Raw genomic sequence first — 209851 nt, forward strand, 5'->3', positions numbered from 1 at the left:
AAATCCAAAAATAGACCAGGAATTATAATTTAATCTTCACAATTAAGGAAGAGCTAAGTGCCTTCATTGTTGCCATCAGGGGAGAGCCTAATCCAATATTCACAAAAGTTTGCAGACAGTAATACTTTCTTTTGATTTCCTGAGGTGAAAATTTGAAAAACTTTAAAAATTGCAAAATTCATTAGTCACTCACCTTTTTTTTTTAGTTAAAGTAATTGTACAAAACTTCTAGGTAAATTTAATTTAATTAACTTATTTTATTAAACATGTTTAACAAATATTCTATTCAAATATAGAAAAATTTAATTTTACTTTAGGAAAATTCATGGATTGTGCGAGTGAAAGTTGTAGCTGGAATATCCCCGGCAAAGAAGGATCTCTTAGGAGCTAGGTAAGTATACAGACGTTTTGGTGATATTTTTCAAAGATTTTGTATTTGTTAATTTTTTGTAAATTCCTATTAATAATGTGATTACAAAATTTTGGTGCTAATTAGAATTCAATAAGTCATTGTTTATTAGAGATTTGCATGTAAGTCCTACTGCTAGACCTCATTGTGCTGGGCATGTGACTTTGGTTCCCAAAGGCAAAACATTGATTAGTTCAGGATAAAACCTGCATAGTACATGGCAGCTTTCATGTACCATTTTGATTTGAGAGCTATTGCTAACTCTTCTTTGCCAGGAGATCACATTACACTGGAAAGGATTTGAATATGGAAAGATTAGAATTTGTTTGGGCTCAGTGATGGCCTGTATGTCTCTTGTTTAATGACTAACATAGATAGATTTGCAGAAGTTTATTATTATGTTAGCTTTAGAGTAATATTTTTTTTATTATAGCAACTTTTGAAGATCATCTGATAATTTGTAGAAGTTGCCATTTTATTAACAGGAAGAATATTTGTGATGATAAAAATACTCTTTGAAATAATGAAGTATTTGGTACCTTCTCTTTATAAGATACTATGTTAGTAACTGGAAAATCAAATAGTCTTTGTCCTTAAGGAGCCAGTAGTCTAACAGAAGGAATGATATAGTTATATATGAAATGGATATGTCATAGTCATGCCACACATATCTATATGATATCTATATCCATTTCATACTTTCTGTTAGACACATGTTATACTTAATATCACATTTGTACAGAAGAACAAATAAAACAAATACATTTAATACCAAGTAGAAGACAGTAGGGATTTAGACAACGATCCTGTGCTCTAAGAAAATTTAAATAGGGAAAGAGATCACTTTTGTGGCAATCTGATGCTATGGAAAGAGTGCTAAAACTAGAAAAAGAGAGGCCACAGTCTAAAATCAGATTCATAATGGGTAATGCCTGATCCTTGCAGTTCAGAGTGGGTCATTCAATATAAAATAGATGACCATAAACAAAAACAGCACTTGGAACATTGGGGCTATAGAAAATATGATAGCACTTCATGCAATGCTCAGTTTAGGGAAAATTGCCCTATACTAATCACTTAAATGTTTGTTGGTCCACCAGCCAGGCTCTCCTCATTCCTAGGAGGGTCGAGGGAATAGACCACACCATTTTTATTTCATGAAAGGCTTCTGAGGGGCTATTGCCTTCTTTTTATGGGGGCTAGCTAAGAACTTTGGCTTTCCCTCTTGTTGCCAGAAAGAAGGCCTCCACCCAACCATGCCACCCCATTGATTTTCCAAACCCTGGAGGAGTTGTATGAGGATCACTGGCTATTATACTGGCAGCAATGTGGCAAGTCCATTCATTTCTAGATTATAGTAAGCAGTGGGCTACAGTAGGCCTGCTTTTTGCCATTATAATTGCCTGTGCCCCATCTTCTGCCACTAGGCTACTATTTCCATTAGTAGTAGTAGTAGTAGAAGCCATCTTCTCTCCTGCTGGGGCCATCATTGCTGTGTGTTGTTCCTGAGGTCCTCGTCTCTGTCCACTAGCTATTGCTGCTGGAGTCTTCATCTTTGCTCTTCAGTCACTGATACTAGTACTTGTGTATTTGCCCTCTGGCCACCACCACTAGCACCCACTTCTCTGTCAGCTGACCAGTTGCATTGAGTTAACTAATTGCCAGGAAAATAACTGAATGACTTAATTGTAATATCAAATTTTGTACACAAATTGAGAGAATCTTTACTTTTAGGTTTAATTTAAAATCTTATTTAGAATTAATTAATCAGTATTCATTAACTGAATACCTACTTGTGTTGTAAGGGTATGAGAACTTTTGAGTTAGAAAATTATTATGTTCATGTACTGAAGGACATGCTGGAAAACAGATAAACTATGAATTGATCCAGCTATTCTGGAAAACAGTTTTGAACTAAACCCAGAAAAAATCTGTGTTTACCCTTTGACTCATCTCCATCAAGGAAACATATTTATATATACAGATATATTGATAGCAATTTTTTGATGACAATCCAAAAATGGAAACTAAAGTAGATCTCCTTTTGGAGAATGCCTAAACAAATCATGGTATGTGAATATAACATACTATTATGCCATAAGAAATGATGAAATAGACATTTTTCAGAGGAAACCAAGAAAACCTTTATGAACTGAAGTAAAGCATGAAATGAGCAGAATTAGAAGCACCACTTATACAATGATAACTTGAGAGACTTTAAAATTCTGATCAAATAAGCCATGAGTCTAAAAGAATAAAGATGAAAATTGCTACTTACCTGACCAAGATGCTGATTTTAAGATGCAATAAAAAAATTTTGGATAGGGCTGATGTGTGAATTTGTTATATTAAATTATGTAGCTCTATATTGAGGGATTTGGTTTTTGTTTTAAAATTTGTTCAGGGATAATGAAAGTTACAAATGAATAAGTGTTACTTGAAAAATAAAAGTAAAAAAAGAACAATTTCAAATTATTTTGTTACTATATAAAAATCACTAAAATAATAAAATTAGTTTTGTGACAATTTAGTGACAAATTAAATTGAATGACTTTTAAAAATGTTTTCTTACTATGCCAAAGTATTTAAAATGAGTAATTAATGCATTCTAGCCATTAGAAGAAATGTATAAATTAGGGGAATTATGATTCATGGATAAAGTGCTGGACTTAGAATCAAGAATATCAGTTTCAGAAACTTGGTAGCTGAGGGACTCTCAACCATTCCCTTAGCCTCTTTAAGCCCCAGTTTCCTCATCTGTAAAAGGGGAATAATAATACCTATAGTAGTTACCTAACTATTGATTTAGAACTCTAAGGAGAGAATAGATAAAGTGCTTTCAAATTTTTAAAGCATGATATAAATGCCTATTATTATTAATTTTTTTGGTCACTTGAAAGCTATGTGTTATGTTGACAACCTTGACTTGAAACACAATCAGTAGATTGCTATTTTTATTTTTTAAAATAGTGATCATGCCATTTTAATATCTTTAACAAATATTTTGTTTTAAAATGTTTCATATTGTTACATATTATAATACTGTATACCAATAATGGTACTAAGTAGACATTTACATAACACTTTAAAGTTTGCTAGATGTTACATCCATTATCTCATTTCATCTTCTTTTTAAAAAATTAAGAATATTTTTCCATGGTTACATGATTCATGTTCTTTCCTGCCCTCTTCCCTCCCCCTCCTGGAACTGACAAGCAATTCCATTGAGTTATACATGTATCATTATTCCGCATCTATTTCCATATTATTAATCTTTGAAATAGAATGATCATTTAAAGCCAGAATCCCCAATCATGTACCATCGAACCATGTGATTAATCTTTCTCTCTTTGTGGATAGCATTCTTTCTCCAGGTCCCTCAGGATTGTCCTGGATCAATGCATTGCTTTTAGTAGCAGTATTACATTTGATTGCCCCACGATATTTCACTTTCTGTGTACAATGTTCTGCTCCTTTTGTTCTGCATCAATTCCTGGAGTTCTTTCCAGCTCACATGGAAATCTTCCAGTTCATTATTCCTTTTAGCACAATAGTATTCCATCAATATTAGTACCACAGTTTGTTCAGCCATTCCCCAATCAAGGTACCCCCCCACCATTTACAATTTTTTGCCACCACAAAGACCTTGGCTATAAATATTTTTGTACAAATCTTTTTTCCTTACTATCTCTTTGGGGTACAAACCCAGCAGTGGTATTGCTGGATTAAAGAGTATGCAGTCTTTTAAAGTCCTTTGGGCATAGATCCAAATTACCCTCCAGAATGGTTAGATCAGTTCACAATTCCACCAGCAATGCATTAGTGTCCCAATTTTGCCAAAGTCTATCTATTTTTATTTGAATGAGAATATAAGCTTTTCTTTTGGCAAATACTTTTTTTTTTCCTCACAGTTTGGTAAATTAAGAAAATGATGAGAGTTGGCCTAGTAGTCAGTCTTGTTTTGAGACAGCCCTGACTTATTTTATTTTTTCCCCAACAACATTTTAACAAGAATTTTGAGTCACAAATTCTCTCACTTTCTGTCTCTGCCCTCCTGTGGAAATGGTGAGCCATCTCACAATAATATGTATACATTATATATATACAATCATGTAAAATATTTTTTCCATATTAATCCTTTTATGGAAGGAAAATTAAATACCACATTAAGAAAGAAAGTGAAAAAAGTTAGCTTTGGACCAGATTCAGACCCCATTAGTTCTTTCTCTGGAAACAGATGGCATTTTTTTTATCATGAGTCCTTTGGGATTATTTTGGCTCATTTTATTGTTGAGAATATCTAAATTGTTCACAGTTATTCACTGTACAGTATTTCTGTCTCTATAGACAATGTTGTGGTTCTGCTTATTTCATTCTCCTTTAGGTCATGTAAGCCTTTCCAAACTCCTTCTGCTTGACATTTCTTATAGCACTATAGTATTCCATTATAATAATATTCACTTACTTAGCCATTCTCTAACTGATGAGTGTCCCTTCACTTTCTAATTCTTTCCCTCCATAGAATGAGCTGTTTTAAATATTTTTGTACATATAGGTCCTTCCCCTTTTTGTTTTTTTCTTTTTTGGAGTACAAACCTATTAATGATATTGCTAGACTAAAGGGTATGTACTATTTTATAGAACTTTGGGCATAGGTCCAAACTGCTCTCCGAAATGATAGAATCAGTTTGCAACTCCCACAACAATGTATTCATGTACCAACATTTCCATATCCCCTTCAAGTTTTGTGATTTTCCTTTTCTGTCATAATAACATTATGATAGGTATGAGGTGGTATCTCAGAGAGACTTGTAAAATTTTTTTACACCATTTTGATTATTATGTATTACTGTCCATTCTATTTCCCCATGTTTAGTTTCCATACCCAATTGATTGTGTCTTGGAACCAATAGGTAAAGTTAAAAAAAATTTTTAATGCAAATGACATTAAAGAAAATGGAGATGAGAAAATCAGTTAAATACAGATGAAGTCTGCATTGAGGGTAACAATTTCTGGAAACTGTTAAAGGATTATTAAAGAATCTCAAGATATCTAAAGGAGAGGAAGGTACCAAAGGTATGGAAAATATCAGACATTATTATTATCCAGAAAAGATTACTAAGAGAATATTAATAACTTCTGATACATATATGTCACCCAACATTTATCAAGTGCCTTCTACATGCCAGGTATTATGCTGGATACAAGAGATACAAAGACAAAAGCAAAAATCCCTGTCCTGAAGGAGCTTATATTCAACATGCACATATTTATGTATATAAAAACACATAAACATCAGATATTAGATAAACTTAGAAGGAAAGGCACTAGCAGCTACAAGGACCAGGGAAGGTCTCCTGGTGTATTAGTGTCAAGAAACCTGGCTTCAAATAACTCCTGTCATTAGCTGTCTAACCTAGGTGATTGGATGTTGATATACCCAAAAATGTTAGGGAAGTTAGGAAGAGAGGTGATTTGGAGGGAAAGAGAAAAAGTTCTACTTGGACATCTTGAGTTTGAGATGTCTGTGTAATACCCACTTTAAAACATTGAAAGCTTTTCAACTGAAGTGTGAGAAAGAGCCTAGGATTGGATATGTAGATCTGGGGCATGTGCATAAAGATGATGATTGAACCCTTAGGAGTAATGAAATCACCAAGTGAGAGAATAGAGAGAGAAGAGGACCTACGACAGAGGCTTATATTACATTGACTATTAGTGGGCATAGCATGGATGATGGTCTGGCAAAAGAGAATGAGGAGGAGTCAGATATCAAGATAGGAAGAGAAGAAAGAGAGAGAAATGTCATGAAAAGCTAGAGAGAAGATACTCTCCAGGAGTTAGGAGGGGCAGTTGGAGAGGTAGTACAGATTCAAATACTACAGAAAGAGCAGGAAGGATAAGGATTGAGAAAGGGCCATTAAATTTGGCGATTAAGAGATAATTGGTAATTTAAACTAGAGTTATGTTAGTTGAATAATTAGGTTGGAACCAAGATTGAAGAAAGTATAGAAGAGATTAAGATGATAGAGAAGAGAGGAAGTAGAATCAATACATAGCTTTTTCAAGGAGTTTGGTTGAGAAAAGGAGGAATTTGTAGGATTATAGTGACTAAGGAAGATAAAATTTAATGTGAGTATTTTTAAGGTTGGGGAAGATAGGGGCATGTTTATAGATGTCAGAGATGAAGCCAGTAGTTTGGGGAAAATTGAAGATTTGAAAGAGAAAGGTCAATTGAAGGGGTTACCTGCTAATGAAATTGGGAGGAGATTATCTCAAGCTGTAGTACCTGTAGAGTGCTTAGCCTTTGCAAGAAGGGCCACAGTGAATAGAGCACTGGGCCTAGAATTTAGAAGACTTCAGTTTCAAATTCAGCCTCAGACACTGGCTAGTTATATGACTTTGGACAAGGCATTTTAATCCCCTTACCTACATTTTCCTTGGTTGTAAAATGGGGATAAATAATAGCCCTACATTGTGAGGATCAAATGACTTAATATTTGTAAAGCACTTAGAATAATATTTGATACATAGTGGATGCCATATAAGTATTATTTATATTATTATTATCTTCATAGTTTGGAGGAAATTGTGGGGATTGAAGTCAAGACATTTTCAGATTGAAGATAAGGGAAGAAGAGGGAGTTAATAGTGAATGGTTTTTGTTTTCTTGAGAAGAAGTGCTTAGCTGAGAGTGGGGAGAGGAAATATTGTTGCAAACTAGAGGTTTGGAATTGCTGCTGTAAAGAAGGGGATAGAGATCAATTAGGAAGAAGACAAAAGGTATTATTTTGCAGTCATTACAGATGAGTTGTGACTAAATCATCTAGTTGAAATTAGATAACACGAATTTGTAGTAGAACCAATCATTTGTGACTTTCTCTGTTCAGCACATGGTGGTGGGAGCAAGGGCTTGAGATAAGCAGTGATGGGGTAAAGGGAGCCCCAAAAAGAGGATAATGAGAATTGAATTGGTTCATTAAGAGATTGCATTTGGGAAGGAAGGAAAATGTAGCTAGAATAGGGATAATGCCCTGAAAAAGTACTAGGGGTAGAGGGTTTGAAGGTCCTAGCAATAATAAATGATTAGGTTTCGTAAAGCATGATTGGAAAAGTGGAATGATAGGAGATCATAATTGGATAAAGGCATTTTTATTTGTGATCTTATAAGTGTAACACTTGTGGGTGACAATAAGATCAAAGATTTGACCATTTCTATATGTAACAGGAATAGAACATATACCTACTTTCTTTTCTATATAAAGTTTTGTAAGAATAAACTGTACATGTATGAAAGGAATCTTTGAAAGTATTAGAAGAAAAATTTGCAAGTGATATTCCACAGTAGTTCTCATCTTTGCCATCACACAATTGTCTCAAAAGTTTCAGAAATAAAAGATGCCTCTCTGTTGACTATAAACAAAAGAGATGATTTTGTAAAGAAGATACTGTCTTAATGGCTGATCTCCAACAAGATATGCTCCTTTATGTCAAAGTTATAAAAAATACATTGAAAAATAGGACAATAGAATTTTATTCATTAACCTCTTATCATTAATAGTAGTTGAGGTATTAAACAGCAGGACAGTACATATACTTACAATTGTCATAGAAATAATCTAGTTCATACTCCACATTAAGAGAGATGGATTCCTTATAGGGAAGTGGTGGTGAACCTTTTGAAGACCGAGTGCCCAAACTGCAACTCTCACACACGTATGAATCCCTGCATTACCCCAGATAGGGGAGGGAGGAAGCGCTCCCATTGGGCTGCTGGACAGAGGGGCAGGTCATGTGAAAAATGTCCTCAGGTGTGGAGAGGGGGAGGGGAATAGCCAGACCTCAAGTCTCTCTGGCTTTCTATAATGAACTCTGGCGAATTCTGTGCTTGGGCAAAGGCAATGGCACATGTGCCCACAGAGAGAGCCCCCACTTTGGCATGTGTGCCATAGGTTTGCCACCATGGTTATAGATAGTAAGACTCTCCAGATGATACCGCTAAATGTATCAAGCCTCCTTACTGAGATACATAATTATTCAAAAGTATTTGGACTAACTTTACAGAGGAAAATCAAATATATATAGAATACCTATTGTCTATAAGCCATTGAATGGGCAACCCAAAGATATGTATTTTGGACAAATACTGTAAATGGAGAGTAAATAAGTTCCAAACTTGGACTGACCTCAGGAAATTGCATTCTTAAAAATGTCCCCAAGACATGACTCCCTCCTAATGATAGCTTCCCTTGCTACCCTTTCCAAAGAGGCTATATTTCTACCCTCATACTTATTAGTTATTGTGGGGGAATCAGAATACTCCTTATATTTTATCATTTCTAGATGCTCCCTTAGCTACCTTGACTGAGTAGCCTTTTCTTTTGTTATCTAAATTTATAACCCAGTCCAAATTTAGATAAGTATTATCTATAGATGACTCAGAATATTCTCCATCCCCTCTCAGTTAGTTTAGTGCCTGACCCATAGTCTTTTGTCCTCATCTCTTATCTTCATACTAGGGGACTTGCATGTGCAGACTGATAAACCCTCAAATATCCTTACTTCCTAGTTCTTCAGTTTGTTTAGTTCTCATGAACTATTACTTCATTCTACTTCTCCTACAGAGATGGCCACATCCTTACCATCATTATTCATCACTGTTCAACTTTCATGTTTGTAAACTTCAAAATTTATGTACTGATGATAATCTTTTATTGTTTTTTTTCTCATACCTTCGGTCAGTAACCAACCTTTATTCTCACTGTGAACTCCATTTTTTTTTATCTGTAAATTCTTTTTCAGGACATCACCTCTGCTTTGGCTATCCTCTCCTCACTTCTACATTTTGATCTTTTGGTGAACCAGCTCAGCTCATTGTTATACTCCAAAGTTGTTTCCCTCACCCCCTTGTTTTATTGTGAATTATGCTTTGCCAAACCTCAACCTTAATTACTCCCACTATCCATTTTCTTTACTCCTATTCATGTGTTGCTGAACAAATCTGGAGGAAATCATGAAACCATGTTGATTGGGCCCAGGACAAACTCTGTTCTTAATAGGACCTTCATTGCAGCTGACCTTCAAGATGAAGCTTAAATCTCACTTTCAAGAGACTTGTCCAGGCTTACCCCCTTGTCACCTAGCTATTAATGCTTTATCCTTTCAGATTACCTTCACCTACTCTGTATATATCTTGAACATATCTCGTTATTTTTATGTCTTCCCCTATAATGTAAATTTCTTGAGGGTCATGACATGTTAAAGTCTTTAGTAGTTGTTGACTTACTAATGATTATAAACTTCTGCCTGAAACAAAAGCCTGCATTTTAAAAATAATATTCTTATGACAAGAGATAGCATGGTATGCTGGATAAATAGGCATCCTGAGAATCAGAAAGACTTTAGTTCAAGACCTAACTCTTGATGATGAGAGCCTAGGCAATTTGTTTTACCTTATTTATCCTCAAACTAGTCTAAATTGAAAAATTGCGTAACAGTTGCTAAGCTGCATCGGTAGAAGGAATTTCCTTACCAGTTCTTTATACCAGTGAAATCGCAATTACAGTTAAAAAATTTACTCTACTGCTCCTAAATAGCTTCAAGTAATGGAACAGGTCAAGCACTGAAGAACTAAAGTTGAGAATCACCCAAATGGTAATGGAGAGCTGCATTGTGGGTATTAATAGGCAGCAACACATTAAAAACAGTTTTTGGGGGAAAGTATCATTAAAGATGTAACATGAATGAAAAAAATAATGCTTATCAAATGACAAGAGAAAAGGTAACCAATGGGTAGTCTTAAGTGTTTCATCTTTGAGATGTCAAGGGAACATGAAGAAAATCCCAGCATGGTGAGAGAACTCTGCATCGAACTTAAAACAAATGTCATAAGGTTGGCTGTATGTTTCCTGAGAGAGAATACATTTCTCAGCAAGATCACACATCCATTATAAAATAATTTGGTGTTGATTTTGATCTTTTTTGCTAACAAATGGAATTCGTCAATAGAGAGCTAGGTCAGAAATAATTCCTAGAATGGTAACCTTCTGTCACTTGCCAAGAGATAGTCAGTTTCATTTTGTGATATCAGTTTCCCATGTTCAGTACTTTCTAGTTTTCTTTTTAACAAAAACATTTGTGCTATATAGGTATGAGTCTTCTGTATGATATTTTTTGAGCTTTTGGACTCTTTCAGTTCTTGATTTCCTTCAAAAACAGTACAAGTGACTTCCAAGAAAAAGTTCATGGCAAAACTGAAAGAGAATTCCTGAATTTATAGCTTCTAATTGTCTTCTATCTATTCTCTTTTCTGAGAACAAGTCCTAGAATCCATGAGAATATAATCTTAAAATAATTTTTTCTTTCATTTTTTTTAAACCCTACCTTCTATTTTGAAATCAATGCAGTATATTGGTTCCAAGACAAAAGAATAGTAAGGGCTAGGCAATAGGGGTTAAGTGACCTGCCCAGGGTCACATAATTAGGAAGTGTCTGAGGTTACATTTGAACCTTCATGTCTTTAGACCTGGCTCTTAATCAGTTTACAATCTGAACCTGTGACTTGCCCGAGGAACTCTTTACACTCATAATCCTTTTTGCAAATTATAAAACTTCTGTAAATGTCAGCTATTATTACCTTATTATTACCTAGAAACCAGCCTAATGGTGATGAATTTCACTGAACTTGGCTTGGTTATTTTTCAGAGAGCAGATGCAATATTGAAGTCTTTTTAATTAAATTAGATTTAAAAAATGCTAGTAATGCAGCCCTTTTAGGAGAAGGTAGAACAAGATGTCATGAAATCAGTGAAATAATTATTTGGAATCGGAACTCTAAAAACATTGGAAAAAACATACCAAATAAACAATAGTACAATTCTTTGGGAATTCTTTTTGTCACAAGAAACCATAACTTCAAGCATAAGAAGTAGAAGTTAACATTTGGGTATTGGATGAAATGTTTTAAATAATATATAAAGCTCTACATTTTTATGGGGTAGAATATGCTTTACATACAAAGAACAATAGTTAAAGCAGTTTTTTTTCAACAGTGATTTTTATGTGAGTGACACTGTATGATACAATGAATGGAATTCTAAATAGTGTTCAAACAAAAACTGCTATAAAGGTTTGACTTAGAAATATTTGATGAGCCTGAAACAAACATTATTTTCTGATGTCAATATGTGAACATTTTCAGATTGTTTTTATTATCTTTTAGACTCTGAATCCAAAGTGGAATGAAGAGACACTTCATTCAGAATAAGTATAAATGATTTTTATTTTCTTAGAATTAAAAAATTACAAAGGTTTTCTTAATTATAACAGGCTAATATTATAACCTTCAATTTCCAACATAATATTTAATGGGTATTATTGGGGATTCTAACTTTAATAAATTCTAAATTTTATAACTATCTCTTGAAGATGATGATTTACTTGGTGGTTTGCAGATTTAACATAACAATAAAAATTTGAATATGGCAGTAGCGGAAATTCACTTAACCTTTGGAAAACTGAAAATTACATTTACTTGAAATAAGCATTTAGTAGTTTTAGAGAGAGATAAAAACATTCCTTATTCATTATGAGAGGATTTAATACCTTTTCCTGTTAACCAAATTGTTATTTGGTCCAACTGATCTAAAACCTAGTAGATAGAAAAGAAGAGAAAAAAGCACTGACTAAAAGAGAACAATTAGTTTATTAGTTATCATAGTGTTTAAGATGATAATTTATTTAAAAAAAATTTTAACCCTAAATATTTACTTTTAAAAATACTGAAATGTAAGGCAGTCCCTACATTCAAGAAGTTTTTAGTCTAATGGAGAAATACACTGTGACAAGGAAAAGTAGAGAGGAAGAAGAGACATAGATATAGGGCAGTGATGGTGAACCTTTTAGAGACCCTGTGCCATGCCCTGTCCCCCCCCAGACTGCATGAAGTGCCCTGATCCCCTCGAGACCAAGTGCCCCCCCCCCCCGCCATGTGTTTTGGGGCAGGGACTGGGCTCTCAGTCAGCTCACTTTGGGGGGAAGCAGCTTTCTGCTACCATGGAGACCTGTTGTTATATCCAGCCACCTGGGGGGCTGAACGAAGAGGCTGTTGCCAAGACTTCACTCTACTTCACTAGTAGGGTTGGGAAAGTGAAGGAAGGGTAGTGGGGGTGTTGGCTTCTTATTACAACATAGAGAGAACTTTCTTGTAGACTCTGATTCAACACAGCCCCACCTGACCTCTGGTCAGCTCTGTTGAAGAGATGTGACCTCAGGGCCTTTTAGGCTACTTATATTTGCCTAACAATGGTGTACTCATGACACAACAGCCATGTAGGGAGTGGGGCTGCCTAATGGGCTGTGACCCACTGTGGAGGTGGGAGTAGGGTGTGGAGGGAGCATAGTTAGCCTGTGTTAGCAGGGTCATTCCCCAGAGTGGTGGCTGGGGCAAGGAAAGAATAAAGTGGAGATCTTTTAGGAGTTGGGGCCAGACCCAGTGACAGGAGAGGAGATCCCACCCCTCCTGTCCTTCTGCAGCCCCTTGTCCCAAATAGGGAGGGAGAAAAGGAGGGAAGTACCCTGAGTGCTCCACTTAGGGAGAGAGGAAGCACAGAGGGGTAGGGAAGTGAAGTGGAAAGGGGGAAAGGAGCAACTCTTGTCGAGTCCCTCTGCCTTTCTAGTAACTAACTCTGCTGGGAATAGCACATGTGTCCACAGAGAGGTCTTTGTGTGCCATCTTTGGCACATGTGCCATAGATTCTCCATCACAGGTATAGGGAAATGGTGGAAAAGCCAAAGATCAAAATGAGTGCTATTAGAGAAACCAAAGAAGTGAAAATTTGGTGTAGCCAGGTGGTAAATGAGGAAATGTCTCTCCTGACCCTTCTCAAATAGAGGGTCTATCCTCTAATCAGAGATAGCCAGGGTATTGATGGAGGTATGAGAAATGAGAATAATTGGATTTTTCAAGATGATGAGATTTCTCAATGTTGAGTTTACCCATGACCTTTCATTAGACTAGCTACTGCCCTAGAATTACTTGCGTCCTTGATTATTTACTATTCCCAACCTATTAATCCTAATCCCCAGGTAACTGCTACCATCTGATTTCTCTCCTCTTTGCTGTAGGGCTACTGACTAGAAATTGAGCTGATATTCATGTAACCTGCTTTTGAATAATACTTTTAATATTCCCTTACCAACTCCTTATTTTGTTCTCTAAATTGATTTTCCAGAACCTTTTCTTTCTCTTTAACCCTAGTAATAATTACACTGTCCCCTGTACTAACTTCATACTTCACTGAGAAAATTGAGGCCATCCAATGTGAACTTCCTCAGCTCTCCCAGTCTGGTCCTAAGACTTTTAAAACATCATTAGCCCTTTATCCTTACCACTTAGGAAGACTCATCTTTCTATTTCGAATTTGGCTCATTACTTATCTCTTTTATCTCTTGCATCTTCAATTTTTCCTTCATCAGAAGCTCTTTCCCTTTTGCTCATCAATGCATTCATTTCTTTAAAGTTAAAAAAAAACCCAACCCTTTCATTTCATTTCTTTATTATTTTCTACTACTGTCCTCTTTCCTTATGTTTTCACTTTCTCACTACCCATACTATTTTCGATTCTTTGTCATCAGGTTTTTACTACATTATTCTACTAGAACTGCTATCTCTTTAGGTCACCTCTTTGTCAAATCATAGTCTACTTTTAGTCTTCAACTTCAATTCACTTCTGTTAATTTCTGTTAATCTCTTCTGATAGATATTCTGATCTAAACGTACTATACTCTGGTTCTCTTCCTTGCTGACTGACACTTTAAAGACAGGAGCACTGCCTTTCTATATTTTCAGGGTTATCACAAAATGTTCAGATAGAAACTTAGATAATCACTTTTTGAGGATGTGGAAGAGAAGACTGTTGCTTCATGAAGAAATTTTACTAGATTATTAATGTCAAACTCAAAGGAAACTGTAGGCCACATACTGACATAAAATAATTAGAAGTTTTCATTATTTATGTGATATTATATTTTAAATTATTTTTAAGCATTTCTCAATTATATTTCAGCCTAGTTCTGTGTAATTTCTGTGTGTGTGTCATCTCTGGACTAGATGACCTTCCAACTAGATGATCATATTATTCTTTGATTCCATGATCATTCATAGGACACACGTGGAAAGAAACTATATAGACTACAAATGATATTGACTCAGTCAACTTAATTTCTTTTTCCACTCATTTATTATGAATATATCGATGTTGATGTTGATAGGTAATATTCCTCGTGTATTTCACCAGCTTGCCTGACCATTTATTGTCACCGTAGCAAGTGAGAAAAGCTCAGGGTTTGGAGTTAGAAGACCTAGGCTTCTATCTTGCCCAGGCACGTAATAGCTTTGTATCAGTCACTTTGCTCTCTGAGTGTTAGTAGCCCTTTCTGTAAAATGATGAAGGCCCCTCAATGTGCTGCCCCATTCTAACTCTATAATCTTTATAGGCTTTGCTTGGAACAAAAAAGGTGTTTCTTAAACAGAAAATTATCATTACCATCTCCTTTTAGTATATTCTATGATATTTTAAGGGCATTAATAATTTCCCTCACTTAAAATTAAAAAACAATTTTAATAAAAAAATTTCCACATATGTTTTCCAAAGTCACATGGTCCATATTATCTCCCACCTCCCTCCTGGAGCTGAAAAGCAATTCAGTCTGGGTTATACCTGTATTATCACTCAAAACCTATTTCCATGTTATTTTTTTTTGTAAGCAATCTTCCCACTTCTATATAACATACGGCTACACCTTTAAAAACATCTTTCCTTCTGCTTTTCTTGCTAACTTCTATGATAGAATTCCTAGAGAAAATGATATAATAAATATATATTAATGTTGTCTCTAGTTCCTGTTATCCTGTGTTTCTCTTTTTAAAAATATCCTTAATACTATTTGCCTTATTGGTAATTCAATAGAGTTTAGAACTGGAAGAGACCTTGGAGATTATATTGTCTAAATTCCTCTTTTTACAAAAAAGAAAACTGAGACCTTGAAAAGTTAAATGACTTGCTCAAGGTCACAAAGCTAATATGTTGTAGGGCAAGAATTTGAAACCAGGTCCTATTACTTCAAATCCTTTGATCCCCCCCCACACACACACATTATATGGTCTTTAAAAACGAGGATAATAACACCTATACTATGTATGTGCTGCACTGAGTTATTGTGCTTAGAAAGCACTTATGTTTTTTTAATGAGCTATTATTATTGTTGTTATAGAAAGAAAAAAGTTAGAGGAGGGAGTAATGTTTAACCTTGATTGTCAGAGATAGACTAAAGTTTGGGACTTGGCCTTTATAAGGGAATCATGTGAAAATGCCGTGCTTTTTTTCTTTTTCCCTGCTTAACTGCACATTTGAGCAGCTAAGAAGTCAAATATAAAGTGAGGTGGAAATTCTCTATAGAAAGACAAAAGGCATTCAAACAAGAAGGTTTCAGAGGGGTGGAAAGTTTATAGAACAATTGTTGCCTGTTTGAAATTATAAATAAGTGAAAAGATTAATCACAAATAGAGTGAATAAGCAACATCCACAACTTAAGTGCAAGGTTTTCCTAAAAGCAAAAAGGAAAACTAGATCTAAACTAAACAATGATTCAAAGTTAATTTATACTTTAAAATTTTCTGTTAGAAACAATGTGGCTTAAGCTTGGAATCATAAAGGTCTGGGTTCAAATCTTGACCCTGACACTAGCTACGTGACCATGAACAAGTCATTAGACCTCTCTGAGCCTCAGTTCCTTTTCTCCAAAATGGAAATAAAAATACCTTAAAGGTTTACCTGAAGGGGGCTGATGTCAGGATCAAATAAGAAAGCTAAATATGTATATATAATATTTCTTTGCCACAATGCACTATATGTCAGTTATGATTATAATTATCTTGACTAATTGGGAAATCAAAACCAGTGAGATTTGCTAGTGGTTTATACAGAAACTTTAATGAGTAAATTTAGAAAATATTTTTAAAAATCCATTGAAAACAGTGACTTAAAATTTACTGTTTTGTTTTGTTCAATCATGACCAACCTTGTGGACCACAGAATGCTAATACTGTCCATGGGCTTTTCTTGGCAAAGATAACAGAGTTTGACATTTCCTTCTCCTGTGGTTTAAGGCATTAAGTGACTTGCCCATGGTCAAACAGCCAATAAATTTGTATTTGAACTCAAGTCTTCCTGATGCTAGGCCTACTACTCTATCCAATGAACCACAAAGCCACCTTAAAATTTGCTTAGTCCTCTGAAACATTATAGAATTCGACAGTGAGGAACACTTATTCTCTTCAACAGTTTATCAGACTCTTCAGTTTTGTACTGTTGTCTATTAATGTTTTTCCTTCATCTCTTGATTTCCTAGCATTAATCTATATCTTGCTTCTTTCTCTGTACCTTCTCTTACTGCTTTTCTGTCACCATCACTTTGTCTTTCAGCATCTTAAACTTTTCATTTTTTCTTCTAGAATAATAAGCGTACACTATTCTATTTTTTTCAGATTTAATAGATTTTAGGTGGTATTTTCCCCTCCACATAATAATTTAACCTTTTAATTTGTTCTTTTCCATTATTGTTCTAATTTATTTGCCTTGTTTTTTTCTGTTTTTATTAGCTTCTTATGTAACCAAAAATTTTTAAAATAAGATTTTATTGATACCTTCATTTCTTTACATCACCTGAATTTCTCCCAGTAATCTTTTCTTTCCCAGTTTAAAAATTAAATTAGCCTCTATTGATAAAAATATTATATTTTATGAGGTTTATTAAATATTATTAGAAATCAAGGAAATAAGAAAATACAAAATAAGAAAAACACTTGCCATTCACTTACTACATCTTGCATGCCGAGTTGAGAGACGCGTGTACTTAGAAGCAGAAGAAGAGAGCCCTTGGGAGGCAGAGAGCCCTTTAAATATTAAATTCTGTTCTCACCCAGGTGAGGACTCTGGTGAGATTATAGGGAATTCTGGGAAGTACCAAGGACTTCTGGGGATTGAAGTCCGGGGTTCAAATCTCCATTTTACACCAGAGAGCCATCTCATATAATCAATTCCATTTCTAAAGGAGGAAAAACTCCCTCCAAATTAGTAAAACTGAAAATGTGTGCATCCTACTATACCTGTGGACCTCCCATCTCTGCAGAGGAGTGGAGTGGGTATATGTCTTTTCCCATTCAATTGCTTTCCTTCTTATCCTAACTACATTCATTTTTCTCATGCTTTTTTGTAGGTATATTAATGTTTCATATACAGAATCTTTTATGTTTGACATAATCAAAGTTATTTTATTGTCTTTTGTATTTGCTTCTATCCTTTGGTTAAGAATATATAAGAAGAGATCTCTGATGTGTACTTTTCATCATCTTTTTGTGTTATGATATTTAATTTAATATTAGGGTCATATTTTCATTTAGAATTTATTATAGCATATGATGTAAAGTGTTGTTCCATACCCAATTTCTTCTAAACCACTTTGCCATTTTCTGAGCAGTTTTTACATATAGGGTGTTTTTTTTACCCAAATACTTTGTTTTACAATTTGTCACACACTGGGTTGTTGAGTTCCATTCTTTCTTTGTTTTTCTGTTTCTTCTTTCCTCCCAGCTAAAAGTGTAATAGTTATTTACAGGCTTATTTCCACTATGTATCAGTGTGGAAGTTTTGACCTGTGCCGTTTCTGACCCAACCCAGGTTACCATTCCATAGGGACTCTTTGGAAGCTCCCATATTGATGTAGAACATTCTAGTTCTAATGGAGACAAATGATTAATTGGCTAAAACTAGTATAGCTCAGAACTCCTGAACTCATACTGGTCCCTGCCTAACTGGTTGCACATATTACGTACAGGTGCCACTATGCCTGACAAGTTTCACTGTTGCTGATTTCTCTTTTGTCTAATTTGTTCCATTAATTACTTCTCTATTTTTTAACCAGTACGGAATGGTTGTGATGATTGGCGGACAGCTGCTTGATAATATTGTTTGAGATGGGATTTTGGCAGGAAGCTGCTAATAACTAGAGGCTACAGAACAAGTTGACTTCAATTTTAGATAAAAGACATATAAACAAACAAACAAATAAATAAAAGATGTATAACTAAAAAATCCTCTGAGCCCTAAATAAGCAACTTACTATATAATTTAATGGTAGAACTTCTTAAAAGAACTACAAAAAATAGAGGAATGTGCTTCCAGCAAGCAAAGAAAATTTTATTTTACTTTAAAATTTTTTTTATTTAATTAATTAAAAATTTTTTTCCATGGTTACATGATTTATGTTCTTTCCTTCCCCTCCTCCCACCTCCCTCCTGTAGCCAATGCTCATTTCCACTGGGTTTTACATGTGTCATTGATCAAGACCTATTTCCATATTATTATTATTTTTTTTAAACCCTTACCTTCTAAGATTCTAAGGCAGAAGAATAGTAAGGGCTAGGCAATGGGGGTTAAGTGACTTGCCCAGGTCACACAGCTAGAACATGTCTGAGATTAGATTTGAACCCAGGACCTCCCATCTCTAGGTCTAACTCTCAATCCACTGAGCCACCCAGCTGCCCCCCCCATTTCCATATTATTGATATTTGCACTAGGGTGATTCATTAGAGTCTACATTCTCAATCATATCCCTATCGACTCATGTGATCAATCGATCATGTGACTCGTGTTTTTCTTCTGTGTTTCTACTCCCACAGTTCTTTCTCTGGATGTGGATAGTGTTCTTTTTCCTAAGTAACTCAGAATTGTCCTGGATCATTGCATTGCTGCTAGTAGAGAAGTCCACTACATTCGATTGAAACAAAGAAAATTTTAATGAATATGCAGAATGTACTTTTTTTTTTTTGTCAGTGCTGAGTAACTACTGTATGTGTGTGTGTGTACACATTTATATTTATGTGTTTGAGTTAACTATGTTTTTCCTTCTCAGAATGCTATGTCTGATTCTTTTCCATATTTAATCTTACTACTTCAAGGTCCTAGATAATCAAGGGATATATTTAGATATTTTAAAAAATTAGCTTTCAAGGGGAAAATTCTTTTAAATTATCCAGCTAGGGCTCCCTCAGAATATTAAATATTATTTATTAAATAAAATACAGAAACATTTTCTAATATTACTTGTTCATATTTCTATATATTAAATTTCTTAACCTCTAGTATTAAAATTACTGAATACAAATTTATTAACAATGAAATCAGAGATACAGACAAATAATTATTTATAGTACTTTAGCTCAGAGAATAATCATAGCCAGAATCACCTCAAACGTAGATTATAATGGCTAAAGACTGATTTTCACTTAAAAAATAGTTCCACACTACTTTATTCAGTTAGGATAATAAAGACTCTTTACAAAATTCTATTCATCGTTTTCACAGGATTGTGAATGGTTGCATAAAGAAAGAAGATATGTTCATCTTTTTTTCCTCCCTTTTCAATTTTTCACCAGATATGAGAAGAAAACATCTTCATCTTCTCGCAAATTCTCCTTCTTAATAATCTGTTTTAACACATAAAATTCCCTATATAATGTTTCTTTATAAAATAATAAGGCAGTTTTAACAAGAAAAAAAAGTTTTTACCTGACCTTTTTCACTAATAAAATGGGGATAACAATATTATTTACTTCTTCAAGTTGTTGTAAAGCTCCAATGTGATGTATAAAGCCCTCTAGCTTGCTATCATTATCTTTCTTCTCCATTAATTCTTCAGAGTAATGTTAAATTCAAAGTTACTCTGAAGTATTAAGGAGAAGAGCTTCAAAGATACTAGTTAAGTTATTCACAGTTGATCATAGTACACTATTGCTCTTACTGTGTATAAATTTCTTCTGTTTCTGCTCACTTCACTTTGCATCACTTTATTGAAGTCTTTTCAGGTTTTTTTTTTTGTTGTAATTATCTTGTTCATCATTTCTTATGACACAGTTGTATTCCATTACAATCATATACAACAACTTGTTCAACCATTCATCAATTGACAGAGATCTCTTCAGTTTCTAGTTCTTTGTTACCACAAAAAGAGCTGCTGGAAATATTTTTGTACAAGTAGAGACCCCTTTTCCTTGTCTTTAATCTCTTTTGGGATATAGACCTGCTAGTAGTATTGCTCGGTCAAAGGATATGCATAGTTTTATGGCCTTTAGGGCCTGGTTCCAGATTGTTCTTATAACAGATACTACATAAAAAAGTATACAATCTAACAGAAAATACATAAAAAATATATAATCAACCTCCCCTGAGGCAGGTATTGACCAACACATATAACATTTTTTAACACTTATCATTTACTTATTTTAACTTTCTCTATAGTCCTATAAAAGTATAATAATAATAACCATTTCTAAACAGAATACATGCCAGGACACATATTTAAAATGAAATACAAATTCTATAATATAATTATAAATTATATACTTACCCATTGGCTAATGGATGTCTAAACTCATTTTACTGCAAAATAAAAAAAATATTAATAATGGTATCATTTGCTTCAAGTACAAGGAAAAATAAAAAAATCCTAAAAATGAAAAAGTCTGGAGTTCAGTGTCAGTGAAAATAGTGTCCAGTTGTCTCTGTGGTTTTATATTCAGTGCATGTGACAGGATACAGTCAATCAGTTTTGATGGAAGGTACTCATTTTATGTGGAGCAATGTATTCATGAGATCTTTTCTCCAATTTTTATAGCTGTTAGAGTGGTTAACAGTACTTGAAACGGACCTTTCCAGGCCAGCTGAGTTGCCTATGTGCACTGGAAGTTCTTTATATATACTTTTTCTCCTGGGTTAAGATCATGAAGGGAAATGTTTATAGGTCCTGCTTGTACTAGAGCTCTGGATTCCTGAAATTCCTCTTAATTTTATTTGTAAATCCCATATATAGGAAGCAATAGAAGTATCTCCCCCTAGAAATAATGTGTATGCAGGGGGAAAAGGCTTAGTTTGTATGGGCAGATGTTCAAAAAGTATCTCAAATGGTAAAATATATAAATCTCCCCTGGCCTGCTTTGAAGATAAAATAGGGCTAAAGGAAGAACTTCAGGCCATTTTAAATGAGTCTCAGTGCACAGTTTTCCAATCATGGTCTTAAGTTCTCTATTCATTCCTTCAACTTAGCCTGAGCTCTGGGGATGATACAGTACATGAAATTTAGGAGTTATCCTCAAACAGGCCTAAATTTGAGATAAAATTGGATCAGTAAAATGAGTTTCCCAGTCTGAATCAATATGTGCTGACAAGCAAAACAAGGTATAATTTCTTTTAAAAGCATTTTGGCAACAAAAGTTACTGTGACTCGAGTGGTAGGAAATGATTCTAGCCATCTAGTCAGCTGGTCTACTATGATTAGATAAAATTTATAATGTCCACCCTTTGACATTATAATAAAATTGATTTGTAGATATCCAAAAGGTGTGTAACCAGAGGACATCCACCAAAAGCTTTTCGATGAAAGGCATGTTGGTTATATGCTTGGCAGGTGGAGCAGGTTGCACACACTTTAGAGGCTATGGTAGTTATACCAGGGGCTAAACATACTCTTTTAACAGAGTCTACAATGCCTTGGATTCCAAAATGACCATTTTTATGAATGTATTGACATATTTGGTGATAAAAATTCTAGGGATTAGGGGTTTTCCTTCAGATAACACCCGTATTCCATTAATTTGTTTTGCTTTGAATTTTTTTTTCAATTGATAAACATTTATTATGTGCCTATATCCCTGGCACTTTGCTAAGTGCTGGAAATACAAATATAGAAGAAGAAAAAAACTAGTCCCTGCCCTCAAGATGTTTACAGTCTACTGGGACAGAGGGACTGACCACATACAAACAAATATGTTTGTATGTATTGATCAGTAGGAAATTAACATAGGGAAGGCCCTGAATTCAGGGGCAGTTGGAGAAGGCTTTCTGTAGAAGGTTGAGTTTTTTTTTAAATTTTACTTTTAAACATTATTTTATTTGGTAATTCTCAAACATTATTCATTGGAAACAAAGATCATTTTCTTTTCCTCCCTCCCTCCATCCCGCCTCCCCTCCCATAGCCGATGTGCGATTCCACTGGGTATCACATGTGTCCTTGATCTGAACCCATTTCCATGTTGTTGGTATTTGCATTAGGGTATTCATTTAGAGTCTCTGCTCAATCATATCCCCTCAACCCCTGTAGTCAAGCAGTTGCCTTTCCTCGGTGTTATTACTCCCACTGTTTGTCCTCTGCTTGTAGATAGTGTTTTTTCTCCTAGATCCCTGCACATTGTTCAGGGACATTGCATTGACACTAATGGAGAAGTCCATTATGTTTGATTGTACCACAGTGATTCAGTCTCTGTGTACAATGTTTTCCTGGTTTTGCTCCTTTCTCTCTGCATCACTTTCTGGAGTTTATTCCAGTCTCCATGGAATTCCTCCACTTTATTATTCCTTTTAGCACAATAGTATTCCATCACCAACATATACCACAACTTGTTCAGCCATTCCCCAAATGAGGGGCATCCCCTCATTTTCCAATTTTTGGCCACCACAAAGAGCCCAGCTATGACTATTCTTATAAAAGTCTTTTTCCTTATTATCTCTATGGGGTACAAACCCAGCAGTGCTATGACTGGACAAAGGGCAGTCTTTTAGTTCTTTTGGGCATGATACCAAATAGCCCTCCAGAATGGTTAGATCAACTCACAACCCCACCAGAAATGAATTAATGTCCCTACTTTGCCACATCCCCTCCAGCATTTATTACTTTCCTTTGCTGTCATGTTAGCCAATCTGCTAGGTGTGAGGTGATACCTCAGAGTTGTTTTGATTTGCATCTCTCTGATTATAAGAGATTTAGAACACTTTTTCATGTGCTTATTAATAGTTTTGATTTCTTTAACTGAAAACTGCCTATTTATGCCCCTCTCCCATTTATCAATTGGAGAATGACTTGATTTTTTGTACAATTGATTTTGCTCTTTGTAAGTTTGAGTAATTAGACCTTTGTCAGAGGTTTTTGTTATGAAGATTGTTTCCCAATTTGTTGGTTCCCTTCTGGTTTTAGTTACATTGGTTTTGTTTGTACAAAACCTTTTTAATTTGATATAGTCAAAATTATTTATTTTACATTTTGTGACTCTTTCTAAGTCTTGCTTGGTTTTAAAAGCTTTTCCTTCCCAAAGGTCTGACATATATACTATTCTATGTTCGCCTAATTTACTTATAGTTTCCTTCTTTATGTTCAAGTAATTCACCCATTCTGAGTTTGTCTTGGTGTTGGGTGTGAGGTGTTGATCCAAACCTAATCTCTCCCACACTGTCTTCCAATTTTCCCAGCAGTTTTTATGAAATAGTGGATTTTTGTCCCCAAAGCTGGGGTCTTTGGGTTTGTCATAGACTGTCTTGCTGAGGTCATTTACCTCAAGTCTATTCCACTGATCCTCCTTTCTGTCTCTTAGCCAGTACCAAATTGTTTTGATAACCACTGCCTTATAGTATAGTTTGAGATCTGGGACTGCAAGTCTTCCTTCTTTTGTATTTTTTTCATGATTTCCCTGGATATCCTTGATCTTTTATTCTTCCAAATGAACTTAGTTGTGTTTTTTTCTAATTCAGTAAAGAAGCTTTTTGGTAGTTCAATGGGCATGGCACTAAATAAGTGAATTAATTTGGGTAGGATTGTCATTTTTAATATGTTAGCTCATCCCACCCATGAGCAATCAATGTTTTTCCAGTTGTTTAGATCTAGTTTTAACTGTGTGGAGAGTGTTTTGTAGTTGTGTTCATATAGTTCCTGTGTTTGTCTTGGCAGATAGATTCCTAGGTATTTTATATTGTCTCAAGTGATTTTAAATGGTATTTCTCGTTCTAATTCTTGCTGCTGAAATGGGTTAGAGATATATAGAAATGCTGATGACTTATGCGGGTTTATTTTGTATCCTGCAACTTTGCTAAAGTTGTTGATTATTTTGGCTAGCTTTTTGGTTGATTCTCTAGGATTCTTTAAGTAAACCATCATATCATCCGCAAAGAATGATAGCTTGGTCTCCTCATTGCCAATTTGCTTTTTCTCTTTCAATTTCCTCCTTTAAACTTTTAATTTCTCTCCTTGATATCTCTATTAAGTCACTGTTCTCCTCATCTTTCTTTTCATGGCCATTAAATAAATAAACTGCTATTCTCTTCAATTCTTCAAGGTCCATATTAGCCCAATTTGGACAATATATAATCTCTGTCTACTTTGCAACAGTTTTTCACAAACTGTCTCCTTATTTGTCTGACATCCCTTTCTCTGGCAAGATCCAGGTCTATGTATCTACCTAGAAAAGAGGAAAGAGAGATTATTAATCTTATACCCTATAAATATAACTAAAATTCCTAATAACTACCTTTAATTGTCTTCTGAGGACAGCTTCTTCTTGCCTGGCAAACACCAGACCTATCTAACCTACACTATCTATAAATGATTCACTAACTACCTAACTCCCTAAAATAATAGACAGCCACCACTCACTCACTCCTATCAGTTTTCTGTAGTAGCACAAACTGTCAGTAACCAACTGAAAGCAGACCTTGCCTCAGAGACAAACTTCCTGCTCTTTAGACATTCCAGAGACAAAAAGTCCTTTAAAGGCTAATGCCAAAAACCCTCTCAGTAAGCTCAGGCCCACCTTTATATTCTAGCAATTAAAAGCCAACCCATACCACCAGCAGTGAACCCCCAAGGACCAACTCAGGCTCAGCAACCAACTTCCCCATAACTTCTAGCTCTAACTATTAGCAACTCACCCCCAACTGACTCATCAACTGTCAGCAACTCCTAGTTTGCAACTGACACTGGCTCAGCAGGGGGCCCCCTGGTTCCTATTTCCTGTCACTGTGGGCTGGTTAATCTTTATACATTTTTATGCTAAGAGGACCTCCAGGTTCCCCGTTAAATTAAAGAAATTGAAGAGTTCCTTTTTACACAGCCATGACATGGGTAATATGGAACTATATATTACATGAAAGCAATGGCATGATGTATTTCATACTATTTACCATCTCTGGCATGGGATAAGGGAGTAAAAGAGGGAATATGAATTGCAAAATCAGAAAATAATTATCAGAAATTGTTTCTATATGTTATCGAAAAAATTTAAATATTTTATCAAGAGATCACTTTTTTGGATTGCATGTATTCCTCTTTCCTTAAGATATTAAAGTTCTTTTAAAAAATTCAATATAAATCAGTCAATCACAAATTATTTTTTAGCTTTAAATTTTTCTTTTGTTCATTTATTTGCATTCCATTGTTACCATCTCTGGCTTCATCATAGTCTTTTATGCCTGGATTACTGCTATATCATCTTTCTGGTCTTCTTAAATCATGTATTCTTACCTACAATCTATCTAGCATAATAGTCCCAAGGATATTTTCATAAACGCTTTGTTTCTTGTGCAAAAAAAGCTTCATTTGGGTTACAAATTTAAAAAAATCAATTGTAGGTGATGTTTACAAGGCAATCTATTATCTCATTTGATCCTCACAAAAACCCTGCAAGGATATTGTTATTTACAGGTAAGGGAATTGAGGCTGAAATAGTGTCTGGGGCAGAATTTGAACTGATATTCTCCCTGTCTTCATCTAGTGTGCTACTTAGTGACCTCAACTTTGAGCAATTCTTTTTAGACTTTAAGGCTCTCAGTAATACAACTTTAATTAAATGCTATCATCCACCAGTCTTATAAACTCATTTTTGTTATTGTTTTTCCATCTGTATAGCCTTGGGGTCTTGAACCATACTTAGTATATAAAAATGTTTAGTGAATTAACTTGAGCATAATCTCTTTTGTTTTTTGTCTGATCCCTTCACTCTCTGGAACAAAAAATGCTTATTCCTCCTCTATAATTTAATTTATTACCTCCATCTTTTCTTCTTCTATTCAGATTTTCTAATCTTTAAATGACTTAACTCATCCAAATCTTTCTAATCCTTACATGACTTCACTCAGGAACTCAAAGGATATTTTGAAGTAAAGTGACCATATTTTAAGCTTTTAAATCCCCTCCCCTAGAAAACAACTAATAACAAAGTGTTTTCTTTCATTTGCCTTATTATTTGCCATTATCTTTTAGAATTTTTTCTTAATGTAGTTGAGAAATTATTAGGATAGCCTTGATGATGGGATTTACCCGTAACAACTTACCTATTCTCACTTTATTTTATCCTTATTGTTGTTATTGTGTAGTCTTGCTTGGGAAAGCAAATTCTTTAAAAATTAAAACATCATGCCCCCATCTAGGAAAATAATGGCTTTATAACTCTAAAAAACAAGTGCTGCCAAGTGTTAATACTTAAAATGAGAGCAATTGAAATCAAACTTTATCTTTTGAATAATTTTATTTTCTTTTTTCAGAAGACGCTGCTTTATAGAAGAGATTTTATGAAGCTGTATTAATAGTAATCAGAGGATATTTTCTTAATATTTATTTGAACTTAAAAGTATGTTTTCATATCTTAAATGAGAATTTAGTGCATGGAAATAAAAAATAATCATAATAGATAAGTGATTTATTTAAGATGTAAGCCCTCTAAACTCCCTTATAAATTTTGTTTTAGTATTGAAGTTAAAACTATTATCTTCCATCACCTGATTTTTGTAATGTACCTTATTGATAGTTGTATATAAATATTGTATCCTAGTTTTGAATTTTTAATATACTTGTAAAAAAAGTATCTTAATTACAATGTTCTATTGTACAATTACAATGTTAATATTTTAAAGTTTTGATTTGTCAACTATCTTTGCACCAAAGTGTTTTTTTTAATAAAAATAATTTTTTTTCTTACTTAGATTCATCCTCAACAGCATTGGCTTCTTTTTGAAGTGTTTGATGAAAATCATTTGGTAAGTTATTTCCTACTAAAAGGAAGTATGAAACATGAATTAAAACAAGTAACAACAAAGAAAAATGCAGTAGTCATTAAGAAAATTGAGGTGAAGGGCTTCATTACTTATGATATGAGAGACAATTTTGTGTCAGTAGCATTGTTCTTACCATATCCACTATTCCCCTTTTACAAAGCCATTTCTTTCTTCTTGCATACTTAAATCTTGGATTTGGTTCTTTCTCTTCTCTAATTGTTAACTGATAAGGCATAAACTGGTAATTAAGAGATTAATTTAAGTATGTTCAATTCTTTTGATTAACTATCTAGTAAAGGTTTATTATAATATCCCCAGTAATATTCATATTATAAAAGGGCTAGGGGTATGGGCTAGAGAAAGAGCTTATTTGAGCCTTCTGAACAGTTTGGACTAGATAATCTTTAAAGTCCTTTCTATCTCTAATATTTTATGTTTCTATAGTATTTACCCTCCTTCAAGGATTTATTTAATGTGCTTTCAGGAGCATACTATAATGAAATATAATATATATGCTTCCTGAATCTTTAAAATGCTATTATTAAAGTTCTTCACTAGTCCAATGTGTGCCATTTTTTAAGCCCATTTCAGACTCTGTCCTTGGCTGCTTCCATTTCACTTAAAGGAGACATGAACAAGCAAGGCCAGTGTTTATACTATATTGTTAAATTTAATATATATTTTAAACCTACTTCATAATAAAGAGTCATGATTTCTCATATAATCCTTTTTTTGCTCTATGAACTCTATGAACTGCTTAAGAACTATAGCTCATGTTTGTTGCTGTTTGTCAAACTAAGTTTTTTAAAGTGGAAATGAGAGTATTTGCTTTGTAGCAAAACCATAATCAGTTCTAGGTCAGGAAGTCCTTTTAACTGTAGATAGCTTACTCTTGAAGGTGTACTTTCAACCCTGTTCCTCCACCCATATTCTTAATCAACTTGAAAAAGCAAGGAACTTAACTTCAAAATTTCCCTTTCTGTACAATACAGATATGATTCTCCAATATTGTGAGTCCCCTAAATAAAAAATGCCTTCTTTCTAAAGCAAATAATTTATCTTTACTTTTTTTTCTATGCATAGAACTTATGTATTCTGATCTCTCATAACTAAGGGAGTAATAGGATAATCAGATAAATTGATTTTACTTGTATGGTGTTTAATATTATCCCTATAAGGTATATTTTGCTTTTTAACCTCTAATTTTCTTTTTGCATTACTTTAATTTCTTTCTCCCATTTTTCTTTGACCTGTCTTATTTGATTTTTGAATTCCTTTTTAAGTTCCACTTGAGACCAGTTTCCATTTTTCTTTGAAGCTTTGTGTGTGGTTGCTTGGATCTCACCATCCCCTTATTAATTCTGTACTTTGCTCTTTGCTGCCATAGAAATTTTCTAGGGTTCTGTGTTTCTTTTGCTATATGCTATGCTATGCTATTATTTTCCCAGTCTTTTTTTTTTTTGCCTATGGACTGGGAGTTCTGAAAGCTGATGATTTCGTCTTGTTGGCTGCTGGCTTGCTTGACTTGGTGCTGTGAGCTATATTGCCCTGGGGCTAGGTCATCACTATAGCACAGGCTTGATAGTGTAAAGTGCTATGGACTTCTAGGCCTCACTGTGAGGATGTGCCAGGGCCTGGGACTTCAAGAGGTGGGTTTAGGGTGTAGTGTGTAGGGTGTTCTGGTTGTTAGTATAGCCTGGGTCCCAGGATCCAGAAATTGGCTAATGTCCATGCTTGGAACCTAATGCAATAGATGGGGGGATGGTTGACCAGCACTCCTGTATGCAGTTTTGCTTCTGGTTCCCCCTTATCCCGTGAAAATTAACTCTCTCTGCCTACTTTTCAAGTTGTGTTCAGGAGGAGAGCCCCTCATTCTGTCTTATGGTTGATTTTTGACTCCTGTTGTTATGAGGCACTTTTTAAAGATTGGTTTGGAAGGACTGTCAGTGGTTTCAACTTTTGCTGCTATTAAGCCACCAGCTTGGCTCCATTTCCCTGACCCTTTTTCTTTTGAGCATGGCACTTCCAGGCTTTTCACTCAGGACTAGGATCATGCTCTGTACCAAGTTCCCAATACTTTAGTTTAACAGGATGTCTCTTAAGAGTTAAATTTTTAAAAACCAATGTAACTAAAATCAGAAGGGAAACAACAAATTGGGAAAAAATCTTCATAGAAACCTCTGACAAAGGTTTAATTACTCATATTTATAATGAGCTAAATCAATTGTACAAAAAATCAAGCCATTCTCCAATTGATAAATGGGCAAGGGAAATGGATAGGCAGTTCTCAGATAAAGAAATCAAAACTATTAACAAGCACATGAAGAAGTGTTCTAAATCTCTAATAATCAGAGAGATGCAAATCAAAACAACTCTGAGGTATCACCTCACACCTAGCAGATTGGCTAACATAACAGCAAAGGAAAGTAATGAATGCTGGAGGGGATGTGGCAAAGTAGGGACATTAATTCATTGCTGGTGGAGCTGTGAACTGATCCAACCATTCTGGAGGGCAATTTGGGACTATGCCCAAAGGGCAACAAAAGAATATCTACCCTTTGACCCAGCCATAGCACTGCTGGGTCTGTACCCCAAAGAGATAATGGACACAAAGACTTGTACAAAAATATTCATAGGTGTGCTCTTTGTGGTGGCCCAAAACTGGAAAACGAGGGGATGCCCATCAATTGGGGAATGGCTGAACAAACTGTGGTATATGTTGGTGATGGAATACTATTGTGCTAAAAGGAATAATGAAGTGGAGAAGTTCCATGGAGACTGGAACAACCTCCAGGAAGTGATGCAGAGCGAGAGGAGCAGAACCAGGAGAACATTGTACACAGAGACAAACACACTGTGGTATCATCGAACGTAATGGACTTCTCCATTAGTGGCGGTGTAATGTCCCTGAACAACTTGCAGGGATCCAGGAGAAAAAAACACCATTCATAAGCAAAGGATAAACTATGGGAGTGGAAACACCGAGAAAAAGCAACTGCCTGAATACAGAGGTTGAGGGGACATGACAGAGGATGACTCTAAATGAACACTCTAATGCAAATACTATCAACAAAGCAATGGGTTCAAATCAAGAAAACATCTAATGCCCAGTGGACTTACGCGTCGGCTATGGGGGGTGGGGAGGAAGGAAAAGAAAATGATCTATGTCTTTAACGAATAATGCTTGGAAATGATCAAACAAAATATATTTAAAAAAAAAGAGTTAAATTTTTAGACTTGAGTTACCCTCCTCTCCACCCAAACCCAATAAGGAGTGATTCTTCTGGTGACTTAGAAACCAGTGGAAATTCCTTTCTATGGAAACATTTCTATTGGAAACATTCTGTCTTTTGCTGAAGACAAACTAATTGGAACCTCTACAAATTACCTTGTTCACATGAATGAACAACTATGGTCTCATAGTTTAGGCTGTAATGGTATTATCTTGTGATCAATAAACCTTCCATATAAATATTTGAAGAAAATCTGTTGACCATTTGTCCAAGATATCTTGCTTTCTATTTTGTTTTTGTTTTATTTTTACCAATTACATATAATAAATTTCCACACAAGTTTTTCTAAGTTATATGATTGAACTTATCTCCCTCCCTTTGTTACCTTACCCCTTCCTTGTGCTGGCAGGTGATTTGATCTGGGTTATAAATGTATTATCATGCAAAACATATTTCTATATTGTTTATTTTTATTGCATTGGTTGCATTGGTTTTATTTGTACAAAATATTTTAAATTTAAAATAATCAAAATTATTGATTTTACATCTTGCAATATTCTCTATCTCTTGTTTAATCATAAATTCTTTCCTTCTCCATAGGTCTGACAGGTAAACTATTTTACATTTCCCTATTTTACTTATAATATCACCCTTTATGTCTAAATCATATACCCATTTTGACCTTATTTTAGGATAGGGTGTGAGATATTGACCAACACCTAATTTTTGCTATACTGCTTTCCAATTTTACCAACAGTTTTTGTCAAATAGTGAGTTCTTATCCACAAATCTGGGATTTTTGGGTTTATCAATACTAGATTGCTGAGGTCATTTACCCCTAATCTATTCCATTGATCTGCCCTTCTATTTCTTAGCCAGTACCAGATGGTTTTGATGATCACTGCTTCATAGTACAGTTTAAGATCTGGTACTTCTAGGCCACCATCCTTCACTTTTTTTTTCATTAGTTTCTTTCATATTCTTGATCTTTTGTTCTTCCAGATGAATTTTGTTATTATTTCTTCTAGTTCTCTAAAATTGTTTTTTGGTAGTTTGATTGGTATGGCATTGAATACATTAATTAATGTAGATAGGATTATAATTATTTATTATATTAGATCAGCCTATCCATGAACAATTAATGTTTTTCCAGTTGTTACATCTAACTTTATTTGTGTGAAAAGTGTTTCTTAATTATGTTCATATAATATCCATATTTGTCTTTGTAAATAGGTTTCCAAGTATTTTATATTGTCTCTTGTGATTTAAAATCAAATTTCTCTTTCAATATCTTTCTAAAGAAGTTTTTGTATGCTCAGAGAACCAAGCTTTCTGGATAAGCCTGCTGGATAATTATTCCTGGCTTCTTTTGAAGAAATTAATTGATAAATAGTTTTGGTATGATGTAGGATCCACACTCAAAAAGTACTATCACTCAGACATTCTGCTTTTTCTAGGGGTGGTAACATGTTAATCAAATATACAAATCCTTTTTAGTATTAATCTTAGATCTCTTTTTTAACTCATACTTGTAAATTTTCTTCAAAATGCCCTAAAAGATGATCTAAATAGTAATTATAAAAAGACAAAGTAACAAATAAAACATGTAGTAATTAGTTTCTAGTTTTGATTTTACTTAAGCACTTAGGTAGCCTTATTTTTGATGTCATTCTCTCTGCTTTGTTGATTCACATTCAAAGTATGCCAAATAAGATATGCAATATCTTTTGACAAAAGACAAGAAAACAAGAAATAATCCCTTATTTAATAAAAGAAACTTGTGATACCAAATTGATTGCTTACTTAAAGCAAAACCATAACAATTTTTACTATTTTTACTCTTAACCATTCTAAATGTTACTATACTGTGATAGAAGAAATACAACTTCAAAATACTCCTTTTTTTTGTTTTCCATGATTCAGTTGACTAAAAATACTATTTTAAAACTCAAAGATTATCTTAGGCAGTTTTTGAAACAAAATATGTTGAAGTTTTTTTGTATTTGTTTAGAATAGACTTCTTAGAAAAATATAAGTACATTAGTCTATGTCTGTCACATAAAAAAACTGGACTGTTTTATTTGTTTCTTATAAATGAGTTGTTACAGTTTTATTACTGGGGTTCTGACTATAAATGTCAAGTACTGGCTTTAAAAGTATTTTAGGGTGTTATTTTTGATATTTTCCCTTTTGAGTAAAATATCAAACCTGATCCATGAGTTTTTAGGAAGAAAGTAAAATTTTAAACTTTTATTGTCACTAGGCTGATAATGCAATAAAGATTAAGAAAACAACAGGAAATAATATAACTTCTGAAAGGTAAATGGTCCAGTGTTCTTAGCTGTTGAGTTTTATCCGCAACAGTTATTAATCTCACCTCAGTAGAGTAGAGTAATTAGTATCCCAATGTAAACAAATGTATACTTTGTTTATAAAAATAAGCATACAGCATAATGTATATTTATGTATGTTGGATGGCAAAGCCTCTGGATTCACTGTGCCACTAGGGGCCAGCAAAGAACTCTTTATCAATTTGTCAGGACTTTTGGCATTGAGATATGTTTATTTGAAGTGTTAAGTCCTTTTTCGACTTCTTAGCACAACCCTCTTAACTGGGTGGATTGGATAAATGGTGAAATAAAATATTAAGAGTTAAAAATTTTTGGAAATGCTGCAGGGGATTTGAATTTTTATGGAATATTTGCTTAGAAAGCTTCTTGGCAGTTTTGATATTCAAAATATAAATGGCATAATTTTAAAACTATGCCACTTGGCTGAAATGGGCATTGCAGTTACAGGAGAACATAACTAATGGTAACCTCTTTAAAATATATTTTTCAAGATAACTTCAATTTTTGTAATGAATAAAATTTACTAATTCATCATAAATTTACCATTTTATAAGATTGTTTGGAAGATAAAATCCTTACCTGTTTGACTCACTGATAAATATTTATTTTTCACGACTGTTTTGGTACTCATGATTTGTTAAAACTTTGCATTTGAGGATTTAAAAAAATATAATGAGTAAATATTTTTCTATATAAAATAACTTGACTGAGTTCCTGGTAGGGTTACTGTTTGGAAATTCAATCCTTCATTTGATACTCAGTTAAATAGGACTTCATTCCTACTGACTTCCTGTAATTCTATCCTTTGGATAAAAATATTAGTGGTTTAACTCCTCTGGAGAACGTTTTGGCAAATAGATTCAAATAGTTAAATAGTTTGCCTAGTGTAGCCAGAGAGAAAAATACTGTTTAAACTCGAAATGCTAGTGGATTGTTGTTCTTAAGTTACTCACTCATGCAAATGGGAGAAGTTATAATTGAAACAAGGTTGGCCGTGTTTGAGGCAGAGGGCTGCAGCTGAGCTCAGCTTAAAGGTCGCTGGAATTCAAGTGCTTTGTAAGTGAAGGCATTTTGACTACTAGCAATTCAAGACTTTTTTCAAGCTCCTAGGCTCTTAAATGAGTTGTTTGCTTCTTTATAGGATGGCTATTATCTGCTATTTTATTTAGGATAAAAGCTACAATTTAAAAGTTCTTTTAAAAAGACTACAAATAATTTTGTCTTCAAATATGGTACAGCTGCTTCCAGCCTGTCTTTAGGCAGAGATCTTTGTTATGACTTTCACATGCTAACATGTTTAGAAATGAGAACAAATGGCACAAATGTTACAATTGCATGTTGCAGCCAGAAGAAGAAATACTTGCCTGCTTTTGGAAACTTCTGGAGATGAATTGAATAATAGTGCTCACATGTCCTTCAAAAGATCAACAGAAATTTCAGCATCTAGCATTATTCATATGAAGCTGACTCCCAGACTACCTCCTCAAACACAAGAAAAGAGTAAGCCTCAAGAAAGACCAACTGAGCCTTCATCTCAAAATATTAGCAAAAAGAGCACCTTTCTACGGATTTCACTGCAGCCTACAAGGAATAATAGATATCTAAAGTCTGGCAACGTAACTGGTGAAGATGCAACATCTACCTGTGTCTTAAAGGAAGGAATTTATAGTGGAGCCACAGAGGATAATAAATTGAGTACTATAAATGATGTGAACAAGTCAAACATCTCTTCTACCAGTGACAGCCCATGCAGTATTTTAACCAGAAATAATGGATCTTTTAGCAGCAGTTGTAGTAGTGATTATGGATCACATAGACTTACAAGTATTGGTTCACACAGTAACAGTTGTACTTTTCCTCCAAGCAATGTTTCTTTCTTCTATGGGAATTTATCCCATGAAGACACAACCAAGAAAAGTTCGACAAATATTAATACTATCCCATGTAAAGTTATTTCAACAAATAGAAGTATAATTCCTTTTAATCAGGATGGCTTGAAGCAAAGATTAGAGATGATGAATTTGCCAGAGAGAAAGAAATCTAAAATTCCACTAAAACGTTGTTCATCTTTGTTAATTTTCCCCAGGAGCCCTTCTGGTATCTCACCAGCTTCTCCAACAAGTGCAGGTATTTTGCCAACGAAAGAATCCTGTCAAACTTCACACCAATTCATTATTTCTCCTAGTGAGCTTGCAGAAATTGAAGATGGTGCTTCTTCTAAAGGATTTCTTTCTACAGCAGTCAGTGGACTTCGGCTGTCTAAATCTATTTGTGCTCCAGGGGAAATTAGACACATCAGACCACTTCATGTGAAAGGTTCATTTGAGGAAAATATTTTTGCCTCAAATAATAGTTGTAATCAGTTGGTTTGTGAAAAATTATCTGACAGCTGTTCTTGTGTTTCACTGCATTTCAGCCAGCAAAGAACATCTTTATCAAAGAGTGAAATAGCAAATGGTTGCACTAAACCAGAAATGTCTGCGGTGGAGTTTAAACTGAATTCTAATCCAAAGTATATCAAGCTAATCCGTAGTACATCTGCATATCTGCCATCTCCCTCAAATGTGGACTGTCAGATAAATATTGATGGAGAATTGGAAAGATTAAATTCACAGAAAAGCAAAGCTCATCACACGTTACAAAGAAGTATTTCATTGGAAGGAACTTATCCAAATCTTTCTTGTTGTTTATCCAGCCTTAAGCACAGTTGTTCCATGGCAAGGCCATCTCAATTACATGTTGAATTCACATCTGGAAATGAAGGCAAAGTTAGTAATTTTACAAAAGAAAGCAAGAACTGTGTCAAAAGAGAATTGTCTAATACTTTGAAACACTGTTGTAAGGTAAGTTTCCTTTGGTTACTTAGGTAAATTTTAAAATGTTGACATTAATATCTATGTGGAATATTTTGTAAAAAAAAAATCTGCCTAATATATAATAAAGCAATCTTAGAATTCCACTAGTTTTCATGTTCGTTATGCTTAGCAAATTTTCCATAATCATTAAGTTTACATTCAAAAGTGTATATTCTGAATAACTCCAAATAGTTTTTCAGGCTCTTTTATTTTATTTGAAAGAAGAAATATATATGTAGATATATACTTCAAAACTTGTTGGCATCTTAAACAATAAATAATTTTTATGGCTTAAATGAAAGAAGCTTTAAATTATGATTGACAAGTTTAAATAATCTTATTTCACTATTTTTTTCTTTGAATAAATCACATATTAATTTCTATGGTCTCCTGTTTAGCTCTGTTTTGCAAATCAGAAATATTAACTTGATGATTTTTTGCTTCATTCATGCAATGCAGAATTATCTAGAAGCATAAAATAGTGACAAATATTTCAAGATAGGAAGACCTACTTCTTTACATAATGTGCTATAATTAGATGACAGAGAAGATAAATAAGTATTGCATTGCATATTTGTAAGAGAGGAATAATAAAATGGTATTTACATTTACACATAGCTAGAACCACAGGAATTTAAGTTTCCACGTTTTTCATTAGTCAGTAGTGGCTCAACCCCAGTTTTATTTTACACTGTAATTCAGTCTTTCAACAATATTGCTTTTTAAATTATAGTTTTTTGGATCTGGTTTTGAGTGGCAGGCATTTTCCATGATATCTTAGTTGTTTTATTAACACATTTCTTTTGGTCTTTTGTTTTGTCCTAACTTATTTAATAGCAAAAAAATGTTAAAGTGTACTTTGCTTATCATGCCTGGAAAATTTTGTATGTTAAAAAAATTTTGTATCAAGTGATTCTGGATGATTGAATTTTTTTTTTCCAATGATAAAATTTTTCTGACTGTGGTGTGGCCATGTGATTACTAATAACTATGTAGAAAGTGAAAATACATTTATTTATCTGAAAACTTAAGATAATTACAAAAAAAAAACCTTTCTGCTTCCTTTTTAGTATCCTTTAGCCAGATTACTACCTTTAGTATTATGAATTTTTTTATTCTTTCCACAAATTGAAAATTATATTACTAAACGCCAAAAGATCACTGCAATCAGAAAGAAAAAAGCTACACCTTTTAGGATCTAGAGAATCATTGGTAGACTACTATAATTTCATTCTATTTCTGTTTGAACCCCATTTTAAAACTAACTCGTTAGAGCAGAAATAAGCAATAATTTAGCCAACTTTATATCGCTTGTTTTTTTCTTTCCCCTAAAAGAAAGTAATTAAAGCGGTAAAGTGAGATCAATATGTGAAGTTTCTTAACCACATTGTATTTTTTTTAGCTCATTTTTTGGATTTCTAGCTGACCTACAGGGAAGTGTTTCCAGAAAGTACTGTCTTAAAATAACTGATTTACCATTGTTCAGTTTTTGTTTGTTTGTTTTTTTAATAGTTTTTTTTTTTTTGGATAATTCTTGCATTGTTTTCTGAAATGTACCTCCTGTTGCAAGGATTGTTTGAGGAACCAAAATACAGAAATAATAGTTGACATTACTTGTTTTCATTTAAATAATGAACACAGAAATCTTTGATCTGACCTCAATACATTTCCATTTTATCTTTGGAGTAATATATTTGATTTTAAAATACTTTAAAGTTGTAAAATCCACAAAAGCTTTTATATCGTATAGTATCTCCTTTTAAATATTAAATAGATTTTTTTTTAAAGAATCAAACAACTCTAAATAGCATTGTGATTGTTAAGGGTAATTTATCTGGGATCTTCTTGAAGTGGTTGGGCAGAGATTTCTTCTAAGAGTAAAATAGCAGTGTTCTTATAAATATAATAATAGTACTGATAAAAAGTTTTGCATATCTTTTTTATCAAACAATTATATATTAATCTAATTATGGTGATATATTCTAACATTTAAAAATAAATAGAACCCAAATATGTATTATGACTCTAGTTTGCCTACATATTCTGATATCCTAAATCTGGGTTCAGTTTTAATAAGATGATATTAAAATAGAATATAGTAATGTCAGCTATATGTACAAGGAACCTATGAAATTAAATCAGTGCTTGAGTGAAAATTCTATGCATTCTTTTCTTGTGTGCTTAGCTAATAAACTACAAGTCTATGGCAGCATAGTATCAAATTTTTAGCTCTCTATAATCAACAACTTGTTAATAGTTTAGTATTTAAAACTTAGTGGGATTTTTAACATGTACTTATGAAAAAAATTTTCTGTAGTACTTTTATAATAGTGTTGTATATGTGATAATCAGGAATTTTTCATGAGGGTGTTCACTTTGGCAAATTAATTAAATGTTAACTTAGTATATTTTATATGCTTTTATTCAGAAATCTTTAAAAATTCCACATTAGATAGAACATATTTTAAAAGGGCAGAGATTAGATATTTTAGCATCATGGACCATGTTTTTCAGCATTTTTCAAAATTGTGCCCTTTTGGGTGGGGAAGAGGGAAGGAAAAAGAAAGTCCCCAAATTTTTTCAATCTGTTGACAAAAATCACTCCTCAGTTTTCCAGTTTTTTTCCCTTTACTTTTTTTCTGAAATCTTTTTCTGGCTTTCTCTGTGGAATGGAGAAGGCCTGATAGACACTTAAAACCCTACTTTTATTATTATTAAAAAATCTCAACATTTTGTGTCAGCTTCATTAACTTTTTCTTTTATTTTCTAATTTGAACAATTGTATTGGAAAGTTTGCTTCCAAATTTTTGTTTTTGTGAATTAAACCAGCATAAAATCTGTTTTTTTTTTTAACCTTTGTTACTTAATCCAGTTTGTGTGAACTTTTTGTTATTTCCTTGTACTAAATTTATCCAAAAAACTTTGACTTCATTAATAATAATAACAATGTTCATATGGCATGGTAGGGTTTACAAAGTGCTTTCCCTATAAACTTCCCCATTCGATTTATTATTACCATTTTAATGATGAGGAAACTGAGACTCAGGTAAAATGAATTAATTCGTGTTCAAAGTACACAATTTATGAGATGGGAGATCCTGGGTTTAAAACCGGCCTTAGACACTTCCTAGAAGTGTCCTAAGTAAGTCACTTAATCTCAGTTGTCTAGCCCTTTATGACTTTTCATCCTTGGAACCAGTATTTAATAGTAAAGACGAAAGTTAAAGGTTTAAATAAAAAAGGGAACACAATTTATAACATGTTATACACAGTACACACACAGTGATAACATATAAACTTTGAAATTGAAATATTTAGTCAAGTAGCATGAATTACTATTTATATGATAATTTGTTTCAAAATTCTTTGTATTTCTCTGTAGATTTAATGTAATGAATAAAGAAGTTTAAAGTATTATAACAATTCAGAATTCTCAGTGGACTTTGCATTAAATATGTAAAGCAGGAGAAAGAAGCAATGATTTGCATGTGTTTATTACTTTTAAGATTTTCAAAGCATAGACCTAAGATCATACAAATGACACGCATAAGTTTGTTTTTAAAAAACAGAGCTCTTTCTACTATACTGGGTCTTCCCTATTCCTTTTATTGTACTTTGTCTTTAAACTTTAGTACTGTCTTAAGTATAGCCTTCTGTTTCCTCCAAAGTATTGTAATTAGTTATTCTTGAAGTAAATAGGCTATCTGATCTTTGACAATCTGACTCTCCTTTCTTATTGGCAAGTAAACTTCATATAATTCCAGCCAATCCTTTTCTAAGACCTGCCATAAAATGATGAGTTAATTAATGCAGTGAAGAGTAAAATATAAATAGCTCTGTCTTCTCACCTTCCCACAACACCCTAATTGAGAACATAAGGAAATAAGAACACGATAAATTAAAACAAATTTTCACATTAAATATATCCAGAGAAATATTTGACTCATTCTCCATTTTGAGTCATTCACCTCAGGAGATAGTATGTTTCACCATTACTTCTCTGAAATTGTGATTGGTCATATTCCATCACATTTATGTTTTAAAACTTGTTCGTATATTTCCCAGTTTGTAAGTACCCCACAAATTTCCATTCTCCACCATCCCAAAGAGTTGTAAATAGTTTTGTTCATCCTTAAAGTTTGTTTTGCTTAGAATTTATCCCTTCCTTAATTTTCCCATACTGAAATTCTCTTTTCCCCCCTTTTCTCTTTCCTGTTTCCTATTTTCCTGTCGAGTAAAATGTATTTCTGTACCCAACTGTGTGTATGTTCTTCTTTGTGTTGACCAATCTGGATAAGGATGAGGTTCAAGTTTCAAACACTCCTCCCATATCCTACTCCTTGTTTGTACCCATATAAACAAGTGATAAATCATATGGTTGGGTTTTTTTTCTGGATTTCTACTCCCAAAGTTCTTTCTCTAGCTGTGGATAGCATTCTCTCTCATAAGTCCCTCAGAATTGTCCTGGATCATTGCATTGCTTTTTGTAACAAAGTCTATTACATTTCATTGTCCCACAGTGTTTCTCAGTTACTGTGTTTAATGTTCTCCTGGTTCTGCTTATTTCGCTCTGCATCAGTTCATGGAAGTTTTCCAGTTTCTATAGGAATCATCAATTTATCATTCCTTACAGCACATTAGTATTCCATCACCATCATATACAACAATTTGTTTAGCCATCCCTCAATTGAGGGACATCCCCTTATTTTCCATTTTTTTTTGCCACCACAGAAAGTATAGCTATAAATATTTTTGTACAAACAGAACCTCTCCCATTTTTAAAAATCTCTTTGGGATCAAAGAACATGCAGTCTTTTTAAAGTCCTTTAGGCATAACTCCAAATTGCCTTTCAGAATGGTTGAATCAATTCATAGCTACACCAGCAATGCCATAACAACTTCTAATGCCGTGTCTAATTGGATTCCTCCTATGGCCTCTGATGATAGTGTTCCATGAGAACACATTTATCATCTTCACATATTTGAATATAAGTAGTTTATCCTTGTTTAGTCATTTGTCATTATTTATTTATGTTTGTCTTTTAATGTTTCTTTTCATTCTTTATGTTTGAACTTTAAAAATCCTATGCAGCCCTGGTCCTTTCATCAGGTATGCTTAGAAGTCCTCTATTTCTAAAGATCCAGTTTTTCCCCTGTAGAATTATACTCAGTTTTTCTGAGTAAGTTATTCTTGGCTATAAGCCTAAATATCTTGTGCCTTTTGGAATGCTACATTCCTAATTCTCTGCTCCTTTATAGTGATGGCTGATAAATCATGTGTGATCCCACCCGTGGTTTCTCAGTACTTGAATTCTTTATTTCTGAATGCTTACATGATTTTTCCTTTGACTTGGAAATTGAATTTTGGCTAAGATGTTACTGGGAGTTTTCATTTTGAAATTCTTTTAGAGGATGACCAGTGGATTTGTATGCCTTGCCTTGCCCTCTGGTTCTTAGAGAATTGGGTAATTTTCTTATAAGATTTCTTAAGATGACTAGGCTCTTTTTTTTTTTGGCATTGACATTCAGACAATCCAATGATTTTTATTTTTTTCCATAATCTGTTTTTCAGGTCAATTGTTTTTGCTCTGAGATACCTTACATTTAAAATTTTTTTCAGCCTCTTGATTTTAATATTTCTTATTGTCTTATTGACAATAAGATTTTAATATTTCTTATTGTCTATTTGGCCCATTCTCATTTTCAGAGAGTTTGTTGCTTAGGTAAGATTTTATACCTCTTGTACCGAGCTGTTAATTCTCTTGCCAATTCTTTCTTCTTTTCATAGCTCCCATTTATTCTCCAGTTTTTTCCCCATTACTTTCATTTCTATTTTTAAAATTAATTTTTTCATACATTTTGCTTCATTTTCTAGGAATACTAGCTGAATTTTTGCACAGGTTGTGTTTTTCTTTGAGGCGTTGCTTGTAAATGTTTTGGAATGGTTCTCTTTGGGGTTTGGATCTTGGTCTTTTTTGCCACCATAATAACTTTTTATGATAAGACTTCTTTTTTGTTTACTACTTCTTCCAACCTGTCTCCCAAATTGGGACTTGATGTTAGGGCTAAGTTCTATGTATTTTTGAAGGGAAGATCTTGGCTGCTCTTTTTGCTGCTTTCTTAGTCTGGGGACCTACAAAGCCCACAGTACTGCCAGAATTATATGATTCAGGGCAAAGTCTTATTGCTATACCCCTGATCTGAATTCTTCAAATTCATGTCCTGAGTTTGGGACTAAGCAAGAATAGATAGCTATTGGATTTAGCTCTTATCAGCCAGCTAGACAAATATTGTTTCAAAGGGGCAGCATAGTAGACTCCCAAGTCCTTGCTTCTGAGCTAAATTTCCCTCTTTCTCAGTATGCTGCTAGGACTTCCCAAACTGTGAATTCCACTCCATTCTTCATGCTGTGTCTGTGACCAGGAACTAGGTAGTGTGTGACAAAGCTGTCATTTTGCTCCTGTCCACATATCAGTGCCTTAGGTTGGGCCTAGAGGATGGGCCTATGACTCAGACCTCATTTAGCTCTGGGATAAAGTTTTCCCCTAGGCACTAGAGTGTTGGGCATGTTTCTAGCCCAACATTGTCCCCATCCCCAGTGTCTTTAGTTTTTCCTGTATCTTACCCTCTGTCAACCTGGGTTAGAGAAATGATTCAGGAGAGGAAAGGAATAAGCATTTATATAGTACTGTAGTAATTAAAATTAAATTATGAGACTGTTAGTAGCTTTAGTAGCTTTATTACATCAAAGTAGTGATAATAAAGAGAGAGAAATATAGGATAAAGGTAAAGAGTTGATTAGCTTACTATCCTATATGCTGTTTGATGGATTGAAGCTCACCACCAACATGGGCTCCTTCAGGTTCCAAACTCTTGCCAGAAAACCTTTACTTCTGCTGGGTCTCCCCTTATAAACAGTTTTCTCCACCCACTAGCTCTCCCATTGGTTCAGGAACCAATCATACTTCCATAATTTGCCTGGCACCACCTGGGGCTGGGGAGGCAATACTTAAGGGATCAGTTTCCCATCTTGTTGGTTTCAACTTCCTTCCTCTGAGGGCCTGCCTATCCCTGCACATCTCAATGGTAAACAACCTCCAGGTCCCTGATTGATTACATCAAAACAAAATGACATGGTCAGCGGGTGGGGGTGGGGGGGGGAGGGGGGAGTTTCCCTTCCCACAGAACTTACTATGTGTCAGGAACTGTACTATATGCTTTTTGTGAATCCTATATCATTTGGTCCTTGCCACAACCCTGTGAGGCAGTTACTATGTATTTTGCTCACCATAACTTTGTCTGAATTTCTTCATCAGCCTGGAAACATGCACAGGCCTTTCCTTTTAGGTATAAATAAAATCTTTCTTCCCTTGATCTCACCATTCCTTAAAGATGTTATCCTATCACTCTTCCACTCAGTAGCTTATATTAAGGCTTCTCCTTTCCTATTACACATTCATTCCTCAGCCTATTAATATAAATCACAGCCTCATAGAATTTGAGAATTAAAAGTCTCCTCAAAAGATTTTTGGTCCAACTCATGCCTGAATAAAAATCCTTTTTTACAAAGTTATCTAAGAAGTTAACAAACCTTTGGTTAAGGGAGAGCCTGCTATCTACTGAAGTACCCCATTTCACTTTTGAGCAGTTCTAATTTTTAGGATATTCTTCCTTTCATTCAAACAGAATTTGTCTCTTTGCAACTTAGATTTCTTGTTATCAATTCTGCCATCCAGGGCCTCTTCTACAGAACAAATCTTCATATACTTGAATAGAGCTATCCTTGTCCTCCTCCATTCCACACACCCCAAGTTTTCTCTACCTCTTGGTTTTCAAACCCTTCTTTCTTTCTTTTTTTAAAATATAAAATCCCTTACCTTCCATCTTGGAAACAATACTGTGTATTAATTCCAAGGCAGAAGAGTGGTAAGGGCTAGGCAGTGAGGGTTAAGTGACTTGCCCAGGATCACACAGCTAGGAAGTGTATGAGGCCAGATTTGAAGCTAGGACCTCCCATCTCTAGGCCTGGCTCTCAATCTACTGAGCTACCCTGGTGTCCCTCTCCCCTCCCTCGTTTCTTTCAACTGATTATAAACTTTGATTGCAAAGCCTTTTAACATCTTGATTCCCCTCCTTTAAACACGTATCAATGTCCTCACTAAAATTCAGCTGACAACTTTTCTACCTATACTTCCTTTGCCCCACTCTACCTTATCATGCTTGCCTTGTGCTCCAGATTCTGGAGTGCTACTTGCCTCCTTTCCACCAGTATGTTTGTCTCCTGGAATCTTGTTAGACATTATGAGACAACACATTTAGAGCATCTTAAGAGATGGTTGTGCTAGGAGTTGGAAAGAAGGTTGGGTAATAGAACAAAGGTTCTACTATTGATGATTTACTCATTGATGAAATGTCTCTGCTGAGGATGCCAAGAATGAAGGACAAATGCCACTGTAATCACTGGAATTAGAAACTAGTTTCACAAAAGAATCCTACTAAAAATATCAATGATGGACTTGAAGATTGGGCAAAACCTTTTATGACAAATGCGGTAGCTGACAAATCTTTACTCATTCAAACAATTATCAGTTCTTCCAGAAGATAACTGTACACAGTAACAGCAGTATTGCACAATGATTAACTGTGGGAAACAGCTATAATCAACAATACAATGATCTAAGACAGTTCTGAAGGACTTATGATGAAAAATACCCATCTATATTATTGTCTAGATCATATTTTGATATCTTGGCCACAAAAATAGAGAGACATTATCAAATGCTTCTAGTTAAGATTTAATTAAATTACAGTTACAACTTTCTTCTACCAATTTTGACACTATTTAAAAAAAGAAAAGAGTTAAGTCTGGCATAACTTATTTTGTTAAATTCTACCTTTAGAGAAAAAACTGATGGAGTTTGAATGCAGAGTGAAGCATAACTTTTTTCATTTTATTTTTCTTGTCTTTTTTTTTTTTGCAACATAGCTGATATGGAAATATATTTTGCTTGATTTAACATGGATACTTAATATCACATTTCTTGCTTTCTCAGTAGTTGGAGAAGGGGAAGGAGGCAGTTAATTTGGAATTCAAAATTTTTAAAAATTAATGCTAATATATGTTTAAAAACTGGTGAGGAGGGTAGAGGAGGTAGAATTAATGTCAGTAGCAAAAGGCAGATAGGAAAGAGCAAAGACTGCTTATTTGCCCCCTCTCCCCCCGCCGTATTTAATATTTAGTACATAAGCATTTAATAAACATTTATTAAATGAATGAAAGCCTATGTTTCCTTTGCTAGTGTAAATCCCTGAAGCAATCCCTGCTTCCTTCCTTCCTTCCTTCCCTTATCTTTAAGGATTGAGTTACCTCCTTCTCATTTTTCCACCTAGAGTTTCTCTCTTACCCTAGCTTATGGTAGAATAGAATGAAATCACAGAGCTTTCCCCATCTCTTTGCATCCCTGAAATAAGTAAAAAGTGCTTTTGATCATCCCAGTTTTTTTTTTAACTGGAAGTAAAAAGGCTTCCACCATCCAATCCCTTGATCTACCTTTTTTTTTCATTTGGACCCTACAGAGAAAAATGAAGAGGACATAGGTGACAATGGTAGGATTTAGATATGTTAAAGTAAGACTCATATGTATTTCATAGGAATTACTCTTCTATGCATTTGTCCCAGAAATAGGGTGAGGTTTGTTGAGAGAGAGAACTAGGGATATGCAGCATTCCATAGTATTCCAGAGAATTTGGGCAGTAGCCTCTGGAGGAGTTTCTTGTCTTCTCTCATAACTTAACCTCTGGCTACTAATACTTAGGACCAGCAAGTAGCCGCACAGGCTGAGTGGTGAAAGGGAAGAGGAAGCTCATTATTGGTGTCTTATTAAAGAAAAGAGGAGGGAAATTCTAAGTATCCATAGCTAGGAAAAAAGGAATTTCTTTTTCTTCTTAGGTGCCAAAGTTGATTCAGCTATTTGGGGGTTAGATGTTCATGTGAATGGAGTATAAATAAGTAGGAGTGCCTGGAATAATTTGCTTAAAATAAGGTATATTTACATATCTTAATACGATGACATGTCATTGTAGATTTTTTTCCCTTGGTTAGAATACAACTAAATTGGTTTATGGTTTGAAATGGAAATTAGCTGGAGTCATTTGTCTGATTTATAAAAAGCCAGATTTTAAGTTTCAGTAGGAAGACTGTTGGATTTACAAGGGATCCATTGACTCTTATTTTCTTTAAAAGCAATAACTTAGATCCATGTCTGTTTTTTTCTTTTTGCACAGGTATTTTGTATTCTTCCAAAGAAAATTACATACTTACATGCCTTCTCTTCTGTAGAAGAAAGTTCTTCTAGTGTTTAGAGATAATTTAAACTTTAATTTGCTCATATTATCATGGAAAATAAGTGGAAGGATTTTCAGATTTTTTAGTATTAAAATACTTTGAGAAAGTATTAATTTTAATAAGGAAAGTTGCTATAGAAAATATTACTCTATCAATACATTTAGTAGTTCCATATCTTGGTTTGCTGAAAACGATTTCCCAGATTCCATTCATTCTATCAACAAACATTTCTTAAGTACTAACTGTTTGTCAGGGCTAAATATGGGGTGCCTACAGAAACAAAAATGAATAAATCCCATTTATTAGCCCCAATGTAGTTTATAGGTGGCTCATAGGACAGTTAGGTCACATACTAGATAGAGACCATCAGGGTATGGAGTCAGGAAGATCTGTATTCAAATTTGGTCTCAGATACTTACTAGCAAGGACAATATGAGCAAGTCGCTTAACCATTAGTTTAACTTCTTACTTTAATTTCCTCATCTATAAAATGGGAATAATAATAATAGCACTTACTTCTGAAGATTGTGATTTTCAAATGATAACATTTATAAAAGCACTTAACATAGTACCTGACATATAGTAAGTTCTATATACAGTGAGTCCTCAACATTTGAGCATTTAACTTTCATGACTTCATACATTTGTGTGATTTTATTAGAAATCTCATTTTCACTTTCATGTTGGCAACTGTTTACATTCTATGACCTTTTGAGAAAAAGATGAGAGACACTTATACACACAAATTTATGGAGTGGTTGGTATTCTATTAGGCGTTTCACTAGTCTTCATTCTACTGTCGTAAAGAGCTCCCTGTGCACTCATTGTATATTTTCATTGCTTGCCATTAAACCTCAAGTTTTGTTTTGCAATTATGCCCTTTAAAGCATAGCACAAGGTCTTTGGCTTCTAAGTCCATGCATGCAACATCAGTGTGGCAACTTAAAAAATAAAGGTATTAGATAAACTTCATGTTGGAATATCTGCATTCCCTGTCAACTGGGAGAGTCTTTTTTGCTTGTTTGTTTGTTTGTTTGTTTTTTGTTCCACTTTAAACATTATTTTATTTGGTCATTTCCAAACATTATTCATTGGAAACAAAGATCATTTTCTTTTCTTCCCCCCCACACCCTTCCCACCACCTCTCCCATAGCTGACGCACGATTCTACTGGGTATCACATGTGTTCTTGGCTCGAACCCATTTCCATGTTGTTGGTATTTGCATTAGAGTGTTCATTTAGTTCATTATTTGCATTAGAGTGTTCATCTCTCCTCAGTCGTATCCTCTTCCCCCCCTGTAGTCAAGCAGTTGCTTTTCCTCAGTGTTTTTACTCCCAGAGTTTATCCTCTGCTTGTGGACAGTATTTTTTAGATCCCTGCAGATTCAGGGACATTGCATTGACACTAATGGAGAAGTCCATTACCTTCAATTGTACCACAGTGTATCAGTCTCTGTGTATAATGTTTTCCTGGCTCTGCTTCTTTCGCTCTGCATCACTTCTTAGAGGTCTTTCCAGTCTCCATGGAATTCCTCTACTTTATTATTCCTTTTAGCACAATAGTATTCCATCACCAACATATACCACAATTTGTTCAGCCATTCCCCAATCAAAGGGCATCCCCTCATTTTCCAATTTTTTTGCTACCACAAAAAGCACAGCTATGAATATTCTTGTACAAGTTTTTTTCCTTATTATCTCTTTGGGGTACAAACCCAGCAGTGCTATGGCTGGATCAAAGGGCAGACAGTCCTTTATCGCCCTTTGGGCATAGTTCCAAATTGCTCTCCAGAATGGCTGGATCAATTCACAACTCCACCAGCAATGAATTAGTGTCCCCACTTTGCCACATCCACTCCAGCATCCATTACTTTTCTTTGCTGTCATGTTAGTCAATCTGCTAGGTGTGAGGTGATACCTCAGGGTTGTTTTGATTTGCATCTCTCTGATTATAAGAGATGTAGAACACTTTTTCATGTGCTTATTAATAGTTTTGATTTCTTTGGCTGAGAACTGCCTGTTCATGTCCCTTGCCCATTTATCAGTTGGAGAATGGCTTGATTTTTTGTACAATTGATGTAGCTCTTTGTAAATTTGAGTAATTAAACCTTTGTCAGAGGTTTTTATGAAGATTGTTTCCCAATTTGTTGCTCCCCTTCTGATTTTAGTTACATTGGTTTTGTTTGTACAAAACCTTTTTAATTTGATGTATTCCTGATTATTTATTTTGCATTTTGTTACTCTTTCTAAGTCTTGCTTGGTTTTAAAGCCTCTCCCTTCCCAAAGGTCTGACATGTATACTATTCTGTGTTCGCCTAATTTTCTTATAGTTTCCTTCTTTATGTTCAAGTCATTCACCCATTTTGAATTTATCTTGGTGTAGGGTGTAAGGTGTTGATCTAAATCTAATCTTTCCCATACTGTCCTCCAATTTTCCCAGCAGTTTTTATGAAATAGTGGATTTTTGTCCCAAAAGCTGGGATCTTTGGGTTTGTCATATACTGTCTTGCTGAGGTCACTTACCCCGAGTCAATTCCACTGATCCTCCTTTCTGTCTCTTAGCCATTACCAGATTGTTTTGGTGACCGCTGCTTTATAATATAGTCTGAGATCTGGGACTACAAGGCCCCCTTCCTTTGTATTTTTTTTCCATTATTTCCCTGGATATCCTTGATCCTTTGTTCTTCCAAATGAACTTTGTTATGGTTTTTTCTAGATCAGTAAAAATTTTTTTTGGAAGTTCCATGGGGATGGCACTAAATAGATAGATGAGTTTGGGTAGGATAGTCATTTTTATTATATTGGCTCATCCTACCCATGAGCAGTTAATGTTTTTCCAATTGTTAAAGTCTAGTTTTAGTTGTGTGGAGACTGCTTTGTAGTTGTGTTCATAAAGTTCCTTTGTTTGTCTCGGGAGATAGATTCCTAAGTATTTTATTTAGTCTAAGGTAATTTTGAATGGGATTTCTCTTTCTAGTTCTTGCTGCTGAGCTGTGTTGGAAATATATAGAAATGCTGATGACTTATGTGGGTTTATTTTGTATCCTGCAACTTTACTAAAGTTGTTGATTATTTCGATTAGCTTTTTGGTTGGATCTCTAGGATTCTTTAAGTAGACCATCATGTCATCCGCAAAGAATGATAACTTGGTCTCCTCATTGCCAATTTTAATGCCTTCAATTTCTTTTTCTTCTCTAATTGCTACTGCTAGTGTTTCTAGTACAATGTCAAATAATAGAGGTGATAATGGGCATCCTTGTTTCACTCCTGATCTTAATGGGAATGCATCTAGTTTATCCCCATTGCAGATGATATTAGTTGATGATTTTAGATATATACTGTTTATTATTTTTAGGAACGACCCTTCTATTCCTATGCTTTCTAGTGTTTTTAATAGGAATGGGTGTTGTATTTTATCAAAGGCTTTTTCTGCGTCTATTGAAATAATCATGTGATTTTTGTTGGTTTGCTTGTTGATGTGGTCAATTATGTGGATGGTTTTCCTAATATTGAACCAGCCCTGCATCCCTGGTATAAATCCTACTTGATCATGGTGGATGACCCTTCTGATCACTTGCTAGAGTCTTTTTGCTAGTATCCTATTTAAGATTTTTGCATCTATATTCATTAGGGAGATTGGTCTATAATTTTCTTTCTCTGTTTTTGGCCTGCCTCTTTTTGGAATTAGTACCATGTTTGTGTCATAAAAGGAATTTGGTAGAACTCCCTCTTTGCTTATTATGTCAAATAGTTTCTATAGTATTGGGATTAACTGTTCTCTGAATGTTTGATAGAATTCACTGGTGAATCCATCAGGCCCTGGGGATTTTTTCTTTGGGAGTTCTTTGATGGCCTGTTGGATTTCTGTTTCTGATATGGGATTATTTAAGAAATCTATTTCTTCTTCTGTTAGTCAAGGCAATTTATATTTTTGTAGATATTCATCCATATCTCCTAGGTTGGTATATTTATTGCCATATAGTTGGGCAAAGTAGTTTTTAATGATTGCCTTAATTTCCTCTTCGTTGGAGGTGAGGTCCCCTTTTTCATCCTTGATGCTGTTAATTTGCCTTTCTTCTTTCATTTTTTAAATTAGATTGACCAGTACTTTGTCTATTTTGTCTGTTTTTTCAAAGTACCAGCTTCCAGTCTTGTTTATTAGCTCAATAGTTCTATCACTTTTGATTTTATTAATTTCTCCCTTAATTTTTAGGATCTCTAGTTTGGTTTTCTTCTGGGGTTTTTTAATTTGTTCGTTCTCAAGTTTTTTGATTTGCATTTCCAATTCATTGATCTCTGCCCTCCCTAATTTGTTAATATATGCACTCATGGATATGAATTTTCCTCTAAGTACTGCTTTGGCTGCATCCCATAAGGTTTGAAAGGATGTCTCACCATTGTCATTTTCCTCGATGAAATTATTAATTGTTTCTATGATTTCTTCTCTAACTGATTTTGGAGGATCATATTACTTAATTTCCAATTAATTTTTGATTTGGCTCTCCATGTACCCTTTCCAATCAATATTTTTATTGCTTTATGATCTGAAAAGGTTGCATTTATTATTTCTGCTTTTCTGCATTTGAGTGCCATGTTTCTGTGACCTAGTGTATGATCTATTTTTGTGAACGTGCCATGTGGTGCTGAGAAGAAGGTATATTCCTTTTTGTCCCTATTTATTTTTCTCCATATGTCTATTAACTCTAATTTTTCTAAGATTTCATTCACCTCTTTTACTTCTTTCTTATTTATTTTTTGGTTTGATTTATCTAAATTTGATAGTGGTTGGTTCAAGTCTCCCACTAATATGGTTTTACTGTCTATTTCCTCCTTCAATTCTCCTAGCTTCTCCATTAAAAATTTGTATGCTATTCCATTTGTTGCATAAATGTTGATTAGTGATATTTCCTCATTGTCTGTACTCCCTTTTAACAGAATATATTTACCTTCCCTATCCCTTTTGATCAAGTCTGTTTTTGCTTTGGCTTTGTCTGATATCATGATTGCAACTCCTGCCTTCTTTCTATCAGTTGAGGCCCAAAAGGTCTTATTCCATCCTTTAATTCTAACCTTGTGAGTATCAATCTGCCTCATATGTGTTTCTTGAAGACAACAAATGGTAGGGTTTGGGGTTCTAATCCAATCTGCTATTTGTCTATATTTTATGGGTGAGTTCATCCCATTCACATTCAAAGTTACGATTGTCACTTGTGGATTCCCTGGCATTTTGATATCCTCCCCAAATTCTGACCTTTCTTCTTTAGCTAAAACCTTTTAAACCAGTGATTTACTTTAGATTAGTCCCCCTAGTCCCCTCCCTTGATATGCTTCCCTTTCTAGCTCCTCCCTTTTTGTTCCTCTTCTTCCCTCCCTTTTTATACTCCCTATCCCCACCCCCTCCTTGATTTTCCTTTCTTTCTTACCCTGTTGGATAAAATAGAATTCAGGATCCCACTAGATCTAGATGTTCTTCCCTCTCAGATTTGATTTGACTGAGAGTAAGGTTTAAGTAATACCACTTCACGCTCTCTTCCTCTCCTTCTCATATGAGAGTTCTTCCCCTCCCCTTCCCATGTGTATCTTTGTATGGGAAAGATTATTCTATTTATTCCCCCCCCCATTTCTTGAAGTAAATATTAGTATTATCGATGATTCCCCTTTCCCTTTTTCTTTCTTTGCCCCCCTTTCACCAAATCTCCTTTATGCCCCAATCTTTCCCTATGCATGATTCTTCTAACTACTCTTATGGTGCATACAATTTTTGAGAGTTAAACAATACATTTTCCCCACATATTAATATATATAATTTGATATAAATGTAGTCCTTATAGAAGAGAGTTTGACTTAAAGAAAAAGATAAGATTTATCTCCTTTTCCTTTTCTTTCATATTTACCTTTTCATATTTCTCTTGCTTTCTGTGATTGGATGTCAAATTTTCCACTAAGTTCTGGTCTTTTCTTAGCAAATGCTTGGAAATCTTCTATTTTGTTGAATGCCCATACTTTCCCCTGGAAGTATATAGTTAGTTTTGCTGGGTAGTTTATTCTTAGTTGGAGACCCAGCTCTTTTGCCTTTCTAAATATCGTGTTCCATGCTTTGCGGTCTCTTAGTGTGTTAGCCGTTAAGTCCTGTGTGATCCTTATGGGAGCCCCCCTATATCTGAAGCTCCTTTTCTTGGCTTCTTGTAGGATTTTCTCCTTTTCTTGGAAGCTCTTGAATTTGGCGATTACATTCCTGGGGGTTGTCTTTTGGGGATTTAGTATAGAGGGTATTCTATGAACCCTTTCTATTTCTATTTTGCCCCCTTGCTCCAGAACATGTGGGCAATTTTCTTCTATAATCTCCTGTAGAATAGCATCAAGGTTTTTGTTTATCTCTGGTTTTTCAGGGAGACCAATAATTCTGAGGTTGTCTCTTCTTCCTCTATTTTCCAAGTCTGTGACCATTTCAGTGAGATATTTCATGTTTTCTTCTAATTCATTAATTGTTTTGGCTTTGCTTTATTGATTTTTGCTGTTTTGTAATCTCGGTATCTTCCATTTGCTTAATTCTGGTCATTAGGGACTGGTTTTGCTTTTCAGCTTTGTCTGCCTTTCTATTAGATGCTTCCATCTCTTTCTCCAATTGTGAAGTCTTGTCTATCAGACTGCTGATGTCTTTCTCCCATTTTTCTTTCCAAAAGGTTTCCATCTTTTGGGCATGCTTGCTGTCTTCTAGTTGCTTAATTCTCGTCATTAGGGACTGGTTTTGCTTTTCAGCTTTGTCTGCCCTTCTATTAGATGCTTCCAGCTCCTTCTCCAATTGTGAAGTCTTGTCTATCAGACTGCTGATCTCTTTCTCCCATTATTTTTCCCCAAAAGGTTTCCATCTTTTGGGTAAGCTCAAGCTTGAGATCTTTCAGAGCTTGTGGATAGTTTCCATTTTGGGAGGCTTGTTCTGATTTTGTTTGGATGTCATCCTAATTCTCTTCTTTTCCTTGGATACTCCCTCCATAAAAGTTTTCAATAGTCACTCTCCCCCCCCCCCCCTTTCTTCTTGGAGGCTTGATTTTGGGCCATGTGAGACATCCCTTTGGTGGTTTTATTCCACTTTCTTTTTTTGGTCTAGGGTCTTGGTGATGTGGGCAGGTTTTCTGTGAATTTTGGTTGCCTCAGACTAGTTCTTCCCAGCCTCCAAGGTTTCTTAGAGCACAGGCCCCTGTTTTCAGCGCGGCTGCCCCTTTGCTCAGCAAGCCTCTCAGAACAGCCTCCCCTTTGCTCAGCGCAACCTCTCAGCATGGTTGCCCCTTTGCTCAGTGCAGCCTCTCAGGGCCCCTTTGCTCAGCACAGCCTCTCAGCGCCCCTTTGCTCAGTGCAGCCTCTTAGCATGGCTGCCCCTTTGCTCAGCGCATGATTTTCCCATGAAACCGCTCTGAGAGGTCATTTCATTGTAGTCTTTAGATCCCAAGGACCCTGGTGTGCCCCCCCAGACAGAGATGCTCCTCACTTGCTCGCTGTCCTAGTGAGCGCTCTGATAGCTTACTCTGGTTTGGTGGGGGGATGGGGGGAGGGGCGGTTCAGTTCAAGTTTTTGTGCGAGCTTTTCCTCCTCCTTTTGGTATGGAAATGTTCAAACCCCACATACCTTCGTTTCTGTGGGGTACTGGGGAGTCCCTCCATTCTTCCAAAGGTGATTTTTATGCTCTTTTGAGGTAGTCTATTTCGTTTGGTGCTGGGGAGGGGAAGCGAGTCGCGTCTAGATTGCAGCCATGTTTACCTGGAAGTACAACTGGGAGAGTCTTTAAGGACCTCAGATAGCACAGGAAGCAGAAATCACAGATGGACTATTTCAAGCTGTTATGCTTGTCTTTCCATGATAGTGACTAAAGTCCCTCCAATCTCTTTATTGGTTTTCAGAGGGTGGCCAAGAAAGAGCAATTTACAGCAGTATAACATATGGTGCAACACTCTCATACCAACATCTGACACAGGAACATAAAATTCAGATTAAAAAATGCTTTAGTTGTAAGAATTTTATTTGCTGTACAGTATGGAGATTTCATGCATTACGAAAACTTAATATTGTCTTTAATTGAGGTTTTTAAAAAAAATTGGTGTTATAAAAGGTCACAGAAATTACTAAGAAAAAATGTTTTGCATGTTACCAATTTTGTTGTACTACATTTTTTGAGTTATTTCATGTGTGAAGAGAAGTGTATATTATCAGAATTAATACTTTGCTATAAAGAATTGCATGCAGAAAAGTGTATTTTCAGCAATCTTTAACAAAAGAGTACAACTTTTGATGGTTTCAGAAATCTAACCCATTATTTCCCATAGGTTTAATGTATGAACATTTGTGTTTTTGACTTTTGTGCTATTTTTTTAGGAATCTGCAAAAATTGAAGACCGATTATAAATGTTAGCTATTATTATTTTTAAAAAGATGTTTTATTTTCACAATTATATGTAGTAACAATTTTCAACATGTTTACCAAAGTTATAAGACCTAATTGTCTCCCTCCTTCCCTTCCTTCCATCCTCCCAGAGATGGTAAGCAATTTGATTTGTATTAAACACATATTATCATGGAAAACATACTTCCATATTGGTCACTGTTATAAGAGACTACTCATGTAAAACCCCAAACTCCAAAATAGAAACATAAATAAACTAATGGGGAAAATATCATGCTTTAATCTGCATTCCAATTCCAATAGCTTTTTCTCTGGAGGTGGATAGTTAGCTATTATTATTATTATTATCATAATCTATCAGGTAAAGCACATTTATAAATAATTACAAAATACATACAAGGTAATTTTGGTGAGGAGGAAGGCACTAGCAAAAGAGGGATTAGGAAATATATTATGTAGAAAATGCTGCTTAATTTGAGTATTGAAAAAATTTCGAAATCCCAAGAGAGATAATATCTTCAGGGAATGAAAGACAGCCCATACACAGTCACAGAGATGGGAAATGGAATGTTGTTTGTGTTTTATTCAAACTGGCCAGTTTTGATTAGTTTGTAGTTGATTTGAGAAACAAAACATATGCAAAACATTTCCTTCTCACTTGTTTCCAGGCATTATTATGATTATTAGTATTATAAGAGCAGCTGGTTAATACAGTGGATAGAGAGCTGGAGCCTAGAGTCAGGAAGACCTGAATTCAAATATAACCTCAGACACTAGGGGTATGACCCTGGGAAAGTCACTTGATCTTGTTTGCCTCAGTTTCCTCATCTATAAAATGAGGTGGGGAAGGAAATGGCAAGCCACTCCAGTATCTTTGCCAAGAAAATCACAAATGGTCTCACCAAGAGTTGGACAAAACTGAAACGACTTAAAGGCAACAATAATAGCATTTATATAGCACGTTTTATAGATTTGAACTAAGATTTTCCTGAATCCAAACACTGCTCTCTTATCTGCTCTGCCAATTTGCTGCCTACTAAAGTATTTATACAACAAACATTGTGTGTATGTCTCTGTTCAACTTTTCTTTATCTAGTTCCTCTATCCCCATCTCCATTTTTTTTGTCATTTTATCACAAGCTCAGTTATGAAAATAGCAAGTTCTGCCCCTTTTCATCCACTACTATACAAGTAGGTCCTTCCTCTTAAAAAAAAAAAAAACTATTTGGGATACAGAACTAGTAGTGATATTACAGGATCAAACAGGAGGCATAGTTTTGTAGCCCTTTGGGAAAAAAATTTCCAAATTGCCTTCCAGAATATTTGGATCAGTTCACAACTCCACCAACAATGCATTAATGTCTCAATTTTGCCATATCATCTCCAACATGTATTGCTTTCCTTTACTATCATACTGACCAATCTAAGAGCTGTGAGGTGGTGTGTGAGAGTTGTTTTAATTTACATCTCTAATCAAGAGTGATTTAGAACATTCTTTCATATTATTATTGATAACTTTGATTTCTTCATCTGAAAATTGCTTGTTCATATTCTTTGACCCTTTGTCAATTGAGGTATGACTTGTATTCTTCTAAATATGACTTAATGTTCTATATGTTTGAGAAATGAAACCTTTATTAGTGAAATTGGCTATAATTTTTTCCAAGTTTGTTATTTCTCTTCTAATCTTAGTTACATTACTTTTGTTTGTTCAAAACCTTTTCCATTTAATATAATAAAAATTATTCATTTTATATATCATAATGCTCCTTATTTCCTATTTGGTGATAAATTCCCTTCTCCATAGATCTGAAAGTTAAACTATTCTATGTTATCCCCCCCACCCAATTTACTTATGATATTACCCTTTATGTCTAAATCACCCATTTTCATCTTATCTTGATATAGGAAGTAAGATACTTTTCTGTACCTAGTTTCTGCCATACTTTTTCCAGTTTTCTCAGCAGTTTTTGGCAAATAGTTCTTATTCCAAAAGCTGGGATCTTTGGGTTTATCAAAACTAGATTATTAAGGCAATTTGCCCCCTGTATATTATGTATCTAATTTATTCCATTGATCTACCATTTTATTTCTTAGCCAGTACCAGATTGTTTTGATGATTGCTGCTTAATAGTATAGTTTGAGTTCTCATGCTGTTAGATTACCTTTCTTCACCTTTTCCCCCCATTTATTCCTTCAATATTCTTGACCTTTTGTTTTTCCAGATTAATTTTGTTATTTTTTCTAGTTCTATAAAATAAGTTATTTTGGTAATTTTATTGTTATGGCATTGAGAAAGTAAATTAAAGTAGGTAGAATTGTCATTTTATTTTATTGGTTCAGAGTACCCATGAACAATTTATATTTTTCAAGTTGTTTAGATCTGACTTTAATTGTGTGAGAAGTGTTCTGTAATGGTGTCACATAATTCCTGTGTTTGTCTTAGGAAGTAGATTCCTAGGTATTTTATATTGTCTAGAGTTATTTTAAATGGAATTTCTCTATCTCTTGTTGCTGTACTTTATTGGTAATATATAGAAATGCTAAGGATTTGTGTGGTTTTATTTTGTTTCCTGCAACTTTGCTAAAGTCACTAATTACTTCAATTATTTTTAGTTGATTCTCTAGGATTCTCTAAGTATATCATCATGTCATCTGCAAACAGTGATAGTTTAGTTTCCTCATTGCCTACTTTCATTCCTTCAATTTCTTTTTCTTGTTGCTAAAGTTAGCATTTCTTGTACAATATTGAATAATAGTGGTGATAATGGGCATCCTTTCTTACTGGGAAGACTTCTAACTTATTTCCATTGCAGATGATACCTGCTGATGGTTTTAGATAGATATTAATTATTTTAAGGAAAGGCCCATTTATTCCTATGCTTTCTTTTTTTTTAATCGAAAAATATTTAATTAATTAATTAATTTAGAATATATAACTGTGGTTACACGATTCATGTTCTTTCCTTTTCCTCCCCTCCCATGGCTACACAATTCATGTTCTTTCCCTTCCCTCCCCTCCCAACCTCCATAGCCGACATGCAATTCCACTGGGTTTTACTTGTGTCATTGATCAAGACCTATTTCCATATTATTGATAATTACACTAGGGTCTATATCCCCAGTCAAATCCCCATCAACCCATGTGTTCAAACAGTTTTTTTTTTTATTTTCTGTGTTTCTACTCCCACAGTTCTTTCTCTGGATGTGGATAGCATTTTTTTTTTCATAAGTCCCTCAGAATTGTCCTGGGTCATTGCTGCTAGTAGAGAATTCCATTACATTTAGTTGTGCCACAGTGTATCAGTCTCTGTGTACAATGTTCTCCTGGTTCTGCTCCTTTCGCTCTGCATCACTTCTTGGAGGTCATTCCAGTCTCCATGGAATTCCTCCACTTTATTATTCTTTTGACGACAATAATATTCCATCACCAACAGATACCACAATTTGTTCAGCCATTCCCAAATTGAAGGGCAGCCCCTCATTTTCCAATTTTTTGCTACCACAAAGGGCACAGCTATAAATATTTTGTACAAGTCTTTTTCCTTATTATCTCTTTGAGATGTAAACCCAGCAGTTGTATAGCAGAATCAAAGGCTAGACAATCTTTTAGTACCCTTTGGGCATAGTTCCAAATTGGTTGAGGTCCTAGCTTCTTCACCCCTTTGGAAGTATAGGAATAAGTTAGAGATGGTCTGGTTTTCTAGGGCTAGTGGAAAGAAGGGAATTTTGAGATAAGCCCTGTGAAAGGATTCTGGGTAGGAAGGAATTGTGGGAGTGTAAAACTGAAAGTAATTGAACTTCACTTCTTTCCTGGATTTCATCTGAGCTGGGAGTGGGTTTTGTCTCTTTGCCTACAATTTCAAGGCAAAGGAGGAGTTTTGATCTAAGAGATTCTCCATGGAGAGTCGGAATTTTGTGGAGAAATCTTTGGCAATCAGGTAGATGGTTTACTTGGAGGAAACTAATTTCCCTGAGTCCAGTCTTCATCTGCCAGTGGTCCATCTACCAGAATTCCTATTGGCTAATGTAATTCAAAGCTTTCCATCTATAACTTTGAGTTACTTAGTATAACAGCCAAACCCAGGGGTTTTCCCCTTTCTTTCTTTATTAATTCCTGGTGGGAAGATTAGGTTAAGTCAGATAACTTGGAAAAGAGTTTTAGATAGCATAAGAAGGTATAGGTAGGACCCAAAGAAGAACAGAAGGCTTATCCATAACCAGGTCACAGAGCAGCTAGGTGGAGGTAGTTTGAAGAGTGTTAGGGCCATGTCTACCAGTTCCTCTTATTCCTTTTGTTAAAATAAACTCTGTTTCCATAATCAAAGAGTTTGGTGCTTAATTGTCCCTGAGAAATTCCTAGGGGGGTTATATAACATCTTATATCCCTCTAGGATACTTCCCCATTACAGAAGATCAAATCCCAGACCCTTCTATCCTTTAATGTAGAAACTGCTACATCTTGTGCTATCCTAATTCTGGCTCTGCGATATTTGAATTGTTTCTTTTTGGCTGTTTGAAATATTTTTTTCCTTGACCTGGGAGTTTGGGAATTTGATTATGATATTCCCAGGAGTTATTCTTCTGGGGATCTTTTCCAGGAGGTGTTTGTGAATTCTTTCTATTTCTGTTATGTCCTCTAATTCTAGAATATCAGGGCAATTCTCCTGGATGGTTTCTTGAAAGATGATGTCTATGTTCTTTTTCTGATTATGTAGTCTCCTTCTGAGCAGTTGCCTGACCTTTCTTCTGTGGCTGGAAAGTTCTAGACATTTTAGCTATTGTTTCAGCTACACCCAAAGCCTATTGCCTTGTTGGGGCCTGCCCATACTCTGTCTCTACTGTGGTGCACCAGATCCCTTGTGCCAGCCTTCTCAGTTGTTTGGGGCTGAAAAATTACTTCACTTTGTTTTTTGCAGGTTATATTGCTCTAGACTCCATTTTGAATCAATATATCACTGCTTTTTGGATGGTAATTTAGCAGAAATCAGATGGATTCCTGCATCTTCTCTGCCATTTTGGCTCTGCCTCTCTGCATCTGCTCATCATTTCTTATACTACAATAGTATTACATGATAATCATAGATAACAACTTGTTCAGTCTATCCCCAATTGATGGTCATCCCCTTAATTTCCATTTCTTTGCCACCACAAAAAAGAGCTCTATAAATATTTTGTGTATATAAGTTCTTTTTTCTTTTCTTTGGCTTCTTTGTGATGTAGACCTAATAATGGTATTGCTATGTCAAAGGGTATATGCAGCTTTGTAGCCCTTTGGGTTTAGTTCCAAATTGTTTCCAGAAGGATTATTAGATTAGTTCACAAGTTAAACCAACAATGTGTGTTTTCCAATTTGTCCACATCCTCTCCAACATTTGTCATTTTTCTTTTCTGCTATGTTAGCCAATCTTATAGATGTTAGGTGATATCTTAGAATTGTTTTAATTTGTATTTCTCTACAATTTCCTTGCTGTAAAATATTTTTCCTAGCTCCCTGTTTTCCTTCTAATTTTTGCTATATTCATTTTGTTTGCATAAAAGCTTTTTGATTTGATTTCATGTAATCAAAAGTATATATTTTACTGCTCATAATTCTGTCTCTTGATTTGTCATAAAATACTCCCTTAATCTTAAATCTGATAAGTACTTTTTTCTATGCTCCCCTAATTTACTTATTTTTACCCTTTATTTCTACATCTTTTTAAATAATCTATTTCATAATTTTTAATAGGGCCATAATAGCTCATCACATTCATATGCCACAATTTTATCAAACTATTCCTCATTTGTTAGCCATCCCTTTAGGTTCCAATTATTTTTGCCATTAGAAAAAGAGCTACTATGAGTATTTTTGGACATAAAGGACATTTTCTTCTTTCCTTATCAATTTGGGGTTAGGTCTAATAGTAGTATTGTCAGTGGGCATATGGCAATTTAAAAATATAAATCCAATTGCTTTCCAGAATGATTATATGTATTCATTCATAGATCCACCATCACCACATCAATGTACCTATTTTCCACAACCCCTTCAATATTTATTATTATTGCTTTCCACTTTGGTCAGTCAGTATGTGGTAGAATCCAAGAACTTCTTTAATTTGCACTTTTTAACTGGTAGTAACATAGTTTTTTCTTATGATTGTTGATAAACCTGAGTTTCTTCTCTTGAGAACTATCTGTTCTAGTTTTTAGACCATTCATCAATTAGGGAATAGTTCTTTTTTTTATTAGTTTGAATCAATTCCTTATATGTGCTGGAAATGAGACATTCATCAGATAGCCAATCAGATAATTTTTGTTCTTGTTTTTTAAAATATGCCATTTATCTTTTATAGTAAGATCCATTTGTTTCTCTTTTCTAATATTTTTAAATAAATATCAGTGATATATTTTGTCAAAACCTTTTTCGGCATCTATTAACATAACCATGATTTTTGTTGATTTTGTTATTAAAATGGTTTATTAAATTTATAGTTTTCCTAACATTAAACCAAACTTTCATTCCTATTTTATATCTAACCTCATCATAATGTATAGTCTTTATTTAGTTTATTTGCTAATATTTTATTTAAAATGTTTCATCTATGTTCATTAGAGATATTGGTCTTGATTATGATTAGGCTTTCCTTATCAATTTTTTTTAATTTTCCTGGGTTTCTATATGAAGACTGTATGTGCCATAGAATTTGATAGAATCTCTTTTGCTATTTTTATAAAGAATTTTTGTAATAATGGAATTAGTTGCTCTTTGATTATTTGATAGAATTCATCTGTAAATCTTTTTTTCTTTATACATCCATTTATGGCTTTTTAATTTTCTTTCTCTAATATTGGCTTGTTTAAATTTTCAATTATTCTTTCCATTTGAGTATTTTGTTTTGTAATTATTCACTTATTTCATTTAAATTGTTCATTTTGTTGGCATATAGCTAACCAAAATAGTCTCTAATAACATTTTTTATTCTTCATTTGTTGGCAATTCTTTGTCATTTTTGATTCTCATCATTTGTTTTTTCTCTTCTTTTTAATCAAATTAGCTGATTTGTCTGCTTTTTTAAAAATAGCTTCCAGTTTTATCTATAGATTCAATGAATTTTTCATTTTCAATTTGTTACTTTCTTCTTTAATTTTCAGGATTGCTATTTAGGTATTTGATGTTTTAAGATGTGTTAGCTTTTAGTATTTTCAGTTGCATTCCTAATTCAGTGATCTGCTCTTTCTCTTTTTTTGTAGTTAAAGTTGTTAATAAATACATTTTGTTCATAAAATAAAGATTTCCTCTAAGGATACTTTTGGTAGCATCTCAAAAATTTTGGAATGTTGTTTCCATGTGGTCATTTATATTTATTGACATTTTCTATTTCTGTGATTTGTTTTTTGACCTAATAATTCTTTACAGTTATTTAGTATCCAATTTGTTTTAAGTACTTTTTCTCAGTGTCCCTTTATTTAATATAATTTTCATTTTATTATGGTGAGTAAAAGATGTATAATTTTCTGCTCTTATGCATTTATTCAAGAAGTTTTTATGTTCTAAGATTGATTATTTTGTATAGAAGATTAAGAGTCTTAAATGATCTCACTTTAATCTGTTTTTCAGGTCACTTTTTTTTGAGAGCATTTTCTCAGTTGATTATTTGGTGTTCATATCCCACCTTCGCCTAACCTCCTCCTACCTTTCCAGTCTCCTCTTACCTTCTTCTCTGACAGGTATTTTTCAATCCACTGATACTTGTCTTCTTGCTATTCCATAAATAAAACATCCCATCTCAACTCCAGGCATTTCCTCTGGCTGCCTTCCACGCCTGGGGAATGCTCTTCCTCCTTATCTCTACTGACTGTCTTCCCTGACTTCCTTTTAGTACCAACTAAAACCTCATCTTCTGCAGTGTTTTCTACTTTTAATTCTACTCCTCTTTTTGTTAATTATCTCCTATTTGTCCTTATTATGGCTTGTTTCTATGTATTTGTTTGCCTGTTATCTCCCCCATTAGATTGTGATCTCCTCAAGGGCAAGGCCTTATTTTCTCTCTTTTTATATCTGCAGCACTTATTGCCCGGTGGATTCTGATCTATTATTTCTTGATATCTCATGAAGGCAGTCATTCATTTCTGTTTCGGTTATTTTTATTTTTAAGGAGTTTTTGACTAGGGTAAGGTTTCCTACTTTTTATTCTAAGCTATTTATTCTCTTTCCAGTTCAATTTTGATGTCTTCATTTCTTCTAGGTTATGGGTTCTTGACCTTTGGGGAAAATCTATGATCTTGAATGGGAAAAAAAAAGATTCTTATCACCTGCTGTTGGTTTCCTTTATATTTTTATGTATTTTATTTTACTAATTTGAATACTTTATTCTGAGAAGGGATCAACTGACTTCATCAGATTGCTATGACTACAATTTCACTTCCATTTCAAATACTTCTTAGATGTGTGATCCTAGGCAAGTCACTTAGACTCCCCCCACTTTGTTACTAGAAAGGCAGAGGGACTCAGGCAGAGCTGCTCCCTTTCTCCTCTCAACAGTGCCTGATGACATTTTTAACATCCCCTGCCTCTCAGTCCAGGAGCCCAATGGAACACTTTCTCCTTCCCATGTGTGTGGGAAGGGGGGAGCATGCCTGGCAATTGGTGAGGGAGGGGCCTGGCACTTTCTGGGGGGCTCACAACATTCAGTCTGGGAAGTGTGGTGGGGGCAGGGTCTGGCACTCCATCTCTAAAAGGTTCACTATCACTGTCCTAGGGTAATACTGATTTTGTCTAATAATAGCCGTGTTATTCTGTATCTTATAGTAAGATATTCCAGATGGGATCACAGATCTAAACAAATCATTGATAGAATCTCTTTAAGTGTAGAATTCTAGTTGTTTAAAGCTCAGCAAAGCTCATCTACCATAATAGTTCATAGCCTGGATCAAGTTTCTCTACTTCCTAAGCTACTAACCATTTTCTCTTGGCATACTAAAAAAAATTTTTGAATTTCTAGAAAAGTATTTTAAAAATCCGTGGATGGGTCAAAAAACAGTTATGTAGAAATAAGATGGGCTAAATATGTAGGCTGAAATATTCAAAGTTTATTCTATAAAGAATTAATATTAAATTGACTTAGTTTATATCAAGCAAAACTAAGAAAATTTGAAGTAGCCTTAAAATATTTGATGAATAGTACAGATTAAAGTATGAATTATTAATATTGACAGGAAAGTATACCTTTTATATATAGCATTGAAGTTACCTCAGGATCTCACCTGGGGCCTTTAAAAAATCTATCATGGGTTCAAGGGTACTCTGTGAGTCAATCTCCACTGGTGAGCCACACTGATGTATATTTTAGCAGACTAATAAAATTAATCACAATTATTTCAAAGCAGTGGCATTTAATGAGAAAATAAAGCAATAAGAGTAATTGTAAGCTCCACCCCCACAGCCTTGGGGTGCCCTCTGCTACCAGCTTAAATCATTAGTAGAGAGGCTCTTCAAAAGGATCATACATAAAGGGCATATATATCAAGAAACTGATTAGTTACAGCACATTCATTTGAGGAACATATACTTAGGGAAGATTGTGTCCATATATATTTGCGTGATACGGGAATCTGATTTTGGGGGTGGTTCACAGTTCTTACACTAAAGGGCCACTAGAATTTTGGGATGATACCATCCTCTGAGCCTGCTCCCTACTTGGTCTTACATCTACAGGTATCAAATTGTGTCCCTGTTTTTCCTTCTTGGCTGTTGCACTTTTGCTCCCCATATCTCTAGACTTTTTCTATTTTTCATTTGGCACATCACTCTACTGATGTTATGATTGATCTCTCCTACCATTTGTAGAGTTTATCTTTTCTAGACTTAACTATAAGCCATCTCTTCCCCTATCTACTGAGGTGCTATGACTATAACAGTCCATGATGAAGGGCAACCTAATGGCACTTTTTGTAAACAGAGGCTCTGAACCTCTGTACCCAGCTAAAAGGCTACCAGGACAGAAACTAAGCAAAGTGCTTCCAGGCTTAGAATTAGAAACTACTAGACTCCTCTCCAATTTTGCATGCAAAAGATTCTGAGCCAGGACAAAAGGGGTAAACTTTTTATATGCCTCTCATTCTTACTTTGATTATGTATATATAGTCCAACAGCAAAACCCTCTGAAATAGGTATGTATTTTGGTGAACAGAAAACCTCACTATCTCTTTACGTTTAAATGTTTTCATTTTATGCTTTACAAGCAGGAAATTTCCATTTCTCTCCAAGCAATTTAAATGGTTCATTTAAGTCAGTTGAATTCCACAGTTTTCTTTTTTCTTTTTCACCTGCTTATTAAACACTAAATAAATAAATAAATAAATAAATAAAACTCTCCATAAATACGCATAGTTCAACAAAGCAAATTCCCACATTCTTTGCTCAAAAATGGCTCTCAGTTTTAATTTCATCACCTCTGTGGCATGAGATAAATGATATATTTCATCTTCAGTCTTCCAAATTCATGTTTTGTTATCACGCTAATTAAAGTTCAAGTCTTCCAAAATTGTTTTTCTTTGTAATGTCACTGCATAAATTTTTTCTCCAAGTTTTTCTCACTTTGCTCTGCATTTGTTCCTAGAGGCCATATCAGTTTCTTCTGAAACTATGATGTCATTTTAATAGCACAATAATATAATATTCCATTATTTATTTAAGTATTTCATATTTTTATATGGTTGTTGATAGTTTAGATTTCTTCCTTTGAGGGTGTGCTTAATTATGTTAAATCTTTATCTGATGAAGATGAGATTTATGAGATGTTGATTTCTCCCATCCCTTTCTTCATGAATATATTCTATTTGTGCTGTGTACCTTCCAATATATATGTTCCCTCCCCTTTCGTCTTCTTTATTGCCTAATATATAATCCCACTTTCCTCTTATTTTTGTCCTCTAAGAGCATGAAACCAGAACACAATCACCTGTAGCCCTTCTGTCTTTTAGGGTTTTGAGAAATCATGTTTCTTATTTTCCTATTAACATAAAAGCAATTCATTTCCATATTCCTTTCCATTTAAACAAATATGAATAATTTTCTATATATTTTTGGTCCATGAATTTCCATTTTAAAATGTCTATTCAATTCTGGACTTTTTACCTGGACTGCTTGGAAATCCTTTCTTCCATTAAAGGTTCATTTCTTTCCCCTCTCCCTATTTTCCTTAGTTGTACAGCCATAAATCTTTTGCAATATTGTATTCCAGGCTCTGCTCTTTAGAATGGCAACTGCCATATCTTATGTGATCCTTACTGTGGCTCCTTGATATTTGAACTCTTAATTTATGACTCCTCATAGTATTTTTTCTTTGACCTGGAAGGTTTGGATTTAGGCTATGATGTTCTCAGTTTTCCTTTGGTGGTTTTTTTTTCCTCCCAGGAAATGGCTGGTGGATTTTTTTTCTTTTTTCACCTTGCCTTGGACCTTTTTTCCACCCCTGGGCTTAGGAACTAATATAGCCCAGACTTTGCCTGAAACTACTTAACCCTATCCTGTGTGCTGGGCTCCTGTGATGTCCTAGATTTTGGGGATGGATGCCTGGCTAGGGCTTTGTCTAAGACCTTTCTCCCATCTCTGGGTGTGAGTTGATGGACCTATTCCAGCTTTCCCCCTCCCCTCTCCATCAATCATGGCCCAACTAACTCGGGATCTCCTCAGGATTCTGGGCATCTTTCTATGGATCTCAGGGCTGGGTAGAGGATTCTATAAAGGATCCTCCTCCTCCCCCTTCTCTTTTTCTTCCTCCCTTTTTCTCCTCCATCTTCCTCTTCCTCCTGCTCTTCCAGTGTTTGTGGAAAGATTAATCTAGGCCTCTCTTTACATGAAATTTTTCTTCCCAGTTATTCTTACTCAGTTTTCTCAAATATTCAGATGTTCTAATATGTATCCTCAACCAAAGTAGCCATTTCTCATGTGTTCAAAATTCTATTGTATACTTACAAAATAGTACAGCAAATGAGAACTTAAATTTCACCCTTTAAAAAAGAATCTTGTATAGTTTCTCATTGAACATTTGTAATTGTAAATATTTAAGTTCACTTAGGTTTCATATGAGGTCTCTGCTATAACTTTTTATTTAACCTAAATTACTTCCTTATAATTGATCTGAATATTTAACAACATTATTTATTCCTAAATTATTCAGTTTACTATTTCTTCTCTTCACCTTGTCTCCTCTCTAACATCTTTTACAATAAAATAACTTAAAATACAAAGTTGCTTTATATAATATTCTCTTTTAGAAATATGTGGCCTATATAGATGAATCAATAAATTATCTCTGAGTTCCATTTTAGCTAAAAAATTCAGTAATTCAACATTTGGACAGATAATATATTGTTATAGCCATATAGTCCCAAAGTACTTACCAATAGACTCTTTACGCATGATGATACCAGTGCATTCATAACCTACCTTTTAATTTTATGATGGGCAAAAGAATGCCTAACTTTTACTTAAAGGCTTTTTTAAAAAAACCACACAAGAATGTTTTTTCTTCTTTACTATGTTATTTTGTCATTAAGAGCTTTGCTATGTTTCCATTTGAAACTAATCTACAGTCTTTATTTTCACAGTAAAATAGAAATCAGCTGGCTCAGAGAATAAGCGAAAAGAATTGGAAAATAATTTTAAAAGTTGAAAACCAGACCAATGCTGTACTAGTATTTATTTTTATGTTCTGTATTTTAAATTAGATATTTTTTCCTAGCATTAAGAAACCCAGTTTAAGTAAAAGGTTTGGCATTCCAGTTGAAAACTTTGGATATGCCTTTAGCTTTTCATTTCAAGGATATAAATTTTCTCAAAGTATTTATATACTTATTCACAAAATATGTTCTTGGAAAATGGATATAAATCAAATTGTTGTAAAGTGAATACTTTTAAAATAGAAGAGCTTACTATTTAGACCAGAGAATCTTTTTTGTAGAGTAAGAGAACCCAGGTATGAGTTAACTTGTTATATAAATGTGTTGTTTTATGTCTTTTAGGATTCATCCTCTTGAAATAGCAAGAAGTTTCTATCTTGGTTAGTTAAGAACTTCAATATCTTTAGTCAAGAGCTTTGCAAAATTTGACATTATCTTAGCAGTTGCTTCCACATATTTTTTTGTTGTTATCATTTGTTGTTACTGTAAGCAATTTTGAAGAAATTTATTCTCCAACTCAAAACTTGGAAAAACATTATTTATTGGCCAGAATATTTGCCTTAGGAAGGATAATTTTAAAATGGCCTAATCTTTTCAAATCATTTTTTTTATTTTCAGAGGAGTTTCTAAGTGGATTAAGCTTTACCAAATATAGATTTGCTTTTATAGAAGGAACTCATCTAGTTCTAATATAGGATATAACTCTTGCTAAGCAATGTTTGATTTACTGAATATGAAATAATTAGCTGGCTAAAAAGACTATAATGAGCATTACCGACTGGCTGGCATTTGATGTCCAGAATGAATTTAAGACCTTTTTTTCAGAATGAATTTAAGACCTTTTTGGGGTCTATAATTGCTCACTCTCCTGCACCAATATTGACAGTTAGGGGGCATAATGGATAAAATGCTAACCATGAAGTCAAGAACACCTGAATTCAAATTAGCCTCATACACTTACTAGGTATTTGACTATAAGAAAGTCACTTGAATGTCCATCTTCTCAGTTTTCTTATGTAAAATGGGGTAATAATAGCACCAACCTCCCAGAGTAATTAAGAGGACAAAATGAGACAATATTTGTAAAGTACTTTGCAAACCTTAAAATGCTACATAAATGCATCATTATTATTATTATCGAGCACTTTATTACATAGACTATTGCCCATCTCATTCCTTAATTGTGAGTTATCGTTATGATCATGCTAATTTTTGTCATATGTCTTAAAGTTAGCAAGATTATTTTAGTAGCTTACTTTAAAAAATGAAATCTGTGGCTCTCTCAGAGGGGAGAGAAGCCACAAGGTAGGAAGATAGAGACAGGATAGAAGTTTTGATACCACGAGGGGAGTGACGGAGTCCTATTAGAGATATGAGGTGGTCAGAATGAGTCTTTATTAATTATCAATGAGCCACAGCTAAGCTCAGATCAAAGGACCATTGCGTAGGCTTTTCCAGTCCTGAGATCCATACCACACAGGTCAGAGAGGTGAATAGAGAAAGATTAAAGATGGAGCTTGGCCAGAGGCCAAGCTCCTGCAAGGACAGCCATCAGGTAGCCTGAAAGAGAAGAGAGGGGAGAGAGCAGAGAGAGAGAAGGCGGAGCTTGCTGGGCTAAATAGTTTTTGATATGCAAATATACACAGTACATAGGGATGATTCTCATTGGTTAATGACAAGGCATAGGTGTGGTTTCTCTTAACCAGGGGAGAACAAAGAAACCTGTTTTCCCGCCTAACCTGGGAGAAGCTGGGGTCAAGGGTCAGAGGCCTTCCCAGCCATGAGCACTACTGAGCATGCCCAAGACTGACTGTTCCCCTTGCCCATAGCCAGGGGGCGGACTGCTACAAAATGTGTAACATGAAATCTAGATACTGCATTACCTGCCCTCCCACACACACACACTCATACACACATGTCAGTCAGTCAAAGAGATTTCACACACCCCTCTGTCTCTGTCCCAGAAGCTCATGTGGCCATCACCTTCACCCACCCTTTGGACTTTTCCTCCAATTAGTAGAGTTCCTCCTTGAACCTCCATTTAACAGCCATACTTTTTTCAAACTAGGCTCAGTCTACAACTCCTCAGACCACATCTTCACCTCACCTCTCTCCCATTCCCCTTTTCAGCTCCCTTTTATGTAAAGCACTGTGAGGGCAGAAACTTTGCTTTTCAGATATTTGTATTCTCAGTGCTTACTATAGTACGTGACACAGAGTAGGTGCTTAATAAATAAATGCTTTGTCAGCCTGGGACATTTATTAAGCCTTTGTCATGTGCTAGCCCTATACCACAGGGCCTGGAAACTGGAAGCAATTTGATAAATCTTTAGATCAACTCAAAGCAAAATCATTAAGTGACTATAACTATGTTAACCACTGTTGTAGATATAACAGAAATATAAGAATATAAGAATTTGAGATTCTTTTGAGGAAATGATGCTAATTTATACGAGATGATTAAAGAACAATACAAAATAGCTTGACTTCATGACTCTGAGCAGTGCTTTTCTTACCACTTATGCTCAGACTGGTTTAACTATGAGTCACCTTGCTTAGGTTCTACCTTCTCTAGTTCTCCCCCACTCACACTGTCCAACCTTCTGTCTCCTTACTAATATTCTTATCTGTTCTGGCTGAAGAGATTAATGATAGCCAAGCACCCTAAGTGCTGCCATAGTCTGTTGAATTTATAGATATCACGAAAATGCTTGGATGGGTCTGTGAGCCCATCAATGTGAGTACTCCTTCCAGAGGTCTAAGTAATGTATCTATACCTCCCATAATTCTACTGTGGAGCTTCACTTGTTGGCCTTACTCCAAACTTCTTAACTAAGTGTGGACAAGGACATGTGAGCTGTCCATCACTTATTTCTCACAGTTGCTCCATGACCTGATGGCCACACATCCCTGGTGATATCTTTGCCACATGAAAAATGACAGAACCTTCATCTAGCAGGACCTGAGGTCTTGTTTACTGAGAATATTATTCAGTCTTCAAATTTTAGGTAAAAAAGAGGGATATATCTATATCTATATCTATATCTATATCTATATCTATATCTATATCTATATCTATATCTATATCTATATATTTTTTAAGCACACCCCTCTGGGGCAGCATAGCTTAAGATTATCATGCATTTGGCTCAATTTTTGTATCCTCTCCTTAACCTCTTCATTCTGGAAGCCCACTTTACCTTTGGATTACTTCTCACACCAGAAGTATGCTGGTCTCTAAGACCTCACTTAGATCTGAATGCCTGGTTCCTATCAGACCCTCCAGTTTAAGAAGGAGATCCAAGTTCCAGTCAAGATGGTGGCTTCTAGGCAGAAAAAATTCAGACCTCTGTAAACTCTTCCTCACCAATCAAAAACACATTGCTTCTAGGGGACTGAAAACCATATCTAACAACAGGATGGAGCTAAGGAACCCTCCTCCTGGACCCAACTTAAAAGGTTTGCCCCCCCCCCAAAAAAAGCCTGAACTTTAGAACACTCAGATTTAAGGGGAAGGAAGAAGGAAGGTCTCAGGACCCCTCCCCCACCTACAGCGCTGAGCCTTCAGCAATGGCTAGAATCTCTGAGCCGGCAAGGGCACTTGTCCAAAGGGAAAACCTTACTGGCAAAGCTGTGCCAGGCTCAGGGCCTAGAACACAGGCAGCCTAGAGGCAAATGGAGGAGGAGAAGCACAGAGAAGGCAGGCAAGTCTCAGCTGAAATGCTTCATTTTGCCCCCCCCCTTCTGAAGGTTTTGGCCTCAGGCCACAGCCAGCTTAGCAGATTAAATCCTCCACCCTGGCTGAATCTCATCAGTACAGGCAGATAAGAAGCCTTCAGAGGGCAGAGAAGCTCAAGCTCCAACAGCCCCCCTATCCCCCCACAGATGCATCTGAGAGTCTCTCTGACTGAGCTCCAAGGGGGAAAAGTAGCAGTAAACTACAGGCAACAACCTTGACCACAAGGTTGTTTAGATTAGATTAGATTACCTGACCAATCAACAGAACAGCCGAAACTCACAGATCCAGCATATAATGAGAGGATCAAGACTACAGGCAATTACAGAGGGGGGGAAAGGGGGAAATATGAGTAAACAACAGAAAAAGAAAACAGAAATTACAATCAACAGCTTCTATCTGGGAAATGAACAAAGAGCAAATGAAACTGAGGAGGATTGAGGAACATCAAGCAAAACCACAGAAACTCCAACGAATTGAACACAAGCTTTGGAAGAACTCAAAATACAATTTAAAAACAATTAAGAGAGGCTGAAGACAAAAGGGGAAAGAATTTAAAAAGCAAGATAAGTTATCTGGAAATTTTAAAAAAAAAGTGTCTTTAAAGCCAAAATTAATCAACTTGAAAATGAAGCAAAGGAGATGAAAGATGAGGCAAAGAAGATGAAAGATTACTTCCAAATAAAGTCAGACCAGAAAGAGAAGGATGAACAAAAAGCCAGGGATAAAATTCAGTCTTTAAAAACTATACTACAACAACAAGAAGCAAGTGACTTAACAAAGCAGCAGGAAACTATAAAGTAAAATCAAAAGAATGAAAAAATTGAGGAAACAATGAAACACCTCATCCACAAAACAGAAGATTTAGAAAACAGGTCTAGGAGAGATAATTTAAGAATCATTGTAATACGGGAAGACCATGACAAAAGCAAAAGCCTGGTCATCATTCAGCAGGATATTATGCAAGAAAACTGCCCCAAAATTCTAGAGCAAGAGGGAAAAGTAGAGATTGAAAGAATCCACAGATCACCTCCTGTACTTAATCCCCAACTGACAACACCCAGGAATGTTATAGCCAAATTCAAGAGCTACCAGACCAAGGAAAAAATATTACAAGCTGCCAAGAAGAAGTCACTCAAATACCATGGAACTACATTTAGGATAACACAGGATCTGACTGCATCTACACTTACGGACCGAAAGGCAGGAAATATGATATTCTGGAAAGCAAGGGAACTAGGTCTACAACCAAGAATCAACTACCCAGAAAAAGTGACTATATTCTTACAGGGTAAAGTATGGTCATTTAATAAAATAGAAGAATTCCAAGCATTCATAAGGAAAAGACCAAACTTGAACAGAATATTTGATACCCAAACAGAACTCAAGAGAATCACCAAAAGGTAATTATGAAAGGGAGAAAAAAGCAAATTTTTAAGGGACCAATAAGTTAAAATGATATGTATCCCTACAAGAAAAGAGGATATTGGTAAAAATTATTATCACCTGGGTAGCTAGAAGAACTATACTTAGAGGGAACAGTGATGAACTGTATAGGATGAAATTCCAAGATATAAATATGTATATAGATATATGTATGTATAAATGTATATATATATATATATATATATATATACATACACATATATACACACAAAACTAGGGGTAAAAAAGAGGTTAATACTAAGAGAAATGGGAACAGAAACACAATGGGGTAAATTTATATGTCATAAAGAAGGACATGGCAGGAGTGGAGGAGAACACCAATACACTAGAAGGGTAAAGAGGTTGAAGATAGAAAGTACTTAATTCTTACATGCACTGAAACTGACTCAAAGATGGAAGAATAATCAAATTCATTGGGGCAGAGAATTGATTTGCACCCTATAGGGAAGTAGAAGACTTTTTTACTGAATTAGAAAAAAACATAACTAAGTTCATTTGGAAGAACAAAAGATCAAGGATATTCTGGGAAATCATGAAAAAAAATGCGAAGGAAGGAGGCCTTGTAGTCCCAGATCTCAAGCTATACTATAAAGTAGTGGTCATGAAAACAATTTGGTACTGGCTAAGAGACAGAAAGGAGGATCAGTGGGATACACTTGGGGTAAGTGACCTCAGCAAGACAGTCTATGATAAGCCTGAAGATCCCAGATTTTGGGACCAAAATCCACGATTTGACAAAAACTGCTGGGAAAATTGGAAGACAGTATGGGAGAGATTAGGTTTGAATCAACATCTCAGAGCCTACACTAAGATAAACTCAGAATGGGTGAATGACTTGAATATAAAGAAGGAAACTATAAGTAAATTAGGTGAACACAGAAGAGTATATGTGTCAGATCTTTGGGGAAGGAAAAATTTTAAGACCAAGCAAGAGTTAGAAAAAAATCACAAAATTTAAAATAAAAAAAAATTTGATTACATCAAATTAAAAAGTTTTTGTACAAACAAAACCAATGCAACAAAAATTAGAAGGGAACCAACAAATTGGGAAACAATCTTCATAACAAAAACCTCTGACAAAGGTCTAATTACTCAAATTTATAAGGAGCTAAATCAATTGTACAAAAAAATCAAGCCATTCTCCAATTGATAAATGAGCAAAGGACATCAATTAAAGAAATCAAAACTATTTATAAGCACATGAAAAATTGTTCTAAATCTCTTATAATCAGAGAGATGCAAATCAAAACAACTCTGAGGTATCACCTCACACCTAGCAGATTGCATAACATGACAGCAAAGGAAAGTAATGAGTGTTGGAGGGGATGTGGCAAAGTCGGGATATTAATTCATTGTTGGTGGAGTTGTGAATTGATCCAACCATTCTGGAGGGCAATTTGGAATTATATCCAGAGGGCACTAAAAGACTTTCTGCCCTTTGATCCAGCCATTGCACTGCTGGGTTTATACCCCCAAGAGATAATAAGGAAAATGACTTTTACAAGAATATTCATAGTGAGCTTTTTATGGTGTCAAAAAATTGGAATGTGAGGGGATGCCCTTCGGTTGGGGAATGGCTGAACAAATTCTGGTATATTTTGGTGATGGAATACTATTGTGCTTAAAGGAATAATAAACTGGAGGAATTCCATGTGAACTGGAACCACCTCAGGAATTGATACAGAGTGAGAAGGGCAGAAGCAGGAGAACATAATACACAGAGACTGATACACTGTGGGACAATCAAATGTAATGGGTCTTCTCCATTAGTGGCAATGCAGTGATCCTGAACAACTTGGAGGAATCTATGAGAAAGAAAGAATGCTATCCACATTCAGAGGAAAAACTGTGGAGCAGAAACCCCGAAGAATAACAACTTCTGGATTACATGGGTCGAGGGCAATATGATTGGGAATGTATACTCTAAGTGATCATCCTATTGCAAACATCAACAACATGGAAATAGGTTCTGATCAAGGATACATGTAAAACTCAGTGGAATTGAGCATTGGCTAGGGGAATGGGTTGGGGGAGGGTTGGGAGGGAAAGAATATGATTCTTGTAACCAAGGAATAATGTTCTAAATTTACTAAATAAAATTTTCAAACAAACCAACAAATAAATACATGATTGTGTGATTCCAGTGAGGTTACAGCTTAGCAGAGAAATAATGTCAATGATCATGAAAGCAGTTTTTGAGAAGAATTATTAGTTTAATAGCAAGGTGCAAGATCAAATTAAGAGGAGAGTCTGGAATTAAGTAGTATAGCTAGGAAACTTTTGTAATAATTTATAATAATTTAGCATCAAGATTAGAATCCTAGAAATCAAGGGAAAACATATACAAGAATACAAAGAGACAAAGAGAAGGAAAAATATATAGTATTTGATGCCTGACTGGATAGGGAAAATGAAACCAGGTAGCAAGATGAGTATTTTTTAGCCTAGGTAAAAAAAAAAAAAAAATATATATATATATATATATATATATATATATATATATATATATATATATCACCATTATTATCACTAATAGAGAAGAGAGAATCTTAAAGGACCAGTATTTTCAGATAAATTTTAATTATATATCTGGAATTTAATTGATTACAGGATATCCCAGTGAATGTTTCTGATAAGCAAAAGATTTGAATTGAGTGAGAGCAGAACTTGAGAGAAATTTCAAAGTTATCAAGATAGAAATGTAGTAGCTTAAAGAGAACTGCAAGCAGATACAGGAAGAATTTTGTAATCTATGACATCTATAGTATTTTTGTCAAGAAAACACCAAATAGGGTCATGAATTAGGAAGAAAGAAAAGGGATCAAAGGGATGGTGAGAGAAAATCAAGATACTTTAGTGATATAGAAAAATTGAGGAGAAATTTTCAAGACCAAAGAAAATATTAGTGTCCCAAAACAATAGATATCAGAAAGAATAAGTAGCAGAAAGACCACTTGAATTTGACATGAAATAGAAAAATGTATAATAACGTCAAACACCATTTCCCCTTAATCAGTCCTTTGAGATCCTAAAACCATGTTGGTGAAGATGTGACATCTATGCATCAGCGTGCCAGAGGGAGACTGCTCCTTTACCCCTTTCCACTAAACCAAGGATATTTTTTTTCATGCCCTGCCCTACCATCCAGTTGCCTAATGCACTTCCTTTCTCCACTGTCTGAGGTAATAAGAAGGGGCTTGCAGACAGCTTGAAAGTGTAGTTTGTGCATGTTGTCTCTAAAAGGTTCACCAATGCTGTCCTAAAGTGTTTCCCTCTAGACTTATGTTATTACCTTTATAAAGTTCAATTGAACTTGCCTTTTTGGGCTCCTTGCCATCTAATTATGCCTCTTCCTTTACCTACTGAGCTAGTGTTTCCCTAACCTTGGCTCTTTGGTCCAAATAAACCAGCTTACTTCTACTTGCTTTGAGGTTTTCTTTATTCTTTCCATTTCATAAATAACTGTTTTATTAGTTTATCTATAAACCAATATCTTACCTAATACACAACCTGGCTACTCCATGTTGTTCCTCTCATAATTTTCTTCCCTCTCACACTCCATACATAGCCCAGGCCACCTGGTTTTCAATTTAGCTGGGGTGCCAGCCAAGAATATAGAAGGAGATTACTAGTGGTAGTCTCTCGGTGACCAAGAATGACTATTGTCTTTGTGCAGTTTCATCTACGGTGTACCCTCATGTGGCTTTGGAGTCCAAAGGCTGAGGCGCAAAGTTGGTGGCACATGGGGCATGGGACGCCAGTTGTTACAGGAGGTGTGGCTATGGCCTGGTATCGGCGTTCACGTGCAGCGGCAAGACGTCAACTCGCTCATCTTCAAAGGTGGCGGCGGCATGGTTAATGTGGGTTCACCAGCTGCTTCTGACAGAGGCAGCAAGTTCTAGTTGCTTTGGTGTAATGCCAGCCCACTTCAAGTTTGACTTTAGCTGATCCTTGAAGCTTTTCTTTGGTCAGCCTTGTTTCCTGAGTCCAGCTGACAGTTCACCATAGAATACCTGTCTTGGTATTCGCTGTGGGTCCATGCGGATGACGTGTCCAGACCATCGTAGCTGGGTTTTGAGGACCATCACTTCGATGCTGGTGGAGTTGGCTCTGTCGAGGACTTCCTGATTGGTGATTCGGTCCTGCCATCAGATCCTCATGATTGTCAGGTCAAACAGTTTTGTTGCGGTGGAGAACCTGTCCACAATGGTTTGGAGATGATTTTCTTGGTGGGCCATGAGAGCACAGTCATCTGCGAAGAGAGCTTCCAGGATGAGTCTCTCTGTTGTCTTTGTTTTTGCAGTCAGGCAGCGAAGGTCGAATAGTGAGCCATCCAGTCGGTATTTGATGTAGACGCCCAGGTCTAGATCCATCACAACATGTCGTAATATTTGGGTGAAAAATAGGTTGAATAGTACTGGAGCAAGGACGCAGCCTTGTTTCACGCCATTGGAGATGTTGAAGCGATCGGAAATCTCTCCACCAGATAGGACTTCCCCTGCCATGTTGACACGAAAGAGTTGGATCAGTTTGACGAATTTTGCTGGGCAACTGAGCTTGCTGAGGATCACCCACAATGTGTCCCTGTTCACTGTGTCGAAAGCCTTCATCAGGTCTATGAAGACAATGTAGAGACTTGGGTTCTGCTCAAGGCATTTTGACTGCATTTGCCTCACTGTGAAGACCATGTCGATGGTGCTGGGATCTGGTCGGAAGCCACATTGTGATTCAGGCAGGTTCTGCTCTGAAACAGATGACAGGAGTCTGTTGAGTATAACATGGACAAGGATCTTTCCAGCAGTGGAGAGTAATGAGATGTCTTTGTAGTTGTCACAGGCTGCTTGTGCGCCTTTGTTCTTGTATAGGGTTATGATGGAGGCATCTCTGAGTTCTGGGGGCATGTCTTCCTCTTCCCATATGCTGATCAGCACTATGTGGAATGCCTGGAGCACCTTTCCATTTAAGGCCTTGTACACTTCAGTTGGGATCCTGTCTTTACCGGGTGCCTTGCCTGCACTCATTTGTTGAATGGCTTTTTGGACTTCCTCTATTGAAGGAGGGACATCAAGTTGTTCAATGGTGCGGTTTTGGGGGATCTGGTCAAGGGCGCTTTGGTTGACTGAAGAGGGTCGGTTGAGAAGCTGACTGAATTGTTCTTTCCACCTGTTGCTGATGCCTTTTTTATCTTTTATGAGAGTGTCACCATCAGAGGATAGCAAGGGATTGGTGGTGGGTTTTAATGGCCCATAGATAGTCTTGAGGGCACTGAAAAATTGTTATAATTAAGGAGATTACTAGTTATAACATAAAGTGGACAGTTTCCTACCTTTCCAGAGGATTTGAGTAATAATCAGCTTATCATCTGGGATTCAAGCAAAACACCCCCCTTCCTTTGTTCTTCTCATCTTAAATTCCCAACTTCCAATAATTCTTAAGCAAAAGATTTAATTCAGAGGCATATAGAGATGAATCATTTTTTGTAGGGTAGTGGGAGTAGCAATTTATACATAAAAATGTATAGTTGTACTTTTGATTATAGTTTACAAAAAAATTTAAGTCATTTTGTTGACTTACCTGTTTACTTACATGTTGAAAACCTACTATCAATCTTATTCTAGATGGAAAATCCAAATATGGAAAGACCATACACATGTAAGGATTTTGTTCTTCATTCAAGAAGGTCAGTAAATGTCAAACAGGAAAATATTACTATATCTTTTATGTCTTCATTGTAGCTTATATAGTAGCCTCTTTTTAAGTTTAGAGTTTATGCTCATGCAAATAAGGGGTTTCAAAAAATTTAATTTTTAAATGTTAAATTTTTTTTCTAATTAAACAAAAAGAAATCTTTTTTGAGCAACACTAGATTTTATGTTTTTATATTTGATATTTACTTCTTTTATTTAATTTTTTGTTTATTTTTTTGACATCTAATTCTTAATGAATATGCTATTATTTTTTTAAATCACACATCAAATTGTCTACAAGCCAGTGATACAGAGCCAGTCTGTATCACTGTATCACAGCCAGAGTACAGATAAATATGTACTTTTAACCTGACTTCATTATAAATAATGAAAAGCAACATAAGCAAAGAGAAATTTAAAACCATCAGTATATTTAATAACTATATCCCTGAATCATATTTCTTTTTCATCCAAGAGGCTATATTTAAACCCTAAATCTAAATACCTTTCACATATACTTATTTGCTGTTGAAAATATTTATGTATAGCAAAAAAAATAATATCTAAGGTGCTTAACACTTTTTCTTGCTCTTTTTTTTCCTTTTCTAAATATTAGAGATTACTTTTGTTGGAGGCAGAAAGAATTTTCTTGGGAAAAATGAAATTTAGAGAGTATGAAAGTTTTTTCATATGTAGCTAACAATGGTCATAAATACCTACTGTGTATAAAACAGCATTGGGCACTGCAAATATACAAAATTTACATAAAATACTTTCCTTTGCTCTGGTGATTTGTGCATCATTGTCTTTGTATTTTATCATTTGTTTTTTTTTTGATGGAGGAGATAACTTTCCCTGTTCCCATTCTCCTACAACCCCATTTTAGTGCTTTCCGCCTTTCAAAATTACTTTATATGTACATTATCTGTGTACATGCTATATCTCCTTTCTGCCCCTACCCCACCCTAGTAGAATGGAAACTCATGAAGAGCAAAGAATGTTTTCTTTTGGGCTTTGCATTTCCACATTTTAGCCTTGTGTTTGTAGGTGCTTAATAATTATTTATTGAATTGAATGCCTATAATAAAAATGTATTTGGTCACTGCCCCACTGAAAGGACTAAGTTATTGCCAGTTTAAAATTAAGTGTATGTGCATGTGCCTATGTAGATATCTATGAATGTACTTACACACATATCATATCCTAATTACTGAAGCAAAATAGAAGTAAACAAGTGCAACATCGAAAAGAACTTCACAGTAGCAGTGTACCACCAAACACCATCTATTGTTGTCTATGACTTAATCTTACTGTTCTTGAGGGAGCCATGTACTATAGGAATGGGATTATAAAAACTGAATTTTGGTAGGGCTAAGTTTAAGAATATTGGATGCTGTCTCCAGAGTTACTAACATGAGCTCATTCCAAGAAACTTGAAAAGGATCTTGATATATACAGGGAGCTGGAGGGAAGGTGTTTGATTAAGGAACTTCCTCAAGGAAAATTGGGACAGAGCTTCCAGTCACATCACTAAGATGCTCCCCTCCCAAATCTACATTACAATAGAAAAAGGAGAAAAGAGACTAAGCCTCTCCCTGTACTTCAGACTCCACTTCAGAAGTCAGTTTTAGAGTGGGTTGAAATTTATGTTTTAATTGTTTTTTGGAAAGGTCACATAAAATAAATAAAATTATCAGAAAAATGTGCCTACTTAAGTGCTAAGTGATAATTTGTTCCCCTTTAAAGTATCTTAGTAGATGAAACTGAAATGTAATCATAGACTAGGGTAGAGATACACACCCAAGTAGACCCACAGAGTTGAATCCATTCTGTTCTATTTAAGTCACTTAATGCCTCAATGCCTTAGTTTCTTCATCTATAAAATAGAGATAATACTTATACTACTTACCTTATTGCATTGTTATGAGGAAAAAACACTTCACATCTTAAGAACCTAAATAAATGAGTTAATATTATAATTCCGTAAAGCAGCTATTCTACTAAGCATCATTGAATTAGTTTCAATTATGGCATGTACAAAAGTAAAAAAAAACATTTTCATTGTTATTACTCTACTTGGATATTTACTAATTCACATGATCTTTTCTCTCACTTAGTCTGAACTGAACCAAGGAAGCTTTATATTTACATTTATAAGAAAAGGAAAACTATGACTCCTCAAAGTCATGATACTTTAGATTTTCCAAATCACTCAACTCTTGACGTATAACACAAATTCATGTGTGACCTTTATATTGCTTTAGCCTAATTGTTTTTTCTTTTTGTTTTACAGTCACAAATCAAAAGTTAAAGGTTACGTTAGATTAAAAATGACTTATGTACCTAAAGCCAATGGATCTGAGAATGAAAACGCAAATCAGGCTGAAGAACTAGAGGTGGTGAGAATTGTTAATTTGTTCAGATAAAAATAAAATATATTTCCTATTTTTAATGTAATCAAGAATAAACAACTGTAGTCACTTAATTTGTTTGGAAGAAAATAAGTTAATCTAGAAAATAAATTTACTTTTTCCAAAAATTCATGAGAAGTCCTATTTGTTTCAAATACTTATACATGGCCATTGCTTATTAAAATTTTTAGTGCAGTAATAAGGAAAGATCTAGTAGATGTAAGTGAATATATTTCCTGATACTGTTACAAAATAAAGTTACATCTTATATTCTGATTTTATAAAAGATTTTCTGAAACTCTGCCATATTCTCTTACATTAAAATAGTACCAAAAATTAATATTTCTTAGTTGTATAATTTTTAATTGTGAGATAATTTCCTCAAAATTGTTTAAGGCTATTTTTTTATTTTTGAAAATTTTATTTAGTCAATTTAGAAAATTATTCCTTGGTTACAAGAATCATATTCTTTCCCTCCCTCCCCTCCTCCACCCCTTCCTATAAGGCTATTTTTTTAAAAGCAAATTAACTTCTTAATATTTTTTATGTTAATAATAATTAAACAGCAAGATGGTACAAGTGGATGAAGGGGTTGGACTTGGAATCCGGAATGAGTTTATATTGGTTCAGACACATGTTTATGTAACTTTAATATCCTCAAGCATGGTTGATTAAGTATTATTAATAGACATTTGAAAATTAAGAGGACAAAATGGTTTAGGCAGAGGTGGTAAATCAAGTTTTGGATACATTGACTTTGGATAGGAAAAGAATATTCAGGTGTATATACATATATATATATATATATATATATATATATATATATATATATATATATTAGATTAACTCAAGGAAGAATTTGAATCTGGAAATATAGGTTTGGTACTCATCTACATCAAAGGTGATAATTAAAACTTTGAATTTTAGTTCTCTTCTGAGGCTTTGTAACACTATAAAAATCACGAACTCTTTAGGACAGTTTTTCTTTTATCATTTTAAGGAGAAGAAAGGATTGTTGGATCAGATCACCTCACAAGAACCTTCCAGCTTTAAAACTTTAATTCTAATGGATAGAAGTGGAAGAAAACATTTTACTTAGGCACCATCTATAGGAGCCCTGTCTCTGAGACATGCCATTCATTTAATAAGTATTTGAGTGCCTACTATGTACAAAGTGCTGATCCCTATAAAGGTTCCTTTTAAGCATCTTTCATTACAACAATCCTTTATTTTCCCAAGATTCTCCTTAATAAGTGTAGTTTGTGTATCTGTTTTCTAATTTTAAAAAGTATATATATATATATATATATATATATATTATCAGATACTCACTTCTACAGATTATTATGTTTGGATTAGCCTGACTTCTATAGTAGAAAGACCTATGACAAGCATATGTTGCCTTCCTTAATCCACATTCACATCTCCATTTATTTGTCCTTGTATTTTCGTGAAAAATTATTTTTTACAAACAAGATATTCAGATAATGTACATTTATCATTTGGGAGTAGTTTCTCTATTTGGTAGTTTTATAGAGTGTAGAATGATGGAATCTTGTCCAAAATGAGGCATGACTCCACTATAAAGAAAGAAAACTTTTTTTTAAAGTAGCTTTAAAAATTATTCCTAAGAGCACTCAATCATTTAGTAAAGCTTTTTCAAGTTTTTCTGACATACAGATTTTTTCATAGGTATGTTACTTATAGTTCAGACATTATAGGTAGATTTGTTTTACTTCATTTTGTGGTCTTATGGGTTGATGTCTGATCTTCTTCAAAAAGCACCTTATAATTTCAGTGGATGTAAACATGTGGGCATTTATTTATGAGAGGCCTCAGGAATTCCAGGAAACATATCTGCTTTTATTCATTCCTTGTATAATCTGTAACCAGAATAACATTTGCCAATTCCTCCAGTCTCCATTTTATAACTATAAATATAATACCTTAGTGTAGAAAAATAAAATAGTTATAGGTTATGAAAGAGGCTCATGTTATTCTAGTGTTCAGTTAACATTGCTTATAGAGAAAAGAGTAGCAATTTTTAAGAGCGGACAGTTTAAACTTTAGTTGATTTGCAAATATATATTAAATCTCATAATATAGTTGATAAAGAGCTAGTTTTGTAGTCAGGAATACCTGGGTTCAAATCCTGCCACTTAAAGCTATTGGTTTTGTGTCATGGGCAAATTCTTTTAACTTCTAAGGACCTCAGACAGATTATAAATAGCAGAATAGTTGAGAAGTGTAATATTATAACACTTCCTGGGGTCCATGTTGAGAGTAAACATTCACTATACAGATTCCCAAGGGCTATAACATGATAACCCTTCAGTGTTCAATTTATGTGAAAGAAGAACCCCCTGAAAATACATACAAAGCTAGTACAAATCTAATTTCTTTAATCTTTACTGAGTGCTTTTCCTTTTTTCTTCAATTTTCAAGGCATGTGTGGTGGAATCTTCTCTTTTTAAGCACAAAAGCCAATTTCACCCAATTTGCCATTTCTATTCTTTTGGTTTTGTGAAGCAAATACATTTTCTTGCCTTCCTTATTCAAAAATGTTCTATATAAATATAAGATCTACTACTGTAGATATCAAATTTCTTTAGTTGGTTAGATTCAGGAAGGTTTTTAAATACTTAAAAACTCAAAGGCACATATAGTATAATGGAGAGAAAGAGCACCAAATTTGAAGTCAGAGAACTTGGATTTGAATCCTGCATCTCAACTTCCTACCATTGTGATAAGATATTTAATATGTATCTACGGCAGTGTATCTTAGAAGATAACAAGCAGGATGTGGTATCACAAAGACCTGGATTCCAATTCCTACTCAAATACCTACCAGCTATTTGAACCCAAGCAGGTTGCTTAATTTTTCCAGCTTCAACTTGGTCATCAGTATACTTGTGATAATAGCATCTATTTTTGTGAAAATAAGTTCAGATCATGTTTGTAGAGTACTTTCCACATCTTTTAAAGCTTATGTAACTGTCACTTATAATCATCATCACTATCACTGGTAAAATGTGAGGTTGAACTAACTTTAAGGTGCCTTTCAATTTTAAACCCATGATCCTATAATTCTACTTGCTATTATTTAATATGGTGAAATTTTAAAATTTAGCCAACTCTATAGAAGCCACTTACTTTCAGAGAACTATACCTACAATTCTGGTACTTCTTTCTCCTACCAGGGGAATAATGTATATTATCCTTCTTGTTAGGTTCTCCCCTGGCATGACTAAACAAGAGACTTATAAAGTTCACACTTAAGTATGATTTCCAGTCAACACACGTTTTCTCTAACTAGGTACAACTACCTATATAAAACCTAGGCTTTATTATCTGTTATCAGAAAAGTCTTTGCTTTATCTCATTAAGGTATTAGAGGTTTCTTCCCAGATTTATTTGCCATTTCCCTATTGCTCTTGCTTTGTAAATAGTTTTAGTATCTAATTTTTTCCTCCTGTTTCAGCTGCTTCCAAGGGCTCTAGTATAGAAGCTTCTTCCCTAGTTAATGTCTTGCTTATTCTGACTAGCTTAGACTTTATTGTCTCCTACTATGCCCAGGTACCAGAACTCCCTTCCCTTCCTTATTAAGAAAAACTATATATTTTGTCAAATAGTTTTTCTTAGCTTCAGGGCTTAACCAAACCTCTGTATCTCCTGTTTCTCTTGTATCTAAAGGATAGAAAGCTTGAAATAAACATGTACTTAGACAGGAAATCCAAAAGATTTTTTCTAATCAATTTATTTTTATTCAAACAATTGTGTCTAAATCAATCATTACTTTCCTACCTATTTCTACATCCTTGTACAAAATGTACACTAAAACAAAATCAAAGATGATACCTTAACTAGGCTTTTGCTTTCTGTAGTTTTTCTAATTTATTTCTAAAGATCTTTAGCATTTTCTGACAGGCACCAGCCCTTTTTCCTTTAAATATGATTGAATAATTATAAAGTAGTTATATAAAGGTTTCTTAATATCTAACAGTCCTTCATTTTGCAAAATTGTCATTTATCAAGTATCAAAAAGGGTTCAATTATGGTTTTATATCTTATTGATGGACACAGTTATTCAATAAATAATGTGTAAGACTAAAATTAATTAAAATTGATAAAAAATTTAGGACTAAATTAAACATTTATATATATTTTTCAGCCTGGCTGGATTATTGTGGACCAACAAGATACTGCTTATCATATACAGCAGCAACAGGAATATTCTCCTCTGCCTCCAGGCTGGGGAGAAAGGCAAGATGTCCTTGGAAGGACTTCTTATGTAAACCATGAGTCGAGAAGAATTCAGTGGAGCAGACCTACCTCTCAGTATGTGATGATACCATCCTCATTTGTACTATAGATGATTTTAACTAGGAATTATCATTTTGATTTGTCCACTATCGAAGCAAAATAATTTAGAGATTAATAATGCTGGACCATTAAGATTTTTACATGTGCTCATTGGCTAAATAAAATAGGCTAGTATTAACTGAATTAATAAGTTCATTTCCTTTTCTGAAACACCTATAAATATAATGTCATAAATATAGCATAACTGGATTTTAGCAAAACATTTGATAGTGTTTCATTTTATCTCTGAACACTACAGAGAAATGTGGGTCAGCTAGCAGCAGAGTCAGATGAATTCAGAACTAGTTGAACATCTGCATCCAAAGAGTCAAATGGATCCATGACAGCTTGAAATGAAGCCTCTGATATATTACCCAAGGATTTTGTTCTGGCCCTCTGACCATTATCATTGATATTAGTGACTTGGTTGATGGCACAAATGACATGCATTCTACAGAAATCAGAGAGGAATAGTTGATTTTGCTGAGTCACATGATCATGATCCAGAAAGATCTCAGCATTTGGAAATGAGAGGCCAAATCTCTTAAAATGCAATTTAGTAGAAATAAATATAAAGTAATATTCTTGGGACATGTGATAAATGAGGAATGAGTAGACAACACTTTATTTGAAAAAGACCTAGCGGTTCTAATCTTATGTGGTAAGCCCATTATGAATCATCACTGTGATGTAAAAAACAAAAAAAGCTCATATCTCATCTTGGATGCACTTTGTTTCTTTTAGGTTCTGCTCTTGTGGGCCCATGCTAATCTTCTAGACTAAAAAGATGTTTCTTTAATTAAATTTGAATTATGGCAATAATAACTTTTAATTTACTAAGAAAACTTAAGCTACCATTAGAAGTATTAAGACCCAAATGAAGGAGACAATCGTCCTGCCATACTTTGCCTTAGTTATACAATGCCTAGAGCATTTTGTTTAGTTCTACATGCCACAGTTTAGGAGAAATATTGAGAAACAAGAAAATACAGAGGAGGGTAAAAGGTTAATTAAAGGAACCATGCCATGTGAAAAAACAGTTAAAGGAAATGAAGAAGATATTTAAATGTGGAGATCACAAGAGCTTTAAAACAAGAAAGAATCTTAGAAGGCTTTTCCATCCCAGCCTCCTTTTTCAGAGGAGGAAACTGAGGAACAGAGAAGTCTAGTGCCTTTCCTTATGTTATATAGCCAGCCAGCCAGGATTTGAACCTGAGTCTTACCTCCAAATCTAGTCATTGATTCCTACAGATATGACAAAATATAGCTGTCATGTGGTAGGCAAATTCAATTTGTTCTGCTTGGCCTCAGATGGCAAGACTTTGCAAAATGGGTAGAAGTTCAAGAAAGAAATCTTTCAACTCAACAAAAGAAAAATTTTCCTAACAGCTATCCAAAAGTAGAAGGGACTGCCTCCTGATGTAATCATCATATTAAAGGTCTTCAAGGAAAGAAATATAGACCATTTCTCATGGATGAAGTAGTCCAACCTATATCTTATTGAGATATATAGTTTAACCTATACCTTATTCATGTATGGATTAGAATTGATAACCTCAGAGGAACCTTTTCAGCTCTGAGTTTTTGTAATTCAATGCCTTATTTAGAGTGATTCAGATAATATTTAATGTTACTTGATTCATAAACCTTCCATTATAATGATTCCATTTTTCTTCTGATAATCTTAAATTCTACATTTAATTAGAATTTTTAATAATTTTATAATTTAGGCTTAAATGTATATACAATATGGTCTACTTTTTAATTTTTATTCCAGCATCATAAAATACTAATTTCTATAGAACGTTTCTAAAAAAAGTAATAAAAGATCATGATATGGGTTTCATGTTAAATATTCATTTATAATTAATTATCTACTCCGATATTTTGTAGCCAGAGCCAAAATTCAGTTTTTTTAAATAAGCAAATACTTTCAAGATTGTACTGATAAAATATATAGCTTTAAATCAGGGGTCCCCAAACTTTTTACACAGGGGGTCAGTTCACTGTCCCTCAGACCATTGGAGAGCCAGACTATAAAAAAACAAAACAAAACTATGAACAAATCTGTAAAGAGCTGTCCGGGATAGCAGAGACTGCAACACTGGCTGTGATGGGCCTGTCACACCTTGCACAGGCCCATCACCACTACCACTATACCAGGCAGCAGTATACACAGTGCGGAATCCCCTACCCCAGATCACAGCTCACCATGCTGGTCTTCCATTGTGCAGCCACATAATCCTTTGCACAGCGCCTCGTTCTCATTCAGTTACTCTCAGAACAAGGTGCCATGAAAAGGATTATGTCACCGGAAGTAGTACTGTACGTGAGCGATGCCTCACTTTGCAGCGCCACCACATACAGTGCTTCTCTCACTGACCACCAATGAAAGAGGTGCCCCTTCCGGAAGTGCAGTGGGGGCTGGATAAATAGCCTCAGGGGGCCACATGTGGTCTGTGGGCTGTAGTTTGGGGATCTCTGCTTTAAGCCTTCCTAGATAGCTTTTTAACATGTTTTGTCCTTTTCATAAAGCAGCATTACCTTTTCTCTAATCACAGAGCAGAAAGAAAAAAAGAACTATTTTCCTTTAGCCAGAAAAGATATTCACTTATACAACATCCATTTTTTAATTGAATTTTATCAGTGTAGATACATCTTAGACTTTCTCAACAAAGAATGAAAACGGTATTCAATAAAGTAACCTATCAGTTTTCACTGAGTCTTTCCCTTTACTATTAATAACACTACCATATAGTTACAAATTTTGCCACTCATTATTCATATTCAATATGAAAACATTATACTTTCCTTTTTTGACAGTAAAGTTTCCAATATTATGAAGTCCTTGGTTGTTACTTTTGTCATTCTAAAAATTGCTTTTAATCCCTGCTCAGAATATTTGGTATCCATTAAATATTTTTTTGTGTGTGTATTAAAAGGTAATTAAAAGCAACCACAACAAAATTTCCTAGAACAGTAGTTCTTACCTGTTTTTTATTGTATTTGGTTTCTTTGGCAACCTCATTAAAGCTGTAGAGCCCTTCTTAGAATATTTACTTTTAATTTATAATTGAAGGAAATGCCAAATTTCAGTGAGAAATTAGTAAAAGTAATGCTGTAATATTTTTTCCAGTTCACGTTTATAGACAACTTGTGGGTCCTTGAACTTCAGATAAAAACCTCAACTCTGTAAAGTCAATCTTAATTTCCCCCAAACCCAGCCATGGCTTTATTTATAGTCATTTTATAGTGCTATAGAACTTTGAAGTTAGAAGAAAGCTTAGCAATTACCATCTCCACATTTTACAGATGAGAAAAATGAGACCCAGAATTTCAGAGTTGGAAACACACTCAAATGATACTCAAATATCTAATCCAATCCATACCTAAATAAGGACCTCTTCTCCACATCAGTGAAAAAGTCTTCTGACCTTTGCTCCAAGACATAGATAGAGAAAAGAGGAATCCATTACCTCCCAAACTAACTAATTTCACTTTAGGATTCATAGGATTTTTTAGAGTTTAAGCAATCTGCCAGAGGCCATACCACTGGCTAATGATAGACTAAAGCCAAAATCCAGGTATCCCAACTCTTAATTCTTTTGTTTCCTGACAACCAGAAAAGTGCCTTCTCCATGGCTTCCTTTTCTTTTTAAAAATTTCTTAAAATTCAGGGGTTTTTTTTCCCCCAATTAACACGTATTTCTTCATTACCCTTCCGAATTGGGGGAAAAAAAGAAACAAAAATGAAAAAAATCTTGAAACAAGTAGACCAGCAAAACAAAGCCCCATGTTGGTCATATCCAAAAATGTGTGTCTCATTCTGGTTTCTAAGCCCTTCAACTCACCATCAGGAAGTGGGGAGTATACTTCATCATCAACCTTCATAATCTCTCTTTTTTTTAAAACTATGCCCACTAGTGTTTTCAAGTCTGATCCAATCCCTTCTTGTCTTTAGGACCTTGAGTAAGTCACTTCACATTCTGGGCTTCTGATTGTATTTGTTGGCCTGTATGATCCATCCATCTGTAAGATAGTGTTATCTACTTCTAAATCATCTTTAATTATTCTCTCTCTTTCTGAATCCCTGTCAGAATTTTCTTTGATAATTTTAGTAATTCATGATTAATTCTAATAAATCAGAGTCCAATAAAGAGATTTAGGTAAACTTTGAGAACCTCTCTTTTTTTATTTTACTTATTAAGAAAAACAGAGCTAAAGGTTATTTTAGTTACCATAGTAGTACAAATCATTTCAACGTATATTATTCTGGGAATATACAGAGAAAATGCACAAGTCTCTGCCTTCAAGGTCTTTTCTACATGGTTAAGTAAATAAAATTTGAGGAGAGCCTATTAACAATAAAGGGTTAAACTAACATGATGTGAAAAATTACATTAAAAAATTGCTTATTTTTTATTATCTTGATTTCTCCACAGCCTTTGAACAAAGGTAATAAAATTTAGTACTTTATGAATATAAAATGCTATATAAATATTAGCTATAATTATTAGTATGATTCATCTGAAATCTATTTTTAAATTCTTATTGTAATTTTATTTTTATAGTAGAAAGAGTATTGTGTCAGGATCTGAATTTGATAAATGGAAATACTTTCTAATGATTGAAACTGTCCAAAATTGGAAATATTTCCCTTAGGAAGTAGTGGGTTCCCTTAATATCTCCATTCTGAGGTATTCAAAAAAAGGGCTAGATGACGACCATCTATCTGATATGTTGTAAAGGATATTTTTACCTAGGAATGGATTGGTGACTGAGGTGGCCTCTAAAGTTCCTTCTTACTCTGTAAATTTCACTTCCAACATTAAGCTTTGTGAATACAGAAAAGACATTTAATCTCCCTGTGCTTTACTTGCCTCATTTTCTAAAAAGGATACTTATAGTACCTATCTATTATTGAGCGTTGTTTGGATCAAACAAGATAATACATTTAAAGTACTTTGTAAATCATAAAGTGCTATATAAAATTCAATCATTATAACTATTTTTACTTCCAGTATTATAAAATATAGATTTTGACTCATATTTTTGATTCAGGGACAACATAGCAGATGCTGAGAATGCTAACAGTCACCAGCGAGGGCAGCATGCATTTACTACAAGAAGGCAGATATCTGAAGAAATAGAACAACCTGAAAACAGAGATGCTACAGAGGTGTGAAAGAATTTTCTTTTTTTTTCAGTTGTCATATGCACGTTTTCCATATTGACTAAAGAAGCACTTATTGCTTATGTGAGTTAATTAGAATAGTTGTAGTTTAAGTTAATTTTCTTTGGGTCAGAGCTGAGAAATCATAGCAGAAGAGGAAAGTACCATTTATAGCAAGCAAAACCTCCAGTCATTTCTTCCACAGTGACTTTGACACTGACAATTATGTTATAAGAGGATTGAGTGCCAGACCCTCTAGCAGTAAGCCAAGAAATATGCAACTATGTAACAAAGTCTTAGATTTTATTTGGTAAAATTTAAATATCTGAATTTAAGTATCTTCTCTTTTATACTATTTAGAACTCAAGTATTCTTAATTTTGTTCTTCATACCATTATAAAAAGAGGCTTTAAGAAGGAGGGAAATATTAAAAGAGAAAGCCTTAGATTGCCTTTCAGATACTTGGGGAATGACTGAACAAACTATGATTTGTGAATGTCATGCTATTTTGCTGCTTTTTAAGAAATAATAGAGATAATTTCAGAGAATCTTTAGTGGTGTGAATAGAGTGTAATGACTGGAATTAGGAGAATATTTTATATATGGACAGCAATACCATAAAAAAAAACAGTTAAAAAAAATAAGAACCCTAATCAATGGTATGACTAATCATGTCTCCAGAAGACCTATAATGAAGGCTCTTACCCACCTCCTGCCAGGAAAGAGGGGCAAAAGTAGCAGAATGAGGCATATATTTTTGAACATGACTATTGTGTGAATTCATTTTGTTTTACTAAACATGTTAGAAATTTTTTCCCTTATTTCTTTCTTTTAGTTTTCAGCAGGGACAGGGAAAGAGTAGCAATAGTAATACCAAAGACAAGAGGACTACTGAAACATTTTTTTCAAAATCCAAAGAAGAGAATAGAAGGAACACAAACTTTTGAAAACACCATGTAAAATTTGTTTTATACTGCTTTTTAAAAAATTGTATGAAATTACTTTAAGAAGTACTTTAGGGGTGCAGAGCCAAGATGTCAGAGAAGGTACAGGGATGCATTTGATTTCTACCTAATTATTCTCCAAAAAGCAATGAAATAATGCCTCAAAACAAATTCTAGAGCAGCATAACTCACAAAAAAAGTAAAGATGAAGTAATTTTTCAGCCCAAAACAATTTAGAAGGCTGGCACAATGGATCTAGTGCACCTGGGTAGCGGTAAAGCACAGTGTGCCAGGGCAGTCTCCATCAGTTGCAACAGGTTTTCAGCACAACTGGAGCAGCAGCTAAGGCTCTGGAACTCTTAGCTGTTGATGGTAAAGTGGGTTGCACAATTGCTCAGAAGGGGATTATGGGGGACCCTTTGCTAGCTCTGGGTGCAAGACTCCTTTCATATTGGTATATGCAGAATCAGGTCACTGTCCTGAGGTGTAGCCTAAGGGTGAGGAGTAGCACCAGCATACACAAGAACCTGCAGCCATAGGGGAGCAGGGAACCCTGGTCACAATTTCAAGGCAGAAAAAAGAGTGCTTAGGGTTACTCACATCCCAGAGTACAGGCCAGGAAAGTATTAAACATGCCTCTCCTTGCATCATACCACCTTGGAAGAACTGAAAGCTTTTAGATCTAAAGGCATCTAGACAAAACTAGAAGCTTGGAACAGTGCTTCCATCACCAGAAGTTTCAGAGCCCAACTTTCACAGTTTTTTAAATGAAAAGGAAAGAAAAAGTCAGGAAAATGAGCAAACAAAATAAGAAATTCAACATACAAAGTCATTTTAGTGAAAAGGTAGACCTACACTCAGAAAAAGACAACAAAATAAATAATGCTTCACCACATGCCTCTAAGAAAAATAAATTGTCCTCAAGCCCAAAGAATTAAAGGAAGAGCTCAAAAAGGATTTTAAAAATCAAATAAGAGAGGTAGAAGAAAAATTGGGAAAAGAAATGAGAGTGATACAGGAAAAATCATGAAAAAAGAATCAATAACTTGATAAAGGAATGACAAAAAAATACTGAAGAAATTAATATCTTAAAAAACAGAATAGGCCAATTGATAAAAGAGGCACAAAAATCCAAAGAAGAAAATAATTTTTTAAAAAACAGAATTTGCCAAGTGGATAACAATATGCAAAAATGCAATGAAGAGAAAAACTTCTTGATATATAGAATTGGCCCTATGAAAATAAGAGGTACAAAAATTCACTGAGGAAAAGTAGCATCTCTTTCCAAAGCAGAATTGGCCAAATGGAAAAGGAAGTACAAAAGCTCAATCAAGAAAATCATGTCTTTAAAAATTGGAATTGGACAGGTGGAAGCTAATGACTCTGAGAGACCCAAGGAACAACCAGACATGAAAAAAAAAAGAAAATGTGAAATATCTCATTGGGGGCAAAAATTGACCTGGAAAAATAACAAGAGAGATAATTTAAGAATTGACTACCTGAGTAAAGTCATGATTAAAAAAAAAGGTCTTGATGATTGTTCCTTCATATTTGCCTTATTTTTTATCATGCCATATCCATATCTATAATCTTTCTGGAAATATTACCTCTCAAGCCACATCCATAATCTTTCAAGACATCATCGAGGAAATTATAAAAAGAAAATTTAAAAAATTGTCAAGGAAAACTGCCCTGATATTCTAGAACCAGAGGAAAAATAGATACTGAAAGATCCACCAATCACCTCTTGAAAGAAATCCCCAAAAGGTAATTCCCAGGAATATTCTACCCAAATTTCCAAACTCCCACATCAAGGAGAAAATATGTCAGGTAGCCAAAAAGAAACAAATAAATTATCATGGAGCCAAAATCAGGATAACACAAGACTTGGCCACTTCAACATCCAGAGATTAGAGGACCTGGAACATGATCTTCCAGAGGGCAAAGTAGCTAGGACTTAAACTTAAGAAACTTACCCAACAAAACTGAGCATAATCCTTCCAGAAAAAAAAAGGTACTCAATGAAATATTGGACTTTTAAACATTCTTGATATAAAGTCTTGACCTGAATGGAAAATTTGACTCTCAGATACAAAGTTAAAAGGAATCATAAAAGGTAAATAGTAAAGAGTACCAAAAAGACAGTCAATAAAGTTAAACTGTATATTCCTACATAGAGAGTTGATTATCTAACAGCAAAGAACTTTGTCATTATTAGGGCAGTTAAAAGAAGTATACATAGACAGATGGTGAGGGTGTGAGTTAAACATGATTGAATGATATAAAAAAATTAAATTAAGGCATGAGAAAGAGGAATACATTGGGAGGAAGGGTAAGGGAAAAATAGAATTGGACAAACTATTGCACATAAAAGAGACATGAAAGAGCATTCACATTAGGGAGGAAGATGGAGGAAGTATGAGGGAGAGCATTACTCTCATCAGAATTACTCGTTAGAGAAGAACATAAACAATCAATTGGGTATAGAAATCTATCTTACCCTATAGGAAAATTGGAGGGGAAATGGATAAGAGAAGGGGGCTGGGGTGATAGAAAGGAGGACAAATTGGAGGAGATAGAGGTCAGAATTAAATAGGATAGAAAGTAATACACAGAAATCATAATAGTCCAAAACCCTTTTCAAATCTCTCTAATAAACGCCTTGTTTCTCAAATACATAGAGAAATGAGTTCAATATATTAGAATGCAGTAAAAAAATATAAACGGGCTGTTCTCAGACAAAGTGATTAAAGCTCTCTAAGTCATGAAAAAAATGCTCTGAATCACTATTATTAGAGAAATGGAAATCAAAATAACTCTGAGGTACCACCCCACATCTGTCAGATTGGCTATTATGACAATAGGAAAATGACAAAACCTGAAGGTGATGTTGGAAAGCTGGGATAGGAAAGCATTGTTGTGGTAGTGGCAAATCAATTCAATCATTCAGGAGACTAAGTTGGACCTATGTCCAAAGGGGTAGAAAACAGTACATATCCTCTGACCCAGTAATACCATTCCTAGGTTTCTATCCCAAAGATTAAAAAGAAAAGGTGAAGGGAGGACCTGTAAGTACAAAAATATTTAAAGCAGCTCTTTTTAGGAGGTCAAGGAATTGGAAAGTGAGGGGATGCCCATCAATTGGGGAATTTTTATAATATACAATTGTAATGGAATACTATTTTTCTGTAAGAAATGACAAGCAGGAGGAGCTCAGAAAAACCTGGAAAAGGTTACATGAACTGAAGTAGAGGGAAATAAGCAGAACCAGAATATATTATAGTGACAGGAGTATTTTACAATGAATAATAGCTACTCTCAGCAATGTAATGATCCAAAACTATTCAAAGAACTTATGATAAAAAAAATGCCATCTGCTTCCAGAGAAAAAGAAGTAAGCCTGAATCCAGACCAAATCAAATTTTTTTCACTTTCATATTTTTTTTTCAATTTTAGTTTCCTTCCATGAAAGGATTAATATGGAAAAAGTTTTATATGATTGTACATGTAGAATCTACAAGATTGCTTACCATCTAAAGGATAGATGATAGGTGGGGATTGGGAGGGAGGAAGATAATTCAAGACTCAATATCCTTTGAAAAAAATTTGGAAACTATTTTTACATTTATTTGGAAAAAATAAAATAATTTTTTTAATTGCATGAAATGGAGTTTCCCAGAATCCTTTTTTGTTTTCATGTATACAAAAATGCTTTTTGATTAATTTTATAATTTAAAAAAAGCCATTGCTAGATGCTGGAGTTACAAATACAAATTTTAAATAGACCCTGTTCTTAAGGAGCTTAGTTACATTCCATTGGGCTAAATATGCATAAGTAAGTAAAAGTATGTATTCAATTTGCAAAGATAACATAATGCTAACAGTTATGGACATTAGAAAAGACCTTAAGTATGAGAGCACCTACACTTGAATTTTAGTCATGTGGCATAGATGAACCACATCATAAGTTTCTTTTTTTTTTATTTTATTTAGTAAATTTAGAACATTATTCCTTGGTTACAAGAATCATATTCTTTCCCTTTGTCCCCTACCTCTACCTTTCCCCTAGCCAACACTAGGTTTTACATGTGTCCTTGATCAGAACCTATTTCCATGTTGTTGCACATCCTAGGTTTCTGAAAGAACTAATGGATGTGATAGCTAAGCTATATATAGTCAGTGGACTTTGAAAGCTCATGGAGAAGAGAAGAAGTGCCAAGGACTAGGGAAAGGCTAATGATCAAAATTTTGAAATAAGGGAAATAATGATGTCTGTCTTCTATAGGGCAGAATATTCTAGGCAAGGCAAGGCAAAAGGATCTGAAACTTCACAATTTATCTCTTTGAATTTAGTAAGATGAAATCTACTCACTTTTATTACACCTTCTATATCACCTTCTGATATAAAGATCATCAAACTGGTATTAAAAGGCATTAGGAAGAAAAAAACGGTTACTCATAGTAAAAAAAAAATCTGGTTACTGCAATCCATATAGTAGTGGTATGAAGCTCAAATAGAAATACTCCTTCTTGACTTAAAAAGCCACAAGGTAACATTATGTTGTATTATATTTTTATTTATTTTCTTAAACATTTCCAAATTATATCTAAATCTGGTTCCTGCCACAGTGGAGAGTTTTGCAAGCTACAAGTTTAACCCTTCTAAACTATAGCAATGCTAAAGGAATCCTAGGCCTCTTTTAGCTTGGAAAACATTGAAATGATCCTTTGAGCTTTAAATCAAAGAATAGAAATGGACAACAGAGTAACAGATTAATTAAGTCAATAGAGTTACTAATCCATACAACCATGTTGTCCTTGGTCAAACTTTTTTAAAAGTTGGGGGTTTTTTTGTTTTTTTCAATCAACAAAAAATTGCTTCTCACACTCTCATCCCAAACATCCTTCCACCCCCACAATTGAGAACTTAAGAAAAATGTATCCCATTGTGAATTTTAGTTTTGCTCCACCGTGCTTAGTCTTTAGAATTCTAGCAACCAGGAATGTATACACACCCACTTAAGGATTAAGTGTTCAGGGAGTAAGGCCTATAACCAGCATGTGCTAGCAAGTGACAAATAAGAAACAACTGACTGACCCCCTGGACTGTCCTAAGCCAAGCTTAAGCCACCATTGGCGCATGTGAGACACAGGAAGTGATGAAAAGAACTGTCTTTATATTTTACATCACTTCCTATGAGGAGGAGCTTTGACAGAGTTGACCCTGGAACTCGAGCCTCAAGGAGCTCCTCAGACTACTTCCTTTTAGGAGGTAACATGGTGAGTGATAAGACTGACTCCCCTTTCCCTTGACTTTCTGGAGAGGCCCCTTGGCTAAGGCCTCCAAACTCCTGCCTGGCTCAGCCCAGGCTGGAGCACCTTTAATTCCCTTTCCTCTCTCTCTCTCTCTCATTCTTAAATTCTTCCTTCTATTGTAAATAAACCACCATAAATTCCATTCTGACATGAGTATTTCATTGGGATTTAGAATTTAAATCCCTGGAAACCAATTAAAATTTATATTCTCAGCCCTAAATTTACCCTTTTCAGTCTTGGGAAATTTACCAATAACACCATTTTAAGTTCTTCACATTTAGTCCTTTGCTTCTCTGCCAAGAGATGGTTAGCATGTTTTATCATTAGTCATTTGAAATTATGGTTGGTCTTTACAGTTACTATTTCTTTTAAGATTGTTTGTCTTTGGGGGTAGCAGGGTAGATCAGTGGATTGAGAGCTGAGTCTAGAGAAGGGAGATCCTAGGTTCAAATCTGACCTCAGACACTTCCCAGCTGTGTGACCCTGGGCAAGTCACTTGACCCCATTGCCTAGCCCTTACCACTCTTCTGCCTTGGAGCCAATATACCGTATTGACTCCAAGACGAAGGTAAGGGTTTTTTAAAAAATTGTTTGTCTTTACCATATTCATGTCAGTATATAAATTGTTCTGCCAGTTCTGCTCACTCTATATCAGTTCATAGAAGTCTTTCCAGTTTTCTCTAAAACCCTCTCCATCATTTCTTACTACACAATAGCATTTCATCTACATCCATTTCCCATAACTTGTTCATTCCTCAGTTTGGTGATACCCTGACATATTTCCATTTTATTTTTGTCTCAAAAGAGTTCAAATGTTTTTGTATGTCTTTATAATTTTTTTTTTGCTGAAGACTAATTCCTCCCTTAATCTACTCTCCCTCAAATTCTTCTTCCCCTTTTCCTTTTTCTCTCCTATTTCCCTGTTGAATGAAATACATTTCTGTACCCAATTCTGGTGTATATGTTTTTACTTATGTTATCTAGTAAAAATGAGAGTAAGATTGAAATGTCAGCTGCTCCCTTGTCTTTCTCCTCCTTGTTTCTATAGATGTCTACTTGTGCACCCTTATTATGTGAGATAATTTTTCCATACCTTCTTTTCCTACTTCTTCCCCAAACCCCACAGAGTATTCTTGTTGCACTCTTCTATTTTTAAGAGGCCTTTAATATATATATATTAGGAAATTTTATTTAATTAGCTAATTTAGAATATTTTTCCATGGTTACAAGAATCATGTTCTTTCCTTCCACTCCCCCCATCCTGCTCCCATAGCCAATGTGCAATTCCAGTGGTTTTTACATGTGTCAGTTGATCAAGACCTATATCCATATTTTTTTAAATTTTTTTAATCTAAAGTTTTTTTTTTAATTTGGTCAATTTCAAACATTATTCCTTGGTTCCAAAAATCATATTCTATTCCTCCCTCCCTTTTCCCCCCCTCCCATAGCCGATGCACAATTCCACTGGGTATTACATGTGTCCTTGATCAGAGCCCATTTCCATATTATTGATATTTGCACTAGGTTGATCATTTAGAGTCTATATCTCCAATCACATCCCCATCGACCCATATGATCAAGTAGTTGTTTTTCTTCTGTGTTTCTATTCCCACAATTCCTCCCTTTGAATATGAATAGCATTCTTTCTCACAAGTCTCTCGAATTGTTATGGATCATTGCATTGCTGCTAGTAGAGAAGTCCATTATATTCAATTGTACCACAGCATATCACTCTCTGGGTACATTGTTCTCTTGGTTCTGCTCTTTCACTCTGCATTAATTCCTGGAGGTTGTGCCAGTTCACATGGAATTCCTCCAGTTCATTATTCCTTTGAGCACAATAGTATTCTATCACCAACATATACCACACTTTGTTCAGCCATTCCCCAATTGAAGGGCATCCCCTCATTTTTCAATATTTTGCCACCACAAAAAGCACAGCTATGACTATTCTTATATAAGTCTTTTCCCTTATTATCTCTTTGGGGTACAAACCCAGCAGTGCTATGGCTAGATCAAAGGGCAGACAATCTTTTAGGGCCCTTTGGACATAATTCCAAATTGCCATCCAGAGTGGTTGGATCAATTCATAATTTCACCAGCAGTGCATTAATGTCCCGACTTTGCCACATCCCCTCCAATATTCATTACTTTCCTTTGCTGTCATGTTAGCCAATCTGCTAGGTGTGAGGTGATACCTCAGAGTTGTTTTGATTTGCATTTCTCTGATTATAAGAGATTTAGTACACTTTTCATGTGCTTATTAATAATTTTAATTTCTTTATCGAAACATTGCCTATTCACGTCCCTTACCCATTTATCAATTGGAGAATGGCTTGATTTTTTTGTACAATTGATTTAGTTCCTTATAAATTTGAGTAATTAGACCTTTGTCAGAGTTTTTTTGTTATAAAGATTTTCCCCACTTTGTTGCTTCCCTTCTAATTTTGGTTGCATTGTTTTGTTTTGTTTTGTTTTTGTACAAAAACTTTTTAATTTAATGTAATAAAAATTATTTATTTTACATTTTATAATTTTTTTCTAACTCTTACTTGGCCTTAAAATCTTTCCTTTCCCAAAGATCTGACAAGTATACTATTCTGTGTTCACCTAATTTACTTATAGTTTCCTTCTTTATGTTCAAGTCATTCACCCATTCTGAGTTTATCTTGGTGTAGAGTGTGAGATCTTAATCTAAACCTAATCTCTCCCATACTGTTTTCCAGTTTTCCCAGCAGTTTTTGTCAAATAGTGGATTTTTGACCCAAAAGCTGGGATCTTTGGGTTTATCATAGACTGTTTTACTGATGTCACTTACCCCAGGTGGATTCTACGGATCCTCCTGTCTCTTAGCCAGTACCATATTGTTTTGATGACCACTGCTTTATAGTATAGTTTGAGATCTGGGACTGCTAGGCCACCTTCCTTCACATTTTTTTTCATTATTTCCCTTGATATTCTTGATCTTTTGTTTTTCCAAATGAACATTGTCATTTTTTCTAATTCAGTAAAAACGTTTCTTGGAAGTTTGATGGGTATGGCACTAAATAAGTAAATTAGTTTGGGCAAGGATTGTCATTTTTATTATGTTTGTTCATCCTACCCATGAGCAATTAATGTTTTTCAAATTATTTAGATCTAGTTTTAATTGTGTGGAAAGTGTTTGCAGTTGTGTTCATACGGTTCCTGTATTTGTCTTGGCAGATAGATTCCAAAGTGTTTTATATTGTCCAGGGTAATTCTAAATGGAATTTCTCTCTCTAATTCTTGCTGCTGAGATGTGTTGAGAATATATAGAAATTCTGTTGACTTATATGGGTTTATTTTGTATCCTGCAACTTTGCTAAAGTTGTTGATTATTTCCACTAGCTTATTAGTTGATTCTCTAGGATTCTTTAAGTAGACCATCATATTATGTGCAAAGAGCAATAGCTTGGACTCTTCATTGCCTATTTTAATACCTTCAATTTCTTTTTCTTCTCTAATTGCTACTGCTAGTGTTTCTAGTACAATGATAAATAATAGAGGTGATAATGGGCATCCTTATTTCACTCCTGGTCTTATTGGGGATGCTTCTAATTTATCCCCATTGCAGATGATACTTGCTGATGGCCTTAGATATATGCTGTTTATTATTTTTAGGAAAGGTCCTCTATTTCTATACTTCCTAGTGTTTTCAATAGGAATAAGTATTATATTTTGTCAAAGGCTTTTTCTGCATCTACTGACACAAAACCCTCATGATCACATGCTGGAGCTTTTTTTTTTGCTAGCATTCTATTTAAGATTTTTGCATCTATGTTCTTTAGGGAGATTGGTCTGTAGAAAACTACCTGGCTTTGGAATCAGTACCATATTTATGTAATAAAAGGAATTTGGTAGAGTTCCTTCTTTGCTTGTTCTGTCAAATAGTTTGTAAAGTATTGGGATTAGTTGTTCTTTGAATGTTTGATAGAATTCAATTGTGAATCCATCTGGTCCTGGGAATTTTTTCTTAGGGAGTTTTTTTGATGGCTTGTTCAATTTCTTTTTCTGATATGGGGTTATTTAGGTATTCTATTTCTTCTTTTGTTAATCTAGGCAATTCAGATTTTTGTAAATATTCATCTATATCACCTAGATTGCCATATTTATTGCCATATAATTGGGTATAATAGTTTTTAATGATTGTCTTAATTTCCTCTTCATTAGAGGTGAGGCCTGCCTCCCTTTTCATCTTGGATACTGTCAATTTGGTTTTCTTCTTTCTTTTTTTAAATTAGACTTACTAGTACTCTGTCTATTTTATTTGTTTTTTCAGAGTACCAGCTTCTAATCTTATTTATTAAATCAATAGTTCTTTGACATTCAATTTTATTAATTTCTCCTTTAAGTTTTATGGTCTCTAATTTAGTTTTCATCTGAGGATTTTTAATCTGTTCACTTTCTAGTTTTTTAATTTGCCTACCCAATTCATTGACCTTTGTCCTTCCTAATTGTTACTATATGCACTCAAGGATATAAATTACCCCCTGAGTACTGCTTTGGCTGCATCTCATAGATTTTTGTAGGATGTCTCATCATTGTTATTCTCTTCAATGAAATTATTAATTATTTCTATGATTTGTTCTTTAATCTATTTTGGAGAATCATATTTAATTTCCAAGTAATTTTTGATTTGCCTTTCCATGTTCCCTTACTAATCATTTTTATCGAATTATGATCTGAAAAAGATGCATTTATTATTTCTGCACTTATGCACCTGTTTGCCATTTTTCTATGCCCTAGTATATGGTCAATGTTTGTGAATGTACCATGCGCTCCTGAAAGGAAGGTGTTTTCCTTTTTGTCCTTATTTATTTTTCTCCACATATCTATTAACTCTAATTTTCTAAGATTTCATTCACTTCTCTTGCCTCTACCTTATTTATTTTTTGGTTTGATTTATCTAGTTCAGATAGAGGAAGGTTCAGGTCTCCCACTAGTATAGTTTTTCTATCTATTTCATCCTTGAGCTCCACTAGTTTCTCCTTTAGAAATTTGGATGCAGTATTTCTCTATAGGGCACAAATCAATTCTCTGTCTGAATGGATCTGATAGTTCTTCCCTCTTTGAGTCAATTTCAGTGCACTTAAGAATTAAGTATTTCCTGAATCCAACTTCTTTACCCTTCCAGTATATTGGTGTTCTTCCCTGACTCATGTCATGCCCTTCTTTATGAAATATAAATTTACCCCATTTTGTCTGTTTTCCCATTTCTCTTAATTTTAACCTCTTTTTTCCTCTAGTTTTATATATACTTATGCAAAGATTATGCAAGATATATATGTATATATATATATATATATATCTTGACATTTTGTTCTATACACTTTGTCACTGTTCTGTCTAAGTATAATTCTTCTAGCTTCCTAGGTGATGATAACAATTTTAAGAGTTATCAATATCATATTTTCTTATAGGAATACAAATCATTTTAACTTATTGGGCCCCTTAAATTTTGGGGTTTTTTTCTTGTTTTTTCCTCTTTCTTAATTACCTTTTGGTAATTCTCTTGAGTTCTGTGTTTGGGCATCAAATTTTCTTTTTAAGTCTTGTCTTTTCTTTATGAATGCTTTGAAGTCTTTTATTTTATTAAATGGCCATACTTGCTCCTGAAATAATATAGTCAGTTTTGCTGGGTAGTTGATTCTTGGTTGTAGACCCAGTTCCCTTGCTTTCCAGAATATCATATTCCATGCCTTTTGGTCTTTCAGTGTAGATGCAGCCAGATCCTGTATTATCCTAACTGTGTTCCAAGATACCTGAATGACTTCTTCTTTGCAGCTTGTAATATTTTTCCTTGGTGTGGTAGTTCTTGAATTTGTATATCATAATCCTATTGTAAGAAAATAGTCTGAGGACATATATTATACCAGGAGTCAAAGGGGGCAGAGGCACAGACAGGCACCTCAAGATTTGGGGTACTTGAGGTTACAGAGAACCTTCTCCCCTAAAAAACCTTTACTCCCCTCAGGGTCCCCTCACCCTTACAAAGATATCTGACTGAGTTTAATTAATTATAGATGAATTTAATAACAAGTTCAAACTGGGAAGGTATCAGGGTAGGGGTTGTCCTGTACACCACAGATTTGGTTTGAGTCTCTCTCAGCTTTTGAGCTGAGGACTGGCCTCTCTGGCTTGTGGAGGATTTCTTTTATTCCAGTCTATGCTAATCTATGCTACCTTTCTTAAGTTCAAAGTTTTTAGCAATAGACAGCAAGAGGGGAAAAAAAAGGTTCTGCTCTTCAGAGCTGGTTGGGCCTGTCTCTTCAGGATAGCACCCCTAAAGATAGACCTTAAGTTCAAGCCGCCCCCCCTAAATCTCTTTGTTCAATGACATGATCATAGGAATCTAGGTAGAGCAAGCAGTTGGGGAAACTTCAGGAATAGAGGTACTTCTATCCAGATACAGGGAGAAAGTGCTCCTTCCAGTCTGAGGGTCAGCATAGAGTAACCACTCAAAAGTAACTGTCCCTCTCCCCGTCTCCCCTCCCTCCACCAACTGGCATCGCTGTTCATCATTCTTCACTCTAAGATTTCAACTGCTGTCTGCTCCACCTCAGTGGCAGAAATGCCAAAGCTTGATTCAGTTTTCCTTTCCACACTGGTCATTATCAATTGAGGATTAAGTACAGGAGGTGATCTGTGGATTCTTTCAATCTCCACTTTTCCCTCTTGTTTGAGAATGTTGGGACAGTTTTCTTGGATAATTTTCTGTAGAATGATGTCCAGGCTTTTTCTTTTGTCATGATCTTCCAGTAGTCCAGTAATTCTTAAAATGTCTCTCCTTGATCTGCTTTTAAGCTCTGAGGTTTTATCAATGAGATGTTTCATATTTTCCTCAAATTTTTTCATTCTTCTGATTTTGTTTTATAGATTCTTTCTGCCTTTTGAAGTAATTTGCTTCTCATTGTCAGATTCTAGTTTTTAAAGACTGAATTTCATCCCTGGCTTTTTGATCATCCTTCTCCTCCTAGTCTGATTTTCTTTGTAGGTCATCTTTCATCTTCTTTGCCTCATATTTCATCTCCTTTGCCATTTTTCAACCTGGTTAATTTTGACTTTCAAGACACTATTTTCTGTTTCCAGATGGCTCATTTTGCTTTTTATGTTCTTTTTCCAATTGTCTTCACCTCTCTTAATTGTGTTTTGAATTGTATTTTGAGTTCTTCCAAGGCCTGTGTCCAATTCACTGGAGTTTCTGTGGGGTTTTTTTGGTGTTCTTTGGTCCTCCTATGTTCCTTTTGCCCTTTGTTCATTACCTGGATAGAAGCTGTCAATTGTAATTTCTTTTCCTTTTTCTGTTGTTTACTCATATTTTTTTTCTTTCTTTCCCCCCTGTAATTCCCGTCATCTTGTTCCTCTGATTATGTTCTGTATCTGTGGGTTTGGGCTATTCTGTCCTGAAGGGGTTTCTTTGTTCTGCTGATTGATCAGGTTAGGCTGATGGTATTGATGAGCCCTAAGGTCAGATCTTCCCCATCTGGAAGCAGAAGCTGCAAAGGAGCTGGGCTCACTGCCCCATTATCAAGGCTGTAGACTATAGTGGTTGCAGCCTTTGTCCTTGGGGCTTAGTCAGCTAGGCTCTCAGAGCAGTCTTTGTGGTAGGGGTGTTGGAGCTTGAGCTTCCCTGCCCTCTGAAGGCTTCTTATCCACACTGTTGATAAAATTAAGCCAGGGCAGAGTTGATCGGCAGAGTTGAATGTGCCCTGAGGCCAAAACCTGGGGGCTGGGGAGGGGGGGAGCAAGATGGTGTGACTAGTCTGCCTTCTCTGTGCTTCTCCTCCAGCTGTCTCCCAATTGCCTGTGTTCAATACCCTGAGCCTGGCACAGCTGTGCCAGCAAGGTACTCCCACCAGACTAGCACCCTTGCCCTCCTAGAGATTTCAGCCACCGCTGGAGGCTCAACACTGTAGGTGGGGGAGGGGTCCTAGGACCTTCCTTCTTCCTTTCCCTTAGACCTGACTGTTCAAGAATTCAGACTTTTTGGGGGGTGCACCTTTTAAGTTGAGTCCAGCTGGAGTATTCCCTAGATCTGTCTTGTTTTTAGATTTGGTTTTCTGTCCCCTTAAAGCATTGTGTTTTTGATTTCAGAGGTCTGGACTTTTGCTGCATCTAAGTCACCATCTTGACTCTGTCCCTCCATTTCACTCTTCTATTAAAGTTATTAAGAGATAATGGAACCATTCCTAGGCCTTTTCTATTTAGACCCTTGTAGTGATCTCTAATGACAGTGGGGCTCAAAGTAGATTTATATATTTTCTCCCTATATTAGAATGTAAACAGTTTGTCCTTTTTAGTAAATTATCATTGTTGCTTCATATTTACCTTATATTTTTCTCAACTCTGTTTGAACTTTGATCTTTTTATCAGGAATTCTTAAAAGTCTTTTCTATTTCATTAAAAGTCTTTTTTCCCTCTAGCACCATTCAAAATTTTGCTGAGTAAGTTCTTCTTAGCTACAAAAGCCTATGTCTTTTGTCTTCTAAAGTATCATATTCCATGTTCTTCACTTCTCTCTAGTGATGACTAGATCATGAGTGATCCTGGCCGTTGCCCCTTGATATTTGAATTCTTTCTTTCTTTCTGACTCTACTATTTTTTCTTTTACCTAGAAGCTCTGGATTTTAGCTGTGATGTTCCTAGAGGTTTTCATTCAGGGTTCTTTTTAGGCAATGACCAGTACATTCTTTCTGGGACCTCTTCTTGTCCTGGAACACAGCATCTCCCTTGGCATTTCAGTGCTTCTTGCTTCAACCCAGTCCCCAGTGTCAGTAGACCTCCCTGTCCATCTCCATATTCTGAGATAGATCAGAAAAAGGATTTAACTATTTACCTTTTTCTGCGATTTCCTATTGGGATTTGATTTGGCATTTTCTCTGTTTAGAGGCGTTTTGTGGATGAGAGCTGGACTCCATTGTTTCTTTATACTCAGACATGTTGACTCTGTCTGTTTGAGTCAATTTTCTAACTATTCTCTTTAGAGAAAATACATTAGAAGAGATTTTGCCTTGAATATACTCAGACAAACTCAAGGGCAAGGCTCACAGGAATACTTATATGTGATCTTTTACTAGAGAAAGATTATACTGAAAATGTAGATGTTTTTCCAAATGATTAGTAAAAAAAACTAGGTCATTAAGTTCCCAGTGGTCCCCAAATATTCTTAGATCCTAATTAAGGATCCCACAAGATATTTGAGAATCGTCTTTTTTATCTAGAGAAACCAAGTGAGATTATAAAGGTCTGTTTAAAAAAGAAATATGAAATTTGAATTTTTATCTCTATCCTTTCAATAGAAATAGAAAATAGAAATAGAAAAAGAGAGTAGAAGGAGAAAGATATATTCCCTTCATCTAGTCGATTCTCTAGAGTGGAAGCAGAAAGTTTAAAAAAAACTAGGGTGTATCTTCCACTATACTTACTGATGTCTCATTTACTTTCAGTGCCAGGCTGCTCCATAAGAGACTATGCATCTCTACTGGAGTCTGCCTATCTCTCCCCAATCATTCAAGGTACTCCTGGAGTTCAAAATTTTAGAGGGCCCTGGTGATACACCCTACCTTTTCCAGAGTAATCATTTAGCATCAGGACCACTCCTTCTGCTTGAGAGGAAGAATCTATCCAAAGAGATATTACATTAGGCAAATAGCCTGGTTGGAAAAGAATACCTCCTCCCTGGCAGATGGTTAAAGTGTGAGGGAAGAAATCAGAAGCCAAGGAAATATAAACCAATTTTAAGCATTATGTTTTAATGAATAATTATCATGTGCATGTAACTGTAAAATCTAGTAATATTGATGAAAAATCTGATATGTAAAAAAATCTCAAGTTATTTTGTGTTTATGTTTATTTAAGATCCACTTCACAAGAAGAGAGACTCTGAAAAGTTTTGAGGAGGAGCCTGCACTTCCTATAGTAAGTTTTACCTTTCTTCGGTCATTAAAAACCAATACTTGAATCAAATCATAGGACCTGAAAAGTTATGTTATTACTCTGAGCCTGTCAGCTAAGTATATCTAACACTAAGCCAGATATACTGAATGACCAGATTAGCTTTAGGATAATATGAATGAATGAATGAATGAATGCATGTTTAAATGAATGAATGACAAAAGAATAAATGAAAAAAGCATTTATTAAGCCCTTATATGTATCAAGCCTCAACCTACAAAAACAAATATAGTTCTTGCCTTCAAGGAGCTTATTATGTTCTTATAGGTGTGATAGTGGCCTGGATTTTGTGATTTAGATATTTGTAATGAGAGGAGTTTTAGGAGAATAAATTTATGTGCCCTTTCCAGTAACATTGGAAATATCAATTAGATTATGATTCCAAAGCTCAAAATCCATAGAAATGAGGAAGGGATGCAAAGAGTAAACAATTAACCAATAGCAAAGTGATTAGTGAAAAGATAAGTGTGAAATATAACTAGAGCATCTGGACTGATGTAGAGGACTACGGTGACCTCACTCACTAGTGAAGGTCCAGAATTATCAGTAATGAATTCTCAATTCTGTTAAAATATAAATAAATCCTTTGACCATCTATCTGAGCTGAAGATCCAAACTTTAATTGTGGTAAATTAAAGTAAGAGGTTGCACTATGCCCAACCTGTGGTAGACACCCTTTAGATATTCCACAGTGTGTTTTATAGGTTTTTGACAGATAATTAGCATAAGTCATTAGCAAGGCATAACGAGTATGTTAAGAAACATTCTTTAGTGTTTGGGAACAAGGGTTTGGAACATTTGATATGAAGGCAGAAGTTTAGTGCAAAGTTAAATAAGAAAATTTAATTAATGCTCCAGAATTTATTCTACTTAGGACAAAGTAAACTTTCTTGAGCATAATATTCTGGTGAGTCTTGTCATTGACATAAATCTTCAAAGGCTCAGACAATACCTGGACATGCCAAGGTTGTTTTCATATGATCTCATCACCCAGCTGTATACTCATCACTCTGAATAAACCCAGCTCCTTCTAAATGGGTTTCAGCTTCCCCTAGATAATTACATAGACCGGAGCTTTTATTAGTCCAATGGAAGTATTCGGTATTATTACCATAATGTTCGAATATACCAAACTACATCCTTTCCAATATTGTGATCAATATTCTGCTATTTATAATTGATATTAGTCCAAGAAGTAGGTCTAACTCTTTCTAAAAATTATAATTATAATGACTTATCAAAAGGATTATATGTGATCATTTGGTTCATGATCAGTAATAGAGAAGCAGTGTAAAGCAATTTTCCTTTCAACTCTTTTGGTTCTTATGATTCCATATTTACATAAATCCATGTTGATTTATAGAGGTTTTATTTGTTTGAACCTAGTTATCTGTGCATATGCTCAATTTTATTTTGCTAACAAGCCTGCGTTATCAGTGGAGTGGGGAGCTTCTCATGAGGAACTTTCTCCATCAAAGAAGATCAACACCTACTCTGCTACTTAGTCGTGGGTGTATGTAGTTAGGTGACTTGCTCTAAGGGGTCAATATGTTCCAGAGGCAAAACTTAAATCCAAGTTGTCCTAACTCTGAGGCCAGCACTTTATTCACTATGCCAGGAAGCCTCTGAACACTGTTTGCATTGCATACATATCTTTTGCTACAATTTATTTTTATATTTTTAAGTTTTCTTTATATAAGTCATCTTTTCAATCTTCATCATTATGTAGTATTCTATTACATTGATTTATCAGTCTATAACTATTAGGCATTTAGATTTTTTCCAATTTTTTAAATTACATACAGCTCTTAAGATTGAAATTCTCTGAAATCTGTATATTAATTTAGAATTATTTATTAGATAATGAAAGTTGGTTGGAGAGAGAAAAGGCACATAATCACATGACTGGTCACTTAGTTAACCTGAGCTTGCCATTCACCTCATATCTCTGTTCATTAGCAAAGAGAGTGCATTGCCTCCTAGATTCCTAACTTTTAACCCTGGTGTCATCACTTTTTCATCCTTAGTCCAGGTCAGAGGTCAAGATTCCATATGACTCCAAGGGTCATATGGTGCAACCAAAGGCAAACATCTTCTGGTGAAGCAGGTAGCCATGAAGACTGTGGCATCTTCCCTGTAGTACACATGTGCACCTAATAAAAGGGTTAAGATGAGACTGAAATGGATTTTCAAAATTTGCTTTTAGAACAGAAAGAAGGATGCAATTTACATTAAATTCACAAAATTCTCCATTTGATTCTTTGGGGAAAATGTTAGTCTCCCCAATGAATTATCTCATAGAGAATATCTATACATTTCAGGATTGTCTCACCAAGGTGCATAAGGACCAAAGATATACATTTCATGGAGGGTCTAAATACATTTGGCTGTTTCTTAACATATTAAAAAATGATTGATAGATGAATTTACAAGAAGCCATTGGAGGGACATTTCCTTTTTCTTGGCAGAACAGTTTTACAATCAATGGCACATGGGAAGGACAGAAGTAGATGTAGGACCCAACCCTCCACATTATATCCATAGGCTCAGTAAAAGTCTCATGATATAGTGTTTGATTTGGAGAGACATTCTTTATTGCTGTCATTTTTTTAGACCATCTGAAATCATGATGGTCCTCACAGCATCTTCTCCAAGATATCTGCTTTCCTGATCCAGGTTATTGGCAATATTCCTAAATTTGCTCTAAAAATGTTCTTAGTCTATGGACCTTTAGGATACCTTCACAGTTGTCTGGGGTGTATGGGGTGTTCAGGGAGGGGTAGTACCTCTGGTATGCAGGGCTTGTCGTGCCCTCCTAGGGCAGCTCTCCAGCCTCTGACCCTCACCTGACACCCAACTCTCACTTGTGGCTCCCAGTAGCTGCTAGCATGCGGCAGTGGCCACGGCTTCGACAGGCCGGCTAAACCTTGTGAGGGTAGCCATCGGGTATTCCAACCTATATTATATGAGCACTATAATCTGCATGTTGACTAGCTTGTACCTAAATGTTAAGTTGGTTGTTTGTCTGCTTTATGTTCTAATGATAATATATTAATTAATTTAATTACTATTTTATTTGGTATGCTACTTTAAATTATTTTTTTATTTTTAAATTATAAGTATGCTACTTAAAATATTCCTTTTGGGATCCTTCTAAAGAAAATTATCATTTCTTCCAGTTAATGATAACTTTAAATGCTTTTATAATTATTTTTTCACTCATTAATCTTTTATTTAGTTTTTTCCTACTTCATCTGGATTACCACCAGGCTGGGAAGAAAAACAAGATGATAAAGGAAGATCATATTACATAGATCACAATTCCAGAACTACAACATGGATGAAACCTATTATACAGGTATCCTGTATCACATTCATAAAATTGTTTTCTAATTGAACTTAAAAGATAACTTCATATTTCCTTCACATTTTTTTATTTATTTGCTGTCACTGATGCTATTAGTCCTATTTGCTACAATCATAGGTAGATCCATCAATCATTCAGTATTTATTAAAAAACCTACTAAGTGCTTAGCACTGTGCTAGGAAAGAACAAAAAAAAGCCCCAATTCTTTCAAGGAACTTAAGTCTGTTAAAGGATACAACATATACATATATAGGCATATAAAAATATATGTAAAATAAGTTACCCAACAAGCAATTATTAAGTTCTTATTTATGTGTCATTTCTGTGCTAAGGACTTAGGATACAAATACAAGGAAAAAAACAATCCTTGCTCTCAAGAAGGTTATATTCTAATTAGGAAGACAGCATATAAAAGGAAACTGATGGAGGGAAGGGAAGAAGGTATACAATTTACAATGTATAAGTGCCCTTTTTCCCCATAGGCCTATTCACATTATTTTATTAGGGGGAGGGTTTGTTTGTTTGTTTTGTTTGCCAAGTTGATGAACTTAAGTTAGTTTCTCTTTGTTGGAGCATGATGGTAAATCTGAAAAGTCAAAAGCAAGCACAGGAAAGGAAAGAGATATCTATCCTAGGCCCTTACCAAATTGGAGGTTCTAGGAGGAACTCATCTATGGCAGAAACTGGCCAGAGAGCGAGAGGAATGTTTCAGAAGAGAAAGCTTTGGTTCTATAAGATTATTTGCTTACAAAAATGAATAATATGGAAATATATTTTGTGTGATAATACATATATAACCCAGATTGAATTAATTGCTTGCCAGCTCTGGGACAGGAGAAGGAAGAAGGAAAGGAGAAAATATTGAGCATATTACTTTGGAAAACTTATGTGGAAATATGTTATTAAAATGAAAAAAAAAATTTAAAACAAAGACACTCCAAAGTCAAATAGAGGAACCTTCTGAGGAATAAGAAAAGTCAAGGAATTTATTAATATTTTTAAAAGGTATCTGGGAAGACATCAGCAATTTCCTATTATTACGCCTACTTTTTATCTTTAAAAATTATTATGAGGAAGTATTGAATTCAGCCTTCATGAAAATAAAAGGAGTTTGGCAAATTTTCTCTGTAGTTGTTTAAATTTCCTTTTACATAATTTCCTGAGTCGGAGAATAAAAGATTCTTTTTTTTTAATTGTTTGCTGATCTCACACACACTCATCATTATAGACAAAACTTAAAGAAATTTTCATCCACACAGGTTTCCTATGTATGTAGTATACTTGAATAATAAAAATGTACTTTAATGCAGCCCCTCCCCCAAAAATATTTCTTGCTTTTCAGGAATAGCTCTAATTGTTCCACTTTAGGTACATAGTCTTCTGGAGTTTCATTGAAATTTAGTAAGTATTGGAATAGTCTAGTCATTGATCCTTTTGCTCATCTGACCCTAAATCATCATGCTAAGATTAATATCTTTAGAGAACTTCCAGGTAAGCATGGCTGCAGAGTAGACGCAGCTTGCTTCCTCTCCTCAGACCCAATGACACAAACGACCTCAAAAGACCCTCCCAAAATAAAAAAACAACCATCCTCATAAGAACGGAAAGACCCCACAACAAGGCGAAACTCTGAAGGTAGGTGGGATTCCGGCATCTCCACAATATGAGAGAACAAAAAGCTGACCCACCCTCCCCTCCCCCACCAAACAGCCAGAGCCAGAGTTAAAGTCAGCACTGGCCATAATCAACAAGTGAGGGAGGGGCACCCCAGGACTGAACAACGTGAAGCCCCAGGTCTGGGGATCTGAATAAGATAAGGTCCTTCTCCTGAGAGTACTAACACCCAAAACCCCAGCAGGCAGGCTAGGGGAGCACAGATCTCGGACACCCAGAACTAGTGTGCTATAATCACCGAGTGCGTGAAGGGATCCCCTGATTGAGCAAGGGGAACCTACAGGTCTTGGGAGTTAGCTAAGACCACCAAAGACTTTCACCTGAGAGCACTAAATCCCAAAACACCGGCAAGCAGGGGAGGGCAGTCCCTGGGCTTCCCCAGGAAGACAGCGCAGCTGCAGAGAACCTAGAATTAGCCTGAGACTAAAGCCTTGACCATTAGATCCTTATACTGAGATTAAGTACTACTCATTCAGATTTCTGACTGGAAAGGGGAGGAAGAATAAAACAAACAAAACACAAAGATGGCAAACTGTACCCAAGAACCCCACCACCCCAACACCAAGAATAGCAAGAAGAAAGGGGTGACTTTGGATACATTTTATGGAGGGAAAACACAAAAAACAGAGGAAATAGCAGAAGAGGAAGCACAAACAAATGCTCCAAAACCTTCTAAAAGAAATGGAAATTGTCCACAAGCTCATGAAGAATTTAAACTAGAAGTTATCAAGAAGATGGAAGCCTTCTGGTAAGAAAAATGGGAAATAATGCAAAAGGAACTCAGCAATCTGAAGCACGAAAAAAAGCAACTACAGAAACAGCTTGAAGCCTCAAATAGCAGGATAGACCAAACTGAAAAGGAAAACCAAGCTTTAAAGGTCAGAATCAGGCAAATGGAAGACAATGATCTTGCAAAAGAGCAAGAATTAATAAAGCAAAACCAAAAGACTAAGAAATTAGAAGATAACATAAAATATCTCACTGACAAGGTGACAGACCTGGAAAATAGAGGAAGGAGAGACAATCTGAGAATAATTGGCCTACCAGAAAAGCCAGAAATAAATATTAATCTCAACATCATAATACAAGATATCATCAAAGAAAACTGCCCAGAGATTCTAGAACAAGGGGGCAATACAGGCATTTAAAAAAAAAGTTCACAGAACACCCTCTACACTAAATCCCCAAAAGACAACTCCCAGGAATGTAATTGCCAAATTCCAAAGCTTTCAAGCAAAAGAAAAAATCTTACAAGAAGCCAGAAAAAGATAATCTAGATATAAAGGAATGCCAATCAGGGTCACACAAGACCTTGTAATTTCCACTCTGAATGACTGTAAAGCATGGAACATGACTTTCAGAAAGGCAAGAGAGTGGGTCTTCAACCTAGAATCAGCTATCCATCAAAACTGACTCTATACTTCCAGGGGAAAGCATGGGCCTTCAACAAAATAGAAGATTTCCAAGTTTTTGTAAAGAAAAGACCAGAGCTCTGTGGAAAGTTTGATATCCAAACACAAAGAGCAAGGAAAACTTGAAAAGGTAAATATAAAGAAAAGGGAAAAGGAGAAAAATGTTATCTTTTTCTTTTATTAAAACTCTCTTCTATAAGGACTACATTTATGTCAAATTATATATATTAATATGTGGGGAAAATGTAATGTGTAACTCTCAAAAATCGTATGCAACCAGAGCGAAAGGAGCAGAACCAGGAAAACATTATACACAGAGACTGATACATTGTGGTACAATCCAAGGTGATGGACTTCTCCATTAGTATCAATGCAATTTCCCTGAACAATCTGCAGGGATCTAAAAAAAAATACTACCCACAAGCAGAGGATAAACTGTGGGAGTAAAAACACCGATGAAAAGCAACTGCTTAACTACAGGGTTGGAGGAGATAAGACTGAGGAGAGACTCTAAATGAACACTATAATGCAAATTCCAACAACAGGGAAATGGGTTCGAGTCAAGAACACATGTGATAACCAGTGGAATCATGCGTTGGCTATGGGAGAGGGAAAGGCAGGGGGGGGGGGGGGAAGGGGAGGGGAGGAAAAGAAAACGATCTTTGTTTCCAGTGAATAATGTATGAAAACGACCAAATAAAATAATGTTTAAAAAAAATTGTATGCATCATTAGAGTAGTTAGAAGAATCATGCATAGGGAATGATTGGGGCATTAAGACAATATGGAGAAAGGGGGGTGAAAGAAAGAAAAAGGGAGGGGTGAATATTTGATGGTACTAAGATATACTTCAAGAAATAGAAAAAAAACTAAATAGAATAATCATTCTCACACAAAGATACACATGGGAAGGAGAAGGGAAGAGATTTCCTGTAGGGAGGAGAGGAAGAAAGTGCTAATTGGTATTACTTAAACCTTACTCTCAGTGAAATCAAATCTGAGAGCTTAGAACATCTAGATCCATTGGGATCTTGAACTTTATCTTATCCAACAGGGTAAGAGAGAAGGGGAAATTAAGAAGGGGTGGGGGTAGGGAGTATAAAAAGGGAGGAAAGGAGAGGGGGGAGTGGAAGGGAACAAAAAGGGAGGGGCTAGAAAGGGAAGCATATCAAGGGAGGGGACTAGGGGGACTAATCTAAAGTAAATCACTGGTTTAAAAGATTTTAGCTAAAGAAGAAAGGTCAGAATTTGGGGAGGATATCAAAATGCCAGGGAATCCACAAGTGACAATCATAACTTTTAACATGAATGGGATGAACTCACCCATAAAACGTAGACGAATAGCAGAATGGATTAGAATCCAAAAAGCTACCATTTGTTGTCTTCAAGAAACACATATGAGGCAGGTTGATACTCACAAGGTTAGAATTAAAGGATGGAGTAAGGCCTTCTGGGCCTCAACTGATAGAAAGAAGGCAGGAGTTTCAATCATGATATCTGACAAAGCCAAAGCAAAAATAGACCAGATCAAAAGGGATAGGGAATATTCTGTTTAAAGGGAGTATAGACAATGAGTAATTATCACTAATCAACATGTATGCACCAAATGGTATAGCACCCAAATTTCTAATGGAAAAACTAGGAGAATTGAAGGAGGAAATAGACAGTAAAACCATATTAGTGGGAGACCTGAACCAACCGCTATCAAATTTAGATAAATCAAACCAAAAAATAAATAAGAAAGAGGTAAAAGAGGTGAATGAAATCTTAGAAAAATTAGAGTTAATAGACATATGGAGAAAAATAAATAGGGACAAAAAGGAATACACCTTCTTCTCAGCACCACATGGCACATTCACAAAAATAGATCATACACTAGGTCACAGAAACATGGCACTTAAATGCAGAAAAGCAGAAATAATAAATGCAACCTTTTCAGATCATAAGGCAATAAAAATAATGATCAGTAAGTGTACATGGAGAGCCAAATCAAAAATTAATTGAAAATTAAATAATATGACACTCCAAAATTGGTTAGAGAAGAAATCATAGAAACAATAATTTCATTGAGAAAAATGACAATGGTGAGACATCCTTTCAAACCTTATGGGATGCAGCCAAAGCAGTACTAAGAGGAAAATTCATATCCTTGAGTGCATATTTTAACAAATTAGGGAGGGCAGAGATCAATGAATTGGGAATGCAAATCAAAAAACTTGAAAGAGAACAAATTAAAACCCCCCAGAAGAAAACCAAACTAGAGATCTTAAAAATTAAGAGAGAAATTAATAAAATTGAAAGTGATAGAACTATTAAACTAATAAACAAGACTAGAAACTGGTACTTTGAAAAAACAGACAAAATAAACAAAGTACTGATCAATATAATTTAAAAAAGGGAAGAAGAAAGGCAAATTAACAGCATCAAGGATGAAAAGGGGGACCTCACCTCCAATGAAGAGGAAATTAAGGCAATCATTAAAAATTACTTTGCCCAATTATATGGCAATAAATACACCAATTTAGGTGATATGGATGAATATATTCAAAAATACAAACTGCCTAGACTAACAGAAGAAGAAATAGAATTCTTAAATAATCCCATATCAGAAAATGAAATTGAACAGGCCATCAAAGAACTCCCAAAGAAAAAATCCCCAGGGCCCGACGGATTCACAAGTGAATTCTATCAAACATTCAGAGAACAGTTAATCCCAATACTCTAGAAACTATTTGACATAATAAGCAAAGAGGGAGTTCTACCAAACTCCTTTTATGACACAAACATGGTACTGATTCCAAAATCAGGCAGGTCAAAAACAGAGAAAGAAAATTATAGACCAATATCCCTAATGAATATAGATGCAAAAATCTTAAATAGGATACTAGCAAAAAGACTCCAGCAAGTGATCAGAAGGGTCATTTACCATGATCAAGTAGGATTTATACCAGGGATGCAGGGCTGGTTCAATATTAGGAAAACCATCCACATAATTGACCATATCAACAAATAGACAAAATCACATGTTTATCTCAATAGATGCAGAAAAAGCCTTTGATAAAATACAACACCCATTCCTATTAAAAACACTAGAAAGCATAGGAATAGAAGGATCAGTCCTAAAAATAATAAACAGTATATCTCTAAAACCATCAACTAATATCATCTGCAATGGGTATAAACTAGATGCATTCCCAATAAGATCAGGAGTGAAACAAGGATGCCCATTATCACCTCTATTATTTAACATTGTACTAGAAACACTAGCAGTAGCAATTAGAGAAGAAAAAGAAATTGAAGGCATCAAAATAGGCAAGGAGAAGACTAAGCTATTGCTCTTTGTGGATGATATGATGGTCTACTTAAAGAATCCTAGAGACTGAATCAACCAAAAAGCTAGTAGAATTAATCAACAACTTTAACAAAGTTGCAGGTTACAAAATAAACCCGCATAAGTCATCAGCATTTCTATATATTTCCAACACAGCTCAGCGGCAAGAATTAGAAAGAGAAATCCCATTCAAAATCACCTTAGACAAAATAAAATACCTAGGAATCTACCTCCCGAGACAAACACAGGAACTATATGAACACAACTACAAAACACTCTCCACGCAACTAAAACTAGACTTGAGCAATTGGAAAAATATTAACTGCTCATGGGTAGGACGAGCCAATATAATAAAAATGACCATCCTACCCAAGCTTATTTATCTATTTAGTGCTATACCCATTGAACTACCAAAAATTTTTTTACTTACTTAGAAAAAACCATAACAAAGTTCATTTGGAAGAGCAAAGGGTCAAGGATATCCAGGGAAATAATGAAAAAAAAAATACAAAGAAAAGTGGCCTTGCAGTCCCAGATCTCAAACTCTATTATAAAGCAGTGGTCATCAAAACAATTTGAAACTGGCTAAAAGACAGAAAGGAGGATCAGTGGAATAGACTTGGGGTAAGTGACAAACCCAAAGAGCCCAGCTTCTGGGACAAAAACTCACTATTTGACAAAAACTGCTGGGATAACTGGAAGACAGTATGGGAGAGATTAGGTTTGGATCAACACCTCACACCCTACACCAAGATAAACTCAGAATGGGTGAATGACTTGAACATAAAGAAGGAAACTATAAGCAAATTAGGTGAACACAGAATAATATACATGTCAGACCTGTGGTAAGGGAAAGACTTTAAAACCAAGCAAGACTTAGAAAGAGTCACAAAATGTAAAATAAACAATTTTGATTACATCAAATTAAATTTTTTGCACAAACAAACCCAATGCAACCAAAATTAGAAGGGAAGCAACAAAGTGGGGAAAATCTTTATAACAAAAAAACTCTGACAAAGGTCTAATTACTCAAATTTATAAGGAGCTAAATCAATTGTATAAAAAAATCAAGCCATTCTCCAATTGATAAATGGGCAAGGGACATCAACAGGCATTTTTCAGCCAAAGAAATCAATACTATTAATAAGCACATGAAAAAGTGCTCTAAATCTCTTATAATCATAGAGATGCACATCAAAACAATTCTGAGGTATCACCTCACACCTAGCAGATTGACTAATATGACAGCAAAGGAAAGTAATGAATGCTGGAGGGGATATGGCAAAGTAGGGACATTAATTCATTGCTGGTGGAGTTGTGAATTGATCCAACCATTCTGGAGAGCAATTTGGAACTATGCCCAAAGGGCGATAAAAGAATGTCTGCCCTATGATCCAGCCATATCACTGCTGGGCTTGGGGCCCAAAGAGATAATAAGGAAAAATACTTGTACAAGAATATTCATAGCTGCACTCTTTGTGGTGGCCAGAAATTGGAAAATGAGGGGATGCCCTTCAATTGGGAAATGGCTGAACAAATTGTGGTATATGTTGGTGATGGTATACTATTGTGCTAAAAGGAATAATAAAGTGGAGGAATTCCATGGAGACTGGAACAACCTCCAGGAAGTGATGCAGAGCAAGAGGAACAGAACCAGGAAAACATTGTACACAGAGACTGATACACTGTGGTACAAGAGAACGTAATGGACTTCTCCATTAGTGTCAATACAACATCCCTGAACATTCTGCAGGGATCCATGAGAAAAAAAAAAACCCACTATCCACAAGCAAAGGACAAATGGTGCTAGTAAAAACACCAAAGATAAGCAACTGCTTGACTACAGGGGTGGAAGGGACATGAATGAGGAGAGACTCTAAATGAACACCCTAATACAAATACCAACAACATGGAAATGGGTTTGAATCAAGGACACATGCGATACCCATTGGAATCGTGCATTGGCTAGGGAAGAGGTGGTGGGAGGGGGGGAGGAAAAGAAAAGGATCTTTGTTTCCAAGGAATATTGTTTGAAAATGACTAAATAAAATAATGTTTAAATTGGAAAAAAAAATACAAGATGGGTGAGAAGGCAATAAAAGTCCTCATTGCCACTCCTCCCAAAATTAACCTCATCAAGGCATAATGAAAGGAAAATTATTAAATTGTCTTCTCTCTATAGTCCTTTTTTAAGGAAAAAAAGATTAATATCTTTAAAATTGAATATTCTCATTTCCTAGCTTTCTCATATATTTTTCAAAATTTTCCCAATCTTTCCTGAAGAGGCCTGACATTTTTTTTTGTCTGTAGCTATAACTATACACTACACTAATTTTTGGACCTCAGCTCCAAAATTTGATTCTTTTAGGAAAACCACAAACACAACCATAAGAATAGTTTTCTTACATTTTGCAATCCATGTTCTCTCCTTCCCTCTGTCTTACCCCCTCTCAAGGACAGCAGATAGTATGTTGCTCATTTGCTATTATGCAATACATATTTCCATATTGTGAAGATATATATTGTTTATATGAGAGAAAAATTCACTGAGGAAATAAAGTGAAGAATGATATGCTTCAATCTGTATTCAGACTCCCTCAGTTTCTTCTAAGGTGGTGGATAGCCTTTCCTTAATTAGTCCCTTGGAATGGTCTTGGATCCTTGCATTGCTAAAAAATAGTTAAGTTATTCAGTTTATCATTGTAATCATTGCTGATACTATGTTCAACTTTCTCTAGGTTCTACTCACTTAACTTTGTATCATTCATACAAGATTTTTCAGGGTTTTTGGTGACCATTTTGTTTGTCATTTCTAATAACACAATAGTATTCTATTATTGTCATATGCCACAACCTGTTCAGGCATTCACCAATTAATGGACATTTCTTCTGCCACCACACACACACACACACACACACACACACACACACACACACACACACACAAAATCTGCTCTAAGTATCTTTGTATAATGTAATAGATGATATTTTGAGGGTATATTTGATGAATACTGGATAACTAATAGATCAGTTAGTTATCTTTCTTTTGCCTACTCTCCTCCCTTTACACCTCCCATTTTCCTCCCTCTTCAGAAGCCTTTCAGCCTCCCCTTCCCCCTTCTTCAGTCTCCCTCAAGTCACTCAATGTGAGCTGTGAGGTTTCAATGAAATGGTTCTTAATCTTCTTTGTCAAACAAGGGGTTTATTTGGGGAAGGCAGGACAAGGGTGGAGGATAAGGTAAGAGGGGTGGGATATCCCTATTCTCTACAGTGAGTGTTGGATTGGAGGATATTGAGAGAAATGGCAATTCAGTCACTAGCATGAAACAGAACCAGTCAGAGAGATATATGAGGACTACTGTCTTCTTCTTCCTTCAAATCAGCCAGTTCACCTCCAACTTGATTATCCCAATTCCCAGAGATAAAACCAGCTTCTTCCTTCAGGTCAGCCAGAAAGTCAAAGACCTAGTCCCAGAACCCCCCCCCCCAAAAAAAAAACAGTTACCGTTGGTTTGGCTCCAAACTGCTTTTCCCAGTTACATTCCAAATGGAATCTTCATTTGACTGACAGCTGACCCATATCCAGCTTCTATCCTTTGCATGCATTTTCTTATAATTTCTCTCTTCTCCACAATAAGTAAGTCCTTTTCTCCTAGATTTGATCTCTTTGGGATGCAGATCTAGTATTGCTGAGCAAAGGGTCTAGGCACAGTTTTATGGATCTTTGGGCATGGTTCCAAATGGCTTTCCAGAATGGTTGTCTCAGTTCACAACTTCAACAGTGTATTAGTTTATCAGTTTTACCACATTTCCTCTAGCATTTATAATTTTCATTTTTTGTCATATTAGCCAATCTGATAGGTATAAGGTAGTAACTCTGAATTGTTTTAATTTGCATTTCTCTAATAGTGATTTGAAACATTTCTTCATATGACTAAAATAATTTTAATTTCATCTAAGAATGTCCTATTGATATAATTTGACCATTTGTCAATTGGAAAATGCTTTTATTCTTATAAACTTGACTCAGATCTCATATATTTGAGAAATGAGTCCTTTATCAGAGACACTTGCTATAAAAATTTTTTTCCCCATTTTGTTGTTTTCCTTATCATCTTGGTTGCAGTGGTTTTGTTTGTGCAAAATCTTTTTAAATTACATTTAGTCAAAGTTATCCACTTTACCTTATGTAATGTTCTCCATATCTTATTTGGATATAAAATTCTTCCTTTGTCCATATATCTGATAGCAAACTATTTCATGTTCCCCTAATTTGTTTATGGCATTACCTTTTATTTCTAAATCATGTATCCATTTACCTTGGTATATAGCATGAGGTATTGGTCTGTACCTAGTTTTTGCCATACTGTTTTACAGTTTTCCTAGAAGATTTTGTTGAATAATGAGTTCTATCCATTAATTTCATACCCAGTCTGTTTCTTAAATGCAAAGTGTCCCAATTTTCTCATCTAGTTTCAAGTAATTAAGCTAATTATAAGAATTAAAATTTCACATTGGCCAGGGAATAGACATCAGATAGCAGTTTAATAATTAAAAAGGTATCTAAACATTAGATGAGTTTCCTTGGGATTCTCCTTCATTAAACATATAGAAGTAGAGGCTCAATGACCATTTACAGGGCATTCTTTGCAGACAGTTTGAACTAGATGGCCATTGAAGATTCTTAGACCCTTGAAATTCTACAATATAACTTTATTTATGATTATTGTTCATCCACTTCATCATCTGATTTCCAGACAAGATCATATTTAGAATACAAAGCATACTTCCTTAGCACTTTTGTTAATATATTTTTTCAATTTTTGCACTTCCTAGTGCTATCATTCCACCTTATATAGTTTCTTAGCTAGAAATTTAGTATAAAGTGATGTTATTAAAAAACAAAGATTAAATGAAAAAGCCATGAAAAATCATTGATTCAAAAGGGCAAGAACAATTACAAAAACATTGGGGTAGTATTAATATCAGATAATCATATCTTTGAAAACAATTCTTGGGTATATATAAATTCAATTTGTAAATACTTAGTTTGTTTTCTACTTAGTAAACCCACTGTTGTCCTACAGCATTGTGAGTAACTTACAAAATCTTTTGGGGTGTTTCCCCCAATTTAATACATTATAGGCACCCATAGAGAACATTCAGTTATCATCGCACCAAAGTTCTACATCAGCTCAACAACACATAACTACAAGTGATTCATCACAACCCTTCTTGAATCAACAATCTGAATTTGAGCAGAGATTTCTTCCTAAAGGTTGGGAAATTCGACATGCACCAAATAGGAGACCTTTCTTCATTGACCACAATACCAAAACTACCACCTGGGTAAATTTGATTCATTTAATAATCCTTTACTAAACAATTGCATCTTATATACTAGGTGTTGGAGAGATTTTAAATTAACAATAATGAAAAAACACTTATATTATTAAACCAGTTCATGTTGTATTGTATGCTATAATCATTTAACAATAATTCAATTTTATAATATTATTTATATTTAAGGCACTTAATACTGATTATTTAAAAATTAATAATTGTTCTTTTACTCACTAGTTAAGCTTAGTCAAAAAGAGAAAAATAAATAATTTTAGTGGAAACTTTGTTCCAAAGAAAAGCAATAAAACATTAGTCTGAAAAATTTGAGACAAAGGTTATTGTCCCCCAAAAGTAGGCTTTACAAAAGAAAAAAAAATCAGCATGATCTTTAACATGTTATTCAAAAAGCATTCTATCATATTTAAATAATGAGGGGAAAGGAATGCCAGTATTATTTCTTTTCCCTCTTATAAATATTATAACACCAAAGACTACAAAAAATAGAAGTTTTTAAACATCATTTAAATCTTTTTTCCCATTTTATTTAAAAGGTATTACTTTTAAAATATTACATAAAGCTTAGATTTCCCTTTAATCATCCTTATGCTACATTTCTAGCCAGTTATGGACTATCTTAAAAGCCTCCTAAGAAAATTATAACTTGTTTCATCCTTTCAAGTCTATGGAATAAATCAACAAGAATTTTGTAAGTAACAAGCATTAATTAAGTGATTAAAGCACTGTGGATTAAAATACAAAAGCAAGGCAGTACCCATTCTCAAGAAGCTTATTTTTCTGGAGAGACACAACATGTTCACAAATGAGTAAATGTAGGATATACACAAAATACATACAGACTTGTTGCAGGTGTTAGGGTCCTTCAGATGATGATTGAAAAGACTGTTGTAGAAAGATCTACATGAACTGATGTGTAGTGAAATAAGCAAAACCAGGAAAACACTGAACACAATAACAGTAATCTTGTGGAGTGATCAAATGTGATAGACTGTACTACTAACAGCAATACAATGATTCAGAACAATTCTAAGGTACTTATAAAAAAGAATGTTATCCACCTCCAGAGAAAGAACTGTTGGAGTAAGAATGCAGATGGAAGCATATGATTTATCAATTGTTTATTTGGGTATATGTTTTAGAGTTTAGTTTTATAAGATCATTTACTTACAAAAATGAATCACTTGGAAAAGACTTTTGAGAGAGGTGGCAAAAGCTCAAAGGGAGAGCAGCTCTGGGGAGCTATGCTCTATATAAGGCACAGAAGCAGGAGATAAAAAGAAGACTTTAAAAAAATTAATAGTCCTTCATTTGTTTCACCAACCTGGTCCTCCAATAATGGAAGGAAATCTTCAACAGGAGTTATTTTTAGTGCAACATTATAATGTCATCTCCAGGATATTTGTGGCTTCATACATGATGGCATACATTAGGCAGAATTAAAATATGATTTAACATATTTCATGTAAAATAAGTTTATATAAATAATTCAAGTAAAGAGGTCAAATTGCTGGCTTCTTTAAGTTCTTTTTTGATTAAAATGATTCTATTTAACACTGGATAAACTTGATAATGCTAATATATCAAGGCACTCACATAGTGGACAAAACACTGGAATCAGAAGAAGATCTGGGGTTGCATTCTGGCTCCATATTATAACCATGCTATAAGTTATTTACCCTAGCAGAGCCATAGTTTCATCATTTTAAAATAAAAATAATAATACATGTACTGTTAGGGAAAAAAGCATCATGGGATGACTAAGAGAGAGTCAGAAGATCTGGATTTCAATCCTAGTTCTGAATGTGGACACTCCAACTGACCTTCCATGATTCATTTTCCTCATCTAAAAGATAAGGATTTGGGCATGACCTTTAAATACCTTCCAAGCCTTAATTCTATGTGCGAACTTAGACTTACTATTCTATGACACATTGTCATATAGAAATTATCAACATGCTAGAGTGATAATTGCTATTTAACCTTTTTTTAAAAGAAGTTACACTTTACGAGAATTCTTCTGAAAATGTCATCTTATTTACCTATTATGAGAATCAATTTTCCTATGGAAAATTCAGGAAGAAAGTCTATTTGATATATTTTTAAACCCTTACCTTCCATCTTGGAGTCAATACTATGTATTGGCTCCAAGGCAGAAGAGTGGTAAGGGCTAGACAATGGGGGTCAAGTGACTTGCCCAGGGTCACACAGCTGGGAAGTGTCTGAGGTCAGATTTGAACCCAGGACCTCCCATCTAGGCCTGACTCTCAATCCACTGAGCCACCCAGCTGCCCCCTGATGTTTTTTATAGAAGAAACCTACCAAAGAAAATCAACTTTAAAAGTTGAAATGCATCCAGATGAATTTAGAGTTCCTTATTTGTTATGTGGTACAACTCACACTCACCTTGTGTGTGCCTCTACTTCGCCCTCAGAGTGATATTTGTTTGTTTGTTTTTGTAAATTATACGGTTCCATGACTTATAGCCATACAGCAACACTGATAGAGCATTGGCATTAATGTTCCTTTGTTTCAGAGAGTAGTCTGGGGTCATTAAAAAAGATTTGCAGTTTCCTAACGGTAGGCCAGTCTGTTTTGCTTTTTTTTTTTTTCATCATTCTGGGACCATTGCTGTTCGTTTGCAATGTCTGTGAGTTATATATACTGATGGACAAGTTCTAGAGTTAGTCTGCCCAATTGCATTTCATAAACATTCTCCATCGACCTGCTGAGACTTGCTTATAGCCACATAGCTAATGAATATCTAGTGCAGAACTCAAACCTAAGATTTTTAACAACAAACACAGTGCTTTTTCTACTGCTTATTCATATTTTAGAGACCTTGAAAAGTTAATTTCAGTCCTATTCTTAAACTTTACTATTCTTCCCTACCCATACATTAAATATATAGAAGAAAATCCTGTGTAGCAAAAAAAACACACCTAATTCCTGAAAAGTAACTTAAATCTTCTATAACATTCCTGTAAAGAAGTGAATTAATGCTGATTTCACTCTGAAAAAAAAATTGTTCCCCAGCACTTCTTTTGATAATGTAAACCTGGCCAGAGAGGTAAACTGTGTAAAGAGAATTCCTAGCCTTCAAATTATATAAAATTATATGAATGAACTTTTTATTTAAAGAAGAGAATTGGAAATGTTCTTCAGCGTGGTAAAATTAGGCATCATTTCCATTATACTTAAATGTGATTTTGGTTTTGTTCTGTTTATTGCTATACCAAAAAAGGAATATCCAAGATTGAAAATTCCAACTCATCTAAGAAGAAAGGCATCCCTTGAATCTACTGAACTAGAGCCTTTACCTGTAAGTTTCTGAAACTCTTGCAGATATAATTTGGCTACCTAAAACATTTTGATTTTGATGTATGACAATTTAACAACTAGGGTTTTTTTGATGTTTTAAAAATCTGCTTCTAAATCCTGACTCATCCACAAAATGTAATATGCCATATCAACTGTGGAACAATTGAAGTTTTCTTATCTAAGTAGCTAAAACCTCCCCCAAATAATATTGAAATCCTTTCTTTTTTATAGCCAGGATGGGAAGAGAGAATTCACACAGATGGAAGAATCTTCTATATAAATCATAGTATGTGCATTATGATCTTCAGTTATTACATTTTTGTTTTATTTAATTTTATGCATGAGAAAGAAAAAGACTACATTTTCCCCCTCAGATATAAAAAGAACACAGTGGGAAGACCCTCGATTGCAAAATATAGCAACAACCAAACCAGTAAGTATCTCTTTATACAGCTATTCTTTTGTAAATAAAATCAGCTCTGAGTCCTTTGTTCCATAAATTATATGCTCACAGCTTAGTAGGCATTGGAAGAAAAAATAAAATTGAGATTGCCTCTTCTACCTTTTTAGTCCTGGCTATCAGGCAAGGCCTTTTAAACCAATATGCTTGTATTATCCCTACCCTACCCTAACAGCCAAGGGAAGGTATGAAGCAAACAGATGCTAAGAAAGAACAGCTCAGCTCAGACTAATGCATTAGTCTAAGTGGAAATATTCAGCAACAAGGAGTTCAGCAGAGGCTAAGATGGGGGAGGTAGGCAACTTCCTAGCTCCTCCTGAGTCATGTCTTGTTTATTTTGGTTGGAATATTGTGAATTCTCACATTAAATACACCCATATTGAAATGTAAATTAAAATATATCATGATTATTGGATTGTCATCTGTTTAGTTTTATCACTATTTCTATCTTATTCATCATATAATCAAACTGATTATAAGACATTAATTAATTAGAAATGGTTACTTTTCCAGTTGTAGTTTTTATGATTTTTAACTGCTCACAACTAGGTACAATTAGAATTTAAGGTGGCAGTTTAATATTCATTTCTTTCAAATCATACTTAAGAAAGGCAATTTTCAGCTCAAAAGAAGTAAATTTTGAAATGTTTTTCCATTCATAGAAATTTGTTTTCTGTCATTAGAAAAATATTTTTGAAAGTCTGTTTAAAATGGAATGTTCATTTCTGTCTTTCTACCCCATGGAAGAAAGTCCTTAGAACTAGCATGTTAGAATTTTACACAATTAAATTTATAATCTAATAAGAATTACTGGAACCATTGTAGCTTTAGCAGAGAAATACTAGTTTCTACAACTAGTGTTTTACATTTGGTTTTCTTAAAATTTAATTTCTACATGTAATGCATAGAATTCATGTACAGAAAATATAGGAGGAAAGTAAAATTTTAAGTTATTTCATAACAGAACATTATGAAACTTATTTTAACTTACAAAATTTTTCCACAAAAGGCTGTCCCATATTCTAGAGATTACAAACGAAAATATGAATTCTTCAGAAAGAAAATGAAGAAGCAGGTTGGTGACATATTGTTACTATGATTGTTCTAAGAACTAACAGTACTGGAAATTTTTTAAGAAAAAAAAGAAAGGTAAAAAAAGGAATAGTGAGTGGGAAATAGTGAGATGGTAGCTTTATTTTTTTGAGTGTTCCCATTTGTTGGTTAACATTTTGGTTCCTTTTTCGTTCTGAATCACCAGTAGTAATGGTTCCATAGGGGAGGTTGGTAATCCAGGAAAATAAAGGAATCAGGAATTGTCTCCTCTGCTCTCTCATATTCAAGTCCCAGCCCAAGGGAATCCAAACAGTTATCCTGACCCAACATTCTACAATGCTACATAAATTCTCTCCTTTGAGAAACACTGGATTGAATCATAGTAATTGAAATGAATATATATATATATACATATATGTATATATATATATATTAAACAAAGTTAAAACATTGCAAAAATTTTTAAAGAATATAAAAACAGAGGGAAAGGGTAAGATGAACGGGCATAAGAAGAACTTCATTCTTTTCTGAATGAGACAAATGAGGTTTGAAAATCTTCACAGTTTAGGGGCAAAAATCAATCAAACTCAAAAAGCATATTAAGGGTGATAATATAGGGAAGTATACAGTTGAAAACAAAACCATCTGCTACATCCTGAAGAAAGTGTTAAAAGGAAAAAGGAAATGAATTAGAATATTAGTGGGTATCCATTATTTGGGGAGTAGCTGAAAAAATTGTGGCATGTGAATTTAATGAAATATTATTGTGTCTTAAGAAATAGACAATTTCAAAGGAAATTTGCAAGTATGAAATGATCCAGAGTAAAGCAGATAGAACCAGGGCACCAATTTGTACAAAGATAACAATTTAAAGAAAATCTTCAAAAAGACTTAATTCTGATCAGTTCAATGACTAGATCTATTTTCACAGGAAACATGTTTAACCCCCTTTCAAAAGAGAAATCAGTAGGCAGAAAGAGACATAAAATTTTGGACGTGGCAACTATATGGTTTCATTTTGCTTGACTATGTTTATTTGTCACAATGGATTTTCCCCATTCCTCTTGGTTTTTAATTGGGCGAGTGATGGAAAGGGAAAAAGGAAAGTTAGCAATAATGATGCCAAAAAAAAAGAACCATTGAAACATTATTTAAAATGCATGGAAGAAGGAAGTTTAGAAGGAAACACACAAATAAAATAAGCAGGACAGTTTTGAAAATAATGTGGAATTTATTATGTACTTTTCAAGAAAATCAAGAAATATAAAATGAAAATTTCTGGTTGTATCTAAAATTCTTTCTGTCTTTTGTTTATATGAAAATGTTCTTTTTATGTATGTTTAAGTTCTGAATTGAAAAAGCGAAGGAGAATAAGGCTGGAACGTTAGGCATTGCTGGGGAGAACAAATTGAAATAAGAAGGATATGAGGCCAGAGAAGGACCTCTGCTTAGAAAGCTAAAAATTAAAATAAAAACTATTCCTACTCCACAATTTGTCATTCTTTGTAGATATTTTTGCTATTCTACCTCTAATTAGAATAGATTAATTATTTGAATCATAATTTGGGAACTTAAAGAGGTTTTATCTGACTCAATAGAACTTTTGTAATTTTTGTGTATTGTTAAGCTATAATTTTGGAATTCTTAATAAACAAACTGCATCAGTCACGTCAAGAAGTCCTTATTAGAGAATGATGTGAAAACTAATGAAGTGTTCATAATAACATAAAGAAGAATATGACCCTGGCCAGATTCAAATAATTTAAAGGTGACCATATTTGTTTAATTTGTTCCAGCCTCAGTTTTTTTCTTTCCCTTCTCATCTCTTCTGCCACCCCTTAAAAAAAGTGAAAGAAAAACAAAATTCTCATAATAAATATTCCTGCCTAAAAAACAAATTTCCACATTAGCCACATCCAAAAAGTAATGTCTCTTTCACTATCTTGAATCCATCAGTTCTCTCTGTTTCCCCATCCACATAATGAGGTGCTTAGGGTAGATGAACTTAAAGATTTCTTCCAGCTTTTTAACATTTTATGAGTAAGCATTTCAAAATTGTAAAAGATAAACGCCTATCACATGCATCCACACTGTGCCACCTAGTGTTCACAATACTTAAATACAGTTTTCATTACCATTTCTTGGATAGTAACTATCTTTTCAGAAATGATGGGGGGAAATATCTGCCTTTCCTCTATATCATTACTTTCTTATTTATATTATAAATTTGATATTGCCAGAAGCCTAATATTCACCTTTTCATGAGATAGCATTATTTTGATTTCATATATATCATTGAGATCTCTTAGAAAGTTACAGAGGGCATATTCATATTTAAAATATTTTAGGCAGCGTATGAAGTTATTTTGCTTGACTATACATCTTTGTAACTGAGGTTTTATTTTTTTACTTTCTCAACTAGAGGGAGAAAGAAAAACCTTGTTTAAAAAATGTAAAAAAGAAATGAAATATTACTAGGAAGCCTTCAAATATATTTGTGTAAAATTTTAATTTAAATATTTATAAAACTATAGAGAATTCTCTCTGAAGTTTTGTGATAACAAAGAGAGAAAAATTCAGAAAAGAGCAGAGAAAACTGGACTAATAAAATTATAATCACATGTATGTAGCACTTTATATTTTATAAAATACTTTCTTTATAATAGCACTGTGAGGTAGCTAGTACAGATATTATCCCCAGTTACAGATGAGGAAACTGAAACTGTCACAAAAAGGTTTAGGTGATTTGTTCAAAATATAGCTAGTAAGAGTTGGATCCAGGACTTACTGTCTGTTGGTTCATGCCTCCTTCTACCACATCAAGGTTCATAACTCAGAAAAATAAAGTAAAGTAAGCTAGAAGTAAGAGGAACCTTGTCAAGAAAGGTAGATAAGAAGAAATCCAAACCTGATACAATGTCAACAGACTTTGGCAAAGAGGTACTCAGGAGAAGAACACCTGACCCAATAGTGGGAAGAGCATTTCTTGAGCAAATAAGGTAGTTCTAATAAAGGATAAGAAGAGAGACATGAGGTAAGGGTTTAAAAAAGAGAGAGACTTGATTGGAGATTTCACTGACGCAGAGAATTTCCAGATGAGAAAACTATCCCTCCATCAATGCAGATTGGCCCCTTTTCTGTATTTTATAGTTTAAAACAGTGTCTAAACAGTCTAAGCATTAGCTCTGAGAAGTTAAGTAATTTGCCTTCTGTCACCTAGTTTGTGAGGTAGAACTGGAACCTGGGACTTTTTGGTTCCAAGACCAGCTCTCTGAGGACCATAAAACTGTGCATGTCCTTTGACCCAGCAATACCACTACTAACTTTGTATCCTAAAGAGATCAAAGATTGAGGGAAAGGACCTACCTGGACAAAAATATTTCTAGCAGCTCCTTTTGTAGTGGCAAAGAACTGGAACCTGAAGGGATGTCCATTAGTTGGGGAATGACTGAACAAGCTCTGGCATATGATTGTAATGGAATAATATTGTGCCATAAGAAATTATGAACAAAATGATCACAAAAGAAACCAGAAAGACTTCTATGAAATGATGCAAAGTGAAATAAACAGAACCTGGAGAAACTTTTACACTATGAATGACTTAACTATTATCAGCAATGCAAAGATCCAAAACAACTTCAAGGAACTCGTTTTGAAAAAAGCTATCTACCAGCAAAGAAGGAACTGACAGATTCTGAATGTAAATTGAAGCATATCATTATTCACTTTATTTACTCCCTGAATTTTTCTCTAGTACAATTGATATGTATCTTCTTTCACAACATGACAAACGTGTAATTGCATGTAGCACATGTACAGCCTGTATCTTATTGCCTGCCATCTTGAGGAGGAAGAAAGAATGTAAGGGAGGGAGAAAACCTGGATCACAGTGTCACAAAGTGATTATTAAAATTATATCTACATGTGATCTGGAAAAAACATAAAAAGAAAACATAAAAGAAAAAACAAACAAATCAGCTCTCTCTCCATTACACTATACTACCTCTCAACAGACAAACATAACTGACAGCAGGAAGTATAGTTTTTTTGAAGTTCACAAAGTGATTTATATTATTGCAATTTTTGCCTCACTGCAACTCTATATGAGAAGTACAGTACTACAGTTATTGTTGTTTCTCATTCCCAGATAAGGAAGTTGAAGTTCAGAGAATTTGTGTCTATGGTAACATACCTTTAAATGTTAGAAGTGGAATATGGAAGAAGATTTTCCTGATTCTGAATATGGCATTCTATCTCTTACACTATGGTGATAGAATTCTATACCCCACAGAATATACTTGTTTTTCTCAATCTGAGCCAGTTACAACGAGAGTAAAGTTTAAGCATTGCCCATTACCACCCTTATCCTCCACTCTCTGTATTGATTTTTCATGCCTCTTTATGTCATATAATTTACCCCCATTCTATCTCTCCCTGCCCTTTTCTCTCAGTGCAACCCTTTCAGTCTTTGATTGATTTTTACATGTCATTCATATGTATATATATACATATATAAAACATATATACATATCATTCCACATCATCACATTTACATATATACCATATCATCATATATCATCATATATACCATATCATCATAATCAGCTTACTTTTTCCACCCTTTTTCTGAGTAAATTTCTTCTATCTTCTCTACTACTGAGTAATTTTTGAGAATTATAGAAAACCTCTTTCCATATAGACATATAAACATTTTGAACTTAATGAGTCCCTTAAATTTTCTCTTTCTTATTTACCTTTTTGGGCTTCTTTTGTGTATTATGTTTGGACTTCAAATTTTTTGTTTAGGTCTGGCTTATCCCTCAGGAATGCTTGGAAATGTTCTATCTTATTAAATGACAATTTTCCCCCCTGAAAGAATATACTATTTTTCTGGATAGGTGACTCTGGGTTGTAAACCCAAATCTTTTGCCTTCCTGAATATCATATTCCATGCCTTATGATCCTTTAATGTAGAAGCTGTTAGGTTCTGAGAGACCCTGATTGTAGCTCCGTGGTATTTGAATGGTTTCTTTCTGGCCTCTTGCAGCCTTTTCCTTGGCTTGGTGGCTCTTGAATTTAGCTATTACATTCCTGAAGTTGTCAATTGAGGATTTCTTTCTGGAGGCAATCTGTGAATTCTCTCAAATTCAATTTTATTTGCTTGTTCAAGGATCTCTGGGCAGTTATCTTTGATGATTTCTTGTAATATGATGTCCAAAGCTTTTTTCTTCATCATGGCTTTTAAGTATTCCAAAATTCTCAAATTGTCTCTCCTTGACTTATTTTCTAGGTCAGTTGTTTTTTTAATAAGATATTTCATGTTTTCCTCTTTTTTTTCATTCCTTTGATTCTGCTTTATTGTGTCTTTATTTCTCATGAAATCATTAGTTTCTAGATGGTCAGTTCTGATTTTTAAGATCTGGTTTTCCTCTATTGTTTTTGGTTCTCCTTTTTCAATTGGCCCATTTCTTCTTGTATCATTTTCTTGCATTACTTTCCTTTCTTCTTGCATCATTTTCCTTTCTCCTTGTATTTCTTTCCTTTATTCTTACATCCCTTTTATTTCTCTTCCCCACTTTCCCTCTGCCCCTCTTAATTGGGTTTTGAAATCTTTTTTGAGCACTTCCAGACTCTGTGTCCAATCCATATTTTTCTTTTGGACTCTGTGTGTGTTTCCTTTGCTTTCATTGTCCCCTTCTGTGTCTGCACCTTGCTCTTTGTCTCCATAAAAATTATTTAGAGTTAGGTGATTTTTTTTGTTTGCTCATTTTTCCTATCTAATTATAGGTATGCTCTGTTTTATGAGAAGTTGGGATACCCTCTTAAATGTCGGTCCTTCCTTGATGCTATTTTTGACTTATTTTCTGGGTTGTTACTAGTTTACCAGATGGCCTAAGGGCTAAGAGCTCTGAGAGCTCCTTCCCCCTGCTGATTTAATTGACCCTTGAGATGCTGATAGTTTAAAGACTTTCCTCAGGCTTAGGTGTAAGATTTTCTGGGCCCACACAAATCAGCCCCCTTCAGTTCACATTGCCCTGTGCTAGGATTCCGGACTTCTCCACAAGTTTGAAATCTCCAGGATGTGAATTGACTTGGACACGTTGCCTGGCAGAATCTCAGGGTCTAACTTAGCTAGGGCTTAAGTCTGGAACTTGTGACAGCAGATGTGGGGTGGGGATTGTGGGTAGGTGGGGTGGCTTGCTCTTGGCTTGCTCTTCACTCCCTGCTATAGCCTCCTGCTAGCTCCACTCCTCTCTCACCTCAATTCCCCAGATGGTCTCAGCCTACCTTTTGGGTTTTCTTTTCTTGAAGATTATTTTGCTGTGTCTTCTTATTGATTCTTTCAATCACTTTTATCCTCTCATTTGCTCTTGTATACAGGTTTATTTCCTATTTTGTATTTTTGATAATGCTAATTTGTTGCATAAGTTGTAGCATATCCAGAAAAAAACAGACTGGTGAGAAGATAAAACTATGCAATTTAAATATTGGGTGAAAAACTGGGTATAGTTACCTTTAGGAAGAGAAAATTTAGAGGCTATGAAAGACTATCTATAATAGTCCTGGAAGAATAGGATTTTACGAACTTCTAGATCTCTGTTTAACAAAGTCATATGGATAGGCCTATTTTGATTTAGTGCAAAGAAGAGTATACTAATAATTAAAGATGTCCAGAAATGATCTTTCTGGCAAGAGACTAAATTCCCCAAATAAAATCCCCAAGAAGATACTGAATAATTTTTTGTAATGTTTTTTAGTGGTTAGATTAGATGATGTAAGACCTCTCCCAATTCTAAAATTTTCTGATTCTCTTAATGGACCACTGGAAAACAACAGACAGACCAGGGTTGCATGCAATTAGCAGTGATTAATTCATTTTGGGTTAAGGGCATCACTTAACCAAGTATTTAAAAAGCAGCATCAGAAACAAGGAGTCATAATAGAATGCCAAAAAATATATACAAGTACACCTTTCCTGTGCATAATATTTAAAGGACTATTCATTTCCTATTTATCTTTTTCACCACATTCCTGAGCATATATTCTATATGGTTATGACCATCAGTAGCTTAATCATATTTAAAGAATAGCAATCTATAATTTTTTATGAATTTGGGGGATATTATTCCTTATATTGTCTTCCTGCTTGGATAACTTTTCATTAGCAGTAGGTCTTGTGCACAGAGTAGAAGAAAACTCCAAATTATTGTAAAGTGCCAGAGACAGCTATTTTATTTTTGTATTTATTTAGTTTAAGCTAAAATTGCTCTCTTTTCTGAATTTTTAGAATGACATTCCAAATCGATTTGAAATGAAACTTCAGCGCAATACAGTTCTTGAAGATTCTTACAGAAGAATTACAACTGTGAAGAAATCAGACTTCCTCAAAGCTAGACTATGGATTGAGTTTGATGGTGAAAAAGGATTAGATTATGGAGGAGTAGCCAGAGAATGGTTCTTCCTAATATCAAAAGAAATGTTTAATCCTTATTATGGGTTATTTGAATATTCTGCTACGTAAGTGCCAAAGAGCAAATGCCTAGGGCAAAAATCATGATTAGATGACCTTAGAGAAAAAAAATCCTGAGATTAATAATGCTCTCAGAAAGGAATTTTTTTTTTACTGAAAAATACTTTACATAGTATCCAGTTATGACTGTCTTTTAAAGAACAGGTGTTAGAATCTCTTGACTAAAATTGAAACTTCAATTTACTGGAAATTGAAAATTTTATTATATTTACTATTAAAAACACGTGGCCATCATTTGTTAAGTAGGGATGCTGGTGGTCTCATTCTACATGAAAATCTTATATTTTTTTTGATCCAAGGAAAGAATGTGTTATGGCAGGCCAGGAAAGAAGAAACATGCAATAAAAACACACACAAAAAAACTTGCAACCCCCCCAAAAAAATTTTAGCATTATTTGTCATTGAATCTTAACTTTTTTTTTAATAGGCTTATATTTAATCATTATTTTCTTTACAGGGATAACTATACCTTACAGATAAATCCAAATTCTGGATTGTGTAATGAAGATCACCTTTCCTACTTCAAGTTTATAGGTCGGGTAGCTGGAATGGCAGTTTATCATGGCAAACTTTTAGATGGTTAGTATAATTTATAATGCCCAAATATTGAGAAAATGTGTTATTCTTTCCATTTTAGTAATTATTTTAAATCTCTTATTTGAAAGGTTTTTTCATTCGTCCATTTTACAAAATGATGTTGCATAAGCCAATAACACTTCATGATATGGAATCAGTGGTAAGTCTATTTTAATTATTTTTTTGTCATTTGTAATTTAGGAGCAGTTTCAGAATAATTATTAATTTGAAGTGGAACATTATGAAAGATGTGAGGGTCTTTTTTTTTAAGAGATTTGGAATTACTGGACCTTAAAGTTCCAAATACATATCTTTTAACAGATTTCTTATTATCAGTGGTATGTATCTTCAAGTTGGAAAATTAGGTTTTGGTTCTTGAATTCAGATCAACAAGCTTCTATTAAGAACTTACTGTATATTTGAGATGCTGGGAGCTAAGATGGCAGAGTAAAGGTTGCTCTGGTCCAAAAAGAAAATAAATTACCTTAAAACAAAGGAAAACTAGAGAAACACATCTCACTCAGGGAAGAAGGAAGAAGAGAGTAGCCCAGGCAGCACAGCCACTTAAGACCTAGTAGGACTTGGAGCAACCTATTATGCTATGATTCTGCCAGAGGCAATGAAATTGAAGAATGGGAATTAGTCTTATCCAAGCCACTCTCCACTATATAGAAGACAAAGAAGACAGGAAACCTACAAATTCTTTCCTGGTGGCAGAGCCCTAAGGCTACAAAGGATCCAGAGGGGGACTAGTAACTGCAGGAATGTAGTCACTCCTTTGTGGCAGCAGAGCCCATAGCAGGGGAACTTGCCCAACCTAAGCAACTTGGCAAGGGCAGAGAAACAACAGAGTGGGAACCAGTCCAGCCTGTGAGATAACAGGGGAACTGATAAGAAGGGATGATGAATTTAGCTGGACAAAATAGTTATAAGCCTCCCCAGGTCAAGTCAACAGAGCTACCCCCTCAACAGACTTAGTATGGAAAACAAAGGCAGCTGGTCCTACCCAAAGTATCAAAGAAGAGTACTCCACAAGAGTACTTGGAGTGGAATTCCCTGTACCCCAGGAACAGAGAAAAACCTCAATAGAAAGATAATGTAATGGGGGAAAGAACAATTGGAAAAATGAGCAAAAGACAAAAATAAAACAAAACAAAAACCCCTGACCTTAGAAAGTTACTTTAGTGACAGGAAAGACCAAAATATGAACTTAGAAGAGGGCAACAGTGTCAAAAAGGAAGCAAGTGAAGCCTCAAAGGAAAGTTTGAAAGAATGGCAGGCCCCTTTGGGAGCCTTCCAGCAGTCTCCCCAAGGATGAGGGCTCGCTCTGTCTAGATGTGACGATCCCTTCAAGTAATGGAGATGAGAAGCACTGTGTGTTCAGGCCCACATGCATAGGTGTCCCCCAGGGTTCTGCCATAGCATGGGGGTTTGTTTATTATATAGGGTTTCAAGTACATACTTCTTTGGCACATAATCAATTTTCTACATATATTTTTCCATGGAATTTAACAATGAGAGGTGTAGCCTAAGGAGGGAGTCAATGAAACTTGTTGCTATAGATGAATGACATAAACAGGGTGATCTGGAGATTAGCTCTCCCTGGCCTAGGAGAATCATTGTTACTTTTGGCCATCTTTCACAATCAGTCACAATTACTTAGGAGATGCGTAACAAAACATTTTGTAGCTAGGTACAAGGTTAGAGGGAAATTTAATGACAGACCAGATTTGGGATTTTCCTCAATTTACAAATTCTATTTTTCTTGTGTTCTTTTAAATCACCTGGCAATGTTGCCTGGTTTCTGTGCATAAAGAGAATTTAGTGGAGTGTGTCTTGAAGGTGATTGATGTTCTTGGCTTGCCTGGCTTGTAATGGGAGTGAATGTAACTTCTGTGGATAAGGAAAGGAGGGGGGCAATAGGTAGTGATTGCTAGGTTTTAATTCTGTGAATGTGATCTTTTAGGGTAATAGTCTGGGGGGATTAAGGTAGAATATATGTTTATTGATCCTATAAGTATTTTCTCTCATATTATTTCTCCTGTATTGGGGAGGGAATAATAATCATAACAAGTCCATTAGTTAGGAAAGTTGGAGAGAGAGAAGTCACAGAAGGGGATCATTGGGGGTCTCATTCTCTGGGGGCTGCCTTGCAGACCCCATTTCCCCAGACTCTGACCTTGTCAACCAGGGAGGGTATGATGGCCTCCAGCAAGGCCCTAAAAGAACTCCTGGAAGAACTTGAAAATAAATTAAAAAACAAAATAGTAAGAGAATTGACTAAAAATCTCAAGAGCTGAGGAGAAGTTAACTGAAGAAATCAACTCTCTAAAAACTAAATTATGCCCAAAGGAAATGGAGGCACAAAAATACATTGAAGAAAGAAAGCCGTTCCCCAAGGAATAGAATGAAGCAAATTGAAATTGAGACAAATAAAATTGAAGAAAACAACTCTTTAAAGAGTAGGATTTGTCAAATGAAAAAGGAAACACAAAAACTCAAGGAAGAAAATAACTTTCTAAAATTAGGATTGTACAAATAAGAAGCTAACAAAATCATAAGAAATCAATAAGATAAAATCAAAAAATGAAAAAATTAAAGGTTCTAAAATAAGAATCATTATACCTTATATATTTTACTAGCTTAAATTTTACCTTGAAAGCCATGATCAAAAAAGAGCATGTAAAGCATATTATAAGAAATCCTCAGGAAAACTGCCATGATAGCCTTGAACAAGAGGAGAAAATTGAAATTGAGAGACTTCATCAATCACCTTATGAAAGAGACCCTAAAATAAAACCTAGACCCCTAGACTGTTATTGCCAAATTACAGAATTCCCAGGTCAAGGAAAAAGTACTACAGGCAGCCAGAAGGAAACAATTCAAATATCATGAAGCCACAGTCAGTATTAGAGAGAACCTAGCAGCTTCTATATTAAAGGATAGGAAGACATGGAATATATTCTGAAAGGCAAAGGACATAGGGTTAAAACCAAGAATTATATATCCAGCAAAACTTAACATAATCCTCCAAAGGCAAAAATTGTCATTAAATGAAATAGAGGAATTTCAGACTTTTATGACCAAAAAAAAAAAGAGTTGAAAAGAAAATTTGCTAAGCAAACACCATACTCAAGAGAAGTATAAAAAAGTAAGGTGAAAACTTAAGGGTTTTTGATAAGGTTGAAACCTAGATCAGGAAGAGCTAAAACACAGAAAAATAACTATAGACCAATCTTCCTAATGGACAATGAACATTGATACAAAAATATTAAATAAAATACTAGTATGAAGATTACATTATATCATAAGAATCATTCACTTCGACCAGGTGGGTGTTTTTTACCAAGAATGTAGAAATGGTTTAATGTGAGGAATACCATTAGCCTAATTGACCATTTCAATAAAAAAGCCAACAGAAACCAAATGATTATTTCAATAGAGGCAGAAAAAGTATTTGTCAAAATGCAACACTGATTCCCCATAAAAACATTTGAAATAAATGGAACCTTCCTTAAAATCATCAATGGCATATATCTAAAACCATCAGTAAGTATTCTCTTTAATGGTAATAAACCAGAACTTTTCCCAGTAAGATCAGGTGTAAAGCAAGGTTGCCCATTATCACCATGATTATTTAATATTGTACTAGAAATGTTCACTATTGCAATAAGAGCAGAAAAAGAAACTGAAGGAATTAGAATAGTCAATGAAGAAACAGTTATCTTTCTTTGTAGATGATATGCTGTTTATACATAGAGACTCAACCAAAAAACTAACAGAAATAATTATTAACTTCAGCAAAGTTACAGAATACAAAATAAACCCACATAACTCATCAGCATTTCTATTTACCACCAACAAAATTTAGTAGCAAGAAATAAAAAAGGAAATTGCAGTTAAAATTACTCCAGACAATATAAAATACCTGGAAGTATGACTACCATACAAATCCAGCAACTATATGAACACAATTATAAAACACTTCACACAACCTAAACAATTAGAAAAACTCTAATTGCTTATCAATAGGCTGAACCAATGTAGTGAAAACGACAATCTTTCCTAAATAGATTTACTCAAAAATTATGTCATACAACCAGAAAAAAATAACAACTAAGTTCATCTGGAAAAACAAAAGGCCAAGAATTTCAAGGGAATTAATGAAAAAAAAAAGAATGAAGAAGGCCTGTTTGTTCCGTATCGCAAACTATACTATAAAGTGTTAGTCATTAAAATAATCTGGTACTGGCTAAGAAACAGAGTGATGGATCAATGGAATAGATTAAGTAATCAAAAGATAACAGTTAATGTCCATAGTAACTTAGGGTTTGATAAACTCAAAGATCCAAGCTTTGGGGGAAAGAACTCACTTCTTTATATAAACTGCTGGGAGAACTAGAATCATATACCAACTGGCATATCTTTTGGGCTGGAATTATTAATTGTTAAGATCCACAGAAACGTGAATTTTGTCAGTATCTGTCATTTGAGAAAGCTTCACAAAGCAGACTTATACAGATGTAATACTATTTGTCCTAAATAGTTGTAGAGGACTTTAATTGCTAAGTTAAGGGTTTGTATTTTGTCCTAAAAACAGTAAGTAACCACTAAATGTTTTTGAGCAAGGGAATATCATGGATTAGATCTGTGTATTAATTTGGTAGATGAGAGAATGATTGAAGACCTTTTTAGTAAATTAAGTACATTTTTTGTTACTTTCACATTATGTGTAAGTGAAAATAATTCACCAAAGGTAGTGATTTGTGAGGCAAAAATGAAATCATATTTTAGTTGGGACATTTCATTTGGGACAAGTGAGAAATCATTAAGCTCTAAAGCAACTTGAATTTTACAATAGCTAATATGTATGGGAATTTTTTAAGAATTAGTAACATATATGCAGTGCCATTGATTGCAATAACTGACTAATGAGGTTCCTAATCCTATATTGCTACTTCTGAAAGCCCTTATTATCACTGGCACCATGGATTTAACTCTGGATGACTTATTTAATAAAATGCCTTAAGTTCTAGTCATCATTATCTTGCATAAATATCTACTATTAGACTTTGTATATCATTGACCATTTAAGTTCAAAGAACAGAAAGATATGACTTCTCATCTTTTACTGCTCTATAGCATCCTGTCACCCAGATATATAAGAATATGTGAGTATAGATATAAATCTATAAATTTACATGTGGATTCTGATAGTCTTGTGCAATATTACTTAAGGTAAGTCTTTTAAAAATATACAACCTTTAATATATGCAATCATTTATCTTTAAGGACAGTGAATATTATAATTCACTCAAATGGATTCTTGAGAATGATCCAGCAGAATTGGACCTGAGATTTAGTGTTGATGAAGAACTCTTTGGACAGGTTTGTAAAATATTAATTAAAGAAACAATATGAATTATAAATAAATATGTAGATGGCAAAAGATATACATGCTATGCATCTCTGTATTCTGTAGAATCTCCTTTTCCTTTACTTGAAAATAACCCATTATTAGGGTAAAATATTTTGTGACCTAAGTTCTTTTAACCTAACATCTTAAGTTTCTTTAGCTTTGACTTTAAAAAATTAATTTAAGAAACTTTAGTATAGCTTAAAATGCACATTTTATGATCTTTTCTCACAGCAACTAATATATTTAGATATACTATGTTCATTTTTAGACTTATCAACATGAATTAAAAAATGGTGGATCTGAAATAGTTGTCACCAATAAAAACAAAAAAGAATACATTCAGTAAGTATTTTACTATTATAGATTACATCCTCTTTTTAAGATACCCAAACTAGAAAAATGAAACCTCTATTCCTGCTTCCCTGTCTTATAACAGGGAATAACCATTTCTATGTCTTTTTATGCATCAGTGCTTTATTGTAATGAGAAATTATTTTAAAGTTTCAATGAACTTTTCCAATGGACAGCTTCTACTTACTTTGTAATTAATTCTTCTTTGGGTTTTCCCATTTCTCCTTTTTATGATCAGAACTAATAACTTTCTTCTCCATCAACATCTCTTGAGAAGTTTGAGAATAATAGAGGTACCTCAAAGGAACCCAAAAGGTCATCTGATCCATCCCTCTGATTCCAACTGTAGACATTGATTTTAGGGCATCTATAAATTTATAACTTTTAATATTTTGACAACTATGTACCAATATAATTTCTTTCCTTTGCAATCTAATAAATATATTTTGTTTAGTGCATTTAAAAGTTTTATTGTGAGAAAGAATCCAGGAGCTTCACCAGAACCTTGGTCTAAACCATTCTGTCTATAGAATCTTCAGGATAAGAATGCCCCAGTTGCTGTGGATAGTTGATTAAACTAGTTGTGAGCAGTTGAAAAACTTCATGTCTTTGTTGTTTAGTCTTTTTTTTTTGGCGCTTTCTTGGCAAAGATATTGGATACATAGATTTGCCATTTCCTTCTCCAGCTCTTTTGACAGATGAGGAAAATGAGGCAAACAGAGTTAAGTGACTTGCCCAGGATCAAAAAGGTAGTGTCTAAACCAGATTTGGACTTAAGAAGATGAGTCTTCCTGGCTTCCTGGCACTGTGTCCTCTGCAGCACCTGGCTGCCCCCAAAATATTAACATGTTCATTATAAAAAAAAAGTTTTCTCCCATCTGATTGAACCATTCTACTATCCCACTTCTTATCTAATCCTTTTTTTCACATGGGATATATCTGGTTGATAACCTTGTAATAATTCTCAGAACCTTAAAACCTTAGGCTCAAGAACCTTCAAGTCTTCGCTCAGGCACAACCTCCTCTAGGAAGCTCTCCCCAATTCCTTTAGTTTTCAGTGCTTTCTGCTGCCTCAAACTTTCCATGTTTATTTATATTGCCCTGTAGAATGCAAGTTTCTTGATGATAGAGACTAATATTTTGTATCCCTGATACATTGGACAGGGTCCTCTCTCTGCATAGTAGCCACTTACTAATGCATTTTCAACGGAATACACTTCTAGAGGGATACAGATTAGCGGCCTTGTGAAACAGTGAGTTACCAGATGTACCACAGTGGACTTGACCTAGATGTTCAACAGAGGCTTGGCCTCTATGGAGAGGATTCTAATGTGGGGCAGGGTGTTGGACTAAATGACTTTTAAGGCGATTCTCAGCTCTTAAAAGATTTCATGATTCTAACAAAAAGATTATTTCCTTTTTTTTATGCTACATTTTCTTAACATACTTCCCAATATAGTGTAACTTATAAAAATAACACTGTATTACTTATAAGTTCATGGCCTACTGAAATAATTAGACATCTTTTCTTGCTATATATATGTACTTACAGTTCTTTACTACATTTATTTAATTGACTTAATTTTTTTGTTGTTCATTATAAAATATTAACATTTATATTTTTGTTTAGTCTTGTCATACAATGGCGATTTGTAAACCGAATCCAGAAGCAAATGTCTGCTTTTAAAGAGGTATTCATTTTACTTTCACCTGGTTTCCAAAAATTTCAAAATACATTTTAAGTTTTTAGTATTGTTGGTGCTGATCATGTCCACAAAAGACAAGTAAATGTCTTAATTTTTATAATTTTTTTATATGTGAAAGCATTTTATTAGGGGGAAATATGCTATCATTTGGCAGAGAACAATGGGATAATAGTTAAAGTTAATGTCCATATGTTAACCATTTGTTATATTCTCGTTACTTCCTAAATGCAAGGTGACATTGAATTTTATTTTTAACAGTAGCTATTGATTTTTATTTATATCTTTTGGTTTTAGATTATCTAGATTTCTTTCCCCCTGCTTCCTCCCAGAAAGCTTTCACTCACAATAAAAATTTTTTACAAAAAGGAAAGAAATTTTTAAATCAATATATTTAAAAAACCTGACATTGTATGTAAGTTTCCCATGTCCGCAAAGGAGTAAATGGAGATATATTCTCATATTTTTTCTCTGGGGGCCAGTCTTCTTCATTATAATTTCAAAAGTTCAGCATTGTGTTGTGATAGTTTTTCATTGTTGTGGTCATTGTGCATACTGTTTTCCTGGTTCTGCTTACTCTATTTTGCATTCATTTATATAAATATTTCCATACTTCTCTCTGTTCTTCATGTTTGTCATTTCTTACAATATAGTAATATTCCATTACACTCGTGTGCCACAATTTGTTTAATGATTCCCCAAATGATGAGCATATACTTTATTTCCAGTTCCTTGCTACCTCTAAAAAAGCTGTTATAAATATTTTGGCATAAATGGAATCTTTCTTTTTGTTAGTGATCTCCTTAGAATTTATGCCTAGCAGTGAAATATCTGAGTCAGAGGGTATGAATCCTTTAGTACTTTAATTTCCATGATTCCAAATTACTTTCCAGACTGGTTATTTTAATTCACAGTTTCAATTAGCATTACATTTGTGGACTCTCCACAAATCCTTCAATGTAGAAGAATTCCTCCCTTTTGTTTTGTGTGGCATGAGGTGAAACTTCAGTTATTTTTGGTTTGCATTTCCTCTTATTTTTAGTGATTTGGATTATTATGTGATAATTATTAGTTTGCAATTCTCTTGAGAATGATTTGTTCATATTCTTTTAACAGTTAAATGTTTTGCAATGATTTTTGTTCTTATATATTTTTGTCATTTATACCTGTCCTACATCATCAAATTCTTTTCAAAATTGTTTTAAGTAGTCTTTTTTCCCAATTGACAACTTCCCTTCACTTGTTAATTCAGCTTGTGAAAAAAGATTTTTGTAACTGCCTCTATCTCTTATTTGTCTAACGTAAATTTTAAATGTTTTCTGTTTGTAAGGGTTTTTTTGAACTTATACCACAAAATCTCATCAAGATTTTTGATGAAAATGAACTAGAGGTAAAACATGTTATCTTTTCATTTTAAGCAGAAATTTGACACATATAATTTTACTCTTGATTTACAGTTATTTTTTTTATGTAGTTACTTATGTGTGGACTAGGAGATATAGATGTGAATGACTGGAGGGAACACACAAAATACAAAAATGGCTACAGTGTAAATCATCAAGTTATCCAGTGGTTCTGGAAGGCAAGTGAAAGTTCTGATTTTTTGCAGAATACTCTGGAATATCAGCTATGATGGGAATCAGTTAGAATTAATTTCATAGAAAATGAGAAGTACTAATAGGAACAGAATAATGTCCAAACCAGCATAATTTATATTTTTTTATTTTGGGATACAGAAAGGAATATTCTGACCCTCAACCTTTAAGCCCTTAATTCTTTCTCCCTAGCTCAGCCCTAATTACTCTCTGTGGCCTGGAACCAAAATGGGTATTATTGGGGAGAAAACCCTTTCAGATAATTAAGACTTATTCACACAAATTTATAAATAAAGAAGAATTTTTGAAATAGGATAAAACAGGGTAAAAGGCCAATTGTTTACTTAAATGTTTTACTAGTAAATTGTTTTACTTTTTATTTACTTAAATGCTTTATTAGTAAAATACTAATAACAATACATAAATTATTCATACATAAATCTATAGTTTTCAAAACACATTCATGTACATCATCCCTTAAGCCAGCCCAAAAGGGCAAGACAGATATTATCATAACCAGTTTGCAGAGAGAGAAATTGAGGCTCAAGAGTGGACTAGCTCTTAAGCAACCAAGCTGAGACTAGAACTAAGCCACCTGATTCATACTTTGATATTCTTTCTCCTGCATCATTTGGTTCATTCTTTTAACAAGGAACCGAAGTATGTATTGTATTCATGAAAACTATGAGAAAGAACATAGAAGACAAATCAATATAAGAAGATATTTTTAGCCTTATTACACTATCAGCCAATTCCTAGGGGTTACTATATCATTGAATATCTTGAAGACAACTATTTAAGAAAAAAAGAAAAAGAAATCCAAAAAGCCAATCCCTAACTGGCATAATACTGCAAATAAACAAAAAATCTATACATGCACATGGAAAATTGACATAACATTAATTTAGTAACAATATGCTTCAAAATCTTGAGATTTTTTTTCAACAGGGTTCATAACATAAAGGGTTTTTTTTTTTTTAATCTTCAGGCTGTTTTAATGATGGATTCAGAGAAAAGAATAAGATTGCTTCAGTTTGTTACTGGCACATCCCGTGTACCTATGAATGGATTTGCTGAACTATATGGTAAGAGCTTTCCATTTATCAAATGAACAAAATTCATAAACTGAATGACATCAAGAAAAAGAGTTGTTTGAAATATATTGGAATTTTAAAAAAGATAAAAAATAAAATGTTTGGGACTTTTTCACTACTTAAATTAACTTTCAAGTTTGTAACATTAAATGTACATACTTATCTTCTAAAATAAAATATCTGTGTATATATTTTAGTATTGAAAAGGGGAAAAAATCATGAAAACACTGAAATTCCACAAATGATTTACTATTCTTTAAATTCTCATTATACATTCTCATGCAAAAAAGACATACCAGAATTTTATAGAAAAAGTTTACAGGTATCCTAGGAAGTTCAAAATAGATATATAAATGCAAAGAGGAGTATAACGTGAAATTTTGCAGGTCAAAACCTATTTTCTCATTCATTATTTTCAAGTATTTGCAAACTACAGACTAAGACTAGCTCTCTGATTTTGTACTGCTGAGAGGCTTCCTGATTTTTAACTTCCCTTAAAAATATAAAATCTGTTCCTAGCTTTTGGTCTATATGAAAAGAGGAGCATAGTTTGCTGACCTCTGATTTATATCATAAAATTGGAAAATTTGTTTCTGTGAGAGAAAAGAAAAAAAAATCACTTGGATACATTCTATCTGTAGAGATGCTTACATTGCTTGTTCTGCTTCTTGGAAGAAGTACAATTGTGACATTTGGTTTATATTAACAGATTATCTGAACAGATTTCTCCTAATTGTTAGAATGAGAGAGTTTTTACCCTTTATGCTAAGGGAGTCCATCACTTGTGAAGCCTCTTTCAATTGCCCAGTATAGTAAATGCTAGGAAATAGTCCTATCAGATGTAGAAACACTGTGCCTCCTGAGAAGAGGAGAAGGCCTTTCTTTGTGTTTGGATGACAACACTGATTGTTTCTGTCCCAGAGTTGTAAGCTTCTGTATCTTACTTAGATAATCAGGATTCTCGTCTTGTCCTTTAAAATAGAAAAATAAAATAAAAAGCCTTTATGGTATACACTTTTGTACCATAGATAATGAAGGTGCTTGCTCTGATCCTTAGAAGCTGTACTAAGAAGCAACTATCAACACTGCAGTCAACCCAAAGGACTGACCTCTAGGGCTATAGTTTGGGCATGCAGTAGAGGAAATGGTTGCGATGAAAACTTACTGAAGCTTTGGAAATTGTATCTTGCTAACACTTGAGTTAGCCTTCTTTCCTATGACATAAAGTTGATTATCTAGTAGAAAACCTTTAGGCAGGAGAGAAAATAAGAAGTAGAGAAGAAGAGAGAAGCAAGAAATAGAGAGAGATACAGGATTGGCGTAGGAAAGAGAGACAGAAACAGAGAGAAAGAGTTCAAATCAAATAGAAACCTAGAATTAAATTTCCTGCTGAAATGATATTATCATGGGCTTAGAAGCCATGCCTATCTGGTACATCTTTGTGGGAAGGCTACAAAACTGCAATGTGGATAAGGACGTCCAGGAGAACAGTATTAACTTGTGCAACAATCATGAAGGACAAACTTTTTTAAATGGCTGCAGTAAAAGAAAACTCAGACTCCATCAGACAGTGTCTAACTTGTTACTTTTTTGGTCTAATCACACATTTTTGTGAATAACTGTACCTAGGACTAGAACCTACTTTCAGTAACGCCAAACAAAAGGATTGTAATTCACCCCAGTGCTGGCAGTCATGACTTAATATGAACAAGATAGGTTTTAGGTTTTTAAGAGTCAAAGTAGCACTATGTGATGAAGTGACCATCTCCTTTTTGCTTTTCTTAGGAAGCATAGCATCTTTGTTTAGTCTTCATTTATGTTAGTATAAAACTTACAGGGGGAAAAGCTGCTTCTGTAACCAGACAATGATCACTCAGAGTAGTAAGAAAGATAAGTTAAGGAAGTTAATAATTGATAATGATGCTCCCCCAAAAGAAAAGGAGACATTGAAGCATCTTTTTTTAAATCCACAGAAAAGAAAATAATAAAACTTCCAGGGAGATGTAGGACAGATTTGAAACACTGAATTCATTATATTTTTAATGCAAACTGTAGAAAATAGAGGTTGGAAATTTTATTTATATATGACCCTATTTTTCTCTTTCTTGCATATGGTGTTCCTGTTTATTATTTTGCCAGGTTCAGAATACCAAAAAATTAAAATGGATTTTAAAAAGAAAAAGCTAACTTTTGCATTTAATCAACTCCCCTAACTCTGTTATCTGTGAAGTTTGTTGGTCTTTGTTAGATCTTATAATTTAGCCAAGAGATTAACCAAGGTAGAAGTCCTCTGATCCAGACATACTTTCTCCTCATTCCCAAGGCCATCATAGCCATCCATGAATCTAATGGGCTTTTTAAAAGAAATTTTCCTTTTTCCAAGCAGACAATTTGATTTTTAGACATGACTGGAGCCAGATTTGTGAATTTTAAAATATAAATGTGGAATGGAAGTTCTTAGAACTTTGTTATTTTTTTTTAAGTTCAGAGGAAAATTTTAATTGTACTTCTAGGCAAATCAGGTGCCCACCATCTCTAAAATGTCAAATAAGCAAAAACCAAATAGAGATCATAGAGCACTCATTTGTTTTAACTGTATTCATTATTCCTTCTTTGGGGAATTAGCTCCTGGATTGGCCCCAACTTTTTGATTTTAGTCAGTAAATACAAAACCAAAATTTTTAAAATATCTTCTTAACATTAACAAGTAAGCCATGATTTGCAAATTCAAGAAAAATAAAAATTGAAAGAATACAGTAGTTCTATTAACAAGAATTATCTGTATTCATTATGTTTTTTGAAGCTTGATGTACTTGTGCAAAGTGAATAGTTGACCTGTATAGTTAGTAGTAGTAGTAATAGTAATATGAAAATGGGTATTAAACAGAGAGTTAGCCATCTACTCCTAGTAACTAAAAAATGATTCTATTTTATCATCAAATATGGCATAAAATGAGTGCTATATGTAAATATGAAAAGCATTACCTTGTAATTAAATTTTGTTTGGAAAATGGTCTCTTTTTAAAAATGCTTAGAGGTACAAAAATTAAACATGACTAATATGTTTCACAAATAATTTAAACAAATGTAGCAAATGATTATAGTTTAGTCACTTTCAGAATTACTTCTAACACTCTCTCCTTCTCATTGATTTGCTTATTTATGTCTTCTTTTGTGCAATGAGTTTCCTTCAGAAAGGTAGATTTCTAGTTTAAGTTTTGAAGGCAAAGTCCTCTAAAGTTTTCTCAGAAGTAAAGCTGAATAAGAGTTGGCTGGGAGCAATAAAGTATTGTTGATAAAAACCTTATAATAAGTAGATACTCGTTTTCATATATATTATCTTAATTTCCACACAACCTTCTGCTACTGCTTCCATTTTTTCTAAAATATTGGACTTCTCTGGGATCTGGATATTTCAGATTTATCTTGAAAACCACTAGACAGTTTTCTTTTCCACAATTCAAGGCTAGAAGCCACAAGACAGTTCCCAGTATCCAGAAGAAAAGCTCTGACACTCATTCTATCCTTTTGCACTGGCATCTATCCAGAAAGCCTTAGTATTTTAAGAATTAATTAAAAGTTGCTTCAAAAAAATGAATGCTTGTTGAATAGCCAGGAAAGAGATGAAATTGCAGAGCATGAGAATTCCTTAGCCTCCCAAAAGCTTGAAATCATGAGTAGATGCAGATTGGTGATCTCCAGAGGTCAGAGGGATGGAAATGACAAGAAGAATATAACAGAATGGCGCAGCATGTCTAGCTATTTGAGCTATCCAGCAGAGTGAAGAAAAGGAACAGATTGGAATAGACTGGTACAGCTACTGCCCTCTGAAGCTTCCTGCCTAGTTTTAGGAGACTCTTAAAGGGGAATCAAGACATTGTTTTAAGTGGTACTTTCTCCAAATCCCCATGCATACCCTAGGATTCAGGCATTGTGGTTATGTCGGGTCACCCAGCATGATTCATTCACTATTCTCTCCAAGATATGTTTTTACCACAACAAACTTTTACCACCTACCTCTATGCAAACAAACAAACATGTTAGGGCATTTTAAAGCAGGTTTTCACAAATTTGAACTTACTGTGATATGTAAAATTACATACCCTTTTAATACAAGTTACATGTTGCATTCTTTTATAATCAAAGATTCTTGCATAGATGAATGAAACTAAAAATTACTCTTCACTCTAGGTTCAAATGGACCACAGTTTTTTACAGTTGAACAATGGGGTACCTCTGAAAAATTGCCAAGAGCACATACCTGGTAAATATCTTATTATAAGTGGTATTTTGATGATCTATCTAATCCCTCAAAAACCAACTGCTTCTAGTAAAATTGGTCTAGACTTAGAGATTTGACAGACATCTCATGTCCTCAGTCTTAGGTAACTGGCAAATGTAGCCAAAGAAGAGATCAGTGATATCTCATAGGCAAGCCTCCTGAAAGTGAGCCAGGGTCCCAGCCAGTCTGTGAATTAGGTTCATAATAAAGGACTCCCATTGCCAAATCAAGCAGGTCAGAAGTGTTATACCTGCAACCCACAGGCTCAAAACCTATGAGTGTGGCCCAAACAAGATCAAAATATAAATGGGAAATATTTAAGAAAACAAATTTAAAAGTCAATAAGACATAGGTAATAATACATTTTAGAATGAAGTCAATAGAGAATGAAGGTCCTGGGTTCAAATGTGGCCTCAGATACTTCCTAGCTATTTATTTTAACTCTTACCATTCTCCTTGCCATGGAACCAATATACAGTATTGATTCTGAAATGGAAGGTGAGAGTTTTGGGGGAAATAAAAAAAAAACCCAAACAAACAAACCCAAGTCAACATGTAACCTGAAGAGATCCGTAAGCACAGATTAGTGGCCCACATTTCTCTTTAACACCACTGGCCTAACTAAGCCACTGAATGTACAGTTTCTTTGTGCCTTTGTAAAAGCTAGTTGGGGCAATCTATTGGAAAAGAAACTGGGAGGTTTAGATCCTATCACCTATCACCAGGAGGAAAAGGAAGAAATATCCCACCAAGACTCAGCAGGGAAGAAATCTACATCATAGAATGCTCTTTTTAGTAATGACACTTCTGACCATAAAGTCTATCATAGGAAATAGAAATTGGATAGAAGTATAGCTCTCTCTTGTTATAACTTCTGATCTCAATAGAAAACTGTTGTTGTCTATTCTTTCAGCTTTAATCGTTTGGATTTGCCTCCATATGAATCATTTGAAGATTTATGGGACAAACTTCAAATAGCAATTGAAAACACTCAGGGTTTTGATGGTGTTGATTAGAATATAAATAATGATATTCTAAATTGTTTTAGTGCTACAATTTTTAAAATTAAATCTTGGTTAAAATTTTCCAGGGAACTACTTCAAACTTGGCTATTAACTTCATAAATATTGAATAAACTGTGTAAAAATACAAGATATAAATATTAAAAGTTTTATGGTGAAAGTGACATCGCTTTTAAAGTAATCTAACAGCACTCTGGTATGAATATCTTTATTCATATCTTAAAGATAAGGAAAAAATTTTAGAGGTCTGATTATAGGATCTTAATCCTCTGTGCCTAAAATAGTTTCCCCCCTAACAATTACCTCTTTTACAGTAGTCTTCAGGCAGTTCTTAGACTACTGAAATTGTAACTGTTTAAACATTTATGTAAAGAGTGTCAAGAGCAAAGAGGTAGATGCATTCTAAGAAGGAAAACGGAAAATGAAAACTTAAATATTAAGAATTTTGCAACATTTTCAGTGCTACTTCTAGCTACTTATTATTATTAAGGAGTCTTTGCCTACAGCACCTTACAATTCAACATATCTGAAAAACTTTAGAAAACATTGCCTATAATTTGTAGTTCTATGGTAGACCAAAAAACTTTTTACTTATTCATCTTAAAAGCTCTTTCAGAATCTGTTTTTAACTTTTTAGTAATATAGTTCAATCAAAAATAGTATTTTTGTAAGTTAGCATGTAAATTTAAGATTCACAACTGCATCAAATGAAAATATGAAATTTTTGTCCTTATTGGTTATCTCAATAGGCAAAACAAGATTATTGAATTTTGTAATTGCTAATTATAAAGAAAAACTGAAAATCATTCCGTGGAAAGATTAATAAAGCCATGTTTTCCATGTGTTCCCTGGAAAACTTAAGTGATATTTGTTTCCCTATTCACTATTTACTCTTTTACCTCATACCATGTTGTAGAAAATACATGTTTACAGTTTCTTTATGTTTACAGATTAATTACAGATTACTTCTATCATTTCATTTTTATTTTTTTGTTTCTTTGTGTTAGTTTAGAAACCAATTATTTGTTAAAGTACTATATAACCAAAGCATATTCAAGAATATATGATTTGTTTTAGATATATTATTTACCAGATTTCTTATGCTTTTTAAAAAAACCTATCAAAATATTCTCTTATTATTTTAAAAAATCTTTTTATAAGCAGAATCTTACTTTAATGAACCTGAAGAGACATAATGAACTTAATAATTTAATTATCCAAAATGTTTTTTAACCTTCTTTTATGTGCCAAGAACTCAAGAGCTGTGGGATCAGAGAAAATAAACACATTCTCTGTGGAGGAAGTTTTGTCTGTATCTGTTCCTTATGTCAAAGTTGTGTTTGAGTGAACTCATGTGTAAAATGATCTTGAAAAATTTCAGTATATTTTTCAAAATGTTAAGTTGATGATTTTTGAAAGATGCTATCAACAGAAGTCAGCATTTGATTTTTCTGAGCTTCTTCCTATTGGCTCAAGGGAATAGGTAAGGGGGTAAAACTTCAGTAGGCCACTCAGCTCATGAAAGAGATGTTCAAGACTTAGAGAGTTGCAAACATACTATCAAACCCCCACCCCACCCCACCCCCGTTTATTTTGAGAGTACTCTGTCCTCTTAGTCATCAGGCATCAGTCATTCACAAAGCACTGAAGTTGCTCCCCTTGTTCCACTCCTCTCTTACCAGTCCAGAAATCAAGGGCTAGGAAGCCCTCATTACCATGCTCTGCACACTTATATATTCAATACTAGAGCACCAAAAGCAAAAGATTTCATAAATTAAACCAGTTGCCGAATGGACAGGCTGTTGTGAACACATATAGTATGTGACTTATCAAGTCATTTTATATACATATCAGCAAAGAAGCATAAGTATGGGCTGTCTGCCAGCCAGCTCATGGAGTAGTTTCATTAGAAAGACCTGAATAAATGTTATTACCATTTTCATTAAAATTGCATTCTTCTTACATTTGGGATCATAATTTAAAGGTAAATCTTGTAAAATTTTGGCTGTCAAAAACTGATCCTAAAAAAAAAAAAAGAAAGAAAGTTTACTGAACAGAATTTACTTAAAAATGCCTTCAACTCGGTTTATAGAGCATGGTGTTAATGAGGTTACAGTGACAGGTTTGTAGTGCTTAAAAGGAATTAACTCCCTGCAGACGACTGTGTTCCATGATCACATATCACACTTTAACCCTAGGTAAAGATCTCAAGGTACATGTTATTTGATCAGTAAAAATTGTAGGTTATTTATAGCCCATCACCTCTAAAAGAAAAATTGGAAAATATTCATCCTTCTGACACTGGGTGAATAGGATGGTCTTTATATATTTTTTCCCAATAATTTAAAGAACAGAATATTAAACTGTATTTCCCTGTATTTTCTCTATAAAGATTCTCCAAACCGTTTATACTTAATTGTAAATGACTCTTGTATTTTAGGCTACTGGCATAATAACAATTCATGTGAATATTACAAAAATAAATATAATAATTTCCACTTTTATTGCTTGATATTTGACATGCAGATTTAATTTAAAAAAACTTGGGGTATAGCTAATCTCTATCAATTGGTATAGCAGAACCAGGCTGTAAAGGACTTTGAAAACAGGGGGCAGCTGGGTGGCTCAGTGGATTGAGATTCAAGCCTGGAGATGGGAGGTCCTGGGTTCAAATCTAACCCCAGACACTTCCTGACTCTGTGACCCTGGGCAAGTCCCTTAACCCCCACTTCCCCCTTACTGTTCTTCTGTCTTGGAATCAATACTTAATATTGATTCTAAGACAGGAGGTAAGGGTCTGGGGAGGAAAAGGCACCCAGATTCTACATTGAATCCTTGGCATAATAGGGAGACACCAGAGTTTTAAGGGTTTGGGGGGCAGCTGACATGATTAGACTTGGCCTATAGGAATATCATTTTGGCAAATGAGTGAAGGATAGGGAGTGGAAAAAGCCTTGGGGCAGGGACATCAACCTGCCTGCTATGGCAGTAATTCAGATATGACATGACAAAGATCTGTACCAGCTATTAATTATGTTAATGGAGAGAAGGGGACCAATAAGAGAGCTATAAAGTTAGAAATGACGATGACCACAGATTGGATATGTGGGATGGGTGCAAGTAAGCAATTGAGGAGGATAACCATGTTGGGAGCATGGATGACTGGGAAGATGGCAGTGCCCCCAACAACCATAGGGAAGGGTTTGGGGAAAGATATTGAGTTCTTTTTCTGGCTATATTGAGTTTGAGATGTCTGTGGGACATACAGTTCAAAATGTCCAGGACAGAGTCTAATAATAATCTACATAAGGACAATAATGGGGGCAGTGGCTAGGTGTCCCAGTAGATTGAGAGTCAGGCATAGAGACAGGAAGTCCTGGATTCAAATCTGACCTCATCTCCTGCCTAGCTGTGTGATCCTAGGCAAGACCCTTAACCTCCATTGCTTAATCCTTGCCTCGCCTATCTTAGAACCAATACTCACACAGAAAAAGACAATAATGGAAGCTGACAAAGATTACCAAGCAAAAAGGCATAAAGGAAAAAAGAAGAGAGGACACAGGACAGAGTCTTGGGGGACACCTACAGTTTATAGACCCAACCTAGATGAAAACCAAGCAAAGGAGATGTAGGGAGGTCAGTCAGATAGGAAGATCAGGAGAAAGCAGTACCACAAAAAAAAAAATGAGAGAAGAGAGTATGAAGAAGAAGTTAATCTTAGAGACAACTAGGTGGTTTAAAGCATAGAGAACCAAGCCTTGAGATGAGAGGTCCTGGGTTCAAAACTAACCTCAGACCTTTCCTAACTGTGTATCTCTAGGCAAGTCACCTAGCCCCCATTGCCTGGCTCTTGCCTCTCCTACCTTGGAATCAATACACAGTATTGATTCTAAGCTGGAAGATATGAGCTTTAAAAAAAATAGGGGGGGGGCTTAATCAGCAGTGCTATTAAGAGCTACAGAGGTCAAGAAAAAATGAAAACTGGAAAAAGACTATTAGACTATTCCATTTTATTCACCACACCACCTGGTCACTGAGTTTTCAATCCAAGCCAAATTTTTCAAAGACCAGGACAAGGGATTACCTCCAACTATTCATGATCTCTCTGCTCCTGACCACTTCCCTGTGCAATAATATAAGTAAATGGGGCCTTTTATGTAGAGGATCTTATATATAATATATGTGTCTCATTAGGGAGCTAGTTTTGCTTTCATTTTAGGAATTTGGGAATTGACTCCCATAATAAAAGCAAAATGGAGTAAGGAATCATTATGTGAAAACATACTGAATGGTAGTTCAAAACATTTTTTAAGACACACATAAAACCTGAGGGAATTGCGTGTTGGCTATGGGAGGGGGGTTAGGGAAGGGCAGGGAAAGGATATGAATCTTGTAACCATGAAAAAATACTCTAAATTAATTAATTAATTAAAATTTCCAAGTATTTTTTTTAATAATTCAGTATTATTTAGAAAAAAAAAGTTTATGGAGATCAGACAGGCGAAGTCAAGATGGCAGCTTAGAGGCAGCGAAAGTTCAGACCGCTGAAAACCCTTCCTTATCGATTAAAAACCAAATGCTCCTAGGGGCCTGAAAACCAAACCTAACAACAGGACAGAACCAAGGAACCCTCCTGCTAGACTCAACTTTAAAAGTATGCCCCCCAAAAGCCTGAATTTGAGAACACTTGAGTTTAAGGGGAAGGAAGAAGCCAAGACACTCCATATTGCACCCCCTCTTCCTGAGGTTTTGGCCTCAGGGCACATCCAGCTCTGCAAGATCAACTGCCCTGGGCTTAATCCTATCAAGCCTTAAGAGGGCAGGGAACCTCAAGCTCCAACACCCCTCCCCCACAGACTGCTCTGAGAGTCTTGCTAAGCTCCAAGGGCAAAGGCTGACAGAAAAGCCCAAACCCACAGATACAGCACATAATGAAAGGAGCAAATCTACAGGCAACTACGGAGGGGAGGGGAGAAGAAGGGGCTTATATGAGAAAACATCAGAAAAATAATAAAATTGCAATTGACAGCTTCTATACAGGCAATGAACAAAGAGCAAATGGAACAGAGAAGTATCAAGGAACACCAAGAAAAAACACAGAAACTCCAGCAAATTGGACACAGTCTTTGGAAGAACTCAGAATACAATTCAAAATGCAATTAATAGAGGCTGAAAACAAGTGGGAAAAGAACATAAAAAGCAAGATAAGTCATTGGGAAACAGAAAATAGTGTCTTGAAATCCAAAATTAATCAACTTGGAAATGAGGCAAAGGAGATGAAAGATGACCTCCAAAGAAAATAAGACCAGAAGGAGAAGGATGACCAAAAATCCAGGGATGAAATTCAGTCTTTAAAAACCAGAATTCAACAATTAGAAGCAAGCAACTTCACAAGGCAGCAGGAAACTATAAAACAAAATCAAAAGAATGAAAAAATTTGATGAAAATATGAAACACCTCATTCACAAAACAGATTTAGAAAACAGGTCCAGGAAAGACAACTTAAAAATCATTGGTCTACCAGAACATCATGACAAAAGAAAAAACCTGGGCATCATCCTACAGGAAATTATCCAAGGAAACTGCCTGGACATTCTAGAACAATGGGGAAAAGTGAGATTGAAAAAATCCACAGATCACCTCCTGTACTTAATCCCCAACTGACAACTCCCAGGAATGTTATAGCCAAATTCAAGAACTATCAGACCAAGGAAAAAATATTACAAGCTGCTAAGAAGAAGTCATTCAGATACCATTGAACTACAGTCAGAATAACACAGGATCTGGCTGCATCAACACTGAAGGACTGAAAGGCATGGAATATGATATTTTGAAAAGCAAGGGAACTAAATCTACAACCAAGAATCAATTACCCAGCAAAACTAACTATATTCTTACAGGGGAAAGTATGGTCATTTAATAAAATAGAAAAATTCCAAGCATTTGTAAAGAAAAGACCAGACCTGAACAAAAAATTTGATGCCCACACACAGAACTGAAGAGAATCATCAAAAGGTAATTAAAAAGGAGGTGGGGAGGAGAGAAAAACAAGACAAAAAACTTTTTTTTATGGGACCCAGTAGTTAAAATGATATGTATCCCTATAAGAAAAGAGGATATTGTTATCATCACCTGGGTAGCTAGAAAAATTATACTTAGAGGGAACAGTGACAAACTGTATAGGATGAAATGCCAAGACATACATATGTATATAGATATATAGATATATGCATAAATATATATATATATATATGTTTGCATATATAAATATACAACTAGAGTTAAAAAAAGGTTAATACTAAGAGAAATGGGAAAAGAAGCAAAATGTGGTAAATTTATATGTCACAAAGAAGTGCATGGCAGGGGTTGGGGAGAACATCATACAGTGGAAGGGTAAAGAGGTTGGGGATAGGAAATACTCAATTCTTACGTGCAACAAAATTGACTCAAAGAGGGAAAAACAATCAAATACATTGGGGCAGAGAATTGATTTGGGCCCTATAGGGAAGTAGAAGGGTAACAAACAGATTGGTGGGAATGGAAGCAATACAAGTGAGAGAGAGGTTGGGTGAGGTAGTTTAAAAAGACTGTAAAGAAAAGAGGGGAATAAGAAGGGGGTTAGAAAGGGAAGTAAAATAAGGGTTGGAATTAGGGGGACTGATTAAAAACAAAATACTGGTGTAGAAGGAAATAGTGAAAGAAGAAAGGGCAGGACTAGGAGTGAAAATCAAAATGCTAGTAAATACACAGCTGGTAATCATAACTCTGAATGTGAATTGAATGAATTCACCCATAAAACAAGCAAATAGCCTAGTAGATTAGAAATCAAAACCCTCCCATATGCTATCTACAAGAAACACACATGAGGAAGGTAGATGCGCATAAGGGAAAAGTAGGAGAATGGAGCCAGATCTATTGGGCACCAACTGAAAAAAAGAAGGCAGGAGTCACAATCATGATATCTGACAAAGCCAAAGTAAAAATAGATCTAGTTGAAACAGATAGGGAAAGTAATTATATCCTAATAAAAGGTAGTATGCGACAATGAGGAAATATCTGTACTCAACATGCATGCACCAAATGGCATAGCATCCAAATTTCTAAAGGAGAAACTAGTGGAGCTCAAGGATGAAATAGATAGTAAAACTATACTAGTGGGAGACCTGAACCTTCCTCTATCCAAACTAGATAAATCAAACCAAAAAATTAAATAAGAAAGAGGTAAGAGAAGTGAATGAAATCTTAGAAAAATTATAGTTAGTATATATGTGGAGAAAAATAAATAGGAACAAAAAGGAATACACCTTCTTCTCAGCAGCACATGGTACATTCACAAATATTGACCATGTACTAGGTCATTAAAACATTGCAAACAGATACAAAAGAGCATAAATGATGAATGCAACCTTCTCAGAGCACAATGCAATGAAAATAATAATTAGTAAGGGTACATGGAGAGGCAAATAATAAACAATACAATTCTCCAAAATTGGTTAAAGAAAAATCATATAAACAATTAATAATTTCATTGAAGAAAATGACAATGATGAGACATCCTTTCAGAACCTATGGAATGCAGCCAAAACAGTGCTCAGGGGGAAATTTATATCCTTGAGTTCATATATTAACAAATTAGGGAGGGCAGCGGTCAATGAATTGGGTATGCAAATTAAAAAACTAGAAAGCAAACAAATTAAAAATCCTCAGATGAAGACTAAATTAGAGATCCTAAAAATCAAAGGAGAAATTAATAAAATTGAAAGTCAAAGAACTATTGATGTAATAAATAAGACTGGAAGCTGGTTCTTTGAAAAAATAAGTAAAATAGACAAAGTATTGATCAATCTAATTTAAAAAAGGAAAAAAAGAAAACCAAATTGACAGTATCCAAGATGAAAAGGGAAAGCTCACCTCTAATGAAGAGGAAATTAAGGCAATCATTAAAAAATTATTATGCCCAATTATATGGCAATAAATATGGCAATGTAGGTGATATGGATGAATATTTACAAAAAATATAAATTGCCTAGACTAACAGAGGAAGAAACAGAGTACCTAAACAACTCCATATCAGAAAAAGAAATTGAACAAGCCATCAAAGAACTCCCAAAAAAAATCCCCAGGACCAGATGGATTCACAAATGAATTCTATCAAACATTCAAAGAACAACTAATCCCAATATTATACAAACTATTTGACATAATAAGCAAAGAAGGAGTTCTACCAAATTCCTTTTATGAAACAAATATGGTACTGATTCCAAAGCTAGGCAGGTCAAAAACAGAAAGAAAATTACAGACCAATCTCCCTAATTAACATAGATACAAAAATCTTAAGTAGAATTCTAGCAAAAAGACTCCAGCAAGTGATCACTAGGGTTATTCATTATAAGCAGGTGGGATTTATACCAGGAATGCAAGAATGGTTCAATATTAGGAGAGCCATCCACATAATTGACCATATCAACAAACAGACAAAAATCACATGATTATCTCAATAGATGCAGAAAAAGCCTTTGATAAAATACCACACCCATTCCTATTAAAAACACTAGAAAGCATAGGAATAGAAGGGCCTTTCCTAAAAATAATAAACAGTATATATCTAAAACCATCAGCAAACATCATCTGCAATGGAGATAAACTAGAAGCCTTCCCAATAAAATCAGGAGAGAAAGAAAGATTCCTATTATCATCTCTATTATTTATCATTGTACTAGAAACACTAGCTGTAGCAATTAGAGAAGAAAAAGCAATTGAAGGTATTAAAATAGGCAATGAGGAGACCAAGCTATCACTCTTTGCAGATAATATGATGGTCTACTTAAAGAATCCTAGAGAATCAACCAAAAAGCTAGTCAAAATAATCAACAACTTTAGCAAAGTTGCAGGATACAAAATGAACCCACATAAGTCATCACCATTTCTGTATATTTCCAACCCATTTCAGCAGCAAAAATTAGAAAGAGAAATTCCATTTAAAATCACCCTAGACAATATGAAATACTTGGGAATCTATCTGCCAAGACAAACACAGGAACTATATGAACACAACTACAAAACACTCTCCACACAATTAAACTAGGTCTAAACAATTTGAAAAACATCAACTGCTCATGCGTAGGAAGAGCTAACACAATAAAACTGACAATCCTACCCAAATTAATTTACTTATTTAGTGCCATACCCATTGAACTACCAAAAAACTTATTTACTGAAATAGGAAAAACCATAACAAACATAACATTCATTTGGAAGAACAAAAGATCAAAGATATCAGGGGAAACAATGAAAAAAAATGCTAAGAAAGGTGGCCTTGCATTACCAGATCTCAAACTATACTATAAAGCGTGGTCATCAAAACAATTTGGTACTAGCTAAGAGACAGAAAGGAGGATCAGTGGAATAGACTTGGGATAAGTGACCTCAGTAAGACAGTCTATGATAAGCCCAAAGATCCCAGCTTTTTGGACCAAAATCTACTATTTGATAAAAACTGCTGGGAAAATTGGAAGACAGTATGGGAGAGATCACCATCTCACACCCTACACCAAGATAAACTCAGAATGGGTGAATGACTTGAATATAAAGAAGGAAACTATAAGTAAATTAGGTGAACACAGAATAGTATACCTGTCAGATCTTTGGGAAAGGAAAGATTTTAAAACCAAGCAAGAGTTAGAAAAAATAACAAAATGTAAAATAAAATTTTTTGATTATATCAAATTAAAAAGTTTTTGCACAAACAAAACCAATGCAACCAAAATTAGAAGAGAAGCAAGAAATTGGGAAATAATCTTCATCACAAAAACCTCTGAAAAAGGTCTAATTACTCAAATTTATAAAGAGCTAAATCAATTGTACAAAAACTCAAGCCATTCTCCAATTCATAAATGGGCAAGGGACATGAATAGGCAATTTTCAGTTAAAGAAATCAAAAGTATTAATAAGCACATGAAAGTGTTCTAAATCTCTTATAATCAGAGAAATGCAAATCAAAACAACCCTGAGGTATCACCTCACACCCAGCAATGGAAAGTAAGGAATGCTGGAGGGGATGTGGCAAAGTTGGGACATTAATGCACTGCTGGTGGAGTTGTGAATTGATTCAACCATTTGAACTATGCTCAAAGGGTGCTAAAAGACTGTCTGCCCTTTGACCCAGCCATGGCACTGCTGGGATTGTACCCAAAGAGATAATAAGGAAAAAAACATGTACAAAAATCTTCATAGCTGTGCTCTTTGTGGTGGCAAAAAAAATGGAAAATGAGGGATGCCCTTCAATTGGGGAATGGCTGAACAAATGTGGTATATGCTGGTGATGGAATACTATTGTGCTCAAAGGAATAATAAAGTGGAGGAATTCCATGGGGACTGGAATGACCTCCAGGAATTGATGCAGAGTGAGAGAAGCAGAGCCAGGAGAACACTGTACACAGAGACTGATACACTGTGGTATAATCGAATGTAATGGACTTCTCCATTAGTGACAATGCAGTTGAACAACTCTGAGAGATTTAGGAGAAAGAATATGATCCACATTCAGAGGGAAAACTGTGGGAATAGAAACACAGAAGAAAAACAAGGACTTGATTACATGGATTGAGGGGATATGATTGGTGATGTAGACTCTAAATGAACCTCCTAATGCAAACATCAACAGCATGGAAATAGGTTCTGATCAAAGACACATATAATACCCAGTGGAATTGCGCAATGGGTATGGGAAGTAGTAGGGGGAGGGGAGGGAGGAAAAAAATATGATTCTTGTAACCAAAGAATAATGTTCTAAGTTGACTAAATAAAATGAAAAATAAAAATAAAAAGTTTATGGGGGAAAATAATTTAGTATTCTTCAGAAAGAGCTATAACCAGCCTTTACAGATACTAAAACATCTGAATACCACAATTCTGAGCCTTTAGCAAACTATCCAGAAAAAGAAAGACAATGACAGCTTCATAATGCCACTAAATATTACACATTAATACTGGCTAAGAAACAGAAAGGAAGATCAGTGGAATAGACTGGGGGAAAGTGAGCTCAGCAAGACAGTATACGATAAACCCAAAGATCCCAGCTTTTGGGATAAAAATCCACTATTCGATAAAAACTGCTGGGAAAATTGGAAGACAGTGTGGGAGAGACTAGGAATAGATCAACACCTCACACCCTACACCAAGATAAATTCAAAATGGGTGAGTGACTTAAACATAAAGAAGGAAACCATAAGTAAATTGTGTAAACATAGAATAGTATACATGTCAGACCTTTGGGAGGGGAAAGGCTTTAAAACCAAGCAAGATATAGAAAGAATCACAAAATGTAAAATAAATAATTTTGACTACATCAAACTAAAAAGCTTTTGTACAAACAAAACCAATATAACTAAAATCAGAAGGGAAACAACAAATTGGGAAAAAATCTTCATAGAAACCTCTGACAAAGGTTTAATTACTCATATTTATAATGAGCTAAATCAATTGTACAAAAAATCAAGCCATTCTCCAATTGATAAATGGGCAAGGGAAATGGATAGGCAGTTCTCAGATAAAGAAATCAAAACTATTAACAAGCACATGAAGAAGTGTTCTACATCTCTTATAATCAGAGAGATGCAAATCAAAACAACTCTGAGGTATCACCTCACATCTAGCAGATTGGCTAACATAACAGCAAAGGAAAGTAATGAATGCTGGAGGGGATGTGGCAAAATAGGGACATTAATTCATTGCTGGTGGAGCTGTGAACTGATCCAACCATTCTGGAGGGCAATTTGGAACTATGCCCAAAGGGCGACAAAAGAATATCTACCCTTTGACCCAGCCATAGCACTGCTGGGTCTGTACCCCAAAGAGATAATGGACACAAAGACTTGTACAAAAATATTCATAGCTGCGCTCTTTGTGGTGGCCCAAAACTGGAAAACAAGGGGATGCCCATCAATTGGGGAATGGCTGAACAAACTGTGGTATATGTTGGTGATGGAGTACTATTGTGCTAAAAGGAATAATAAAGTGGAGAAGTTCCATGGAGACTGGAACAACCTCCAGGAAGTGATGCAGAGCGAGAGGAGCAGAACCAGGAGAACATTGTACACAGAGACTAATACACTGTGGTATAATCGAACGTAATGGACTTCTCCATTAGTGGCGGTGTAATGTCCCTGAACAACTTGCAGGGATCCAGGAGAAAAAAACACCATTCATAAGGAAAGGATAAACTATGGGAGTGGAAACACCGAGAAAAAGCAACTGCCTGAATACAGAGGTTGAGGGGACATGACAGAGGATAGACTCTAAATGAACACTCTAATGCAAATACTATCAACAAAGCAATGGGTTCAAATCAAGAAAACATCTAATGCCCAGTGGACTTACGCGTTGGCTATGGGGGGTGGGGGGGGGAGGAAAAGAAAATGATCTATGTCTTTAACGAATAATGCTTGGAAATGATCAAATAAAATATATTATTAAAAAAAAATATTACACATTAAGTGCTCTGGAGAATTATCTCCAGGGAACCAAAGGAGGTGATTTATTGGGGGGGAAAGTAGAAAACTCCCTTCTGTACTATCATAGCTCCAGATACCCTAAAATAACTAAAGCAGGGTTGCTTCAGAGCTGCTAGTGGTTGAACTAGATGACCTCTAAACTTCCTTTCAGCTCTCTTCTATGAGCCCATAATCTTAAAGAGGCCTAATGTGATTTCTAGAGCAACAGAATCTCTGTCTTCCCCCGACCTGGACACTACTGACTGAACTTCCTTTTGCAAAAGATAGAGACCTTCATTGCACAATGAGCCGAAACTGCCAGTGCCTTGGAGAGTTAATACTTAAACAGCCTGCCTTCAGCCCAGCTACTGAACTTGGCATTTACAAGAAAAGCTGGAGGAAGAGCCCACGTGACACTATAGCCCCTCTGGAGAACCGAGGAACCCCCCCCCCAAATTCTCTGGAAAGTAGGAGCCAGAAAGCCCCAGAGATGGCAGAAGATGGAGGCCATGGTAGAATGGGAACAATTCTTGGCTAAGCAGACACAAACAGCAGTGACTTAGCAGTGACTGAGTGTTGGAGGAAGAGGACCAAGACCAAGCCTCCAGGATAGAGATCAGAACTTTGGAGGGTAGAAAAAGAAGAGCACTGCCGGGGACACTCGAGCTCCTAAACTTAGCAGAAGAGCTCCAAAGCTCCAAAGGAGCCAGAGGGAAGCACAACAAGGGACAAAGCCACTATGGAGAGAGACCAGCCTAAACCCAAGAGAGACATTTTGACTTTGCAGGTCAGAAGAAGGGGATGTGTGAGGCCGTGAAAGAAACTAAGGCTTAGAGAGCAGCTGTTCATCCCACGTACTCCTTCTAGAGGAAAGTTCTGACTCAAGTGATCCTGAAAGTCTTCTTGTGCAAGTATTTCCAACCCTACAAGAGAACTGAGAGTCTGGATTACTATAGAGGCCTCTGGGAAGGTGGAGTGCATTACAAAGAATGAGGGTTGTCTTCACTCTGTTCTTCAATGCAAATCCTTTAGTATTTTATGTTTTGTCCTTTGAAAATGAAGTCCTGGGGTTAACCAGGTGGTTCCGTGGATTGAGAACCAGGTCTAGAGATGAGAGGACCTGGGTTCAAATTTGACCTCAGACACTTCCTAGCTATGTGACTCTTTGCAAGTCACTTAACCCTCCTTGTCTAGTCTTTATTGATCTTCTGCCTTGGAACCAATAAATAATATTGATTCTAAAACAGAAGGTAAGGGCTTAAAAAAAAAAAGAAAGCTTTGTCCTATATTCATTGACTTATTAACTCAAGTGTAGGAATCCTTTTCCTTTTCTATAAAGATCTAGAAATGAATCAAATATTGATATTGCCAGGGAAAATCGTGGGCAGAGCTATAAGCTTGATAAAGTATAACTGAAGAGAAGATCTCAAAATTGAACTCATAGTAAACCCATGCTTCCAATTCTAGGCCATAAATTACAAGGAGGAATTTGCTGTTAGGAACAGCAACACCCAACCTTGTTTGCATTACAATTACTTTACCTAAATAAGACAACTTGAGGTACAAAGAGTTTTATTTCCCAATATAACATTTTCTATTCTGCTGAATTGTTTAGTTACTCCAAAAGGAACTTAAATCTTACTGTTGTTGTTCAGTCTTGTCAGACTCTTTGTGGCTCCATTTGGAGTTTTCTTGGCAAAGATACTATAACAATTTGCCATTTCCTTCTCAAGCTCATTTTACAGATGAGGAAACTGAGGCAAACAAAGTTAGGCGACTTACCCAGGGTCACACAGCTATACAGCCAGTAAGTGACTGAGGTCGGATTTAAACTTAAGAATTCCTGACTCTAGGCCCAGAGCTCTTTCCACAGCACCACCTAGCTGCTTAAGTCTAACATCTATCAGATCCCTACTATGTGCCAAGTACTTTTTATATTCCACTCAGGAATATAAGTGTGGGAACTGGCCTCCTTTCTTAGTTTATTTTCCAGATCATTGTGGTCCTGGAGATACTTTCAGCCAATGGAATATTCATTTCACAACATGTCTTAAAGTGATCTAGCAATGTGGAACTGTGGTAAGACAACAGCCAAGTCTGTCACTAACCATTCCAAGTAAAAGGTTTAAAAATTGGGGGGGCCAAATGTAAAATATTTTACATTAATGAACTATTTCTTTTCTCCCTAATACAAGCTCCCCCCCCCCAAAGAAAACCACATTCTCCCCTCTCCAAGAGCTTACATTTTAAAGTAGGAAAGCAGCACAGAAAAAGAAGCTGAAAATGGGGGAAGGGGCAGATAATGTCAAGATCCATAAAACCAAAACCATGCTAGGGAAGGGAAAGAAGGAAGGCTGGCCTGAATTCTTTCCCGAAAGAGACTGTGGAAGGCATTGATCAGTGGGAAAAGGAAGCTGAAATGAGGGTGTGTGTGTGTGTGTGTGTGTGTGTGTGTGTGTGTGTGTGGAGGAGGGAGGGGTTCAGGTGAAAAGGCAACAGTTTGGAGAGTTAGCAGAGATGAGAGGGGAATGAGAGAGAGCACAGCACCCAAATATAAAGTCTTCTTAACCACACGACAAAAAGTTTATATCCATAGCATACATTTTTTAATTGTTTCTTTATTATCTTTTGTTTATCATCATGGATATCCTGAATATCCCTCTCCCTCATATAGAGCCATCCCATAAAACATATAATTCTAATGGTGGTACTATAATAAGCTTCTTGGGAAAGTTTTAACTGTGCTTTAAAAAATATATATTCTGTTAGCCATGTGTTCATTTATATATTTCTCTTTTTTACCAATGTCCCAGAACTCTGAAAATAAAGTTCTCACAAATATTATGTAAAAAGTATGTAAAAGTTCCAATTAGCCTAGTACTAATTGATGTGCATCATATTAAAAAAGAATTAGCAAGGAGGGAAAAATCTCTCTGTTATCTATAAGTTTTACTTTCCTAATTAGAAATTCAGACATTCTCCTATCTGACCTTCTATTATTCTACCTTTCCCTATATCTCAATGCCTTCCAAATCTCATATCTGCCTTCATGGAGACCTCAGTCCTTCTATTCCTTGGTGTTTTCTCAGTTCATTATTATTGGCATCCTAGCATCGCTTTCCTCCCTTTCCAGTCTCAAACCAATAGCCATTCAGTTCTACACTGTCCTCTGCCCTCTACTTCTACTGACATCATCTCTTGCCAAATTCCAGCCTTGGATTATTTCCACCTTCTGCCTCCACTTCTACTCACAAATGGCTCACCACTGGTGATCTCACATTATCCTGGTTACATTACAGGTTCATGTTACCCAACCCTGACTTAACATGCAACAAGTCCTTTTATCACTCCCTAGTAGATGTCCTGTCTCATTCCCTGCAGAGGCTAACTATTCTAAGCTTTTCTTTCCTCCTTAAGCTTCTTAAATTTAAATTTTTAAAAGTGAGGACATTTGATGTGAGCTCCTCCCTCCTTCCTAATCTCAAAACCCTGCACATCCTTTCTCACTCCTTTTCCTGATATAGTGTCAGATAAGTCTTTCATAAAGCAATGGCCCTTATTTCTGCCAAGGCCAACCTTTCTATATCTGCACCGATCCCATTTATTCCTGTTGTCCTTGGCAGATTACATTTTCAATCATCCTCTCTCTGAATCTCCTTCCTCTCTCTTATCAACTCTTTCCTTCTCTACTGACTTCAAATATGCACAAATTTCCTTATCCTTAAAAAACACTTTGATAGACTCTACCAATCATCCTATATCTTCCCACCCTTTCCCAACTAAATTCCTGGAAAAAAAACACTATTGGCCCATCCTCTCCTCTCCTCAACCTTTTGGAATCTAATTTCCAATCTCATCAGTCTTAAAGTGCTCTCTCCTTAGTAAACAATGATTTCTTAATTGCCTGTCAGAGTCTTTTACAAACCTTCAGGTTTCTTAAGTTATCTAAAAGCAGCTAGGTTCATAGAGCCCTGGGCCTAAAGTGAAGAAGAACTGGATTTAAATTCATCCTTATGTACTTATTCCTGAGTGACCCAGGCAAGTTACTTAAGCTCTGTCTGCCTCAGTTTTCTCAACTATAAAATTGGAGTGACAATAGCACTCACTTCACAGGGTTGTTGTGAGAATCAAAGGAGTTTATATTCCTAAAGTTCTTAGCACAGTACTTGGCACATACTAGGTGGTTAATAAATGTTTCTCCCCTTCTCCTATCTGATGCATCTGACTGTTGCCATGCTTTCTTCCTGGAAACTCTCTTTGTAAGCTCCTTGGTTCTCCTTCCTAACTGATTACTCTTCATTTTCTTTTGCTGGCTTGTCATCCATATCACACCCTGTAACTCTAAACGTGTTCCCCAAAATGCTGTTCTACAGAAAGGAAAAATTAATTGGCTTATAATTGTTTTGTTAGTTAACAGGTTAAGTTGCAAATGTGTGATTTAGAGTAATAGAGAGCCCCAGTTATTAGCATATTGAATAGATGTATATAAGAGACAATCAGTAAGAGTAATTAAGAAACAATCATAAAATATGCTGTTGGTAATTAAAGTAAGATTAATTCTTTGTGTATTTTTGATACTAAACTCTCAGAATTGTGTCACATGTTAGTGGAGGCATAGAAAGCTCATCTGTAGTTTGCTGGACATTTGATGCCCAAAAGGGACAGAAGCCCATCTAACTGAGAAGGGTGAGCTTGAGACCTGCTAAAACCTCAGCACTGCCTAAGCTTCAACTTATGTTATAAATATCTGTGACCTCTAGAACTTGGGAGTGAAAAACATACTGAGGGTCTATAGAACCTTGTTTTGGGGACCTGCAGGTCACACAAGTCATTTTTGTTCTGATATTTGCCCAGTATTCTCCCTCTACATTCCCTCTCTGTCTCTGTCTGTCTCTGTCTCTCTGTCTGTCTCTGTCTCTCTGTCTCTCTCTGTCTCTCTGTCTCTCTCTCTCTCTGTTTCTTTGTCTCTGTCTCTGTCTCTTTCTCTCTCTCTCTCTCTCTCTCTGTCTCTGTCTCTGTCTCTGTCTCTCTCTCTGTCTCTCTCTCTCTCTGTCTCTCTCTGTCTCTCTCTCTCTCTCTCTCTCTCTCTCTCTCTCTCTTCCCTCTCTCCCCCATGGGCATAACCAGCATATCAATTCAGGTTATGTAAATATCTTAAATATACACATACTGATAAGTATGAGCTTCAGTTCTGTTTCACCAGATACCTATTAGACATTTCAAACTGTATGTCCCAGGAACATTCAACATATATAAAATTGAGTTTGTTTTCTTATCTAAAAACCTTACTTTTCTTCTTCCAGGCTTCCTTAATTATTTCTTTTTTTAAAACCCTTACATTCCATTTTACAATCAATACAATATATTGGTTCCTAGGAAGAAGAGCAGTAAGGGTTAGGCAATAGGGGTAAAGTGACTTGCCCAGGGTCACTTAGGAAGAGACTGATGCCAGGCAATTGAATACAGATAATACAATTGTAGCAAATAAATTCCCACTGATGTTCTGTTGCAATTATCTGACCTCTCCCAAGAAAGATTCTTAGAATCAGTTCATTTTGCCCAACAAGGTTATCTCTTTCTTTAGCTAGCAGGACACCAATCTTAATAGCCAATGTGCTATCGTTCAGAGCAGAGAAAGCAACCATTCTAGTGCTCCTTTATTTTATCTGGCAGGACCTTCACACTAACTCTAGTACTTTCATGAAACTATATGTTGACTAAGTGGGAGAAAAGCTCACTGCTTCCATTAATGTGAATGTTTTCTCCATCTCTTGATATGAGCATTAGGAAGATGATACAAAAGATCACTTATTCCTTTCCTTCTTTACCACTTTATCATTATCCTTATTCACAAAAAGCCCCTTCCTAGAAGGACACAATTGAAATGATTCAGAAACAGTAGCAACCATCACCTTAAGGCATAAAACATCTTTTCTTCCTGAGAATTTTTTCCTTTTTGGGCAACTATGAGACACTGGACTTTCTACTAACCTCCCTCAGAGGGAAGGAGGGTAGGCAAAAACCACCTAGGTGTTACTCATCTAGTATAATAGCCTCCTGGTCTCCCAACTCCAGTCCTCCCCAGAGCCATTCATCCCACACCCAATTACCAGCATGATTTTTGTCATTTTCATCATTCTCTCCACTGCCTCTCAATTACTTGCCTACTAATCCAGACCATCTGTTACCCTTCTTGCCAAAGGGCTAAAAAAGACTAAATATCAGTGGTCTTAGTTGACTGGTGTTAAGAAAAATATTTTTGTATTTTCTTACATGAATAACTATTACTCAAAGCTTTCGGGGATCATGGTTTCTGTAGGAGGACAAACAAAAATGTGTGATTCGTTGGCCTGGAAAGATTGAGAAGAAATATAATTAAAGTCTGGAAAGTCAAGTCACTTTTTCTATGCAAGTAATTGATGGTAATTTGCTAGAGCCTACTTGTGCCCAGCATGACATGGCTTACTTTGCTCTGTCTTAGATTCTTCTAAGATTAAGGCATTCCATGATTTGCAGACAAATGGCATCACCAGGAGAATACTGTGGCAAAGAGATGAACTTTTGTGGCAATGAACAATTTGGAATCATTGCAAGCACAAGAAACTAACTAAATTTAATATCCCTATGTCTTCTATTATTAAATGATGAGTGTACCCATTTTTAGATCCTTAGTAATTGCCCAAAAAATGTATCCCAAAAAACTTACTCAATGGCCTGTCCATCCAATTTCACGTCTTGGAAGGTGCATTTTTCATACCCCGTGGTTTGTTTGTTTGGAGACCAGTTCCCCATGTCTCAGCCAGGCTGTAGTGTAAGAGCTGTAGCCCAATTCCTAATTATGCTCAGTTTGGTTCTTCTGATCAGCACTAGTTCACTTCCCTTCAGGCAACCCCATTGCCCTCAGTCCTTGAGGAATCACCATAATGTCACACTTTGTGCATATACCAAATCTGCCTTAATTCTACGGCAACCAAGAGCTCCTGAGTTCAAGGGATCCACCAGCCTCAGCCTTCCCAGCATCAGGGACTATAGGTCTGCCTAGCCATTTTGTTTTTTGAATGAAAACAGGCCAATTTCTTTTATATTATTTTGTGTTCCACTGAACAGGCGTTTGGTATTTTGGGGCTCATCACAATCAATATTGTTAATAAGTACATCTTTGAAAATTAGTATTTGGAAAAGTTTTTCATCAATAGACTTTTGTTTGACTTTAATCAGAACTCCTTCCATGGCACTTGTAAGAGCCTTAGGTGAACACATACCTCTGTGTTTAACACTTCACTTAATATCAATATTTAGTATATTGCTAAACAGTATTATCTCCATTGCTCCATTTATCATAAAATCTTGTATAAACTTAAATTTTTCTTTGGAAGAAATCTCATTTGAAGAAAGACTCCATACATTACAAGAAACCCTGAAGATTTTGCAACAAGAAAAGGGTGAAACTGTCTCCCTTTGATACTAGATTAATCAAGTGACAAAGTCAAAAAGTTGTTCCAGCTTTATTAAGATAGTTTTATGAATTGAGTGAAGCTACCTTCACAATGAATATGTAATGTAAATGAAAAGAACAAACACCACAAAACAATGGAAAATTAAGATTGCAAGAGTACAGAAAATTAAGTTTGGTTCCAAAGAAGAGCTATGAGAAAACATGATTCTCCTGCTCTTTTGCAGAGGTGTGTCCTATAGTTGTGGTAAGTATTCATGCAACTTTAAGCTATTCATACTTAAAACACCTTGTATTGTCAGCTTTTTCTTATGTATTTATCAGTTTTGCTGATTTTTTCCCTTCTCCCTCCTCTTGTTTTTATTGTTACATAGGATGGCTTTGTTGGAGGGGAAAGAAGAAGGGATACATTGGAAAATTTGTTTGATGTAAAAACAAAAGATATCAATATTTACTTATTTTTTTATGAAAGTACTAAGAGTTAACGTAAATGTTCTACCAGGTAAAATAAGGGAGCACTAGAATGATTGCTTTCTCTGCTCTGAACCACAGCACATTGGTTAACACTATTGGTGTCCTACCAGCTAAGGAAAGAGATAACCTTGTAGGACAAAATGAACTGATTCTAAGAATCCTTGGGAAATGCCAGATAATTGCAACAGAACATCAGTGGAGACTGAGTTGTGACAACTGTATTAATTGTTAAGAGATATATGTCCAATAGCTTTCTGGGTTTTTTCCAACCTTAGACATGGGAGAAATGTATGAGAAGCTAACATTGAATTTAGAGCTGATAGGAAACTTAGAGAAAAACCTCTAGCTTCCTTCAAATCATAATTCAGAAGGTATCTTTGTTTTATTTTCCTTAACTTCATAGTCTTCACTGATGAAGAAAAGTTTTTTAAAAATATTTATTTTCTTTATATCTACATATCAATGTATTCATATTGAAGTCCAAGACAGACACATTTTATATTACTTGACCACAGGATTTCAAAAAATGGTGCTGCTTCTAGAAATAACACCAATGTTTTTATTCATCCACTACAAGTTGGTTTTCTAACTCCTGAATATGTTGCAGTGAGAGAGGCAGTATTGTGCCATGTATGGAAGGCTGTATGGAGAGTCATGAAGGATTTGATCCCATTCTTGTCTCTGACACCTTTACACTATTTGATTTAACTTTTTAGGCCCCAAGACTGAAAGTTAGAGATGAGTTGTGGATCTTTATCAGTGGAAGGAGTTTCCATTCTGCAAGTTCACAAAAACAAAAATAAAACCTTGATAAAGTTACAGGTCAATACTCAAAAATTTTTCTTAAGAATTTTTGTTTAATTCTAAGCCTGAACTTCGACTCTTATTCTCATTCAATGTTGCCATTACTCTTTTTTATTATGTTGTTTTTCTGAAAGGCAACATGATGTAGTAAGACTGTTGGATTTGGAGTCAGGATGCCCTGGGTTTAAATCCCATCTCTGACATTTGATAGCTGGATAACCCTGAGTCAAATCCCTTAATTCTCTGATATCAATTTCTTCAACTGTAAAATGGCAGCAGGAACCTGTAGTACCTACCTCATAGAGTTGTTGTAAGGGTCAAATAAGAAGTTTGAAAGAGAAGCATGTAATGTGTGCTTTGCAAAGTTTAGAATGCTTTATAAATGTCAATTATTCTACTCTTTTTTTTCTGAAAAGAAGGTAACATGGTACAGTGGACAGAGAATAGGTTTTATAGTCAGAGGATCTGGATTCCTGCTTCCAAGGACTTAATATTTCTGTGCCCTTGTGCAAATCACCTTGCATCCTTGTATTTCAGATCATTTGTAAAATATGAGGATTGAACTAAATGGCCTCTAAAATCCCATATACTTTTAGCTTTATAATCCTAAAATATATGAGCAATAAAAGTCACATGTAATCAGAATTAAAAAAACAATTGTAAATTTCTCCAATTTCTACTCTTCCTACTTTAGCCCATGCTATCCTGGGTAAATAATTTCACCTTCTGGGGCCTCATTGTCCTCATGTATAAAAGAAGGAGCTTGAATTAAATGGTTTGGGCAGTCTTTTCCAGATTAGAAATAGGATGGATAAATAATCACTGATACTTGAAAGAGATGCCTTTAGGGCAAATAAAATGAGGTGTTCTTTACACAAATTAATTAATCCAAAAAATTATGATGAAATGAGACCACAACAATCTAGCCATGGTGTTCCTTGTCTCATATGCTAGATGAATTCTTCTGAGCCACATTCTAAGAGCCAAAAGGAGAATGGAGAATGAGATTTCCCTAAAAGTCACAAGATCACAAATTTAGAATTGGAAGAGAATTCAGAAGCCTTGTGGTTTAACTCCTTAATTTTATAGATGAACTAAATAACACTGAGAACCAGAAAGATGAAGCATCTTGCCTAAGATCACAGAGCAAGTAAGTAGTATAAAGAGAATTTGAGCCTAAGCCTTCTGACTCCAGATCTAATTCCCTTTCCCTACACAGAGTTTCTTATCCCTTTTCCCTTTCTCCCTCTGGGTTTTGCTGTGGTACTACTTTCTCTTTGCCTAAAGACTAATATCCACCGGGTATTTTGTTGCATAATTAAACTTGATTTATTGTGTGAAGGTATTTGGGCTGGCAAACTATGTACAATTGATGAATATCTCTGATAAAGTCTTCAACTAGTCAGTCATCTTAGCATATTCATAAAGTACTCAGATGTACTCTATTTGCTGAAGATATAAAAATACTAGTTGGTCTTTACAAGGTACCACAAATCCCCATGAGAATCTAAAGTTCTTTCCTATTTGGGCCTCAAGTCTTCTGACTTTTGGTTGACTCTGCCTTATTTGTAATTCACTGATTCCATATATGGTACAGCCATTTGTTCACAACTTAACAAAATCAGAGGGTTGAATGTGGTCTGAGGTTGATGGAAGTAAATTTCTCACTCAGGAAGCAGTGATTCATATGCTCAGGAATTACTAAGTGGAAAAGATGGAATAAATAGTGAACTGCATGGAATATATTGATCTAACTCAATGTGGGATTCCTTGCATTCTTCTACAAAGACGTTAACTAATATATAAAAGCCAAAATAATGACTACTTGTCTTTCAAAATCCTTTTCATTTTAAATGTCTTTTCATAAATAGTTATATGTTCATTTAAATTGAACTTCCATTTAATAATTCCCATTAAAAAAATCCTAGCCAGGATAAGATAGATAGTCCAAATTAGAGAAAGAAGGCACTAAGATTCAAGAGGACTGGGAAAATCTTAAGAGACTTTAGCTGGGACTTGAAGGAAGCCAAGAAGTAGAAAAGAGGAAGGAGAAAATTTTAGGTATGGGGAACCGCCAATGGAAATCCTCAGAGTTAAGAGATGGAGTGTCATATGTAAAAAACAGCAAAGAAAACTATTACTGGACAGAGTATGTGGAGGGGAGCAAGCTATAAGGAGCCTGGAAAAGGAAAGGGCTAGGTTAATGAGTGCTTTAAAAGCCAAAAAGGATTTTCTATTTGATTCTGGGGATGAGAAGGAGCCACTGGATTTTTTGAATGTGAAATGATCAGAACTGCACTCTAGGAAGATGTTTGTCAGCAGAGGAATGACTGGAGGAGGAAAAGACAAGACTGAAACAAATCTTCAGTCTTTTGCAATAATTCAGGTGTGAGGTGATGAGTGCCTGCATTGGGGCAGTCTTGATGTAAGAGGAAAGAAGGGAGCACATATGAAAGATGTAATAAGGGTAAAAATCAACAGGACTTAACAACAGATTGATATGGGAGGGTGCGTGAGAGAGATGAGATTAATACCTAGGTTTTGAGAATAAAGAGAATGTCCCTTGACATCAATAGGGAAGTTAGGAAGAGAAAATGGTTATGGGGAAATGAGATATCTAGTTTGACTTGTCCAATAGGCAGTTGGAGATGCAAGACTATAAGTCAGGAAAGAGGTTACGACTAGACAAATCTGAGAATCATCTACCTAGAAATGACAGTTGAATCCATGAGAACTGATGAGATCACCAAGCTGAATAGTATATGTAGAGAAGAGAAGGTCTAGAAGAGAGCTCTATGGAACATCCATGGTTAGTGGATATGGTCTGAATTAAGAAACAGAAAGATATAGAGTGGTCCTACAAATAGGAAGTGACCTAGGAGAGCAGTGTTATGAAAATCTAAAGAGAAGAGAGTGTCAAGGAGGTGAGGGCAATTGACAGTGCCAGAGGCTACAAGAAAGGTGTCAGGAAGGATAAGGAAGTTTGAGAAAAGGCCATAAGATCTGGCAGTCAAGAGTTCATTGATAACTTTGTAGAGAGCAGTTACACTTGAACAATGTCATGCAGTGTTTGAAGGGAGCCCAGGTTCTGGACAGAAAGTTGGTAGGAGAAACTAAAGGTTAGCTATTAAAAGGAGGAAAGATGTGCAACAATAGCTGGTGAGAATGGGTAGATCAGGTGAATTTTTTGAAGATGGAGGTGGTGTGGTCATCTTTTGTTTTGACTCATTTTCCTACTAAAGGATTTGAATCCCTGAGTCTCTGAGCCCACCCTAGTGAGCAGTTTCCCATTCTTGTCCCTACATTCCACCACACACATATCTATGTATCATCTTTCCAAATTTTTTTTTTAACAAAAATCACTATATTTCTCTGGGTAGGTTCCTAGAATGGAAGAGACTTATCTAAATCACCTAAACCAAAGCATTCATTTTATAGGTGAGACAAGTGCTTTTGTCTTCCATTAAACTACATTTAATGATCTGGCACATGTTCAAAGTACAGCAATTTGCATGGGTCATACAATTCCCTGGGTGGAGAGGCTGGGGAGACTGTTTCTGAGAGAGGCATGATGATGTGGAAAGAAGTGCTTTGCAAGAGTATGTCTAGGCATTCTGTAACTGGTTCTGGTGCACTAACAACATGGTAAGGAGGAGATATCCTTCCATCCTCCCACTCTCTATTGGTTACATAGCCATAATGGGAGGAAATATTCTTCAAAAAATGAGCCAGGTTAGCAATAAAAGAATACATACCTTTTGGTCCTGTAATATCACTACTGGATCTGTATCCCAAAGAGTTAAAAAAAATGGGAAAGGACCTGTTTGTATAAAAATATTTATAGTTGCTCTTTTTGTGGTGGTAAAGAATTGGAAACTAATGGGATGCCCCTCAATTGGGGAATGGCTGAACAAGTTGTGGTATATGATGGTGATGGAATACTATTGTGCTATAAGGAATAATGAACAAGATGATTTCAGAAAGAACTATGTGAACGGATGCAGAGTGAAACAAGCAAAACCAGGAAACATTATATACAGTAATTGAAATATTGTGGAATGATCATATTTGATAGACTTTGTTAGTAAGAATAATAAAATAATCCAGAACAGTTTTGCAGACTTATGGCAAAGAATGTAATCCACCTCCAGAGAAAGAACTGTTGAAGTAGGAATGCAGATGAAAACATGATTTATCACTTGTTTATTCAAGTATATGTTTTGGGATTTTAGTTTTATAAGATCATCTACTTGCAAAAATGAATAAAATTTTTTCATGATAACACATGTATGACCCAGAAAAATAAAAATAAATTTTAAAATATTTTTAAAAATAAATAAAAATTTCAAAACAAAACAAAAAGCCAGCTTTGGCTCAGTCTCTGTGCTTCATTTTCTTGAGATGTGTTCTTTATGGGGGAACTTATTATCTTCCTTGCTCATAGTGTCAAGTAAGAGCAATGAAAGACTCTGAGACCTTCTCACCTCTGAGGCCACATGGCTTTATGAAAGGGTTTTGTTCTCTGGCTTTCCAGAGTATCACTTTTGCAGCCAATGCACCACTGGTGCTCAGAAGACCAAGCAATAAACTTTAGGAGTTACCTGCAGGATTCAACACATAATATCTGAGAGAAGGATTCATCCAGAAGGTATACTGCAGAGTAGAGCAGAGCAGAGCCAAGATGGTGGAATAAAGACAGAAACTCTCCTGACTTTCCTAAATTCCCCTCCAAACAACATTAATAATGCTTCAAAATTAATTATGGAAGAACAAAAGCAGCAAAAGATCTGGGTAAAACAAATTTCCTTCCCAAGACCATTTAGAAGGTTGTCAGAAAAGGTCTGTCTCACTAGGGGTGACTGAATCTATCCACTGTATCACCTAATTGACTCTTGTGTCACATGTTGGGGTCCAAAAACTACCAGGACTTCTTCATTCTCAAGCCACCAAAGCACTGAGCTGGCACCTGTGGTCAACTAGAATCAGGCAAGGAAACTCTTCCAATATTCTGAAACCCTGTGTGATATGCTCTCTTCCTAATCAGAATGTAAGCTCCCCAAGGGAAAGGCCTGCTCCACTCTGCTTAGATGAGGGTCTGGCACATAATAATCACTTGATTAAATTTACTGATTGATGGGCTGAAAAAAGAAACCTCTGGCTCTTTGCTTGGAGTCACTCCATCTGTCTTACTTCCTTGGAAGAAGGGTACCTTGCTGTGAGTGTGTTGTAAAGTGACCACTCCACCTCCCCAATGCATAGTCAGGGGGGAAGTGTCTTTTGCCACCCAGACCTCTCCTTCCTGCTCACCTCCAAGTGTAAGGACCACCTTCTCAGCCCTGGAGGGCCAGTAAAGGAATGCCTTTCCCCACACCTGCCCCACACAGCCATGAACACAGAGCCTCTTAGGCAAGTCTGCGTCTGGGAAGGGGCTGCCTCCTGTTTGTGTCTTGTCTTCTTTGGACAGGACTTTGTGAGGTGTGGAAAGACAGCTGGCAATTTCCCCCCTCCAGGCACCTGAGCAACAGAGTATCAGCCACTTGAGCTGCAAGAATGATAGGGTAGAGACAATTGTGAAGCAGCTAAGTGGGAGTGAGAAACCCCTGGAAAGAAGAGTCCACATGGCAGTGATGAGGCTGTACACCATACAGGTGAAATATGAAATAGCTAAGGAAACCCTCTTGCATACAGCCCCAAAAGGATTATACCTACTTTCACAGATTATTACAATTATTTTTATCATTCTTGTTTGCTTAGCAATTCCCTTCCCTTATGGAAATGAATCTTCATTTCCATGTCTAATTCAAGTTTATACTCTGGATACCTTTTTGTTTTAACTTCCCCCCATCTCTCCCCAAATCCTCACTGGGGAGGATCTCTTAAATTAGAGTCACAAATATTATTGTTCCCAAGGAATGTTAAGTTCTGGAAGTCTCATTGGCCAATTAAGAGGACAGGTAACCTCAGAGCAAAGAACCTAGAGGTAAAGGGCTCAGTCTGAAAGGAATAATTTCTACCTGACTTAATCTGAATAAAACGTAACCCCAAGTGCCCCAAAGGCAAGATCAGAGCATTAGAGATTCACTGTTGTCCTCCTTTCTAGATAAATAAAACTTGAAGCAAAGGAAAATAAAAAGCTAGAGAAACAGAGAGCTCACTAGCCTCACATGTGAAAAAGAGAGCCCGAGGGAAAAGCCACAAAAACTTATATACAAATGTAAAAGACACAGGTTAACAAAAAGGGGAAAAGAATTTTGGAATGAGGGAAGAATTCTGGGAGATAAAGTCCAAAGGATACAAAATTTCCACTTAACACAAATTTTCGCTCAAGTTGTCTGACTCTAATGCAATTGTCTCTTTATTTTGCCCAGTACCACAAGATGGGCTTTTCTGGATTTGCCTTGATTTAGGTCTGCACTCTCAGGGTTTTCCTCAGGGCTAATTGCCCCACAATCTCCTCATCTCAAAGACCTCTCCATATCCCCGGAAATAACAAAACTTCTACCAATCGTTTATGAATATTTTAAGTCTTCAGCTAGACCTCACACCATATAACAAATTAAAATCAAAATGGTCACATGATTTATGAATAAAGGGTAATACCATAAACAGCTCTGGGAAGCCCAAATAGTGTACCTGTCAGATATATGGATAAGGGAAGAATTTATGACCAAAAAAAGACAAAGAACGTTACAAGATATAAACTACATACCTCTCACTATATTACATTTAAAGGGTTTTACACAAACAAAATGAATGCAAGAACGATTGGAAGGGAAACAAAATTGGGCAAACATTTATATAGCTAGTGTCTCTGACAAGCCTCATTTCTCAATTGAAAATGGAGTCAAATTTATAAGACTATGATTTATTCGCCAATTGATAAATGGTCAAAAGATATGAACAGGTAGTTCTCAGATGAAGCAATTAAATCCATCTTACATCATATGGAAAAAAAATTCTCCAAATGACTATTAATTAGAGAAATACAAATGAAAACAACCCTGAGGAGCCACCTCACCCCCATCAGATCAGCTAATATGACAAAAAGGGAAAATGATACATTTTGGAAGGGATGGGGGGAAATTGGGGCACTAATACACTGTTGGTGTGTATCTGAGCTGATATAACCATTCTTGAGAGCAATTTGAGAAACATGAGGAAGGGGCCATAAATTTGCGCATATGCTTTCACCCAGCAATGCCTCTACTAGGTCTGTGTCCTCAAAGAGATCAAAGACAGTGGGAAAGGACCTACTTGTACAAAGTTATAGCAGCTCTTTTTATGGTGGCAAAATAAAAAAATAGAAACTGAAAGGACATGGACAGCTAAGTGACTCAGTGGAGTCAAAAGGACCTGGGTTCAAATATGACCCTAGACACTTGCTAGCTGTGTGACTGTGGGCAAGTCATTTAACCCCAAATGCCTAGCCCTTACTGCTTTCCTGGTTTACAACTGATACTACGACTAAAGGTAAGGGTTTTTTTAAAAGAGAAAGAGAAAAACTGAAGTGATGTCCATCGATTGAAGAATGGCTAAACAAGCTGGTATATGATTGTGATGGAATACTATTGTGCCATAAGAAATGATCAACAGGACAATCATGAAAAGAAAAAAAGAAGAAAAAAAACCCTGGAAAAACTTATTTGAAATAATGCAAGTGAAGCCAGCAGAACCAGGAGAACTCTGTACAGAGTAATAGCAAGAATGTACAATGATGAGCTGTGAACGATTTTATTATCAACAATGCAAGGATCCAAGCCAACTCCAGGAGATTCATTATGCAAGAGGCTGTCTGCTGCCATAGAAGAAACTGGTGGGATCTGAAGGCAGATGGAAGCATACCATTTTTCACTGCATTTCCTTCATGAGTCTTTCCTAGTATAAGCAACATATGCCTTCTTTCCCAGCATGATGAACATGGAGATATGGAACATGTACCATATTGCCTGCCATCTTGGGGAGGGGAGAGAGAGAAGGAGAGAACATGGATTGCAAAATGTCAGAGTACTCATTAAAAATTGTATCTACTCATAATCTAGAAAAAGGAAAATATCCTGAAAATTAAAACAGAAAACAATTTTTAAAGTCTTCTTTCTGCTCTAGACAAGCTCTTCCCAGGAGGTGGCAGCACTTCCCTGCTTCATGCATTCAAGAAGCCCAGGCTGACCATTTGTTAGCAGCTTTTAAGATCCCAGCAACAATCTGAAAATTGGCCCAGGTGCTAATGACTACTTAGGAACAACTCAATCTTCTTCTTTTTTTTCCCTTCTCCCCCCCAGTTGCAGCGCTCATATGTTTGGAAAGACAATACCCACATCACCTCTTTTGGTAGGAAGTTTCCTGTATCCAAATCTAGTTTCCTAGTTTAGAAACCTCTCTAGGAGGCATCTTTTGAAGAGGAGACTCTCCATAGAAGAGAATGATCAATGCTCAGCAGAGAGGCTTGGGGTTTCAAACTGTAAGTCTTCCCCTTTTCCATGGAGGCAAAACTGCATATACAAAGGAGCATGTGCTATTGAATTGCACCCACAATCAACCATTTGCATCCTACTTAAAAGGCACAAATGGCCAATTGTGCTTGTAATTGCCTAATTGCTACATAGGGAATTACATACAAGATTTTTGGGTTTTCTGCTTGTTCAGGGAGACCAAGCTTGCTGCAACCCTGAAAAATGTGGCTTTTCCCCCCTGTTAAAGTGTCTCTAGTTTTCTTAGATTACTGAAGCCTGGGCCAGCCCAAGCAGTGATAAGAATAACAGGCTGAAGACACAGCTTTTTCCATTTCCCCTTCAGTCAATCACAGCAGCATCTTAGATTTATAACTGGAAAGGGATCTTAAAAAACATCTAATCCCATGTCCTCATTTTACAGATAAGGAAACTGAGGCCTCCAGTAGTGAAGTGAAATGTCTATGTCATTTGGGTAGTTATGTGGCCACACCAATATTTGAACTTGGGTCCTCAGACTACAGAGCCTTTATTTTTTCTATTCTATCAGGAGTATTGAGAGAAAGGAAGAATGTGGTGGGGAATTTAGAATGAAAATTCTTTTTTTTTTTTTGGTATAGAAACTGCCCTGAAAACTTGTCTATGAAACTCAAGTGACTTTTTATCAAGTTTGCATTTCAAAAAAGCATTGTAAGAGTTATCTGAATGAATACATCCTATATAATATACATATAGTTTAGATCAGTGATGGTGAACCTTTTAGAACCTTTGAGACATGCCCCACCCCACCCTGACTGGGTACCATGTCCTGTCCCCTCAGACCAAGTTAACACCCTCCCCATCTCCTTACCCCAGAAAGGGGTGGGGAAAAGGGGAGGGAGTGGCCTAGGCACTCAGCTTAGGGGAGGGAGAAAGTACTTTCATTGGGCCTATAGGACAGAGGGGTAAGGAGGCATGGTGGAGAGGGGGAAGGGAGCAGCCCCACCCAATTCCCTCTGCCTTTCTAGTAGATAACTCAGGCAAGTGATGATACATGTGCCCACAGAGAAGTCTCTGCGTGGCATCTTCGGCATGCATGCAATATATATGCTATCAGGGGTCTAGACTATAAACTCTATGAATACAAGGATTGTTTCATATTTTTGTTTCTGTGTCCCCCAATGTACCACTGGTAACAGTGAGTTGTACAGAAGAGGCACTTGTTGAATCAAACCAAATACAGAAGATTTGGTTAAAATGTGTTATCTCTTCCTCTTTTCCCCAAAAGGAAAATAAACAGGTTTCATTTTCAGAAGAGAGTGTAAAAAACATAGATTCTTCCTATTACTCTTCCTCTCCCCTTCACACACACACACACACACACACACACACACACACACAGGACATTCAACATTTATTTAACTGGAAGCCTAGAAAATGCTGAGGCATTAAATCCAATTCCCTTGAGGACTGATTATTGGCCTTTTGAATGCAAGGTTGTCAAAACCTTTAACTCTCCACCAGACACAGAAGAATATTTAAGAGGAATCTATTTTGAAAAGAGAAAAGGGGTTTCAAATTTTCCACCAGAATTCCTTTTCTATGGAAGGCTATTCTTCCTTGAGCGTTGGGTTGAGGTCACAATAGAATTTTCACTGTGGTACATCTGTCTGGGCAATTCAAGATAATCTGATTATGTCTGGTTGCTAGATAGATCACATCTCAAATGGCCACATCTATTTGTTTGTGGTAAAGATCTTAATTCAACAAAATAATTTTTTTGTGATTTTTAGCCACAATGCTTCACTTAGATCTTTGGCTCAAGGAATAGATCCTATCCTGGCATCATCTTAATGAGTTAATAAACCCTCTTTGGATGAAGGGAAATGGCAACAAATTTGAAGACAAAGAGTAGAATTAGGCCCCCAAAAGTAGGAAAATTCTTTTTCAGCAGAAGTGTGATACTAAAGTATCATTCCTCCCCCAGCCCCCTTGAAAAAAGGTAGGCCAGACTTAGTTCCAAGAAAATTTCCTCCCTGCTCAGATTTCCTCCCTAATTGTGGGAGGGAGCAGGTGGTAGGTGAGTGAGTGAATAAGTGCCTTATAAATGGTTTCATCAGCTGTTACATATGGAAATAGCCTCCATCTTTTGCTCTTGGCTTTCCACTTGTCTAAAGAGCATCAAATTAAAGTCAATTCTATCATTTCTTGACACACTGCTAATAAAAGGGGTGGCACTGGGGAATTCTACAAGACATTTTAAATGTAGGTAATACCATCAATTGGTATTTGTGAAAGAAGATTCCAAATAGTTTCTGTTCTCATGACTGACAGTAGCTGGAAATCTAAGTTCCTGGTTCTTGTGAATGTTTTTGCAAGATGGCATCTTATTTTTGACTGTTTAGAAAAGAAAAACAAAATAGTCCTCCTGGAGCCTTTTCCTAACTCAACCAACCAAATGACCCTAGATATAGCTACATGTTCCTTTCTTGCTGTGAAGATAGGATTAACTCTCCCCTTGCCTATTTTTAGCTAATCAAATCAAGAACTTAAAGTACCTCTACTTATCACTAAGTATGAGAGTTCAGGAGTCACTTACTACAGTAAACTCACACCTCCAAAGGCTACTGTCCCCCACCCCCTGCCCCTGGGCAGTGCTGGGCAAATTGAAAGACTGCCATTGGTTTCTGTGAAGAAGGAAGAATGACAGGAAATGATGTAAAAAAAAGGAACATAAAAAGAAGAAACCAGTTCAGTTTAGATTAACTCCTTTCCTGGCATTTGGAGACATTGGTTTTGGAGATTACTTCCTGGCTGAGATCCCTGTCTTGGCTTGGAGGAGACTTTCCCCTGGATCCTGCATTAGCTTGCTAGGTGAATGGCTGAGATTCCTGCCTTGGTTTTAGAGGAGGCTGCATTGGTGGAACTCTCTATGGCTGAAGACACCACTGGGACCTCTGGCTGAGGATTCCCTGGAAATCCACATGGAGACCAGACTTGGGGAAGCTCTGCCAGGGCTGAGCCAGACACCAGAGCAGGACTTAGGGTGGTAGGCTAGACAATTCCCTACCTTCTTCTTACATAATTCCACTTTCACTCTTTCCATCTCTTTGTAAATAAAGCTGCTAAAAGGCATTTTGACTTAAGCTATAATATTCTAAAATCAGCAACCACAGTATTACTTTAGAACTCTCATATTTAGTCAAAACCCTAAATTTAAATCTTATATTGCTTTGAGAAATTTTCCACACCTGTCAAATAGTGATAAAACTAATTTTAACAGGCCCCTGTGAAGAATAGCATATTGTCAAAAGCACCAGAAAAATAACAATTATGTTGGAAATGTTGAACGATTAAAACCACACCATTCTGAGAAGGCTGTCTCTATTGATCCAAAATACCTGGATTTTTTTGCAGCAATCCAGAAATTTCATTAACATATGCTTTGTTAATTCTGTTTGTGAACAGAGGTAGAAAACAAAAAACAAGGAGATTTGTGACCTTTGAATCTAGGTCTGATGGCATGAAGATATCTAGAGGTAAGAGGCAGCTAGATGGCTCCATGAATAGAATTCTGGACTTGGAATCAGGAAGATCTGGGTTCAAATGTGGTCTCAGATATTAACTAGCTGTGTGACCCCAGACAAGTCACTTTGCCTCTGTTTGCCTCAGTTTTCTCAACTATAAAATAGGGATAGTAATAGTACCTACTTTTCTGTGTTGTTTGATTCTGAGGATCAAATGAAATGATGTTTGTAGAGGCTTTAGCATAGTGCTGGACACATAGTAGATACCATATATGTTATCCATCATTATTAAGAGGATTTGAAATTTATGTCTAGAATGTAACATATTATTGAGTAGGGAATTTTTGCACCACAGGAACATTTCATTTAAATTTAGTTTTCTTAATTAGTGGGGTCAAATATTGATAGTTTGTTCATTTTGAATATTTTCAAGAGGATCTGTGACTTCTTTGGTTCAAGGAATTCAAATTGAGCAAACTCCTACCAAGGAAAATCAGCATTGATTATGTCAAGTAGTCCTGGGGAGTTGCCTGGGGACACTAAGTCTCCCGCAGGGTCATAACCAGTATGTGTCAGAGGTGGGACTTGAACTCAGATCTTCCTTAGTATACTTTGAACTTGAATTGTTAGTTATCTTTTTACAGGTGGACTCTTTTCCCCAGACAGCCTCTTGGATAGTAGATATGCCCACTCGAGTAAATTTGAACTTAAATTTTTCCAGACCTTTGCTGCCACATAGCAAGGGGCTTAAACCTGAAACATTTCTTAATGCATTTTTAGATATACAACAGAAAATCCCTATATGAATCCGTTATTACATTATGTGCAAATGTGGGCAGCCATCTAATTTTCAGATATCATTGAGAATACAATCCAATTCAGTCCACAAGCATTTATAGGAAGTCATATTGTGCAAAAAGAGAGACTGCTTACCTCAGAATCATGGGATCTGAGTTCTAATCCCAGCTCTGTTACTTACTAACTCATCTATAAAATGATGGGATTGGACTAGATGATTTTCATGGTAATTTCTAGCTCTAGATTCATGATTGCAAGTGCCTAGTATATTTAAAGAACTGGGCTCAGTATTAGACATACAAAGAAAAAAAAAAAGACTAATCCCTATAATAAAGAGGTATATTCTACTAGAGTAAAATGCTTTTACTCTATCTTGAAACTTATTTCTTCTTTTATAAATATTTCTTTTGTTTTCAAAAACTTTAATTTTTTAACTATTCTAACAATTATTATTTAAAATATTTGCTCTTGTACTATTCTGCTTGGGCAGTTAGGTAATGCAGTGGATAAAGTGCCAGACCTGGAGTCAGGAAGACTCTTCTTAAGTTCAAATCTGGACTCAGAAATTTGCAGTTTCCTCTTCTATTAAATGATTTGGAGCAGGAAATTGTAAACCTTTCTAGTATCTTTGCCAAGAAAGCCCCAATTAGATGGTTCTTTTTAAGAAATTCCATTTTCATTCAAGTGTGTCTGAAGAAAGCGTGTTAAGAAAGTAGATGACATACTATCTACTAAAATATTCCCATTTCCTCAAGTTATAGCCCAAAAAAACATGGCAGAATGAATATTTCATAGCTTAATAACTTCCGTACTTCATCACGTCAATGTACCTGTAAGCTAGTCAATATATTTCCTCTAAATAAAGATTATAACATAAAAAAAGAAAACCCCAAGTGGAGACATGAAGAATATGATATGACTGAACAACAATAATAACTTAAGAAATATAAATAAAAATAAAAAAAAATAACTTAAGAAAATGGGCCTTAAAATAGGTTTTCAAAACTCAAAAAAAAAAATCTGTATCTTTTTAAAAAAGAATTTTGATTAATTTCTTTTAAAAATGATTTTAATAAATAATTGATGATGCTATAGCCATCGAGAAAATAGAAAAGAGACCACCAATGTGGGGAAATACCTTTTGGATAGGAATTGAACTATGTAACAGTTAAATTAGTTTCTCTACTAAAAGTATTATATTTTATGAGATTTTTATTAAGATTATTAGAAATCAAGGAAATAAGAAAATACAAAATAAGAAAGGCACGTGCCTAGGGCTGATTAGCCCATTTACAATTAACTTACATCTTGTTGCAATCTCTGAGTAGAGGAAGAGAGGAAGTAAGTGTTACAGCCAGTTTAAATACAAATTTTGATCTCCTGCAGGTGGGGATCACAGGTGAGATTATAGGGAATTCTGGGAAGTACCAAAGACTTCTGGGGATTGAAGTCTGGGTTTCAAAGCTCCATTTTTACAACTAGGAGTTGTTGGGATTTGATTGCTTTATATCAGTGTTTGCACCGTGGCCTATTCATTCAACATTGCTTGTTTCCATTGTCACTTGTCTCTGCTCCCCATTGCTACTCACTGATGCCACCCCTGTAGTCCACAGCTCTGTTGAAACCAGCGGTATTGTAAGATTCGAATGAGACAATAGATATAAAGCAGGGGTATCAGCTCAGAGAGAAATGGGCTAGAAACCATGTAAAAGGATCCTCACAGGCCACACGTTGATTTAGAAAGTAAAATTAGATTTTGCTGTTACTATAGACATATCACATTGATTTAGAAAATGTATTTAGATTTTTTGTTACTATAGACACATTATATTGACTTGGAAATATATTTAAATTTTTTGTAAATATAGACATTGATTTAGAAAATATATTTAGATTTTTGTTAATATAATCACATTATATTGATTTAGAAAATATATTTAGAGAAATATTTTCTTAAAGTATTTCCTAATTTCATTTTAATCTGGTTCAGGCCCAGGCAGGGCTAGTGGTAGAGTGTTTGACACATCTGATGGAAAGTACATTGAAAACATTAAAGCATAAATGCTGGTTGGAGTCGAATTGCTCGTTGGCTACAGGAGGGAAGAGGAGAGGGAAAGAATATGAATCATGTAACCATGAATATATATTCTAAAGAAATAGATTTAATAAATAAATAAATGCTGGTTAGTGGTTATTACTGGCCTAATTATTATTAAGCCCTTCACACTGATGATGACTTTATCTCCTGAGTTTACTGTTGTATTCCTGCTGAACTCAAGCAAGGTATATAGAGCAATACAGGAATTTGTTGGTAAATACTTAACAACCAGGCTAGTCAGAATTTTTCAAAGATGTATGCCCATGGGGACAGCTAATGGCTCAGTAGATAGAGAGTCAGACCTAGAGGTGGGAGGACCTGGGTTCAAATATGACCTCAGACACTTCCCAGCTGTGTGATCCTGGGCAAGTCACTTAACCCCCATTGCCTAGCCCTTTCTGCTCTTCTGCTTTGGAACAAATACACAGTATCGATTCTAAGATGGAAGATCAAGTGCTTTTAATAAAAAGTATGCACATGCACTTTTAGGTTAACTAGCATTACTAACATTTAAAACATTCAATAAAATAATTAATAAAGCCCTGATTTGTAGCAACTGCTAGTTTCTGAGGGATCTATAAATGCACCAAAAATTTAACAATGTACCCCTGAAAACTGGTTTGTGGGCAGACACCTACACCTGGCTATAAACTTGTTTGCCTACAAGCTCAGCTTGTCTCATTGCCAGCCCTTCATAGCCCGTTTCATGAAGCTCTCCTTAACTCCCAGAAGGTAACAATTTTAACCATTTCCCAAACACTGTATTCTCCTTCTTATTCTCCACTTTTCTGCTACTTCCTTAATTTTTTTTAATAGCAGAAATATTGTCCTTATAAGGGAGTAATTTTTGTAATAGTTCCATGTGGTACTGAGGAATATACATATTCTTTTTCTTTTTAACCCTTATCTTCTGTGTTAGAAGAGTAGGAAGGACTACATAGTGGTGGCGAATCTTTTAGAGACTGAGTGCCCAAACTGATACCCTTATACTGCATGTGCACCCCCCCTTACTCCATACAGGGGAGGGAGGAAGCACTCCCACTGGGCTTCTGAGCAAAGGGGCGGGGAATGTGAGAAATGTCCTCAGGTGAAGATGGAGAGGAGAAGGGAGCAGCCCCTCTGGCACAGGTGCCACAGGTTTGCTAACATAGGACTAGGGATTCATGATTAAGTGACTTACCCAGGATCACACAGCTAGGAAGTGCCAAAGGCCACATTTGAACCCAGGTCCTCTAGACTCTAGTCCTTGCTCTCTATCCATTCTGCTACCTAGCTGCCCTGAATATGAATATTCTTTAGCCAATTAATTTAGAAAACACTGTATTCTATACATTTTCTTTTAGATCAGGGCTTTGCTTGTATGGCAATCATATTTTCTTTTTAACATCATTGCTTTTTTTGCTTTTCTTCCGGATTATCCTTTATTTTTGTGTATTTGCATTTTTAATCAGTTGTTTACCTTTTTGTTTCTTTGATAAGGTTTGCCACTGTAGATTCAAGTTTTTCCCCAATTATTTCTCCTATACAGGCCAGAAATTCCATTTTTACAATTTTTAATTTTCTTTTAAACCATTTAGGTAGATCCAACTGTTGTTCCATGTTCTCTCCTTGAGGACCTAAAGAACTTTACCTTAGATGTTATTAATTCATTTTCCTTTCTTGCAATATTTATTCATAGATATCTAGACTTATTGAGATGATACAGAAACCACATACCCCCACCCCCTGCTATTAATATCTTCTCTGTTGGTTTATCTCCTTAAGTGCAACACCTTTAACTGAGACCTTAGGGAATGTCAAGGGTTTTTTTTTTCCTCTACTTTTATTAAGATTGAAATTTTGGGACCAAACTGTGGCAGGTAAAAATTAGTTTCTCTCTGCTAGAAGTATATATTTTATGAGGTTTATTAAAGATTAAGAACTTAAGAAAATACAAGTAAGAAAGCAGATGTGTAGGTGGGCCAAGAGGCCCATTCAACCTCACCTACATCACGAGAGACACGTCTGCTTGGAAGCGGAAACAGGAAGAGAGCTGGTAGGTGTTACAACCAGTTTAAATAGAAATTTTTTATCTCGCCCAGGTGAGGATCTCAGTGAGATTACAAAGCATTCTGAGAAGTGGCCAAGGATTTCTGGGGATTGGAGTCCAGGGTTCAAATCTCCATTTTTACATTTCACTGTGTGATCATTTGGGAAGAAGGACTTCCCCAAAGGATCACGAAAACATAATCAATTTAAAGATTACAATAATTTAAGGATAAGGAAAAAAAAGAACAAAACCAATAATTGCTGGACACATTGACAAAAAGCCAGTTGGGGGCAGTCCCCTTTGGCATGAAAGTATACATACAAATAAATGTTCAATCAACTACACCCAAAGTTCATTCTTGATCTTCTTGTGCAGCTTGTGGTCTGGAGACTTCTTCATGGTGTCTTCTCCAATAGTGCAGTTTCTGGATTCAGATAGGTAGCATATTTCTTGACCTAAAATTCTTCTTAAAAGGAATTTAAACTTTGCAATTTAAATAATGATTTTTTTTTTACATTTCCCCATGTTGAGGGTTATTGAAAAAGCACAGGATCACTTAGGGATGCATGGCTGAGGTATGAGGTATATGAATCAATTGGCAAGAGAAATTAAAAAGACATCAGAAAATCCAAATAAAAAGAAAATTTCTGCATGAAAATATAGACTATCAAAGTCTTATGTGTAAAAATTCCAAGTAAAGGAAAAATAAATCTTTAACAGGTCCTTGAATCAGGGCCCAATTAAAATGATCTAAGCAATGATGCATCTACCCAGTCAGTAGCCAGGACTACAGAAAGGTACCACACTATGAAAGACATAAAAGGGACCAGATTATAGAAGCCATGTAGGAGCCAAGTTTTGGGGGATACTCGTCTGTAAGTATTTTCAGAGTGAGTGTGGACACAAGGAAAGCCTATGTCATAACAAATGTTAAACCTAGTAACCTCGAGTCTTCACACTAGGTTCAAGACCTTTGAATTGGCTTGGAAGTGCATCAATCCATCCTGGATTGGCTTATCTTTGGCCCTATTCAATGGCTCTTGTGTATATCTTGTCCTGGAATCAGACAGAATTATTAAGCAGAGTCCCATAATTTTTTTAAACAATTAGTGGCATCATTTTTATAGTCTCAAGCTTTTTGGGGGCATGCATTAGTATTAAAGCAAATGTATTTTAAACTTACATTACTACAAAATCAAAAAGTTAAAGAAAATCTTAATGCTGGTGACATATAGTTCAAATATAAAAAGGAGAGGAAAAATAAAAAACTGAAATAGTATATTGCATATGCAATAAAAATATAATAAAAGAGTTTTTAAAATAAAAGTGTAGTTTATAATCATTGACACGCTGTGTCAGCTAAGAAAATAAAGAATGCAAGGCTTTCTCACCAAAAATGAGATCTATTTCCTCGTCATATCTGGCCATGATCCACTGTGAGTATGAGCAAATGAATGTAAGAAGGTTTTTTTTTTTAAATAAAGAACAGTATTACAAATGTGTAGATATCAATATCCCCAAAATTCTCAATAGCCCAATTAATTACAATAGCAAACAAACACTATCATATTTCACATAAGTTGCTGTATGACATTTTTAAAAGTCTATGAACTGATGGATATTTGTCACAATTTTTTACAAATGTAGCAAATCTTTCAACCTTGGTAATAAACATAATTTTTAAACAAAGTTAAACTCATTTTGGGTTTAGAACATCATCAAGAAATTAAGAGATCATTCTGGTGGAAGTAAAGTAGTGAGGTGAAGAGTTATAAATGAGAGGTGCTTTTTTTTGGAGGCCCTGAGATTACAAATGCGCTGAGATTAACTGCCCAACTTCCATTCACATTTTGAGAAATGCGAGAAGGTTGGGCTTATAATTGTATTTCACTTCAGCTACTAGAATGGGCCTTACACCTCATGTTAGGGGCAGGCAAAAATGACCAGAGATTGTTAAAAAAAATTCTAAAAATCATGTCTAGAAACCCCTTAAAATCAGTTGAGATATTTAGCACATTAAATTTTCCAAAGGTTGTTATACAATTGTAACCAGTTCTGATGAAGTCCATCTATCCTCTATGTGACAATTTACAAAGTCAAAAATAGAAAAGCTGTTTTTTTATATGGGCTTACTCAATGTTTGTTCATTCAGTATGGTTATAGGGGAAAAGCAACAGAATTTAACAGTAGTTAAAACTCAGTACATTAAAATGATTCAGTGTACCAGAACAATATTGTGTGCAGTAATATATGAACTTAAAATCACAAAGTTAAATCTTAAACAAAGCAAACAGTAAAATGCAATAGAATTCAGAGATGTGTATGAACCATTGGAGTCTAAAAAGCCTTAAAAATATAAATTCCAATCTCTTTAAAGTTCCTTGGGTTTTTATCCATTTAGATGCCTATTATCAGAAGGCAGAAGATTGGTAAGGGGTGGGAATGGGGGTTAAGCGACCTGTCCAGGGCCACACAGCTGGGAAGCATCTGAGGCCAGATTCCAACCCAGGACCTCCCGTCTCTAGGCCTGGCTCTCAGTCCACTGAGACACCCAGCTGCCTCCCCAAAGTTAGCTAAAGGGCTGTAGGGAGCCGAATTTTTCCCCTAATATGCAGGTGAAGTCAATAAAAGGATCAATGCAATTAAAAGATATCCTTGTAAAATAGCCATGCTTTTAAGTTCCTGTTTGGAAAAGTCACTTTCTTCTTTCCCTCTTCTTTCTCCCCTCCCACAATCTCCTACCCCCAGTTCACATTCTTAGCCTAAGGGAAAATTACCTCTCTGTATTTACCAGTTGGTAGAAATGAGTCCTGGGCCTGAGTCAGGATTGCTGGGCCGGGAGGTTCATCTGGGTCGGGATTGCAGGCAGCAGGGCATCAGGCAAGCAAGATCTGGTGAGCGGCAAAACAGCAAACAGGTCTGGAGCGGATGACTGCAGGCAGGAACACAGGCAGGCAGGTAAGGGCCGGGCCAGGAGCCAGTGAGCTATCTAATTGCTGGAACAAGCAGCAGCTTTGCGAGGGTAAAAATCCTTGGCCAGAGAAACGTGACTTAAAAAAAAAATTCTAGGCAGTAGCTATGAAAAGCTGAACTTAGTAGAGAAAAGAATCAGAAGATTGAGATATTTCGTTTTCCTGAAGTAGTTACGCCATACTGTTAAGATTAAAATTTTGGGGTCAAACTGTGGCAGGTAAAAATTAGTTTCTCTCTGCTAGAAGTATTATATTTTATGAGGTTTATTAAAGATTAAGAACTTAAGAAAATACAAGTAAGAAAGCAGGTGCGTAGGTGGGCCAAGAGGCCCATTCAACCTCACCTACATCATGAGAGACATGTCTGCTTGGAAGCAGAAACAGGAAGAGAGCTGGTAGGCATTACAACCAGTTTAAATAGAAATTTTTTATCTCGCCCAGGTGAGGATCTCAGTGAGATTACAAAGCATTCTGGGAAGTGACCAAGGACTTCTGGGGATTAGAGTCTGGGGTTCAAAACTCCATTTTTACACTTTCTCTTATAATTTGATTTCTTAATCCTTTGCCTATGACGACATTTATCCCAAGGGCTGGACCTCCTCCTATTATGGACATTTGTGTTTCACCAACTTTGATCTTGGTATTATCTTCTAGATCCATGGTGGCAAACCTATGGCATGTGTGCCAGAAAGGGCACTCAGCGCCCTCTCTGTGGATACTTGTGCCGTCACCCCAGCACAGGGTTCACCAGAGTTTTATATTAGAAATCCAGAGGGACCTGAGGATGGTCTGTTCCCCTCCCCGTCTCCACATATGCCTGAGGACATTTCTCACATCACCCACCTCCTCTAAAAGGTTCACCACCACTCTTCTAGAGGAACACACACTGTGGCTGCCAGGCCCATTTGCCTAGGCATGGTGCAATATCTCATACTGTCCTCTTGCCCTGCTTCCTTCTGTTCCTCAGTTCTCTGATTGGTCCTTAATGATTGATATAGTGTCATTAGTGCAAAGTTCAGCTGGGTGTTGGTCTGTGCAGCCCAGCCAGAACGTTGTCACTAGGGGAGAAGATAGTGCCAGGTGTGTTAGAAATTACTCTTTTCTTCTATTAGTTTAACAACCTTATATGAGTTTTTATGTCTTAAGAAGTAGAAATATGAAACTATTTTATTTCTTACATCAAATTCCTATTTTAGAGAAGTATGAGCAGACAGGAGAATTAAAGAAAATGTCTAGTCCTCCATCTTTTTGGCTCAGTGACCTGGAAGTCTGTTCTGCCATTTTCTTAAGCTCTTTAATAATTGACCCACATTCCTTTAATATGCCTTTTTAAATTAAATTTCATTTAAAAAATTTAGATTCTCTCTTTCTTACCTACCCACCCAATTCTGTTATTCTTATGCTTTTTTTTAAAAAACATAGCCAAGGCTTCATGAATAGGTAATCTCTCTCACATCATCTTCACTTTCAGTTTTCCATTCATGTCAATTCCTTCCCAACAGATGCAAGGCTCCACAAATAAAACTCTACAGATGCTTTAATTGTTTTTTTATTCATGTACAGAGGATGGAATAGAATATACGTATTACCTGGTGCTGCTTTGTGAAATAGCTAGTAAAGAATAAGGGGACATCATCCACTTATCTGTGCAGCAGGAGAGAGAGATTTGTAAGCCCTATAAAATTAAAAAAAATATATTTAACGACTTGAGTTCCTGAAGGATAAGTGACAAGAGAGTTGCTTGTTCTGTAACCATAAGCATTCAGAAGAGGGAAAAATAGATCATTGTAGGCTAAAGTGGCTTTACAGGGAAAGTAGAACTGACTTTGACTTTCAAAGAAATGAAAGATTTAGATAAACTGAGAGGTATTCCTGGTAAAAGGGAGATCTGAGCAAACTTGAAGAGGCAGGAATGCACATGATTGTTCTGGAAGAATGAGTAGGTTGTTTTTTTTTTTAGGACCGGAGGATTCAAAGAGGAGAATGAGAGAAGATAAGACTAGAGAGAGAAAAAAGTTCTTCCAGATTCTGGAGGGCCCTGATTATCCTCCACTCTCAAGAAGGTAATTTATTTTGTAGACAATGGGGAGCCATGATAGAATTTTGAGCAGAAGAAAGACGTACTCAAAGCTTCATCAAAACGATTATTCTAGAGGGCAGATGGGTGGCTCAGTGGATTGAGAGCCATGCCCAGAGAGGGGAGGTCCTGGGTTCAAATATGACCTCAGACACTTCCTAACTGGGTGATCCTGGGCAAATCACTTGATCCTCATTGCCTAGTCCTTACCACTCTTCTGCCTTAGAACCAACACATATTATTGATTCTTAGATGGAAGTTAAGGGTTTTTAAAAAAAGATTAATCTAGTTCTGGTGTATAGCATGGATTTCCCTGCATATTCCATCATCTCTTTATTTGTTGCCAGTTGAAATTATGAGTCAGGGGCTCCAAAGAGGAGTCAAGGAAAGGAAAAAGAAAACATTTGAGAGTTATTTGTATAGAGGTGAATTGAGACTATTGGAGTGAGAGACTTCCAAGGAGTTGAGAAGAGGATAAGAAACCACTAAAAGATAGAGAGGAGTAGAGAGAAGAGGAAAAATCTGGAAAAAGTGGTCAGGGGAGAGGGAATTCGTGTATTAAATGCTGTAGAGAGATCAGAGAGAATGAAGAATAAAAAAATTGTTGAAAATTATATACATAGTATGTAAGTGCTTTCTTAACAATGCAACAATGCTGTTTTATATGTGTGTGATATATACGCCTTCATGTATGCTTCACTTTCCTAGAGACTTACTGTAAGGGTGAGATAACTTTGCTTTTATAAGCTACCTAATAATCACTATCTTAACCTCATTTGATTTTCTGTGTTTTGAGGTTATATTTGGGTTGCAAACATAAATTAAAGCATTCCTCCAACTGCATAAAGAATTCTCAAGTCTTTAAAGTAACCATGAGAAGCCAACTGTCTCATCTGAAAAATATTCAGCTGCTAAACTCAGACATTTTATCAATTCCAGGCTGGGATCACAGAATCATAGAATTTTTGAGATGAGGGAGGGGTCCCAGGGACAAGCAGATATTTCTGAGGTATGAGTTCTTGCCAAAATTGAGATCAGAATTCAGGTCATCTGACTCCAATTCTGAGGTTCAGAAAACATACATTTTTGATCCTCTTCTAGGCTCAATTATTCATTAACTATCTAGTCATTCACAAACACTGAGATACTCATGCACTTTTTTTCCTGACACATACATGCATAACTCTCTGTCTTGTCTAATTAGCTTTAGATTATCCTAGACTCTGATGATACTGGAATTTAGCTTCTATTGACATGATGGATTTTTGAGGTGGATTCTGGTTCCTGTGTCTGAGTCCAAATTAAGGGAAGTTTCTCGCTCAGCTCTTAAATCAAGTTGTAGAAAGTACTATCTGTACTATTGTGCCAAGTGCCTGCTGCTACCATGTAAAAAACATGGGCTTAAGAGCTCAAAGGATCCCAAGAAAATGAGGTCTACAACCTACTCTAGTCTCTTAGTCTCCACTTCCTCTTGATGTGCCCTGGATATTCTTCTCCTATTCTGGTTCCTGGACCATTGATAATATCAGATCAAATGACACAAGCAAGACTCCAATACAATCTCACCAAACTATTTACCCATTAATCTGAAACACAGGCATGGCAGAGGTATCCATCATTGCTAGTTAATACCCAGCTTCATTGGCTCAAAAGTTCAATTCTCTATCTATCATCATACCTCATTTCTGGTTCTGAGTTTACCCACTCTTTTAAAGCTCCATTTGTATAATTAAACTAGTTGGGCATGTCCATCAGAACTGGCAGAGAAAGATACCTTGCTTCAGAGTGTTAAAGCTCCTCCACTTGACCTTCCTTCAAACACTTATATTAGCACTACTACTTTTCAGCCAGTAAGTACTTATTAATATGCTCAAGACATGATGGATTTGAATCCTATCTCTGACACTTTGTGACTTTAGGCAAGTCATTAACCAGCTCCCTTATCTGTAAAATCAAGGTTTGGAGTAGTTTTCTTCCCCTGATAAAATTCCATGGTACTAGCCCTATGCCTGTCTGAGCTTTATCACTGAAATTTCAGCATCCTGCATCCTCTTCAGCTACTAATCACCACCTGAAATGCCACCTCAAAAAGTTGATATTCCAACACACCAAAAGACATCAAAGAAAATCAAAATTATCAATAAGCACATGAAAAAGTGTTCTAAATATCTTTTAATTAGAGAAATGCAAATCAAAGCAACTCTGAGGTATCGCCTCACACCTAACAGATTGACTAATATGACAACAATGCAAAATAGGGACATTAATGCATTGCTGGTGGAGTTGTGAATTGATCCAACTACTATGGAAGGCAATTTGGAACTATGTGCAAAGGGCTTTAAAAGACTGCCTGCTCTTTGATCCAGCCATACCACTGCTGGGTTTATACCCAAAAAAAGATAACAAGGAAAAAGACTTGTACAAAAATATTTATAGCCATGCTCTTTGTGGTGCCAAAAAAATTGGAAAATCAAGGGATGCCCTTCAGTTGGGGAATGACTGAACAAATTGTGTTATATGTTGGTGATGGATTACTATTGTGCTAAAAGGAATAATAAACTGGAGGAATTCCATGTGAACTGGAATGACCTCCAAGAACTGATGCAGAGTGAAAGGAACAGAACCAGGAGAACCTTATACACAGAGATGGATAGACTGTGGCACAATCAAATGTAATGGACTTCTCTACTAGGGACAATGCAATGATCCAGGACAATTCTGAGGGACTTATGAGAAAGAACACTATCCACATCCAGAGAAAGAACTGTGTGAGTAGAAACACAGAAGGAAAGCAACTGCTTGATCACATGATTCGATGGGGATATTACTGGGGATGTAGACTGTAAGCGATCACCCTAGTGCAAATATTAATAATATGGAAATAAGTTTTGATCAATGACACATATAAAACCCAGTGGAATTGCTTGTTGGCCATGGGAGGGATGGAAGGAGAAGAGGGAAAGAACATGAACCATGTAACCATGGAAAAATATTCTAAATTAATTAATTAATTAAACTTTTTAAAAAGACATCAAAGAAAAAAATCTGTTTACACAAAAATACTTATAGCAGCTCTTTTTGTGGTGGCAAAGAATTTAATACTGATGAGATGCCTATCAATTGGAGAATGGTTGAAACAAATTGTGGTATATGATTGTGATGGAATACTATTGTGTTATAAGAAATGATAAGCAGGATGCTGTTGAAAAAATCTGGGAAGACATATAAACTGATGCAAAATGATAGAAAAAATAGGAGAATATTGTACACACTAACAATAATAGTGTATGATGATCAACTGTGGATGACTTAGTTATTCTCAGCAATATGATGATCCAAGATAATACTTTTTTTTGTTACCTTCTTTAACCTTTAGAATTAATCAATAGGAATTTATTTATTTTTTTTTATTTTTTTTTCTATTTGAATTAGTTTATTTAGTCAATTTAGAACATTATTCCTTGGTTACAATAATCACATTATTTCCCTCCCTCCCCTACACCCACCCTTCCCGCAGCCAACATACAATTTCATTGGGTATTACTTGTGTCCTTGATCAGTACCTATTTCCATGTTGTTGATTTTTGCACTAGGATGTTCATTTAGAGCATACATCTCCAACCATATCCCCTCGACCCATGTAATCAAGCAGTTGTTTTTCTTTGGTGTTTTTACTCCCACAATGTTACCTCTGAATGTGGACAGTGTTTTTTTTCGTAGATTCCTCCAAGTTGTTCAGGATCCCTGCTTTGCCACTAATGGAGAAGTCCATTACAATCGATAGTTCCACAGTGTATCAGGCTCTGTGTACAATGTTCTCCTGGCTCTGCTCCTCTCACTCTGCATCAATTCCTAGAGCTTGTTCTAGTCCCCATGGAATTCCTCCACTTTATTATTGCTTTGAGCACAATAGTATTCCATCACCAACATATACCACACATTGTTCAGCCATTCCCCAATTGAAGGGCATCCCCTCATTTTCCAATTTTTTGCCACCACAAAGAGTGCAGCTATGAATATTCTTGTACAAGTCTTTTTCCTTATTATCTCTTTGGGGTACAAACCCAGCAGTGCCATGACTGGATCAAAGGATAGACAGTTTTTTAGTGCCCTTTGGGCATAGTTCCAAATTGCCCTCCATAATGATTGGATCAATTCACAACTCTACCAGCAATGCATAAATGTCCCAACTTTGCCACATCCCCTCCAGCATTTATTACTTTCCTTTGCTGTCATGTTAGCCAATCTGCTAGGTGTGAGGTGATACCTCAGAGTTGTTTTGATTTGCATCTCCCTGATTATAAGAGATTTAGAACACTTTTTCATGTACTTAGTTAGTTTTGATTCTGAAAATTGCCTATTCATGTCCCTTGCCCATTTATCAATTGGAGAATAGCTTGATTTTGTGTACAATTGGTTTAGTTCTTTATAAATTTGTGTAATTAGATCTTTGTCTTAGGTTTTTGTTTTGAAGATTATTTCCCAATTTGTTGTTTCCCTTCTAATTTTGGATGCATTAGTTTTATTTGTACAAAACCTTTTTAATTTGATGTAATCAAAATTATTGATTTTACATTTTGTGATTTTTTCCTAGTTCTTGCTTGGTTTTAAAGTCTTTCCTTTCCTAAAGATCTGAAATGTATACTATTATGTGTTCACCTAATTTGCTTATAGTTTCCTTCTTTACATTCAAGTCTTTCTCCCATTCTTAATTTATCTTGGTGTAGGGTGTGAGATGTTGATCCAAACCTAATCTCTCCCATACTGTCTTCCAATTTTCCCAGCAGTTTTTACTAAAGAGTGGGTTTTGGTACCAAAAGCTGGTATCTTTGGGCTTGTTAGACTATGTTTTTTAAATGAAAGTGTATATTGCCCTCAAAATCTGGCATCCCTATTTTCTTATACCTTACACTCCATGAAAATTAGACCACTTGTAGCTTTCTCAAACTTGTGGGTGCGAAGTGGTGGACCACAATCACTTATCTTGACCTGGATGAATATCTATCAAAGGAAACTAAGAAAGAATTATCAGACAACTAAGTTTAGCAAAGAAGGGTTCATGAAAACCTAATAGAGTATTCAGGAAGAAATATTGATCAATAATATCAAAGCTGTTGAAAGAACAAGAAGGAGAGAAACAAATATTTCTAAAATGCCTGCTATGTGCTAAAGATTTACATATTTTCTCATTTATATTCCCAACAACACTAGGAATTAGGTCTTATTAATATCTCCATTTTACAGTTGAAGAAACTGAGAGAGACATTAAGTGATGTTAAGATGTTAAGTATTTCTAATTCTAAGCCCAGTGCTTTATGCACTGTGCCACTTTTTCTAGGCAGCCCTATCTAGGCAGCCCTAGACCAGATCATGCTTCATATCCCAAACATCCATAACAAGATTCTCTTCCCTCATTCCATGTTTTCTATCTCTTATTCTTGGAATATTAATCAAATCAAGGCAACATTGCTTCTGGAAAGGGAATGTCTGTCTAGGTTGTAGTTATCCCTCTAAAATTTTCCCAAACCAGAACATGTGTTGTTTCCCCTTATTACCACATAAGATCTTTGAAGGCAGGGACAATCTCTCCTTATTTGTATCCCCAACACTTAGCGTCATGCATATCACATAATAAGCATTTAAAAAAAAACCCTTACCTTCTGTCTTAGAATTGATTCTGGTTCCAAGACAGAAAGAGCAGTATAGGTTAGGCATTTGGGGCTAAACAACTTGGCCAAGGTCACACAGTGAGGGAGTGTCTAAGGCTAGATTTGAAACCAGTCCTCCAAACACTAGAACTGACTTTCTACCCATTGAGCCTCCTAGCTGCCCCATAATGAGCATTTAATAAACACTTTTCCAAATTCTACCTCCATAAAATTGGTATGATAATAATAACAACAGATTTGTTGTTAGACTCAAAGGAAATAAGACATAAGTTAATTAGGGGAACATAGAATAGTTTACCTGTCAGATTTATGGTGAAGGGAAGCATTTATGAACAAACAAGAGACAGAGAATATTACAAGATGTAAAATGAATAATTTTATTTAAATTAAAAAGATTTTGTACAAACAAAACCAGAGCAACCAAGATTAGCAAGGAAACAACAAACTGGGGGGAGGGGAATTATCTAAAAAATTTCTCTGATAAAGGTCTAATTTCTCAAATACATAAAGAACTAAGTTAAATGTATAAAAAATCAAGTCATTCCCCAATTGGAAAATGGTTAAAGGTTATGAGTAGGCAGTTTACAGATGAAGAAATCAAAGCTATCAATAGTCATATAAAAAAACAGTCTCTTGGTTAGAGAAATGCAAATCAAAACAACTCTGTGGTACCACCTCACACCTATTGGCCAATATGACAGAAAAACGAAAATGATAAATGTTGGAGGGGAATATGGCAAAATTGGGATACTAATGCATTGCTGATGTAGTTGTGAACTGATCCAACCATTCTGGAGGGCAATTTGGAATTATGCCCAAAGGGCAATAAAAGAATACATACCTCTTGATCCTGTAATATCACTACTGGATCTATATCCCAAAGAGATAAAAAAAAAATGGGAAAGGACCTGTTTGTACAAAAATATTTATAGCTGCTCTTTTTGTGGTGGCAAAGAATTGGAAACTAAAGGGATATCCATCAATTGGGGAATGGCTGAACAAATTGTGGTATATGATGGTGATGGAATACGAATGTGCTATAAGGAATGATGAACAGAATGATTTCAGAAAAACCTGAAAAGACTTAGGTGAACTGATGCAGAGTGAAATAAGCAGAACCAGAACATTATACACAGTAACAGCAATATTGTGGGATGATCAAATAGACTTTGCTACTAACAGCAATACAAAGATCCAGGACAATTCTGAGGGACTTATGAAAAAGAATGTTATCCACCTCTACAGAAAGTACTGTTGGAGTAGAAATGCAGATGAAAATATATGATTTACCACTTTTTTATTTTGGTATATGACTCAAGTTTTGGTTTTGTAAGATTATTCACTTAAAATGAATAATATGTAAATAGGTTTTGTGTAATAATACATGTGTAACCCAGATTGAATTGCTTGTCAGCTCTGAGATGGGGGAAGGAAGAAGAGAGGGAGACAACATGGATCACATAACTTTGGAAAACTTATGTGGAAATTTGTTTTTAAAATTAAAAAATGAAGTAAGGGATAAAATGCACTATATAAATGTCAACTATTATTTTGCTTAGGCTATTGATTTTTAAACGCTATATGACCCAAGAGTCATACTTGCATGCATTAGCTCTAGCAGCAGATGTGAGATTTACATAGCTGTATCCATTAAGGGAGAGTTTGTTTCTTAGATTTATGTAGGGCTTTCACTTTGAAAAGCTAAATCCTTCCTTGCAAATCATTCTAGTACCCAAAATGTCACTGTTCTACAGCACAGCCTCTTATCATTTCCAGGAAAGAATACATGAAATTGAGAAGTATTTTAAGAGGAAACACATAGTTTAAAGAGCCCTAACTTATTGCTAGTTTCCCATGAACCTTTTTTAATGATTCCTTTTCCACAAAAGCCCGAGTTCTTGTCAACTACTGGATTCCTGAAGGACCCTATTTTCAAAATGAAAACAGTGCTATTAATAAATAGAGTAGAAAAATGTCACTGGGACTTTGGGGTGCCATCTTTTAGCCAAGAGGGAATTGGATGCATAGCCAGGTGTAAATTCAGCAAGCATTTATTTATATGAAGTGCCTACTCTGTGCAAGCTTTTATATAATAAGCTCAGGGACAACAACTAAATGAAATAATCATCTGCTTCAAATAGTTTACATTATTGTGTTAAGGATATGACACATATACAAGTAAATACTAAGCATCAAGGGTATAAAGTGTTACTAAACAGGCATCAAGAAAAGATCCCCGCTAAGAAGTTTTAATGGAGTAAGTGTCTATACCTGACAAGGGGAAGAGTGAAGGAAGCTGTGGTTGGAGGTGGGTTCTGACACCAGATTAACAATATGGCTACCATTTATCTATTCAAGGATCAAGTCAGACACCATTGTGCAAGTGTGGGAGACTTCAGAAAGGTTTTCGTAGCTTCAATGGGAGAGAGAAAGCCAACCTTCTTTACTGTCCAAGAACCCAGTAGAAAAGATTCTAACAGTTGTTGCTAAGGTGCCAACATCCCCAGCGTCACCTACAAACACAAAGAGCAATTCTGTCAGTGACCGTCTTGAGCCTTTACTGTTTGCCCCCTATTTTTACTCAGGCCATACTGTTCTTGGTTTTAGTGATGAAGCCTGACTCTTTCTTCCCGTGGATTAATTTTTTAGCAAGTAACCCTGTGTGACTGAAATCACCTCATTATATTTTTGATTGTTGTTTTTAAAGAGAGGAGATGACCACACTGAACTCTCAGAACATGAGGTGGAGATGTGGTTCTGGGAACAAGCTTTACAGACAGGAGAATCTGTTTATCTTCACACTCTGGAGAGGTAATCACTCTCTCAGTGACAACAGTGTACTGTAGCGAGTGCATTCCAGAGGCAGGGAAGTGGAGTCTGAGATAAACTTAAAGGGAATGGGTTTTTGGGCCAAGTGGTCTTTGCCTAATCAGCAGTATGTCTAAATGAGATAAAATGGGTCAAGAGCAGCAGGAAACCTAGCCCATCTTTTGACCAGTTCTTCAGAAGAAACTTTGATCTAAGGAGAAGCTGTTTTGGAGAGAGCTGGGAGAACTTGAAAGAAAATCATTGTGGGCATGGATATTTGTTTAAATTTGTCTGAGTCTATGCAACAGGCTGGCCTTCAAACCCACATTCTTCTGGCCCTGGATCTCTGGTTTGCCATATTCTTCAGGAAAATGGTACCTTTATTAATTTTGACATAACTTACATTATTTTTGTATTTTTCTAGCATCAAACTAATTGAAACTGGATAAAGAAGGAGATTTGATGCTTCTTTCTGGTCTTAAAAAGCTTTAAAATCTATAAGATTAGAAACAAACAGTGCTATCATTTGTGTTTTTATTCTGGTTCTGGGAGTGCCCAGGAATCAAAACAGAGTGTACCCAAGGCACTGACTTGGGTAGAGGGAAACCAAATGTGGTATAGGGACTGCTATAAGATCAAAGGACTCTCATTTGGTATCCCCCACCTTCCAAATCAGCTTGGGAAAGATTCAACAACCTCTACTCTCACAACCTAGGCAGACGTGGAAAATACAGGAAAGGAGAATGTCTATTTTCAGTTTGCAGAGTTAAATAGGGTCTTGATGGGCTGATCCAAAGAAAAGTACTAGAGAGAGAAAAGGAGTAAGAGACAGACAGACAGAGAGAGATGGGGAGAGAGAGAGAGAGAGAGAGAGAGAGAGAGAGAGAGAGAGAGAGAGAGAGAGAGAGAGAGAGAGAGAGAGAGAGAGAAGAGGGGAGAGGGAGAGGGAGAGGGAGAGAGACAGACACAGAGAGAGAGAGAGAGAGAGAGAGAAGAGAGAGAGAGAGAGAGAGAGAGAGAGAGAGAGAGAGAGAGAGAGAGAGAGAGAGAGAGAGAGAGAGAGAGAGAGAGAGAGAGAGAGAGAGAGAGAGAGAAGTGAAAAGGAGTTTTGCATTTGGAAGATGAAGTCAGCAATAGCAAGTCTTCTCTTTAGATCTTAAAATCAAAATTTTAGCCCTGCTTATACTATAGGTGATGTGCTCTGTTGTTGAAAAGTAATATAGTCAAGCACTGCAGAGAATCATTTGGCCAGAAATAAGAACTATGCTGTTCTTAATTGTATCAGAGAGTAGGTACCATCAAATATGACGACAGTGATTATAAAACTGTCTCAGAGCAATAATGTAGTAGTGAAGGGAGACTTCAGCTATGTAGACATCTGCTGGCCACACCTCTGCAAAAACAGAGAAGCTGGTAAATGCTTGACTTGCTCTGATGATAATTTAATTCTGAAAAAGGTGAAAGAAATGACATGGGAACTGCTAGTTTGTACCCAATTCTGACCAATGGGGAGAGAGCAAGTACCAATTTTAAAATAATAACAGAAAGGCAATTCCAGGGATAGAGAACATCTTTTCAACCAGGAAGTTCTGTCTTTCAGACTTGTCCTACATTAACTGTGTGAACTTGGGCAAGTCACTTAACTCATTAGGACCTTGGGGAACTCTCTAAAACTATAATTTGCAAAACAGTTAACAGCAAGGTCTCCCTGCAGTGATTAGCTTAAGAGTCCAAAGAAACAAACAGAAGAGGTAACAGGGACTAATTTGGGTATGACAAGAATTTGAGGAGGAAATTACTATAGTGCATTAATAACTCACATTTATATAGTTTTTAAAGCTTGCAAAGCATTTTTATCTCATTTAATATTCACACCAACCCTATGAGGCAGATACTGCTGGCATGATAGTCTTCATTTTATGAAAGAAGAAAGCAAGACTCAGAGGAGCTGTGTCTTGCCCAGTCACACAGCTGTTGTCTGAGAAAGGATTTGAACTCTGTCCTGTGCTTTCTTAAGATCATAGATTTGGGACTAGAAGGGACTTTCAAGATCATCTAGTCTATGGCACACCCCCTGATTTCATTGATTATGAAATAAACCAAGAAAGATAAAGCATTTTGACTCAAATCATACACATAGCATACACTTCAGCAAGGTAGAAGTTGAACCCAGATCTTCTGAAACCAGAGAAAATCATTTTCTCCACCATATGGATTCCTGACTAAAAGCCTAATGTGCTATCTACCATGATAAGGAGGTTTTCTTAAAGTGTGTGCAAAGATAAACAAAGAAAGCTGGGCACATATTGTACATTTGAGAAGAGTGGATTTCAATAAATATTTTGAAAAGAAAGCTAAGAACTCACTGAATAAAATTATGTAATGGAAATCAGCTCAAGAAGAATAATGAAGTGCCTGACAACACAAATTATTCTGATGTGGAAGAATAGAGGCTAGAACACTCTAATGAGACTGATTTAGAGGTATGGGGAACTTGGAAATCGATAATTTTTTAAAAGACATACGGAAAATGGGGGCGGTTAGGTAGCACAGGGGATAGAGTCCCAGGTTTGGAATTAGGAAGATCTGGATTCAAATACTTCCTAGCTATGTGATCCTAGGCAAGTCACTTACCCCTTCATCATCTAGCCTTTACTGTACTTCTGCCTTAGAACTAATAGACAGTATTGATTTTAAGATGGAAGATAAGAGGTTTTTTTTTAATAAAAATAAAAATCTATGTTGGGAGCAACAAGAAAATAAAAAAAAACCATAAGAACACTGCTTAAGTTGGATGAGATGACAACAGACCACAGAAGGTAGAGTGACTCAGTTTTATTCTTTTTTTTATTCCCCTTCACAAAATCTACACTCCAGCCAAACTGTTCTTGCTGTTCTGCCCATGTGGAACTCTATCCCCTCTCTGAGCCTTCATAAAGGCTGCTTCCAATGCCTGAACTATAGTCATTCTTTATGTCTGCCTTGAATTCCTAGAAATTCCCTTCGAAACACAGTTCAGATACCACCTTCTATAGGCAGTGTTTCCTGATTCATCTCAGCTATTGATGCCTTCTCCACCTAACTACCACCACCACCACCACTAAAAAACTCGAACACTGATTTTTTTAAATGTACAGTGCTATAATTGACACAGAGTCAATCTTGAAGCCAGGAAGACCTGGGTTCAAGTGTTGCCTCTGAAATATACTGACTGTGTGACCCTGGGTAAGACATAACCTTTCATTGTTCAAAGCAACTCTAGAAGGCTATAAGTTGCAGAAAAGTTCCGATGTCTATTGATGGAGATGGTTTCCTCTCCCAGTGAAATAATAAGTCCAGTTCCTATCCCTACATTTTGTATATAATTTTGTTTACATTGTGCCTATGTCCATCCCTCAATAGAATGTAAGCTCCTTGAAGGCAAGGATTGTTTCATTTCTGTCTTTTAAGCCAATATCTCAAGATAATGAATTGAATTTGTAGAAGTGTGGAATTGAATTTAACTTAATAGCATAATGTGATAATATTAAAAGAAGCATGATGTGTAGAGCAAGAAAGTGCTGCCACAGCCAAAGTAACTCATGAAGAAAAATGCCATCTATAGCCATAGAAGGAACTGTCAGAGTATGAATGTAGCTCGAACCATACTGTTTCTTGTCTTATTTCCTTCGTGAGTCTTTCCTTGCATGTGCAATATATGCCATCTTTCATAACATGAGGAATGAGGAAATTTGTATTACATGTTAACACTGTGATAATTGATCTCAGATTGTTTACTGCCTGGGAAGGGGGAAGAGAAGTGAGAGAGGAGAGGAGGAGAATTTGGACTGCAAAAGGTCAGAAAGCATTTGTTATACTATTGTTTTTATGTGTAATTGGAAAAATCTCAAAAGGAATAGAAAGTCAACAACAACAACAACAAAAAAGTGCCACCATATTCTGTCCCAATTCGACTATATCTGGAATATTGGCAAACCCATTTTAAGAATTATATGGATAAACTAGAATTAATCCAAAGGAGGTTACTACATAAGGTCTACAAAAATTTTCTTCCCAACAGCCACATGGAGGTAGTTAATGTAAATACTGTTACCACTTTTCAAATGAGGAAACTGAAACTAAGAGGGATTAGATGACTTGTTTGTTAATGTCAGAGCCAAAATTCAAATCTCAATTTTCTGCTTCTAAGACCAGTTTTCTTTCCCTACGGATGGTGAGATGACTTGAAAGTATACCATAGAGGCTGCTAGGTGACTTAATGGATAAAGAGGGAAGCCTGGAGATAGGAGATTCTAGATTCAAATCTGGCCTCAGGCACTTCCTAACTGTGTGACCCTGGGCAAGTCATTTAACCCCAATTGCCTGGCCCTTACAACTCTTCTGTCTTGGATCTGGTACTTTGTATTAATTCTGAGACAGAAGGTAAAGGTTTAAAGAAAAAGAAAGAAAGAAAGTATAGTATACAAGGATACCTTAAATGAATGTTTCATATGATTTGGGAGCCAAAATGTAGTTTAGAGATCATCTCTTCCAATTCCTCTTACAGAGACTTAGAAGGGTTACGAAGCTTTATTAATTCCTATACATTGTATCCCACATACATTATTCCACAGTGAGATAGAATTTGAGCCTAGGTCCTCTGTTTCCAATTCAAATAAATTTCCCATTAAAGGTGACTTTCTGGGAACATGATAGCCATCTTCACATAAATTTGATGGGCTCTCACATGGAAGATAGATGGCACTTACTTTACTTGGCTCCAGAGAGAAAAATGAAGAATTGGAGTTACAGAGAACTAGAGACAGTAAATTCTTTCATCACTTGATGTCTTCCGTGGAAGTTGAATGAACACTTTTAAGGACATAAAAATTGGCTCCATAAGAGTTGGCCTAGAAGACCTTTGAGGTCCCTTTAAATCCTGAAGTTCTGTTGTTCTTGCTTGTCCTTGGTTTTCAAAGAGGTTTTGTGATTACAATATAGAGATCTATAGGGAGAATAACTGATAGAGAAAATGCAGATATATTTTTGAACAAGAGATATTTTATGAAATGAGAAATTCTCCTTATTAATGAAGATTAGTACTGGCTCTATGATTTAGAACATTGCTTGGGAGTATTAGAAATAAAGTGACTTGCACAGGATTGTGTAGGATTTGAACCAAAGTCTTCCAAACTCAGAAGTCTGCTTTCTCTCCACTACACTCAATGCCAGTTTGTACTGAGCCAAAATTAGGTGGTCAAACAGAATATCAACCAAAAAAATGTACATTGACTATATTTGCTTATTTGGTAGTAAATTGCCACCTACTTATCAATGTTATTATTAGATAATATGTATACCTGATAACTTATTGATTCTGTCAACCATCAGTTATTAATTTATCTTGAACTAAACTATGTTTTAGAAGTGCAGGTGTATATCACACTGAAAATTTGGAATCTCAATTTTCCTGTATCTTACACACCATGCAAATTAGACCACATGTAGCTCTCACATACTCATCTTACATTTCCTATCTCCACACCTTTGTTCCCTGTGTTTTTGTGGTCAGAATGGCCAATGCCATCAATCACTGTCTGTTGAAAGTATACTTTTCCTTCATGCCTTACTAAAATCCCATCTATTTTAAGAGATTTCTTAATTCTCTCAATGGGAAGGAATTTCTCCCTCTCCTGTTCTCCCAACAGCAGTTTGTTTATAATTCTTTCCTTAATTAAAAAAAATCTTATTACTTTCTGTCTTAGTATCGAGTCTAAGACTGAAGAGGAATAAGGGCTAGGCAACTGGGGTTAAGTGATTTGCCCAGGGTCACACAGCTAAGAAGTATCTGAGGCCAGATTTGAACCCAGGTCCTCCTGACTCCAGGCCTGGTGCTAAAGCCATTGTGCTTCCTAGCTGTCCCTCTGTTATTAATTAAAGAGCATTTTTAAGTACCTACTTAATGAATGACACTGTAGCAACCACTAGGGATACAAAATAAAAAATGAACCAAAGAGTTTACATTTCATAGATATTTCTACTATGCCACATCTTCTGCCACTAATGTAGATGCATATATCATGGCGCCTTTCTTGTGGTGAGACTTATAGAAGAGCCCCTCTGAAGTCCTCAGATTCTCTTCAATAAAGTCTCCCCAGAATATAAATAACACTTAATCAAACTAGGAAGTGTACTTAATTCTTCCAATGAAGACAGGGTAAATCATTAGATGGAATTTATGGTGGTCCAGCTAAGAGGGAAAATGTCTCTTTTGTTAAGCAAATGTAGAGAGGTGTCCTCTTTTGTTTAGCATTAACTAGACAAAGAGGAAGTCCTTAGGGAGTTTGGGGAAGTTTGGGGAAGGCATCTTCGCTAAGAATCTCTTTGTCTACTGATTCTAAAAACCCTAACTGGAACCCTATATTTGCCATTCTGATGGAATTTCATTTTTTCTGTTTCAAAATTACTATAAAATGTGAGTTGGGAACTGCTTGCAGTAGGAGAAGGGACAGAGCTTTTCTAACAGCTTGGGAACTCTGCTAGTCAGGACCTTTCTGTAAGCACTTATTGGCATAACTAAAAAAAGTGCCTGAGAATTTGGCTAACATTAAGGAATAGATTTCTTTCCCCCTTGTATACAGAACCATTTGAAATCCCTTAAGGACTGCACTGTATAAATGTGTGTTACCATTACATAGTACCTTGGAAAATCCTGAATTTAGAATCAGAAGATATGCATCCAAACCCATATCGCAGAAATTCTTTTATTGTATTTCACATTTCTATTCCTCCGTCTTTTCTTCCACCTCACTTCTCTTAAGCCTGTTCTTAGTCCATACCTTGACCTCCAGTCACTCCATCCATCCTGCTTTCCCAGTCCATCATGTCTGCTTTTGCTTTAGTTTTCTCTCTTTGCATTCTTGACTATTTTCTTTTAAATTGTTTATCAGGAACTTTTATTTCCTCATTAACTAGATTTCCCCTGTATTCCTCCTCTCCAAGACAGACTTTATAGCAAAATTTTTTAAAGAATGAAAAAGATGAAGAAGAGAAAGAAAATTCAGCAAAACTGATCAAGCATATTTTTTTAATTGTGAATTCCAACATCAGCAGGGGAGATATCTCTTTGGGGCCAAACTTATGAGTATTTTGTGGTTGCTGTGGCTCCCCCTTTTACACTAGCTATCGTTGTTATTGTCATTGTGAATATTCTTTTCCTGGCTCTTACTTCAGTTTGTATTGATTCTTGTAAATCTTCCTTTGCTTCTCTGTTCATCATGTTCATTATTTCTCACAGCACTCTAGTATTCTATAGCCAATTTAATAATTTACTGTCCTTTACCCCAGATTCCCTTAATTTCTAATTGTATCTCTGTGAAACTCCAATCCTGAGTAACTCCTACCATTCATCTACCTTCTCTGATACTAAATGAGAACTAGATGGTAATATAATTAGGTAGAATCTGACCTGGTCCAGTAGTATGACCCAAAGAGAAAGTCATTTAAATGATCGCTCTATTGCAAATATTAATAATATGGAAATAGGTTTTGAACAATGATATATGTAAAACCCAGTGGAATTTCTCATCGGCTACAGGAGAGGAGAGGAAAGAGAGAAGGGAAAGAACATGAAACATGTAACCATGAGAAAATATTCTAAATTAATTAATTTTTAAAAATAAAACACCATAAAAAAGATTGAATTGCCTTAACATCTCTTCAATCATAGTGATTAAAATTTTTAAGTGTTAACAACAAGGAGAAAGTCATAAGAAGTTTGATGTCAATTTGACAAGAAGTCTCCAGTGGAGTACCTCAGGGATCTGTGCTGTATTCAGTTGAACACGTTTAATATTAAATGTTGCAAAAGTATAGTTGGCAGCTAGGTGACAAAGTGGATAGAGCACTAGGAAGACTATTCTTCCTGAATTCAAATCTAGCCTTAGATACTCACTGACTGTGTGACCCTGATAAGTCACTTAAGCCTATTTGTCTAAGTTCCTCATCTGCAAAATGAACTTGAAAAGGAAATGGCAAATCACTCTAGTATCTCTGCCAAAAGAAATTCCCCAAAACAGGGTCATGAAGAGTTGGACAGGACTGAAATGACTCAGTAACAACAAAAAGCCATAGATGCTTATCAAATTTGTAGATGATAAAAAAACTGGCAGAGATAGTTAATATACTTGATGACAGAATTGATAAAGATCTGTACACATTAGAACACTGAACAGAATAAGATTTAATTCAATATAAATAAGTATAAAAGTCTTACAAATGGATCAGACAAATCAAGTTTAGAAGTACAAGATAGCAGAGAGATTATTAAACAGCTCTGAAAAAGACTAGTCTTTGTAACGGACTGCAAGTTCAGTGAATTGGTTGTGTGATATAGTAGTCCAAGAAGCTACTATGATTTGGACCTGCATTAAGATAGGTACAACTTTCAAGAAAAAGGAG

General features: G+C 35.3%; 1 protein-coding gene across 5 annotated transcripts; it reads left to right on the forward strand.

Annotated features, from left to right (window-relative positions):
* Positions 1 to 315: 315 nt before the first annotated feature.
* On the forward strand, positions 316 to 152284 carry NEDD4 (NEDD4 E3 ubiquitin protein ligase). Of its 5 annotated transcripts, XM_056809834.1 has the most exons (24): positions 316 to 391; positions 27269 to 27322; positions 77989 to 78050; positions 80351 to 80456; positions 84640 to 84806; positions 89892 to 90009; positions 106143 to 106202; positions 109477 to 109596; positions 121167 to 121370; positions 124624 to 124701; positions 124932 to 124986; positions 125075 to 125133; positions 126170 to 126235; positions 133502 to 133731; positions 134202 to 134323; positions 134410 to 134480; positions 139613 to 139708; positions 140008 to 140081; positions 141721 to 141781; positions 143124 to 143183; positions 143268 to 143375; positions 144377 to 144473; positions 148674 to 148746; positions 149678 to 152284. In XM_056809834.1, the coding sequence occupies exons 3-24, from the start codon at positions 77989 to 77991 to the stop codon at positions 149778 to 149780; spliced, it is 2190 nt and encodes a 729-aa protein (XP_056665812.1). In that variant the 5' UTR covers positions 316 to 391; positions 27269 to 27322; the 3' UTR covers positions 149781 to 152284. The 5 variants fall into 5 exon arrangements, with proteins under 5 accessions (XP_056665812.1, XP_007479755.2, XP_007479756.2 ...); XM_007479693.3 differs by lacking the exons at positions 316 to 391; positions 27269 to 27322 and adding an exon at positions 33702 to 35767; XM_007479694.3 differs by lacking the exons at positions 316 to 391; positions 27269 to 27322 and adding an exon at positions 33702 to 35767 and having other exon boundaries at positions 80351 to 80453.
* The last annotated feature ends 57567 nt before the right edge of the window (positions 152285 to 209851 follow it).

The sequence above is a fragment of the Monodelphis domestica genome, chromosome 1 (genome assembly GCF_027887165.1).
Source record: "Monodelphis domestica isolate mMonDom1 chromosome 1, mMonDom1.pri, whole genome shotgun sequence".
NCBI classification, from domain to species: Eukaryota; Metazoa; Chordata; class Mammalia; order Didelphimorphia; family Didelphidae; genus Monodelphis; species Monodelphis domestica.

Excerpts from the sequence above, each read along its gene's own strand:
- NEDD4 (XM_007479693.3), top strand. The coding sequence starts at position 34,238 with ATGGCACAAATGTTACAATTGCATGTTGCAGCCAGAAGAAGAAATACT. Across the intron at positions 121,371-124,623 it reads ATACCAAAACTACCACCTGG|GAATATCCAAGATTGAAAAT; the intron begins GTAAATTTGATT and ends ATACCAAAAAAG. Across the intron at positions 144,474-148,673 it reads TGGATTTGCTGAACTATATG|GTTCAAATGGACCACAGTTT; the intron begins GTAAGAGCTTTC and ends TCTTCACTCTAG.